This window comes from Staurois parvus, unplaced genomic scaffold (genome assembly GCF_062004578.1).
Source record: "Staurois parvus isolate SC_StPar_1 unplaced genomic scaffold, SC_StPar_1.0 ptg000287l, whole genome shotgun sequence".
In the NCBI taxonomy this organism is placed as follows: domain Eukaryota; kingdom Metazoa; phylum Chordata; class Amphibia; order Anura; family Ranidae; genus Staurois; species Staurois parvus.
The window spans coordinates 24,670,960-24,914,752 of record NW_028318083.1 but is presented as its reverse complement, the minus strand read 5'-3'; the positions used below and the strand labels follow the sequence as shown (position 1 = coordinate 24,914,752).

Here is a 243,793-nt window from a genome sequence, read left to right as displayed (position 1 = left end):
TCTGGGAATTGTAAAAATGTAAAATCTCATGATTAAACTAAGGAATTATTTTTTTTTTTAAGTAAGCAGTAGTAGCCTTTGCTGAAAAGGAAAAAAATGGTCCCCCTGCAGGTTCATGTCCTAATGTCTATGCACTGCCGACTAGCACATCATGACAGACTTACCTGTAAAGCAGATCCCTCGAAAGGCACACTTTCACCACTGTGAAGGCTTCCGTCTTTTCCTGGTCTTCCTTTTGTGTTCAGGCACTCCGACTGTTTCAATGGCCGGGCCGCAATGACATCACAATCATGGCACAGCACTCTTGAGTGTGTCATCCATTCAAAGCGCAGTACACATGTGCCGGTGACATCAGTGGCTGCTACAAATGTGAAAATTTCCTAAACGTGCACGTTTAGGAGATATTCATTGTACCTACAGGTAAGCCTTACCCTAGGTTCACACCTAAGCGTTTTGCAGAAATGCCAGCAGCTCAGAAGTAAACAGAAGCTTCAGCCCGGTAACTCCTTCCTACTCTCATGTTACACTTGTGCATGTGCAGGGCTACTGGGGACTGCTTACTCCATTTTTACCATTGATTATTATTATACAGGATTTATATAGCGACAACTGTTTGTTCAGCACTTTATGCTCTCCTTTTTTACAGCAAGGCAAGGTGATGACCTAGGGGGGGCTGATGTGCTTAGATGACCTCAAAACCACACTACTGTATCCTAAGAAATCCAAATTATGGAAAAAGTAAACTAGCCATAGGAAGGTTGAATAACATTCAAATTTTTGTTGCTCACTGTACACTGCACACTGAATTTTAAAAGTGGAACCTCCCAGTGGATTTATGTCATTTCACAAGTCTTTGGCCTCAGCATGGATAGGGAATTAGTGGTTTGCCGCAACAAGTCGAGCTGTCACCTGGTCCAATTTTCATACAGTGGTTCGATGCGGTGGTTCGGATTGCCCTGCTCTCCTGTCAAGACTCAGACTTGTGGAATAGTTCCTGCAAGCAGTAGCCCCACCCTAATTGGTTATACTAGCTTAACCTATCATGTGCTATCCTGGAAGATGACTTGGAAAAACAGAGTTAGTTACCTGGTAGCCCATTTTCCATGAATCTTCCAGGACAGCAGCAATATATTCCTAAATTCTAATTTCCTATATTCTGTGTTGTATTGTGTTGTTATTACAATGTTATTCCATTAGTTGCCTTCAGTTCTTGTTTAATACTGGGGACACTAGATGACTGTACTCCTTTTATTGATTGTGGATGAAATGTTTCCTGTTTTAGGTAGGCCAAGTCTCTCTTTCTCATGTGCTGTCCTGGAGAATTGATGGAAAGTGAGTTACCAGGTAACTAAAGCAGGGTATACATGCACAGCTTAAAGGAAAAAACTTCCCTACCACACTATTGTATTCTGACCAAGGGGACTCCCCCTGTTAGAATACACATATCGGCCCTGCAGCTGTTGGCTGCATGCTATGATCAGGGGCGGACTGACAACTCATGGGGCCCCCGGGCAATAGGGGATCATGGGGCCCCTGTGTCCTTGCCCAAACTCAAAAAAGCCTATGAAAAAGATACCAGGGGCATCTCATGGGGCCCCCTACTGACCCCGGGCCCTCGGGCAGTGCCCAAGTTTCCAAATGGTCAGTCCGCCCCTGGCTATGATTGTATGCTTGTTTTCCAGTAGGACCATTCAACAGAAGTCAGTTATTAGACCAGTTTCTGTTAAACAAACAGAAGTATACACGTTCTGAAATTTAGCCAATTCCTGCATATATACAGAGCTTGACTCTACATTCCCGCTGAGTGCACTCCTATTAGTTTGCACCAAAATTTGCCCTTACACTCTTTTTCAAGGGTCTTGTGTTGCCCTGTCCCTCTCATCTAGATGTATATGTAAATGCTTTAAAACTATGATTCCACAAACTAGAGCTTTCAGCCTAATTTTTAGTCCAATCTCCTTTTCACTATCTTTTGTCTACTTGGGACCCCAATATGAGGGTCTCTATGGCAAGGAACCTATAAATTAGCACCCATGGGGATCCTCTCTTCTGACCTCCTTCTTAGGCAGTCACAGTGCCTTAGACATTCATGGTGTCAATGGCACCCCCATAAGTGGAATTCTTTTCCATTTTCCATAAGCATGAGGTAGAAATGCTCTACAAATATCCTCCTTGCTAGGAGTTACACCCTTCCCATTATTATGTAGACAAGAGCCCTTTATCAGTGATTCTTCTCAAAAACCATACCCCAAAGGACTTGAATGATTTTCTCCGTTTCAGGTTCATCTTTGTGACATTGTTTCTTGGAGGCCTACGCCTCTTTCAGTTTTGTCACTCCACCTCTAGGGTGGACCTTATGTAATAACTTGTGGTTAATTCTGTGGTGGACCATTGTCACGATCTTAACAGCCTGCTGTAGGCATATAAAATGTGACACCTGCCATACATACAGTATTTATTTATAACTCTATATAAATATTTCTGTTATTTCGTTACCTGCTTATCTTCCCATATCCTATGGCATATGCCAATTCTCAGACAATGGTGGCTCCAGTTAAACCGGTAGTAAAGTCTGTTTTATCACTTGTACCTACAGGTAAGCCTATGATAAGGTACAGTAGGTACAGTGAATATTGCCTAAACGTGCACCATTTACAAGATATTCATATTAGTGCCCTCCTAACCCTCTTGTATTGAACTTTATCATTGCTGTATTGTCTCCCTTTATATTGTAAAGCGCTGAGCAAACTGTTGGTGCTATATAAATCCTGTATAATAATAATAATTTGGAGTGGCCAGAGATGTCACAGGCACATTTGAATGCCGTGCCACAGTCATGACTCCCGTTTGCATGTGTGGGAGTGATGTCATTGCAGCCCAGCCAGTCAAACAGCCAGAGCCCACAAATGTGGAAGGAAGACCGGATGAAGCTGGTGGACCAGTTGAAAATGGAAACCCTGTCAGCAGTAACAGTGCCCTGCTGGAGGGATCTGCTTTACAGGTAAGGAGGCTGTCATAGTGTGCTGGTATGCTGTGCATACTAATGCAATCTGACATTAACCTGCAGGGAGACCTTTTTTTTTTTTTTTCCACTTTAGACTGATTTCATCAACATTCTAAGGCAGGGTTTCCCTTATGTCTGGGGACGTGTTGCAAATTCCTTTTGCCTGTTTTTTCACACCTCTATGATGATCTATGAATACTATGCCTGTGTCCTGTACTATACTGTCTGTCCTAACAAAGGGTTAACAATGTAGAAACTGCCATCCTGTATTGTATTATAATGAGGTATAGCTCACTTTGTGTGATGATAGAAATTATAAAGGCTCAGCGGGAAATGGCCGAATTTCAATCCATGTATGGGCAGGCTGGTTGTCCAGAAGTCAATCTAACAATCAACTTCTGTATGTAGCATTACACTCTTAGGTGTCGCTAGAAGATTTGGATCTCTCTATAGTCCTGCAGAACAAGGAATCACACATCTTCACACAGGCTTGCATCCAGAGTCAGAAATCAGTCTTTGAGCTTTGGATTTGTTTTATTTAGGGGATTTTGAACTGGGATAGGGTTAGAGGTGTACAGGATGCCCAAGGGTACTGATGAACTGAGGACAACTTCCTGGAACTATTTACAAGCCTTCTCTGCCTCACAGTCTCAAAGCCAGCCAGTGTGTCCTTAGTGTATCACTCCAAACCTTAGATGAACTTCTCTTCACCCAGCAATCTGGAAGTATCCTTGAACAGGGAATCCGATTCCTGTCACTTTAAGAGATGAACAGTCACTGGAAGGGGGCTAATCTGGTTTTCAACCAGAGTGTTTCTTCCCCTATCCATCCAGGGGGTTTAGGTGTACTTACTCAGATCCTTCTCCTGTACCGCTTGTGGGTTGGTGGCTGCTACCAGGCCTATCAGCTGGGCCATTCCTTCCTTGCCATACAAGTGGTCATCTCTCAGGGGGCCAGTAAGCTCTCAGTTTTCCTCCTTTCCAGCACCAGGCCTGCAGGTAGGCCCCATCCCACTGGGCCTCCTCACAGCCTCCTTCCTCCAGCCTCACATCTTCCTCACTATCTTCCACCTGAACTCTTCTGCAGCTGAGCAGGCTCTAACAATTGTAAGGGTGTCCCAGCCCCTTTGCCAACCTCCTGTTGGGGATTGGCTAGGATCTCTCAAGAGTGCATCCAGCCACTCCTTAGATCCACCCACTGCCTCTAGGGCTTTCCTCCAAAGTCCCAAAGCATTGGGAAATTCCAGAGGGGCTGGCCTGCAGAGCCTCTCAGCCCTGTCCAAAATTTGACCCCACTCTGGCTATTACCCCTGGGCTTCTACTCAGCCCCTGTCTAAGCATTGGAGTCTAAGCTACCTAGGAGAGCGCTACATGTACAACCTTAGAAATATTAATCCAGTCTGGTTGATGAAACAGTGCTATGATCTCTCAAAAGTGAAATAAGAAAATGAATACTGGTTGGGATTTTTTAGGCACATAGAAAAATATAGCTAATTACATGATTAAAAAACATTAGAATGTTTATTGAGTCACATTAAAACACTATGTATATAGCTGATGATACATCTATATAACTAAACCCCCATAAACAGTTTACATATCAGCTATAATAGATGCCTCAATATTGTGAATGTGCCCCAGCGCATTTCACTTCTGCAAAAAATCTTTATCAGGGGCACATAACATGGTACTTAACCACTTGCCGACAGTGCTATAGCCAACAGATGGCTACAGCATGGCTGGCTAGTTCTGGGAGGGCATTCATAGATGTCCTCCCAGAATCACACCCCCTGGGGAGCACAACCGGCGTGCTCTGTGGTCACGGTAAAGGGCCACACACAGCAGCCCTTTACCATGTGTCCAATCACAGCTGATCACATTGTAAACAGACTTGCAAGTTATTGGCAATCCTTTCCTCATGAGATGTCACAGCATTAGGAGAGGAGAGCCGGCAACTGGTAATTCTTACAGGGGACATTTACAATGACAATCAGGGCACTGATCATCAGTGCAGCCCCATCAGTGTCACTGATCAGTGCCGCTTATAAGTGCTTTCTCATCAGCACTGCTTATCAATGCCCATCAGTGCTGTGTATCAGTGCAGCCTCATTAGTCCCTTCTCATCAGTTTTGCCTCATCAGTGTCCATCAGTGCTGCCTCATCAGTGCCCATCAGTGCAGCCTCATCAGTACACATCAGTGAAGGAGAAAAATTACTTATTTTCAAAATTTTTCACAGAAACCAAGAAAAACTTTTTTTTTCATAATTTTCATTTTTTCTTGTTTGTTTATCAAAACATAAAAAAACCCAGTGGTGATTAAATACCACCAAATGAAATCTCTATCTGTCTAAAATGATAAAAAATTAATTTGGGTACAGTGTTGTATGACCGCACAATTGTCATTCAAAGTGTGACAGTGTTGAAAGCTGAAAAATGGCCTTGGCTTGAAAAAGTTGAAATTGCCTGGTATTGAAGTTGTTAAATCTGGAATAGGGATATACATGTGTAACAAACATTGCAACAATACACCAAGATATATTCTATCATGGTACAATGTAACAAAGGTACAAATAATATAGAAGAACATCAACAGCTAGAGTGAGCATGTTCTCTAGTGGGATCCTCACAATGTACAGCTCAGAGAGTACAAGGGGAACCAAACAATTCCCCAAACTTAACTATATGAATATGAAGAAAATTGTTTTAAATACCAAAACAAGGTTTCCATATGATAATAGCCACTTTAAAAAAGGCATTGGTCTGAAAGGTGTTAAATGCCGTTGTAATTTACAGCAACACAGTGGAGCCATGCTGTAATAAACAATTAACAAAAACCATGCAGGTGGGATACCTCTTGCAAATAAAACCTAAACCATCCCAAAAATCACATTATCTAATTGTAATGTGAAAGACCAAAAGATTGTATATCAATATAGATCTTAATTCTCAGAAGAGCCCTTAAAAACAGTAGAAATATAATATCGTATCCCAAATAAGAACCAAATGGCAAAAGCAAAGCACCCACTGTAAAGTAGGAGGCACAGCTTACTCAAATAAAAATCTCCAGTTGTCTCACACTGTCCACAGATAATGCCAACAAAATGGTCATTGGGCTAATACTTAGAGAAGATATATATATATATATATATACAGACCAATTAGGTCATGTGCCCTAAGCCATCCAATGAGGGCACAATATCTGTAGCGCCAAAAATAAAAACCTGCCCAATCAGTCTCTGTATAATTTTTCTATGTGCATAAAAGATTCCGAGCAGTATTAACGTCCATATTACCATACAACCAGCCTGTAGGATTTTTCCCAAACAACCAGTGCCACCAGCTATAGCTGTCAAACACTTATCAGTGTGATCTACTGGCTGGGAGGTTTTCCCACAGTCAGAACACAATAACACAGCGGGAGTGATTTCCCCATTCACATTGAATGTGAGGATGGGGGAATTGGGTGATTTTTCTTTGTTCATCCCACTAGCTGAACAAAAAAAAAAAAAAGATCAATTTATGACCATCCTAAGACCATCCAAAAATTTTAAAAAATTCAGCGATGATGCCTTCTCCTTAAAATCATCTAAAAGGTAAGCAATATTTAAAGAAAATGAAGTATACTTTGCAAATGGGAACACATAAGAAACATTTAGTGGGGTTTTCCTAAATATGACTGCAAAAATTAAAATGCCCTTTAAGAATACAAATGCAAATCTAGTACATTACAAAAAGATTCCTGTTTATACAGTAGTATAGTTAACAAGGTTGAATAGTGTATCATTGAAATAACCCATTTAATGAGCCTGGAATAATCAGGTTTTTCTAGCTTTACTTAGGTGTGTTTTGTTATATATATATATCATACATGGTGGAATTGCATATCTCTCTATACCGTAGATAGAGAATGTGTGCAGTTCCATCTGACACATGAATTTTTCTTAGTAAAACTACAGACAAGAGATATTTAAATGGGAACAGTCATAAGAACTTAATGGAGACTGAAATTACCGAACTGTCCTTGGAGAAAGCTTACTCCCTAGCTGTCATTCTGATGCTTTAACAACAATGTTGTCTGATTTGCTGACTGGTAACAAGTATAGAGACAAGTAGTGTTGACATTTACCTATAACATGCTTGTTCAGGGACTGTAGCTACATTTGTTCATACACAGAGAGAATTTCAGCCAGTTCTTCGGGAAATTCAAGCTGTAAATAGATCTGAAAATCAAAGAAGCCAAATGGAAATTTGACAGAGGAATAGTGGTTACAGTCCAATCAGATGCAGCCACTGTTTGGTGTCAGCTGTCAGATAACAATAGTTAACGGGAAATTCACACCATTTAGCATGGATAGGGGAATTGGTGGATTTCTCAGTTTCAGCCCTTGGAGCTGAATAAGAGAAATTTTACAGTGCTTGGCTACTTTAAATTGGACCTAAAGCCTCAGATACCAAAACTGTAAGCAGGCAGGCTCCTTACTGCAGAAGAGACATGCAAAGTCTCTTTTTCAATTTAATAAACCTACCTGTCTCCTCACAGTTTTTTGTAGAATGTAGATTCCAGGCAATGAAGACAGCTGCAGCCTAGCTGGTAGAAGATAATGATGCTGGCCAATGAGGGTGGCCGCAGCCGTGCCGTCCGATGAAGATGGCTGCAGCCTGGCACCCGGAAGAAGCCGGTAGAAGATGCCAGTGCTGGCCAATGAGGACGGCCACAGCCTGGCACTTGGAAGATGCTGGCGAGGGACCTTGGAACCTTGAAGGAGAGTTAATTATTGTTGACTTTATTTCCGCTTTAGAGCATACTTAAGTCAAACACAGCCATTCACCTGGCATATTCAGAAGAAAGCATGCAATGGCAGCTCCATACTGGAAACTTAAAACCTCAGGACACTCTATATGGCAAATTTTGACCAGCTTCTTTGCTTGAGAGTTTGGGCTGCCCTTTTAATGCCTCACAGCTGGCCAATGAAGGGTTATGGATAAGTAATGAGATACAGGGGTGGCTTCAAGCTTTGGACCAGAGGCATAATAAAGTGCCATGGGAGTTCTTCAAAGTATATCAGTCACTTTAAAGCACATCTGTTAAAAAAACAGATTTAGAGGCTGATACTGTTGGAATACCAGGCAATATAGTTTCCAGGGAAAAGGACAGGGAAGAGGAAACTTCTAAGTCTGTAATTCAGGGAACTACAGTCCCATACATTATGCAATAGCTTCCAGTGTGGGAATCTCATTGCTATGTCTTTTCAGCACAAAGGGAAATAATGCAAATGAATCAGGAAGTCATGGCAGGTTTCCTAATTCAAGATGGCAGCCCAGGGAACCAGCAGTGGTGGTAAAAATTAGCTGTGGGAAGACAACACTGGAATCCATGGACTGGTAAGTTTCTGATTTTAAAAAGCCAGCAGCTACAGTATTTGTAGCTTCTGGCTTTTATTTTCTAACAATTTTAGTGAATATAATGGAAATCCTAGTATGGAGTGTTGAAGCACTTCTCGTGAAGCTTAAGATTGCTCAGGTGTGAACAGGGCCAGCTTGAAGTAAACCAGTCATGAGAGAAAAATATATGCTATTGCTGAATTCCTTCTAAAGCTTCTAGTTGCTTTGCTTTTAGGGCTCATTCACATGGATGGCCACCAGAGAGAATCTGCAATTCTCGCTGGTGAAGAAACTAACCCCATGCATATAGTGTGTGAACAACCAAGGCCATATACAAAGTAATGGTCACCACCACTGCTGTTTGCATGTAACCACTCATCCAAGCGGTTACATGTGATTAGGATTTTTGACCAGCACAGGACACAGACAGTTTGCATCTAGGGACAACATTTCTGGCAGTATACAAACTGGCTACAGCTAATTGTCCAATTCATATGTAGCCATATTTATTTATTGATCATAGGTACTTATACAGCGATGTCAATTTACACAGCGCTTTACATATATATTGTACATTCACATCAGTCCCTGTCCTCAAGGAGCTTACAATCTAAGGTCCCTAACTCACATTCATACATACACATACTAGGGCCAATTTAGACAGGAGACAATTAACCTACCAGAATAAAATGCAAACACCAAGTGCAATGAGGTTCCAGGGGATATGTAGATAACCACAGTAAGTGCAGCTCCAAAAACGTATCCGATCAGAAATGAGACATGAGCACAAAACAACAAATAAAGTAGCGCTCCCATCCCTGTTGAAGTCAATAGAGTCACAAGCCCAGGAACAGATAAAATCAAAATTCAACTTAATCTTGGGTAAAAAAAACATGACATGCAGGAGTGCCCAGGTTGAGACATCACCAAGCCAGTGAAGAAGAGAAACACATATTCCCAGAAGCTGAAGGATGACACATGATTTTGGACCAAACAGTAGGTTGCTCAGCCCAGATGCCTCAAGACAGTGGGAGGATTGTGTGGATGTTAGCCCCCAGGATCACTGAGATGGTGCGTCTGCCGGAAGTCACGTGTACCGAAACCAGATGTGATGTCATACACCTGGCAAAAGACCGCCCAAAGGACAAACTGGAAGCCTAGGAGAGCAGTCAAACCAAAAGAGAGAAGCCGGTCATCATGATAACATGTTTCAGGGGACTGCCTCTTTCTCAAGTCATGTAATCCAAATATTAATAAACTCCAATCTTATTTAAACATACACTATATTGCCAAAAGCACTGGGACGTCTGCCATAACACACACATGAAATTTAATGGCATTCCAGTCTTAGTCCGTAGAGTTCAATACTGAGTTGGCCCACCCTTCGCAGCTATAACAGCGTCAACTCTTTTGGGAAGGCTGTCCATAAGGTTTAGGAGTCTATGGAAATGTTTGACCATTCTTCCAGAAGCACATTTGTGAGGTCAGGCACTGATGTTGGGCAAGAAGGTTTGGCTCACAGTCTCCACTCTAATTCATCCCAAAGGTCTTCTATCAGGTTGAAGCCAGTCAAGTTCCTTCACCCCAAACTCTCTCATCCATGTCTTTATGGACCCTGCTTTGTGCACTGGTGCTCAGTCATGTTGGAACAGGAAGGGGCCATCCCCAAACTGTTCCCACAAAGTTGGGAGCACTAAATTGTCTAAAATGTCTTGTTATGCTGACGCCTTAAGAGTTCCCTTCACTGGAACTAAGGGGCCAAGCCCAACCCCTGAAAAACAACCGCACATCATAATCCCCTCTCCACCAAACTGTACACTCGGCACAATGCAGTCAGGCAAGTACCGTTCTCCTGGCAACCACCAAACCCAGACACGTGGCCTACCACTTCATGCCTGAGTTGCTGTTGTTCCCAGTTGCTTCCACTTTGTTATAATACCACGAACAGTTGACCGTGGAATATTTAGTGGCAAGGAAATTTCATGGATGGATTTATTGCACAGGTGACAACCTATCACGGTACCACGCTTGAATTCACTGAGCTCCTGAGAGCGACCCATTCTTTCACAAATGTTTGTAGAAGCAGTCTGCATGCCTAGGTGCTTGAATTTATACAGCTGGGCCATGGAGGTGATTGGAACACCAGAATCCAATGATTTGGAGGGTGTCCAAATACTTTTGCCAATATAGTGTATATACTGTACAGTCTTGGTATACATAATACTTTATGAATGGTGGTGAAATCCTGCAATCCACTCCAAAATGTGGTGTGCTAATATCCAACTTTAGGATATTTATAAGGATTTTATGGAGTGTGTTAATACTTGGATTACCCTTGGGGGTTTCCAGCCTTTTGGCTAAGATCAAGTGTAGTATCTGTTCTTATCAGTGTCCAGTAGGGGTGCTCCACCATCATTGCTGCTTGCGGGGATGATTGATTGTATAGTACCCCTGCTGGTAGCATGGGGGTCCTGATGGTTAGTACAGGCTGGAACAGAAACCGAGGTGCCCACAGGCAGTTGGGGCCCGAGAGTAATTCCCCCTGGAAAACCAGAGGGGCCCGGTTCCTCCTGGTTTGAATGGATCTACCTTGTCTGGCCAGGGGCCGGGGAGGCAGAAAGTCCGCAGAACATGCCCCCTGAGTGGTCGCCTCAGGGGTGCTCTTAGTAACACATGGGGATGGGATCCCAAGTGTGAAACGTGCACATGGTCACTGATCCAAAACACTTTTTCTGCACTGCGCCTTTTAGGGCTAGGCCTTTTGGCTAAGTCCAGGGCAATTTTTATGCTACAGGCCTCAGGGCCTAGCCAGTGCACGATTGCACAGCCACTTTTTTATTTTGTATTTATTTAACTTATTTTTCTCCCATGTTTGTTCACTTTCACTTATGTGTGTGTTTTCTTTTCTCACGGATGGTAGGGTGTGGGCCCTCGGGCCTACCCTGAAGTCTAGGGGGAGGATGTGTGGCCTTTTGGTTCCTTCCTCCCCTGTCCCTAGGAGATTTTCTCTTCAGGAGAGCCCCCTTACCTAGTACTTGGTGGCTGGCTTAGGCTAGCCACAAGGAAAGGGGTCCACCAGGCCTTTTGGCTAAAAGGACCATATGGGAACCTTAATCCACGTCAGGAGCTTCGTGCCCCTGGGGATCAGGGTAAAGATCCTACCCCTTCGGGGGGTGGACAAAGCACACCCCTAAGTGCACTTTTTTGTGTGTTGGTTTTGCACTAGCACTTTTTTTGTTCACTTACCGGTTTTTCATTTTTCGCACGTCCGCAGACTTAAAAAAAAAAAAAATCAGTGGCAGTCAGTGCCACCTTTCAATGCCAGTCAGTGCCGCCTATGAGTGCTGCCAATCAGTGCCACCTATCAGTGCCAATCAGTGCCACCTATCAGTGCCCATCAGTGCAGCCTAACAGTTCCGGTCAATGTGCCTAACAGTGCCAGTCAGTGCTGCCTGTCAGTACCGCCAGTCACTGCCACCTATCAATGCCATATATGAGTACTGCCTTTCAGTGCCCATCAGTGATGTCTGTCAATGCCCACCTGTGATGTCTGTCAATGACCATCAGTGCCACCTACCAGTGCCTCCTCATCAGTGCTGCCTGTCAGTGCTCATCAGTGCAGCCTATCAGTGCCCATCACTGCAGCCTTATTAGCGCACATCAGTGAAGGAGAAAAATTATTCATTTACAAAAAAATTTTTTCAAAATTTTCAGTTGTTTTTGGTTTGTTTAGCAAAAATAAAAACCCCAGAGGTGATTAAATACCACCAAAGGAAAGCTCTATCTGTCTTAAAAAAAATGATACAAATTCCATATGGGTACAGTGTTGCATGACCACGCAATTGTCATTCAAAGTGTGACAGCGCTGAAAGCTGAAAATTGGCCTGGGCAGGAAGGGGGTGAAAGTGCTCGGTAGGCAAAAAGCAAAGAACATATGCAGCCTCTGCATTTAGGGTACTCTCACACTGCTCCCATGAAAAAAAGAGTAAAAAATGCATACGGTTTTCTGTATTTTTATGTGTCTTTGCCGTGGTGCTTTGCGTTTTTGATGTGTTTGTGCTGCGTTTTTCCCTACAGGACAAAGCACTTCCCACAGGTGCGTTGCCTTTTTTTACTATTTTATTATTATACAGGATTTATATAGCGCCAACAGTTTGCGCAGCACTTTACAAAATGAAGGAAGACATTACAGTTACAATAGAGCTTACAATCTAGGATTTTTTTTTTTTTTTTTTGCATTTTTGATGCAGTTTCCGTCTATTTCAATGGAGGGATATGTTTTTGGTGCTTTTTTTTTAACTGAACAAACATTCACCAAAAATGCATCAGGCAGGATTTTTTTCACCGCAACTGAAGTGCAGCGGATCAGTGTGAAAAGCGCCATAGGATTTAAGGAATGCAGTTTTCTTCTGCTTTTTTTTTAACTGAAGAACGCAACAAAAGTGGATCAGTGTGAAAGCAGCCTAAAGAATTGGTAAGCTGCAGTATGTTACATTCTTGTGTATGTGCTTAATACAACTTGAATCAAATCCTCTGTATCTAGCAATGTTTGATAAAGGTTACATTTCTAAAAGTAGCCATACCTCAGTGCTGGATGTTGTGGATGACTCAGTAGTATTGTATACACCTGTCAACATAGACGTTGCCTAGGCAGCCATACAGAAGCAGTTAGGATGGACACAATGTAGCAGTAGGAAATGTCACATTCCACAGTGAGCCCTTAGTGGGGTGTGGCTGCCTCTGGCAGGTTGTGGTTGTCTGCTCAGCCGTCATCTGATTGGTGGAGAAGTTTCCAAGACAGTTGGAAAGTCTTTTGTGTATTGTGTTTACAGACTCCACTCTTCCTAGTGCTGGAGATAAGGAAGGAAGGTGTTGCTGTCTTGGCAGTTAGTGTCACTGCTCACCCTGAGCCTGGAAGCAGCCATGACAGACAGCGATCCCAAGACTCCCCAGGACCTGTCTGATTTTGTAAGTGTCATCAACTTATGTGGGATGTGATCATGGGCTGGTTTTGTTTAGAAGGTTTTCCTGTGTTTGAGCAGAATAGGTAACTAAACTCTTCTGTTCTATTGTAACCTGATTAGTTTAGTTGTTCATGGTCGTTCTAGTAACAATTGTAGAGGTTTGTTGCATGTACTGTATAATGGCCAGCACTTTTTCTTTTTTTTTTTTACATCTCTTTATATTTTTTATATGGTAGGTTCCACTGATATATAGTCATACAGTATAAGGGCACAGGAATGTGGTCCCCTTGCGGTACGACTTTGAATGGGATGCAAATCGCACCAGAACACAGTAAAAACAGTGCATTCAGTGGCGTCCCAAGGCAGGTGCGGTGGGGTGACACTGGACCCGCTCCACGCAGGTAAGTTGTAAAGCAAGCTGACGATAATCCACAGCATGGATCAGATCCATCCTGCGGGGATCGTCGGCTTTCTTTACAACTTACCTTTTTGTGGAGCGGGTCCGGTGTCACCCCATATAGGTAGCATGCTGACGATCCCCGCAGGATGGGGAGCATAATGGATCAGACTCCGATCCATTATGCTCCATCCGCAGATCCGATCCATTCTGTGGGGATCGTCGGAGGGGATGTCACCAAGAGTTATCCCACCGGGTGACACCAACCCTAAGGATGCCCCTGAGTGCATTAACTACTTTCCAAAAATGTGCCACAACAAATGGCATGTGCGTGCAAATGCACTGCATTTGCAATGCCATTAAAGCATAAGTTCAGTTTTTGGACAAAAATAATAAATGCACATTTTTTTTTGCAGGTAAAAAAATGTGCATTTATTATTTTTGCCCAGAGGAGTCTGGAAAGCATTGCACCAGTGATCAGTAGATCACTGATATCATGTAGGTCTCCTGCAGACCTGTCAGAATATCTGCTAGCTGTAAGGGATGTAAGAGCATGCAGATATTCTTACAGGAAGCTTCAATAAAATACCTAGGCGCTTCACAGCACCGTGGTATTTCATTGAGAATTACAAGCCGACAGCCACTAAGACTGTTGAGACTTGTAGGCACTCATTTACAGAACTCTGTGAATGAATGACACAGCCGTGTGGGCAGAGCCCCGCACGACTATGCTGTTTTCGGCTAGGTTCACATATGTGCGGATGGTGCGGCTGCGGATCCACACAAAAATCCGTGCAACCACACCACCCACACAGGAGAATGCGGACCTGCGGGCGGTGCCATTAATTCTTACGTCAATCAGCACTGTCCAGACAGAGGTCAGGGGTTCTGCATCCTCCTAGAATAAAATGAAAACTCCTCCTACAAGCTTTAGCCAGTGCTTGGCTGGACACTGATGGAAGTCACAAGACTGCTCCGACTGCTGATGAGAAAAGGTATTTAGCAGTTTATATTTACTAACATAATTGCACTTCCATGTTCTGCATATTGTGGGAGACCAGATATAGTGAATGCAGGGTCATGGGTTTAGTAACACTTTAAAGCTGGGTCCAGCGATGTACTCACCCGCACAGTCCCCTCTCCTTCTTTCCTCCATGGTGCTTGTATCTCAACTGTGGGCACAAGGCTGTGACAGCTTGCTGTTTCACAACCTGGTGCCCACTGCGCATGCATGTGTCGTGCCGTGCCTCCTGATTGGTCAGCCCGCACTGGAAATAGCAACCGTACTGAGAACCGAGGTTCCCACACGGGCTGCGTTTTCTGAAGAAGAGCAGGGACTTTTTCCCTGTGTGTCCCAGGGCACAGGAGTCCATTCAAATGAATGGGCTCTCATGCCCACGCAAAATGCAGACCGCAGGAACGCAGATTTGTGAACCAGAGGTTAAAATCTGACAGTGCGGGGGAACTTCTTCTCGTACTATCTGTCAGAGGGAGAGGGAGCGGCGGGCACTGCTGCTGCTATGGGAACATGTTACTTGTTCCACCCTACAAAAGGGGTAGAACATGTAACATGTTTCAAATGTGAACGTATCCTTTAACAATGTATTGGCACCTGAAGCAGATCAAAGAAGCAGTGTGTTTTGAGCGCAGTGTAGGAAACGCACATGAAACATGTCTTTCCTGCACCACATTCTGGGGTAAACTGGCCCTAAAACATTTTATTTCTGAGTATACATTTTTTGTGGAGACAAGCTGTGTGTCCAGAAAGAACATGAAAGAAAAGAAAATAAGTAGCTTACTTAACTGCTGACTACTATACGGGAAGGGACCACTAGCTGAGGAATCACGTTTTTTCAATATTTATTTATTACATGTATTTACAGTATATAAACCGACAATTTATGCAGCTCTTTACATTAGCCAGTGTCCATAAGGAGCTTACAATCTAAGGTCCCTATCTCATATGCACCACAACTAATTTCGACAGGAGACACCTACCAGCATATTTTTGGACTGGGTCAGGAAACCCACTTAAAGTGTTACTAAACCCACAACAGTAAAATCAATCTGTATATGCAGTAAAGCATGCTTGTTATACTCACTGTGGAACCTAAGGGGGTTAATCCTCTGCATTGTGTAAAAACACTGTTTGATCCCAACTTCTCTGATCCTCCCCTTCTTCCAGTTTCCCCCTCTTATCTCCTGATCAGACATACCGTGCGGAGGCACATGCTCAGTTTGGTGTGTATTGCAATTTTTTACCCTGCAGGAGCAAATTGGATCATGCTTTCCTGGGTTTTTTTTGCCTTCCTCTGGATCAACTGTGGATGTAGGATAATATATATATATATATATATATATATATTTTTTTTTTTTTTTTAAATGGGTGAACTGGATGGACTTTTTTGTCTTTTTTTTTCAGCCAGACTAACTATGTAACTATGTATATTGAACTTTACATTTGATAATCTGATGATATTTGTTTCCTTTGCAGGCTGAAAGTCTTTTGAGAAACCTCCAGGACAAATTCCAGACTATGTCAGATCAGTTAACACAGAGGAATATCCTTTTTACTTAGGTTGTGAATTAGTGAAACATGTTTATTTAATAGATAATATTTATTATATGATGTATCGCTGTAATAATTTATAAAAAAAGGTTTATCTTAACAATTTGGTTTTACCAAGGGTCTCTTAGCTCCTAAAACCATATGAAAGGACATATAACAGATATTTTAATCATCTAAGACTACCTATAAAGCATGAGATGGCTTTTGAAAGAGCTGAGTGACTAATGGTCACTCTGTAAATGATAAAAACATAAATATTTATGCCCTTTATTACATTGTTTGTTTGTTTTTTTGCCATTACACACGTTTATGCACTTAGCAAACACTCCCTAGCTCTATGCATTGTTAGGGGGGAACAAAAGCAATCAAGGAAAATCCATTTCATAGTAATGATTTCATCCGTGAGATTATTTGTCTAGGGAGTGGCTGCATACATAACCACATTCCAAACACATCATAAATATAATTGATCAATTTAAGTGATGATCATTTAATGGCTATGAATACCTTTATAAGTGACTTGGGTACCATTATGAGGCCCCCACTTTATTTTAGTAGTACATTACATTTCATAAACTGTAGTCTTCAAGTATTAGTATATTGTATGACTTGTACACTTCACCAGTGTCACCTGAAAAGTGGTTATAAAGGCTTAAGGTTTTTATTACCTTTATGCATTGTATGCATGAAGGTAAAAATTCTTCTGTGTGCAATGGCCCCCCCAATACTCACCTGAGCCTGATCTCAGTCCAGCGATGTACACAAGAGATTCGGCTTTCCCGGGTCACCCTCTCCTCATTGGCTGAAACACAACAACAGAAGCCATTGGAACAATCACAGCCTGTGAGGAGGGAGCGGAGGACAGGGCTGAGTCCCACTCTGCTGTGTCTTATGGACGCAGAGAGTGGGGCTTGGGGACGAGCACACACCAGTGTCCCCATAGCAAACAGCTTGCTATGGGGGCACTGCTCAGGGCGGAAGAGTGCCTGTGGGGGGACCTGAGAAGAGGAGGATTGGGGCTGCTCTGTGAAAAACCATTGCACAGAGCAGGTAAGTATGACATGTTTGTTATTTAAAAAACAAACAAACAAAAGTATCCCTTTAGCTTTTGAGCTTGTTTTGATAGGCGACAAGCAGGCAGTAAAAACAGGCATCCGAGCTGCACTTTCACAGCCCCCTCCAACTGCCCACCATAAAGATAACAAAGAGCTGGAAGGGGCTGTTCACATACCGTGACAAGTGTAAGGCCTTTTTGCTCAGTTTAACGGGTGTCACTGTCTGTCAAACTTGCCCATTGAACCAAGTGCTCAGCTCACAATTGTGGGGTGGTTTTCCCATTAAAAGTCACAGTTCAACAAAAAAAATTAGCTCAGGCAAAAGTGGATTCAGGAGGCAGTAGGATCACCTCCTGAATAACCGTAAACTGCTCCTTTATTGCCCTCTGAAAAGTGATCCAACATGGATCACTTTTCAGAGGGTGGTCAAAATTCTCTGAACTTAGAATTACGGTGCATTCCTACAACAAACTATAAATAATTATGTACAATTAATATAATAAATCAGGAAACATTGACCTAGTTATTATTGTTCCACAAATACAACTATAGCCATAAAGACCTGTTATTACTTGATGTGACATTAATTATTATATTACAGGATAGATAGTGCCAACAGTTTGCATAGAGCTTTACAAAATAGGAAAATAGTACAGCTACCATGCAATTCAGAGGATTAGGAGGACCCTGTTTGTAACAACCTGCAGTTTAAAAATAAATTATTATCACAGATACTTGTATAACACCAACAATGTAAGCAGTGCTTTACCTATTCTACAATCACATCAGTCCCTGCCCACGAGGAGCTTACAATCTAAGGTTTCTGTTTCACTTGAACTAGGGCCAATTTAGATAGGTGTCAATTTCCCTGCTAGCTTGTTTTTGTAGTGTAGCAGGAGACCATAGTATCTGGGGGAACCCCAAGCAAGCACAGGGAGGTCATCTAAATAACATATAGTATGTTATTCATTACTGTATGGAGCTCGGCTACAGCTGAGTGTGCATTGTTTGTATCATCTATTAATCACAGTATACTCCTGTCACCCTGCCAAAACAAGTCATTTTCCTTAATATCTTACTGGAAGAAATAGGTTCCAACATTGATGAGCTTCAAAAAGACATTGCTGACCTGATGACGCAAGCAGGCATAGAAAACAGTGATGATGTTGTGGTAAGGTTCCACTTTTGTTTAAACTATATTATAGTAAATGGTCGCAAAATAATTTTAGAAACTATTAAAATGTGTAATACATTAGCTTATATGATTTCTGTCACATGACCCCTATGTGTTCTGCTAAAAAAAAATGGTAGATCTGAATCCACTTGCTGTTGACTGACTCACTACATCTGCTGGTGTAGCAGACATAGAGAGTTGGTCAACAGTAAGTGGATTCAAATATTCTTGGGACAAGCATAGATCTATACTATAAATGTAAAAAGAACACATATAAATACATTATTAAATTGGGAATACTCAGTGGCAGAGGCGGACTGACCATTTGGAAACTCGGGCACTGCCTGAGGGCCCGGGGTCAGTAGAGGGCCCCTTGAGATGCCCCTGGTACCTTTTTCATAGGCTTTTTTGAGTTTGGGCAAGGACACAGGGGCCCCATGATCCCCTATTGCCCGGGGGCCCCATGAGTTGTCAGTCCGCCCCTGCTCAGTGGACCACTTTGTCTGTCTGGAGCAGACTCGATAGACCACTTTGTCCTTTTTTTCTGCCGTTACTCTTCTATGTTTCTGTGTTTCGTCTTCTATGGCTGCAAATTTTCTTGTTATTTGAAGCACCCCATGGTCTGAAATAATAGAGATTCTAAATAAGAAAGCTGCTTTTAATACATATGTGTTCATTTACTCTACCAGAGGGGTAGGCAACATTCCAGAGGTTGACATGCACCCGGACAACATGGAGAAAATCAAAGATTCTCAGGGGAAAGGGGGGGGTGACAGCATAGTGTCCTGTGCCCCTCCACCACCACTAGTGTCCGCTCACCTTCTCATCATCCCCCTCACAGTAGTGTCCTCTGCCCCCCCGTAGTGTCTCCTGCCTCCCCACAGCAATGTCCTACCTCCCTTCACATCACCCCCTCCCCACTGTAATGTCCTCTGCCCCCCCCCCCCCTCCACCCCACAGTAGGGTCCTCTTTAATGATGGGGGAATCTATTGTTGCTAGGAGAGGGGTTCTTATGTTGCTGGAAGGTCAATTGTTGGTGCAAGAAATCTACTGCTGAAGGAGAGGTCTATTGTTGCTGGCTGCTAGAGGGTTTATTGATGCTGGGAGATCTATTGTTGCTGGCTGCAGGGGATCTATTTTACTGCTTTTCTTGTTATCATTAACAAATTCTATACTGAGTGCTTATCACCACAAAATATTTGGTTCTGTGTTCTCTAAAAGGGACAGTACTGGGAGGAGGGTGGAACTAAGGGACGGTGTTCAGAGGTGAGTAGGGAATGTAGACAAAAGGTGACTCAGAAGGGGGTAATACCTGCACCCAGGGGCGGACTGACCATTTGGAAATTTGGGCACTGCCTGGGGTCAGTAGGGGGCCCCATGAGATGCCCCTGGTGCCTTTTTCATAGGCTTTTTTGAGTTTGGGCAAGGACACATATCTTGATCCCCTATTGCCAGGGGGCCCCATGAGTTGTCAGTCCGCCCCTGCCTGCACCTATTCTATAAGGAAACAAAGACCTGGTTAAAACAAGATATTTACATGATAGTAAAAAGCACATATCAGAATACTAATAATACATATTTGTCCTGCAAGCCTGTGCCTTCAATTTTTACTGTTCTTGTAGAGCTACATCGGGTGATGAATCTTCAGAACCCTTCTGATAGGAAGCATAGATTCACCTGCTGGCAGCTATAGTACTATTGTGTCTATCGCTGTATGATGTTGTTCCCCCACCAGCTGCTAAGTTAATAATATAGTTGGCACCACAGGATATAGTGAGGGATGCGGGTGCCCGACGCCCCAGTAAGTTTAGCAATGTATCTCTGCAAGAGAGCAAGGATCAGAGGCACAAGCAGTGGGACAGGTAAGGCCTTGTTAGAACCTTTTAATTGCAGTGTGTTAAATTCATTGAGGTGCATTTTCTTAAAAGCACACTATATGGAGTTAGAGATCAATGGTAACACATCTAAGGCCTTGTTCACATGGACATACTTAACCCCTTGACACTGATGTCACACAAATATGTGGCCTCACAGAACTGGGCTTTTTTCCGTGGGGCCGCCTATTTGCATGCCTGCCTTTGTGCTGGGAGCACGCCACTCTCCCAGCACAAAGACTGTAGTGTCACTGAGAGCCCCGAGTCCCGTTCTAACGATCGGGACCCAGGACTCCTTATTCTGGGTCACATGATTGCTGGGATAGCCTCTGATTGGCTATCACAGTGATCAGTCACTGTACAGCCCAACCCCTTTTTTTTTTTTTATCCTTTCTATGAATGAAGGAGATAGATACATTGTATCTCTCTAACACCTGGCATAGAGGGAAAAAATGTTTGTAAAAAAAAAAAAAAATATTAAAAAATAAAATAGAAAAATACTTAGATCAAGGTTTGATCTAGTGCAGTACCAGGGTGAGTGTTTGGGTCAAGGTCAGGATTTAGGGAAAAAAAAAAAAAAATTGGTGTCAGTGTGTTTTAGGTAAAAAAAATAAAATAAAAAGTACTAAACAAAAATGCGCATTATTGTTTCTGGGCTGTACTACAGGTACAAACAAACACATATGGTATCGCTGCGATTGTCAAGAGCTGGAGAATTTATTTTGGGTTGTTCTTTGGTGGCAGGTTATAATAGTAACAAGAAACACAGCTAAATAAAAAAAAAAATATATATATTTTTTTTATTATTTTGGGCCAGCTTTCTTTGATGATAAATTATATAAAAAAAAAAACCTCATCAGGAGATATCCATTACCATTTACCACCAAATGAAAGCCCAATATGTCCTGAAAAAAAACAAGGTATAATTCACCTGGATGTACAAAGTAGTTGTGATATGTATGGTTTTACTAACACATGTCAACATTGCAAAATTGTGCTTAGGCATTTAGATTTGTTTTACCCTTAGGCGTGAAGGGGTTAAGCATATGCCCATGCAAAAAGTGTTTCATGCAATCTGTAAGCGGTCCATATTTTATGCTGAAATTATCATGGCAAGGAATCAGTGTATTGTTTGATAATAAATTCCAAAAAACACTTTTTCAGATCTCAAAAGAAACCATAAAAGTAATCCAAGTACGATTGTTTTTTTTTTTAACAAAAATGCATGCATTTTCACTTTACAATTTAACAACTTTTTTTTTTCTCTTTTAGCACTAACTGTGGACATTTGCAAAAATCTGAAATGAAGTTTTTATGTAATGGCGTTTTCTACGAAAAAGTTAAAGAAAAAAAAAAAAAAAACCCTACACTTGGAAGTGCCAGGTTTCTTTATTTTAAAGACAATGTCAACCTACAAATGAAGTCTGCTATTGAACTGTTGTTGCAATCTAGAAAACAATAAGACCTGGTTTTATACTGCTGCTCTGTGAAAATGTACTTTATACACATTGCTGCGCTCTCGTGCCACTCATTGCTAATGCCACCTCAATTGACCTTGTCAATGTATCTGCAGTGCAATGCACAATGGTGTACTGCGTTTTAAAAAAAAAAAAAAAAATAGCGCATACCCTTTTTGGTGCATTCAAAAGCCTATTCAAATGAATGAGCTGCCAGAACATTAAAGTGTTACTAAACCCACAACAGTAAAATCAGCCTGTATATGCAGTAAATCATGCTTGTTATACTCACTGTAGAACCTAAGGGGTTAATCCTCTGCATTGTGTAAAAAGGCAGTTTGATCCTGACTTCTCTGCTTCTCCTCTTGTTCAAATGTCCATGTCTGATCTCCTGCTACACTGAACTGTATCCATTCTGCATGCTCAGTTTTGTGTGCATTGCCAGAGGTTTTTTTTCTTCTTCTTGGGAGAGTGCATGTGATCAGCACAAGGCCAATCAGCACTGTCCAGACAGAGGTCAGGGGCTTTGCATAATTCTAGATCAAAAAGAAAACTCCTCCTACAAACTTTAACCAATGCTGTGCTGGACACTGATAGAATGCAAGTGTACAATTCAAACGCACACGTTCTTGCATTAATAATGGCTGTGTGTATAAGTGGGTGCTGCAGCGACCATCGTCTGGAACCGAACAGAGTCAGCAAGGGAGAATGTCACCAGCACACAGAGGATCACCTATACATATGTCACATGCCTAATGAAGGGGTCCTGTGAGACTCAAAAACATTGCCTTGCTGTAACTATGTGATCATTCATTAAAACTTTTGGACCCATATTGGTGATCCTCGGTGTGCTGGCCACATTCTCCCTTGCAGACACTGATAGAAGTCACAAGACTGCTCTAACTGCTGATTAGAAAAGGTAGTTAGTTTATATTTACTAAAATAATTTCACTTTCATGTTGTGTGTACTGTGGGAGACCAGATATAGTGAATGCAGGATCCTGGGTTTAGTAACACTTTAAAGCACAGCATACAGAAACAGTGTAAATCCAGCCTAAGGGACCACCGCTGAAAAATTAGTATATGAATTCAGTATTTGCCAATAGTTACATGCAGGCTGTCTGTCCAGCGAAAATTATATTGACAGGAGTTGGGACAAACAGTAACTTAACATTAAAAAATAAACTTTAATACGTGACAGTTCTAAGCATCCTGTCTGCATGTAAATGTGTTGAACATAAAAAAAAAAAAAAAAAAAAGTGTTAAATATACTATTAATTACACACTGTTGTAGGGGTATAATTTCTTCACAATACTAATCCATCAATCACTCAGCGTTGCTTACAACCACATAAGAAATGCATTCACACTGCAGCACTTACACCCTTCAGCTTGTTGAAACAAAAGAAATCATGAGTTCATATGAGATGTTATTAAATAATCCTTTGTCCTGACAAGATATATCTACAGTCTCTTGGACAATTTTGTGCAACCTCTGTTCCGTGTTCCCTCTTGTGCAAGATGTAGTGGTGGTGTAACCAGTGAAAAAGCTGAACTGCAATTATTCCAATGAAGACTCTACAATCTAAAATAGATTTTGATGACCATGCAGCCTTTTGATAAATGCGGAGATAAGAATTTGTGCCATAGCCTGTGTGCCCTAATTGGGTTGCAGTGGAAGTTGCAAATAGATTTTTTTGGACTTGTGTTTAACGTTTGTTAAATTGTCTAATTTTTCTTAAAACGCATCTATATAGTTATACCCTTTGTGCAAGATTGTAAAAGTTCCATTGCTTAAATAAATAAACCTAGCAGATGCTTATTTTTTTACTTGGTCATAGGTCTCTTATTTTGCAAACAGTCCTCCATAAACTGTATATGCACAGTATGTACACAGATTCTGAAAGAAGATACCCTTGCATTCTTAGTTATTAACAGCTAGGTGGCGATGTTGCAGCACAAAACAGAACATTTTGTTCTATTTTTTTCTTGGATAAATACAGATGCACTTTAATACTCATGCCAAGGATAAAATTAAAAATGTATGATCTGGAATTCAAAATCAAAACATAAAACATTCACAAAGTAAAAATATCATATTTATTAAACACATTACAATATACAAAGATCATTTTCTATAAATAAGGCGGTTAAGGCTTCAGCCTCTCAGACTTCCAGATCCAGATGGATTGTAAATAAAGCTGATGATGTTTCTGTTGTCAAAATGCGTAAACTGTAAAACTGCTTACACCTTCTGATCTCAACACACATAGGATGTCATAAGTGGCATTATAGTCCCCAAAAAAAAAAAACAAAAAAAAAAAACCCAACCCACAGATGTCTCATTAACAAACAGGTCCATCAATATCTGTACTTTGTTGAGTAGTCCTTAGGAGACACCACCAGACCTCTGCCTTTCCTAGCACCACGATAAACAGTTTCCACAATGTCAATCATCTCTTGCTTATCTTCCATTGCCCAGTTTATCTTGTTATTATTACCTGTCCCCAAGTCAATCATGATGTGCTTGTTCCTGTTATAGGGAAAAAACACAATATAATCTAACCATATAAAATCACAGCCAGCATATACACACTCTGATATCAAATGGCAGGATGAAAGGTACAATCAAATTGAGGGCTGCATCTGCACATTTATGTGACTTTAGTACAACGTCAATTGCATCCACCATAATATGAACACTGAACTGCTAGGTTTGCTCCAACTGCCTAAATTGATTGCAAAGGAAAACATTTTTTTTTTTTTTTTTTTTTTAAACAAACATGTCATACTTACCTGCTATGTGCAATGGTTTTGCACAGAGCAGGTCTGATCCTTCTCTTTTGGGTTCCCCCGCCAGCGCTCCTTGCTCCTCCTCCCTTCTGAGTACCCCCATAGCAAGCATTCGCTATGGGGCACTCATGTGGGCTCAACCCTGAGCCAGGCTGTGTGTCCATTGACACACAGAGCATGGCTCAGCCCTGCCCCCCGCTCACTGGCTGTGATTGACAGCAGCGGGAGCCAATGGCTGCCTCTCTGTCCAGTAAGATGTTTACAACCACTTTATTCTGTTGCAGATCCAGCCATCTAAAAGTAGAATGTAAAAGTCTCAAAATCATCTTATGGGGCAGCTTTATAACATGCAATGTTATAGACAATTTCTAATACAGCTAAGCAGCAACCATATCTGCTTTTACTTAGTTTCAGAAATTTTAATTTTTTTATTTTTTTTTTTTTAACACAAGGTTAAATTGTTCTGTCATGTGACCAAGCATCCTTTCTTCCGGATAATGGGAGTGGGGTTACAGCACATTGTACCTGTATTCCATAGTCTATTCTGACTGGGGCAAGATGCAAACAGTGCATGAGCAGGGGGATGTGTTGAAGAGGCAGGCTGGGAGGGGGAGGGGGATGCTGAACAAACTAACCAATACAGGCATGTTCTGTGTCTGCAAAGTGTTCTGTACTTCTGAACAGTCAGCCAAAGGATGAAAAAAAAAGGACCACAGAACAGATCAGCTTCTGTGCTTTGTGAGTTCAGTTTAGAACAAGGAAGAAAGATACCTGCCGGGATCAACCAGGAACTTCAAATGGAAAAACATTAATATAGAATATGATTTATAAGATACACATGTGAAAGCACGCAGGGAAGAAAAAAAAAAAAAATATTCAAGGTAACATACACTTCAAGGATTGGTCACTACAATTAAATGGCTGGTCAGCACATTTATTGTTCTGAGTGGATGCACACGGCACTGACTACACAGTCACAGACCACTCCCTGTAACGTGACGATCAGGAGCTGGTGGGAATGACTACCAATCATGTAATCACTGGGACAGTCAGGCACGGTGATCACATTCGAGAGCCTGCCTACAAACCTCTGGTTTTACAAGTTCTTTAAAGAGCCAGCTGGAATTGGGCATGTTAAAGTAGTTTTAAACCCAAAAAAAAAAATGAATGCAGCTTACCAATCCTTAAAATGTGGTGGCTGCATTAGTTTTCTCTTTATAGGCTTCAATTCAAAATACAAGTAATTATGGAATACCTACCTGAAGAAGAACATGACTGTACACGGATCATACAACTCATACATCTTGTTAAAATCAGGTACTTCTGTTATATCCACAAGATAGATCACAGCAAAGTTTTTTACCTGGACCAAAGAAAACATTACAATAAGAATGTACAACAAACATGACCCAGCACAGTAAAACAATGTTAGCCTTTACACATTTTAAAGTGTCTTCCATTAAACATATACTGCAATTTTGATCATCTCAGGCATCCCACTAAGACGACTGTAAATTAAACTCTGGACCTCACGTGCAGACCTATTCATGTGCATCCAGGGCTAATCATTCACAGGTAATCGCTTCATGAGCAATTGCATGCTAGTAGCTGTGAATAGCTGTGGGAGCTGTCAGCCTCCAATTGTTTTCAAAGAGGCTTCCTGCCCACAGCTGGTAGCATGGAACCCCTGCTGGGTCTTTCATATTTAATTGCAAACAGCCGCATTTGCAACTGTTAATGGGCCCTAAAGGAGCTATCAGTTGCTTGGGCTGCAGGGTGCTGAGCAGCTTTGTCTTGTGCTACCCTTTGTATCCTAAATCCCAAACTTCAGCCAGTGCAAATGCATTAGGCACAGCCATATGGGCATATTTATAAGTCAGTAAATGTGACTTTCCTCACCATCATTGAATACACATACACCAGATAGATTCACCTGCAGTGAAGGGTTGTTGAATGTCAGCATCAATGCCTTATAAATATGCCCTATAAAGAATAATGGTACGGTATCTATTTCAGAGCATGTGCCTGGAACAGCCATCACTAGCAAGACCAAGGTGCTGTAGAGTAGAATGATACAATGTAGAAACTACTGATCCTTCTAAATTCATGCTGCCATTTGCAAATAATAAGCATTGAAAAGTGATTTGTGCTCCTCCTAATTAAACTATCTGTAGTCAAGACAGTTTTCTCAGTTTTGGACAGAGTGGGGAAGGGTTAGCCCCTGTCAAGTTTTTTTTTTTTTTTGCTGTCTCCAACTGGGGTGATTCACTTCAAAAAGTTGAAAAAAAAAAAAAAAGCCAAAAATGTTAGCATTGTCACCCCAAAAATATTGCCTACAAGAGGCATGTGTATTCTTACTTGAATCTTGTTTCGTTCAGACCTGTGCAGTAATCCAGTGTGAAACCTTATCTCTGCCCTCTGCACAGACTATGTACAGCACAGTGATATTACCACAACATTTACAACTTAAAAAACTAGGTTCACAAAAGCAATTAGTTATTGAGAAATACATTTCAATGAAAGTTTCCAGTCCTGGAGTTAAACTTGACAAGTGTCTAAAATAGGAATTTCCCCTCACTTTACAAGATTAGCTACATTACTATTCAGCTGGCTGCATTAGTTTCCTTTTTTAGGCTCCCTTTTTTTCTATTTTCATCTGGCCAGCAAGCCTGTTTTTATCAAAAGAATAAGCTCTCTTGCAGATGTAGTAGTTAGGATGAGATAAACCCTTTACCACTGACAGGGGTGCTTATAACTCAACCAATTTTATTTATTCATGTAAAACCTTTATCCCAAAAAACTGTTACTGTGACATCTTTCAAACTGTGAGCTGGAGTTTGGCTTCTATTTGTCAGTGTATCTAAATCTGATAGTAACACTTACCTCCCCCCAGCTTAACAGTACTACTGTCCAAAGGTGTCCCTGTGCTCCTTCATCCAGAGTAGAGGCATTCTAATACAGGAGATCTGTTACTGGCCAGATAGGGGGGAGGGGGAAAAAGAAAACTAATACAGCCACCACATCTAAGGATTGGTAGGCTGCAATATATTCAATTTTTGTTTTAATATCACTTTAACCACATCCCTTCCGGCCAGCGTACATAAACAGCTGGACGGGAGCAAAGCGGGTGGCTATTTATAAACAGCCTCCGCATTCACTGCCTGTGCATGCGGCACACTGATCACTATACGGGACCTCTGTGTGAGGTCCGGATTCATGTGATCACGGATTGGCTGATCAGTGATCACAGGAACAGTAGTAAAAAAGATGTCACTTCCTGACATCATTGTTTACTACTTGTGAAATCTGTGAATGATCACAGAGGTCACATGGTACAAGGCTATTCACAGCAGCCTTGTACCATGTGACAAATCACAGCTCACACAGTATTTCTCAATGGCTGCAAGAATGCAGCCAGAGAGAAGGAGAAATTGTTGCTTTTATAGCCTTAATGAGTGTAAAAGCAAACAGTGAAAAAAAAAAAATTCTTCTATTATAATTTTTGGCTATTAACTAATTTAATTTTTTTTTTTCCACTAAAAAGATATATGAATACATTTACCCAAGATTTATGAAGAAAGATTATTTATTTGCAAACTTTTATAAGAAAAACACTTTTTTCTTCAAAATGTTTGGACTTTATTTATATAGCAAAAAAAATAAAAATCTTAGTGGTGAATAAATACCACCAAAACAAAGTTATGTCTCAAAAAAAAAAAAAGAAAGCTAAAAAACAATTCATATGGGTACAGTGTTGCATGACCGCAAAATTGTCAAAGTGTGATAGCACTGAAAGCTGAAAATTGGCCTGGACAGGAAGGGGGTAAAAGTGTCCGGACTTGAAGTGGTTAGCTCTGACTCTACAGCAGAATGTAAATGGGGTTGGGAGCTCTAATCACTGCATTGCACCTGAACCCTGGACACAAGTGGGTATATCCACACTGGATTTTCTATTACAGCATAAAAATAATCCAGACACAGACAGGCTTGGAAGAAAGACAAGAGTGAGCTGCATGTGCTAGTGACCTTATCGTGGGGACAGATTGCCCTTAAAGGATACTAAGCAAACAAAGAAAAAAAAAAAAAAGTGCACAGCACATTTAGTATGCTTTAATTTCCCACTTGTGCCCCCCCATTTTTTTTTTGCTTACCTGAAAATATGAAGTTGCTGCACAGATATGCATTCAACTGAACAAAGACAGCATCAATAAATTCTGCAACCATCAGCCAACATAGTATAAAGTAGCAAAGTAAATCCTTCTTAAAGCTTTAAGGGCTCATTCAAAGCAGTGGCTGTGCATCACATAACCACAATGCATGGCAATGCATTTTAAATCTGTTGGTGCAATGCAGTACTATTCATTCTGAATGGCACTCCAGTGCCTATTGCCAATTAATGTGCCTTGCAGTTCCAAAAATTGGTGGCAGTAGCACAACCCATGTTCTTGGACAAGGTACCATTCAGAAGAATGGCACTGCATCACACCAAAGCAATAGGTAGAAGGGTCAGCCGCACACCGGAGGATAGATGAATATAGTGTGTATTTATTGATCCACAGGCCACACAACACCAGGACATGAACACAGGACTTGTGAACGCATTTCACACGATCTCGTGCTTAATTATGATTAAGCACAAGATCATGTGAAACGCGTTAACAGGTCCTGTGTTCATGTCCTGGGGTTGTGTGTGTCCTATGGATCAATAAATACACACTATATTCATCTATCCTCCGGTGTGCGGCTGACCCTTCTACCTATTGCATCTTGTGTGGTGGCGAGCCAGAGCCTGCACCTGTCGTGGATTGATCTGGATGGTTTGCCTGAGCGGTATACCTTTTGTTCTTTTGATCACACCAAAGCATGTAACATGCTTCATTGCAATGCCATAGTGTGAACGGGCCCCAACTCTTGAAACCTAACTGTAGCCAAAACACCTTTTACGGTTTGACGATAGTTTTTATAGTACAAGTTTTTTGTGCCATCTGTCTCTCTACTGAGGCGATTTCTCCTTGCCTGGTGGGGCCGAGATGTAGCGGAAACTCTCTCCAATGGCAACAGATGCACAACCCAGATACAGAGACCTTCTATTTCAATGCAGCAGTCTGAGTTCAATCCCTTCATGTTAGACTTACCTTCTCAGCTATGCTATACAAAACTTCATCCATTTTCATACATGTTGGATCCCAGTCATGCCCAAAGCGAATTACCAGCACACGGTCTTCCTCGGAAAGGATGGCTTGGTCGACCTGCCAGCCATTATGTAAATGCGGAAGCATGTACGACATTTTGAGAGATTATCTTTAGTCCTATAAAGAGAGACATTTGAACATTTTCAATAAGAAATAGCAGTAAATGTAAGATGTATATAGACATTTACTATTTATTTTTATTTAGTAGGATTCACTCAGCCACCATGATTGTCTTTCTGATCTCATTGGGAAGGATTGTGGGTGGAAAGCTACATCGGTGCTTCCATGGATGCCCTACTACAGCTGTAAGCAGAGAGTGGTAACCGACAAGATATTGCAGGAAGAAGGTTGGGACTAGGCATGACACAGCATGGTGGGTAGGACCAGCCTTTTCCTTCAGGATAGCCATGATATGTCAGTAGAGGATGCAACATCATGCAAACACAGGTCCATAGTTCTGTAACGGAAGCACTCAGTAAAGTGTGACAAAATATTACAGACTTTTAATTTATGTACAGAAAGAAACAAGTGAAGAATGTATAATGGCTCATGAACATCAGCTAATGACTCAAAGGCAAGTCAAATGCAGTATACTTAACATGCACTTGTGTCCAGCCTATGGACACTTAACCATTCACATACAAGTTTCAATTGGTATCTAGGAGCTTAGTGCTGGTTCACATCAGCAGCAGCTACATTAAAAAGCAGTCATTGCTGTGCAGTGTCGGCAGCAGTGCTTATGCACTGAAAACTGTGCAGTGAAGCGTAACCTTTTCTCTTGAATCTTTACTGAAATGTCATCGCAGCAAGCTGTTCTGCATCGCAGCAAGCTGTGGTGAGGGAAAGTAAACCCCAAAAAACCCGTTACACTTTTTTTTCAGTGCACACCATTACAGCACAGTGATTTAGGCCCCTTTCACACAGGCATTAAGTCCAGATCAGTCTGTCGGGTTTTTCAGACAAATCCAGACTGAATCACAATGTATGTCTATGGGTGGGCGGATGTAGATGGAGAATCATCAGCTTAAATCCATATCTGTTTTTATAAACAGAACAGCTACTGTCCACATCCGTTGAGGAACAGATGTAAATGGATGCCAACCATTCTGTTTATGTCCCGTTTTTAGGCACAAAACATTTTTGTAATTGGCGCTGGGTGTTTTATTTTTTGCGCTATAAAAAAAAAAAAGAAGGAGAGCAAAAAATTTAAAGAAAAAAAAAAGTCTATTATAAAATTTTGCAAACAGGTAATTTTTCTCCTTCACTGATGTGCATTGATGAGCCTGCACTGATGAGGTGGCACGGATAGGCAACAATGATGGGCACTGACTGGCAGCACAGGTGGGGGGCACTGATCATCATTGCTGATCTGACAATTGCCGGTTATTGGCAGTACTTTCCTCACGGTATGACAGTATGAGGAAAGTGCACCAGATAACCAGAAACTGCATTTACCAGTGATCTGCTGTGTCATTGGACACAGCTGATCTTGTGGTAAAAGGCCACTGTGATTGGCCTTTTACCACATCATGTGATCTACTGTGTCTGTAGGACAGTGATCACGGAGATCGCCGGGGGCGTATGGGAGGACATCATATGACACCCTCCCAGAACTGGACAACTGTGCTGTAGCTGTCATTCGGCTACAGCGTGGTTGGCAAATGGTTAATAGCAAAAAGTCAAAAATGTTTTATTTTCTCAAAAATGTTGGTCTTTGTTTTTTTATGGTGAAAAAAAAACAAAACCCTGCACAGGCGATTAAATACCACCAGAAGAAAGTTCAATTTGTGGGGAAAAAAAAAAGGACATAAATTTAATTTGGGTGCAGTGTTGCATGACCGCACAATTGTCAGTTAAAGTAATGTAGCGCCATAACACAAAAACTGACCTTGTCAGGGGGGGGAATCCTCAGGAGGGTAAGTGGTTGATGTGTGTTAAAGTCAAAGCAAGAGCAAATGAGTTCTTGTGTGTTTACTTCACTATTTGGGTATATTGTTAGAATATGATGGGTGTAAACGGGGCTTGTAGAATCCCATATGCTGATGGTTTCCTAAAATCGTTATGGTGGTAAAACACGCCTCGATAAATTAGCGATTTCTTCTCCAATTGGTCTATTCTGATTCTTTAGTCAACAGCCAATTCAGTGGAAATGCACATCCCCCCAAGATGTGACCTGCCATGGGGTCATCACTGCTCTGTGCACTTCCATGTGCACACACCCGAAAATCAACATGCATTGCTAATAGGCAACAGGAGAGTCCTGATCCCCCTTGAGTGGTGAGGGGCACACAGTAGAGTCTAGATGGTGTCGATCTCTACAAGTTCTGCTGAAAATATACAGAAAGGAAGGAATACAGACCACTGTAACGGCACGGCTCCAGTTTGATACACAGCACCAGACCATCACCTACCTTCACACCTTACCACACTCCTCCTGCTACCAGCAATACACCGAACTCAGCTCAGGAGCACGCAGTGTCGCATAGCAATCCGCTGAAAATGTATTGGAATCCTCTGTCGCCATCTTGTAAAAGGGCAAATTACCCAATTTAATTTGAACTAAAGAGAATAGATTATATTCTTGCAAGATTTGCAAAAGAAACTTGCAGAATGTGGAATGATCTTCACCAGAGTTAATCATATAAACCTCCATGAGAACAACCAGTATTCCTTCGCCAAAACTGCCCAAATCAAAGATGGTGTCTACAGCTTCCATTCCGCGGAAGTTCCGGCCTATTTCTTACGTTAGCTAAAGCGTGACGTTGACCCGTACAAACAATGGCAATGTGCTAGTGGATTATGGGGCGGCGTTTGGTAATCTATGGAGTCCAGTTATACTCTACAACCAATAGAGTAGAAGCAGCCTATGGAGTGATGTTATTCTGTACAACTAATAGCAGGGCGCTAATGTATTTTGAGAGGATTACAGTAGCCTCTGTAGTGCCGCTATCCTGTACAACCAATAGCAGGGCTCCAATGTATTCTTAGAGGAGTACGGTAGACTATGGAGTGACGTTATCCTACAGAACTAATAGCAGGGCTCTAATGTATTCTGAGAGGAGTATAGTATTCTATGGAGTGACGTTATCCTGTACAACCAATAGCAGGCCTCTAATGTAGTCTGAGAGGATTACAGCAGCCTATGGAGTGCCGCTATCCTGTACAACCAATAGCAGAGCTCTAATTTATTCCGATAGTAGTAGACTAGAGAGTGACGTTATCCTGTATAACCAATAGCAAGCCTCCAATGTAGTCTGAGAGGAATACAGCAGCCTATGGAGTGCCGCTATCATGTACAACCAATAGCAGAACTTTAATTTATTCCGATAGTACTTTAGTACAGTAGATTACGGAGTGACGTTATCCTGTATAACCAATAGCAGAGCTCTAATGTATTCTGGGATGTGTACAGCATCCTATGGAGTGACGCCGTCCTGTACGACCAGTAACAGGGCACCAATGTACTGTGGGAGGAGTACGGCGGATTTGAATAGGAGCCGCTCTGGGAAAGTATGGAGCGCGGGCAGCCCAGGCCGATTACCCGGCTGTTGTGTTTCATATTTTCCAAGGCACTAACATTGTACCAGTATGCAGAGTAGGCGGTTCTGCCTTCACTTCCTGTATACTCGCTGTACAGTAGGTCAGTGTCTTCGGACTGTTGAAATAAAGACAGCAACTTGCATTTTCGAAGTCAGAGGCGTGGAGACGGAAGCAAAGATTCCCACTGTCTAGTCTCCAATGTACAGGAGGATAGAACGTGTAGCTATGTATGTATGTGTGTATATCCGATGCCAGCGCCGTTCTATGTCATGAACAGAGACTGCACACAATGGGCACAGCTAGAACTGTGGGCAAGGCTAGCTGTGCGCATGCTCGGTGCAGCCTGGCCTGAACATTGCCCTGTTACATAAACCATCCAGCAGAGACGAGACCTTCATCTACACAGCTGGTAATAGATTCCCTTATAGAGCTTGTCATCGCTAATGCAGTGTTGGTGACACCTAGGAGGAGGGGACAAGCTATGTTACATACATTCCCTTCTGGGTGGTGGTGCCACTTTTGTGCCAGGTTGGAGGGGTCCACTTTGTGTTTTACAGGGGTTAGACAAAATGATGGAAACACCAGGCAAAAGAACAAAATCTTTAACTAATATGGTGTTGGACCACCTTTGGTATCCAAGACGACCTGAATTCTCCTGGGAATTGACAAACATAAGTCTTGGATGGTGGATAATGGAATCTGATACCACTCTTCATGCAAAAATCGTTCCAGTTCTTCGCAGAGGCAGAAAATGAGCTCAAACATTGTTCTCCAAAATTGACCATAGTGGCCTTATGGTATGGAGGTCTGGTGACTGCGGCAGCCAGGAAAGGTTTCGGTACATGGTCCGCATGCTCATCAAACCACAGTTTTGACACCAGCTGTGTGAATGGAAGCATTATCGTCTTGGTAAATGGTGCTGTCTTTGGGAAATTGTCTGTACCATGGGGTGCACATGGTTGGCCAAACTTTGTACTTCGCTGGAAGTGACTGCCTTTCAAGGTGATGATGGGGGCCTGCAGAATACTAAGAAATGGCTGCCCAAACCTGATTGTGCCACCACCATGCTTTACCGCAGTCCTGGTCGTAATCCTGGGGTGATGTTTGCCACACGTAAACACATCCATTGGTTGGGAACAGTTGGAAGCTCAATTCATTGGGCAATATTACACTCTTCCATTGATCGATCGTCCACAATTTATGGGTGTTGCACTACTTTCCCCTCTTCTGAGCATTAATATCGGTTTCTCATGGTTTGGCAATTATAACTCACTGGTGAATGTTTTGCTGATGGAGTTCCCTCTGCACAGTTCTTGTGGATATGGGCTTTGGAAGACTGAGATTGAGCTCTGCAGTCACTTTTGCAGCAGTTGTTTTCTTATTCTGGGTCACAATCCTGCGCAATGTCCTTTTTGTCTCCTTTGGTCAGTTGACCATGTCAACCATGCTTATACTTATCAGACAACGGTTTCCCAGAAACTGTAAATGCCATCGTAACCTTTGATTCTGTAACTCGCAACACAGAGGCACCAGCTAAGTGGGCACCAACAATTTGCCCTCTGAAGCTCAGTAAGCTCTGACATGACTGTATTACTGGCACCACACTCAGTGAATGACAAAAGTGAGGCTTCCCACCTGTTAGCTAGGTGTCTCATCACACAGCGGAAGCAAAAGGATCTTACATTACTTTCTCACCTGTAAATTATGTAGTGTTATCATATTTTTGTCCAACCCCTGTATACTAAATACAGCAGTCCAAGGAGAAGGAAGGCACTGAGAGCTGTGTGTACAGTGTAGATGTGTGATGGGCAGAGTCAGCCAGGCACCAGCCCAGTGTTATGTTATGCCAGGGATCAATGGAATGTGCTGATCTGGTACAATTGGAGACAGTCACAGCACATTAATCCTCCGCTCCCAGCCAGGCAGGTACAGTATTTTCTGATAAACATTTGGGGAAGTTTATTTTATTTTTTTTACTAAAAAAAAGAGAAATTCTGCGCAGCAGATACCCGCCTCTCTGTATGTTAGCTGCATATCTCTACTGGCTCTTAGCTGCTTCATAACAGATTTCGTTAGTTACTTTACAGTATATCAATGTGAAATGCTGTGTTAAAGCATTTTTATAGAAGAGTATTACATTAATTGTTACTGCTGTACCACCACATGTACTTGAGGCTTTTGGAAAAATGCAATGACAGCTATTAAACCCTTGCTGTGAAATGGGATATATATCAGAATACTACAGGAATTCCCATGTGTGCTTTCTGTCTGCAGCTTGTCATTTGTTTGCATTTTCGCTTTGAAGTTTGTGCCTTCTCCATTTCCATCTTGAGGGTGGCCCCATTTCGTTGCAGGGTCCCATGGAGCCACTCTTGCATGCAGCTTCAGCCTGCAATGGGGCTCAGATGTGCTCTATTAAAATGGCACCAGGGATGAGGGCGATCATGTGACTACTGTGATGGCTACAATGCCGGAATGACCATTTGGGCCAATTAACCTAAACGTACGTTTTGTCATGCTGATGTCATCAGGAGGTGTTCAACGCATATAGACCAAATCTTAATTGAGAAGATCATGGCTGTCTAGTGAGTTCTCATTAGTGGTGGTGGTACATGGAGGTGGAGTGGAGCACAAGGAGCAGAAATTGGAAGTGGTGGAATTACATGAAGCACTTTATTTCACAGAGCACAAGTCATATAGTATTGCACTTTGTTGTGGAAGAATTGTTGCACTTTATGGATAATAGACTAATTTGTCGGATATGTACGAAGTACTTTACATATTTAAGAAGTCACAAGTTTATATAATAGAAATTACACGTTTTTGTTGTTTGCATTATATATTTTTTGCACTTTATATTGATGTAAGAGCTGTATATTGTGGGTTATATTTGGTTTTATACATAATTGTGTTCATTACAGCAGCTATTTTGTACAGGGAGAGTCAATAGAGAGCAGGTGTTTTTGTTTATATATAGTGTAGGTAAATTTATTGTGTATGACTCATGGTAACTGTGTGAATCTGTGATTAAGGTCGGATTACTGCAGGTCAAGCTGGATGGTTTAACAGGTAGGGATTCTATCAGACTCCACCTGACTCTGGAGGACCATAGAACCTTCCAAAAGCCAGTGGGCGGAGTAGCTGGAGACCTAATCTGCATGTTTATGGGAGCCTAACCAAACCCAGGTTGGGAGGCCTTGGTAGAGTGGTGGACCAGCCCATAAATATGGGATAGTCAGGCTGGCTGGGGAGTCGGGTGGAAGATGGAGTGCCGAGGAGACTGTCGGTGGCCTGGGAGGAGTCTGGGGGGGCTTGCCTTCAGGCTGGACTTGGGCTGGCTCAGGAGGGTCCATTCAGCAGTATGAACAGGGCCTAGGAGCAGTGGGAGCAAGGAGGACAGATTGAGTACATCAGCACACCCAGATATTCACTAGAGGAGAGACTACCACATGTAGCAAACTTTCAAAGACAGCGCTGTGCTTAATCCTTTATCCTTGTTCTGTGAGATCCTTGGAGCAGCCAGGAGGGCTGGTAGTGTCTGCAGGCTGTGGAGCTGAGAGCAGTTCTACAGGGGAGAGGAGACATCTCTGCATGTAGTTTGCAGGTTAAACTGATTTTTAGAGGGGCTTTGAAAATCAGCGTAGGTCCCTTGCCCATAAGGAGCTGTTGCTACTGGTCTGCAAAGACTGATGGTTTTCAAGAAAAAGAACAGCCCAGGATCTGTCCCCATGCATTGATTCAGTCAAGTTGGGCATCCCCTAATCCCCATTCCCCTATTCAAGTTAATTTTCCCTAATAAAATGACAAAAACCAACCTCATGGACTGTTCACTGACTGTGGAAGCAAGTGTGGAAAATGCATGTTGCTTGGCTGTGCAGAACTTAGGGGGGACCTAGAAACACAGCGTCCCTCACGAGGGTAGTGTCACAAAAGTATTGACTACATATTACATAAGGAGATGTTCCTCCTTCCATGATTCTGTGCAGTCATAGTCTGTTTTCTTTCTCTTTTTCTCTCTCTCTCTCTCCCTTTCTCTCTCTCCCTTTCTCTCTCTCCCTTTCTCTCTCTCCCTTTCTCTCTCTCCCTTTCTCTCTCTCCCTTTCTCTCTCTCCCTTTCTCTCTCTCCCTTTCTCTCTCTCCCTTTCTCTCTCTCCCTTTCTCTCTCTCCCTTTCTCTCTCTCCCTTTCTCTCTCTCCCTTTCTCTCTCTCCCTTTCTCTCTCTCCCTTTCTCTCTCTCCCTTTCTCTCTCTTTCTTTCTCTCTCTTTCTTTCTTTCTTTCATAAAATTGTATGTTTTATACCCTTATTGTAATCTGTGTGAAGCCTACAAAGTCCATATTTTTTAGATTCTGTTATGTGGCCCTTGATGATGCCAGCCACTGAAGTTCCACCTTTATAATAGCAAAATTTCTTCATAGTTCACTGTAGATAAATTTGATATATTTAGTCATTTCTACCTTGTTCATCTATTTGTTTCAGTTACAATATGGAGACAGGTAAGGACTTGCCTTGGGTACTGGTGCAAGAGATAGGAGGATCCTTTGGAGTTATGGAGGAGCATGTGGACTACTTGGAGGAGCGATTTACTTTGATCACTATGAAAGAGTTAAAGGAGAAGAAAGAACAGGTAGCGGATAAGATAGTGTGCATCTTTAATTGGGCAAACAAGCCTGATGTTGATACAGAACTTCTGAAATGCCTTCCTCGATTGAAAGTGATTGCCAGTGCGGGAGCAGGGGTGGATCATTTAAACCTAAAGATGATATCCAACTATGGGGTTAAAGTCGCCAACACGCCTAACGCTGTGACCAATTCTACAGCTGACTTGGCCATGACACTGCTGCTTGTGTCTGCCAGGAGTTTTCTGGAAGGTAATGTCAGTCAAGGCTTTTATTATCTTTTATTATGTTACTTATGTTAATTTGATGTCTTCCCACCACCCAAGATGATCATTGTGAGAATGATGACAATGTTTTTAATTATAATACTCTGTCATTTAACCTCCTAGCGGTATGATTATTTCAGATTTTTGGTGCTAAAAGCGGTACCATTATTTTGCATGGAAATATGTAGTTTTTTTATTGTAGGCTGTAATATTTAGGAATAACTCACTGAAATCTGTCCGAACAAGAGTCTATTAAACATCCCGGGTATGATAAAATTTGAAACACAAAATCATAAATTATAATTTAATAAATAAGCATAAAAATAATAATATAATAATACATTTAATTCAATAATATAATCAAACCAAAAACACTGAAATTTGAAATATAACGCCAAGTTCGCACATCACTGAGCAAAGTCGCAAAATTGTTTTCAGTGTCTGATGACGAATTTCTCCACGAATCATTATCACTCAATTCTGCAAGTGGTTCTGATTTACTATCACTGTTCTCTAGCTGATCTAAACCTGTTTTTGACCTAAAGGGACTCTTTTTGGACGCCATGGACATTTCTAAGTTTCCAGGCAGAAAGAACAATCAAAATGCAGACAGGGTACAGGACAAAGCACTCGGGACAAAATGTATGTGAAATGGGTTGAAACAGCAATGTTTTACTATGTGAAATCGTTTTGAAAAAAATGACATTTTTTTTAAATTTTCAAATTTCCCGCCGGCGGCGCCCGTACGTCCCGACGTCACAGGGACCGGAACACAGGAGCCGGATGCCGCCATCAGCCGGAGGAGATGGCCAGGGACGCTGCAGGGGACACATCGCGGGAGCGAAGGACAAGGTAAGTGCTGCAGGGACTCCCTATGCAGCGCCGCATGGTAAGCCCGAGTGTAGCTCGGGGTTACCGCTTTTGGTACAGACATTTTACCCCGAGCTACACTCGGGAATACCGTTAGGGAGGTTAATGTAAGGTTAAAACATTAATGGTTTTATGATGTATAGGGAAACAAAAGGGGAGCCATAATAAATAAATGTTTAACAATACATTTCCCATGATATTTTTTGTAATATTTACCTTAGGGATACTTTTTGAAATAGTTAAAGCTGAACCCTCAGTCTTGCACAGTTGTACAGGCTCCTTCATGTACTGAAATTGTTTACTGTGATTTCATTGCACAATGCGAGCTTCTCACACTGTTCATTAGAAGCTGCAGCATGTCAGATAGAGCCCGCCTCATTTCGTGGCTGTAGGACATCCAGCATCACCTAGTCCACAGGTGTCAAACACAAGGTCCGCGGGCTGATTCTGGCCCTCCAGGCCATTTCATTTGGTCCTTGCACCTCTCCTGCAGGTACTCCTTTGTCTCCACCCCCACCTTGTCTCAGCAGTCGACAGCAGAGAGAATAGAACTCCTCTGCCAAATCCTGCACCTCTCATCTTTGCCTCCCCTGGTCTCAGCATTCAGTAGACTCTGGTAACCGACTGCACTCCTCTTCTGGTCCTCCTCCAGACCCTGCACGGGGGTACACGGTGATGTCAGAGAGGGTGTGGGATTCTTGACATCGGATGTAATGGGGGAAGGGGGTACTCTGGACATCTAGTCTTACAGATACATCCGGCCCTTTGATGGCAACCATAATGCGGCCCGCAATGAAATGGAGTTTGACACCCCTGACCTAGTCTTTCCTCCTCATCCTTATGGTCCTCACCTGTCATTTTTTATTCATAGAATTTCAATGATGGAAGCTCAGCATCACATGTGACCATTGCATAGGGCAGGCTACAAGCAATACAGTCCATCTAGGAACGCCCATTCTTCCAGACAAACATCCACCCATCAAGGCATTTTGATTTTTGCATAACTCCATCCAAGTTCCAGCCCACTGCTTGCATCAGGGAACAGAATAAACTTTAGCTTCAATTACCTCTTAGGTCTTCCTTTTAAAACCTGTCCAGTTAGAAACTGTAAAAACTATTATATATATATATATATATATATATATATATATATATATATATATATATATATATATATATGACTTATTCAGTAAGACACACAATACATTACAGTAATTTAAAAACATTACTTTCCTTTGAACAGGTCACAAGATTGCAATATCTCCAGACACTGATCATTTCCAAGTTAACTGGGTATCTAGAGGGGATATAACAGGGAACACTCTCGGCATTGTTGGAATGGGAAAGATTGGATATAAAATTGCACAAAGAGCAAAGGCATTCGAAATGAAGATTTTGTATCACAACAGAAGTCAAAGGTGGGAAGGTTTTAATACTTTTCTAAGGCTCTTTATTGGTGATTTTATAATTAGGAATTTATTGATTTAGTTGCATCTGCTTGTTTCGCCACATATTCTTTATCATATGTAAAGTGATTCTAAAGGCTGAAGGTTTCTTACTTTTATGCATTCTATGCCTGTTTCACACAGACTTCAGCCTGTATAAGAGCAGTGTTGACAGTGAACTTTTACAAAGCATTTGCAAAGCTTTCAGAAAGCTTTTTCGAAGCTTTTAAAGTACTATTGAGCTCCAGTTTGTCAACAGATCATAATAGGAGTACTGATTGCCACTTTAAATAAGCTGCTAACAGGCCTCAGCACTTCTGGAAGCTAGTTGAAAGCCTGCTAGCAACTTGTTTAAAGTGACAATCAGGACTGCCATTAAGATTTGTGCATAATACTGTATTTCCTAGCAGGAGTGGAAGGGCACTTTAAAGACTTACAGAAAGCTGCTCAAAGCTTGGTGAAAGTTTCAGAAAAGTTTGCTGTTCACACTGCTCTTGTACAAGCTGAAGCCTGTGGAAAACAGGCCTTACTGAAAGCCTCATGAAAGAAAATCACATGCAGGTTGCCACCCTATCCCTTTAAACATTTGAACAAATATATGTGATAATTACACAGCTTCTGTGGTTGATTAAAATGATTTTAAAACTCATTTAGTGCTTTATTTTACATTAAAGATCTTTTTTGATTGGCCAGCTTGCCGATTCCCTCATCCCCACATTTGAGATGGGTGGGGGAATTCACTTCTGCGTTATTGTATTCTTGCAAGGTATCCTCAGCTGCCAGAATACACTGTTCAGCGCTGCAGCTGACTGGCTGCAACCACTGATTGAGCGAAAGTATAATCCTGGGCAGCACAGTGGCTAAATGGTTAGCACTTCTGTCTGGCAGTACTAGGGTCATTGGTTCGAATTCCAACCATACCACCACCTGCCTGGAGTTTGCATGTTCTCCCTGTGCCTGCGTGGGTTTCCTGCGGGTACTCTGGTTTCCTCCCACACTCCAAAGACATACTGGCAGGTGAATTGGATCCTGTCTAAATTAGCCCTAGTATGTGTATGTATGAATGTGACTTAGGGACCTTAGATTGTATGCCCCTTGAGGGTTAAAGACTGATGTGAATGTACTAAAAAAAATATATATATATATATCATTGCGTAAATTGACAGCGCTATATAAGTACCTGAAATAAATAATCCGACAGTCCCCTTCAGAGGAATTGGTCATTAGATCAACTCCTCTCAAACAGGAATGGCCGTACATGGATCAGAATTTCCGGTTCCTGGTGAACTGGCTGAATTTTGATCCGTGTATGGCCAGCTTTACGGTGACAAACATGACTCATCCTGCCCCCCACCCAGTGGGTATCTTCTAGCGTTAAAAATGTTTTCACACATATAGATTTTCATCTTGTTGGAAAATCTCAGCGCAAATGGCACAATCCCTCACTCTTGTCATTAGGAAGAGAGAAGTATCAACTGTGAGCTGTTTCTGTCTGTTGCATGAGAAACAGTAGTGGGTGCCAGTGCCGCAGAGCACTGAGCAGCAGACTCTTCATCCTATATTGGGGGAGAGACATGTCATTGTGTTTTGCCATCCTAAACCAATAGGAGCAAATGCTACATAGAACTGAGGTGAATGTGTGTTGACAAAACTGGCCATAGATGGCTAGAAATTTGGTTGATTCTTGCTGAATTTGGACAAAATTTGGGGGTAGGGTTGCCACCTCATCCCTTTTTAAAACTGAACACATAATAATTACACTAATTATATTAATTTATGGCTGACTAAGGTGGTAATTAAACTCAGTACCTTATCTGCAATAAATTAGCCTCAGAACCTGTGTAATAAATATGTGTTTGGTTTTAAAGAGATGAGATGGCAACCCTATTTAGGGGTGCCCCTGCAAGCATGACCTGTTTTGACAAATTTCAATTTAAGAATCAACTGAATTATATACTAATTTATCAGCCAAACATTTACTGCATGTTATCAATTGCAATCACTGTTTATGTATACAACAAACAAGAGATCCCTGTGCTCAAATCCCAACAGCTAGTGCATGCATTTATCCATCAGGTGCTAAAGGGGTGTAACCACATATTAACACTAGAGATTCTGAAGACCCTCTGCACACTGGTATATACCCTTTCAAGCAGACTATGCAATAAATAGGGATATTTAGTTCACACATACTGCAATACATGCTTAAGCTGGCCAACTGCGTCAAAGTAATCCCTCTATGGCCTCTGCAAAGACGGAACCATAAAAATGGCAGAAAACATCACCAGACAGCAAATTAAAGGCATCAGTTCAGCTGTGGCATACTCAATTGCCTGTGATGAATCCAGAGACAAAGGTGATATTGAACAAATAGCGCTGTTCTGCCGATATGTGAACTTTGCTGGGCCACAGGAAGAAGGGTAAAAAAATAGAAAGGTAAAAAACGATATGTAGTGTTATCTTCATTTTAGATGTCATAAGGGTTTTGGGGCTTCCTGTGTTTTTTTTTGTGAGAAACGGGTCCAAATTGCTTTTTTGAGTGTCTAAGGTTGCTTACCCCTAGTCTAGTGGAAGCACCGGCCCTCAGTGCATGGTAAAGCAGGCACATATCCAAAATAAGAAATGTTGGGTTTACATTTTCTTTAAGTTGATCAGAGCCGTGTTTATGTCTAAGGGAACAAATACATGCTGTTAACACTTCGAAGTACACTGTGGGATAAAATAAATGTTGGTATCTAGTATAGAAGACACTTAACTAAGCAGGTAACACAAGTGTCTGTGTTACTTATAGTGAGAGCTTCACTTTCCTTACAGTTTTAGACTCCAATCTGCCTGGACTTCTCTCCACTTTGACATTGTGGTCAAGTACAAATTTTGGTAATCATTTATTCACTCTTACGATTAATTAACCAAGGGCAATGCTAGGAAACCTTTAACCCCAACAGAAGTACAATTTAACTGAATCAACACGGAATATCAAAATAGAAATGGTTTCTAATAATCTGTGATATCATCCAGAGATACTGATACCTGGGGGGGCAGCTGGTGCACTCGCCCTGGGCGCAAAATGTAGAGGGTCGCAACTCCATTCTGCCACCTCCTAGCCCTGTCCTCTCCAATTTGTCACAAAACTCAGAAGGCGGTGAAGGACGTTTTGCACTAATCACTTTCTCTACCGGCTTCTATGTTCAATCAGCAGCCAATCAGGGCATGTGCGGTGCAGGGCATATGTTGGTTGATGCCCGCCCCCCGATCCAGAAGCAGCAACTAGCAGCTTTCTTTTTTGTTCATGGCGCTGCGGGAGGCTACTCCTGTCACTTTCCCCCCCTCCCAACCTCCCTGCTTGTTTTGACACCCTTCCCTTGGCTCTGTGCTGTTCTAAATTGGGAGAGCTGCCTGCACATGGCACGCATCTACTGAAGCATTGCCTGCTGCACCAATGTAAGACTGTAAGAGGTAAGAGAGAGCTGTGGAGGGAAAGGAGGGGGGCGGTTGTGTAGAAAGGCTGCTGTGGGGTGTTTGAAGGTGTAGTGCAGAGGGGATGAAGAGATTTGTGAAAAGGTGAGCTGTGAGACGGATGGGTAGATTTTTTAAAAGATGAGCTGTGTGAGGGAAAAGTGAATCTGAGAGGAGGTGAGAGCTGGGAATAGTGTGTGTGTGTGTGTGCATGAATTGTGAAGAGTGTTTGGGAGGGAGAGATTTGTGAAGAGGAGAGAGCTGTGAAGAGTGTGGGTAGATTTTTGAAGGGTGTGGGGGGGGGGGATTGTGGAGAGTGTGGGGGTTATTTGTGAAGAGGTGAGAGTTGTGGGCAAGGGGGTATTTGTGAAGAGGAGAGAGCTGTGGGAGGGGATTTGCAGAGATTGCGTGTTTGGGTGGGGGACTTTTGAAGAGGTGAGAGTTGTGGGTGGGGGGGTATTTGTGAAGAGGAGAGCGCTGTGGGGAGGAGGGGGTTGGGAAGAGGAGAGAGCTGTGGGGGGTCTTGTGAAGAGTGTGTGGGGGGAAGCTTCTGAAGAGGTGAGAGTTGTGGGCGGGGGTATTTGTGAAGAGGAGAGAGCTGGGGGGGGGGGTATTTGTGAAGAGGAGAGCGCTGTGGGGAGGAGGGGGTTGGGAATAGGAGAGAGCTGTGGGGGGTCTTGTAAAGAGTGTGTGGGGAGACTTGTGAAGAGGTGAGAGTTGTGGGCGGGGGTATTTGTGAAGACGAGTGCTGTGTGTGTGTGGGGGGGATTTGTGAAGAGGAGAGAGCTGTTGGGGGGGAATTTGTCAAGAGGAGAGAACTGTGGGGAGGGGGAGTATTTGTGAAGATGAGAGCTGTGGGGGGAAGGGATTTGTGAAGAGGTGAGAGTTGAGGTCGGGGGAGTATTTGTGAAGAGGAGAGAGGTAGGGTGGGGATTTGTGGGCAGGGGGGTATTTGTGAAGAAGATGAAGTTGTGGGGAGGAGGGGTATTTATGAAGAGGAGAGAGCTGTGGGGATGGGGGATGGATTTGTGAAGAGAGTGTGTGTGTGTGGGGTCTTGTGAGAGTTGTGGGCAGGGGGTATTTGTGAAGAGGAGAGAGCTGTGGAGGGGGGTTGTGCAGAGGCGAGAGCTGTAGGGGGGGGGGGGCTTGTGAAGAGTGTTGGGGGGGTATTTGTGAAGAAGAGGCAAGAGCTGTGAAAAGTGTGTGTGTATGTGGGGGGGGATTTCTAAAGAGTGCATGTGGAGGGGGGATTGTGAAGGGGTGAGAGCTGTGGGGGGATCTGTGCAGAGATGAGAGCTGTAGGGAAGATTTGTGAAGAAGTGAGAGCTGTGTGTGTGTGGGGGGGGGGGAGATTTGTGAAGAGGTGAGAGCTGTGGGGGGGATTTGTGAAAGTCTGTGAGAGGGCGGTTGGCATAATAAGGAGTTTCCCCCTACAACAGGTTTTTATTGTCCTTCTTTCCAGCCAGCCTATAACCCTAGCATTACGTCTGGGTTATTGGTTAGCCGCTCTGCTGTAAATTAGGATTATGGGGCACAAACTACTTGCCTTGCCCCAGGCGCTGACAACACACGCTATGCCACTGTCCCCAGCTGAGTGCACGATGCCGAGTGTCAGAAAATTTACATAGACATCTGTAGGAATAACTGTTGCTAAATGACACAGGAGTTGTAGGTGCATCAGGCAGGAAACTCCAGGTGGATATAAAAGACCCAAGACCCAAAAAAGACAGCTCAGTAATGAATAGTTTTCAGGTTTTTTTGTTTAATGCAAGCAGTGTAGTGCCTGCACCTGACTTGGTACTGGCTTCTTGCAGACTATTCTTCAGTTTGTACAGTTGAGCTCAGAGAGGGGGAGAGAGAAGCAGTTCAAGGAGCCAGCCAGGTGTGCTGCAGTGCAGGGAGCATGCTGGTGGGAGGGGAGAGTAAAGAAAATTGCTTATCAGTGTGATAATTTTTACTGTCCATTAACAGGGTGGAATAAAGGGGATCTGTAGTGAAAGCAAAACTGCAACAGAGAAAGAACAGGTCCCATCCTTGGCAAGCAAAGATGTGCTGTGTAGAAAAGCTGAGAAAATCTTAGCCCTGGATGGACAAAAATGCAAGGCAAATAAAATGGCTCTTATATACAGTTGTGTTCAAAATAATAGCAGTCAGACATCACTAACCTGATCAATCACTGTTTTTGGTAGAAATGATATTTCTACATGGCAAATAATTTACTAGCAGGTGTAGTAGAGTAATAGAAATCCAACAGACCCAACAGTCATGACATGCATGCTGCTGATTCTGTGTAATTGAATCACTAATTGAAAGGGGCATGTTCACAATAATAGCAGTGTAGAGTTCTATTAGTGAGGTCATTCATTCTTTGAAAAACAGATGGCAATTATTGCCCTTATTTAAGGAAGGAAGGCAGCAAATGTTGTACATGCTGGTTACAGTGCATTTCTCTCTGAAATTCTGAGGAAAATGGGTCGTTCCAGACATTGTTCAGAAGAACAGCGTACCTTGATTAAAAAGTTGATTGGAGAGGTGAAAACATATAAAGAAGTGCAGAAAATGATAGGCTGCTCAGCTAAAATGATCGCAAATGCTTTAAAATGGCAACCAAAACCTGAAAGATGTGGAAGAAAGTGGAAACACTACCATTCGAATGGATAGAAGAATAGCCAAAATGGCAAGGACTCAGCCAACAATCAGCTCCAGGAAGATCAAAGAAGGTCTAAAGTTACCTGTGAGTACTGTTACAATTAGAAGACGCCTATGTGAAGTCAAGCTGTCTGTAAGAAGCCCCCGCAAAGTCCCACTGTTGAAAAAAAAAGACGTGCTGAAGAGGTTACAATTTGCCAAAGAGCACATTGACTGGCATAAAGAGAAATGGTGCAACATTTTGTGGACTGATGAAAGTAAGATTGTTCTTTTTGGGTCTAGTGGCCAGAGACAGTTTGTCAGACGACCCCCAAACACTGAATTCAAGCCACAGTACACTGTGAAGACAGTGAAGCATGGTTGCGCAAGCATCATGATATGGGGATGTTTCTCATACTACAGTGTTGGGCCTATTTATCGCATACCAGGGATCATGGATCAGTTTGAATACATCAGAATACTTGAAGAGGTCATGCTGCCTTATGCCGAAGAGGAAATGCCCTTGAAATGGGTGTTCCAACAAGACAACGACCCCAAACACACCAGTAAACGTGCAACATCTTGGTTCCAGACCAACAAGATTGACGTTATGGAGTGGCCAGCCCACCAGATCTCTCTGGTGCCAAGCCACTCCCCTACTCCTCCCTCCAGCTCCTGATTGACAGTGTCTGGATCCTGCACTGTCTGTGTTGCACTGTACATGTGACGGGCACAGGAACTTGAGGAGGCAGTGGTATGGACCTGGAGCCAGTGGCAGTGAACAGGGATGGCATGTAAGGCTGCATTCACATAATGGAATAGCAGTGGCCACCAGCAATAATCAGTAGATTTGTCCATCTCTGAATGCTGCAAACCAATATTTACCCTTGTGAACAAAGCCTAAGTGTTTGGGTTTACACACAGGGAAGAAAGATAGTAGGGAATGTTGCACTGCTTGACAGTAATCTGCTCATGCACAATACATACGTGATGTATGTTTGCAATATGTTTATTTTTTTCATTGAATGGTGGTCTGGTAGACCTCCCAATATACCCTATCCATCCAGCACCAAGGTGATCTTTGCTTTAGTAATGCATGCAAGATCATAGAGTAGGATGGACAACACCCCACTGTTGAAGCAGAGAGCCTCACATATCATAATACAGTTTATTTTATTATTTTAATCATGAGAATATTTCTTGCAGACTGGAAGAAGAAAAGTCAGTTGGAGCCACATACTGTGAAAATCTGGCAGATTTGCTCAAACAGTCAGATTATGTAATGCTGGTTGTTAACCTAACTCCACAGACAGAAAAACTGATTGGGAAAAGAGAACTGAAACTAATGAAGCCTTCAGGAACTTTGATTAATGTCAGCAGAGGTTTGTATAAGTTGCTTAGTTCTATTCCTTGTGTGTTAGAACCTACATAAACCTAATATCTTTTATTGTATGCCTATATGATTTTTCCTGTGTTGCTTAATCTCATGTCTTTAAGGCCTAGTTCACACTAGTGCAATTTCAGATGTGACTTGAGTCACCCAGAATCGTATGACAATGGAAGTCACATGGTGTTCGTTCACATCAATGTGACTTATCACAAAGCGATTTTGAAAAAGGTTCTTGTACTACTATTGTGCGATCCCAGAGCAGTGTTGGCTCCACAGAAATTTGCAAACCACATCCAAGGAGCATTACATAATCGCACTGAAAGTTGGATCACAGCAGTGTGAACTTAGCCTTAAAGGAATTTGGGCGTTACATACACAAATAATCCATCAAATAATTATACGCTCAGTGCTAGAGGGTAATACTGCACCCTATGTCCTGGACAGGAGAAAACAAAATAGTAAACAAAAAGAATGCACAAAATTTCTGACCTTAAAAATCACAATGAAAACAAACAGTAAAGTAATGGAAATAATATCAACATCAATTAATAAAACTAATATAATGGAAAAATAAAACCATATTCCGTATAAATCAAACAATAATAGAAATGAAAGTCCAGTCCTAAAGGAATATTCAGGGCTCCACTAGGGGGCTAATATAAACAATCTTGTGTGAAAATGAAAGTCCTCTACCAAAAGAATAATTCAGGGCTCCATTAGGGGGCCAGTGTAGAAGCTTGTGTGAAAATGAAGTGCCACAGTTCCACATGTTTTTGTCCCAACCACAAAAATGTGAATCACACCAGAGTTTGGTAACAACGTCCATGCCCACGAGGTCTTCTGCTGGCTGTCTGGAAAGCACAATTCTCCACAGTAAGAGTCAGAGGAAAATACAAATAACTATAGAGTAATATTGCTAAAAACACTAATTTATTTTGTGCAAATATATTCACAAGCATCTCAGAGTAACAAAAGCTAAAAAAAAAACACACTGTGGTACACCAGTAGGTTTAATGGCATCATAGGCTGCTAACCCCACCGTACGCGTTTCATCTATGCAAAGGACATCCTCAGGGGATACAAACAGAGTGGGGACTTGCACGTCAGTGCAGCAGAAGCATCAGGTGGGAAAGTGTGTGTTGCTGTAGTGGCGGGGAGAGATGCAGTTACCATCAGTAATGGGGGAGAGAATCTTGTCATTCATCACACTGTCCCCCATTCAGAAATGGTGCTATGATGCAGTGTAATCAATGCACAGATTTTTCTTAATAGAGAGAGGCGGGGATGGCCACTATCAGATTTTTTTGCTGCAGCTCACAGAAGAATCAGAGTTGAAAGTTCAGCAGCAGGATAAGGACCTTTCATCACTGCACAGAAGATTTCTACAGGATCCAGATGCCTGACAGACGTGGGACATACTTCATTACAGGTAAGTAATGTGCAGCTATAGGAGCAAAACTATTATTTCACTAAACTTTAGCTTTAATAATTACAGTATTTTCGATAAATTGTTACAGTTCATTTTTTATTAGAAAAAAAAATCTTTACATTCTCTTATACTATACTGTATGTCCTGTTGTTTTAGAACACCTCTCAGGTTTTTTTTACTGCTATGAAGGGCTATCTTAGAAACATAATGAAGTGAAGAGAGCTCTCCAACAGCAACACAGAAATAAAAATGTTATGTTCCAGATTTTTCCTTGCTTCCTGTCTCATGACATTGTCAACAGGGCAGGAAGTGTGGGTAAATACCTCCAACAGATCTTTGGATTACAGTAAAAACCTGGTTGGAGTTTTGATCCTTTCTCACGCTCTCACTAGAAACAAATTTTGGCTTGAGATGGTTTTAACACCATTTATCAGTTTTATTCTGTGAACATTGCAGAACTATTTACACTGGTCATGTTCTTTGCACATAGGTCCAGTCGTTGATCAGGATGCTTTGGTGGAAGCCTTACAAGAGGGAGAAATCAAAGCTGCTGCACTAGATGTGACATATCCAGAACCCTTGCCTAGGTAACTTCTTCTGCTTGTACATTCTAAACTTGTGTCCTTACTTTTTTTTCAACAGAGCCTTAACTAAGTGTGTTGATGAGGACAAAGGTCTCTTCCCCACAACTCTGGCCCAGTGGTTATGGGGGTGTGGAGGGTGACTTATCGCAATTTGGAAGCTTTGTTTAACAAGGGGGCCCCCACATCGTCCCCAACATGTGAATGATTGAGTATTTCATTCACCAAAAATATGTCAAAAGTAAATAAAAACAACACAATTTTTTAAAAGTCCTTTATCAATATGTCCTCCAATGCATATCCATCATCAGTCATGTCGTCCAGCAATGTAGACAAATGGTGTCACAAGGGGCGGGGTCACCTAGTGATATCACTGGATGACCTTGCCCCTTTGTTTACTTAGCAGTGGGAGACAGTAGAGTGGTTGTGTCAACTTGTGCAGGTGGCATTCATCGTGATTGAAATGCACCTACATTGCTGGACAGCATGTTTGACAATGCATCTACATCAGGAAACATTTTTTTTTTATTATTAAATAAAGGACTTGTCATAAACTGTTGTGTTTTTATTAACTTTTGACATTTTTTTGATGAATGAGGGGGACCCCATGGCGTTTTTGTTTGGTTTGGTTTTTTAATGCTGGTTCTTTGCTATCAGCAGGAAATCTGCCGTTGACAATAGGGATGACTCATGGTTGTTAGGACACCAGCAGGTGCCAGCTCCTTAACAACCTATGATTCTTCTCTACTGAAGTCTATGGGGCACAGATTCACACAAAAGTTGCACAGGCACCTTCCCCAAAGTCACATCGCAGTAGCATTGCATTGATGTGAACGGGCACCATTGAAAACAATGTAATTTCCATTGCCATGCAATTCTGGGCGACTGAAGCCGCATCTGAAATAACACTAGTGTTAATGGTGCCTAATGAACACTAGTTTAAAGCGACTTCATTATTTAAAGTATCTTTAATAACACAAGGCTGATTTACAAAGCATAATACAGCAATGACATAGACAGAGCGCAACTAGGCATGCAGGCACTTAACATATATGTGGAAGTGTCACATGTGAAGATTCCAAAGACTGCTGTCCGAGCACGTAAGTATAAATTCAACATTTACAGGATCTTTTTGGTTTAATTTTTTTTTTTCAGTGACAGAGTTCCTTTAACATACCCCAGGGAACTGATGCATTGTTCCTCACCTAATTACACCATATATTTCTGTATTAATTTGCAGGGGCACCATTAGTGTTTTGTAAAATTAGCCTTGTGGCAATTCATTTAAAGTGTTACTAAACCCCGGACCCTGCATTCACTATATCTGGTCTCCCACAGTACACACAACATGGAAATGCAATTATTTTAGTAAATATAAACTGCTTAATACCTTTTCTCATCAGCAGTTAGAGCAGTCTTGTGACTTCAGCAGAGCACTGGTTAAAGCTTGTAAACATTTTGTTTCCGTTTTTATATTTCTTTAATTTCTTGAATATAATCTCTAATTTACAAAATACACATTTAAATATTATAAAAGCATTATATGACATACCGATAAAGCAGTGAATTTAACATTCACCAAATATTCACTGCCAGTGAGTCAAACACAGTAAGAATGTCACATTTTTGCTGCTGTGATCGAACTTCCTGTTAGAGGGTGAATATATTCGTTCTCATGGTTCCACTGTAGGTACATAGCCACCTTCTCTTGCTCACTTCCAAAATGGACTAGGAAATATGGACTATGAGATGTGTATCTGCATAGAACAATGTGCATGAGTGCAACTAACATGCACTACTTGTTCCAAACATATGGAAGTGGAGAGAATAGAAAAAGGAGAGGTGTGGGTGCTCGGAGAGACTGTTACAAGAAGGAACAAAACACAGTAAGAAAAAAAATTTGTGAAAATTAGATTACAAAGCCATTAAGTTGTGGATGTGTATGAATTAGTTTTGGAGAAAATGGATATCCATTAGTGTCACTTTAATGACTGAAGCATAGTAGCAATCCAGGACAATGCAGGAGCAAAACTTTAGCACAAGGCAGACACACATAGGAGAGCATGTACAGGGTCAAGCAGTGCATGTTAGTTGTGGTAATGTGCACTGCTCTATGCACAATACAAATCCTATAGTCCACTGTCCATCTCAGAAGCGAGCAAAAGAGGATGGCTATGTTCCTACATACAGTGGGACCATGGAGAATGAACGTAGTCACCTTGTAGGAGAAAGTCAGATCACAGCAGCTGCAAAATAAATAAATAATTTGGAGATTTAGAGGAGGCTGAGAGCAATAAAAGGTGATTTGTTGAGTTAAACATACATACTTTTTATAGTTTTGTTTTATTAAACCAATGCTTACTGTCTGTTTAGCGTCCTTTCTTTCTGGGAGTTTCCTAAATCCCTAAATTTGGCCACCATCCCGTTACCCAAGGCACTAACATTGTTACTATAGTTACTTTTTAGTTCCGAATGAGGCAAGACATGTACAGTATGCATGATCTGACCACCCTCAAGCTTTTGCTGTATTTGCTGTCAGGGCCAGTTCATACTACATGTGTTTCAGTTGCTTTTTTTTTTTTTTTGCATCCAAAACGCACAGAAAGTAGGTTATATGGTTGTCAGTGTCAAAGTTCACATCAGTGTTTGTAGTTCCAGTGTGTTCCGGTTGCAGAAAAAAAAAACAGGCTGCATTTTTCCTGCACAGAACTGTACTAGAACCCAGTAACACACATCAAAAACGCACCAAAAACACACTGGAATGCACATGCCCTTATTATTTAAATTGAATAAAAAAGAAAGGGGAAAAAATAAACCGGAATGCATCACAAATGCACTGTAACGTGCCAAAAACGCGTCAAAAACGCGCATGCAGAAATACATCTGGACTGCGTTTCTATGGTGTGAACCAGCCCTCAAGGATGTTCAGCTTAGTGAGTTATTCTTTTTATGAATGTGGGGGAGTTAGGACCACTAATCTGAAGGGAACAATGACAGTTGAGGAAGCTATTCTAATCCCCGTTTAAAAGAGAAGTATAGTTTAAAAAAAAAAAAAAACAACATTTAGATTCACCTAGGTGGATGCAGCATGGATCCAATCCACAGAGAACTGAGTTATCAAACACTACTGATTGCTGAGTTCTCCGCCCAGCTCTGAGCAGAGAGCTATGACTGTCAGTCTGTCAGATTCATCACTACTGTTTACCTTGAACATCTATATGTACTGTATTTAAAATAATGAATGCTGACACACTACCATCATACATACTTAATCAATGTCCTATCATACTTCTGCCTGGCGCTCAAATGCTCAAATCTTTTGGGCATTGTGACAGTGTAAAAAGGCAGTTTGAGCCAGGTATTTTGGACAACAGGCATACTGATAGGTTCTCAGAACTAGGGTCCTGGGTTCCACCCACCCCAGGAGTCCGTGTGTGTGGTTTCAAGGGAGCAGCCAGAGGACCAAGGCACGTGACCTGAGCAGCAGGGCTGCTAAAGAGAGCCAAGAGCCTGAATATTGTTAGTTCCGTATTGATGGTGGAAATCCCTGCAAGGGATACTGATTGCTGTGAATTTTTTTCTGTTGTGTTAAATAAATGTGGACTTATAAGCCCTTAAAAGCCATATCTGGCATGGACTGAACTCACTACAAAGTACTACCAATGAGTTAAATAGCCCCCAAGTTGTCACAGCATATTTACCCACCCTCAGGACCAGTGGTACAGTCTTCACATCTGTACACTGATGATCATCCAGAGAACCTTAACCTCACCAGGTGACAAGGTGGCAGGATTTTTCTTTGTTCAGAAAAAGGACCATTCCCTTTGTCCTTATGTGGATTTTTGGAACCTTGAAGTGAAAATTCAGCCAAAATGTTTTTCTTAGGTTTGGATAAAGAGCACCAACCTAGATTGTCTTGGACTGTGGGGTTAAGTTTAACTCCTGCTTCTGGGAAAGCCTGTGTAAGTGTTTCGACATCATCTTACAGTTTTTCTACCATCTGCATACTAAGAGACTAACTGATAGGATCAACCAATCCCTAGAAAAATAAGTTCATGCCATAGTGTCTGCCTACAGTGATGATTGGGTTGACATCATGCCCTGAATTTGCTCACTCTTCATTCCTCATTCTTCAAACATCCACATCTTCCTTTGCCAATACCTTTTCCTGAAAGATTCAGATACCCTATGCCATGCAGAAGATCTTTAACTAAATTTGATCCCAGGAACCATCTCCAGCACTATGCCCTCCAAAACAAGACATTTGCAGACACCTTGGAAAACGCCAGTAGTACCCAAATGACTGCAAGGGCTTTGGCCCTGAAAACATTTCCTGGTTCTCTATAATATAGGCACATTCTTGGTGCCCCAAGATGTGCACAGCCAGATGTTCTACAAATACAATGATAATGCACATCTTCACAGATCCCCAAAAATTGAGTACTTGAAGGCTGCAAAACCTATTAATCCAGCACGATGGGTTCCATTTTTCTACCGTTTCACTTTCCATATAACGTCCTGCCCAAAATTAAAGAATGATAAGCTGTACACTTTATTTGAAAAGGTCCCAAAATTCACAGATACCTCTGAAGCCAGCCCTATTATACCAGCTGGTTACTTTGGCTGATCCAGATTTGCCACAAATCAAACAGGCATCTGCTGACAATTTACCACTCTTGGTCAAAGGCCTCTAAGAAATGTTCATTTTCTAGGACAACATTTTGGTCCCAGAATTATATCAGGTGTCAGTTCATAAGACCCTCCATGACCATCCTTTGGCTGGCCATTTGGGCACAAGTATTACTAGAGACTTGATTCATCAATCCTTTGGGTGACCACATCTGGATCAGGAGTTCAGAGAATATGACAAAGTATGTGTCTACAAATCACTGAGAAGAGCAAAAAATAGGGACTGTTAAAATCTCTTCCTGTACCAGAAAGACTTGGACAATGATATCTATGGACTTTAGTGTTGAACTGTTTTCATCAGAAAATGTCACTACTATGTATGCAGTAGTGGAATGATTATTCAAGATGACACTTTCTTGCCCATGGAAGGGGCCCTCTCTGCTACTGCCATTTTCATTAAAGAGATAGAATGTGTACAAAGTATTGTTTTGGATTGGGGCTACAATTAAACTTTACATTATATAGAGAGCTTTGCAAAATATTGAGTATTGAATTGTACCTTTTTCAGCATATCATCCACAAAGCCATGGACAAACAGAATGTGCTAATCAAAATCTAGAGAAATACATTGTTTCTCATCCTTTTCACAGGATGAGTAAGGAAGACTGCTTCCATTAGCAGAGTTCACATATAATAATTCAGTCTACTCTATAAGCTACCAATCCCCATTTTATGCTGATGTTGCACCCTGCTATAGGCTGGTTACATTTTAGTTTTTGGCTCTGCTGTACCTTAGCTGAGCAGCATTTTATTTTCTAGGTCTGTCCAGGTCTCCCTAAGTCTAATAGTTGATTGCGCCTGCCTGCCTACTTCTGGAAGAAGCTTCCAGTAGAGTGAGAGTGTTATGGACTTAGGTTATGAATATTTATCTGACCCCAGCCAATCCCAGGGGGATTGTGGCTGGGTAGAAGATAAATGTTTGGGAGGGTCTGCTCAGAGCTCTCTCTCTTCTGGGGTCTCTGCCCCTGAGAGGCAGACTGTGTTACTGAAGAGCTGTTGCTGTTAGGCCACAGCATGTGCTTTGGCATCATGTAATTTCACACACCTGAAAATGCGCTGCATTTTTCGATACATGGGGTTGCCATTAAGAATTAACCACTTTCACTCCTGAGGATTTACCCCCCTTCCTGACCAGGCCATTTTTTGCGGTACGGCGCTGCATTACTTTAACCTCCCTAACGGTATGATTATTTCAGATTTTTGGTGCTGAAAGCGGTACCATTTTTTGCATGGAAATATGTATTTTTTTTATTGTAGGCTGTAATTTTTAGGAAAAACTCACTGAAATCTGTCCGAACAAGAGTCTAGTAAACATCCCGGGTATGATAAAATTTGAAACACAAAATCATAAATTATAATTTAATAAATAATCATAAAATAATATAAAAATAATAAACAATTTAATTCAATAATATAATCAAACCAAAAACACTGAAATGTGAAATATAGCGCCAAGTTCGCACATTGCTGAGCTCAGTTGCAAAATCGTTTTCAGTGTCTGATGACGAATTTCCCCCACGAATCATTATCACTCAATTCTGCAAGTGGTTCTGATTTACTATCGCTGTTCTCTAGCTGATCTAAACCGCTTTTGACCTAAAGGGACACTTTTTGGATGCCATGGACATTTCTCAGTTTCCAGGCAGAAAGAACAGACAAAATGCATGTGAAATTGGTTGAGACAGCAATGTTTTACTATGTAAAATGTACAAAAAAAAAAAAGACATTTTTTAAAATTTTTAAATTTACCGCCGGCGGCGGCGGCGCCCGTACGTCCCGACGTCACAGGGACAGGACACAGAAGCCGGATGCTTCGGCCGGAGGAGATGGCCGGGGACGCTGCAGGGGACACATCGTGGGAGCGCAGGGTAAGGTAAGTGAAGAACACATGCCGGAGCAGCGCCGCATGGTATTCCCGAGTGTAGCTCGGGGTTACCGCTTTTGGTACTGAAATGTCACCCCGAGCTACACTCGGGAATACCGCCAGGGAGGTTAACTGACAATTTCGCGGTCATGCAATGCTGCACCCAAATTAAATTTATGTCCTTTTTTCCCACGAATTGAGATTTCTTTTGATGGTATTTGATCACCTGTGCATTTTTTATTTTTTGTGCTATGAAAAAAAAAAAAAAGACCGACAATTTTGAGAAAAAAAACAATATTTTTGACTTTTTGCTATTAAACATGTACAGTAAAAAAAATTTAAATCAAATTTCATCATAAATGTAGAATAAAAATGTATTTGTTAAAAAAAAAAAAATCCTAATACATGTAAATGAATTGGTTTACTTACATGAAAGTTATAGCGTTTACAAATGGCGGTATAGATACTGAATTTTTTTTTCTTTTTTTTACTAGTAATGGCGGCAGTCAGCGACTTCTAGCGGGACTGATCTGAGCATTCTGACACTGGGGAAAAACTGATTTGGTGTCACTGACATCGTCAGTGACACCAATACAGTGATCATTGCTAAAAAAAAAGCACCAAAACTGTACTAATGGCACTGGGCAGGAAGGGGTTAACATGAGGGGCGATCAAAGGGTTAACTGTGTGCTGGATGCTGGATGTGTTTTACTATGGGGCCATATGTTTGTGCTTCACTGTAATCACACTGTTTTGCATGGCTGTGCCGTGCACAGCCATCTAAAGCAGTGTGCACAAGCTGACAGGGAGGAGAACTGTTTTGTGTACAAACAGTTCTTTTCCCCGTCAGAGATGCTCGGCAATCACGGGGCACCAGCGAGTAATTACCGGCCGGGACCTGGTGATTGACAGTCATAACCGCGAATGGCGGCGCGGGTAGGGCACGCACATGCCCCTTACCCGGAAATGCTAAATCACATATATATACCTGTTTTTGCGCACCCGTTCAGCCCTGTAGCAGCATATCTACCTAAGATTTTTATGGAAAGAGCACAGATAGGTAATACATAATAGCAAATAAATTAAAATTTTAACAATTTGGTGTGATCTGTGGATAACCACATTTTCTAACTGCAGTATACATTTTACACTTCGCTTTGCTGGAGGCCTATGTTCATAATATTCAATCATGTAATCCACAGTTTGTGAAGAAGTCTTATTCTATTTTGAAATCTTATTTACTATTGAATTCACATTTTTTTCAGAGATCACCCACTGCTTAAATTGAGCAATGTTGTTATATCTCCTCACATGGGCACTTCAACGCGCGATTCTCTGCGTGCTATGATGGAAGAAATGGTACAGAGTATGGTGGATGCTGTTAACAGTCGCCCAATTTCCTATGAAGTCACTGACATCTAACTGAAGAGTTCATCAGTTTTATTGAAGACCATTTATATATCAACCCTTATATCATCCTAATATAGTGCAGTGCCCATCTAGCGTGAACGCTCCACGTCTTTTCATTAGGGGTTGCTTCAAATATTAGACAAATCTGTACCATCTAGAACTTTTGTTCAAGCTAAATCAGATAACTTGTGCATGCATGTTGGAAAAGTTGTAATAATACATATTGGGGTTGATTTACCAAAACTAGAGAGTGCAAAATCTGATGCAACTCTGCATAGAAACCAATCCGCTTTTAGTTTTTTGGGTTTTTTTTTGTCAAAGCTTAATTGAACATGCAGAAGTTAGAAGCTGATTGGCTACCACGCAAAGTTCCACCAGATTTTGAATTCTACAGTGCTAGTAAATCAACCCCAACATTAAAAAAAAGTATGAAAAAAGGATTTAATTAGCTAAGTACAGAAGGCATTCTGCTTATAACTAATATTATCTAATAAATGACATTTCCAAACGACTATATGCTAGTGTTAGACTCTACTATAACAGGTTCACTTGATAGAATGACGCTTTAGAAAGATGTTAGAACAAATTGTTGTCCTAATTCTTGGAATGCATTGTGGAACATGGAGACAGTTAGGCTGAACACAGACAATTACATTTTGACCAATTCTTGTTGTATCAGCTGCAATTCGAGCTGTAGGTAGCCCTGTCAGCATGATCCAACTTGACAAAAGTCAATGTGCCAAATGGAAATGTATCAGCTGATCAGTGACCTCATCTTATCATATGCAGTCAGTATTTGGCAGGGGAGCTGCTAGGATTGCACTTTTGGGCAACGGAGAGTAATAATATGGTGCATCAAGGCAAACGGTGAGTATGGCCAAATTGCATTAAATTTGGAGAGAGGCATGGTTAATTAAAACTTGATGGTTAAATAAAACTTGAGCTTCCTTGTACCAATAAAATATGCTTTAACTACTGTGTTGCAAGCAAGAATCAAAGACATGTATAGACCTCTTACACTCTGCCTGAACCTGCCTTAAAGTGGAACTTCACTTTCTTCATCGGCATTGACCATTTTAAATCGCTATGTTGGTAGCAGTAGTAAATGGATAGGAAGGTATATTATATTTACTTGTCTTAAACTTTTTTTACGTTTCTTTAGTTACTTCCTGGTTTCTGGCTTAGGCAAATGATGTCATACATTCCAGGAGTCTTCAGCAGGGGTTTTCTCAGCTAAGCACACCCTCTTGCTTGCATGCCTGAACTAAGGGCAGATGGATTCCAGGAAGTAATTGCTACACGAATCATCTGCCCTTACTCAAAATGACTATGGCAAATGGTCCAGCAAAAAAAAAGCATGGAGACATTGATGGATGGGGGAGTTTGCTTTTACTTTTAAAAACAAATTAAATAGTGTTTTTGGTATATGGTGCTGAGATGCAGTATAGTTCTGCTTTAAAGAAGGGCTTAATTAAAATAACCAACAACTGTTGAGACAATGAACATTATAGTGTATACTGTATGAGTCTGTAACGCACACAATACAGGGGACAGGAGTGCGTAAAACAAAGTGCAGGGATCAGGAGTATATAATGTATTGGGGTCAGAAGTGTATAACATGCAGGCCAATGTACACAGTAAAACCAAAAATTATGGCCTTTTGCTAGTTCAATCACATCCCCACAGCTCTCTCTACCCCATATCTCAGCAGTACAGAACTCTCTCAAATTCCCTAATCCAGGTCTCTAACCCTCAGCCAATTCACCCACTACCGAGCTCTCTTTTCCCCACCCACAAAATACTCCAATTGCAAATATCTCCCCCCACCTAAATCCCTCCAGTACAGATATCTCTTCCCCATCCCCCAGGGGAGATATCACCCCTCCCCACCCACCCAACAATTTCCTCCAGTACAGAGCGCTCCTTTGCCTCAAATCCTCCCAGTACAGTGATCCACCCTCTCCCTAAAGTCTCAGTGAGGGAAAGCCTTTTCATTGGTTGTGCCTTCTTTGGTTCTGAACTGTGTCAAAGGGGAAGCAGCAGGTGATGCAGACAGTGGCAGCTTTAGATCCAGAGAGATGCAGGGCACATACCCTTGGTGCCTGGAGTTAGCAACACTCATGTTGTCCAGGTATTCAGACAGCCGTGGTCGCTGAGGCTTCCTCAATACAATAGTTGGCAATGGACTAAAGGGTGTGATCTGAATGAGAGAATTCTAGCCATGTAGGGCTAGCTTTAGTCTCCTTGTGTTGCATTGAGGTGTTTGGAAGTCTAGAGTTCAGTTAAGGTCAGATGGTGTTCCTAGATAGCAAGAGTTTAGCGATGGTTATGCCGATAAGGTATTCCAAGGTAATGTTTGTATTAGGTGATATGCCGCTTATGCAGCTGAAATTTAGGTATGTTTTTTTATAGCATAGTTACAATGGTCCAGCTTTGTAAATACGCATATCCCATACCTGACCAATCACTGGAGAAGCTGAAAATCTATGCAGCAGTCACCACTACTACAGTGATAGCAGCAGTTGTCTGGGTCCTGCTGCCATTCAGAGAAAGCCTAGTATTTTTTTTAGTGAATACTAGGCCTTCTCTGATTGCACAAGGTGGAGAGGAAGGGCAGTGATGTTGGGATCTCAACCTTGTCCAATCGGAGAACATCTTGTATCCTTGAAAAAATTACAAGTTTCTCTGAATGGCTACAATGCCAAGTGAGCCACCGCCGCTGTCTGCTCACAGGATCTGATTGACAACAGCAATGGCTCCTGCTGCTGCCTTTCTCTCTAACAGTGTCAATCAGTGCCGCCTATCAGTGCCAGTCAGTGCCACCTATCAGTGCTATATATGAGTGCTGCCTTTCAGTGCCCATCAGTGATGCCTGTCAATGCCCATCAGTGCCTCCTCATCAGTGCCAGTCAGTGCCACCTATCAGTGCCATATATGAGTGCTGCCTTTCAGTGCCCATCACTGATGCCTGTCAATGCTCATCAGTGCCACCTACCAGTGCCTCCTCATCAGTGCAGCCTATCAGTGCCCATCACTGTAGCCTCATTAGCGCACATCAGTGAAGGAGAAAAATCATTTATTTACATTTTTTAACAAAAACTAAGAAAAAATGTTTTTTTTTTTCAAAATTTTTTTGTTTGTGTAAGAAAAAATAAAAAAACCAGAGGTGATTAAATACCACCAAAATAAAACTATCTGTCACAAATGAATGATAAAAATTTCATATGGGTACAGTGTCGCATGACCGCGCAATTGTCATTCAAAGTGTGACAGCGCTGAAAGCTGGAAATTGTCCTGGGCAGGAAGGGGGTATAAGTGCCCGGTAGGTGAGGGGTTAAGCTGTTGCCGGGCACACTGTACAATATAAACAGAAGGTGATTACATTATGGTGTAGATTAACTACTTGCCAACAGGGCACTTATACCCCCTTCCTTCCCAGGACAATTTCCAGCTTTCAGCGCTGTCACACTTTGACATTTGCACGGTCATGCAACACTGTACCCATATGAAATTTTTATCATTTTTTTGAGACAGAGCTTTCTTTTGATGGTATTTTATCACCTCTGGGTTTTTTATTTTTTTGCTGAAGAAACAAAAAACAACTGAAAATTTTGAAAAAAAAAAAGTTTTTTCTTAGTTTTTATTATAAGATTTTGTAAATAAGTAATTTTTCTCCTTCACTGATGTGTGCTAATGAGGCTGCAGTGATGGGCACCGATAGGCTGCACTGATGGGTACTGGTAGGTGGCACTGATGGGCATTGACAGGCATCACTTATGGGCACTGAAAGGCAGCACTCATAAGCAATGATAGGTGGCACTGACTGCCACTGATTGGCAGCACTGATAGGTGACACAGGCAGCTCAGATGGGCACTGATATGTGGCATTGATGTGCACTGGTAGGCACTGATATGTGGCACTGATGGGCACTGGCAGGTGGCATTGACATCAGAATTGATACATTTTCAACTATATATCAACTATATATCCCATAGTATGTAGACTCTATATCTTTCACACAGACTAAATAATATACAATGATTTTAAAAACAGAATACATTTTGGCCTAAATGTATAAACAAAGATTAATTATTTGCAAACTTTTATAACAGAAACTAAGAAGAATGTGGTTTTTTTTTTCAAATTTTCAGTATTTTTTTCAATTATATAGCAAAAAGTTAAAAAAAACAGTAGTGATTAAATACCACCAAAAAAAGCTCTATTTGCGTGAAAAAAATGATATTAATTTTGGGTACAATGTTGCATGACCGAGCAATTGCCAGTTAAAATTGCACAAAATGCCCCGGTCATGAAGGGGGTAAAACCTTCTGGAGGTCAAGTGGTTAAGCAATGTGTGATTCACCTCCAGATTATAATACTGAAATATGCAATGTTTTTTGCTTGATCAAAACCAAATTTATCTACAATTGAATTTTTGTTCAAAACATACCTGGTACATCTGATGATAAATCTGACACTACTGATGTTTTTGCTCCCTTGTACCTGGTTAAATTATGGGATTAAGGCAGACATATTTTCTGTGCAATGTACAGGAATCACAAAGGTTTGGTGGGCAGTGCAGCTGAGCTCCACTTATAGTGGCTTATGCTTTCTTAGGTAAGGTGAGTCAAAATTGAACACAACGCCTTGTAAATCGTACAAGCATATTCAGCACTCAAAATGGTGATGGGGTATAATCAGAATAAAATGCATACGTGAGTGGATGAGCAGTGCAAATACTCCTGTGTTACCAGCACATATATATCTCTTATGATGTGGACAAACAAAGTCAACGCTCGAAATGACAATATATATATAATAAATACTTGATCAGTCCATATGGAGTACCATTCTGGATGGATGGGCAGCTGGGAGACCATAACATATGCACACCCTCCAGCTGCTCCTTGCCAAGGATATGGGGTATCCCTCAGAAGACATGCAGAAAGGAACACAGCCGGGTGCCAGATTAGTATGAGTAAAAACACAAGTAACTTTAATTCAAAGCTCACTCACATATAGGGAACCTGTGTACAGCTCCAGAGGTCTGTGCGGCATACAGAGACATCTCTCCCAAGTCTAGTGAAGTCAATTTTAGCTGCAAGGCATAGATGGAGACCCCTTGAAGCTAACGTTGGCTCCACTAGACTGGGGAGAGCTGTCTCTGCATGCCGAACCGACCTCTGGAGCTGTACACAGGTTCCCTATATGTGAGTGAGCTTTGAATTAAAGTTACTTGTGTTTTTACTCATACTAATCTGGTGCCTGGCTGTGTTCCTTTCTGAAGGTGAGTCAAAAATCTCTTCAATTCCTGCTCAACCAAGTCTCTGTGTTGGGTGGTCAGAGCACTTCGCTGTTCAGAGAACCATAAGTAGGTTAAAGGCATTGTTGATATTTCAGAAATTGATAAGTATGGCACCACAAATGTCAACAAATAGTTTGAAAAAGCAAGCCATTGTAAGGTTTTAGCAGTCTGCATTGGAAAATGTAGAACTGCTCCCAGAAAAGGTTTGCTTACTGTAGTTATGACCATGTCAGGGTAGCTTAAAGGAGGAGTATAGCCAAAGCTATTTTGGCTATACCTCTCCTATGGATCACAGAAGAGTAGTTTGTTCTGCACTCCTGTGACCTGTTTTCAGCTGACAGTGGGATAAAGTCAACTGACATCACTGAGCTGGTCTAGGCTTAGGAAAGATCCTGACTTTAAAGTTGGGATCCATCTAGAGAGCCTGAACCAGCCACCCCCACGCCCTCGTACAGCCTGGTACTCCAGTGAGTGCTGGAGGGGCAGAGCACAGAACCGGTGATTGACAGTCATCGCTCTCTGCTCAGAGTGGAGGGGAGAACTGAGCGATCAGTGGTGTTTGATTGTTCAATTCTCGGTGCAGAGCCGGCAGGGGGCAGATGCTGCATCCACCTATGTATTTTGTGAAACCCCACCATTTTCTTTTAAACTCTTTATTGCCTATAGTAAACCATTAGCTTTCATATTTATGCAATCCCCGATTGAGAAAAAAAAATTAACAAGCATTCCGGTTTCTATGAGTGGCAAGATTTTTTTTTTCCTATTGCACAGAGTAATGAATACAACTTTGCATGCTACAAAACAACTAATAAATTGATCACTAAAGCAGGCCATAGACGGGTCGAGCATCGTCCGATTTGAAAAAATAAATAAATAAAATCGGTCGTTTGATCGGCCGACGTTACCACCAACGTTAAAAAAAAATCGGCCGATTTTTGACCCGTCTATGGCCAGCATTAACCCCATAACTTCTTTCCCTTGCAGAGACAGGGGAGCACACCATACAATGTGACAGCAATACAAATACATTATTTGGATTACAATGTTTTTATTTGGATACAAATGGATACATTTGTTGCAACTGCAAGACTTTTTCATATAAATATAATAGCGGACTGGACTTCCAGTTCGTAGGAAGGATTCAGGTGTCTCCCATTCCTATGATCGATTCACTTTAGCAGAATAAAATTTATTTTTCTTCTTCTGCCGATTTGCTTATTGCCGGGAAAATGAACCCACTAACGGTGCGAAAATCGGCCAATTTTTCTTTTTCTATTTTTGGCCGAAAAATCGGCCGATTTTTGGCCGACATAAAACTGGAAAGGTAAAATGTAAATGTATTTTAAAGTACAGGTCATCAGTGAGAAACGGGACACATAGACTACGTCTAAAGATATATTATGCTAGGGAATACTGTTGATTATTTTCATAATACTATTCACATTATCTAATTTCAATCACTTGTCTTTTAGAAATCATCCACTATTAAAACTGAACAATGTTATTTTAACACCACATATGGGCAGTGCAACTCACAAAACGAGACGTATCATGATGGAAGACATGGTTCAAAATTTGATCGATAGTGTAAATGGCCTTCCTGTGTCCAATGAAGTTATTGCCAAGTGACATGAAGGATCCTTAGACAATCACATGTATTTTCTTCTGCACTCCACCATCTGAACATGAGTCATCCATTTACTTCTTACATGGCATATTCTGACACCTAAAACTCCACGTTTGGCAAGCAAAGTTACTGTTTTTGTTTTGAGTTTTTACTTTTTTGTTGTATTATGGGTTTTTTACTCCAATGCCCTTCCGAAAAATCTTTAAAAGCAACAAAACCCTCAGCCTTGGTTCACACCAAATGCAGCTTTGAAATTGTGCTACATCAGTGCAATTTCATGTGCGGCTTGACTGACATCTGTGCGACTTCATACACATATGTTTATGCAAGTCGCACATGAAATCGTCAAAAATAGCTCAGCAACTTTTTTCAAAATCGGTGCCACACTGCAAAGTCAGAGTTGCATTGATTTGAACGATTCCATAGGCACAAATAGGGTGTGACTTGTCATGTGATTTGGAACTGTCAAATTGCATGACAGTTCGCACCATTGTGAACCAGGGCCTAACCTGCACTTAGCTGTGTAGGAAATGCAGGTTGTGTCTGTCCATTGTTATAATTATTCTTACATACAGTGAAGGAAATAAGTATTTGATCCTCTGCTGACTTTGAATGTTTGCCCACTCACAAAGAAATGATCAGCCTAAAAATCGAATGGTAGGTGTATTGTAACACTGAGAGACAGAATAGCAACAAAAAATTCAATAGAAATGCATGTCTAACAAATTACGCACTGATTTGCATGTTCATGAGGGAAATAAGTATTTGATCCCCTTCACAAAACATGACTTAGTACTGGGTGGCAAATCCCTTGTTGGCAATCACAGAGGCCAGACATTTCCTGTAGTTGGCCACCAGGTTTGCACACAATCTCAGGAGGCATTTTGGCCCACTCCTCTTGGCAGATCCTCTCCAAGACATTATGGTTTGGTGGCTGACATTTGGCAACTCGAACTTTCAGCTCCCTCCACAGATTTTCAATCGGATTAAGTTCTGGAGACTGGCTAGGCCACTCCAGGACCTTTAATGTGCTTCTTCTTGAGCCACTCCTTTGTTGCCTTGGCCGTGTTTTGGGTCATTATCATGCTGGAACACCCATCCATGACCCATTTTCAATGCCCTGGCTGAGGGAAGAAGGTTCTCACCCAAGATTTGACGGTACATTGCCCCATCCATTGTCCCTTTGATGCAGTGCAGTTGTCTTATCCCCTTAGCAGAAAAACATCCCCAAAGTAGAATGTTTCCACCACCATGTGTGACAGTTGGGATGGTGTTCTTGGTGTCATAGGCAGCATTCCTCCTCCTCCAAACACGGCGAGTTGAGTTGATGCCAAAGAGCTCGATTTTGGTCTCATCTGACCACAACACTTTCAACTAGTTGCAAGGATTCAACCTATGTCTGTAGCCCCTGCCCTTGTTATTTTCACCCTCAGGCCTGGGAGAAATAAAGCTCCAGACACCGAAGTGTGCAAACTAAATCTCTGATAGTTTAATGCAAGACAAGAACGGTTATACAGAACTCAGTAGGCATTGCTTAATCTCAGGATGACCAATGAAACATTCCATTCTTATCAATATAGTTACGTGAAGAACAGAAACTGCAAATGATTGAAGGATACCATATACGGAACTAACTGTTCACATGTCTAGAAATGGAGGCATTATACAAAATGGATGCCAATTAATAAGACATATATCCTTACAGTCCTCCTCTGCATCATTCAGATGTTCAGTGGCAAACTTCAGACGGGCCTGGCCATGTGCTTTCTTGAGTAGAGGGACCTTGCGGGCACTGCAGGATTTCAATCCTTGTTGGCATAGTGTGTTACCAATTGTTTTCTTGGTGACTGTGGTCCCAGCTGCCTGGAGATCATTGACAAGATCCTCACGTGTAGTTCTGGGATGATTCTTCACTGTGCTCATGATGATGACACTCCACGAGGTGAGATCTTGCATTGTGCACCAGACCTAGGGAGAATGACAGTAGTTTTGTATTTCTTCCATTTGTGAATGATTGCACCAGCTGTTGTCACCTCCTCACCAAGCTGCTTGGCAATAGTTTTGTAGCCCAAACCAGCTTGTGTAGGTCTACAATCTTGTCCCTGACATCCTTGGACAGCTCTTTGGTCTTTGCCATGGTGGAGAGTTTGGAATCTGATTGTTTGATTGCTCCTGTGGACAGGTGTCTTTTATATAGGTAACAAAATGAGATTAGCAGCACTCCCTTTAAGAGACTGATTCTAATCTCTGCTTGTTACCTGTATGAATCCTGCTGAATGATAGGGGATCAAATACTTATTTCCATCATGAACATGCAAATCAGTGCATCATTTGTTAGATATGCATTTCTTTTGAATTTTTTGTTGCTATTCTGTCTCTCGGTGTTACAATACACCTACAATTCGATTTTTAGACTGATCATTTTTTTGTGAGTGATCAAACATTCAAAATCAGCAGGGGATCAAATACTTATTTCCTTCACTGTAGTTGCAATATATGCTTGGGTGACTACATAGATGTGTTTCAAGCAGAGACCTACTTTATTCTGAAATGGAAAAAACACTTAATTATCCTTCACTCCAGTTAAAATTAAGAAATTTAATTTTCACACTGTGCAACTTTTAAGGCTGTATGCACACTAGTGTTTTTTAAGCTCCTAGAAGCTATTATGAGCATTTTTTTTCTGCTCCTAGAAACGAATAGTGTTATCCTATGTGTCCACGCACACTATTTTATGCTAGAAGCGTTTTTCAAGCTTCATGCAGAAAAAAAATGTTTTTGTACAGTATTTTGGAAACGTTTTCCCAGCAGAAAAAATGCTGAACTCTCCTAAACACTCATCAACTCTTCTAAATGCTACTAAAATGCTCCTAACTGCTTTTTTAAAGCATTTTTCTCTTCATGTACTTTAAAAACGCCAATAAAATGCTAACACTCCTAAATGCTTCTAAACTCTACTGAAATGCAACTACAAGTCGGCACCAAAACACTATTATCAGTGTTTTTCATCCAGCATTTTTAAGCTTATAAAATGCTTGTGTGCATGGAGCCTAAGCATCAGTTTATGTGTTAGTCCTCATGCACACCGGACGTTTTTACAGCGGCTGTTTTTGGCTTTTGACGTTTTGTGCTACAGCTAGTAAACCCCCCAGCATGTTACAACAATAAAACACAAACTGGCCACCCAGAATGACACGTATAGCTGGTGTCATTGACTTATCTCCGACTCACTTGTATAAGTGTGGATCCATAAACCCAAAAGGTACATACTAAGCAAAATGGTAGTGTGACAAGAACACCCCTACCTGGAAAAAGAAGGTTACTAGGTGATCCACGCGGAGTAATATGAATTCAAAAATATTCCAAACAATACTTTATTTGATCACATAGATCATAAGGAGGTTAAACATGAGCACGGTGTACATATGAAAAAAGTAAATAAAATCATGTTAAAAAGCACTAGGCGTCTTCAGTTTCGGGTCATCTTAGCAAATAGAGTACCATAAGGCAGAGTTATATAGTGGTGATATAGTTATCCTGGGTTTCCATGGGTTTTCGTCTTGTATTCAAATGAACCATGTATTCAGCAAATGTGTTCCCAATATATGTCAGGTATCTCCTGGTATGAAAAAGCTGCAACACAGAAGTACATAGTATATATATAGAGGTATGAAAACCAAAAAACCAAAACACATCCAAAGTTCACCAAGCCTCCCTCTGCAGTAGTCAATGGATACTACTATTACCTTCTCAATAGTGAGATTAACAGGCCAACTTCTCAAATGTAGGGACTTCCTGGATAGCCACCCCAAGTGAAACAGGGTCCACAGTACCAAATGATTCTGAGGATATATATAGAAAAATAGTGATACATATAAAAATCATGGGCATCAGGTCACCCTGAAAACAAGACACACATAGAGTGGGTATATTACCATAAATGAAGATCAAGAAGACTTCTGTCGACTTGAAATAGGATCAGGTCCTTGATGCTTTTCCAAGATACATGTGGGGGTGGGGAGCCAGGTAGTCACAATACATGGATTCCAAACACATAAACTGTGTATATAGCATATAACAGGCCATGCAGGCCTGAGTTTTTATACCCAATAAAGGGTTTCCAAAAATTACTCAAAATGAGAAGATTATTGCTCCATATACTATGTGTATAGCATGTAACAGGCTATACAGGCCTGAGTATTTATACCCAATAAAGGGTTTCCAAAAATTACTCAAAATGAGAGGGTTATTGCGGTTTCATGAGGATATGGCTATGTCACAGCACAACACCTGGATAGGATAGCGTATATATATATATATATGTAGATCATCCTCAAAAGAGGATTTACAAAAAATTCCCCGAATATACAGGGTAAATTAGGCCCATATAACATGCCCTTTTAATACCATAAATGCTCTATAGATCTCAACAGCCGTAAGCTGAAATAACTTGCCACCGGTGGAAGATAAATTTCCCTGAAAGATTGCCGTTTGCGAACCGCTGCAATAGTAGCCTTATGGTAGTTTTCAGAGGGTCAAGGGCCTTCCTAACAGAGAGCTGTGACACCGCCGTTCCTTCCCGCCTCGTGGGCGCCGCACCCAGTGAAGACGCCGAGCGTAGTGACGTCAATACGTTGACGCGTTTCGTCCGCCAATCACCGCAGACTTTGTCAGAACTGGGAGGGGACTTCAATACTTCCTCTTATATGGTGCTCTAATTGCATACCAAAGAGTCTCCACCTCGCCATCTTGTGTTGAAAGAGTATCACTACATTGGAATGATCCAAAGTGAATTAAAACACATATATTAAATTTAAATTTAAAATGGTTGCTGGATATAGAAGGAAGGAGCCTAAATGTTAACAGTCAGATCATCTTCAAAAAAAGGATTAATAATAGAGAGGAGATCAATATTAGCACAATACTTATTCTAAAGAGGAGAACATCAAGACCAAATCCCGTTACCTCAGCTTCAATATCAATCCAATTATTATAAAGATTTATTTTTATTATCTAGAGGAAATAGGATCAAGTGCAGGGTTAAGTTCATATTTTGTCCAAATATGTCCATATTCAATTCACATAAAAGATACCACAATATAGATTATAGCTTGGGATATATAGGGGGTTCCAAGAGACTCATTTCAAAAAAACCCCAAAGTTAAGTTCTGTATTGAGTCCGCATGGGGCAAGTGCTCCCAGGGTATAGATCCAGAATTTTTCCTTTTGTAGGAGGACTTTATCAAAGTCACCCCGACGAGCTGAAATATTCAGCAGAAAGATCCCTTTTACTTTTAGACCATCTGTTTTGCCCCCATGAACTTCTTTGAAGTGTTGAGCCAATGGGTTTTCTTTTTCTCCCTTTCTAACATTTCTATTTTCATTTCTGATACTAGCTACCCTAAAACTACCCAATCAAAACCATACCCGAAGCCACAAGAGATAAAGATCAACCTAGAGGGGGGAACCAATGATCTTAAGGTAATAAATCTTTCCAAATTTGTATTGAAAAAAAGACATTATGATCTATTGCGGAAAGGTTTAACCTTCTCCCCTACGGATAAAATGGACCTATTTGAGGTCTATAAAGACCTAAATCTGTTTCTGAGAAAGATCCTTCTGAGAATTCCATATTTATCTAGAGAAGGACAAAATCCTTACGACTTTAACTCAGAGAGGGAACAACAGGCACTGAGAGATCTTATTAGTCTCTCTGAGGAGACTCCTACAGAAAGTGAGCTTGGGGAGGAGGATGTCTCTAATAAGTGGAAAAGACACACTAGACTTAAAACTCCTTCTAGAAGAATGCCCAATATTAGGGAAAACAAATGGTTAAGTACTTTTTTAGATCTAGTACACGATGACCTGGGGAAAATAGACTGGACAATGAGGAACTTTGATAATCTCACTAGGGGTGAAAGAATAGCCCTTAGGGAACTTAAGAATGCTAAAAATATTGTGATCAAAAAGAGTGATAAAGGGGGAAATGTAGTATTACTGGAGAGTGTGGAATATGAGAAGGAGGTACTTCGACAGTTGAAGAGTCAGGATACATATTGTAAACTACATAATAACCCGTTCCCAAAACTTCTAGTTGATTTAAATAAAAAAGTGGGATTGGCACATGAAGCAAACTTATTAACCAAACGGGAATGCGATATGTTGACAGTCGAGGTATACAATATTCCCACCTTCTATGTAATTCCAAAAATACACAAAAACCCCTCTCAACCACCGGGACGCCCTATAGTATCGGCCATTGGTGGTCCTTTGGAACCAATAGGCAAATTTGTAGACGATTTAATTAAGGATCTGGTTTTAGAACTCAGATCTTATGTAAAAGACACGGGAGATGTACTTAAAAAGATCTTAAATGTAAAAGTACCAAAAGGTGCACTCCTGGTCGGCATTGATGTGGAATCATTATATACCTCTATCCCACATACCTGGGGACAAAAAGCTGTGGCCCACTTTCTGGAGACACATTTTCCTGAAATGGAGGCTCAAAATGAATTTATACTGGACTTGTTGGACTTTATGCTGACCCATAACTGTTTTCAGTTTTTGGGTTCCTTTTACCAGCAAATATGTTGGGAGCACCTTGGGCCCCGGCATTTGCATGTCTGCATCTAGGTCTATGGGAAGAGGAGTTAGTATATCCCTCTACTCCCTATAACCAATACGCAATAACCTGGTTGCGATATATTGATGATGTCCTGATGGTCTGGGATGGTAGTATTGATGAGCTTAAAAGGTTTATGGAATTCCTGAACGAGAATGATAGAAATATCAAACTTACTTATACAGTAGATAGAGAGGTGATAACTTTTTTGGATTTGTCAATCTCTATCTACGGAAATAAATTGGTCACTAAAACATTTAGAAAGGAAACAGCGGCTAATACACTTCTCCATGCTAATAGCTATCATCCAAGGAGTTTAAAACAAGGAATCCCTATTGGTCAATTTCAGAGAATAAAAAGAAACTGTACAGAAGATTTGGAGTATAGATATGAATCTATTCAGCTATATAAGAGGTTCAGAGAGAGAGGCTATTCACATAGAACCCTAAGAAGAGCAAAAAGAAGAGCCCTCGGTAAAACAAGAGAGGAATTGATAAATAAACCAAAACTAAAGTTAGCTGAGAACCTTGAAAACCAACCGGTAAGATTTATAACTAAATTTGGACAACAATGGGGTGAAGTTAAGAAGGCCCTGGACTCCCATTGGTACTTATTAACTCAAAATCCGCAGATAGCCAAAGTAGTAGGAGAGAGCCCCCAAATGGTAGCAAAACGAACTCGGAATCTAAATGATATACTAGTAAAATCAGAATTCCAGAGGGCACCACAAAGAAACTGGTTAACGAGGAGGACTGGGGTATATGGAATGTTCCCCTGTGGCCATTGTCAGATTTGTCCATTTGTGCATAAGTCTAATCAGTTCTTTAATAATGATAACTCTAAGATATTCCAAATACGAAGCTTCATTAATTGCTCAAGTAGCAAAATAGTGTACATGATAGAATGCCCTTGCAAGAAGATGTATATAGGTAAAACTAAAAGAAACCTTAGGACGAGGATTGGTGAACATCTGAGAGATATCAGAAATGAAAATAGAAATGTTAGAAAGGGAGAAAAAGAAAAGCCATTGGCTCAACACTTCAAAGAAGTTCATGGGGGCAAAACAGATGGTCTAAAAGTAAAAGGGATCTTTCTGCTGAATATTTCAGTTCGTCGGGGTGACTTTGATAAAGTCCTCCTACAAAAGGAAAAATTCTGGATCTATACCCTGGGAGCACTTGCCCCATGCGGACTCAATACAGAACTTAACTTTGGGTTTTTTTTTAAATGAGTCTCTTGGAACCCCCTATATATCCCAAGCTATAATCTATATTGTGGTATCTTTTATGTGAATTGAATATGGACATATTTGGACAAAATATGAACTTAACCCTGCACTTGATCCTATTTCCTCTAGATAATAAAAATAAATCTTTATAATAATTGGATTGATATTGAAGCTGAGGTAACGGGATTTGGTCTTGATGTTCTCCTCTTTAGAATAAGTATTGTGCTAATATTGATCTCCTCTCTATTATTAATCCTTTTTTTGAAGATGATCTGACTGTTAACATTTAGGCTCCTTCCTTCTATATCCAGCAACCATTTTAAATTTAAATTTAAATTTAATATATGTGTTTTAATTCACTTTGGATCATTCCAATGTAGTGATACTCTTTCAACACAAGATGGCGAGGTGGAGACTCTTTGGTATGCAATTAGAGCACCATATAAGGCGAAGTATTGAAGTCCCCTCCCAGTTCTGACAAAGTCAGAACTTCTCATTTTGAGTAATTTTTGGAAACCCTTTATTGGGTATAAAAACTCAGGCCTGCATGGCCTGTTATATGCTATATACACAGTTTATGTGTTTGGAATCCATGTATTGTGACTACCTGGCTCCCCACCCCCACATGTATCTTGGAAAAGCATCAAGGACCTGATCCTATTTCAAGTCGACAGAAGTCTTCTTGATCTTCATTTATGGTAATATACCCACTCTATGTGTGTCTTGTTTTCAGGATGACCTGATGCCCATGATTTTTATATGTATCACTATTTTTCTATATATATCCTCAGAATCATTTGGTACTGTGGACCCTGTTTCACTTGGGGTGGCTATCCAGGAAGTCCCTACATTTGAGAAGTTGGCCTGTTAATCTCACTATTGAGAAGGTAATAGTAGTATCCATTGACTACTGCAGAGGGAGGCTTGGTGAACTTTGGATGTGTTTTGGTTTTTTTATTTTCATACTTCTATATATATACTATGTACTTCTGTGTTCCAGCTTTTTCATACCAGGAGATACCTGACATATATTGGGAACACATTTGCTGAATACATGGTTCATTTGAATACAAGACGAAAACCTATGGAAACCCAGGATAACTATACCACCACTATATAACTCTGCCTTATGGTACTCTATTTGCTAAGATGACCCGAAACTGAAGACGCCTAGTGCTTTTTAACATGATTTTATTTACTTTTTTCATATGTACACCGTGCTCATGTTTAACCTCCTTATGATCTATGTGATCAAATAAAGTATTGTTTGGAATATTTTTGAATTCATATTACTCCGCGTGGATCACCTAGTAACCTTCTTTTTCCAGGTAGGGGTGTTCTTGTCACACTACCATTTTGCTTAGTACCCCCAGCATGTTATCCTATGTGCCCATGCAATGCACTGTAATCAATGTTTTTTGGCTGGAAAATAACCCCAGAACTAGTGGGTTTCTAGAAGAGTTTTTTAGCTGTAAAAACGCTCTAACGCTGAAAAAGGCAGTAAAACACATAATTTCTGGACCTTTTATTTGACCAAAAAATAAATTTGTTTTTTGGTAAAAAAAACGCTAATGTGGGAAAATACAGCTAAACGTTAATACAAAAATGCTAAAAAATAGCTGAAAATGTTTTTAACGTGACTTTACACAGCTAACGTTACCAGTGTTAACAAGATGTCCAGTGTGCATGAGGACTAAAACAAACATAGTGGAGGAGATTTACTAAAACTGGAGCACTCAGAATTTGGTGCAGCTGTGCATAGTTCTTAGATTGTAAGCTCCAAGAATCAGGACCCTCCTATCCCTCTTGTATTGAACTGTATTGTTGCTGTATTGTCTCCCGTTATATTGTAAAGTGCTGAGAAAACTGTTGGCGCTATATAAATCCTGTATAATAATAGTAGCCAACCAGCTTCTAACTTCAGCTTGTTCAGTTAAGCTTTGACAATAAAACCTGAAAGCTGATTGACATAGCTGCACCAGATTTTGCACCATGCAGTTTTAGTAAATAACCCCCAAGGCATGATTACATATAATCGTTTTGTAATGATCATATATATATATATATATATATATATAAAATATATCTTAGTGATTAAAGCCTTTGTGATTATGATTTTTAATAAAATCTGAATTGTTCTGACTACTGGTGGTCAATGCTGTTATGTTTTTATTATTCTATGTTTTTACATTACTCACGGTCACATATTTTTTCCAGTACCAACATACATTTTTGAAACTTACGGAAAATTATTGTGCACGTACTTTTTATAAGACGGCAAAAGCTTAGTTGTAGGTTTAATAGGGGTAGTTTAAACCTAGGCATTTTACTGGACATTTTCACACTAATTGCACCTTTTGCAATAATTAATAAATTCACCAGTTTTGTTTAATAAAAAATGTGCATTTATTCTTTTTTTTTGCATTGAATCCTGGAAAGCATATGCTTGTCCTCTCAGCTCCTCCAATGACTGCCTGCTCTCTAGCTCCTTTGTCTCCTCCTCCCATGCTCATCTCCAAGACTTCTCCAGAGCCTCTCCCATCTTCTGGAACTCTCTACCCCAATTGATCCATCTATCACCTACTCTGCCCACTTTAGGCGATCTCTGAAATTCTCTTCATGGAAGCCTATTCTAGCCTTCAGCTAATAACCAAATCTTCTATTTCTCCTATCAGTTCATCCCCCACAGTTATTACATTTTGTACCACCAGCCCCTCCCTCTTAGGTTGTAAGCTCCAAGGAGCAGGGCCCTCCTAACCCTCTTGTATTGAATTGCAGAAACCCCAAATATCTTCTAAAAGACGACCTGTCATGCATATTTCTGTTACAAGGGATGTTTACATTCCTTGTAATAGGAATAAAAGTGATAAAAAAATAAAAATTAAAGAAAAAGTGTAAAAATAAAAAAAAATAAGGAAAACATTTTTTTTTAAAGTGCCCCATCCCACCATGCTCGCTATCAGAAGCAAATGCATAGGTAAATTGCACATGCATATGTAAATGGTGTTCACGGCACACATGTGAGGTATCGCCGTGAACGTTAGAGCGAGCGCAGTAATTCTAGCACTAGACCTTGTCTGTAACTCTAAACAGCTAACCTGTAAAAATGTTTAAAGCATCCCCTACTGTGATTTTTAGGTATCGTAGTTTATCGCCATTCCACAAGCGTGCACAATTTTAAAGCCTGACATGTTAGGTATCTATTTACTCGGCATACCATCCTCTTTCATATTTTACAAAAAAATTGGGGTATATCTTGTGTCTTGTTTTTTTTAATTCAGTTAGTGGTTCTAAGGGATTCTAGGTAATTTGCTAGCAAAAAATACCAATTTAAACTTGTAAACAAAACATCCCAGAAAATGTTTGGTCTTCAAGTGGTAAGTCAGCAGTTAAAGTTTTTGTAGCTGCTGACTTTTAACTTTACAAAAACAACTGGATCTCCGCTTCAAAACGGTAGTAAAGTCCACTTTTAAGAAAGCTTACCTGTAGCTAAAATGAATATGTCCTAAACTTGCACCATTTAGGAGATATTCGCTGTTTTTACACTTTCAAGAAATGGCATACCTGTGCTGTTCCTTCAGAATACTGTGCTGTGGCCAGGGCCCCTGTTACATACTACAGGGCGCTGTACAGCCTACCTGACAGGGTCCACCCCATTGCCAGAGAAAATATCAAAATTATATTTATGGTAAAAATGCACTAAACATTATTAATGTACACAATCCCAACAAACTTCCTGTTAAATCTAAATGATAAAACTGTACTGTAGAGTGTGAATCAGTGGTTTGTTTATGTGACTGAAGCCACTTGAAGCCGTTTGCAGGCAACCTATGTTACACTATGGAAACGCTGCAGGTCCTAATTTGACAGGCATATGGGTGCAGGTGTACAGCCCTGAACTCAGACAGTGAGCATTCAGGGCCACTTCCCCACACCTACACACCTGCCAGATTAAAACCTGTGTTCATACAGCTGCTGTTTCCCCATAGCGTAACAGGTGGCTCCAGCCACGTGAATAGCCCGCTCATTCATGCTTTGACAATTTATTTTTCCTCATCCCATTTATTTCAATGGGCTGCCTAACATGTGGGAACATGCAAAAATACTGAAGGCATATTATTTTAAAAGTGTGTTTCACCTAACCACACAGTAGTGTGGTAGCACGCGTTTTGGTGGTTGTGAATGCGTCTGTGTTTATTAGATATGTGGAGTGTGCAATTAAGTATTCATGGTACCTGCGCTCATCTGCAAAGGGCATTGCGTTTCTTTGCTGTGCAGGAAAATGCATGCGTTTCTGTACCACAAAGGGTGTGAAGTCATAAGAGCCAGTTCATATTACAAAAATGCAGTCTAGATGTGTTCCGGATGAATTTTTGCATCCCCCTTTTTTGACATGTTTTTTACACATTCCAGTGCGTTTTTATGCATTCCGGTTCATTTCCCCCTCTCTTTTTCTTCAATTTAATTAAGGACATGCATTCAAGTGCATTTTTGGTGCGTTCTGGTGTGTTTTTGATGCATTTTACCGCATTCCAGTACAGTTCTGTGCAGAAAAAATGCAGCATGTTCTACTTTTTTTTTTTCTTCAACCAGAACGCAAACACTGATGTTAACTGTGACATTGACAACCATATAACCTACTTTCTGTGCGTTTTGGATGCAGCAAAAAGCAACTGAAACGCATGTAGTGTGACCTGGCCCTAAAGGTTATTATAGGTAAGGGAACGGGACTGACCAGGAATTGTGAATGCAATCAGACTAGTGGTGATATACAATTAGGAATCTTATAATGCTGGATTTGAGCTGTAGGTGATAGGAAATGAGACACATTAACTAGATCAATAAATTAATAGTTAGATAAAAAGAGCTGAGCGATATATAGATTTGCAGAGGGAACAGGTGATGACAGTGGGGGGAGGGGTCAAGTTGTATAAGAAAAGAGAGGTTTGTAGCAGTGAACAGAAAGGGATCAGACTGGGGGAGAGGAGAGAAACAAAGTTACAATCAAATGTAAACAGAAGGAAACATGAAAGTGTCAAACCTGTGGAGCAGAGCAGGAGCGCAGCTAACATTCACAACACTGAGTCGCTGTGTGATAGAATGACAGGAGGCTAACAATGGAATTTAGCAGCTACAGATGGACTTGTTAGCTGCCTGGGCTCCCCTCTGCAGCTGATGGGTCAGGGCCCCCTACAGGAATGCCGGGGGTACCCTCGTATCAGAAGACCTCATTAATGCACAGCATAAAAGTACACCCCAACAGATTTGTCAGAAAACCTTTACTTTCCTTTGAGAATCAACATTTTTTATGGGACACTATACTATAAAATACTCCCACAAATGCGGGCCATATATTGCAAACAATATTTGTTCATTTGCACACACAAAAAAGTATTTTTCCTCACAAATTCATTCAAGACCATGTTGCAAAAAATGAACACACCTCAATAGGAGTCTTAGGAGCAAAGCTAAATTTTAGACAACAAAATCCTAATGAACTCAACTACAGGCGAGTCTAATTATTCATTAAATAGGTGTCCAGCAGACAGTTGATTATAAAAGGGCGTTACTTCACAAAGAAAACCCCTTCACATTTCATGCTGTCAGTAATGGCACCACATGGAAGAGAAATGTCACAAGGCCTGAGAAAGAAAATAATTTCATTACACAAGAAAGGTGAAGGCTACAAGAAGATCAGCAAAGTTTTACTTATCAGTCAGAATACTGTAGCAAAAGTGATACAAAAATTTAACAAAGATGGAAATGCAACCATCTCACAAGGATGTCCACGGAAGTTAACACCTCAACAGGAGCATCTTCTGATTACAAGGTTTGAAGAAAATCGCCATGCAAGTTCACTGCAGTTAGCTAAAGAAGCAGCAAACCAAGCGGCAAATTGTTTCCCGTGACACAATACAGCGTACACTGCAATGGAGGAATGGCATGCATGGGTGTCATCCACAAAGGAATCCTCTCCTAAAGCTCATGCACAAAAAAGCCTGTCTAGAATTTGCCAGGGCCCATGCTGAAAAAGAAGAAGAATACTGGGACTCTACTCTGGAGAGATGAGACCGAGATAAATGTTTTTGGAATTGATGGCTTCAAAACTGTATGGCGTGGCAAAGGTGAGGAGTGCAAAGAAAAATGCATGGTGCCTACAGTAAAACATGGTGGTGGCAGTGTCCTTCTGTGGGGCTGCATGAGTGCTGCTGGTGTCATGAATTCACAGATGTAATGCTCTATATTGAAAGAAAAGATGCTACCATCACTCTGCCCTTGGTCGTCATGCACTTTTCCAACATGACAATGATCCAAAACACACATCTAAGGCCACTGTTGCATTTCTGAAGAAGAAAAGGGTGAGAGTGATTCAGTGGCCAAGTATGTCTCCTAATCTGAACCCAAACACCTATGGGGAATCCTGAAGAGACAGCTTGAGCATTACTCTCCATCCAGCATTCAGGCTCTAAAAGAGGTCGTTCTTGAAGAATGGAGAAAGATAAGTGTTGCAATATTTGGATTGGAAATTGCTAATGGACTTTTTAGGCACATAAGCTCAGTACACAGAAGATAAAAGCAATGGTTACTTTATTGACATATAACATCTAAAATATATCTTGCATGTATTCAAAATAAATGCATGTATTCTCTTTCAATATTCTTCAATTGGGACATGCCACTATGACATTTTCTTGAGTGTGACTTTTAACCCCCTGATGATTGCCCAATCTCTTTTTATTCAACTTTAGATGTTGCAAGATGTCACCAACTCGTTCATTTCATCTGTAGAAGACTTGGTGCTGTCCTTCCAAATCATGGAGGTCATACAAAATACTAGATGTAGTAGTTTTTGTTGTGGGGTGTATTCATTTTTGCATCAACTAATTTGAGTAAAACTGAAGATTTTGTAATGTAAGTTATATTAGTAACCTAACTTTCATGTAATGAGCTAAACAAATATTCTATAAAACTGAGTTTTGTCAAAATTTTGGAAATTGTTCTTGTGTTCATTGAGATATTGATTAAAAAGTTACTTTTGAAAAGGGGTGTACTCATTTATGCTGAGCACTGTACATGGCAGACACTTCATTATACTATTTTGCAGACTCCTGCCTTTATCTGTACTAAAGAAATGCGGTCCATTTTGCCATGTCCTTTCAAGACTGATTCCTGAATGGAAGGGTCTGCCTGTATTATAACCAGATTAACGTTATAACCACCAATCTTGGTGTTCTTATGATTTAAGCTGCAGCATCTGGATACCTTTAGAAGGGTACAAACCTTAGGCAGTATCCCCCCCCAAAAAAAAATTTAAATTCCTATTGCAAGAGGGCAAGAGGAAGCCTAAAATCATAACTGGAGACAACCAATGTGCCAATCACAAGAGTGGAAATGATATTTCTGGGGGCATTACTAGCAGTGTGAAGAATGCCTCCAGGCTGCCGTATTAGGAATCAGCAGCATTTCAGTTTTCAACAACTCTTGTTGAATGGAATTAAAAACATAGCATGTTAGAAAATGGCCTCTGTAGCACTTACTTTAAATACTTCTTGACGAATATACACTTACAATATATACATTTTTTCTAGTCTGATTTTAAATAATTAGATTCTAAGCTCTAATTAGTAGTGCCCTCTGTTTCCTCTTGTATTGAATTGTATCTGTACTGTCTGCCCTCATGTTGTAAAGAGCTGCGCAATCTGCTGTGTAGTAATAATAATAATCAAAGTTTGTCTTAGTATGTCCTAATTGTTTATGGTAATGTTTTATGATTTAATTTCCCAAGTAGAAGTACTCTCTAAAACCCCTCAGAAATACCGCTGGGGTACACATACTACTGCCTGAGAACCAGTTCATAAACTAAACCTGTCATAATAAAAATATGAGAGCAACCATTGCTGACTTTTTTTTTTAGGAAGTTGTTTGTACCTTGGTTGGTTTAATCATCCTTTGGCTTTACTACATTACTAATTCGACCCAAAATAAACATGCAGGTTGGGGCTGTATGAACTATAGATTTTAGGTCAGTGGCTCACTACTAAAGCTGTAGGATGAGCAGAACAGCCAGAGGACTATCAACTTACAAATGTCGGTATGTTTATCAACATGGGCTAAATAAAAAAAAACTCAGAATTGTCCTTGATAGCTAGATTCATCTGTTCTGTAACCTAATTATTTGGATTTGATTGGTGTCCATGGGCAAAAGAGAGTTCTTACATAGTTTGTAAGTTTAAATAAAGACAACACTCCATCCAGTTCAACCTATGTGGGTGTGTTTGTGCTCATGTCAAAAATCACATCCCATATCCCTGCACATTGTGTTCGCTAAGATGCACATCTAAGAGTTTTTTTGAAACTATCAATACTGCCCACTGACACCACTGATTGTGGAAGCACATTCCACATCTTTACCACTCTGACAGTGAACCCCCCCCCCCCCACACACACACACACACAGTTTAAGGTTAAACCTCTTCCCCTCCAAATTCATTAAGTGTCCCCGTATCTTTTTATACTCACTGAGACTAAAAAGTTTATTCTTTATGCCAGAATCACCATTGAGGTATATGTATATTGCTATCATATCTCCTCCCAAGCATCTTTTCTCCAGGAAGAATACATTTAATGTTTGTTGTTCCTCGTAACTGAGGTCCTCCAGTCTCCTTATTAACTTTGGTGCCCTTCTCTGGACTTTCTCCAGTTCCAGCACATCTTTCCTGAGAACTTGTGACCAGAACTGGACGGCATACTCCAGATGTGGCCCAACCACAGTTTTACAAATCTCCTAGATTGTAAGCTCTAACAAGCAGGGCCCTCTGTTTCCTCTCGTACCAAATTGTATTGTAACTGTAATGTCTAACTTCATTTTGTAAATTGCTGCGCAAACTGTTGGCGCTATAAAAATCCTGTATAATAATAATAATAATGTGGCAGGATTATTGTTTTATCTCTTGAGTAGTATCTTTATGGTACACACTATTAAATTAATCTCCATTTATTACATTTAAAAAGAAGTTCTTTAATGGCTTCCCTCCAATTTTGTTTTTATGACAATCTAAAAATAAAACCATATCACTGTTTTTTTTAATAATATCTTTTTTTATACAGTATTTCAACTTTTTGGTTGTGTACAATGAAAAGAGGAACATTATGTCTTCGCAGGAGTAATGAACACAAAATATTCAGGTTATGAGTATGACAATAGAGCACCCATGTTCATCTGTGTTACTATTATTTACTTTGTCATTTGCCAAGACACTGGAATCTTCCTGCTAGTATACCAAAGACCCTTGATGCTTCCATGCTGGAATCAAAATAACTAGGAGTAGGGAAAGTGAAATGGGAGGGTCAGGGAGCTGCAGCCTGATAGAGACTAAGAGGGCTAAATAGGGAGTAATTATAGAAAATATTAAAACACTGTTCCAACAGGTGGGAGGTAAAACAGCAGAGTGTATATGAAGCATGAGTATGATAGGAAAGTAATCCAGGTGGAAATCGAAATAATGTGTCATTTAACCTACCAGTATGACACACTGAATGTCCCAGTGCTGGAAAAACACCCCTGCTGGAGTGGAGAATAGTCCAAAACACCAGTTCAACTAACCTAGTCAATAGAGCTTTGTGGTAAATAGCAAAGCCAATAAAAGTATTGCACACAGGTGAACAAGAGGAGGGGAATTATGCCTGCCTGTCCAGTTATTAATAGTAGCTTGCATTGTTCTCAGTACAGGTTCTCTGTTAACAATTTTACCTAACAGCAGAAAATAGTCACCATTTTTTCAAAATATAAGGTAGTTGATTACAAGACATCAACAATGTTAGTTACAGGTAGACCTTTGATGATGCCTACGGCATTTAGAACAACCTTTTCAGCAACCCTTCTTCTTGTCTTAGCTGTTGCATTTCCTATATGTGGTGTCAGAGTAAGATTCTTCACAGTCAGCAAAGGATGATCTCTACAGACAAAAAAGCACATAAATAGTAATATTAATGTAATAGCAACCATAATATAAGCAGTAACTATAGGGTAACCATTTTATATTAGCAGTTGTAACAATAATAGTAAGAGTATTAATAGAAGACATACTATATTATATAATGATAAGTGTTACCTGTTTTCTACAAATAAATAATGAGCAGAAAAACAATAAAACATATTTTTAAAGCCCCCTCTGCTACATACTATTAAATAGTAAGCTGTATTTACGCTTTAATATGCTTGTTTCTCAATCAAAATATTGAAATATAAATAGTAAGCTGTATGTTGAGGCTATATAGGAAAATAATGGTTCAAATGCCAGTCAAGTCAAATGCCATGTCAAGTTCTTAAAATTGGGCACGTGTGTAAAATGGCAACAATCGTTACCAAAATATTGTCCATAACTGATGCTTTAAATACCTTTTACAGGTAAGTTCTGTATTAGTAAGGGGGTAGGGGAGGGCAAAAAGGAAAAGTAAATTTTTTTGTCCTTTTTCCCCTTCTTTTTTTTTTTCCTTCTCTCTCTCTCTCCCTTTAAAGGGAGGGGTGAGAAGAAAAAGAGAAAATGGCGGAGTTTCTGTAGTCTCACCCTAGATGTGTAAGTGAATTTCTGTGAGATGGCTGGCTAAAAGAAATGCACATGAGCAAAGCAATCTCCGCAGAATAGTGACCAGACGTGCGCATGTACACAGAAATGCGTGATCGCACACAGGCATGCGCACAGGCACGTGCACAAGCACAGTGAATATTGGCACCGGACTGACTATTTAAAGGATGCTCCTGCCTGTGCTTAGTGCTGGACTGGTCTTCAGCTGTTTCCCTGTGTCCGGCTGTATTCTTTTATGATCCCCTTGTTGCTGACACAGCTTGTTCCTGACCTGACTTCAGATTCCGCTCATGCCTTGTTGCTAGTTCCTGTCCCCGGCTCTGTTCCTGACTTCGGCTTGCTCATGATTTGGTACCTTGCTGCCCACCCCATGAAAACATGTTACTTCCAAGTATTTATAAGATTGTCAAGCTGATATTTGGATCGGAGCCTCCACTGTTTTTGGAAAAGAGGGAAAAGGCTCTGGAAACAAAAATAAATGAGCAACAAAAAAGAAAAAAAATGTTTAAGTTAGCACACAGAGCAATAGATATAAACACTGTAGAAATGTTTATAAATTTTTAGTTCAATGGTATATTACTGTCAGGGCAGGGCTGTGGAACGGACAGGTAGGCCTAGTGGCAGGGTAACGCACTGGCTGACGACAACCACCACCAACAGACTGAAGTCCCTCACGGCGCGAAGTCTAAGTCCCAGGCTGCCCTTCACCAGGGCCCCTGATGGTGGGGATGGACTTGACGCAACCAGGGACCAGGTCGCGGCCCCCGAGACACCCCAGCTGCGGTAATGGCCGCCGCCAATGGCATGTAGCTGGTGAGAATGACAATAGCGTAGTCAGACAAGCCGGGTCAATAACAACGGGACAAAACAGTACAGAACAGTAGACAGAGAATCACAGGTCCCGGGCCGGGTTCAGCAACGGAAGGTCAGATCAAAGGGAAACACAGAGAATGGTCTTAGTACAAGCCGAGTCAGAATACCAGAAGAGCCACGAGAGTATACACAGAGCTGTAGCAAGACAAAGACACAAGACACAAGTGCAAAGAGCATGTGCAGATCCCAGGCTTATATATACTCAGCCACACCCCTCTGGGGGATGGACCTCAGAGACCTGAAGGCATAAAAGATTCCCATCATGCTCAGCAGAAATCCAAGATGGATGCTAGCACATGGAGTAACAAAACCTCTGGGAAAAGGTAGGACCTTGACAGTACCTCCTCCTCAAGGGCCCCTCCCCCTCCGCGGCTCAACAAAAGGTTTCTGAGGAAAGCAGGTATGAAACGCGCGGAGGAGGGCAGGAGCATGGACATCCGCGGAAGGAACCCAGGAACGCTCCTCGGGACCATAACCGCGCCAATGAACCAGGAACTGTAATCGGCCGCGCACCAATCGAGAGTCCAGGATCCGGCTCACCTCATACTCCTCCTGACCGTCAACCCGAATGGGACGGGGCCGAGGCAGAGAGGTAGTGAAGCGATTGCAGATCAGAGGTTTCAACAGTGATACATGAAAGATATTGGAGATCCACATCCCAGGTGGAAGGGCAAGGGCATAGGCCACCGGATTCACCTTGCGGAGAATGCGAAAAGGACCGACAAAACGGGGAGCTAGTTTGGGTGTGGGCACCCGAAGATTGAGGTTACGAGTAGACAACCACACCCGATCGCCGACCTGGTATGAAGGAGCGGGCAACCGTCTGCGATCAGCCTGGAACTTCTGACGCTGAGCCGAGTCCCTCAAAGCCCTCTGGATTTGCCCCCATGAAGAACGCAGGGCAGCAAGATGGTTCTCCACAGCCGGAATGTCCTGTGGTGAGAACCTCTCAGGTAATACCGCGGGTTGGTACCCATAGTTGGCCATGAAGGGGGACATCCCGGAGGAGGAGTTGACCGCTGAGTTCCTGGCAAACTCTGCCCAAGGCAGGAGATCGGCCCAATCGTCCTGATGGTCCGAGATATAACACCGAAGGAATTGTTCTAAGGCCTGATTGGAATGCTCCGCAGCCCCATTGGACTGCGGGTGGTAGGCTGAAGAAAAGGAGAGACTAATGCCCAACTGGGAGCAGAAGGCGCGCCAGAATCTGGACACGAACTGACTCCCGCGGTCCGAGACAATCACCTTGGGCAACCCATGCAGGCGAAAAATCTCCCTGGAAAAGACCGTGGCCAGTTCTTGCGCTGTTGGTAATTTCCTGAGTGGAATACAATGGCACATTTTGGAAAAACGATCGACGACCATGAGGATGACCGTATGGCCCCGAGACACAGGGAGGTCTACAATAAAGTCCATGCCCAGGTGTGACCAAGGACGCTCCCCATTGGGAATGGGTTGCAGAAGACCCATTGGAAGATGCTGTGGAGATTTATTCTGGGCACAGATCGAACATGCCGCTACATAAGAGGCGATGTCGGCACGGAGAGTTGGCCACCAGAACAACCGAGAGACGACCCAAGACAACTGGTTCCTCCCCGGATGCCCGGCAGTTTTGGAGTTATGGTAGGTACGCAGCAGACGGGTGCGCAACCCCTCGGGTACAAAATATCTACCCTCCGGTCTCTCGGGAGGAGCGTCAGTTTGAGCCGCCAAAATCTGCTCCCCAAGGGGAGAAGTCAGACTGGTACGAATGGCAGCCAGGATATGATTCGGAGGTATGACCGAGGTTGGCTCAGAGTCCTCCCTGGACAACTCAGAGTATTGCCGCGATAATGCATCAGCCCTGACATTCTTGGAACCAGGCAAATAGGAGACCACATAGTTGAACCGCGACAAGAACAAGGCCCATCTGGCCTGACGGGGTGTCAATCTTTTGGCCTCCGAAAGATAAGTCAGGTTCTTATGATCGGTAAGAATGAGGACCGGAACTGCGGAGCCCTCGAGCAGGTGCCTCCATTCCTTGAGAGCCAGAATGATTGCCAACAACTCCCTATCTCCAATCTGGTAGTTGCACTCTGCAGAAGAAAGCTTCCTGGAGTAGAACCCACAGGGAAGCAGGGGTCCATCGGGCGACCGACGTTGAGACAGGAGAGCGCCTACTCCCGTCTCGGATGCATCAACCTCAAGGATGAAGGGCAATCCAGGATTGGGATGAGACAGTATCGGAGCCGAAGCGAAGGCGGATTTCAGAGCCTCAAAAGCTACCATGGCCTCGGATGGCCACTTGTGAGGATTGCTGCCCTTCTTGGTTAGGTCTGAGAGAGGTTTAGCCAGCGTGGAGAAGTTCCTGATGAACTTCCGATAGTAGTTGGCAAAACCCAAAAAGCGCTGAATGGGCCGAAGACCATTGGGACGAGGCCACTGCAGAACTGCCGAAACCTTCTGAGGGTCCATGGAGAATCCCTCCGCAGAAATGATGTAGCCTAAAAAGGCAACTTGGGATCGATGGAATTTGCACTTCTCAAGTTTACAAAAAAGTTCGTTCTCACGTAATCGTTGCAGCACCTGCTTGACATCCTGGATATGGGACTCCATGGAGGCAGAGTAAACCAGGATGTCATCCAAGTAAACTACCACGCACTGCTGCAACAAGTCACGAAGGACATCATTTATGAATTCCTGAAAAACTGCGGGCGCGTTACACAACCCGAAGGGCATCACCAGGTATTCGTAGTGCCCGGTTCTGGTGTTAAACGCAGTCTTCCACTCATCCCCCTGTTTGATCCGTACGAGGTTGTACGCCGCCCTAAGGTCAAGTTTGGTAAAGACTGTTGCCCCCTTAAGGCGGTCGAACAACTCAGTAATCAAGGGAATCGGGTATGCATTCTTAGTGGTGATTCGATTGAGACCCCTATAATCGATGCAAGGGCTCAATTCACCACCCTTCTTCTTTACAAAGAAAAAGCCCGCTCCTGCTGGGGAAGTAGACTTACGAATGTGCCCCCGGGAAAGCGCATCTGCAACGTACTCCTCCATGGCCTTATTCTCCGCAACCGAGAGAGGATACACCCTGCCACGCGGAGGAGTGGCACCGGGTTGCAAGGATATGGCGCAGTCATAAGGACGATGAGCAGGTAAGGCACCAGCGCGTACCTTATCAAACACGTCCTGGTACTCCCCATAACCAGTGGGCAACGCAGAGTCCGAGGAGGCACACAACACCTTAACCGGCCCACGGATGCACCCGGCCCCACACTGTGGAGACCACGAGAGAATCTCGGCAGTTTGCCAATTGAAGGTTGGATTGTGCATCTGGAGCCAGGGATACCCCAAAACCACCGAATAGTGCGGAGAAGAAATCACCTGGAAACAGGCCAACTCCCTGTGAACAGCCTCAATAGCTACTTCAACTGGCATAGTCTCGTGGGTAACCTGCGGTGGTTGCAGGGGCCTGCCATCTATCGCCTCGAGAACCAATGGGGTAACTCGAGCCTGCAGGGGAATGGAGTGCTGGGCAGCAAACGAGCTGTCCATAAACAACCCGCCGGCCCCAGAATCTACCAACGCCTGGGCCGTCACCGAGCCCTCCGCCCAAGAGAGGACAACGGTGATCAGTGGCTTATCTCTGCGGAACACCGGGGACGAGGAGACTCCACCCAAGATCTGTCCCCGACAGGATCTCAGGTGCGAGCGTTTCCCGGACGGACCGGACAGGACTGCCGAAAGTGCCCACCAAGACCACAGTACAGGCAGCGACCCTCCCGACGCCGAGCGGCCCGCTCCCCCTCGGAAAGGCGAGCAAACCCCAGCTGCATGGGCTCACCACCAGACAATCTATCCCCAGGAGGTGTGGGAGGAGAGGGAGGAATGGGTGGGACAGAAAACGCAGGTGCCAGTCGATTGGAAGGCCTCTGCAGGCGTTCCTTGAGTGAAGGCCTCTCCCTAAGCCTGGTATCAATCAGGATCAGGAAGGAAATTAGTGCTTCCAGCTCCACAGGCAATTCCTTGGCTGCGATCTCGTCCTTCAATGCATCAGAAAGACCCTGAGAAAACGCAGCCACCAGAGCCTCATTGTTCCAACCCACCTCTGCTGCCAGGGTACGAAACTCTATGGCGTACTCGGCCACGGTCCGTGAACCCTGATGCATAGACATGAGCAGCTTGGCAGCCGAGGCGGAGCGAGCCGGTACATCGAATACCCTACGGAAGGCATCGACAAAACCGGAAAACTCGTGAATCACTGGGTTATTCCTCTCCCATAAGGGATTCGCCCAGACCAAGGCCTTGTCTGAGAGTAGTGAGATGAGGAAACCCACCTTTGACCTCTCAGTCGGAAAAGTGTAGGGGATTAATTCAAAGTAAATCCCCACCTGGTTAAGGAACCCACGACACTGACTCGGCTCACCCCCAAAGCGCTGTGGAAGAGGGGCTGAACCGGTCATACCTCTGGACACCGCGGGTGCCGCATCAGCCGCGGCGGTAGGCACAGCAAGCGGAACAGCAGCGGGAGCGACCACCGGAGTGACAACCGGCCTAATAACACCAGGAGTAAGGTGCGCGGTGCGTGCCAGCAGAGTTTGCAACGCCTGAGCGAACTGATCCAACAGGAGATCCTGTTGATCCAGTCTGGCGACCAACATTGGAAGTGAAGGCGTGCCTGCACCGTCAGGATTCATGGCACTTGTGTAATGTCAGGGCAGGGCTGTGGAACGGACAGGTAGGCCTAGTGGCAGGGTAACGCACTGGCTGACGACAACCACCACCAACAGACTGAAGTCCCTCAGGGCGCGGAGTCCAAGTCCCAGGCTGCCCTTCACCAGGGCCCCTGATGGTGGGGATGGACTTGACGCAACCAGGGACCAGGTCGCGGCCCCCAAGACACCCCAGCTGCGGTAATGGCCGCCGCCAATGGCGTGTAGCTGGTGAGAATGACAATAGCGTAGTCAGACAAGCCGGGTCAATAACAACAGGACAAAACAGTACAGAACAGTAGACAGAGAATCACAGGTCACGGGCCGGGTTCAGCAACGGAAGGTCAGATCAAAGGGAAACACAGAGAATGGTCTTAGTACAAGCCGAGTCAGAATACCAGAAGAGCCACGAGAGTATACACAGAGCTGTAGCAAGACAAAGACACAAGACACAAGTGCAAAGAGCATGTGCAGATCCCAGGCTTATATGTACTCAGCCACACCCCTCTGGGGGATGGACCTTGTTGTGGTGGTTTATGTAAGGATATATATTATTTATAAAGGGCGTGTCCCTTTCCCTTAGATGAAATATTACAGTGCCTCCAGCCGTTAAAATACGGCAAATATTTAGTAAACCAATAATTTGGACACCTTGATAATTTGATCACCACTTATTATTATACCTTGAATTCTTTTAGCCAATATGATTTCGTACCATACACACAAAATTTGCCTTATAATAGATAAATATAAAAATTTATTTATGTACAAAAATTATATATATATTAACACAAAACGCAAAAGACTGGTGATAAATGAATATTGGTACACACAATCAAAGATATATCCTACCAATGTAAGACACACTAATCAAGTTTCTAACTAATTACATCAATCACAAATTTTTTATGATATGATTATTTATTAAATTTATTAATAATTAATAATTTCGAATATCTCAAAGGTTATATTCTCACATGCCGTGGCCATAGGCTTGCAAGAAGTAAGCCCTTGATATGTGATACTCTGGTTATTAATATTCAATAAATTATGAAATATGGAAAAATTTATAATATGGCAATAAACAATTTTTAACAGTGACACAGTATCTGACTACATATATCTAACTACCCAATATTGTTATGATACACTAAGGTAATTTTATGATTCTACACAACAGAGGAAATAATTAATACAACATCAAATAAACATCTCACCACACCCGGACGTCAGACTAGGCAACTCTCCCGTGGATTTAGCTGGCAGTGGAACGCCTTTAGACTGATATATAGGCAAGTGATAGATTCAATAGGGGAGAATGTAGGAAGTTATAAGTTTAGAGGTTTAAAGTTTTAGGAAGTTTGAAAAGATAGAAGAGTAGTTATTTCAGCAGAGATCTTCTTCAGATGTCAGGTCTTTCCATGAGGTCTTATGAGGGTTCTTCTTTTTCATGAGGTTTTTTTTTTTGTTACAGCACATGGGCTTTTTATATCCACTAGTCCATTGTTCTAAGATACCTTCCCACCAGGCTTCCTGATTGGCTAGTTGAGAAATGTGTGTACATAAGCTATTTCTCACCTGCCCGCCAGGTGGCGGTCATGTATCACAGAACAATGTGAGTATTTGATATGACTCATATCTTGGGTGGAATCTTCAGGTAATTTCAGGAATAAAATATACAGCACTTTCCAGATATAGCAGTGATCATACCTATGATATTCTAAATAGGGACCATGGAATATAGGTGTATATTCGGTTATTCCTCCTTGAAGTATCATCCTGTTTGTTTCCTGATAAGACATGTAACTAATGCTAGTTTATAATGCATCTTACTTCCCATCATCTCAATACTCAAGTTAGTGATATATAGTTCCCATTGCTGAGTATTTAGTGGTGTTTAAAGTCTATGACATCTTATTTATAATCTGTTTTTGTAGTACATTTTTGTAATGATATACAGTGAACTCTTAACTTAAATGTCCTGAATTTCACCCCTTGGTTTCAGCATCAACATTTTTCTCTGTGTAGGGAAAAAACTCTCTATTTGCATGGCCCTTGTATTGGGCTTATGGTAAACAATTGTTAATGCTTTCACCCTTGGTGAACAATAGTAGATAGTAATAGTTTCAGAGGTTTGTTGGTTCATCACACTCTACAGGTTTTGGTTAAGCTTTCAAACAGTTGAGTTCCCGTCTCATTATTGTTGAAATGTTTACAAGTCAGAGTCCTATGTGTTTGACTTTCTGTAGATGCATTCTTCTCACTTCCATATACAAATAGTCCTTGTTGACAGTTTAAACAATCCCATTGTCTTGGAAAAGTCTTAATTCCCTGTTCTCTTCAGTTTTTTAACTAGAATTCTTGAAGGTTTAACCAAGACAAAATTAACTCTTAACATCCGGTTCTGCTGAGCTGTTTGCTATATAACATTATGTCTTGATAAAAGTCATATTTTTGACATGATTCCAAAAGCCCACAACAAAATCCCCCTTTGTTTGGGGTACAGGCACGTGTAGAGGGGTGTCTGTGTCGCAAAACATGAGTGGGGCTTTTGGCTAGAGTGATTGTTCGTCTTCTCCGGTGAAGTGAATGAAATAAAAAAAAATAAAATTTTTTTTTTTTTTTTTTATAATAAAATGGCAGCGGTGATGCTGGTTGGTCCTCAACTTGACTCGGCGTCTTTAGATGGACACTTCCGATGACGATCCTGGTCTTGTGATGAGGCCGGCCTGGCCTGGCACATCCACCTTGGGGTCCATGGGTCCTCCGCACGACAGGTCTCTTAGACGGTCTCCTAGGCGGGTCTTTTTCTCTGGACTGGCCCTTGGTGGCCTGGGACATCAGGTTATCGTCTCCGGATCGATCTCTGGCATCTGGTCTTTCCCACAGGACATTATAGCTTCCTTCTAGGGTCCGGTCATTGACACCTCCGATCGCCGGTCTGGTCATAGTCTGGGCCTTCCTTTCTAAATTATTAAAATGAACAGTTTAAGTATGGGATATACATACAATTATGTTACTGGATCCTGTAAGGCAAAAAAATGAATTATATGTTTAAAGGAAATTTAATAATGATCTCAATATCTCCAGATAGGAACTGGTGGGTTAGTCTTCCAACAACTGCAATTGAGACTTTGGATGGCAAGCACGTAATTGGTTGATGTGCACCCATCTATCACTGATTTCACCATACCGGGTAACCTGCAATTTATATGCGACCGGAGAGATTTTATCAATGATAGAGAACGGACCTTTCCAAGATGGAAGGAATTTCCGTTCCTTGATCTGGTCTCTTGCAAAGTTGTATAGATAGACCTTGTCACCAATCTCATATTCCTTCTTGGAGGTTTTGAGATCATAGTATGTCTTAGCACTAGTTGCAGCTCTTTCCAAATGTCGCTGGGCAAAGGCAAAAGCATATTGCAGATGTTTACGTAAATCCTCTATGTACTGGTGTGTGGTGGTAGCATTGATCAAATTTTGATCTGTAGTGCGATACAATAAGTGCTGGGGCAGTACCATCCGTCTACCTGTCATCAGTTCAAAAGATGACATTTTTGTAACTGTATTCGGAGTAGCCCTCAACGCCATCAGGACCAGCGGGAGTTTGACATCCCAATCTTTACCTGTTTCCTTAACAAATTTCTTAAGGACATTAACGATGGTCTGATTGTATCGTTCTACACCACCACTAGAGGCTGGCCGATAGGCGATATGCAATTTCCTTTTAACCCCCAAAATTTTCCACAATTTGGCCATCACTTCGCTAGTGAAGTGCGATCCTCTATCAGACTCTATCCTCTGAGGTAAACCAAAACGAGAAAATACATGATTTATTAGCAATGCAGCACATGTCTCGGAGCTGTTATTTGGTGCTGGTATACATTCGACATACTTGGTGAATAAACATGTAACTGTTAACATATACCGATTTCCTCGTGAAGATTTTGTTACTGGCCCAATAAAATCCATCTGAAGGTCTGACCAAGGCATACATATCCCCCTCTTCTGGAGAGGTGCTCTGTGAGTTGGCTTGGTAGGTTGAAATTGGGGACATATTAGGCAACCTTGGCAGTATTCCTTCACATCACGTAACATATGAGGCCAGTAGGCATAATCCCGCAGGATCTCATACGTGATCTTCTCTCCACGATGACCGGAAGTGGGAGCATCATGGGCATGCTGTAGCATCAAACCTCTAAATTTAAGTGGGACGACCCATTGTTGTACGCCACCCTTTGAGGTTCGTATCAACAATCCCTGGTATAAAGAGAATTGGGATTTGGATTTCATTAAGATACGTAAATCCTCCTTCCCACTATATACTTCCTTATTTATGGGATTTTGGTTGGGATCTTCTATATGACTATAAAACAAGCCAATTATTGGGTCTTCTTTTTGGGCAGTAATTAAATCCTCACTAGGAGAATCGTGACTCCACTGTAATGCATTCGGATCACCAGCTGTTCTGGCCTGTTGCCTGGTGACAGCTTCAATCTGTACGGTACCTAAAAATTGATCAATGTCTAACAATTCACCGGTGATTGCCCCTTCCTTGGCTAGAGAATCGGCCAGATCGTTCCCTTCTTTCTCGGCACCTAGAACCTTGGAGTGGCCTTTGGTCTTCTTGAAGTGCAGAGTGAGATCATTGGACCTTACCAGTTCATCGATGTGACAAAAGAGCTTACCATGTTTCACGGGTTTGTGATTACTCTTGTTCATGTTGTTTCGCTTCCACCTAGGAAAATACTCCACAAAACTATTCCTGACATAATTGGAATCGGTTATGATGGCACACTCTCTGATGTTGAACTCTATAGCCATCTCAACTGCTCTAAGAATTGCAGTAAGTTCAGCAACCTGACTGCTTTTTGGTCCAAGTTTGTATCCCACAGAAATTGGGGTGACACCTTGGGTCCAAACGATTCCAATACCTGCCACTAGTTGGAGCTGTTCCCCATCCTTGTGATGAAAAGCACAACCATCCACATATACACACGGCAGCTGTTTACAGTATTCTTCATCGTAAACCTTGTAGGGAGAGAACAGTTGTTCTTCCAGAAAGTCAGTGTCCGGGCCCTCCATAGCAGGCGTAGTTGCGGAACAATCATGGAGCTCGGCTAGGCCCTGGGCTACTGGACTTTCCTTGTTCTGTTTGTACCGAATTTCAAGAGGCCACCCTTGCAAAGACAAAGTCCAAGCAGTGATGCGGCTATTAGACACATTTCCTCCCTTGATACGTTCACTCTTTAAATACTGTAAAGGCTGGTGTGCCGTTTCAACAATGATTCTCTCTCCCTGAATGTAACTGCGGAAATTCTGTAATGCCCACACGGTGGACAATAGAGCTTTTTCACAGTCACTGAACTTTACTTCAACCGGGGACAAAGTTTTACTGGCATAGGCAATCACCTTACTGACATCATCACGTTTCTGGTAAAGAACAGAACTCATACTTACCTGCGTAAACCCTGTCTCTAGATAGAAATTTTTACCCCCTTCGGGATATCCGAGACACGGCGCTTGTGTGAGACGTTCCTTTAATTCCTTCATGGCGTCCTCCTGTTTCTTACCCCACGACCATTCGACATCCTTCTTCAGTAGGTGAAGCAGTGGCTTGCTTATCTCGGCGTAATTGTCAATAAACTTACGCGAGTAGTTTACCATACCTAGGAATGATCTCAATTCTTTAAGGTTAGTAGGGACTTTACAGTTCAGAACCGCCTCAACTTTCTTCTTTTGTGGGTTCAAACCTTCAACAGTAACTTCATGGCCTAGGAAGTTTACCTTCGTGCGACACCACTGGGCTTTTTGTAAGGACAGTTTAACTCCTGCTGCTTTTAATTGGCCCAGGACATGCCGAAGTTCTGTAATATGTTTGGTCATATCTGTACTTTTGATCAGGATATCGTCCACATATGCCAACGTCCCCCTTTCGAAGGCGTCTGGCATGGCCTTGTGCATGAACACAGCAAATTCATGTCCGGAATTTATGAATCCGAAAGGCATTCGTACCCAACAATATTGTCGATTCCCAAAACTGAAGGCCAGTTTGTATTGGTCTTCCTCACTCACCTTTATGGTCCAATACCCCTGTGCACAATCCAAAGCTGTGAAAACTTGGGATCCTTGGAGCTGGGCGAGACACTGGTCTATGTATGGGACAGGCCATCCTGACATGTACACACGTTTGTTTAGCTGACGGAGATCAGCGCACAAACGCCATTGTCCATTGGGTTTTAAGATACCCAGGATCGGGTGGTTGTAGGAGCTGTGGATGGGCCTAATTATACCCCTTTCATGTAACTTCCTGATAATCTCAGCTAGAGATTCATAGGAAGCTAATGGTAACCTATACTGTCTTACGAATACTGGTGGGGCATCTGGATCTGTTTGGATCCTAGCGATGTGTAGGTCAGTAGTCCCACAATCGTAAGAATCCTTGGCAAAGATCTCTTGGAATTCAAGGAGAAGCTCTCGGAGCAATTGTCGGTCGAGATCACTGGCACACGCGTCGGCGAGGGCCACCATCTCTTCCACTAACTCCTTGAATCCAGGAAAGCTTTCCGGCTGACCTATCTCATATGCCTCTTCAAGTTTCGTGGTGAGGTCATTGGGTATGTGATGTGTGTGTGTGTTCTCCTGCCATCCAGGTTCTTTGGGGTACTCTTGTTCTTTGATTGGGTGATCAAAGACAATTGATGTCTCTTCGATTCGACAGGTGCCATCTTTAGAATCGAATGGATAAATGGACTCTATGGTGAAAATACCCTCTGGTAATGAATGGAATGTTTGTTCAATTAATTGTTCCTCCGACAAATATTCATCGGGGATGAGTCCAATCACCTGGTTAGTGACCCCAAAGGTGTAATATTCAGTCTCTACCGCTAGACCAATAAGGGTCTCTGTGGGTAAGACGATGTCCTGATTGGACAGATTATGTATGTAAATGTACATCGGGGATTGATGTGTGTTGACTAGGGGCGTGTGTGTAATGTTCAGTCCCTCCCCCTGCATTTTATGGGAGAGGCATACTAATGCATCTGACCCCTTCAGTCTATGTCCCTTTTTAACTTGGATGGGGAGTATGAAGTTATTTATGCCCTTAGGAATTGTAATCTTCTGGGCTACCTGGACTTCAACAGCATAAGGCATCTGTTGCTGGGATTTTAAAGCTAAGTCCAGATTTTGGTATTTTTCGGGGTCCCCCTTTAGTCGACTCCATAAACAGTCATTAATTAGGTCGATTTGCATTGCAAAGCGATGTAATACATCGTTGCCAAAATAAATTTTAGTATGGGGATTATCCAAGACTAGGAACACATGGGTGGCTGTTTTGTTTCCTACAGTGACGTTTAAGAGACACCTAGCCATTGAATTGTGATCATCAGAGTCATCAAGGGAGTCTGCAATCCAATGACGCTGAGGTGTGGAGAAACGGATCATTTCCATTTCGGTCAGGTGTTTTATCAACCCATGGCTTACAAAGCTGTGTTCCTGTCTCAAATCTAGTTTGGCATATTTTGACCTATTAAGACCATTTATCCGGATGGGGATAAACAAGTCGCTGTTAACCCTTTCAATACCTGTCAAGAATTGGGTGTGATCTCCCCCTTTTCTTGGTTTATCCTCCTGATGAAAAGATATCGTAAGGATGTCATCTTGGAGGGAAATATCTTTGATTTTATCTTGGGGAATTCTAAAAATGTGTTCCTCATCTCTTCTGATAGGGTTACAGTCATCAGGTTTGATAACCGTTACATCAGGAAGTTGGCTGTTCCTGAAATGGATTTCTAATGATCCAGGCCTTTCTTCCACCAGGTGGCAGTGTTGTCGGGAATGGGGAGTTTTAAGTTTCCCATATTTAATTGGGGTATTTACCTGTGACCACAGGACTTGGTTCACACAATCAACTATGGTGTTCAGCCTTTTTAGGAAGTCCATCCCAATTATCATGTGGTGCTGTGATATGCTAGCAATGATGATGGGGTGTCTCAGTTCCTTATTACCCAGTTTCAGTTTAAGCCAGGCGGTACCCATGACTTGTAAAGGGTCTCCACCTACACCAATCAATGAGCTGTCAAAACTTTTAAGTCTTGGCTTGGTGGGCATGACATTCGCCACTTTGTCAAAATGCTCCTGTGACATGATGGTTGCTTGGGATCCAGTGTCTATTAAGCCGACAATCGAAAGATCACTGGCATCCTGCACCTGCACCGTGGCATAATATCTCCCATCAGATTCAGTCAGCTCACACATGAAATTAGTGTGGTTGAAGATCTGTGGGCCCTTCAATAACATATGACTGGCTCTTATCTCACCGCATGTGGTGGACACATTACCCTTATCCTCCCTGGTGGGATTCTTGGACTGTCTCAAGACAGAAGCACAACTAGAAGTTGGTGCTCCGTCTGGCTTGTCAATCCTGATGACTTCCGATGCTGCGACTATATTAGGGGCAATAGATGGACACTGAAAAACAGGAGAATCATTAATAACCAACAAATGGTCCCCCTTTGCCTGAGAACTAGCTTCTCCATTAGTAGGCGTGTCAGGGACGGGGCACACATCTCCTGTCATTTGACTCAGTGTCCTCCCCTGTTGGTTTAAGGCTTGGTTGCCTGTTAATTCTGTGACCCTTGGTTGGTCACAGGAGCTGCTCCTAAAAAAGGATTGGATGGAAATTGAGTGACAAGCCTGTCCATCTGTTCAGCCATTTTGCTGACCTGTGCCTCTATTTGTCCAATACGCTCAGAGGAGTCATTCTGTTGATTCTCCCTCTTCTTATACTTGCGCTTGTATTTTGGACGAGACTGGTAATGAGACTCAGAGTCAGAACTACTGCTCTGGTCCCGACGCCATTGTTCTCTCTGAGGTTTTGGGGTCTCCCTGTTATTAAAGGGAGCCTGGGGTACTGTATCCCCCCTTTGAGCCTGAGGGTGTTCTTGGCGTGGAGGAAATCTTTGGAAATCGGAGTTTTTATTAAAATTGGGATTCTTATTGTAATTATGGGGCCTGTTGAAATTGGGGTTCCCATAAAAATTCCCATGTTGGTTTTGGCGAGGATAATAGAACCTCTGAGGATACCATTGCCTCCTTTGATTTTCATCACTGTACTGGCCCTTACCATACTTTTTATTCTTCTCACTTCCACTACCGTAGTTCCCTGGCTTTTGTCTATCCTTTCTCACCCACTGGTTTTGGGGTGCAAAGTTATGGACCTCATACGCAAGGAGCAGGAACCGGAAGTGTCGCAGCGGCCATCTTTGTTGAGGAATCACTGGACACTTGAGAGTGGACTGCATGGGAACTGTGGGAACTGCCTGGTAATCCCCACTCAGTGGGGCTTGTCCAAAATTGATTATACTATTTATATGCCTATGTTTTCAACTCCTTATACAAGTGGATTCATTAAAACTTGAAACATACATGGAGGTACGTTATATTTTATAAACCTATGGATGTGGAAGGCATGGTAAGATCATCCTAACAGGAAGCGAAGGAGGAGAGGAGGATAAAGCTTCTTTGGAGGATTTCCAGTTATATATATATACAAAAGGCGTGAGTTTCATCTACTGTTGGTAAGGGTATATTGGCCTTACTCACTAGAAGTGTCACGTGTGGGGAGGAATCTCACTTAGTAGATCACTTCATGATTTTATTATTTATGAGCACAAGTGTTTTATTACCTTTCTCTTTTGGAAGGTTCTCACAAGTGTTAAATATATAATTTTTCACTTAAAGGTTGCACAATTGTTTGATACACATTTGTGTGTGCATGTGTTTTATATATATATATATATATATATATATATATATTCATAAATTTTATTATATATTTTTTTTTTTTTTTTTTTTTTTTTTTTTTTTTGTGGTATTATGGTAATGCACTATTGTGAGTTTCTTTTTCTTTGAGGTTCTTCACAACAATCAACACTGCAAGAAATAGACATTTTTTCATTTCTTTTTATTTTATTTTTATTTTTATCTTTATTTTTTAATTTTTAATTTTATATATTTTTTCGTTATTGAGACACTGGACTTTATATTATTGGATTTAAATCACAGAGACACTGGATTTATGATTTTGTAGAAAGTATATGGGGAATATTTTGTTGTCACATATATAGTAGATTTATTGAAAGAGGGTAGATTCCTGTTTGGATCTATTGATTTGAGTTTAAGCTTTCAGGGGGTTGAAAGTTTTTTTTTCCAATTTGGAATTGGTGTAGGAGCAAGGGTGGTTTTGGTTTTACATTATACCTATATCATTTTCACATTATATTTAAAAGTTATGGACCTCCTTCACTTGCTGGGCTTGAGGTACAAATCTAGGGGAACCATTGGTTTTACCCCCACGGACTACTTCCGCATATGATTTCTTCTCTGCCTGCACATTTGGATTTGGAGGGGAAACGGTAGTGGCCGCTACTATCTTGGGGCTATTTTTAGGTTCTCTTTTTATCCCGCCCTCACTGGACTGTTGGATCGAGAATAAATAGTCACTCTCTCTCACCAACCAGTCAAGAGAGCATCCCTTTCTGTAATCCTTTGCAAGTCGAATTTTATGTAAGCAGGTAATGCTTCATAGAATAGTGTCTTGAATTCTGGCTGGTTAGGATTGGGATCCTTTTCAGCCAGGAAATAGGCATTTCTGAGGACAGCCAGAAATTCTGCAGGGCTTTGGTGAGGACCACACTTTAAATTGTAGGCCGCAGCCTTGGCAGAGGTTACAGTTTTATAAGGCCCAAATTCCATGTGGCACTTATGTTTAACCTCTCTCCAGGACTGATTGGAATAGGCCCTCAAGGTCTCAAAGAATTGCCGGTATTTCTCCTCAAACACCCATGGCAGCAATTCTATTTTGGTGTGGTCATCTCTAATGCCCAGAATCTCTAACGTCTGTTCATATGTTTTCATGTGTTCGGTGATTTCAAGGGACCCTTTCTTAGAAAACATAGGAACAGTGTCCTTCAGGAACTTAATGACCTTTGGGGTGTCATATCTCCTGAATGACCCCTGGGATTTCCCTTCCTGCCTATATGAAACCTCATATTTTTCCTCAGAGCGCTCTGGAGTGTATCTTGAAAGCCTAGGAGGTGACCTATATTCTGACCCTGACTCACTATCAGATACTTCGCTGTGATGCGGGTATCTCCGCTCATCAGCCTCTGGCTTGACTGGGTTAGTCCGTCTTTGGACTCCAGAATTTATTTGGGCCGTCAACCTTATAATCTGCTCCTCCAGAGTTTTCTGCTCAGATTTTATCAAGGTAAGTTCTGACTGGTCATGCTTATCCCCTGGGTGAACTTTAATTTTGACAGGAGATAACCTCTCTGATCTGAAGTACTTCACCTCATCTTTTAAGTCCTGATACTTCTCTTGAAGTTGTTTTAATTCCTGAAAGTTTCTTTCATATAGGTCCTGAGCACTTCGAAAGTCTCCGACCAATCTATCATAATGTTTCTCGGATTCGTCTAAACGAATACCGGCATGACCAAGCTTCCCTTTCAAAGACTCAATGTCCTGATTTTTGCTTTCTAACAAGAGGCGGGCCTCTGACAACTCTTCCCTTAGAGTCATGGTCCGCTGGGCAGCTCCAGCGGTCATGAACCATAACATGGGCCAAGCTTCTAGGAGAAGTCTGTCACGGCCTCTATCACTTTCTGCTCCAGCAAATGCCATTAAAAACCCAACAACCTGGCCCTTTTGGTTAAACAGGTCCTCAAAGGTGCTCATAGCCTGTTTTTTTTCTTCATCCACAAACTCATTATGGCTATCCCCCAGACCTAATCTCTTGCGGAGATAATCTATTACTCCACATTCAACATAATTCTGCCAAGCACCGGCAGCTTTCCGGGCTGGCTTCAGAGTTTCTTCCTCAATACCTTGGGCCGCCATATTTTCCTCGTTATGATTGGAAGAGGTGGATCCGTGATTACTGGATGCCATTTTGATACCAAATATATGTTTGACAACGTGTACAAATATACAATCACCAGTGCGTTTTGTGTTATGGTACGATTTCTATGGATCTCAGCAGCGCCTCCAAATTTATGTTGTGGTGGTTTATGTAAGGATATATATTATTTATAAAGGGCGTGTCCCTTTCCCTTAGATGAAATATTACAGTGCCTCCAGCCGTTAAAATACGGCAAATATTTAGTAAACCAATAATTTGGACACCTTGATAATTTGATCACCACTTATTATTATACCTTGAATTCTTTTAGCCAATATGATTTCGTACCATACACACAAAATTTGCCTTATAATAGATAAATATAAAAATTTATTTATGTACAAAAATTATATATATATTAACACAAAACGCAAAAGACTGGTGATAAATGAATATTGGTACACACAATCAAAGATATATCCTACCAATGTAAGACACACTAATCAAGTTTCTAACTAATTACATCAATCACAAATTTTTTATGATATGATTATTTATTAAATTTATTAATAATTAATAATTTCGAATATCTCAAAGGTTATATTCTCACATGCCGTGGCCATAGGCTTGCAAGAAGTAAGCCCTTGATATGTGATACTCTGGTTATTAATATTCAATAAATTATGAAATATGGAAAAATTTATAATATGGCAATAAACAATTTTTAACAGTGACACAGTATCTGACTACATATATCTAACTACCCAATATTGTTGTAATACACTAAGGTAATTTTATGATTCTACACAACAGAGGAAATAATTAATACAACATCAAATAAACATCTCACCACACCCGGACGTCAGACTAGGCAACTCTCCCGTGGATTTAGCTGGCAGTGGAACGCCTTTAGACTGATATATAGGCAAGTGATAGATTCAATAGGGGAGAATGTAGGAAGTTATAAGTTTAGAGGTTTAAAGTTTTAGGAAGTTTGAAAAGATAGAAGAGTAGTTATTTCAGCAGAGATCTTCTTCAGATGTCAGGTCTTTCCATGAGGTCTTATGAGGGTTCTTCTTTTTCATGAGGTTTTTTTTTTTGTTACAGCACATGGGCTTTTTATATCCACTAGTCCATTGTTCTAAGATACCTTCCCACCAGGCTTCCTGATTGGCTAGTTGAGAAATGTGTGTACATAAGCTATTTCTCACCTGCCCGCCAGGTGGCGGTCATGTATCACAGAACAATGTGAGTATTTGATATGACTCATATCTTGGGTGGAATCTTCAGGTAATTTCAGGAATAAAATATACAGCACTTTCCAGATATAGCAGTGATCATACCTATGATATTCTAAATAGGGACCATGGAATATAGGTGTATATTCGGTTATTCCTCCTTGAAGTATCATCCTGTTTGTTTCCTGATAAGACATGTAACTAATGCTAGTTTATAATGCATCTTACTTCCCATCATCTCAATACTCAAGTTAGTGATATATAGTTCCCATTGCTGAGTATTTAGTGGTGTTTAAAGTCTATGACATCTTATTTATAATCTGTTTTTGTAGTACATTTTTGTAATGATATACAGTGAACTCTTAACTTAAATGTCCTGAATTTCACCCCTTGGTTTCAGCATCAACATTTTTCTCTGTGTAGGGAAAAAACTCTCTATTTGCATGGCCCTTGTATTGGGCTTATGGTAAACAATTGTTAATGCTTTCACCCTTGGTGAACAATAGTAGATAGTAATAGTTTCAGAGGTTTGTTGGTTCATCACACTCTACAGGTTTTGGTTAAGCTTTCAAACAGTTGAGTTCCCGTCTCATTATTGTTGAAATGTTTACAAGTCAGAGTCCTATGTGTTTGACTTTCTGTAGATGCATTCTTCTCACTTCCATATACAAATAGTCCTTGTTGACAGTTTAAACAATCCCATTGTCTTGGAAAAGTCTTAATTCCCTGTTCTCTTCAGTTTTTTAACTAGAATTCTTGAAGGTTTAACCAAGACAAAATTAACTCTTAACATCCGGTTCTGCTGAGCTGTTTGCTATATAACATTATGTCTTGATAAAAGTCATATTTTTGACATGATTCCAAAAGCCCACAACAACCTCAGAGACCTGAAGGCATAAAAGATTCCCATCATGCTCAGCAGAAATCCAAGATGGATGCTAGCACATGGAGTAACAAAACCTCTGGGAAAAGGTAGGACCTTGACAATTACACAGTGTGGCACATAAACAAAGACTGGAAATTTCATCTTTATGTTGGAGGGGATGTGGCAGTAAGGGAACAATGGTACATATGGTTGGTGTGTCCTAAAATCCAGGAGTATTGGCAAATAATTTAACACATAAAGGAAATATTGGAGATTAGTTTATTAAAACACCCTTGAGTTTGCTTATTTCACAAATCTGAGATTAAAGTGAAGGATTATAAGAATGTTGATATTTCATCTAATAAATGTGACAAAAGGACTGATCCCCAAATTTTGGCAGGCACAGGAGACCCCCCAAAAAAAAAGACTGGTTATATAGCGTGGAGCTTGTATACAGGATGGAGGAACTGTACCATATTGGAGAAGATAAAATAGAAATATTTAGAAAAATATGGGAAAGATGGTGTGAGATTTTAAAAAGATCAAAAAGATACCTTGAATTTATTGGAGTATAAAGAACAAGAAAAAGGAAAGAAAGGAAAGAAAGGAAAAGGGAGAGGGAAGGAAGACAGAAAAAAGGAGAGAAGGTAAAAAGAGAAAAAAGAAGAAAAAAGAAAAAGGGGGGGGGGGGGCGCGGGATGGAAATAGGGAAGGGGAATATTGTGTGAAATTTATTGTTATGCAATGTGTTGAGATAAAATGGTTTTGTATTGATAAAAAATACCAAAAAAACAAAATAAAAACCCGACACTTGTTTTAGATTGCAGTGATGACAAAATTTGAAGGAGCCAGATGGGAAATTATACTCAAACAAAAAAAAATTTCCAACAGTGAAGGTGGTTTTTGTTTGGGAAAGTTGGTTCACCCTGAAAACAAATGTTAAAAGCCAACTTTATTTTAAGTACTTTAGAACACTATTCGTCACGTCATTGAATCTACTGATGATAACGTTTGTACAAATGTTCATACTCACATTCACTTCAAAATCTACTTGTCTATGGCCAGCCTTGGGCCTCTTGCATGAAGGCACCTGAGCAACATAAATTCTGGCATATTTCTCCCACCAAGAAAGCCTAGGCATTTTCTGTGTGTAATTTATGTTGTACAGTCTCTACCAGGCTCCCATGTGCAAGAGGCGTAAAGTCCAACTTTGGAGACTTTGTTGTGATTTTTGAGAATCTTTGAAGTGGTTGTAAATCCTTATATTTACCCTTTGATGTGACCGGCGTGGGGCCATACAGAGATGAAACAAATCCTCCCACATCATTTTTTTCCCTGTCTATATGCAGTCTTACTTTCTCTGCTTCCATTTAAAGTACTGAATTTATAAAACTTGTCTGAGATTTCAGAAAAGGGGGCCGGGAGCTGAAGTTACTCAGTGAGGAGAGTTATGAGAGTTGATTGGAGGGAAGAGACACCCCCCTTCTCCACACAGTACACAGGAATAGAGCTGAGGCTGTCCATCTGCTGGAGCTCCCTCCCATGTCACCATTTTTCTCTTGGTGTTAGGCAAACTTGTCAGAAATGATTCATGCTGATAGCAGAGGAATGAAGCAGCAGTCAGAAATAACACTTAGCGCTCTAAATTGAGACACAGTATAGGAGGGATGTGCTTTGTTCATGTAGACCAAAGACAAAGGAAAGAGCACTCACATTCTGTGCTGTGTTACTGGCCTATTACATTGTCCTCCACTCTCCTCTGCAGATAGAACCAAACATCCAAGCATCTAAAAATTGTAATAGTTGGCTTGCTACCCCAGATTTAGTTCTGACTTAATTCATTGTAAATAGAATATTGTCTTAAAGAGGGGAGAGACCCCTGTTGTGTCCTGTATTGGAGGGTACATAGGAGTTCACTGTGATCAGGCAGCCATTATATTGTTTATGGCTATAATAAATTAAGAAATCTATTTAGGATTTTTAAGGCAAAGCACTGAATGTGTTTTTTTTTCTGTGGTCTTGTTTTAATGTTTGGTTTATTTATGCTGTAAGTTATATTATATGGGTATAATCATTTTTTCAGTAGTGATATATTGGATTTTTTCTTATATAAGAATGATTTAAGATGTTATTTGGATAATTACAGTGAGGAAATTATTTGATCCCCTGCAGATTTTGTAAGTTTGCCCACTTACAAGGAAATGAAGGGTCTATAGTTAACATCATAGGCGTATTTTAAATGATAGAGACAGAATATCAACCAAAAATCCAGAAGAAAAAAAAACACACAATACAAATGTTATAAATTCAGTTGCAGTTCTGTGAGTAAAGCAAGTATTTATGCTTGCCAACAAGGGCTTCTCCACCAAGTACCAAGTCATGTTTTGCTTGGGGATCAGAGGTAAGACGGTTTTTGTAGTTGGTTACCAGGTTTGCACACATCTCAGGAGGGATTTTTGGTACACTCTTTACAGATTTCTCTAAATCCTTAAGGTTTCTTGGCTGTCACTTGGCAACTCAGTTTCAGCTCCCTCCATAAACTTTCTATAGAATTAAGGTCTGGAGACTGGGTAGGCCACTCCATAACCTTAATGTGCTTCTTCTTGATCCACTCTTTTGTTGCCTTGGTGGTATGTTTTGGGTCATTGTCATGCTGGAAGACCCATCTTCAGTGTTCTGGCTGAGGGAAGAAGGTTCTCATCCAAGATTTTACAATACATGGCCCTGTCCATTGGCCTCTCAATGCGGCAAAGTCAGCCTGTGCCTTAAGCAGAGAAACAGCCCCAAAGCATTTTGTTTCCACCTCCATGCTTGACTGTACGGACAGTATTCTTAGGGTCATAGTCAGCATTTTTCTTACTCCAAAAATGGTGAGTCGAGTTAATGCCAAAGAGCATAATTCTGGTCTCACCTGACCACAGCACTTTCTCTCAATCCTTCTTTGAATCATTTAGATGTTCATTGGCAAACTTCAGATGAGCCTGTACATGTGCCTTTTTGAGGAGGGGGACCTTGTGGGCACCTAGGATTTCAATCCATGGCAGTGTATTGTGTTACCAATGATTTGTTTGGTGACTGTGGTCCCAACTGCCTTGAGATCATTCACAAGCTCCTCCTGTGTAGTTCTGGGCTGACCCCTCACTTTTCTCATGGTCATCCTTACCCCATGGAAGTGAAATCTTGCACAGAGCTCCAGACTGAGGGCGACTGATGGTTATTTAGTATTTCTTCCATTTGCGAATAATCACACCAACAGTTATCTCCTTCTTACCAAGCTTCTTGCTGCTAGTCTTTTAGCCCATTCCAGCCTTGTGCAGGTCTTCAATCTTGTCCCTTGTGTCCTTTGACAGCTACTTGGTCTTGCCCATGAGTTTTGAAAGAAAGAAAGATTCTATGGACAGGTGTCTTTTATAAACATAAAAGGTTATCGGAGCACCTGCTTAAATTGACAGGACTAATCTGTGTACCATATGAGCACATAGTCTGTGGGAGTCAGAATTATTGTTGGTTGGTAAGGGATCAGATACTTATTTTACTCACTGAACTGCAACTCAATTTACAATATTTATATTATGTGTTTTTTTTCTGGATTTTTGGTTGATATTCTGTCTATAATTTAAAATACACCTATGGTAATAAATACAGACCCTTCATTTCCTTGTAAGTGGGCAAACTTACAAAATTGCAGGGGATCAACTTATTTTCAGCACTGTATATTTCTGAAAGGTTTATAACTATATTGACATGTAACTGTCAATGACAGTATGTGTGTGAGCATGATGAGCCCGGTCTTTCCTACGTTCACTATCATTCCATTAGTATGCTATTACTCATTTGGAATATCTCTTTAAGATTAAGGTCTACTATGATTAACATTAGAGATGAGCGAATTATTCAAAATTTTGATTCGGCTGATTCGCCGAATTTGCGGGAGAAATTCGATTCGATGCGAATTTATTCGCTGCGAATTTAACTTATTAAAAGGGTTTCTAGGCTTCAGAGAGCCTTTATATTAGTGCAGAACACTGTACCTTTAATTTAAATGCCCTTGGAGTCTGCTGGGGAAGAGAAATAATACTGTCAGTCAGTATGACATGCAGATGAGTGCCGTCGATCTTAGAATCACCGCACACTTCACTCATTTGGGCAGTCACGGGGCACGACGAAGAAGGAAAAGAAGAAGAAGAAGGAAAAGAAGAAGAAGAAGGAAAAGAAGAAGAAGAAGGAAAAGAAGAAGAAGAAGGAAAAGAAGAAGAAGAAGGAAAAGAAGAAGAAGAAGGAAAAGAAGAAGAAGAAGGAAAAGAAGAAGAAGAAGGAAAAGAAGAAGAAGAAGGAAAAGAAGAAGAAGAAGGAAAAGAAGAAGAAGAAGGAAAAGAAGAAGAAGAATGAAAAGAAGAAGAAGAATGAAAAGAAGAAGAAGAATGAAAAGAAGAAGAAGAATGAAAAGAAGAAGAAGAATGAAAAGAAGAAGAAGAAGAAGAATGAAAAGAAGAAGAATGAAAAGAAGAAGAATGAAAAGAAGAAGAATGAAAAGAAGAAGAAGAAGAAGAATGAAAATAAGAAGAATGAAAAGAAGAAGAAGAAGAAGAAGAATGAAAAGAAGAAGAAGAAGAATGAAAAGAAGAAGAATGAAAAGAAGAAGAATGAAAAGAAGAAGAATGAAAAGAAGAAGAAGAAGAAGAAGGAAAAGAAGAAGAATGAAAAGAAGAATAAAAAGAAGAATGAGAAGAATGAAAAGAAGAATGAAAAGAAGAAAAAGAATGAAAAGAAGAAAAAGAATGAAAAGAAGAATGAGAAGAATGAAAAGAAGAATGAAAAGAAGAAGGAGAAGAATGAAAAGAAGAAGAAGAAGAATGAAAAGAAGAATGAAAAGAAGAAGAAGAAGAATGAAAAGAAGAAGAAGAGGAATGAAAAGAAGAAGAAGAAGAATGAAAAGAAGAATGAAAAGAAGAAGAAGAAGAATGAAAAGAAGAAGAAGAAGAATGAAAAGAAGAATGAAAAGAAGAAGAAGAAGAATGAAAAGAAGAATGAAAAGAAAAAGAAGAATGAAAAGAAGAATGAAAAGAAAAAGAAAAAGAATGAAAAGAAGAAGAATGAAAAGAAGAATGAAAAGAAAAAGAAGAAGAATGAAAAGAAGAAGAAGAAGAATGAAAAGAAGAATGAGAAGAAGAATGAAAAGAAGAACGAGAAGAATGAAAAGAAGAATGAAAAGAAGAAGAAGAATGAAAAGAAGAATGAAAAGAAGAAGAAGAAGAATGAAAAGAAGAGGAATGAAAAGAATAAAAAGAAGAAGAAGAATGAAAAGAAGAAGAATGAAAAGAAGAAGAAGAATGAAAAGAAGAAGAAGAATGAAAAGAAGAATGAAAAGAAGAATGAAAAGAAGAATGAGAAGAATGAAAAGAAGAATGAAAAGAAGAAGAAGAAGAATGAAAAGAAGAAGAAGAAGAAGAATGAAAAGAAGAAGAAGAAGAATGAAAAGAAGAATGAAAAGAAGAAGAAGAAGAATGAAAAGAAGAATGAAAAGAAGAAGAATGAAAAGAAGAATAAAAGGAAGAAGAAGAAGAATGAAAAGGAAGAAGAAGAAGAATGAAAAGAAGAAGAAGAAGAAGAATGAAAAGAAGAATGAGAAGAAGAATGAAAAGAAGAATGAAAAGAAGAATGAAAAGAAGAATGAGAAGAATGAAAAGAAGAATGAAAAGAAGAAGAAGAAGAATGAAAAGAAGAAGAAGAAGAAGAATGAAAAGAAGAAGAAGAAGAATGAAAAGAAGAATGAAAAGAAGAATGAGAAGAATGAAAAGAAGAATGAAAAGAAGAATGAAAAGAAGAATAAAAGGAAGAAGAAGAAGAATGAAAAGAAGAAGAAGAATGAAAAGAAGAATAAAAAGAAGAAGAATGAAAAGAAGAAGAAGAAGAAGAATGAAAAGAAGAATGAGAAGAAGAATGAAAAGAAGAATGAAAAGAAGAATGAAAAGAAGAATGAAAAGAAGAATGAAAAGAAGAATGAAAAGAAGAAGAAAAAGAATGAAAAGAAGAAGAAAAAGAATGAAAAGAAGAAGAAGAAGAATGAAAAGAAGAATGAGAAGAATGAAAAGAATGAAAAGAAGAATGAAAAGAATGAAAAGAAGAATGAAAAGAAGAAGAAGAATGAAAAGAAGAAGAAGAATGAAAAGAAGAATGAAAAGAAGAAGAAGAATGAAAAGAAGAAGAATGAAAAGAAGAAGAATGAAAAGAAGAAGAAGAAGAAGAATGAAAAGAAGAAGAAGAATGAAAAGAAGAAGAATTCCAGTACAGCAAAAAGTGTATCTGCAGAGAGCTCCGCTATTTCTGACAGTTCTCTGACAGTTCCTTCACATTTACAGCGGTTGAAACATTGTATCTATTTGTTTCCGAATAAAAACTCTGTATCTGTATCCTAAATGGAAACAAATAGATACAATGTTTCAACTGCTGTAAATGTGAAGGAACTGTCAGAGAACTGTCAGAAATAGCGGAGCTCTCTGCAGTGACACTTTTTGCCGGCTGATCGGGGAAAATTCGATTCGTGCATCCGAAGTTTGCTAAAATTCGGATTCGGTGCGAATCGAATTTTTCCTAATATTCAAAACGAATTCCACTTTGCCAAGTTCGATTCGCTCATCTCTAATTAACATTATATTTTATATATAGGTTCATTTTTTTAATTTTTGATTTTACACATTTTTCATTGATAATTGTCATAATGCTGCTTTGGATTGTATTTTAAATTCTGCGGACATTTCTTTTACCCGACTCCAAGACCTGTGCTTGTTGTCTTTTCACTTGTTCAAGAATAAATGTCTTTATACTGCACTTAGAGGTGCTTTTCTTCTTCATTTGTGTTAAAAATGGTTCCTGCCCTGATATTGATTGTACTTGACAAAGGAGACAGGGCCGCTGAAATGCCTTGTACATGCCCTCTTCACATTTTCCAGTGTATGCCAGGTACGTTGAGGGCGGCCATTGATGCTGCTGCTTCCCATCCTTACATGGCGGGTTTCCTGTGGATGACAGCTGTATCCGGTCTGTAGACTAGGCTCATCATTCTCACACATATACTGTCTTTTCCCTCCATGTCCAAGCAGCACTTCAGGGGGTCCTCAAACTTTTTAAACAGCAGGCCAGTTCACGGACCTTCACACTGTTGGAGGGCCGGACTATAGTTTGAAAAAAATGTGAATTCCTATGCATGCCGCACATATCTTATTTGTAGTGCAAAAAAAAAAACCACAGGAATACAATATTTAAAATGCACTGTACACTGTAACACACTGAACAACAAAATTCACTGGACACCACTGTACTCTGATAAACTGGACACTAACGCACTGGACACCGCAAAGCACTGTACTCTAACACACTCGGGTGTATCTACCGCGAAGCAAACAAGGTGTTTGCCTAAGGCGGCAATTTTTAGGGGGGCGGCACCACCCCCCGGAAGAAGGGACCTGGTGAGCAGCAGCAGGCAGAGCAAGGGGTACACCTGTATTTCTGTAGGTGGCCCAGACAGCAGGAGGATCAGTGTGGTGGAGGAGAGCAGTTGCAGAAGGATGCACTGCTCCCCCTCCTGCCGGCTTACTGCTGCTGGAGGGAGAGACAGACCTGGCCGGATTGAAGGGGTGCCCTGGTGTTCCTGAGTGGCTGCTCTCTGCTGAGCTCCTTCCCCTGCCTGCACTAAGAGCCTGGAGCAGGGAGAGGAAAAGTGGCGGAGAGGAAAGAGCCTGGAGGAGGCGAGCTGTGATGTGTTCTCTGGACTCTCCCCTCCTGTTGTCCTTGCAGCACATGGTACATGATCACTGACAGATCAGTAGGGACTGCACACACAGTATGAATACCACCCCCTGCCCACATTTCCAGATGCCTGGAGATCAGCAGCCCTTGGAGGAGATGGGTGATCATACTGAGGGGGGGGGAGAGAGAATCATATTCATACACTTATTGAACTCTCTCGCTCTCTCATTGTGGGGGGGGGCGCAAAGTTTGTGTGCTGCCTAGGGCAGCACAAAATCTAAATACACCACTAAACACCGCAATGCACTGGACACTGTAGCACAATGGACACTGCAACGCACTGTATTGATACGCTGGACATCGGAAAGCATTGTACTCTGATGCACTGGACACCGCAATGCACTGTAGCGCACTGATCACCGCAATGCACTGTAACTGTAGCGCACGTGTACTCTGATACACTGGACACCGCAATGCACTGGACACTGTAACGCACCTCTACACTGATAGACTGGACACCCCAATGCATTAACTGTAGCGCACCTGTACTCTGATACACTGGACACCGCAATGCACTGGACACTGTAACGCACCTCTACTCTGATAGACTGGACACCACAATGCATTAACTGTAGCGCACCTGTACTCTGATACACTGGACACCGCAATGCACTGTACCTGGTGTGCTCTCCTCCTTTCCTGTCCTCTTGCTCCTCTGGCTGCAGCAAGTGAAATCCGGAGCTTGCAGGCTAGCTATTTGCCAGCCAGCGCTGGGAGTTTTTTTTTAGTTTGTTTTCCGGCTGGCCCGGATAAAGGTCTTCGGCGGGCTGTAGTTTGAGGACTCCTATCTTACTTGCATGCAAGTTAGGATCAGGGGTGGACTGACCATTTGGAAACTCGGGCACTGCCCGAGGGCCCGGGGTCAGTAGGGAGCCCCATGAGATGCCCCTGGTACCTTTTTCATAGGCTTTTTTGAGTTTGGGCAAGGACACAGGGGCCCCATGATCCCCTTTTGCCCGGGGGCCCCATGAGTTGTCAGTCCGCCCCTGGTTAGGATATTTGTTTATTTAATAAATGACACATTGTTTTTAGTCCTGCGCTTTGGCTACCTTGTTTTCTTCTATATGCCATTGAGGATTTCTTCCAGATGTGATGTACCAAGCAGCATTAGAGCTGTCCATCCATCCATCCCTGGTCTTCATTCCATATGAACTATCATTAAGGCTGTTGAATACTTGTACCCACCATCCTGAGCCAGGACTTCATTATATCATCAACTCTGGAGATTCCACCAACAGGAATTTGGAATAAGTACTTTTAAATATTTGAATGTTTGTGTACTAATCAGAGCGCTGAGAGACTTTTTTTTTTCTTTTCACACAGGCTCACAGTCTGAACACAAGCCCCATCCACAACAGGACTCTTGGCAAGTGTCAGACAAGCCATGCAGTTCAGAATAGAGCTGTCAACTTGTTGGGGAGGATATTTACACCTATTGCTGGGACAGCATGTTTTGGAGGTATGGACCCTGCTTTCACATCTGAGGTTTACAACCACTTAAAAGGAGAAGTTTGGGGTATTAACCACGTCCCGACTGCCCTATAGCAGAAATACTGCTACAGGGCAGCATAGGTGTGCGATATCACGTGTATATACACATGATTTCGCATTTCCGGGTAGGGAGTGCATGCCTTCCTGCACCGCCATTTGCAGTCGTGGCTGTCAATCACCGGGTCCCGGCTGGTGATTACTCACCAGCGCCCAGTGATTTCCAAGGATCTTCGACGGGGAGGAGAACTGTATGTAAACAAAACAGTTCTCCCTGTCAGCTCGTGCACACTGCTTTGGATGGCTGTGCTGTGTGCTTACACACCCAGCAAACAGACAACCCTTTAAGCGCCCCTCATGTTAACCCCTTCCTGCCCAGTGCCATTAGTACAGCGTCAGTGATTTTTTTTTCTTTTACCACTGATCACTGAATTGGTGTCACTGGGGATGTCAGTGACACCAGTGTCAGAATCCCGCCGCAACCCCGCTATAAGTCGCTGATTGCCACCATTACTAGTAAAAAAAAATTTACACGTATTGGAATTTTTTTTTTTTTCAGCAAAGACATGTAGCAGAATACATTTTGGCCTAAATTTATGACGAAATGTGATTTTTTAAAAATTTTTACTGAACATGTTTAATAGCAAAAGGATGTAAATTTAATTTGTGTGCAGCATTGCATGACCGTGCAACTGTCAGTTAAAAGTAACGCAGCACCATAACGCAATAAATAGCCTGGTCAGGAAAGGGGGGGTACATCCTCAGGAGGGCAAGTGGTTAAAAAACCCCCCAAAAAAACACATACTGTACAGGATGCTGCAGCTGTCCATTGACTCCAAGCCAGAGAAATGAGAGATCACATGACCACTGATTGCTCAGTTCTTGGTCTTCTCGGAGCAGAGAGCAGTGACTGTCAATCACTGGTCTCCACTTTGCCCCTCCAACACTCACTGGAGCACCAGGCAGAAGAGGAGGGTGGGTACAACTGGCTTATCAGGCAGCTGGGTGCATCCCGACAATATGGTTGAGACCCTACCAGGCCTAGATGGGCTCTATAAAGTCAGCTGATAGCAGGCTATAGGCAGACTCTAGGTCACTTGAAAGTAAGTGCACTCCTGTGACCCAGAAGAGAAGTATGGCTACACAAGCTTTGGCCATACTTCTTTAAGAATCAATAAATTGACATTATAAAGCACCTAGATAGATCAGAATGGTTTGTTGCACCTGGGTTTCACCTATCACAAATGGCCAGCTTACACTTCACTCTTGGCCCAGAGTTGGATCCGGAGGCCTGAACTGTGGACTGGACAAAAAGGTGCGTATTGTGCAAAACCATTATTTTCTTGATGTTTAATCATTTCTAAATAATACCACTATTCTCATATACAGTAGCTAGCTTATTTGTAGCAGTGGTAAAATAAAGTCAGAGCCAGACACCTGTAAAATAAAATTAGGTGTTCTAGTGACCTCACCTTGGTAGGGGTTCTGGATATGTGACATCTAGAGCTGCAGCCTTAATAATTCCACGTTTTAGGGCATCTACCAGTGCATCCTGGTCTATTACTTGGCCTGAAATAAACAGTTGCCTATAATTGTATAATGAATACTAATAACAATCCTTTAAAATGCATCTAAATCCAAATACAAAAATTTGCTATACTGTAACTTACCAATCCTTAAATGTGGTGGCTGCATTAGTTTTCTTTAGGCTTTTTTTCCCCCTTTATTTTTATCTGGTGATCCAGCCAGTAAAACACTTTCTGTCTTAGGATGGCTCTCCTCTATGGAGGAGCAACAGAGACACATATGGACAGCAGCATTGTCAATCTGGGGAGAGGATAGTGTTAAGTGCACTAGTAGAGTTAGGTGGACTTGATTAAAAAAGGAAAGTGATTCTAAAAGGTTGAAGTGTTTTTTTCAACTTTCATGCATTCTATTCATAAAGGTGAAAAACCTTCAGTATGCAGCTTCCCCCTCAGCCCCCCAATACTTACCCGAGCCCAATCACAATCCAGTGATGTGCACCAGAGCACCTGCTCTCCTAGCTCTCTGCCTTCCCATTGGCTGAAAAACAGCAGTGGGAGCCAATGACTGTCGATCACAACCAGTGAGAGTGGGGGCAGGGCCAAGCCCCAGTCTGTCTTATAGATACACAGAGTGGGTTCTTGAGGGAGCACCCACGAGTGTCCTCATAGCAAGCGGCTTTCTATGGGGGCAGTTGGAGAAGAGGAGACAGGACCTGAGAAGAGGAGGATCAAGGCTGCTTTGTGCAAACCCAATGCACAGAGCAGGCAAGTACAACTTTTTTTTTATTTTTATTTAATTTAACCTTCAATATCACTTTAAAACTGAACTCCAGCTAACATTTTTTAAGCTGTTGTGGCAACAGTTTTGATCCTTTTGGGATAAAATATCAATAAAAAGTGACCATTGTAAGCACCTCTGTCAGTGTCAAATGGTTTGTCTCAACCAGCTGAAATGTTACCTGGACTGCTTGTTGTGTTAAAGGAAATTGAATTACTGGCAGGATCACTAAGTGAATATAGAGAAAAAAAATATAGAAAAAAGGAAACTAATGCAGCCACCACATTTAAGAATTGTTAACCAAAAATGCAATATTACAGTTTTCCACTTTACAATGTACAGTGCATTAAAAATGCACATATGTTCAGATGCACAGCTGTGAATGCACTCATATTTTCTACACAAATACATATTTTTAAACCTATATTTTTCTACAGGAATAAGTAATGGACGCCAAATACACTTTCAAATTAATTTTAGCCAGTAAAAATGTTTATGTACAAGTATAGAATTTACTGGGTGTACCTCGGCTAATGTTAATAAGAGTAGCTGTGGGCTTCATCAGCTGAAGCTGTTTCCGTCCGATCAAATTGTGGGTTTCTGGAGTTAAAGTGACAGCCACCATCACAAAATCACTTTGCTGGAGCAATTCGGCCATATTACTGCAGTACTCAGCACCCACGGCCAATTCTTCCTCCACAGCCCTGTTTAAGAATCATGTCAGAAAGAATATAGTTTGTGTGATTACATTTATTAAACTATAGCATTCAAAATACAGTTATGTTTGTTTTTCTGATATTAAAATCGTATTTAGCCTAGGTTCACACTAATGCGTAGTGAGAAACACTGCAAATCCAGAGCGTTTCCCGCACCGCATTGCAATCGCATGGCGTTCATGTGATCTGATGTGGGTGTCAAAGATAAATTCATGACACCCTGATACAGATCGCAAAGTTAGATGCGATTGCCACATATCGCATCGCATGGGTGAGAACGTCCATTTGATGTGATTCAGGTGTGGATTTAAAAAAAAAAAAAAGTCCTGTACCTTTTTGGTGTGGATGCAATTCGATTTGAACGATATAAAATGTATGGCTCAAATCGCACCGCAGTGCAAATTACATGCAGTGTCCTGCACCGCATTAGTGTGGACCCAGTATTAGTCATTTATTTTTATGCAGTTTGATTTTTTTTGTTTATTAGTTATGAGAAAAGACATCTCACCTTCTGTTCTTGTTATGGTAAAGAATTCTCATTCTAAAAGCCTTGGCACGCTGAGCTATGCCGTAGCCAATACTGCCCATTCCAATAATGCCCAGCGTTGCTTCTGTAATGTCATCACCCACCGAGTTATAATCAAAATCTTTTGTATCTGGTGAGCATGAAATTCTGTGACCTGTGAAATAACATGGGACCTGGGTAAAAGGTAATATACTCAGCTCAAACACAATATTACAGAACCCACAGGCAGTGATTTAAAGGGGCACTCTTTTACATTGACATTACAATCATATGTAAACCCAACATATATCTTATATTTACCTTCCTAGTGTAACTTCAAATTATACAAATGACAGTTGTAATATTTTACTACATTTGTAGCTTAAATACAATTATTATCACATTAGCCTGCAATGGAGATGACAAGTGGATATTTACACACACTCCTGTGACCCATTTTCAGCTGACAGCGGGCTGAAACCCGTTGTCGGTAGACATTATGGTCCAGGCTGGGGAAAGATCCTGACTTTAAAGTTGGGATCCACCCCAGAGTCTGGAACAGCACCTGGCTCTGCCTCTCAGCGATCTGAGCCAGCTGTCCCCACCCCCTCCACCGCCCAGCACTCCAGTGGTGGGGGGCAGAGCAGACAGCAGTGACTGACAGTCACCGCTCTCTGCTCAGAGCAGCTGTGAGAAGTCAGCAATCAGTGGTCATGTGATCACTGAGTTCTCACAGCTAGAGCCAGCGTGGGACAGATGCAGAATCAGACTGATGCTGTATCCAGCTAGGTAAGTATAATTGGGGGGGCGGAGTCCTACTTTTCTTTTAAAGTAGATCTCTGAGCTTTACCTTGATAGTCTCAAAAACATCCCCTCCCCACTCCTAACACCTGTACTAACTAACCTGTGTAAGGAAGATCTGTATACTTCCTCTGTGTCTGCCAGTGGCTGCAGCAGGGGAGCACGGACAATGGGTGGCATCACTACTCCCAGGTATAGCCAACAGTTGTCGGGAGCTCTCTCCCATGCAGCCTGTGCTGGCTGACATGAGAGATCATGTGACCAAACGGGCTGAAAATAGGTAACTATATACCACTTTCTTACATAGGTTAATCAGAATAGGTGTTAGGAAGTGGTAGGGAGCAGTGGCGGACTGACACCTCATGGGGCCCCCGGGCAATAGGGGATCATGGGGCCCCTGTGTCCTTGCCCAAATTTAAAAAAACCTATGAAAAAGGTACCAGGGGCATCTCATGGGGCCCCCTACTGACCCCAGGCCCTTAGGCAGTTCCCGAGTTTCCAAATGGTCAGTCCGCCCCTGCTAGGGAGTGCTTTTAAGACCAGTTAGGTAAAGCCCAGAATTCTACTTTAAGGTAAATAACTTACACAGAGTGTAAATCTTTATGTCATATACAATTATCAAATATGAACCAGCTAACTAGTAAATTGTGAAAGTTATGTCAGAAATTACTTTTATGTAAGTGTTATGATAAAACCTTAGGCAGAATTGCTGAAGATGCAATATAGTTTCTTTTGAAGCCAATAAAAAACCCCCACATTGCTCATATAATTGTTTCTTTGCCTGCACTGGACCAACCTTGAAATTGTCAACTGAGACAATGTTTCTTCCCTTACTGATCAGTTATTCCACATTTCTTATTTACTCCTAAATACCTTGTGGTATTACTATTGTGGTAAATAGGACATATTTAGTCTAAAGTTGGGTACACGCTTTAAAAAAAAAAATGATCATTCGTTTTTCCTTGATATTTCACAGCAAGTTGAACCCAAGGATGGCACAAACTGTATGAAAATTCTCCAACGACAAAGACTTTTTTGTTTGCCCTAGAAATGTTGTAGAATAGATTTTTGTTGTGTTTTTTTGATCATGTGCAGTCTTTCGTATTCGATTTCTCTTGTACAAAACCAGTACACATTAAACAAAAATTGTTAGTTGTGTTCACAGACAAAAAAAAATTTGGAGTTTGTCCCTTCTGAAATTTTTGTTTGGAAAGTCGGAATCGGATGTCGAAAGTTGTGTACACTATGAAAATTAGGAATTTCTTCCGATTTTCTCATAGAGTGTACTTTACTTTAGACTGAGTGCAGCTTTGTACAGTAATCTCTCTGAAACAGTTTCTCTGGTGGGCATAGTAAACTTTAAGATTTTTAAAGATACTTTTACATTTGTGATGGTTTTATGATGTCATAAATTATCTTTATTCATTTCATTTCGCAAAGCTTCTTAGTTAGAAGTAGGGCAATATTACAATGATGTGCTTTTCTAGGTGCTCTATGTCAGGGAACACTTGTTTAATTGTGATAGGTGTAATCCTCAAATAATAATCTATTTGTTATTCTTGTTAATTCAGGAGTTGTGCAAATGGGATTATGATAAGTCAAAAACTTAAAGCTGTGTTTTGGGAGTCACTATGCATTTTTCCATTCCCCTGCCCCTTGTGCTCCATGGTCTTTTCCCTTTCCTCCTTCCAGGTCCTATCTTTAATGAGGATATATTTTTCTCTTGTTTTTGCTTTCCTCACTGTAGCATGATAATTCTCAATAAATTATTAATGATTAAACATAGTCCAGGGAATTCCTAAAGGGTGTCTTAAAAACCCTTAGAATTCCTTAGGAGCACATCACCTAAAGTGACAGTGAATGTTCCCAATTTATGTACCTGTCCAAGACAAGTACAAGAATTTGTAAATCCTGGCCAGCACTGAGGGAGAAGTGTCCACACTGGATATTGCTTCCTCAGTGCACTCACTCCTATCCTTCCGCCCCAGCCACTCTGGCCATCACACTGACAGCAATATGGCCAAGGAGTTTCGTACTGGGGGTGAACGAAGACTGGTGGGGAACTAAGACTAGAGTTCCATCAGGCCTTCTTTACTTTTGACTGATATCACGCCAGTGGGAGAATCTATAGCCGCTCTTCAGTGCAATAGTGAAATGCACCCCCTGCTGTGCACTGTCAATCACAGGCAAGGTAGACCAGACATCTAGTTTTAGAGTTCCCCATCAAGCTCCACCCACACAGCTGTTGCAGTGCCCATGAATTTGAGTTGTCAGGTGGGCAGAACCTGATGGGGATCTCTAACACTAGTTATCCATCAGGTTCACCTTGCTTGTGATTGACAGCAAATGGTGGTGGGCAGATTTCAAAGCTGCTATTTGGACTGAATAGCTGCTATGGAGTCCACCCACTGCCATTTTCTGTAAATCACAGGCAACCCTGGTGAGGAACTAGTCTCAGAGTTCCTCATCAGGTCCTGTCCACTGTAAGTTCAGGCCTGCAGGCTGAACAAAATGAAATCTAGCAGAATCCTTCATCCATGTTAATAGCATGGATGGAAGTATCACCCGGTGGCTATTGTTTTCAAACAGCTGACACCTGCGTTTGTCAGAATATTAGAAACATTTTGCATGCGATTGGCTGCAGTTACTGACTAGCTTACATGTTTCTGCAGAGCCCTGCAGCACATCTTCACACATGCGGGCTTTCCTATGCAAGTGTATTGGTATTGAAGTCCTAAAACTTGTGGTCTGCACATGCATGGAAATCCATTGTCTGTGTGCATATGTGCCACAGGGCTTTGCCAGGACCCAAAGGCTGGGCACAGCATTTAAGCACATTTGTGAAACACATAAGACTAGTAAAGATAGCAGTGCTGGAGTGGCGAGGCCAAACCTAAAGGGGCCTGAATTTCCTCATTAAATTAGCTAATAAAATGTATAACAAACTCCAACTTTCTACAAATCTAGTAAAACTTAAAACAAAGGTAAAGTGTTTTTTTTTTAATCAGATAACACCAGAAAAATGGAGGTAGTGAAAAAATAGACTGTGATCTTTGTATGCTTCTGAAGGTCAGTTGTGACATGGCAGTGCCTTTAATTATGCAGACATTTAAGGGACAGTTTGACAAATATCCAGGCAGTGTAGATAACCCATTAGAAGCTTTGCTAATAGATCACCTTGAAGTACAGAAAAGTGAAAATAGAATGCAAACTTGTATATGGTGGAACAGATATTTTACCTTCTACTATATTTCTGGCAGATGCCAGCATCAGAGCCATTCCCATATCTGCAGTGGCATCATCTCCCACACCTGGTGTATTGGTGACTTTTATACCATAGCTTGATATCAGCTTCAGATCCATGTGATCCACACCTACTCCAGAGCTCGATATCACTTTGAGATTGGGAAGAGAATCTAAAAGTTCCTTGGTCACTACAGGCAGGTGCCACCACAACAAGAGAGCCTGTACTTTTGGGGCATATAGCTCTCGGTTGTTGTTTAACTCATCCCAGTATACAATATGGAAGTGCTGTTTTACAATAATTTCAAAATGTTTTGGAAAACCCCGAGATCCACCAGTATGGGACAACAGTGCATAGGGAAGTTCTTCCATATCTCCTATAAAATGTATGAAAAACAATTAACAGTATATGCTTTTTAACATAGAAAACAGAGTACCCAGTTACTTGTAGAGCCAGGGCCAGACTGCCATTATTGTAGCCTATAGGCAAACAGTCTTAGATACCTTAAAGTGAACCTGTCAGGTCCCAACTATTAAAAAGGTATTTGTTAGGCTGAAAAGTACACTCACCGGCCAATTTATTAGGTGCACCTTGCTAGTAGCGGGTTGGACCCCTTTTTGCCTTCAGAACTGCCTTAATTCTTCATGGCATAGATTTAACAAGGTGTTGGAAACATTCCTCAGAAATTTTAATCCATATTGACATGAGTTACTGTTGCCTTTCTATCATCTCAAACCAGTCTGCCTATTCTCCTCTGACCTCAACAAGGCATTTTCATCCACACAGCTGCCGCTCACTGGATATTTTCTCTTTCTGCCAATTCTCTGTAAACCCTAGAGATGGTTGTGCATGGAAATCCCAGTAGATCAGCAGTTTTTGAAATACCCAGACAAGCCTGTCTGGTACCAACAACCATGCCACATTCAGTGACTTAAATCCCCTTTCTGATGCTTGGTTTGAATTTCAGCATGTCGTCTTCACCACGTCTAGATGCATTGAGTTTCTGCCATGTGATTGGCTGATTAGCAATTTGTGTTACCAAGCAATTGAACAGGTGTACCTAATAAAGTGGCCAGTGAGTGTATATTCTAATATATATGCACCTCTGAACCTGGTTCCCTTTGTTGCAAAGGCTTGACATACCTGACGTTTGGGTTAAGCATCACCTATCCCTATAGGGCAGGACTTTGTGCCAAAATCAAGGAAGTTGAGTCCGTATTAAAAAAAGGAACTTTACTGAATACTTCCTATCAGAGGAGATATAGCCTGTGATCTGTTTTTTTCATTGTTGTGCTCCACTTTGTATGCATGTTGGGGTGACTTTTTAAGATGATACATACACAACCCATTGTGGTGCACTGCAATAAGGTTTGTGGTATAGCAGCGTGTGTATATAGGCCATACAAATCCACCACTGTATCAGTATTTGCATACAAAAAGTAAGAAGAACATGGAAATGGTTTTCAACTACAATACAACTCTATTGTGAAGGGACATTGCCAAATCAATAAATGAGCAGATAATTCAAATGTACAAGAATAACAACAGCCACAACAAAAGCTGGTCATAAATGGCCTGGTACAAGTGGCAGCTGTTGCTTGTTGCTACATCTGGTGAGAAAATCACCAAGCAAGCAATCATAATTTTAGGAATCTGTCGATGTCTGCATGAGATGTGCATTACGGAGAGTTTTTGCAATAGTAATAATCCGAATGTTCATTTGAAGAGCGTTCACCAAACAGTTCAAAAAAGTTTGGAAACTGGAAAGATTCTCCGAATCTGATTCAAATCTAGAGGAGATAATTCTTGCAAATTAATTTTACTTATCTTTAAGGATAATGGGAAAGAGATAATCATCAAAAGGCATGAGGAGCTGGGCACTACCAGGTAGAACATGTACCAATGCAAAAAAAAGATTTAAAAACAATCGTTTGGTGGAGAGCAACACTTTTAAAGAGGCTTAAAAGGCAACATTAAAAAGTGCACAGTTCCTTCAAATTACATGCTTGGGGGATGCCCTAAACCTGTTAGTTCCCAGATCCAAGACAGGGTCTGATTTGGACTGTAAGGAGATACCGCACACGAAAATTCATAAAAGGGTGTCCTAGAATACCTCTAGAATTCATTTGGGGCACAAGCAGGCATCCTTATCCAAACATGCCTGCCTGTCCAGAAAAGGGGGGGGGGGTCGGTAGCAAGTGTGTGCCATCCCCCTCCTGAACCATACAAGGATACATTTCTTCAACATGGGGGGGGGGTTCCATGGTGGGGTGTCACCCTGACAAAGCACATTGTCCCCATGTGGATGAGGACAAGGATGTCATCCCCACATCCCTGGCCTAGTGGGGAGGGGGGGGGTGACTTTTCACAATCTTGAAGCCATCTTTAAATAAAGGGGCTCCCAATATCTGGCACATAAATGAGTAAGGAGTACATAATGCCCCTAGTTAATGATTCACAGAAAAGTTAAATGTAAATATTGTTATTAATGTTAATAAAAATGAATCCCAACTTGCAAAAAATTAATGTTCCATGATGTCCAAAATAATGAAGTCAGTGTCCCACAGCAATCCTCTCCCCAGAGGAGTTGAAATGCTAGCCGAAGTCATTGGCCTTATTTAGTCAATGACATCAGCCAGCATCCATGGCCCCACCATTTACAGCTAAATGGGGCCCAGAATATGTTATTGGTTACTAGGATGCCATCTGCTACCGACATCTCAGCAACCACAGCCCTGAGTGGAAAGCTGTCATTGATTAGTGGTGGTAGTAATACTTCCTGCACAGCTGGAGATTCGCAGTGGTGGAGAGGCAAACTGGCTATTTAGTTTTCCCATTCGCCAAAAGGCAAACACCTAGAAATTGTAAACCCTGCACCACCCAAACTTAAACCTCATCCTGACAGTTGTCTCATTCAAGAATTACCAGAAAACCCCTTGACTGCTCACCCACATAATTTAGCCAGCCTAACACCTCATTAAGAAACTGATTATATAAATCAACAATTGCATGAAAGTGTTACTAAACCCACAACAGTAAAATCAGTCTGTATATGCAGTGAAGCATACTTGTTATACTCACTGTGGAACCTAAAGAGGTTAATCCTCTGCACTGTGTAAAAAAATATATTTGATCCTGTCTTCTCTGACTCTCCCTGTCTACTGTTCCCAGTCCATTTCCTGATAGAACAGAGCCTTGGGGGCAAGCTGTACATGCTCAGTTTGATTTGTTTGGCTAGAGAGCTTTTTATTTTCTTAGGAGAGTGCATGTGATCAGCACAGGGCCAATCAGCACTGTCCAGACAGAGGATCAGTGGTCCTGCAGCCTCACAGGACAATCAGGTGAGAATGGAAACTCTTCTTACAAGCTTTAACCAGTGCTCTGCTGGACATTGATAGAAGTCACATGACTGCTCTAACTGCTGATGAAAAAAGGTATTTAGTAGTTTATATTTACTAAAATAATTGCATTTCCATGTTCATTGTAATGTGGGAGACCAGATATAGTGAATGCAGGATCCTGGGCTAAAATGTGCAGCCCAAAAAAAAACTACATTAAAAGTATGGTAAAGAGACAGCCCTACATACCTCAGCCACAATTCTCTCATCTGACACACTAATGCTGTGCTAAAGAGAGAGAGAGAGAAAGAAAAGTTAATTAGTTACTTATCTAGCTATATAGTTTTCTAAATTGGGACATTCTGCACACAGGAATGTACTTAGATCATGATATTCAAGGTTCAACAAACCTATTAAGCTGCAAGGAATTGAATATGTGAACCGAGAAAGAGGGCCAAAAGGATAAATTGATTAAACCGTTCAATTTAAAATTGATGTCTTTTTTTGGCAGTTGAATATAAGATAATGAAAGCCAATCATTTGCACATAGTAATCTAATTGATTCATCATTTTGGAGTTTTTTTTTTGTCTCCTTCACCTCATATATTCACCCAAGCTCCTGTGGTGGGTAGAGGGAAACCATGGTTTGGGAACACCTATCACGTACCTGGTGGTGGAGGCCAGTGGAGAGAGGGCTTCCCTTGCGGCTAAGTTCCAGACTCCCCTGAAAGTGGGACAGCGGGAGTCAGGCCCAAAGTGGCACAGGTCGCCTGTAGGAGTGCTGTTTGGTGGTCCACTCAGAAGCACAGCTGGTTACGGAGACAGGTCTGCAGACTGGTGGCGCCTGTGCGTGGTATACAAGCCCTTACAGGATTAGAGATTTACTGGATAACCTTTTCAAGCCAAGGTCAGGTACCAGGTGGGAATCAGAGCAGACGTGGTCAGGTGGGATAGCCGAGGTCATACACGGAGGAGCGAGAGAGAGAGAGAGAGAGAGAGAGAGAGAGTATCCTTTAGCCAAGCCGAGGTCAGATCAGGGGTTCAGTAGAGCAGACAGGTCCAAGTGCAAGCCAAGTCGGTATCAGGAAGTCACAGGTCACAGGAAACAGGAACAAGGCACGGGGAGCTAGAGATCATCCAGCAACCAGAGGAAGTGATGAGCCTCCTTATAAAGACCGTCTGGCACCAGACTGAGGCTGATGTGTCCTTCTGCAGCCATGTAGAGTATTGGCAAAAAAGCCAGATCTTCCAGAACTTCTACCGTGGACAGGACCCTGACAACACCTAACTGCCACTCTTGACCAAACCCTTCTGCTTTATAAAAGGCATACTAAACTTTGCTTAAGAGCAAGGGATTTGTGTTTGCTTTTGGTCCCCCTCACTATAGACTAGATATCACAGTATCAGTAGTTTTGTGGTAGCACCCAGATGTTGTAGAGTTCCCCTTTAAACTCTAACACTTCTAGCAGCCTGTGTTTGTAAAAGCAAGGTTTTTGGCTCATCTTCCCCCCTCCCTTATTTCCTGTGAGTATAATGTGTACCAGCTGGTATTCCTATCTGTAGCTGCTGTCCAATGTTATTCTGTAGAGTTTAGGAAAACGTTTGAGTGTATAGAAAGTGAAAGAAGAAATGTATGCCTTGTGACGTAATCGTTGGTATAAATGCTTGTAAGAAGTTTTCTACAACTCACTTAGCAGATGAGAGCACAAGCCATCTGTTGAGTCAAAACAGAGCTGTTTTTAATAAATCAGTTGTATTTCTTAAGAGTCCGTGTCCGGAGTTTCCTCTGGTTTACCAAAATTGCTACTACAGTTGTAAGCAGGCAATGCTTTACATGGGTGAATTCAACTTTATCAAGCTTTGAGAAAGGAGGATACATGCTGAAACATATTGCCTGGTTAATCTGCATCTTTCAAAAATCTGTGCTACTGCACTATCAGTAATCTGGATGCCACCACTGTACACAAAGTGCAGCATGGGAGAGCAACAGAGTAATGCTTGGCTTTTTAGCTTTACACTGCTGGCCATGATTGGCTGTTTCCATGTACCGTCTTCACTTTGTGTAGGCTGGTGACAACTGCACTATTCTGCTTAACTTGTGAGTGCATTTTATGGATTATTCTTAAGTAAACCTATCTTATTTTATTGCACTAAGTCGGTGTGCTTATTGTTGGTGTTTGCATTCTTTCAGTACTGGGTATTACTGTCTTAAAAGTGAGTCTTTGATGATGTAAAGTAGTTACATATTCACAACAAGTAGTAAAAGCATTTAAAACAAGACCCTATTCATCTCTGTATCTTTAAGTATTGTGGAGTAATGACATTTTCAACATTCACAGCACAGTTATTGAAATCTTAGGGTTTTATGGAGAGCAGACCTTGGCAGGCTGCAAGTTTACTTATGTAAACAGGCAGCCGGAGTTTCTAAGCTTTTAGGTCCTTAACCACTTCAAGTCTGGACACTTTCACCCCCTTCCAGTCCAGGCCAATTTCCAGCTTTCAGCGCTGTCACATTTTGAGTGACATTTACTCAGTCATGCAAACACTGTGTACATATGACATTTTTATAATTTTTTGAGACAGATAGAGCTTTCTTTTGGTGGTATTTAATTACCACTGTTATTTTTAATTTTTTTTGCTATGTAAATGAAAAAAATACTGACAATTGTGAAAAAAAACAAAACAAAACAAAAAACCCAACTGTTTAGTTTTTGCTATACAAAAATAATCTATCTTCATAAATATAAGCCAAAATGTATTTTGCTACATATTTTGGGGTAAAAATAACCAAAAACAGTGTATATTATTTTTTATTATTATTATGGTGAAAGTTATAGAGTCTACAAACTATGGGATATATATTTGAAAATTGATCAGTTGAGACCCTAAGATGACAGACGCTGGTATGATGTAGGTCAGTGATCAGGACGCTGGTATGGGGGTGATCAGATTGCTGGTATGGGTATGGTAGTGATCAGGGCATTACTATGGAGATGGCAGTGATCAGGGTGCTGGTAAGGCATATGGTGGTAATCAGGGTGCTGGTAAGGCTGTTGTACACTCACAGGCTGCAGGAATGGTTCTCTCTACTCTCACATCTGGTCTGTATGAGAGCAAAGAGAACCATTCTTTACTTTCGGTTTCTATTGTTTACTATGTGATTGGACACAGCAATCACATGGTAAAATACCATGTGATCACTGAGACACAACGGTAATGTGATCTGTTGTGTCCAAGTGGCACACGGATCACTGGACTCCGGGGTGCAAGCTCTGTGAGCCACCGATATGGGCTGAGGTACTTTAGCCCACTTTGGCACAGCTTCCAGTCCAATGTTTATACGAGACGAGAAGCAGTTAAACGGCCATCCACTGGTCCATTCAGCAGGGGATCTGTGAACAGATCACCTGCTGAATTGTAGCAGAACAGGACAAATGTCACTTTTGTGACACTAGCACCTGTTCAGTTTAGCTCACTGTAAGTTCGGGAATGCCAAATCTGACTGAACTCCCGAGCAGGCAGAGAGCTCCAGGACGCTGCCTTGCTGAAGCCAAGGTGAGTACAGTTCAAGTTTAAGCATCTGGTCAGGTTGGAAAGACAGAGGCGGACCTGATTGGAAAGCCTGGATGAAAAGGGCCCTAGAAACTGACTAAAAACTATTTTGGAGGCTTTGTTGTAATCTTTGAGAATGAGGTGGCGCGGATAGGCGGCACTGATAATCAGCACTGATGAGGTGTCACGGATAGGCGGCACTGATAGGTGGCACTGACTGGCATCACTGTTGGGCACTGACTGGTGGCACTGGTAGGCATTGACTGGCGCAACTGCTGGGCACTGACTGGCACAGCCGCTGGGCACTGACTGGCAGCACTGCTGGGCTGCACTGATGGGCACTGGTGGGTGGCACTGCTGGGCACAGGTAGGTGGCACTTCTGGGCACAGGTGTGTGGCACTGCTAGGTGGCACAGGTGGGTGCACTGCTGGGCACAGGTGAGCGCACTGCCAGGCACAGGTGGGCGGAACTGATGGGTGGCACTGCTGGGCACCGATCATCAGTGCCCTGATGATCGGTGCCGATCCCTGCTCTGCCAACTGCTGGTTCTCGGCAGTACTTTCCTCGCGCTCTGACAGCGTGAGGAAAGTGCAGCCGAGAACTGGCAATTGCATTTCCCGGTGATCAGCGTGTCATTGGACACGGCTGATCACTTGGTAAAAGGCCGCTGTGATTGGCCTTTCACCACATCATGTGATCAGCTTTGTCTGTAGGACACAGCAATCACGGAGATCGTCGGGTGCGCACAGGAGAGCGCGTTCTGGGAGGACGTCATATGATGCCCTCCCAGAACTGGCCGGCCGCAGTGTAACCATCATTTGGCTATCTGCGGTCGGCAAGTAGTTAAGAAGCTGCAATACCTGGGTTTCATCTATTATAGATGGCCAGTTTAAACTTCACTCTTGGCTTAGAGTTTGATCAGTAGGACTGAACTGTGGACTGGGCAAAGGTGTGCATTGTGCGCAACTTTTCTTTTTGTTTCTTAACTAATAAATAACGCAACATTTGTCATATAGCTAACCTCTTTGTAGCAATGGTGAAATCACTGTGATAAGTAGCCAGAGTTAGCCACTGATAAAATATTGTGAAATGTAACATTCCAGTACCTCACCTTGGTAGACACACTATTGATTTGCTAGAAAATCAAAAGAAGTTATTAAGTTACTTAAGTGGTTATATAACTTTCATTACCCAGACAATTTGCAAACAAGAATGTACTTATGTCATGATAGTCAGAGTTCACAAATGTATTAAATTGCATGTACAGTCGTTAGCCACTTCATTAGGTACACTTTGCTATTACCAGGTTGGATCCCCTTTTACCTTCAGAACTGCCTTAATTCTTTGTGGCATAGATTCAACAAGGTGTTTGAAACATTCCTCAGAGATTCTAGTCTATATTGATATGATAGCATGTCTATGATCTCAAACCACTCTATTTTTCGTAATAACGATGAAACAATAAGGTAATAATTATGACCATAAAGGAAACCGCATAGTAAAAACTATACGAAAAATGATGAAAGTGCTACCGCGCTTATGGATATAATCAACAATAACAAATAACTGTGTGTAGCAGTCCTAATTGTGAACTAATAAACACAACACCAAAAGTGAATACCATATGGACTGCGCATAAATAGTGCACATATGAAAAACTCTGTAGCAATATCTGAAAAACAATATTGATACTGATATTGATTATTCAGTCCCAGTAAGTGAAAATAAAGTGCTGTAATTCTTGATTGTGAACTCTGTGTACAATAACAGGTTCTCCACTGTGCTCAGACTGGTGCCCCACATGGATTTACACTCACCGTCATCCCGTGACCACCTATCTCTAGGATGGCCGTTTGCGCTTTTGGGACTATCCCAGTATGCAGTGTTGCTAATGATAACCGGTTGTGCCTCCAAAAGTGCTATGTCAAAGCCAACTCTCTCCTCCACAGGCAAAGTAAGTATGTATTCAGCATGTATAAAAGGACAAAAATAGACATCCCATAGTGTAAAACTGCTTTTACTTTAATAGTGGGGACATAACTGTAAGAAAAAAACTCACAAAAGAAGTGCCCATAACCTGGCACCTAGTATATTCAGTTTTGTTGCTTAGGTGGTGAAAAAATGGCCGCTGCTATGGTGGCTAATCCTCCAGGCGGTGTGCGTTCTAAAGGGCGGAAGTAATGTTGGAGGAAGTTGCGTCATCAAACCTCGACGTGTTTCGATCAAAGAATCGTCTTCAGAAAGTGCAAAATCTGCCATTTTGGAGAAGGTATTTATACCCTGCAGTCACTCAGCCAATTACTTAGCTAAACTGCAGCTGTGTCACTCATTTTGGCTTAGAATATAGTTATATCAGATTGCAACATTGCTGAGTACAATCAGTACTAAATTATAATATAGTATATAATTGGCTGAGTGACTGCAGGGTATAAATACTTTCTCCATAATGGCGGATTTTGCACTTCCTGAAGACGATCCTTTGATCAAAACGCATCAAGGTTTAATGACGCAGCTTATGCCGACATTACTTCCGCCCTTTGGAACTTTTATTTGGGGATGGCAAGTATAAAGACTCTTATTTAGGGGATAGTGAGTATAAGGACCCTTGTTTTGGGGGGATGGCGAGTAGAAAAGCTCCTGTTTTGGGTGATGGCGAGTAGAAAGGCTCTTGTTTTGGGGGATGGCGATGTGAGCTGGGGATAGGCAGCCGGAATATATGCCTCCTGGGGTAAGCAGTCTTTCAGGCACAGATACCAAATCCAGTGAGATTAGTGGCAAACAGTGAAGGTGTTTATTAGTGCTATTTACAAAAGACTATATACAAAGTGCTGTACAGTGTTTAACCAAAATAAACAGGGCAGGGAAATAGCAAACAAACAAAACAAACCTAGCCGTGTCCCAGCTCTCACTACACAGTAATGCAGGTCCTACCTAGCAGACTGACCAAGCCTACCGCTTGTCAACCACAGCAGCCAGCGAGTTAGTTTCCACCAACCTTTTCTAACCCAGCAACAGAGTTGCTTTACACCCTGGTCACATCGGGTGCGACTTGGCATGCGATTTGCATGCCATGCGACTTGCAAATTGTATGCCAAGTCGCACCCTATTGTCCGCATTTGGAGCGGCCAAATCAATGCGGTTCCAACTTGGTCAGAGCCGCAACAATTTCTAAAGTAGTACATGTACTACGTTTGGTGCAATTTGCATAGACATCTGTGTCATGTGTCTTGCAAATCGCACCTGAAATCGGCATCTCACCCAACTTTGAAATTGTGCGACTTCACTGTAAGTCGCATGATTTCAAAGTCGGGCTTGATGTGACCGAGGTGTTAAACACATTGCAGACAAGCTCTCCTCCCCTTATTTAAGTTCTCAGTTTCTTTGCTTCATATTGCCAGTTGAAGTATAGTAGAGGGTCACCATTGGTCCAGATTTGGGGCCATGTCACACAGGACTTTCTGCCAATATTGACACCTTCCCAGTAGAAGGATCACTGAAGTGCAACTGCAACACTCTGTAATTCAATTTGCTTCTTCAGTGGTAGTAAAGTCTGTTTTTGTACTTGCACCTACAGGTAAGCCTATAATAAGGCTTACCTGTAGGGATTGTAAATAACTCCTAAACATGCACCGTTTAGGAGATATTTACTTGTGTAGCAGCATTGGCGCATGCACTCTGAAGGAATGGCATGCTTGTGACGTTCCTTCAGAGCTGTGTGCTGTAAAAAGTGACTCCCACATGCATGCGCGTCAGTGATGTCATGGCTGCTTGGCCAATCAAGCCGTCAGAGCCTGCAAACCCGGGAAGAAGGGCCAGGTGAAGATGGTAGCACCATCAGCGGTGACAGCACTTTGTTTTAAGGTAAATTTCACATAATGTGCTAGTATGTGATGAATATTAGCACATTATGCCATTGTCTTGCAGGGGAAAAGTTTTTTTTTTTTGGGCTACCATTTTAATGGAGCAGGAATGGAGTGACACTCTGTTCAAGGGAGCAATGCCACAAGAGAAGATATAAAGCCAAATTTTCTGGGGCTATAACAGGTTGTCTTTTTTTTTCTTATTTCTTCACACGGAGACATGTAAGCTTTTTATTACATGGAATTCTACATTTTATTTAGGTTAGAATAAAACTGTATGGCCACAATGGACCATGAATTCTTTAAATGACTGCATATTTTGACAATGATTTACTGGATTTAAAAAAAATCTGTGATAAGGATAGTGATAGACTTAAATGAGGTGCCATTTTGAAACACTTCAATACAGTTAAAAAAAAGCAAACTGCCCCTAGACAATGTACACACAAGTGAACGTGTTTTAGCATGTCGGCTGTTGTGTACGAGTCTTTAGTGATTTAGTAGCCAGCAGGAGGAAACAAGACATTTTAGGTCCATGCCTTTAATACAGAATAAGTATAAATCAGCACACATATATATATAAAATCCTCAGAAATCCCTTAAAGTCATATCAATATCCTTCCCCTGAAGTACTAATAATACATATGTTCATTGACTTAAACCCAAAAACCCACAATTATAGTGAAAAAATCAAGACCCAAAGAGATTACCCAAAAATAAAAAATATCTAATATATAAAAGAACAAAAATAAAATAAAGTCCCAATATGCAAAGTGTCCAAATAATGTGTCCAAACAAAGATCAATTTCTTGATAGGAAGACGCTTCCTACTCCACTGAAGAAGATGCAAATCAATCACAAGTGCTCTTCAAACACCTCAAAAAACAAAATCTCAACATAGTATATTACCTTTTAAATCCCAGAACTAAAGTGCCACACGTGTATCATGCAAAAAAAAAAAAAAACACTCCAGTGTCACAGCACTCATGTGAAAAGAAAATTAATAAATATCACTGCAAACAATATATAAAGTGCATAATTACCCTAAAACAAACAGATTCCAGCTTGTAATCAAAAAAATATGTACAGAGTGTCCTTAGATTGGTATCCTCTTGTTCCGCAGGACCTCACAAACAGACCAGGAATCAGTATGTGAATTATAAAAACAATAGAAATATGAGCGCTGGGTGACAGTAGGCTAGTTAGGTACAAAACAGGTAGGAGCAGCCAGCATAGAAGAGGGAAACAACCTCAGATCCTCCAAGAAATGCCAGAAATAAAGGTACAAATGCAGCGCTCAATAATAATTGCAGCATATGGAAGATATCTCACAGTGTTAAAACTTCATTAATATGATATATACAGATTAATGTGACTGTTGTGACACAATGAGCAGTAATAAACCTTCCGTGACTGCCGTGACTGTGGTATTAAATGATATTAACAGCAACAAAGCTTATTAGGTATAGATCATGCGGAGTGAAGTGACTGTGGATATACAGTAACCAGAAAATTAATATACGTGACTGTTAAAGCTGGAAGCAATGAGCATACTATGCACCGATTAGAAAATATCTTGTGGTAACGTAAACATATAGGATATAGTTCATACGAAATGATGTGACTGTGGTGACACAAAGAACAGCCGATAACTTTCGTGACTGCTGTGGCTGGAAGCAATGATCGTACTATGCACTAACCAGATAGCACAGATAAATGTGCGTTGGAGTAAATAAGACCTACTCCTCGGTACTCTGGGAGTGGGAACTCAGCATGCGGATGTGATCATCAGGTGGGGGTACTTCACCAGCTGTCATCTATCCAAAGCAGGTTTCCACATCTCAGGTTAACTGTGTCCAGCAGTACAATTTCCAGCCATCAGGGGGATCATACGAGGCAGATGGAAGCCAGGAAAAGATCCTTCAGGATAAGGACTCTCAGTGCCAGATAAATGAACCCAGAGAGAAAAGAACTCCAATAGTGTAGTATGTTTAATGATCAAAATAGAGGTAACATCAAAGTACAAGTAAGTAAAAAAAGCCAGCACTTACATCTGAGGTAGTTAGGGAGATATCCTTTCTCATGGAATGTTAACTACTAACGCGTTTCGTGTAATAACACATTTTCAAAGGGAGAGAACCCTGTCCCAAGTGTGTCCTTAAATAAGAAAAGATCAAATGTGCTCATTCTGCACATCTGCGGCATCGCGGGCTTCCCGCGCATGCGCACTAGCGTGTGCGGCGGCCATGTTTTTGGCTTATAATGCATAGAGGACAAACAGCAGTCGCGCATGCCCAGTGAGACCTCCGGCGGCTATTTTGCCGTGGATAAAAACAGTACATCAATGAAGGATGTACACAGGGCGCAGGGGAATGTTCCTAAAAGTTAAAAGGTTTGTCGGGGCATGTGGACGTTTACTCATTCCTCTTTGACGGTGGTGCAATAGAGTCTATGATACTTGATTACCCATCGATAAGGTTATAGCATGATCCAAATCCCTGTACAGGGATCTGATGGGAGCCACAGCACCACCTAGTGACCTTGTAATTTCTATTAATCTTCATTTTTTAACACACGTTTTTATAGTTTTTTTAAATTATTATCATCCAGTCACTATGAGGTATTGATTCTTCTTATTGTACGATATTTATGATTAATCCTAGATTGTTAGAAGATTTGCTTCACATATGTTTTCTGGCTTTATCAGAAGAGATCCTTTTCCCCATATTGTCTTTTTCAAATTTGGTCACTAGGTGGTGCTGTGGCTCCCATCAGATCCCTGTACAGGGATTTGGATCATGCTATAACCTTATCGATGGGTAATCAAGTATCATAGACTCTATTGCACCACCGTCAAAGAGGAATGAGTAAACGTCCACATGCCCCGACAAACCTTTTAACTTTTAGGAACATTCCCCTGCGCCCTGTGTACATCCTTCATTGATGTACTGTTTTTATCCACGGCAAAATGGCCACCGGAGGTCTCACTGGGCATGCGCGACTGCTGTTTGTCCTCTATGCATTATAAGCCAAAAACATGGCCGCCGCACGCGCTAGTGCGCATGCGCGGGCGGTACGCGCTAGTGCGCATGCGCGGGAAGCCCGCGATGCCGCAGATGTGCAGAATGAGCACATTTGATCTTTTCTTATTTAAGGACACACTTGGGACAGGGTTCTCTCCCTTTGAAAATGTGTTATTACACGAAACGCGTTAGTAGTTAACATTCCATGAGAAAGGGTATCTCTCTAACTACCTCAGATGTAAGTGCTGGCTTTTTTTACTTACTTGTACTTTGAGGTTACCTCTATTTTGATCATTAAACATACTACACTATTGGAGTTCTTTTCTCTCTGGGTTCATTTATCTGGCACTGAGAGTCCTTATCCTGAAGGATCTTTTCCTGGCTTCCATCTGCCTCGTATGATCCCCCTGATGGCTGGAAATTGTACTGCTGGACACAGTTAACCTGAGATGTGGAAACCTGCTTTGGATAGATGACAGCTGGTGAAGTACCCCCACCTGATGATCACATCCGCATGCTGAGTTCCCACTCCCAGAGTACCGAGGAGTAGGTCTTATTTACTCCAACGCACATTTATCTGTGCTATCTGGTTAGTGCATAGTACGATCATTGCTTCCAGCCACAGCAGTCACGAAAGTTATCGGCTGTTCTTTGTGTCACCACAGTCACATCATTTCGTATGAACTATATCCTATAAGTTTACGTTACCACAAGATATTTTCTAATCGGTGCATAGTATGCTCATTGCTTCCAGCTTTAACAGTCACGTATATTAATTTTCTGGTTACTGTATATCCACAGTCACTTCACTCCGCATGATCTATACCTAATAAGCTTTGTTGCTGTTAATATCATTTAATACCACAGTCACGGCAGTCACGGAAGGTTTATTACTGCTCATTGTGTCACAACAGTCACATTAATCTGTATATATCATATTAATGAAGTTTTAACACTGTGAGATATCTTCCATATGCTGCAACCATTATTGAGCGCCGCATTTGTACCTTTATTTCTAGTATGTGAATTATAATCATATATAAAATTTATTGTAGCCACTTACATATAAAAACGATAAGATCAGCAAAACAGCATCCAACTCCTCATGCCTAGTATACGATCCCCTTTCCGTGTGTAGAGGGTTTCCCGATCACCAGGTAATTCCCCCTTGCTACTCCTATCCAGCACTATCACTTTGTAGCTCTGGGGGACACCTGAAGTGCACCGTTACTCTCCAGACCTCCGACACATAGGGATTCCAGAATCCAAAATGGCTGCCGCAGCACTTCCGGGAACGTCAATACGTCACGTGCCCTGGACACGTTTCGTCACTTCCGGACTTTGTCAACAAGGATACGGACATAAGGTTCCAGTTCTTTAAGTACCCACTCCTAACCTGGTGGAAATACCTCAGCGGCTCTCTTACAAAGTGGAAAATTAAGATGAATGACTACCAAAGCTAATATACAATGCTAGATAGTCCATAGAGGAAGCAATATTACATCCCCACACCATAGCTCTCATCCCTAAGTTATCCTCAAGCCATACTTCAGTCCCAAGGATAATTATACCACCTGCAGCCATTTTGGAAACTGAAAGAACAATTTTAAATAACCATAAGGTCGGGGGTAACACCACCCCTTCGCCATTGATTACAAAAATCTACAAATAATAAAATCATTCACAAAAATTATAAAATATTAAAAAATATTAGAAGTACATACTAAAAATTAAAATATAAAAAAAACAAAAACAAAAAACAAAAAATTTAAATTTTTTTTAATTAAAAAAAAAATTAAAAATTAAAATTACAAATCAGAAATAAAACAATTTAAATCCAAATCAATATTAAGACCCCTAGGTTTCAAGGTGTTAAGTTTAAAGATCCAGAAAGTTTCATTACGGGATATTTCCTGTACTTTATTACATCCCCTCCAATGAGTATCAAGAACATCAATACCACAAAAACTCAGAACACTAGGATCCGAATTGTGAAAATCACGGAAATACTTTGAAACACTATGTTCCTTCCTTCCTTTTTTTATGTTCCCCACATGTTCTTTAAGTCGAATTTTAAGATCTCTTTTCGTTCTACCCACGTATTGGATTTTACAGGGACATTCCAACAAGTAGGTAACATACTTCATATTGCATGTTATAAACTTCCTGATCATAAACTCCTCCCCCGTAACTGTAGATTTAAACGTGGAGATCTTTTTCACTTTAATACCAGTCGTTTTACATATCCTACACTTCCTACATGGGAAGAAACCTGTTAATCCAAACATCCGTGATTTTCTAGGGGGGGAGATAATCCCTTTTACTAGTAAGCCCCTCAAGTTATCACTTTTTCTATATATAAAGGAAGGTTTCTCAGGTAGCGTCTTGGCTAGAATATCATCTTTGTGTAACATCGGCCAATATTTTCTAATGACATTCTCCACTTCCCTATACTGGCAACTAAATTTGGAGATAAAAGCATATTTTTGGGTAATCTCTTTATCCTTTAATACAGCCACAGTGAGAAAGGCTCTTCACTTCATGGGATGTATTTTTAAAAAATGCTGTGGATCATTAGAACTGCATGTAATTTATTTTTCTGTGCTATTGGGGCAAAACTGAATGTTTTCAATCTATGCTCTCTGCAAATCAAATGTGTGAATGAGGAAAATACCACATTATGGTAACTAGATGGCGCTGGGGGGGAATCATTCTTATGGGACCAGAGACAGAACCTGAAACATTGGTAAAAAAAATAAAAAATAGACAACAGACTTTACAAATGGTATGAATTGGCCACGGCCCCTTTATTGCTGTTATTAATATATATAATAATTATCGCTTACATGTAGCAAATAATATTAACCCCTTCATGCCTAAGGGTAAAACAAATCTCAACGCCTAATCACAACTTTGACATGTGTTAGCAAAACCGTAGATATCATCACAACTACTTTGTGCATTCAGGTGGATTGTACCTTGTTCTTTTCAGGAAAAATTGGGCTTTCATTTAGTGGTAAATGGTAATGGAAATCACCTGATTTTTTTTTTATAACCAAAGGAAAACTGGCCTAAAATGGTAAAAAAAAAACCCTTTTTTTAAATTTAGCTGTATATTTCTTGCTACTACCATAACCTACCAACAAACAACTACCCAAAATAATTTCTCCTGCATCTGATGATCGCAACGATACCACGTGTGTATGTTAGTTGTTGTTTGTACCCGTAGTACAGCCCAGAATCCGTAGTGCGCAATTTGCTTTTTTTAATTTATTCTGATACTAATACTTATTTAAAAATTGAAAAAAAAACAACACCCCCCCCCCCCAAAAAAAAAACAAAACAACTGACCCTGACCTTGACCAAGACACTAACCCTGGCACAGACCTAGATTAAACCTTGATTTGGATATTTTGGTTTATTTTTATTTATTTTTTTACACACACTTTTTTTTTTCTCTCTCTGAAAGGACAGAGATAAAATGTATTTCTCTCCTCCAATCAGAGAGAGAAAACAAGGGGCGCGCTTCACAGTGACTGATCACTGTGACAGACAATCAGAGGGCGATCAGGTGACCCAGAATTGGGAGTTCCGGGTCCCAATCGTTAGAACAGTACCCAGGGCTCTCAGTGACACCCCGGTCTTTGTGCTGGGAACGCACTATGCGGTGCACTATCAGCAGAAAGACAGGTACGCAAATTAGTGGCTCAGCGGAAAAAAGCCTAGTTCTGTGAGGCTGCTAATTTGTGCACAGGGTTACATAATTAACATACACACTAAAACCGACTGTTTTAACCTAAAGATTAGTTCAGCCATTACAGCTAGATCTAACAATAAATTATCCTAAACTGTCCCCTTCCGTAGAAGGGACAAAACCTCATAACAGTAAGTCGTGACAGAAGGGTAGGAGGGGTGGATCTTCTTCTCTGTCACTACTGCTTCCAATATCTACCATCTTTTTTTTCACCTTTTATAGGCTCTCTTCAAGACAGGTAAGTAACCAATCAATTTAAAACTGTAATTTTTATTTTTTTTTAAACTGACACTCAGGGTCTGTCCCAGTCCCATAGGTAGGGGGTCATTATTGCCCTACCCCTACTTTTATTCCCTATGATAATCAGCAACATAGAGTAGCCAAAATGCAGGATTTTCCCCATTCAGACTTTTCAGAGAACATTCAATTTTGCCCCCATATGCACAGAACAAAACGTACCCGCAGTTTTGATACAAAAACAGCTATGCACGTTATTTTTAATAAAACATCTTTTTAATCATTGATGGTAAAGCTGGCCATACATTGTACAATTTTCCTTTAGATTTACAAAAACATTTAGAATTTGTATGCAATCAGGCAGAGCCTTGCATTACATAGTTGAAGGTAAATCTAAAGGAAATGGACTACGAAAATTGTATAATGTATGGTCACCGTTAGCGTCAATGACTGAAAACAAATGCACAGATCAGCAGTCAGTGTTCTAGGTGCTGCTTCAATGTACTGAAACAAGAGGATCAGCAGCACTGCAAACTAATGCCCTGTACACATGATGAGAATATTGGACGAACGATCGGCCGTTTTTTTTCACCTGCTAGTCTCACATCGAAAGCGAAAAGGTTACTAAAGATACAAAAATTCTCCTATGAAAGAAAAGAATTTTGAAAGTGATGTCATGTATTGCGCTGTATTTGTAGTTTCAGACGACTACTGTACTGATTAAACTAAAATCGTACAATCTGGTATCGTACAAGAAAAATGTTTGCGCTTACGAATTGTCGTGATCAGCTCTCAAAGCTGTGTACTAACGATCCGATTATCGGACGATCGGTCCTCTTACGAAAATTTTCATATGATTTTCTTAGAGTGTGTACGGGGCTCATGTACACTGCAGCTGATAAACTGACGTTCAGGAGCTGTTCAGCATTTTTTTCAGCAGCCCCTGAACTCCCTCTAATGTTTTCCTATGTGTCCATGTACACATCGTCGTTTACAGTCATTTACAGGCAGTTGAGTTTACTGTCGTTTTTGTGAAGGCACCAAACTTGCGTTCAGGAGTAGATTTTATCAGCGTTTCAGACGCCAAACACTTGTAAACGCAGTTAACCATATTTATAAGCGTTTGTGTTTAGAAGCGTTTTTTAACTGTCCCATATCCAGATGCTGTCCAGAGCCTTTTATCATCATCAGAAATGCATGCAAAGTGTTTTCCATGTATTCAAATGGACCCAGTATACCAGCGCAGTCAGTTCCAGGTTTTGCGTGAAGGAAAAAAAATGGTAGAACGTGCTGCATTATGCTCATGATGGGATCCATAGTGAATACAACCAGAAAAGACAGGTCATCTCAACACATACTACTCTCTCTGCTTCTGCTCTATTTCTCTCAAAATGCCTGAAATAGTTAATTTTTTACTGTTTTTCAGTGCATTCTGGGCATTTGGGAAGGTCTCCTGAGGTTATCTTTAAAAAACGCTTCTAACCGCAAACCCTCATAAACGCGGTATGCAAACGCGGCTAAACTGTTTTTTAACCTACGTTTTCCAGCAGTTTCCATCGTTCAGAAGAACGTCAAATGTTCCGTGTACATGAAACCTAAACAGTAATTTTAGAAAAGGAGCTAAAAAATACGTTCCTCATAATTGGGTTCCTATTTCTCCTAGCAAGTTATATAACGGCATTGTATCGGGTTTATGTTGTAGAAATGGCCTCTATTATTCCTTTGTATACAAAGTATCAAGAAGGTGTTCTGAAATCACATGCAGCCTGCAAAGATCGCTCTCTCCCGCCACCTGCTGGATATGTGCACACGTGTTCCTCCATCCTCTAGTACAGCCTGGATAGACAGAGCAACCGCTTGCAGAGCCGTGGAAGGAGTTAACACTTTCTCAGAGCGAGATCGCTGATCGTCTGCTTATGCCTGAAACTGGCACATGCGCAGATACATCAAGGGGGGCAGATCCTCACGTGAGACACATTTTCATGCAAATCCGGCTCCTCACATTCTGCAGAGTACCTGCCATTAATTCCACGTGTGCAGTGTCTCTGGTACTAAGAACCACCAAGTTATGTAAGGGTGCTCTCCCCCAAAGAACAAGTCATAGCTGTTATTATATATACTGTAACAATTGGTAAAGGAAAGGGTGATTCCTGAAGCAATGCCAGTTCCTTCAGTTTTCAAGTGTGATTCAACCCATATGGGAGAAAAATATATTTTAAAGATACTATTCCCAAATATATTGACATGTATTTGAAATGCTACAATTTTGGCCATATTTAGTGTGTGTGTGTGTGTGTGTGTGTGTGTGTGTGTGTGTGTGTGTGTGTGTGTGTGTGTGTGTGTGTGTGTGTGTGTGTGTGTGTGTGTGTGTGTGTGTGTGTGTGTGTGTGTGTGTGTGTGTGTGTGTGTGTGTGTGTGTGTGTGTGTGTGTGTGTATTATAGAATACCGACAAAATTGTAGCATTTCCAATGTATGTCAATATATTTGGGAATAATATTTTTAAAATATTATTATATTTCAATAAATAAATATATTGCATGTTGAAATGTGTTCTTATTACAAAAAATTAAAGACTTTTAAAAATATATATTTTTTAAAATATATTCTTCAGATTTTTTTTAACATAAGTCATTTTTACATATATTTGTAAATACATTGCAAACATGTAGATTTGTATTTTTAAAGACATACAGTATATTTGAAATGTATTTTTAAAAATATTTTTCATATATTTTGTAATAAAAACGCATTTCAACATGCAGTGTGTGTGTGTGTGTATATATATATATGTATATATATATATGTGTGTGTGTGTGTGTGTATATATATATATATATATACTGTATATATATATATATATATGTGTGTGTGTGTATGTGTAAATGTGTGTATATATGTATATATATTTAAAAAAAATAAACTATATATATTTTTTTAAAATATATTGAGTACGGTCAAAATTGTAGCATTTCAAAAATATGTTAATATTTTTGGGAAGAATATTTTTCAAATATATTTATTATTATTATTATACAGTATTTGTATAGCACCAACAGTTTGCTCAGTGCTGTACATTATATTATGGGAGACAATACACGAGACAGCACAGTAACAATACAATACAATACAGGAGGAGTGTAGCTGGCCAGCTAAGACCAGTCCTAGGTTGCTGATATGGTTCACATATATGTGTATACCAAACCTGCCAATAACCTCAGTATAGTATATATGTGCATATGTTAAAGCCAAAAGCTGAATCATTGCTGTAATTTATGTCTTTGATTGTTATATGACATTTATATATTCATTGTGTTAGCAGAAGCAGAAAAGGAAAATATGCCTTTAAGAGTTAGTTAAAGATGAGCCAATCACAGACAGCCTCACACTGTACAAAGCCTTAACCAATCCCAGCCAGTTTCACATTTGTGCCTGTGTAAAACTCCCTACTAGGATTTTCTAGAGACACATGCTCACCAGACAGAAGAGGAAACAGACAGTTCCAATCAGAAAAGCTTTATGGAAGCAGAGCAGGCCAAATAGGTATTTAATGCACTTGTGTGTTCCTCTATTGTTTAACAGTGCAGGTAGATCTGTGTCTAAAAATGTTGTATGTGTTTACTTTAGTTCCACCGAACTTACGAACTTATCGAATATATCGAATTTATAAATCTATCGAAATATACAGAACAAATTTATCGAATCTATTGAACCTATCGAGATAAGCTATCGAATCAAACCATTGTAATATGAAAGAAACAAGCCATTGTAAGCAGTGTTATATGAAGAAGATTGAAGTTATTAAAGAAGTTAACTAAAGTATTCGGTGTGCTCTTTAAACCTACTGCATCCATAGAGCGGCATTGGAGGAATTACAGAGTAAAGTCAGTTTAATCAACAAAGAAACAGCAATTGCATAATTTTTCTAATGCCACAGCGCACTAGGCACCAAAGGGTGCTGCGCCTGCCACAAGGGGTTCGAGGGCCCTGCTCCTTGAAGCTTACAATCTAGGAGGGAGGGGATAGTGGTACAGAAGGAAATAGCTATGGGGGATGGAGTGGTAGGAAGAGTGGAGGAGATCGGCAATTAGGTGAGGGCGGGATAGGCTTCCCTGAAGAGATGGGTTTTCAGGGTGCGCCTAAAGGTGAGGAGGGTGGGTGACAGTCTGATGGATTGGGGTAGTGAGTTCCAGAGGATGGGGGAAGCCCTGGAGAAGTCCTGGAGACGGGCATGGGAGGAGGAGACCAGGGAACTAGAGAGTAGGAGGTCTTGTGAGGAGCGAAGGGTACGTTTTGGGTGGTAAATGGATATCAGTTTGGTGATGTAATTTGGGGCAGTGTTATGAACAGCTTTGTATGTCAATGTTAATAATTTGAATTTTATGCGTTGGGCAATCGGAAGCTGGTGGAGGGATTGGCAGAGGGGGGTGGCGAATACGGAGCGGTTGGTAAGGTGGATGAATCTGGCCGCAGAATTCACGATAGACTGAAGCGGGGATAGCCTGTGATGAGGGAGTTACAGTAGTCATGTCGTGATATAATAAGGGAGTGAATGAGTTGCTTTGTAGTTTCTGGGGTTAGGAACGGACGTATTTTGAAGATGTTGCGGAGGTGAATTCTACATGAATTTGCCAGCGACTGGGGCTGGAAAGACAGATTGGAGTCTAGAATAACACCAAGTACTCTGGCTTGCGTGGTGGTGCTGATGGTGGCGTTATTGGTCGTGATGGAGAGGTCGGGGGGGGGGGGGGCGCGGGCTGGGGGGAAAACTAGGAGCTCGAGTTTGGAAAGGTTTAATTTGAGGAAGTGGAGTGACATCCAATCTGATATGTCGTTCAGTAGGCTAGTGATTTGGGCAGAGACTAAAGGGGTGAGGCGAGGGGTAAAGAGATAGATTTGTGTATCAGCATAGAGATGGTAGTTGAAGCCGTGAGAGTGTATCAGTTGGCCAAGGGAGGAGGTGTTCATGGAGAAGAGAAGGGGCCCGAGGACAGAACCTTGAGGGACCCCCAACAGAGAGGGGGAGTGAGGGGGAGGTGGCAGCATTATAGGTAACACTGAAGGAGCGTTGTGATAGGTAGGACGAGAGCCAGGAGAGAGCGCAGTCTCTGAGGCCAAGAGAGTATAGTTTTTTGAGGAGGAGGGGGTGGTCGACCGTGTCGAAAGCCGTGGAAAGGTCAAGGAGTAGGAGCATTGAATAGTGGCTATTAGCTTTGGCAGTTAGCAGGTCGTTGGTGAGTTTGAGTAGGGCGGATTGGGTGGAATGAAGGGGACGGAAGCCAGACTGTAGGGGATCAAGGAGGTTGTTGTCGGTGAGGTGGGAACTCAGGCGATTATAGACTAGGTTGTTCAGGTTGGTGGGGTCCAGGGAGAGTTTTTTAAGTATGGGAGTGATGTGCGCGTGCTTCAGAGGGGAGGGGAATGTGCCAGTAGAGAGGGAGAGATTAAAGATATGAGTGAGGGAGCGTAGGATGGAGGAGGAGGGTGGTCGTAGGAGTTGTGTGGGGACAGGGTCAAGGGGGCAGGTGGTAAGGCGAGCTTCAGAGAAGACCTTAGTGACCTCTTCAGTGGTAGCAGGGTCGAAGAAGTGGAGTGTTGAGAGGGTTTTAGTGTGAGGAATGTTGGGCGGGGTGGAGGTCTGGACAGTGGTGAGGTCGAAGGAAAGGAGTGTTGAAAAAAATATATTTTTCTTTCATGTGGGAAGGAGCATCTGTGGTGCGAGTCAGCTGTGGTTCCGCTTGGATAGCAATGATTTTTCTTGCGATTTTGCACGATTTCAAAGTCGGGTTAGATGCCGATTTCAGGTGCGATTTTCAAGACGTCTGACACAGATGTCTATGCAAATCGCAACAAAGTAGTGCATGTACTACTACAGCGGCCTGATGGGAAAAAATAAAGCCCCATTGTTTGTTTCAGTGAGAGTAATTGCACCCCATTATTAGTGGGAGGAATTGTGCCCTGTCATTGGTGTCATGGAGAGGAATTGTGCCCCATCATTTATGTCATTGCGAGGAATTGTGCCCCATCATTGATGTAATTGGGCCCCATTGTTGGTGTCATTGGGAGGAAGTGTGCCTTATTGTTGGTGTCATTGGGAGGAATTGTTCCCCATCGTTGATATCATTGGCCCCATTGTTGGTGTCGTGAGGAATTGTGCCCCATCATTGATGTCATTGGGTCCCATCGTTGGTGTCATTGGGAGGAATTGTGCCCCCTTCATTGGTGTCGGTGGTGGGGGGGGGGGATTATGCCCCATTGCTGGCATCAGTGGATGAAATAGTGCCCCAAGGGCCTGATAAAAGCAAGCAAAGGGCCGAATCTGGCCCCCCGGCAGCAGTATGGAGACCACTGGCTAGGAGGATCAGCTAAAGCATGTACCTGATCCACTGCCCCACCCTCGCCTGTCAGACTTGTGTAGCACACAGCTGAGTGAAGTGTTCTGGCTGTGTGCTATCGGTCTGATAGGCAGTGACTGCAGAGTGTTGGAGATAGAGCCTGCGCACACCTAAAAGAGCAGTGCCTGCTGCAGCTTCTGTTAACAGGTGAGAGAGAACTGTGGGGGGAAGGGGGGGTCGCTTGTGCAGAGAATCAGCTGTGGGGAGGTTGAAGGTGTAGTGCAGAGGTGCCAGCTTGGGGGTGGAGGGATTTATGAAGAGATGTGGGCTATTAGAAGGCGGGAGGGTGAATTTGTGAAGGTGGGGGATTGGTGGATTTGTGAAAAGAGGTGAGAGCTGTAAAGAGGTGGGGAATTAAATTTGTTGTGTAAGGAGGGGGGCAGGTTGTGCAAACTACATCTAAACTACAACAAACTACACCTGTGTATGGGGGGGGGGTACAGAGGTGAGCTGTGGATGGGGGAGGGGGTACAAAGGTGGGCTGTGGATGGGAGGGGTATAGAGGTGAGCTATGTATGATAGGGTAGAGGGGTGAGCTGTTGATGGGGATACAAAGGTGAGCTGTGGATGGGAGGGTACAGAGGTGAGTTGTTGATGGGGAGGGGGTACATAGATGAGATGTGGATGGATGGGTACAGAGGGGAGCTGTGGATGGGGGCACAGAGCCCACATATCTGGTTACATAAGAAGTAAGCAGAGGCATGCAGAGGAGAGAACCTAAATTTACCAAGTGGCTCCTTTGGGGGTGGCCCTACAGTGGTTTTTGCTTTTCAGCACTCACACTCCACAATATGTGGACACACAGCCTCCACCCTGGAAGTCTACAGCCTCCTGCCTAATCAGCAGCGGCCCGATGGTAGATCGATAGCGTAAAGGGCCAATCAGAATGGTGGCCTGGCTTAGACAGCAGGGTGCCATAGCCAGTGTTGACAGGGCAGAGGGTGGGGCTCCAAAGTGCTCTGTGCCTGGCCAGGGCTGCGCTGCCTTGTGTGGGTTGAGGTGGCGGTGGGGAAGGAGAGTGATGGTGGAGGAGAGAGAGGTGCTGGCTACCTGCCTGCCTCTGGACACTTGACAACAAATTGCACCGGGAGGACAAACGTTGTGTAAGTTTCACCTGTCCTGTATGATGTTTCTATCTCTGGCTGGTCTGCTGCAGGCGGCATGACTAGTTATTTATTCCTGGCAGCCCATCCTTGGGGATGCTACTCACATCAGGCTTGATTCCTACCTAACCTTAATAGTTGTGTGTACTCCGCTTTGCTCATTGCTAATAACAAGCTCTAGGAGTGTTCTTCTGTCTATTGGTGTGTCCCTTAACCTCCCCAGTTCATGGTGTGCAGGCAGTGAGGAAATGATTTGCTGTATCCTTCATCAACCAATCAGTGAGTCATAATGATGTGCTATAACCTCTAGCAACCAATAAGTAAATGGTAACGATGCACAGTAACCTATAGCAACCAATCTGTGAGCAGTAATAATGCGCAGTAACCTTCAGCAACAAACCAGTGAGCAGTAACTTCTAGCAACTAATCAGTGAGCAGTAAGGATGTGTAATAACCTCTAGCAACCAGTCAGTGAGCCTGGCTTGGCGTGCAGACTGAAATTGCATGGGAGAGCCCAAGAAAATGTTTGCCCATGGTCCAGTCAATATTGAAGACAGCCCTGGGGGTGGGTAACATCACATGCGGCGCACACACAGTCACAGATCCCTCCCCCTACCTCCTCCGGCTCCCCCTATCAGCAGTGCTATTCAGCAGCTCAAAGACTCTGATGCTGAGGGAGTGTCAGCTGGTTCCTGCCTCCTTCATTGTCATTGGTTGGGACTCATGAATGGGCTTACAATTATAAATATACATTAAGCTCAGCTATTGGGCTTAGCAATAGCTATTTCTAGAGCTAAGTTCAATCTAAAATTTTACTAAAACTTAAAACTCCCCTTTCAGAAAAACCTCATAAAAAGAATCACAAGGGTGGGAGAGCAGGATGTGCTTTTTCTTGAGTTCAATAGCCGATAACACACTTGACACATCCTCTGTCTTTTATAGGTGACAGCTTGTGCCAGAGGACCGTATAGAAGACAGGAGACATAACCTGTACCAATCACAGGTAAGCATGCAAATTGCTCACAACCTCTAGAACATTCCTCAGTTTGCCATGATCCCATAAGTGGTGGGTTGCTGACTTTTGCATGACCCACCCCCCACCTTTCATTCTGTACTTGGTATTATGAGACCTGTTCAGATTTCAAAGCAGTGTTGCGTTTTCCACTAATACATTCAAAATGCCATATAGATTCTGATCTTTACACTATCAGCAGTACAAACCTGATATCAGTAACAGCTCATAAGTCTCTACATTACATTTATGTACCAGGGTTGATCAAGCAACAGAAATCAGAATATTCACAGATGTATATATCCAATACCTGCAGGAGATTCAGGGGGTGAATAGGACTGTCCATCTGATATTGGTCCAGGTCGCAAAAGAGGGGCTCGTTCACAAACACTTTGCATCATTAAGTGTCCTGAAAATAAACAAATTCAGGATGTTAAATTGTCGATGTAAACGCATTCATTAGTAATGGTTAAATCTAAGTGAAATTATTTTTTATAATTAATTTTTTAGGTATAATTTTTTTTAAAATGTATAACTTATATGGTTTCCTTTTTTATATATATAAATATATTGTAATGAAAAATTTGTTTTTCTTTTATATTTATTTGTGAAAGATAAAATGTTTTTTTCATGTATTTGTAAGCGTTTAGTAAAGTTGTGTTGCTAATTGCATTTTGTACACAAGATGGTGCCAGGTTCAGCTTTGCTAAGTCCCTGCTGTAAAATCATGCATTTTTTGCATTTACTAGTGATATATAATTCTTCTGATTGTTTAAAGATAATCCACCATAGTGTTCAGTTGTTTTTTTGTCAGGTGTCCCATATATTCAGTTCTAAGGGACACGGACACTGGCAATGTATCTGGGCGTGTTGGGCTTCAGTGCTAATGTGTGTTTTCCTGTTCTGGTATTAGCCTTGATTGAAATAGGGGAGGAGTTTCCCTCCTCCCTATAAATAGGCATTGTGTTTGCACACTGGCCACGCCCCTGAAGACGTCACAGATGACAAAACGCGTTGGGAGGAGTCAGAGCGTGTGACGACAGCACGCAGCGGAACGTGGTGGCCATCTTGTTGGTTAAAAACATACCATTTGGTTATATGTTGACATGCTATTTTAATTATCTTTTGATGTACGTTTATGTCAGGGCTCCCAGGTATGACCAGAGGTGTGTGACTGATGCAGGGAAACGCAGACTTCAGATATGTGATAAACAATACAATTTATTAACACTAACCATACAAACATAAACGCAGTGCAATACTAAACATAATACAGTGCAAACAAACCCAACCAACCACCCACAGATAACAGTACATACAAGCAAGCGTCGTCAGGCAGGCCGGGTCAATATCAATTGGGCAGGTAGGTACAGGGGGAGCAAGCAGAGAATGGTCGGGGTCACAGGCCAGGTTCAGCAGGTAGCAAGCAGCGTAGTACAAAGGGTCAGGCAGAGGGATGGTCAGGGTCACAAGCCAGAGATCAAAACAGGTAACAAGCAGCATAGTACAGAGGGTCAGGCAGAGGGACAGAAACAGGATGCAGGACAGATACAGGGCCCAGGACAAACACAACACCAAGGCAGAGTCTGTGGGTCTGGCCATCCCTTAAATACCCCAGCATCATCAGTTCCAGGTGTAGCTGGCTGAAAGGTTGAGTCTCTGATTGCTGGGAGCACCCGCTGGCCAGCCCTGGTACTGCAGATTAAAAGGCAGGTGAGTCCCACCATTGCTGGCCAGTCCATTCCTAACAGTTTAATACTATGTTGTAAGGCAATAAATCCTGCTAATCATACTACACTATGAGGATTCTTTTGCTTTTTGGATGATTTTGTCCTCTTTGAGGATAATTCATTGTTTTAGGTCTATCTTTGACAGATTACCTGAAGTATCAGTTGGAAGCTAATGCCTTGATTTGGGAATCTATTGAGAGCGATCCAATAGGCGTCTATCTACATCCAACATTTGGATTTCACCGTATCCTTCCAGAGTCAATAGTGTCTGAGTTTGTCATCCTAATTTGATATTTGCACTCCGCTTTTCCTGACCGCCACTTAATTGTGTGGTCATTCCAGTCTGGTAAGAGGCAGTATTTCTTGAGGTGCTGGTGATGGTGGATTCCCAAGGCATTTTTTTGAATTATTTGAATCTATATTTGTCATGAGACTTTATTTTATTTTTCATTTTTTCTGCAAATCATTTTACTTTTTAATTTTTATGAATTATTTATTTCATGTTTAGTTCTAGTTTTGTAATTATAGTGCCGTACCTTTTCTGTTTTCTCATGAGGAGCAGCCACTGGTGTGTATATAGACCATTACAGAGAATTTACGGACTTTTTAATAAAAGGAATTGTAAGACTACTACAGTGCCTTGAAAAAGTATTCATACCCTTTGAAATTTTCCATATTTTGTCATGTTACAACCAAAAACTTAAATATATTTCATTGGGATTTTTTTGTGATAGACCAACACAAAGTGGCACATGATTGTGAAGTGGAAGGAAAATGATAAATGGTTTTCAATTTTTTTTACAAATAAATATCTGAAAAGTGTGGCGTGCATTTGTATTCAGCCCCTTTACTCTGATACCCCTAACTAAAATATAGTTGTAGATTCTAGTTCAAAAATCACCTAATTAGTAAATAGTCCACCTGTGTGTTATTTAATCTCAGTACAAATACAGTAGTTCTATGAAGCCCTCAGAGTTTGTTAGAGAACATTAGTGAACAAACAGCATCATGAAGACCAAAGAACACACCAGACAGATCAGGGATAAAGCTTTGGAGAAATTTAAAGCAGGGTTAGGTTATAAACAAGGTTTGAACATCCCACAGAGCACTATTCAATCCATCTTCCACTTAGTTTAACACAATGTAGTGCACTATATGTGTGGTGTCCTGTGTGTTGCTTTACAAAAAAAAAAAAGCAAACATTGAGAAGCTATCGTGTCCTGCATCGAGGTGCATTGCTGGACTTTCATTTTGAATGAGCTGTCAACACCGTGTTCTACAATGCATGACAATGCCTGTGTGGTGGTGCAGGATGGTGTCAGTGGGTCCTTATGCAGGCCATAGACGGGACATTTATTGGCCGAATTGTCAGCCGATAAATGAAAAAAAAATTGGTCGTTGCTACCACCAATGCTGCCACCAATGCTTACAAAAACAGCCATTTTTTGCAGATTTTCCAGCATGACCGATAAAAAGAAACGACAATCTGCCGACGACATTGCCCCACTAACGGCGTGAATATCGGCCAATAAAAGTCCCGTCTATGGCCTGCATTGTTCTCACTGCAGGCTAACACACAGGAGTGACTGATTCATTAGATGAACGGGAAGGAGGTGCGGAGGGGGATTTGTCTCTCTACCAGTCTGAGTGCTGCTGCACAGGGGAAAACAGGAGGCTGACAAACAAGAAAGATACTAATGCTGGTTCTGTGCAATAATACACTTTTAAAATAAATGCATAACTTGATTAAATAGTGCTCCTATATCTGCATGGAGATTAATTAACTGCATGCCATCTGCTGCAAACAAATACACTGCTCAAAAAAATTAAAGGAACACTTTTTTTAATCAGAGTATAGCATCAAGTCAAGTAAACTCCTGGGATATTGATCTGGTCAGTTAGGTAGCAGAGGGGGTTGTTAATCAGTTTCAGATGCTTTGCCGTTAATGAAATTAACAAAAGGTGCACTAGATGGGCAACAATGAGACAAACCCCAAAACAGGAATGGTTTTACAGATGGATGCCAGTGACATTTTTTTTCCTTACTCATCTTTTCCAACAGTTTTTCAGTAGTTTTGCAATTGGCTAGGGTCAGTGTCACTACTGGTAGATGAGATGATACCTAGATTCTGCAGAGGTTGCACAGGCAGTCCAACTCCTCCAGGATGACACATCAATACGTGCCATTGCCAGAAGGTTTGCTGAGTCTCCCAACACAGTCTCAAGAGCATGGAGGAGATTCCAGGAGATAGGCAGTTACTCTAGGAGAGCTGGACAGGGCTGTAGAAGGTCCTTAACCTATCAGCAGGACCGGCATCTGCTCCTTTGTGCAAGGAGGAACAGGATAAGCACTGCCAAAGCCCTACAAAATGACCTCCAGCAGGCCACTGGTGTAAGTGTGTCTGACCAAACAATCAGAAACAGACTTCATGAGGGTGGCCTGAGGGCCCAACTTCTTTCCATAGAGCACAACTAGCATTTACCATTGAACACCAGAATTGTCAGGTCCACCACTGGTGCCCTGTGCTTTGCACAGATGAGAGCAGGTGTTACATATAGTTGTAATAGAAACTAGTGAGCACACAAAGTCACAGATTGATTAACCATTTATATGTTTATATACTGTGTATATGATCCTTTAGCGCTGCACCCTTTGTTTATCTAGCTTTTTTGAGGTTGTTTGGTGCCTTTTGGTGTTCAGCAGCTGCAACAACCTTTAGCGCTCACTTATTTTACTACGTAGCTACGATGACTGTAGCTGCTGACTTTTAATAAATGCACACTTACCTGTCCCAGGGTCCAGCGATGTACTCACTGTCACAGTCTTTTTTTCTCCTTCTGTCCTCCACAACGCCGGCATCTCTACTGTGGGCACCAGGCTGTGAGAGCTTGAGGCTTCACAGCCTGGTACCCACTGCGCATGCACGAGTAGCGCCGCACCTCCTAATTGGTCCAGCATTCTCCTGTAACCTGTGAAAGTTCCCAGGAGATTGCGGGAGCAAGGAGGGGGCCCAACTTCCGGGTCATTTTGCCACGGCGTACGGAGACGAAAGTGGGAGCGGGTACCTGCCAAACTAGATACCTGCTCCCCCCCACCCCCACAAAAGGTGCCAAATATTGCAGTGGAGAGGGGGAGGAGGCAAATAAGGGGAGCTTGCGCTTTTGAGTGGAACTCCGCTTTAACCCCTCCATAATCTTCCCTGATCATGACAGTGAAAGTTAACCTCTCACAATTCACCCCTCCTCCCCATTACTGACCATGGCAGTGAAAGTAACCCCCCATAAATTATCCTCCCCCTACTTTCCCCATTACTGTCCATAGCAGTGAATATTAACCGCTCCCCCATCCACCTTACCTGATCATAGGCTCCTGAGTTGCTCTCCCTCTCCCAGGCTGGGACATGTACTGGGGACAGAGATATCTCCATCCATAGTACAGTCTGTCTCCTGAATGCAGGAGCTGGAACACAGAGCAGAACAGAGAGCCATCAAGTGCCCACCACTCTGCTGCCATTCTTCTCTGTACCTGGTGCCCAAAAGCCCGCCAGCAACACGCAGAGGGCCGGGGGGCCGTGTGTTGGGCATTAGGACTCTAAAGCTTCGGATGGCCATTCACATCTGGCAATTCGGGATCATGGGGCAGAGTTGCTGCAGTTCCATATCGCCCTGCAATCCTGGCAAAGCGTACCACGCCTGTTTGTGTCTCATTCATTTTTAATGTCAGTTCAAACACGGCGTGGTTCTTCCTCGAGCTTGTCGCCCAAAAGAAGCTCCTATGTCTGAGGTGTCATTAATAATGGATGGCACACAAACACGCCAGGATTGCAGTGCGATTTCCGAATCGCAGGAACAAACACAATTGCCATCCCAAATCACCAGAGGTGACTGGGGCCTAAAGATGGGATCCTCATAACCACACTTGCAGCCGTCTGCTATCCAGCAAGAAGGTCAGGAAAGGAAAGCAATGAGCTTTACCCTGGGCAGGCCTGAGGGGAGGAGGGTGGACTGGAAGATGAGGGGACACTGGGGGGTGATGGGGGCAGATAATGGGGGAGATCCAGCTACGTCTGTCCCTCTCCTGGATATCATCACCTCTATAGCCGGTCACACACTACATACATGACTCCCCAGCCCCCTCCACAACACCCCCTGCGGACTACACCACCCAGCAGGCCCAGCCTTCTCCTCACCACCCCGGCCCCTCCTCAGCACCACCCCGACTCTCCTTGCCGCTCAGCTCTGTTCTCCTCGGTGGCCATTATGCCGACAGCCGACTGCTCCTATCATCTCTGGGGACTGTCTGTTTTCTGCCTGAGCTCCGGGATCAGCCTCCTAAACATAACTATAGGAAAACATGGCCGCTAGAAGCCAGCAACAGCTTCGTATGACCTGTATTGAGCCGATCGGGAAGGGAGACATCTATGGCAACCAGCGGTATTACAGCCGTGCAGAATCTAGTGGTAAAATTGAAAAATAACTATTAAATGGCCACAGTAATATTTCATTATATGTAAAATCTATATAATAATATACAATTTATCAAGATATAGCGTTTCATGACCGAAAAAAAATTGCAAGTCATCAGGCATAACAAGAGGCAGCCCAAACACAGCAGGACCCCTCACACCAACTGGCAATCAGATCACTCCTGCACAGGACGCCGACCGATGCACATCACCAGAGCACGTCTCCTGCGACAACTGTGATTTATCATTATTCTTAAAAATTTATATTGCCATCAGTATTATACTGTTATTGTTTACAATATTATTAATAATATTGTAATTTTTTAGCTTTTTTTAGGTACATTGGCATCCAACACCATCAGGATGCCACGACCTTCAAGGCACAGATCATCAGCTCGGGAGGGCTGAGAGTCTCCGATTGCTCATCGGGCAAGGTCCAGAGGACAACCCGGTACAAGAGGGACCACTGGCTATGGAGCAGCAGGGTGAGGAGCAGCCAACTTGTTCCATCTGTTTGGCTGAATACGGCGCTGGAGAGGAGACTAGGGTTCTCCAGTGCTCTCATGTTTTCCACCCTGCCTGCATCCAAAGGAGGGAGAACGCCACGTGTCCCATTTGCCGGGCAGCTATCCCTAATGCACAAGAGCGACGGAGACTCAACGCCAAGGAATTCATGAACCTACAGGATGAGGACATGAACAATGTTTGGTTTGATGTTGAAATTGATGAAGATGGTGAATTCCGTGTGGTTTTATTCCATTATGTATAACAATCTTTTCTCTGTATTTTCAGATGCCTGGATGACATCATTGGCAGAAATGGAGATGAAGTGGAGGAAAAGCCCATCGATAGTATTATAATTTTTTGCTATCTTTCTTAGTAGTTGATATTTGATAAAAAAAAAAAAACGAAAAATAAAAAAATATATATGTAAGAAATGTAGTTATATATAATGTTCTTAGAAGTTGATATTTGAAAGAAAAAAAAAATTGTATATATATAAAAAATTTAATTGTACAAAATGTATAAATGTCACAAAAAACGGGGAAGTCTTGACAGCACACTTGGTGATGGGGGGGGGGTGTTCTAAATTGCGCTAAAAATAGGCCATGGCTTAAAAGGGGTGTGGTTAACTACTGTCTGAGATGACTTACAAAGTGCAGAATGTGGTAATGTTAAATAGGACATGTACAGTGTGGAGCGTATGACAGTGGGTAGAATGTACAGGGAGAGTAGTGCGGAGTGTATGGTGGTAGGTAGTATTTGCAGGATGGTGTCAGTAGGGCAGTGGATGGTGTCAGCAGTTCTTTATTTTTCTTTATTTTATTTTTACAATTTTAGGATTTTTTTTTACAATTGAATGTTTTATTATTTTTATAATTTTTCAAAATCAATTTGGGTGGCCAGTGGATGATGTCAGTAGAGCAATGGTGTGGGTGTCAGAATTGTTTTACTTTTATTATTACATTTTTCATTTTTTTTTACAATTTATTTTTGTATTTTTTTCACAATGATTTTGTGGGGGCAGTGGATAGTGTCAGTAGGGAGTAAACAGGGCGCACTTGCATATGTTGGGCTGTCATTAGTTTGGGATGAAGAAACAGAACCTTTACCCCTTATATCATGCATCCCTATCACAGTCCTCCTTACATCAGATGTCCCCACATGGGACACACTACTGCCATATATACTGAAGGAGGAAAGAACAAACAGAAGGCACACAGGCCTAGTGCATTACCATAAAAAATGTTTAATAAGAAATAAAGTAGGTGTGTACTCACAAACGACAAAGTCAAGGCACGTCATAAAAGAACAGCTGGGTCAACACCGCGCTGAGTAACAGCCCGCAATGGGGAGTGTAAACATCCATCCACTGAGGTTTTTGAGGAAGAGGCAAGTCCTCGAAACGTGTCAGCCTATTGGATGTCTACACTCCCCATTGTGGACTGTTACTCAGCACGGTGTTGACCCAGCTGTTCTTTTATGACGTGCCTTGACTTTATTGTTGTTTGTGAGTACACACCTACTTTATTTCTTATTAAACATTTTTTATGGTAATGGTAAACGTTGTTTGCTTAGCAGGAACACCAATCAGTTGCAGCACTAATCTTTTTTTATTCTAAAAGCAACAGGTCTTGCTGTGAGAATATACATAGGTGTGTGTAATGCTGTTGGATGAGATTTTTCATCCGCGGCTAAAAAAAGAGCATATATGCCCAAGCATGGGGTGGTCAGTGGGTGGATCGCCTCTATGCTTCGGCATATATATTTTACAATACGTTTTGGCACGTTTCAATAAAAATGTGGTTTTATTGCGTTACTGTTTTATTGCTACTGTTTTATTATTAACCGTTGCGGTTTTCTTTGCAGGAATGCCATTCAGCCGCAGCAACAATCTGTTTATTCTGACAGCAACAGAGTCTTGATCTGAGAACATACATAAATGTGTGCAGCGCTATTGGATGATATTTTTCATCTGCAGTTCAAAAAAATAACATATATGCCCAAGCATGGGGGCCTGGGGTGGTCAGTGGGTGGATCGCCCCTATGCATATATTTTTTCATTTTCTCTGGCAGAGATTTCAATAAAAAGTTGTCATTTTTTTAAGCTAATGTTCTATTTTTACTGTGTTTTATTGTTAACCATTGTTTGCTTTGCAGGAACAAAAAGAAAAAAAATAATAAATATATATATATATATATATATATATATATATATATATATATTAAAAAATGTAGTTATATAAAATGTTCTTAGAAGATGTTTGCAAAAAAAAAAAAATCCAAAAAACATAAAATTGTTTAAATGTAAAAAATGTAATTGGTAATTGTATACAATGTATAAATGTCCAAAAACAGGGGCAAGTATTGATAGAACACTTGGTGATGGGGGGGGGGGGGTGTGAGAGGAGGGGTGTGTTTTAAATTGCGCTAAAAATGGCTAAAAAGGGGTGTTAACTAGTATCTGAGATGACTTACATAGTGCAGAATGTGGTAATGTTAAATAAGACATGTATAGTGTGCAGCGTATGACAGTGGGTAGCATGTACAGGGAGAGGAATGCGGAGGGAATGGCAATGGGTAGTATTTGCAGGATGGTGTCAGTAGGGCAGTGGATGGTGTCAGTAGTTCTTTATTTTAATTTTTTTTAAATTTGTTTTACAATTTTAGGATTTGGTTTACAATTGAATGTTTTATTATTTTTATAATTTTTGTAAATCAATTTGGGTGGCCAGTGGATGATGGCAGTAGAGCAATGGCGTGGGTGTCAGAATTGTTTTACTTTTATTATTACATTTTTCTTTATTTTTTACAATTTATTTTTCTATTATTATTATCACAATGATTTTGTGGATCACAATGATTTTCAGTGGATAGTGTCAGTAGGGAGTGAACAGGGGGCACTAGTATATGTTGGGCTGTCATTAGATTGGGATGAATAAAAAGAACCTGTACCCCTTATATCAGGTGTCCCTATCACAGTTCTCCTTACATCAGACCAACTACTGCCATAGGCTGATGACACAAAACTAAACTGCTTTGGCTGCACTCATGAATGCTATTGGAGGACAAAATAGGAAAGAGGAGGAGAGGAGGGAGAGAGATTTGGGGGAAGGAAGAAAGGAAAGAAATGGAGGAAGAAAGGGAGGAAGGAAGTAAAGGAAGGGAAAGAAGGTAGGTAAGGAAAGGAAAGGAAATGAAGGAAGGAGGGGAGGAAGAAAGGAAGAAAAGGGAGGGAGGAAATGGATGGAGGAAGGAAGGAAGGAAATGGAGGATGGAAGAAAGGAAGTGGAGGGAGGAGGGAAGGAATGAAGGAATGGGACAGCAGAAAGGAATGAAGGAATGGGAGAGAAGGAAAGAACAAAGGGGAAAGAGGAAGGAAGAGAGGAAGGAAGAAATAAGGGGAACTTTCACTTTTTCTGGCAGAGATTTCAATAAAAAAAAGTTGTCATTTTATTGAGTTAATGTTCTATTGTTACTGTGTTCTATTGTTAACCATTGTTGTTTGCTTTGCAGGAACACCAATCAGCTGCAGCACTAACCTGTTTATTCTGACAGCAACAGGGTCTTGCTCTGAGAATATACATAAGTGCGTGCCAGCGCTGTTGGATGAGATTTTTCATCCGCAGGTAGAAAAAGAGCATATATGCCCAAGCATGGGGGCCTGGGGTGGTCAGTGGGTGGATCGCCCCTATGCTTCGGCATATATATTTTATAATATGTTTTGGCACGTTTCAATACAAATGTGGTTTTATTGAGTTACTGTTTTATTGCTACTGTTTAATTGTTAACTGTTTCGGTTTTCTTTGCAGGAATGCCGTTCAGCTGCAGCAACAATCTGTTTATTCTGACAGCAACAGGGTCTTCCTCTGAGAATATACATAAGTCCGTGCAGCGCTGTTGGATGAGATTGATCATCTGCAGTTAAAAAAAAATAACATATATGCCCAAGCATGGGCGCCTGGGGTGGTCAGTGGGTGGATCACCCTATGCTCCGGCATATATTTTTTCATTTTCTCTGGCAGAGATTTCAATAAAAAAGTTGTAATTTTATTGAGCTAATGTTCTGTTGTTACTGTTTTATTGTTAACCATTGTTGTTTGCTTTGTAGGAATAAAAAAATATATATATAATGTAAGAAATGTAGTTATATAAAATGTTCTTAGAAGGTGATGTTTGCAAAAAAAATCCCCCAAAAACATAAAATTGTATTGTCACGGAGTGCCCGCTTCTCTTCCAAACCCCCCCTCTCATCCTGTCACGGCCCTTTGAAGGCGGGCTGCCCAGGATGAGAAGTGTGACTCTCGTCACCTCCCTGTCACTCATCTTCCCCCGTCCTGAGCAGCTGGCGGGAGGAAGATGGTCCCCTGCAGTGAGATTCGCACCTCTCCCGGCATGTGGCCAGAGAGGGGCGAGTCTCCCACAGGGATGTTCCAGGCCGCGGCAGTCAGCGTGACACCGCACGGCCCTGGCGACTGCAGCGCGGGCACAGGAGTTTCCCGCGCCTGCACTCGCCGACAGACAAAGGCCGCGCTCTAGAGAGCGCGGATGTACCGGGGCAACCGTGAAGCGTCTTGGGCGGCTTAAAAGGGCTGGCGCAGGACCCAACGCCTGTCCGTGGCTGTGTGTGTGCTCAATACCCGCTCGGGACAGGGCGCTGTGCGGGGTCTGCGCTGAGGCCAGACCCCACAGCTAAGACCCTGCCGAGCCCCTGAAGCCTGTTGTGTCCCTATCTGCAAGCCTGCTGTGTTTATCTGTGCTCGGGATAAGCGCTGTGTGGGGCCTGAGCTGAGGCCAGACCCCACAGCCATGACTCCCGCTGCTGTCCCTGGAAAGCTGACCACTGTGAGGGCCCCTGCCTGCTGATCGCTGCTGTCCCTGGAAAGCTGACCGCTGTGAGGGCCCCTGTCTCAAGCTGACCGCTGTGAGGGCCGCTGCCCGCTACTGTCCCTGGAAAGCTGACCGCTGTGAGGGTCCTGTCCGCTGATCGCTGTTGTCCCTGAAAAGCTGACTGCTGTGAGGCTCCCTGTCCACTGACCACTGTTAGTGTCCCTACAAGCCGCCTGCTGCTGAGTGTCTGCAAGCCGCCTCTCGTGAGTGTCTTTACATGCCACCTGCTGCTGAGTGTCTGCAAGCCGCCACCCATGAGTGTCTTTACATGCCACCTTCTGCTGAGTGTCTGCAAGCCGCCACCCGTGAGTGTCCCTACAAGCCGCCTACTGCTGAGTGTCTGCAAGCCGCCCCCCGTGAGTGTCCCTACAAGTCGCCTGCTGTGAGTGTCTGCAAGCCGCCTCTCGTGAGTGTCCCTACAAGCCGCCTGCTGCTGAGTGTCTGCAAGCCGCCCCCTGTGAGTGCCCCTACAAGCCGCCTGCTGCTGAGTGTCTGCAAGCCGCCTCCCATGAGTGTCCCTACAAGCCGGTTGCTGCTGAGTGTCTGCAAGCCGCCCCCCGTGAGTGCCCCTACAAGCCGCCTGCTGCTGAGTGTCTGCAAGCCGCCTCCCGTGAGTGTCCCTACAAGCCGCCTGCTGCTGAGTGTCTGCAAGCCGCCCCCCGTGAGTGCCCCTACAAGCCGCCTGCTGCTGAGTGTCTGCAAGCCGCCTCCCGTGAGTGTCCCTACAAGCCGCCTGCTGCTGAGTGTCTGCAAGCCGCCTCCTGTGAGTGTCCCTACAAGCCGCTTTCTGCTGAGTGTCTGCAAGCCGCCTCCCGTGAGTCCCTACAAGCCGCCTGCTGCTGAGTGTCTGCAAGCCACCTCCCGTGAGTGTCCCTACAAGCCGTCTGCTGCTGAATGTTTGCAAGCTGCCCTCGTGAGTGCCCTGCTGCTGAGTGTCTGCAAGCTGCCTCCCGTGAGTGCCCCTTACAAGCCGCCTGCTGCTGAGTGTCTGCAAGCCGCCTCCCTTGAGGGTCCCTACAAGCCGCCTGCTGCTGAGTGTCTGCAAGCTGCCTACCCTGAGTGTCCCTACAAGCCGCATATTGCAGAGTGCCCTGAACTGCCCCTATTGTGTGCCCAGATTACCCTTGCCGGAACTGCCCCTATTGTGTGCCCAGATTACTCTTGCCTGAATTGCCCCTATTGTGTGCTCAGACTACCCTTGCTTAAACTTCCCCTATTGTGTGGCTGACTACCCTTGCTTGAACTACGCTTATTGTGTGCTCAGACTACCCTTGCTTGAACTGACCCTATTGTGTGCCCGAATTATTGCTACCTGGACTGCCCCCTGAATGCTTGAGCCATCGCTACCCGAATCAGGCCCCAAAGCCAAAGTCCCTGTGAGCCTGATGTTGTCCCTAGAGAGCTGTGTGGGAGCTGTGCTGTGGTCAGACCCCACAGCCAAGGTCCCGCTGAGTCCCCGTGACCCCGCTTACCGTGAGTGTCCCTCAAAGCTGTATGTTGCGGAGTGCCATGAACTGCCCTGATTGAGTGCCTTCCATAGTTCAATAAAGCTTTGTGTGTTTACCATCGTCTTTGTGTGTTCTGTCCTGCCTACGCTTCTGTCACATGTATAAATGTAAAAAATGTAATTGTATAAAATGTATAAATATCCAAAAACAGGGGCAAGTCTTGATAGGGCACTTGGTGATTGGGGGGTGTGAGAGGAGGGGTGTGTTTTAAATTGCACTAAAAATTGGCCATGGCTTAAAAGGGGTGTTATTAACTAGTGTCTGAGATGACTTACATAGTACAGAATGTGATAATGTTAACTAGGACATGCACAGTGTGGAGCTTATGACAGTGGGTAGCATGTACAGGGAGAGGAGTGCGGAGGGAATGGCGGTGGGTAGTATTTGCAGGATGGTGTCAGAAGGGCAGTGGATGGTGTCAGTAGTTCTTTACTTTTATTTATTTATTTTTACAATTTTAGGATTTGCTTTACAATTGAATGTTTTATTATTTTTATCATTTTTCAAAATCAATTTGGGTGACCAGTGGATGATGTCAGTAGAGCAATGGTGTGGGTGTCAGAATTGTTTTACTTTTATTATTAAATTTTTCATTATTTTTTACAATTTTTTTTTGTATTATTTTTATCACAATGATTTTGTGGGGGCAGTGGATAGTGTCAGTAGGGAGTGAACAGGGAGCACTAGTATATGTTGAGCTGTCATTAGATCAGGATTAATAAACAGAACCTGTGCCCCTTATATCTTGCGTCCCTATCACAGTCCTCCTTAGATCAGATGTCCCACATGAGACCAACTACTGCCATAGGCTGATGACACAAAACTAAACTTCTTTCGCTGCACTCATGAATGCTATTGCTGGAAGACAAAATAGGAAAGAGGAGGAGAGGAGGGAGAGAGATTTGAAGGAAGGAAGGAAGGAAAGAAATGGAGGAAGGAAGGAGGGGAGGGAGGAAATGGATGAAGGAAGGAAGGAAGGAAGTGGAGGAAGGAAGGAATGGGAGGGCAGGAAGGAATGAAGCAATGGGACGGCAGGAAGAAATGAAGGAATGGGAGGGAAGGAAAGAAAGGAGGGGAGGGAGGAAGTAAGGAAGGAAGGAAGGGAAGGGATGGAGGAAGGAAGAAAAGGGAGGAAGGGAATAGAAGGAAGGCAATGGATGGCAGAAAGAAGGAATGCAGGAAGGGGAAGGAAAGAAGGGGAGGGATCGAGGGAGGAACGAAAGGAGAGGAGGAAGGAAGGTAGAAAGGAAAGGAGGGGAAGGAGGAATGAAGGAAGGGAGGGAATTGAGGAAGGAAGAGAAGGAAAAAAGGGGAGGGAGAGAATGGATGGAAGGAAGGAAGGAAATGAATGGAAGAAGGGAGGCAAAGAAGGAAGGGAAGGAAGGTTGGGAAGGAAGGAAAAAAGGAGAAGGAAAGGAAGAAATGAGGGGAGGGAAAAAAGAAGGAAAGGAGGGGATCGCCTCTAGCTTTGGCATATATTTTTTTTCACTTTTTTTTCTGGCAGAGATTTCAATAATAAAAGTTGTCATTTTGTTGAGTTAATGTTCTATTGTTACTGTGTTCATCTGTTAACTATTGTTGTTTGCTTTGCAGGAACACTAGTCAGCTGCAGCGCTAACCTGTTTCTTCTGACAGCAACAGGGACTTGCTCTGAGAATATACATAAGTGCATGCAGCGCTGTTGGATGAGATTTTTCATCCGCAGCTAAAAAAAGAGCATATATGTCCAAGCATGGGGGCCTGGGGTGGTCAGTGGATGGATCGCCCCTATGCTTCGGCATATATATTTTATAATACATTTTGGCATGTTTCAATAAAAATGTTGTTTTATTGAGTTACTGTTTTATCAACCGTTGTGGTTTTCTTTGTAGGAATGCTATTCAGCTGCAGCAACGATTTGTTTATTCTGACAGCAACAGGGTCTTGCTCTGAGAATATACATAAGTGCGTGCAGCGCCGTTGGATGAGATATTTTATCTGCAGTTCAAAAAAAGAACATATATGCCCAAGCTAGGGGGCCTGAGTTGGTCAGTGGGTGGATCGCCCTTATGCTTCATCTTTTTTCATTCAGCTCATGGGAAGAACATTGTATTTATGCCCAACTTTAGAACTGATTGGATGCAGGGAAGTATATTGTAAAGTGGGAATATCACACACGTTTTCTGGCAGAGATGTCTTCATCCACATCCATCGATGTGAATGGAGGATTCTGTTAGCTTCTCTTTTTTTTGTTCAGCCCACAAGTTGCATGAAAAAGAAGAACATTACACATATGCCCAACAAGGACCAGTGATGGACTTTGAGTGGTTATACTGGGATGATTCCTGCAGCTACAGGCATCACCCTGGTATTGTTATTTTCATATGGAGGTCGGCTTTCATGTAAAAGCAATCCTAGTGGCTCTGCCGTCCCACCGGGGAACCCAGGAATGCAGATAGTGGTTCTGCCTGTTGACCATAGAGCTGATCAGAGACCGGAATAGCTCCAATCATCTCTATGGTCTCAGAAACCAGAACCTCTGAGCATTTCATCACTTCGGTTTTGCAGGATATAAGCAGGGCCATTTTTAAAATAGGAAAGCATCTGATCACACTAATCTTGGTGTGATCAGATGCTTTAAGGGCAGAGGAGAAAACTACAGTCTAATAGACATCAGATTTCTGAGAAGAGTACCTGTCACTGCCTAATGCTATCATTGGGAATATTTACATTCTCTGTGATAACAAAAAAGTGATCAAGAAAATAAAAAAGTAGTGTTAAAATAAAAAAAGCAAAATAAATAATAATAAAAAAATTAAAGCACCCCTGTCCCCCCGTGCTCGCGCACAAAGGCGTACTCAAGCATTGGCCCTGTGCCAGTATGTAAACAGCGGTTGCACCATGCATGTAAGGTATCGCCGCAAACGTCAGATTGAGGGCAGTAATTTAAGCACTAGACCTCCTGTGTATTTATAAAATGGTAGCCTATAAAGGCTTTTAAATTGTTGCCTATGGGTATTAAAAATGAATGCAGTTTTTAACTGTTGCATGGGGCATGTGCAGTTTTACAGCATGTCATGTTTGGTATTTGTTTATTTGGCATAACATCATCTTTTATATTTTACCAAACAATTGGCCAATATATTGTGTTTTTGTGCATTAAAATTAAAACAAGTAATTTTTCCCAAAAAAATTGCGTTTCACAAATCGCTGCACGTGTACTGTGACATACAAAAATTGTAACACCCTCCATTTTATTCTCTAGGGCCTCTGCTTTAAAAAAATATATAATATTTGGGGATTAAAAGTAATTTTCTAGCAAAAAATACAGATTTTTTTTTCATGTGTACAAACAGTGTCAGAAAAGGCCTAGTCTTCAAGTTATTGGAAGAGTGGGTGATTTTTTGCTAATGTTGGGCATACTGTATATATACATATATACACACACACATACATTATATTGCCAAAATAATTGGGACACCCCTCCAAATAATTGGATTCAGGTGTTCCAATCACCTCTGTGGCCATGGGTGTATAAAATCAAGCACCTAGGCATGCAGACTGCTTCTATGAAAGAATAGATCACCCTTAGGAGCTCAGTGAAGTGAAAAGCGTGGTACTGTGATAGGTTGCCACCTGTGAAATAAGTCTATCTGTGAAATTTCCTGGCTATTAAATATTCCACGGTCAACTGTTAGTGGTATTTTAGAAAAGTGGAAGCAACTGAAAACAACAGCAACTCAGCCACAAAGTTGTAGGCCACGTAAAATGACTGAGTGAGGTCAGTGAATGCTGAAGAGCACAGTGTGCAGAAGTTCCCAACTGTCTGCAGAGTTAATAGTTAAATTCCTCCAAACTTCATGTGGCCTTCAGATTACAACAGTGCGTAGAGAGCTTTGTGGAATGGGTTTCCATGGCCAAGCAGCTGCATCCAAACCTTACATCACCAAGTGTCATGCAAAGCGTTGGATGCAGTGGTGTAAAGCACGCCGCCACCAGAGGCGGACTGACCATTTGGAAACTCGGGCACTGCCTGAGGGCCCGGGGTCAGTAGGGGGCCCCATGAGATGACCCTGGTACATTTTTCATAGTCTTTTTTGAGCTAGGGCAAGGACACAGGGGCCCCATGATCCCCTATTGCCCGGGGGTCGCATGAGTTGTCAGTCCGCCCCTGGCCGCCACTAGACTCTAGAGCAGTGGAAACATGTTCTCTAGAGTGATTAATCATGCTTCACTGTCTGGCAATCTGATGGATGGGTCTGGATTTGGTGGTTGCCAGGAGAACGGAACTTGCCTGACTGCATTGTGCCAAGTGTAAAGTTTGGTGGAGGGGAGATTATAGTGTGGGATTGTTTTTCAGGGGTTGGCCTTGGCGCCTTAGTTCCAGTGAAAGGAACTCTTAAGGCATTGGCATACCAAGACACTTTGGACAATTTCATGCTCCCAAATTTGAGGGGAACAGTTTGTGGATGGCCCCTTCCTGTTCCAACACTAGTGCACAAAGCAAGGTCCATAAAGACATGGATGAGTGAGCTTGTGGTGGAGGAACTTGACTGGCCTGCATAGAGTCCTGACCTCAGCCTGATAGAACACTTTTGGGATGAATTAGAGCAGAGACTGCAAGCCAGACCTTCTCACCTGACATCAGTGCCTGACCTCACGGACTAAAACTTTGATGCCATTAAAGTTCATGTGTATGTAAAGGCAGCCATCCCAATACTTTTGGCAATATAGTGTGTGTATGTATATAAATATATATATATATACAGTGTATATATATATATATCTCACAAAAAGAAAAAAGGAGGAGAAAGAGATACTAATGTATATCACAAATGTCAATATCAGAACAAATGTCATTTCAGATACAGATCCACATCACACCTATGGTTGAGTCCCTGTGGGATGTGGGTGTGTAGTCTCATGATCGTCCAAAACATGTTGGCTGTTTTAGCTATGTACATGCCTTTACAGTAAAGAAATATGCAGTTGGACTTCATCCTGAGTGCTGCCATTCCTGTTCTTATCCTATTCTGTGGGGGTTTTGTCAACTTCCAGGTCTGAGCACGGGGCGGAGCAGTAATTAAGAGAGGTGGTAGCATCCTCACACCTGTTTTTCCTAGAGTTGGGGACCACATTACACTGAACGGCCTTGATGAGGCAGTACGATTTCCACATACTGACCCCATTCACAAGGGCTGATTAGTATAGTGCCCCGTGCAGAGCTATCTTTTCCTGGGTTTGAATGCGCAGGCGTTTCCTTCATCCCCGTCTTGGCATCCCATTGTTGTCTAATGCAGGGGTAGGGAACCTTAAAGAGGAGATCTACCTGAACAACATGGGAGAAGTCAGATATCACTGAGCATAGTGTTGCCTCCTCACACTTGCTTTAAACCTCTGATTGCCGTACTACTGTGTCGCAGTTACGTAGATTGCACAGCAATCATGGGTTTTAATCAAGTGGTGAGGAAGCAAAATATTGCCTCTTCACCACCTGTCAAACACACTTGGATCGCTTTTCAGGGTAGCAGCAGTACCTGATGCACTTGTGAATGAACCCTTGCATTCGGCAGCGGCACCCTTAGGGCTTGTTCACATATAACGTTGATGGGTGGTAAAACCCTGCTACACCCACCAAGAACATGTCTTAGCTATGAGGTTTTACCACCTCTCAAAAAGTAAATGTAAATTAATCGGTACTGTTCTAAGCCCCCTAATAGGCAGCTTTCACATTGATGGGCTGAAGTTTACCTGCACCGTGGGTGCAGTGCATCTGTGACTTTCCTGGGTTAGCTGCACTTTGCCATAGACTTGTATTTTATCCTGCAGGTGTGGTGCAATTTCTGAAAGCACAACAAAACTCAGAAGTTTTGGTGTACATTCAGAATATGCACCAAATCCGCAGGATATAGTAGAAGTCTATAGCTAAGTGTAGAAAACCCACAGGAAAGCTTCTGGCACATTGCACTGCCCCACGGTCTGTGAAAACTACAGCGCATCACTTGGGACCGGAGGCAGCACTACAGAGGAGGCATCGGCTTATGCGGCTCTCGCTCTCTACTACAGCTCCAACTTTATAAGTAGTCCTTCTGCTTTGCACTCTGATTGATGCTCTCTGATGGCGGGTCAGCAAGCCTAGAATGCGATCTACCAGTTACCTGGACATGATCGACAGGTTGCTGACCCCCCCGCTGTATTGTAATATGCAGTTGCATGGACACAGCTTCTGTGTCCCAATATGACTTTGGACAGGGAATATCTGAACACTGTCTCTACCCTGTGGTTCCCTATAGCACTGGGAAAATTCCACAGGAGTGATTCCATGGCATGACTGTGTGCCTCTCACCACACGGAGAAAAGGTATCAACCTGGCTGCCTCCACCAAATAACCTTCTCCATCCAGCAGCAACCTCTTCACTTTACTAGAGGAATATTTGCTCCAATTAGAGAACAGAATCTCTGCTGCTAAACTACAACGGGAGAAATGGCACCAAACTTTGTAAGCACCCTTACCTAAAATCTGCATTTATGGTGCAACATATACTGTAAAAATCTATTTTGTGAACTGTGCGTAACACACTACTCAGAGCATAAAATTAAATAATAATTATACATAATCTATTTAAAAGTATGTTATATTTAAACATCTATAAGGACTATACCTCGCAATAAAGAAATAAACTCTGCATAGCTCAATCATTATAAAATTAACATAACCGAATACTTGAAGAAACAATATCTTTGATGTTAAACAATATGATCCTCAATATCACTTGCACTGCCCTAGCTGAATATCCAAAATCATGCTTTGTTGTCACTTATTAGGGTTGAAGGTCATAATGGCAATCTCTTTATCTCTCCCACCTGACACTGATGTGCAGTTTAACTATTTATCATTACGCCTCCACTGTCTGTCAAGCAAATCTCTCTATGGTTGGCATGTTGCTTGCTCCCTGGCAGGACACCAAAACAGGTGGAGAAATGCATGTGTGGGGGAAAGGACACTGACAAAGAACAGACTTATTACAGAGGGCAATACTGTATGAGGATGAAAAGGAGGGGAGGAGGATGGGGGTGTAGGTGGAGGAAGGGAGTATTTCATGAGGAGTACTAGAAATTGGGGGAGAGGAGCAGTACAGGGGGTTCTGGTGCCAGACAAGAACAGCAGCAGCATAGAAGAGTGCTGGAAATGAAGGTGAGGATCAGTAAAAGAGATGATGGACAGGAGGAACAGTATAGGGGAGCGTTGGAGATGGAGGAGCAAGAGATGCTCCTAGGAGTAAGTGAAAAGTAGGCACTGCTGCTGCAGACCTTGGGTAATTCCAGCCAACCCCTATCAGAATCCAATACCGGGATGGATCCCGCCACAAAGTAAGGCTCTCTTTATTTTGCTCTAGGCTCTGCATCATGTGAGGTTTTTATTCACCTCACTACTCACTTATGCACCAACTATACTAGTATTCAGGCCTGACAGAGATGTGGCTGGTATGAGGAAACATACTGTAGTTCCTGGCATTGCAAACTGTGGCTCTGTAGAGATCTTTGATGGTGGCCCTTCCAAATTAGTGAACCATCCCTGTACTGGGTAGGTTGGGCAATCATGCATGGGCACCAAGGGAGAATTCATGTTTGTCTCAAGAGATAGTTATTTTAGGTAAAAAAAACCTAAAAGGGAATATAAATGGCTTTCTCAAAGCCGGCCCATTGGTGCTGTTACCTGAAGCATTGAATCAATTGGTGTGTGACTGTTCATGCTAACAGCATCGATCGCTGTCAGCCCGCAGGTAGTCTAAATGTGCCGAGCGGCCACTGCTCATCGCATAATCTGGTCATTCTAGCAGCAAGAGTCCGCAGATTCTTGCCGCAGGAATATGGTGGCTGCACCAATCTGGCTGTGTGAAAGAGGCCCTAATCTATTTTGTTTTCTAATCTCTTCCTATATGTGCTTTACTGCTGCTGGGGCCATATAGAAATCAGGCTACAAAGTAAAAGATCGGTAGGCTATTGAGAAGAAAAATGAAATCATTGTGAAGAGGTTTCCCCATGGTGTAAATGGCCAAACAGAAAGCTACAGAGGGAATGGAACTGTATAGTTGCTATTGTATTCCATTGTATAACCTCCTGGGATACTCTTTACAGCAAACACTACCTGCTTCTTACCAGGATACAGAAAAACACACCTATCACAACTCTACATTAGACCTCCTAGAGTATTTTTTACATTGTTCCCTATGTGTTGCAGTGGCTAGGGTTTAATCACAGGACAATCTATTATCTATTAATGTGTCCATAGATCAGCCAGGATGAAGATGACAGCTCCAAGGCCCAGATATATACAGTCAGCAATGACAGGTCTTGTTCTTATGACCTAACAGGTTCTGTATAACCACTTGCCCACCGGGCATTTGTACCCCCTTCCTGCACAGGCCAATTTTCAGCGTTCAGTGCTGTAGCATTTTGAATGACAATTGCGTGGTCATGCAACACTGCACCCATATGACATTTTTATCATTTTTTTTCACACAAATAGAGCTTTCTTTTGGTGGTATTTACTTGCTTCTGGGTGTTTTATTTTTTGTGCTATAAACAAAAAAAAAGCAAAAATTTTGAAAAATAAAAGTTTTTCTTTGTTTTTATTATAAAATTTTGCAAACAGGTAATTTTTCTCCTTCACTGATGTGTGTTGATGAGGCTGCACTGTTAGGCAGGACTGATGGGCACTGATGAGGTGGCACAGATAGGCAGAACTGATGGGTACTGATAGGCAGCACTGATAGTTGGCACTGATGAGCTGGCACTGATGATGCTGCACTGATACGCAACAATGGGCACTGATAGGCGGCACTGATGGACACTGATAGATGGCACTGATGGGCAGCACTGATAGGCACTGATCGGTGGCACTGACTGGCAGCACTGCTGGGCACTGATGAGTGGAACTGCTGGGCAGCACTGATGGGCGGCACTGGTGGGTGGCACTACTAGGCACCAATGGGCACAGGTGAGTGGCACTGATGGGCACAGGTGGGCAGTACTGGTGGGTGGCACTGCTGGGCACTGATCATCAGTGCCCTGATGATCAGTGCCGATCCATTCTCTGAAAATTGTCGGTTTTCAGCAGTACTTTCCTCACGCTGTGGCAACGTGAGGAAAGTGCAGCCGATAACCGGCAACTGCATTTACCGATGATCTGCTGTGTCATTGGACACGGCTGATCACATGGTAAAAGGCTACTGTGATTGGCCTTTTACCACATCACATGATCAGCTGTGTCCATAGGATATAGCGATCACAGAGATCGACGTGTGCATGCCCCCGGTGGCGTGTGGGAGGGCATCATATGACGCCCTCCCAGAACAGGCCGGACACAGTGAAGCTGTCATTCAGCTATCTATGATTGGCAAGTGGTTTAAGCATTATTAAACCCCAAAACAAAACTGAAATATATTGTACTTTACAAGTCCATAGCAGTTTTGGCTGCATTAGTTTTCTTTTTTCAAGCTTTTCTTCCTTTTGTTTTCACTTCTTGTCCTAGGATGACAACAGTCACTCACTCTTTTGTATAAGGGCAACATAACAAAGACAGGACTATGGAACCCCACTCCTCTCCTATTGCCCATAATCAGGGGTGGACTGACAACTCATGGGGCCCCCTGGCAATAAGGGATCATGGGGCCCCTGTGTCCTTGCCCAAACTCAAAAAAACCTATGAAAAAGGTACCAGGGCATCTCATGGGGCCCCCTACTGACCCTGGGCCCTCGGGCAGTGCCCGAGTTTCCAAATGGTCAGTCCGCCCCTGCCCATAATATAGATACAGGTGAGACTTGAAAAATTAGAATATCGTGCAAAAGTTCATTTATTTCAGTAATGCAACTTAAAAGGTGAAACTAATATATGAGATAGGCTCATTACATGCAAAGCAAGATAGTTCAAGCCGCGATTTGTCATAATTGTGATGATTGTGATGATCGGCCTCCTGGATCTGTATCCCTCTTCCTGGACGACTTTGCCGCCTGGCTTCCTTTCTTCCTCTCCTCCGGGCTAACGACCATCATCCTTGGGGATTTCAACGTCCCCATCAACATTAACAACCCGGCTACTTCACAACTCCTCCTCCTAACCTCCTCTTTTGCGCTCACCAAGCACACACAGTCCTCCACCCACACCAATGGAAACACCCTGGACCTCGTTTTCTCCCACCTCTGCACCCTCCACAACTTCACTAACCCCCTCTTCCCCCTCTCTGACCACCACCTCCTCACGTTTTCCATCTCTCCCTCCTCTAACTCCCCCCCCCCAAAGCGTCAAACCATCACCAGCCGTAACCTCTGCAACCTGAACCCGGCCCATCTCCACCCGACAGCTGACCGCCTGTACGACAGTATCCTTCCACTGTCATGCCCTGACCTGGCCACTACTGCGAACAACGACTCACTGTCGGCTGCCCTCGACTCCCTGGCACCCCTAACCACGCGTAACATCAGACCCCGACCGCTCCAACCCTGGCATACAAAATGTCTCAAATGACGCAGTTGCGCGCTGGAGCGATTATGGCGCAAAACCAGATCCCCTTGTGCGTCCTCCCTCTACAAATCCACCTTCCTCGCCTACACCACCTCCCTCCACACCGCCAAGCAAGCCTATTTCGTAACCCTCATCAACACCCTCTCCACCTGTCCTCGCCGGCTCTTCTCCACTTTCAAATCCCTGCTCTCTCATCCTCCCCACTCCACTCAGTACCTCACTCACCGCCCACGAGATTGCCAATCATTTACAAAACAAGATTGATGCAATCCGTAAGGACATTGTCAACTCGCAATCTACCTCTCCACCTGGCCCCCCTCCCTCCATCTCCCCCTCAACTCTCCCCTCCTCTGACCTCGTAACCGCACTGCCCCCCGCCATACCTAACACCCCGCACACTATCACCTCCCCCGCTCCTTCAGCCCTGCTACCACTGAGGAGATCACTAAGGTCTTCACTGAAGCCCGCCTCACCACTTGCCCCCTGGACCCTATCCAGTCACAACTCCTCCAGCCACCCCCCTCCTCCATCATTCGCTCCCTCACCCACATCTTCAATCTCTCCCTCTCTACTGGTACATTCCCCTCCCCCCTAAAGCACGCACACATCACCCCCATACTCAAAAAACCCTCCCTTGACCCCACTAACCTAAACAACCTTAGACCCATCTCCCTGCTGCCACTCACTTCCAAGCTCCTTGAGTGCTTAGCCTACAATCGCCTCAGCGCCCACCTCACTGATAACAACCTCCTTGATCCACTACAGTCTGGCTTCCATCCCCTACACTCCACCGAAACTGCCCTACTTAAAATCACTAACGACCTGCTAACCGCCAAAGCCAATGGCCACTACTCAGTCCTCCTGCTCCTTGACCTCTCCGCTGCCTTCGACACAGTCGACCACCCCCTCCTCCTTACCAAACTGCACTCCTTTGACATCAGGGACTCTGCTCTCTCCTGGTTCTCCTCCTACCTATCCCAACGCTCCTTCAGCGTCACCTATAATGCTGCTACCTCCCCCTCTCTCCCCCTCTCTGTTGGAGTCCCCCAGGGCTCTGTCCTTGGACCCCTCCTCTTCTCCATCTACACCTCCTCCCTTGGCAAACTGATACACTCCCACGGCTTCAACTATCATCTCTATGCCGACGACACACAAATTTACCTCTCCACCCCTCACCTCACCCCTTCACTCTCCGCCCGCATCGCCCACCTCCTGAACGACATATCAGACTGGATGTCGCTCCATTTCCTCAAGTTAAACCTGTCCAAAACCAAGCTCCTGGTTTTCCCCCCATCCTCTCCATCATGACTAGCAACACCACCATCAATCCCACCCCACAGGCCAAAGTCCTGGGTGTCACCCTGGACTCAAACCTTTCCTTCCAACCTCATGTCCAATCACTATCAAAGTCATGCAGGCTCCACCTCCGCAACATCTCCGAGATACGTACATTCCTCACGCCAGACACAACTAAACTCGTAAACTCCCTTCACTTCTCACGCCTGGACTACTGCAACTCCCTTCTCACTGGCCTACCCAAACAAACACTATCCCCACTCCAGTATATCGTGAATTCAGCAGCTAGACTCATCCACATCACCAACCGCTTCACATCTGCCACCCCCCTATGCCAATCTCTTCACTGGCTCCCGATTGCCCAGCGCATCAAATTCAAACTACTAACTCTGACCTACAAAGCCATTCACAATGCCGCCCCAAACTACCTGACCTGATACCCAAATACCACCCTACCCGTACCCTTCGCTCCTCACAGGACCTCCTACTCTCTAGATCCCTGTTCTCCTCCTCCCAAGCCCGACTGCAGGACTTCTCCTGGACTTCCCCCATCCTCTGGAACTCCCTACCCCAATCCATCAGACTGTCACCTACCCTCCTCACCTTCAGGCGCACCCTGAAAACCCATCTCTTCAGGGACGCCTACCCCACCCTCACCTAACAACCGATCTTCTCCACTCCTCCCACCACTCCATCCCCCTCAGCCACTTCCTCCTGTACCACTATCCCCTCCCTCCTAGATTGTAAGCTCGAAAGAGCAGGGCCCTCGAACCCCTCATGTATTGTATTGTTACTGTATTGTCTCAAGTTCTGTCCCCCTCGCTATTGTACAGCGCTGAGCAAACCCTTTGGCACTATATAAATACTGTATAATAAAAATAATAATAATGATTATGGTTTACAGCTCATGAAAACCCCAAATCCACAATCTCAGAAAATTAGAATATTACATGCAATCAATAAAACAAGGATTGTACATAGAACAATATCGGACCTCTGAAAAGTATAAGCATGCATATTACTGCCTCAGTGTGACGTGGCATGGAAGCTATCAGCCTGTGGCACTGCTGAGGTGTTATGGAAGACCAGGATGCTTCAATAGCGGCCTTCAGCTCTTCTGCATTGTTCGGTCTCATGTCTCTCATCTTTCTCTTGGCAATGCCCCATAGATTCTCTATGGGGTTCAGGTCAGGCGAGTTTGCTAGCCAATCAAGCACAGTGATCCCATGGTCATTGAACCAGGATTTGGTGCTTTTGGCAGTGTGGGCAGGTGCCAAGTCCTGCTGGAAAATGAAGTCGGCATCCCCATAAAGCTTGTCTCCGGAAGGAAGCATGAAGTGCTCCAAAATCTCCTGGTAGACGGCTGCGTTGACCCTGGACTTAATGAAGCACAGTGGACCAACAGCAGCAGATGACATGGCTCCCCAAATCAACACAGAATGTGAAAACTTCACACTGGACTTCAAGCATCTTCCAGTGTGTGCCTCTCCATTCTTCCTCCATACTCTGGGTCCTTGGTTTCCAAATGAGATGCAAAAGTTGCTCTCATCAGAAAAGAGGACTTTGCACCACTGAGCAACAGACCAGGTCTGTTATTCTTTAGCCCAGGTAAGATGCTTTTGATATTGTTTGTTGTTCAGGAGCGGCTTGACAAGGGGAGTACGACATTTGAAAGGGGAGTACGACATTTGAAGCCCATGTCCAGGATCCGTCTGTGTGTGGTGGCTCTTGATGCACTGACTCCAGCCTCAGTCCACTCCTTGTGAAAGTCCCCAACACTTTTGAATGGCCTTTTCCTGACAATCCTCTCCAGGCTGTGGTCATCCCTGCTGCTTGTGCACCTTTTTCTTCCACACTTTTCCCTTCCACATAATTTTCTATTAATTTGCTTTGATACAGCACTTTGGGAACATCCAACTTCTTTTGCAATTACCTTTTGAGGCTTTCCCTCCTTATGGAGGGTGTCAATGATGCTTTTCTGCACAACTGTCAGGTCAGCAGTCTTTCCTATGATTGTGATTCGTACTGAACCAGACTGAGAGACCATTTAAAGGCTCAGGAACCCTTTGCAGGTGTTATGGCTTAATTAGCTGATTACAGTGGGACACTTTGAGCCGAGAATATTGCACCTTTTCACAATATTAACAATATTCTAATTTTCTGAGATTGTGGATTTGGGGTTTTCATGAGCTGTAAGCCATAGTCATCACAATTATGACAAATCACGGCTTGAACTATCTTGCTTTGCATGTATTGAGTCTATCTCATATATTAGTTTCACCTTTTAATTTGCATTACTGAAATAAATGAACTTTTGCTTATTCTACTTTTTCGAGTTTCAGCTGTATGTATGGATCTGATGTTCTCAGAGAACAATCTAACTGATAAAAGTCAGTACAGGCAGAGAGCATAGGAAGTTAACAGGTCACAAGGTTTTCAAAAAGTTCAATAGCTATTTTTTAATTCAATAAACAGATACAGTATCTCAGAAGTGAGTCCACCCCTCACATTTTTGTAAATATTTTATTATGTCTTTTCATGTGACAACACTGAAGAAATGGACACTTTGCTACAATGTAAAGTAGTGAGTGGACAGCTTGTATAACAGTGTAAGGGAGATCAGTGTGACTCTAGAAATGACATGAAAGATGGCATAGAGGGAGATCAGTGTGACCCTAGAATGACAGGAGGGATGGCATAGAGCAGGGGTCCTCAAACTACGGCCCGCGGGCCACATGCGGCCGCCGAGGCCATTTATCCGGCAGGGGTGTATTTGCAACTAAACTAAGTACAGGGGCGGGCAGGGGGCTGCTATATCTTACCTGGCTCTGGTCCCAGTCCCACGACGATCCAGTCCAAGAAGCGCTGCTCCTTCATTCACTCCAGCCACTCCCTCACTCGATGTTCGCGCTGCCGCTTGGCTCCGCCTCCTCAACGGTGATTGGGCGCCAGAACTGTAACTCAGGAAAGGCACACAAGCGGCCAATCACCTGCGAGGAGGCGGAGCCAAGCAGCCCCGCGAACATCGAGTGAGGGAGAAGCCGGAGTGAAGAAGGACAGCTGACAGGTAAGTGTGCCGTGCAGATGGTCCTGCTGCAACCAGGTATGCTGGCTGCAGCAGCACCATGCTGGAGCAGGGGTCAGCAAGTTAAGTGTCATTGGTGTCAGTGGGAGGAATAGTGCCCCATCCTTGGTGTCACTGATACTAATGATGTGGCATTATTCCTCCCGCTGACACCAATGATGGGACCCTATTCCTCCCCCCACTGACACCAACAATGGGGCAATATTCCCCCCCCCACTGACACCAACGATGGGGCACTATTCCTCCCCCCACTGACACCAACAATGGGGCACTAATCCACCCCCCCACTGACACCAACAATGGAACACTATTCCTTCCCCCACTGACACCAATGATGGGGTACCATTCCTCCCACTGACACCAATGTTGGGACACTAACCCCTTCCCCCACTGACACCAATGATGGGGCACTATTCCCCCCCCCACACCGACACCAACGATGGGGCACTATTCCTCCCACTGACACCAATGATGGGGCATGATTCTTCTCATTGACACCAATGATGGGGCACGTTTCTTTCCACTGACACCAATGATGGGGCACTAACCCCTTCCCCCACTGACACCAATGATGGGGCACTATTCCCCCCCCCCACACCGACACCAATGATGGGGCACTATTCCTCCCACTGACACCAATGATGGGGCATGATTCTTCTCATTGACACCAATGATGGGGCACGTTTCTTTCCACTGACACCAATGATGGGGCACTATTCCTCCCACTGACACTAATTATGGGGCAAGATTCTTCCTACTGACACCAATGGTGGGGCACTATTCCTCCCACTGACACCAATGATGGGGCACTATTTCGCTCCATAAGACATACTTGGGGGGAAATGTCTGTGCGTCTTATGGAGCGGCCGGCCAGGTATTCCCACTGCCGTTGTATGTCCGCAGTCTCTGGTCATCTCCTGTACTGTGTCTGCATTTGTTAAATTTTTTTTAAACTATAGTCCGGTTTTCCAACGGTCTGAGGGACAGTGAACTGGCCCCCTGTTTAAAAGGTTTGAGGACCCCTGGCATAGAGGGAGATCAGTGTGACCCTAGAAATAACAGAAGAGATGGCATAGAGGGACATCAGTGTGACCCTAGAATGGCAGGAGGGATGGCGCAGAGGGAGATCAGTGTGACCCTAGAATGACAGGAGGGATGGCACAGAGGGAGATCAGTGTGACCCTAGAATGACAGGAGGATGACATACAGGGAGATCAGTGTGACCCTAGAATGACAGGAGGGATGGCATACAAGGAGATCAGTGTGACCCTAGAATGACAGGAGGGATGTTATAGGGGGAGATCAGTGTGACCCTAGAATGACTGGAGGGATGGCATACAGGGAGATCAGTGTGACCCTAGAATGACAGGAGGGATGTTATAGGGGGAGATCAGTGTGACCCTAGAATGACAGGAGGGATGGCACAGAGGGAGATCAGTGTGACCCTAGAATGACAGGAGGATGGCATACAGGGAGATCAGTGTGACCCTAGAATGACAGGAGGATGGCATAGAGGGAGATCAGTGTGACCCTAGAATGACAGGAGGATGGCATAGAGGGAGATCAGTGTGACCCTAGAATGACAGGAGGATGGCATAGAGGGAGATCAGTGTGACCCTAGAAAGACAGGAGGGATGTTATAGGGGGAGATCAGTGTGACCCTAGAATGACTGGAGGGATGGCACAGAGGGAGATCAGTGTGACCCTAGAATGACAGGAGGGATGGCATACAGGGAAATCAGTATGACCCTAGAATGACAGGAGGGATGGCACAGAGGGAGATCAGTGTGACCCTAGAAAGACAGGAGGAATGGCATACAGGGAGATCAGTGTGACCCTAGAATGACAGGAGGATGGCATACAGGGAGATCAGTGTGACCCTAGAATGACAGGAGGGATGTTATAGGGGGAGATCAGTGTGACCCTAGAATGACAGGAGTGATGTTATAGGGGGAGATCAGTGTGACCCTAGAATGACAGGAGGGATGGCATACAGGGAGATCAGTGTGACCCTAGAATGACAGGAGGGTGGCATAGAGGGAGATCAGTGTGACCCTAGAATGACAGGAGGATGGCATACAGGGAGATCAGTGTGACCCTAGAATGATAGGAGGATGGCATAGAGGGAGATCAGTGTGACCCTAGAATGACAGGAGGGATGTTATAGGGGGAGATCAATGTGACCCTAGAATGACAGGAGGGATGGCACAGAGGGAGATCAGTGTGACCCTAGAATGACAGGAGGGATGGCATACAGGGAGATCAGTGTGACCCTAGAATGACAGGAGGGATGGCATACAGGGAGATCAGTGTGACCCTAGAATGACAGGAGGGATGGCATACAGGGAGATCAGTGTGACCCTAGAATGACAGGAGGATGGCATACAGGGAGATCAGTGTGACCCTAGAATGACAGGAGGGATGGCATACAGGGAGATCAGTGTGACCCTAGAATGACAGGAGGGATGTTATAGGGGGAGATCAGTGTGACCCTAGAATGACAGGAGGGATGGCATACAGGGAGATCAGTGTGACCCTAGAATGACAGGAGGGATGGCACAGAAGGAGATCAGTGTGACCCCAGAATGACAGAAGGGATGTTATAGGGGGAGATCAGTGTGACCCCAGAATGACAGGAGGGATGGCATACGGGGAGATCAGTGTGACCCCAGAATGACAGGAGGGATGGCATACAGGGAGATCAGTGTGACCCTAGAATGACAGGAGGGATGGTATAGGGGGAAATCAGTGTGACCCTAGAATGACAGGAGGGATCGCATAGATGGAGATCAGTGTGACCCTAGAATGACAGGAGGATGGCATACAGGGAGATCAGTGTGACCCTAGAATGACAGGAGGGATGTTATAGAGGGAGATCAGTGTGACCCTAGAATGACAGGAGGGATGGCACAGAGGGAGATCAGTGTGACCCTAGAATGACAGGAGGATGGCACACAGGGAGATCAGTGTGACCCTAGAATGACAGGAGGATGACATACAGGGAGATCAGTGTGACCCTAGAATGACAGGAGGGATGGCATACAAGGAGATCAGTGTGACCCTAGAATGACAGGAGGGATGTTATAGGGGGAGATCAGTGTGACCCTAGAATGACTGGAGGGATGGCATACAGGGAGATCAGTGTGACCCTAGAATGACAGGAGGGATGTTATAGGGGGAGATCAGTGTGACCCTAGAATGACTGGAGGGATGGCACAGAGGGAGATCAGTGTGACCCTAGAATGACAGAAGGGATGGCATACAGGGAAATCAGTATGACCCTAGAATGACAGGAGGGATGGCACAGAGGGAGATCAGTGTGACCCTAGAAAGACAGGAGGAATGGCATACAGGGAGATCAGTGTGACCCTAGAATGACAGGAGGATGGCATACAGGGAGATCAGTGTGACCCTAGAATGACAGGAGGGATGTTATAGGGGGAGATCAGTGTGACCCTAGAATGACAGGAGGGATGGCATACAGGGAGATCAGTGTGACCCTAGAATGACAGGAGGGATGGCATACAGGGAGATCAGTGTGACCCTAGAATGACAGGAGGGTGGCATAGAGGGAGATCAGTGTGACCCTAGAATGACAGGAGGATGGCATACAGGGAGATCAGTGTGACCCTAGAATGATAGGAGGATGGCATAGAGGGAGATCAGTGTGACCCTAGAATGACAGGAGGGATGTTATAGGGGGAGATCAGTGTGACCCTAGAATGACAGGAGGGATGGCACAGAGGGAGATCAGTGTGACCCTAGAATGACAGGAGGGATGGCATACAGGGAGATCAGTGTGACCCTAGAATGACAGGAGGGATGGCATACAGGGAGATCAGTGTGACCCTAGAATGACAGGAGGGATGGCATACAGGGAGATCAGTGTGACCCTAGAATGACAGGAGGATGGCATACAGGGAGATCAGTGTGACCCTAGTATGACAGGAGGGATGTTATAGGGGGAGATCAGTGTGACCCTAGAATGACAGGAGGGATGGCATACAGGGAGATCAGTGTGACCCTAGAATGACAGGAGGGATGGCACAGAAGGAGATCAGTGTGACCCCAGAATGACAGAAGGGATGTTATAGGGGGAGATCAGTGTGACCCCAGAATGACAGGAGGGATGGCATACGGGGAGATCAGTGTGACCCCAGAATGACAGGAGGGATGGCATACAGGGAGATCAGTGTGACCCTAGAATGACAGGAGGGATGGTATAGGGGGAAATCAGTGTGACCCTAGAATGACAGGAGGGATCGCATAGATGGAGATCAGTGTGACCCTAGAATGACAGGAGGATGGCATACAGGGAGATCAGTGTGACCCTAGAATGACAGGAGGGATGTTATAGAGGGAGATCAGTGTGACCCTAGAATGACAGGAGGGATGGTATAGGGGGAGATCAGTGTGACCCTAGAATGACAGGAGGGATGGCATACAGGGAGATCAGTGTGACCCTAGAATGACAGGAGGGATGGTATAGGGGGAGATCAGTGTGACCCTAGAATGACAGGAGGGATGGCATACAGGGAGATCAGTGTGACCCTAGAATGACAGGAGGGATGGCACAGAAGGAGATCAGTGTGACCCCAGAATGACAGGAGGGATGGCATACAGGGAGATCAGTGTGACCCTAGAATGACAGGAGGGATGGTATAGGGGGAGATCAGTGTGACCCTAGAATGACAGGAGGGATGGCATAGATGGAGATCAGTGTGACCCTAGAATGACAGGAGGGATGTTGTAGGGGGAGATCAGTGTGACCCTAGAATGACAGGAGGGATGGCATACAGGGAGATCAGTGTGACCCTAGAATGACAGGAGGGATGGCACAGAGTGAGATCAGTGTGACCCTAGAATGACAGGAAGGATTGCATACAGGGAGATCAGTGTGACCCTAGAATGACAGGAGGGATGGCACAGAGGGAGATCAGTGTGACCCTAGAATGACAGGAGGGATGTTATAGGGGGATATCAGTGTGACCCTAGAATGACAGGAGGGATGTTATAGGGGGATATTAGTGTGACCCTAGAATGACAGCAGGGATGGCACAGAGGGAGATCAGTGTGTCCCTAGAATGACAGGAGGGATGTTATAGGGGGAGATCAGTGTGACCCTAGAATGACAGGAGGATGGCATACAGGGAGATCAGTGTGACCCTAGAATGACAGGAGGGATGGTATAGGGGGAAATCAGTGTGACCCTAGAATGACAGGAGGGATCGCATAGATGGAGATCAGTGTGACCCTAGAATGACAGGAGGATGGCATACAGGGAGATCAGTGTGACCCTAGAATGACAGGAGGGATGTTATAGAGGGAGATCAGTGTGACCCTAGAATGACAGGAGGGATGGCACAGAGGGAGATCAGTGTGACCCTAGAATGACAGGAGGATGGCACACAGGGAGATCAGTGTGACCCTAGAATGACAGGAGGATGACATACAGGGAGATCAGTGTGACCCTAGAATGACAGGAGGGATGGCATACAAGGAGATCAGTGTGACCCTAGAATGACAGGAGGGATGTTATAGGGGGAGATCAGTGTGACCCTAGAATGACTGGAGGGATGGCATACAGGGAGATCAGTGTGACCCTAGAATGACAGGAGGGATGTTATAGGGGGAGATCAGTGTGACCCTAGAATGACAGGAGGGATGGCACAGAGGGAGATCAGTGTGACCCTAGAATGACAGGAGGATGGCATATAGGGAGATCAGTGTGACCCTAGAATGACAGGAGGATGGCATAGAGGGAGATCAGTGTGACCCTAGAATGACAGGAGGATGGCATAGAGGGAGATCAGTGTGACCCTAGAATGACAGGAGGATGGCATAGAGGGAGATCAGTGTGACCCTAGAATGACAGGAGGGATGTTATAGGGGGAGATCAGTGTGACCCTAGAATGACTGGAGGGATGGCACAGAGGGAGATCAGTGTGACCCTAGAATGACAGAAGGGATGGCATACAGGGAAATCAGTATGACCCTAGAATGACAGGAGGGATGGCACAGAGGGAGATCAGTGTGACCCTAGAAAGACAGGAGGAATGGCATACAGGGAGATCAGTGTGACCCTAGAATGACAGGAGGATGGCATACAGGGAGATCAGTGTGACCCTAGAATGACAGGAGGGATGTTATAGGGGGAGATCAGTGTGACCCTAGAATGACAGGAGTGATGTTATAGGGGGAGATCAGTGTGACCCTAGAATGACAGGAGGGATGGCATACAGGGAGATCAGTGTGACCCTAGAATGACAGGAGGGTGGCATAGAGGGAGATCAGTGTGACCCTAGAATGACAGGAGGATGGCATACAGGGAGATCAGTGTGACCCTAGAATGATAGGAGGATGGCATAGAGGGAGATCAGTGTGACCCTAGAATGACAGGAGGGATGTTATAGGGGGAGATCAGTGTGACCCTAGAATGACAGGAGGGATGGCACAGAGGGAGATCAGTGTGACCCTAGAATGACAGGAGGGATGGCATACAGGGAGATCAGTGTGACCCTAGAATGACAGGAGGGATGGCATACAGGGAGATCAGTGTGACCCTAGAATGACAGGAGGGATGGCATACAGGGAGATCAGTGTGACCCTAGAATGACAGGAGGATGGCATACAGGGAGATCAGTGTGACCCTAGTATGACAGGAGGGATGTTATAGGGGGAGATCAGTGTGACCCTAGAATGACAGGAGGGATGGCATACAGGGAGATCAGTGTGACCCTAGAATGACAGGAGGGATGGCACAGAAGGAGATCAGTGTGACCCCAGAATGACAGAAGGGATGTTATAGGGGGAGATCAGTGTGACCCCAGAATGACAGGAGGGATGGCATACGGGGAGATCAGTGTGACCCCAGAATGACAGGAGGGATGGCATACAGGGAGATCAGTGTGACCCTAGAATGACAGGAGGGATGGTATAGGGGGAAATCAGTGTGACCCTAGAATGACAGGAGGGATCGCATAGATGGAGATCAGTGTGACCCTAGAATGACAGGAGGATGGCATACAGGGAGATCAGTGTGACCCTAGAATGACAGGAGGGATGTTATAGAGGGAGATCAGTGTGACCCTAGAATGACAGGAGGGATGGTATAGGGGGAGATCAGTGTGACCCTAGAATGACAGGAGGGATGGCACAGAGGGAGATCAGTGTGACCCTAGAATGACAGGAGGGATGGTATAGGGGGACATCAGTGTGACCCTAGAATGACAGGAGGGATGGCATACAGGGAGATCAGTGTGACCCTAGAATGACAGGAGGGATGGCACAGAAGGAGATCAGTGTGACCCCAGAATGACAGGAGGGATGGCATACAGGGAGATCAGTGTGACCCTAGAATGACAGGAGGGATGGTATAGGGGGAGATCAGTGTGACCCTAGAATGACAGGAGGGATGGCATAGATGGAGATCAGTGTGACCCTAGAATGACAGGAGGGATGTTGTAGGGGGAGATCAGTGTGACCCTAGAATGACAGGAGGGATGGCATACAGGGAGATCAGTGTGACCCTAGAATGACAGGAGGGATGGCACAGAGTGAGATCAGTGTGACCCTAGAATGACAGGAAGGATTGCATACAGGGAGATCAGTGTGACCCTAGAATGACAGGAGGGATGGCACAGAGGGAGATCAGTGTGACCCTAGAATGACAGGAGGGATGTTATAGGGGGATATCAGTGTGACCCTAGAATGACAGGAGGGATGTTATAGGGGGATATTAGTGTGACCCTAGAATGACAGCAGGGATGGCACAGAGGGAGATCAGTGTGTCCCTAGAATGACAGGAGGGATGTTATAGGGGGAGATCAGTGTGACCCTAGAATGACAGGAGGATGGCATACAGGGAGATCAGTGTGACCCTAGAATGACAGGAGGGATATTATAGGGGGAGATCAGTGTGACCCTAGAATGACAGGAGGGATGTTATAGGGGGAGATCAGTGTGACCCTAGAATGACAGGAGGGATGTTATAGGGGGATATCAGTGTGACCCTAGAATGACAGCAGGGATGGCACAGAGGGAGATCAGTGTGTCCCTAGAATGACAGGAGGGATGTTATAGGGGGAGATCAGTGTGACCCTAGAATGACAGGAGGGATGGCACAGAGGGAGATCAGTGTGTCCCTAGAATGACAGGAGGGATGTTATAGGGGGAGATCAGTGTGACCCTAGAATGACAGGAGGGATGGCACAGAGGGAGATCAGTGTGTCCCTAGAATGACAGGAGGGATGTTATAGGGGGAGATCAGTGTGACCCTAGAATGACAGGAGGGATGGCACAGAGGGAGATCAGCGTGTCCCTAGAATGACAGGAGGGATGTTATAGGGGGAGATCAGTGTGACCCTAGAATGACAGGAGGATGGCATACAGGGAGATCAGTGTGACCCTAGAATGACAGAAGGGATGGCACAGATGGAGATCAGTGTAACCTTAGAATGACAGGATGGATGTTATAGGAGGAGATCAGTGTGACCTTAGAATGACAGGAGGGATGTTATAGGGGGAGATCAGTGTGTCCCTAGAATGACAGGAGGGATGGCACAGAGGGATATCAGTGTGACCCTAGAATGACAGGAGGGATGGCATACAGGGAGATGAGTGTGACCCTAGAATGACAGGAGGGATGTTATAGGGGAAGATCAGTGTGACCCTAGAATGACAGGAGGATGGCATACAGGGATATCAGTGTGACCCTAGAATGACAGGAGGGATGGCACAGAGGGAGATCAGTGTGACCCTAGAATGACAGGAGGGATGGCATAGAGGGAGATCAGTGTGACCCTAGAATGACAGGAGGGATGTTATAGGGGGAGATCAGTGTGACCCTAGAATTACAGGAGGGATGGCATACAGGGATATCAGTGTGACCCTAGAATGACAGGAGGGATGTTATAGGGGGAGATCAGTGTGACCCTAGAATGACTGGAGGGATGGCATACAGGGAGATCAGTGTGACCCTAGAATGACAGGAGGGATGTTATAGGGGGAGATCAGTGTGACCCTAGAATGACAGGAGGGATGGCACAGAGGGAGATGAGTGTGACCCTAGAATGACAGGAGGATGGCATACAGGGAGATCAGTGTGACCCTAGAATGACAGGAGGATGGCATAGAGGGAGATCAGTGTGACCCTAGAATGACAGGAGGATGGCATAGAGGGAGATCAGTGTGACCCTAGAATGACAGGAGGATGGCATAGAGGGAGATCAGTGTGACCCTAGAATGACAGGAGGGATGTTATAGGGGGAGATCAGTGTGACCCTAGAATGACAGGAGGGATGGCACAGAGGGAGATCAGTGTGACCCTAGAATGACAGGAGGGATGGCATACAGGGAGATCAGTGTGACCCTAGAATGACAGGAGGAATGTTATAGGGGGAGATCAGTGTGACCCTAGAATGACAGGAGGAATGGCATACAGGGAGATCAGTGTGACCCTAGAATGACAGGAGGATGGCATACAGGGAGATCAGTGTGACCCTAGAATGACAGGAGGGATGTTATAGGGGGAGATCAGTGTGACCCTAGAATGACAGGAGGGATGTTATAGGGGGAGATCAGTGTGACCCTAGAATGACAGGTGGGATGTTATAGGGGGAGATCAGTGTGACCCTAGAATGACAGGAGGGATGGCATACAGGGAGATCGGTGTGACCCTAGAATGAAAGGAGGGATGGCACAGAAGGAGATCAGTGTGACCCCAGAATGACAGGAGGGATGGCATAGAGGGATATCAGTGTGACCCCAGAATGACAGGAGGGATGGCATACGGGGAGATCAGTGTGACCCCAGAATGACAGGAGGGATGGCATGCAGGGAGATCAGTGTGACCCTAGAATGACAGGAGGGATGGTATAGGGGGAGATCAGTGTGACCCTAGAATGACAGGAGGGATGGCATAGATGGAGATCAGTGTGACCCTAGAATGACAGGAGGATGGCATACAGGGAGATCAGTGAGACCCTAGAATGACAGGAGGGATGTTATAGAGGGAGATCAGTGTGACCCTAGAGTGACAGGAGGGATGGCATACAGGGAGATCAGTGTGACCCTAGAATGACAGGAGGGATGGTATAGGGGGAGCTCAGTGTGAACCTAGAATGACAGGAGGGATGGCATACAGGAAGATCAGTGTGACCCTAGAATGACAGGAGGGATGGCACAGAAGGAGATCAGTGTGACCCCAGAATGACATGAGGGATGGCATACAGGGAGATCAGTGTGACCCTAGAATGACAGGAGGGATATTATAGGGGGAGATCAGTGTGACCCTAGAATGGCAGGAGGATGGCATACAGGGAGATCAGTGTGACCCTAGAATGACAGGAGGGATGGCACAGAGGGAGATCAGTGTGACCCTAGAATGACAGGAGGGATGTTATAGGGGGATATCAGTGTGACCCTAGAATGACAGGAGGGATGTTATAGGGGGATATCAGTGTGACCCTAGAATGACAGCAGGGATGGCACAGAGTGTGATCAGTGTGTCCCTAGAATGACAGGAGGGATGTTATAGGGGGAGATCAGCGTGACCCTAGAATGACAGGAGGGATGGGGATGGCACAGAGGGAGATCAGTGTGACCCTAGAATGACAGGAGGGATGGCACAGAGGGAGATCAGTGTGTCCCTAGAATGACAGGAGGGATGTTATAGGGGGAGATCAGTGTGACCCTAGAATGACAGGAGGATGGCATACAGGGAGATCAGTGTGACCCAAGGATGACAGAAGGGATGGCACAGATGGAGATCAGTGTGACCTTAGAATGACAGGATGGATGTTATAGGAGGAGATCAGTGTGACCTTAGAATGACAGGAGGGATGTTATAGGGGGAGATCAGTGTGACCCTAGAATGACAGAAGGGATGGCACAGAGGGATATCAGTGTGACCCTAGAATGACAGGAGGGATGGCATACAGGGAGATCAGTGTGACCCTAGAATGACAGGAGGGATGTTATAGGGGGAGATCAGTGTGACCCTAGAATGACAGGAGGATGGCATACAGGGATATCAGTGTGACCCTAGAATGACAGGAGGGATGGCACAGAGGGAGATCAGTGTGACCCTAGAATGACAGGAGGGATGGCATAGAGGGAGATCAGTGTGACCCTAGAATGACAGGAGGGATGTTATAGGGGGAGATCAGTGTGACCCTAGAATTACAGGAGGGATGGCATACAGGGAGATCAGTGTGACCCTAGAATGACAGGAGGGATGGCACAGAGGGAGATCAGTGAGGCCCTAGAATGACAGGAGGATGGCACACAGGGAGATCAGTGTGACCCTAGAATGACAGGAGGATGACATACAGGGAGATCAGTGTGACCCTAGAATGACAGGAGGGATGGCATACAAGGAGATCAGTGTGACCCTAGAATGACAGGAGGGATATTATAGGGGGAGATCAGTGTGACCCTAGAATGACTGGAGGGATGGCATACAGGGAGATCAGTGTGACCCTAGAATGACAGGAGGGATGTTATAGGGGGAGATCAGTGTGACCCTAGAATGACAGGAGGGATGGCACAGAGGGAGATCAGTGTGACCTTAGAATGACAGGAGGATGGCATACAGGGAGATCAGTGTGACCCTAGAATGACAGGAGGATGGCATAGAGGGAGATCAGTGTGACCCTAGAATGACAGGAGGATGGCATAGAGGGAGATCAGGGTGACCCTAGAATGACAGGAGGGTGGCATAGAGGGAGATCAGTGTGACCCTAGAATGACAGGAGGGATGTTATAGGGGGAGATCAGTGTGACCCTAGAATGACAGGAGGGATGGCACAGAGGGAGATCAGTGTGACCCTAGAATGACAGGAGGGATGGCATACAGGGAGATCAGTGTGACCCTAGAATGACAGGGGGGATGTTATAGGGGGAGATCAGTGTGACCTTAGAATGACAGGAGGAATGGCATACAGGGAGATCAGTGTGACCCTAGAATGACAGCAGGGATGGCACAGAGGGAGATAAGTGTGACCCTAGAATGACAGGAGGGATGTTATAGGGGGAGATCAGTGTGACCCTAGAATGACAGGAGGGATGTTATAGGGGGAGATCAGTGTGACCCTAGAATGACAGGAGGGATGTTATAGGGGGAGATCAGTGTGACCCTAGAATGACAGGAGGGATGGCATACAGGGAGATCAGTGTGACCCTAGAATGACAGGAGGGATGGTATAGGGGGAGATCAGTGTGACCCTAGAATGACAGGAGGGATGGCACAGAAGGAGATCAGTGTGACCCCAGAATGACAGGAGGGATGGCATACAGGGAGATCAGTGTGACCCCAGAATGACAGGAGGGATGGCATATGGGGAGATCAGTGTGACCCCAGAATGACAGGAGGGATGGCACAGAAGGAGATCAGTGTGACCCCAGAATGACAGGAGGGATGGCATACAGGGAGATCAGTGTGACCCTAGAATGACAGGAGGGATGGTATAGGGGGAGATCAGTGTGACCGTAGAATGACAGGAGGGATGGCATAGATGGAGATCAGTGTGACCCTAGAATGACAGGAGGGATGTTATAGGGGGAGATCAGTGTGACCCTAGAATGACAGGAGGGATGTTATAGAGGGAGATCAGTGTGACCCTAGAATGACAGGAGGATGGCATACAGGCAGACCAGTGTGACCCTAGAATGACAGGAGGGATGGCATACAGGGAGATCAGTGTGACCCTAGAATGACAGGAGGATGGCATACAGGCAGACCAGTGTGACCCTAGAATGACAGGAGGGATGGCATATGGGGAGATCAGTGTGACCCCAGAATGACAGGAGGGATGGCACAGAAGGAGATCAGTGTGACCCCAGAATGACAGGAGGGATGGCATACAGGGAGATCAGTGTGACCCTAGAATGACAGGAGGGATGGTATAGGGGGAGATCAGTGTGACCCTAGAATGACAGGAGGGATGGCATAGATGGAGATCAGTGTGACCCTAGAATGACAGGAGGGATGTTATAGGGGGAGATCAGTGTGACCCTAGAATGACAGGAGGGATGTTATAGAGGGAGATCAGTGTGACCCTAGAATGACAGGAGGATGGCATACAGGCAGACCAGTGTGACCCTAGAATGACAGGAGGGATGGCATACAGGGAGATCAGTGTGACCCTAGAATGACAGGAGGATGGCATAGAGGGAGATCAGTGTGACCCTAGAATGACAGGAGGATGGCATAGAGGGAGATCAGTGTGACCCTAGAATGACAGGAGGGATGTTATAGGGGGAGATCAGTGTGACCCTAGAATGACAGGAGGGATGGCACAGAGGGAGATCAGTGTGACCCTAGAATGACAGGAGGGATGGCATACAGGGAGATCAGTGTGACCCTAGAATGACAGGAGGGATGTTATAGGGGGAGATCAGTGTGACCCTAGAATGACAGGAGGAATGGCATACAGGGAGATCAGTGTGACCCTAGAATGACAGCAGGGATGGCACAGAGGGAGATCAGTGTGACCCTAGAATGACAGGAGGGATGTTATAGGGGGAGATCAGTGTGACCCTAGAATGACAGGAGGGATGTTATAGGGGGAGATCAGTGTGACCCTAGAATGACAGGAGGGATGGCATACAGGGAGATCAGTGTGACCCTAGAATGACAGGAGGGATGGCACAGAAGGAGATCAGTGTGACCCCAGAATGACAGGAGGGATGGCATACAGGGAGATCAGTGTGACCCCAGAATGACAGGAGGGATGGCATACGGGGAGATCAGTGTGACCCCAGAATGACAGGAGGGATGGCATACAGGGAGATCAGTGTGACCCTAGAATGACAGGAGGGATGGTATAGGGGGAGATCAGTGTGACCCTAGAATGACAGGAGGGATGGCATAGAGGGAGATCAGTGTAACCGTAGAATGACAGGAGGATGGCATACAGGGAGATCAGTGTGACCCTAGAATGACAGGAGGATGGCATAGAGGGAGATCAGTGTGACCCTAGAATGACAGGAGGGATGTTATAGGGGGAGAACAGTGTGACCCTAGAATGACAGGAGGGATGGCACAGAGGGAGATCAGTGTGACCCCAGAATGACAGGAGGGATGGCATACAGGGAGATCAGTGTGACCCTAGAATGACAGGAGGGATGTTATAGGGGGAGATCACTGTGACCCTAGAATGACAGGATGAATGGCATACAGGGAGATCAGTGTGACCCTAGAATGACAGCAGGGATGGCACAGAGGGAGATCAGTGTGACCCTAGAATGACAGGAGGGATGTTATAGGGGGAGATCAGTGTGACCCTAGAATGACAGGAGGGATGTTATAGGGGGAGATCAGTGTGACCCTAGAATGACAGGAGGGATGTTATAGGGGGAGATCAGTGTGACCCTAGAATGACAGGAGGGATGGCATACAGGGAGATCAGTGTGACCCTAGAATGACAGGAGGGATGGTATAGGGGGAGATCAGTGTGACCCTAGAATGACAGGAGGGATGGCACAGAAGGAGATCAGTGTGACCCCAGAATGACAGGAGGGATGGCATACAGGGAGATCAGTGTGACCCCAGAATGACAGGAGGGATGGCATATGGGGAGATCAGTGTGACCCCAGAATGACAGGAGGGATGGCACAGAAGGAGATCAGTGTGACCCCAGAATGACAGGAGGGATGGCATACAGGGAGATCAGTGTGACCCTAGAATGACAGGAGGGATGGTATAGGGGGAGATCAGTGTGACCCTAGAATGACAGGAGGGATGGCATAGATGGAGATCAGTGTGACCCTAGAATGACAGGAGGGATGTTATAGGGGGAGATCAGTGTGACCCTAGAATGACAGGAGGGATGTTATAGAGGGAGATCAGTGTGACCCTAGAATGACAGGAGGAAGGCATACAGGCAGACCAGTGTGACCCTAGAATGACAGGAGGGATGGCATACAGGGAGATCAGTGTGACCCTAGAATGACATGAGGATGGCATAGAGGGAGATCAGTGTGACCCTAGAATGACAGGAGGATGGCATAGAGGGAGATCAGTGTGACCCTAGAATGACAGGAGGGATGTTCTAGGGGGAGATCAGTGTGACCCTAGAATGACAGGAGGGATGGCACAGAGGGAGATCAGTGTGACCCTAGAATGACAGGAGGGATGGCATACAGGGAGATCAGTGTGACCCTAGAATGACAGGAGGGATGTTATAGGGGGAGATCAGTGTGACCCTAGAATGACAGGAGGAATGGCATACAGGGAGATCAGTGTGACCCTAGAATGACAGCAGGAATGGCACAGAGGGAGATCAGTGTGACCCTAGAATGACAGGAGGGATGTTATAGGGGGAGATCAGTGTGACCCTAGAATGACAGGAGGGATGTTATAGGGGGAGATCAGTGTGACCCTAGAATGACAGGAGGGATGGCATACAGGGAGATCAGTGTGACCCTAGAATGACAGGAGGGATGGTATAGGGGGAGATCAGTGTGACCCTAGAATGACAGGAGGGATGGCACAGAAGGAGATCAGTGTGACCCCAGAATGACAGGAGGGATGGCATACAGGGAGATCAGTGTGACCCCAGAATGACAGGAGGGATGGCATATGGGGAGATCAGTGTGACCCCAGAATGACAGGAGGGATGGCACAGAAGGAGATCAGTGTGACCCCAGAATGACAGGAGGGATGGCATACAGGGAGATCAGTGTGACCCTAGAATGACAGGAGGGATGGTATAGGGGGAGATCAGTGTGACCGTAGAATGACAGGAGGGATGGCATAGATGGAGATCAGTGTGACCCTAGAATGACAGGAGGGATGTTATAGGGGGAGATCAGTGTGACCCTAGAATGACAGGAGGGATGTTATAGAGGGAGATCAGTGTGACCCTAGAATGACAGGAGGATGGCATACAGGCAGACCAGTGTGACCCTAGAATGACAGGAGGGATGGCATACAGGGAGATCAGTGTGACCCTAGAATGACAGGAGGATGGCATACAGGCAGACCAGTGTGACCCTAGAATGACAGGAGGGATGGCATATGGGGAGATCAGTGTGACCCCAGAATGACAGGAGGGATGGCACAGAAGGAGATCAGTGTGACCCCAGAATGACAGGAGGGATGGCATACAGGGAGATCAGTGTGACCCTAGAATGACAGGAGGGATGGTATAGGGGGAGATCAGTGTGACCCTAGAATGACAGGAGGGATGGCATAGATGGAGATCAGTGTGACCCTAGAATGACAGGAGGGATGTTATAGGGGGAGATCAGTGTGACCCTAGAATGACAGGAGGGATGTTATAGAGGGAGATCAGTGTGACCCTAGAATGACAGGAGGATGGCATACAGGCAGACCAGTGTGACCCTAGAATGACAGGAGGGATGGCATACAGGGAGATCAGTGTGACCCTAGAATGACAGGAGGATGGCATAGAGGGAGATCAGTGTGACCCTAGAATGACAGGAGGATGGCATAGAGGGAGATCAGTGTGACCCTAGAATGACAGGAGGGATGTTATAGGGGGAGATCAGTGTGACCCTAGAATGACAGGAGGGATGGCACAGAGGGAGATCAGTGTGACCCTAGAATGACAGGAGGGATGGCATACAGGGAGATCAGTGTGACCCTAGAATGACAGGAGGGATGTTATAGGGGGAGATCAGTGTGACCCTAGAATGACAGGAGGAATGGCATACAGGGAGATCAGTGTGACCCTAGAATGACAGCAGGGATGGCACAGAGGGAGATCAGTGTGACCCTAGAATGACAGGAGGGATGTTATAGGGGGAGATCAGTGTGACCCTAGAATGACAGGAGGGATGTTATAGGGGGAGATCAGTGTGACCCTAGAATGACAGGAGGGATGGCATACAGGGAGATCAGTGTGACCCTAGAATGACAGGAGGGATGGCACAGAAGGAGATCAGTGTGACCCCAGAATGACAGGAGGGATGGCATACAGGGAGATCAGTGTGACCCCAGAATGACAGGAGGGATGGCATACGGGGAGATCAGTGTGACCCCAGAATGACAGGAGGGATGGCATACAGGGAGATCAGTGTGACCCTAGAATGACAGGAGGGATGGTATAGGGGGAGATCAGTGTGACCCTAGAATGACAGGAGGGATGGCATAGAGGGAGATCAGTGTAACCGTAGAATGACAGGAGGATGGCATACAGGGAGATCAGTGTGACCCTAGAATGACAGGAGGATGGCATAGAGGGAGATCAGTGTGACCCTAGAATGACAGGAGGGATGTTATAGGGGGAGAACAGTGTGACCCTAGAATGACAGGAGGGATGGCACAGAGGGAGATCAGTGTGACCCCAGAATGACAGGAGGGATGGCATACAGGGAGATCAGTGTGACCCTAGAATGACAGGAGGGATGTTATAGGGGGAGATCACTGTGACCCTAGAATGACAGGATGAATGGCATACAGGGAGATCAGTGTGACCCTAGAATGACAGCAGGGATGGCACAGAGGGAGATCAGTGTGACCCTAGAATGACAGGAGGGATGTTATAGGGGGAGATCAGTGTGACCCTAGAATGACAGGAGGGATGTTATAGGGGGAGATCAGTGTGACCCTAGAATGACAGGAGGGATGTTATAGGGGGAGATCAGTGTGACCCTAGAATGACAGGAGGGATGGCATACAGGGAGATCAGTGTGACCCTAGAATGACAGGAGGGATGGTATAGGGGGAGATCAGTGTGACCCTAGAATGACAGGAGGGATGGCACAGAAGGAGATCAGTGTGACCCCAGAATGACAGGAGGGATGGCATACAGGGAGATCAGTGTGACCCCAGAATGACAGGAGGGATGGCATATGGGGAGATCAGTGTGACCCCAGAATGACAGGAGGGATGGCACAGAAGGAGATCAGTGTGACCCCAGAATGACAGGAGGGATGGCATACAGGGAGATCAGTGTGACCCTAGAATGACAGGAGGGATGGTATAGGGGGAGATCAGTGTGACCCTAGAATGACAGGAGGGATGGCATAGATGGAGATCAGTGTGACCCTAGAATGACAGGAGGGATGTTATAGGGGGAGATCAGTGTGACCCTAGAATGACAGGAGGGATGTTATAGAGGGAGATCAGTGTGACCCTAGAATGACAGGAGGAAGGCATACAGGCAGACCAGTGTGACCCTAGAATGACAGGAGGGATGGCATACAGGGAGATCAGTGTGACCCTAGAATGACATGAGGATGGCATAGAGGGAGATCAGTGTGACCCTAGAATGACAGGAGGATGGCATAGAGGGAGATCAGTGTGACCCTAGAATGACAGGAGGGATGTTCTAGGGGGAGATCAGTGTGACCCTAGAATGACAGGAGGGATGGCACAGAGGGAGATCAGTGTGACCCTAGAATGACAGGAGGGATGGCATACAGGGAGATCAGTGTGACCCTAGAATGACAGGAGGGTGGCATAGAGGGAGATCAGTGTGACCCTAGAATGACAGGAGGATGGCATACAGGGAGATCAGTGTGACCCTAGAATGATAGGAGGATGGCATAGAGGGAGATCAGTGTGACCCTAGAATGACAGGAGGGATGTTATAGGGGGAGATCAATGTGACCCTAGAATGACAGGAGGGATGGCACAGAGGGAGATCAGTGTGACCCTAGAATGACAGGAGGGATGGCATACAGGGAGATCAGTGTGACCCTAGAATGACAGGAGGGATGGCATACAGGGAGATCAGTGTGACCCTAGAATGACAGGAGGGATGGCATACAGGGAGATCAGTGTGACCCTAGAATGACAGGAGGATGGCATACAGGGAGATCAGTGTGACCCTAGAATGACAGGAGGGATGGCATACAGGGAGATCAGTGTGACCCTAGAATGACAGGAGGGATGTTATAGGGGGAGATCAGTGTGACCCTAGAATGACAGGAGGGATGGCATACAGGGAGATCAGTGTGACCCTAGAATGACAGGAGGGATGGCACAGAAGGAGATCAGTGTGACCCCAGAATGACAGAAGGGATGTTATAGGGGGAGATCAGTGTGACCCCAGAATGACAGGAGGGATGGCATACGGGGAGATCAGTGTGACCCCAGAATGACAGGAGGGATGGCATACAGGGAGATCAGTGTGACCCTAGAATGACAGGAGGGATGGTATAGGGGGAAATCAGTGTGACCCTAGAATGACAGGAGGGATCGCATAGATGGAGATCAGTGTGACCCTAGAATGACAGGAGGATGGCATAGAGGGAGATCAGTGTGACCCTAGAATGACAGGAGGGATGTTATAGGGGGAGATCAGTGTGACCCTAGAATGACAGGAGGGATGGCACAGAGGGAGATCAGTGTGACCCTAGAATGACAGGAGGGATGGCATACAGGGAGATCAGTGTGACCCTAGAATGACAGGAGGGATGTTATAGGGGGAGATCAGTGTGACCCTAGAATGACAGGAGGAATGGCATACAGGGAGATCAGTGTGACCCTAGAATGACAGCAGGGATGGCACAGAGGGAGATCAGTGTGACCCTAGAATGACAGGAGGGATGTTATAGGGGGAGATCAGTGTGACCCTAGAATGACAGGAGGGATGTTATAGGGGGAGATCAGTGTGACCCTAGAATGACAGGAGGGATGGCATACAGGGAGATCAGTGTGACCCTAGAATGACAGGAGGGATGGCACAGAAGGAGATCAGTGTGACCCCAGAATGACAGGAGGGATGGCATACAGGGAGATCAGTGTGACCCCAGAATGACAGGAGGGATGGCATACGGGGAGATCAGTGTGACCCCAGAATGACAGGAGGGATGGCATACAGGGAGATCAGTGTGACCCTAGAATGACAGGAGGGATGGTATAGGGGGAGATCAGTGTGACCCTAGAATGACAGGAGGGATGGCATAGAGGGAGATCAGTGTAACCGTAGAATGACAGGAGGATGGCATACAGGGAGATCAGTGTGACCCTAGAATGACAGGAGGATGGCATAGAGGGAGATCAGTGTGACCCTAGAATGACAGGAGGGATGTTATAGGGGGAGAACAGTGTGACCCTAGAATGACAGGAGGGATGGCACAGAGGGAGATCAGTGTGACCCCAGAATGACAGGAGGGATGGCATACAGGGAGATCAGTGTGACCCTAGAATGACAGGAGGGATGTTATAGGGGGAGATCACTGTGACCCTAGAATGACAGGATGAATGGCATACAGGGAGATCAGTGTGACCCTAGAATGACAGCAGGGATGGCACAGAGGGAGATCAGTGTGACCCTAGAATGACAGGAGGGATGTTATAGGGGGAGATCAGTGTGACCCTAGAATGACAGGAGGGATGTTATAGGGGGAGATCAGTGTGACCCTAGAATGACAGGAGGGATGTTATAGGGGGAGATCAGTGTGACCCTAGAATGACAGGAGGGATGGCATACAGGGAGATCAGTGTGACCCTAGAATGACAGGAGGGATGGTATAGGGGGAGATCAGTGTGACCCTAGAATGACAGGAGGGATGGCACAGAAGGAGATCAGTGTGACCCCAGAATGACAGGAGGGATGGCATACAGGGAGATCAGTGTGACCCCAGAATGACAGGAGGGATGGCATATGGGGAGATCAGTGTGACCCCAGAATGACAGGAGGGATGGCACAGAAGGAGATCAGTGTGACCCCAGAATGACAGGAGGGATGGCATACAGGGAGATCAGTGTGACCCTAGAATGACAGGAGGGATGGTATAGGGGGAGATCAGTGTGACCCTAGAATGACAGGAGGGATGGCATAGATGGAGATCAGTGTGACCCTAGAATGACAGGAGGGATGTTATAGGGGGAGATCAGTGTGACCCTAGAATGACAGGAGGGATGTTATAGAGGGAGATCAGTGTGACCCTAGAATGACAGGAGGAAGGCATACAGGCAGACCAGTGTGACCCTAGAATGACAGGAGGGATGGCATACAGGGAGATCAGTGTGACCCTAGAATGACATGAGGATGGCATAGAGGGAGATCAGTGTGACCCTAGAATGACAGGAGGATGGCATAGAGGGAGATCAGTGTGACCCTAGAATGACAGGAGGGATGTTCTAGGGGGAGATCAGTGTGACCCTAGAATGACAGGAGGGATGGCACAGAGGGAGATCAGTGTGACCCTAGAATGACAGGAGGGATGGCATACAGGGAGATCAGTGTGACCCTAGAATGACAGGAGGGATGTTATAGGGGGAGATCAGTGTGACCCTAGAATGACAGGAGGAATGGCATACAGGGAGATCAGTGTGACCCTAGAATGACAGCAGGAATGGCACAGAGGGAGATCAGTGTGACCCTAGAATGACAGGAGGGATGTTATAGGGGGAGATCAGTGTGACCCTAGAATGACAGGAGGGATGTTATAGGGGGAGATCAGTGTGACCCTAGAATGACAGGAGGGATGGCATACAGGGAGATCAGTGTGACCCTAGAATGACAGGAGGGATGGTATAGGGGGAGATCAGTGTGACCCTAGAATGACAGGAGGGATGGCACAGAAGGAGATCAGTGTGACCCCAGAATGACAGGAGGGATGGCATACAGGGAGATCAGTGTGACCCCAGAATGACAGGAGGGATGGCATATGGGGAGATCAGTGTGACCCCAGAATGACAGGAGGGATGGCACAGAAGGAGATCAGTGTGACCCCAGAATGACAGGAGGGATGGCATACAGGGAGATCAGTGTGACCCTAGAATGACAGGAGGGATGGTATAGGGGGAGATCAGTGTGACCGTAGAATGACAGGAGGGATGGCATAGATGGAGATCAGTGTGACCCTAGAATGACAGGAGGGATGTTATAGGGGGAGATCAGTGTGACCCTAGAATGACAGGAGGGATGTTATAGAGGGAGATCAGTGTGACCCTAGAATGACAGGAGGATGGCATACAGGCAGACCAGTGTGACCCTAGAATGACAGGAGGGATGGCATACAGGGAGATCAGTGTGACCCTAGAATGACAGGAGGATGGCATACAGGCAGACCAGTGTGACCCTAGAATGACAGGAGGGATGGCATATGGGGAGATCAGTGTGACCCCAGAATGACAGGAGGGATGGCACAGAAGGAGATCAGTGTGACCCCAGAATGACAGGAGGGATGGCATACAGGGAGATCAGTGTGACCCTAGAATGACAGGAGGGATGGTATAGGGGGAGATCAGTGTGACCCTAGAATGACAGGAGGGATGGCATAGATGGAGATCAGTGTGACCCTAGAATGACAGGAGGGATGTTATAGGGGGAGATCAGTGTGACCCTAGAATGACAGGAGGGATGTTATAGAGGGAGATCAGTGTGACCCTAGAATGACAGGAGGATGGCATACAGGCAGACCAGTGTGACCCTAGAATGACAGGAGGGATGGCATACAGGGAGATCAGTGTGACCCTAGAATGACAGGAGGATGGCATAGAGGGAGATCAGTGTGACCCTAGAATGACAGGAGGATGGCATAGAGGGAGATCAGTGTGACCCTAGAATGACAGGAGGGATGTTATAGGGGGAGATCAGTGTGACCCTAGAATGACAGGAGGGATGGCACAGAGGGAGATCAGTGTGACCCTAGAATGACAGGAGGGATGGCATACAGGGAGATCAGTGTGACCCTAGAATGACAGGAGGGATGTTATAGGGGGAGATCAGTGTGACCCTAGAATGACAGGAGGAATGGCATACAGGGAGATCAGTGTGACCCTAGAATGACAGCAGGGATGGCACAGAGGGAGATCAGTGTGACCCTAGAATGACAGGAGGGATGTTATAGGGGGAGATCAGTGTGACCCTAGAATGACAGGAGGGATGTTATAGGGGGAGATCAGTGTGACCCTAGAATGACAGGAGGGATGGCATACAGGGAGATCAGTGTGACCCTAGAATGACAGGAGGGATGGCACAGAAGGAGATCAGTGTGACCCCAGAATGACAGGAGGGATGGCATACAGGGAGATCAGTGTGACCCCAGAATGACAGGAGGGATGGCATACGGGGAGATCAGTGTGACCCCAGAATGACAGGAGGGATGGCATACAGGGAGATCAGTGTGACCCTAGAATGACAGGAGGGATGGTATAGGGGGAGATCAGTGTGACCCTAGAATGACAGGAGGGATGGCATAGAGGGAGATCAGTGTAACCGTAGAATGACAGGAGGATGGCATACAGGGAGATCAGTGTGACCCTAGAATGACAGGAGGATGGCATAGAGGGAGATCAGTGTGACCCTAGAATGACAGGAGGGATGTTATAGGGGGAGAACAGTGTGACCCTAGAATGACAGGAGGGATGGCACAGAGGGAGATCAGTGTGACCCCAGAATGACAGGAGGGATGGCATACAGGGAGATCAGTGTGACCCTAGAATGACAGGAGGGATGTTATAGGGGGAGATCACTGTGACCCTAGAATGACAGGATGAATGGCATACAGGGAGATCAGTGTGACCCTAGAATGACAGCAGGGATGGCACAGAGGGAGATCAGTGTGACCCTAGAATGACAGGAGGGATGTTATAGGGGGAGATCAGTGTGACCCTAGAATGACAGGAGGGATGTTATAGGGGGAGATCAGTGTGACCCTAGAATGACAGGAGGGATGTTATAGGGGGAGATCAGTGTGACCCTAGAATGACAGGAGGGATGGCATACAGGGAGATCAGTGTGACCCTAGAATGACAGGAGGGATGGTATAGGGGGAGATCAGTGTGACCCTAGAATGACAGGAGGGATGGCACAGAAGGAGATCAGTGTGACCCCAGAATGACAGGAGGGATGGCATACAGGGAGATCAGTGTGACCCCAGAATGACAGGAGGGATGGCATATGGGGAGATCAGTGTGACCCCAGAATGACAGGAGGGATGGCACAGAAGGAGATCAGTGTGACCCCAGAATGACAGGAGGGATGGCATACAGGGAGATCAGTGTGACCCTAGAATGACAGGAGGGATGGTATAGGGGGAGATCAGTGTGACCCTAGAATGACAGGAGGGATGGCATAGATGGAGATCAGTGTGACCCTAGAATGACAGGAGGGATGTTATAGGGGGAGATCAGTGTGACCCTAGAATGACAGGAGGGATGTTATAGAGGGAGATCAGTGTGACCCTAGAATGACAGGAGGAAGGCATACAGGCAGACCAGTGTGACCCTAGAATGACAGGAGGGATGGCATACAGGGAGATCAGTGTGACCCTAGAATGACATGAGGATGGCATAGAGGGAGATCAGTGTGACCCTAGAATGACAGGAGGATGGCATAGAGGGAGATCAGTGTGACCCTAGAATGACAGGAGGGATGTTCTAGGGGGAGATCAGTGTGACCCTAGAATGACAGGAGGGATGGCACAGAGGGAGATCAGTGTGACCCTAGAATGACAGGAGGGATGGCATACAGGGAGATCAGTGTGACCCTAGAATGACAGGAGGGATGTTATAGGGGGAGATCAGTGTGACCCTAGAATGACAGGAGGAATGGCATACAGGGAGATCAGTGTGACCCTAGAATGACAGCAGGAATGGCACAGAGGGAGATCAGTGTGACCCTAGAATGACAGGAGGGATGTTATAGGGGGAGATCAGTGTGACCCTAGAATGACAGGAGGGATGTTATAGGGGGAGATCAGTGTGACCCTAGAATGACAGGAGGGATGTTATAGGGGGAGATCAGTGTGACCCTAGAATGACAGGAGGGATGGCATACAGGGAGATCAGTGTGACCCTAGAATGACAGGAGGGATGGCAAAGAAGGAGATCAGTGTGACCCCAGAATGACAGGAGGGATGGCATACAGGGAGATCAGTGTGACCCCAGAATGACAGGAGGGATGGCATACGGGGAGATCAGTGTGACCCCAGAATGACAGGAGGGATGGCATACAGGGAGATCAGTGTGACCCTAGAATGACAGGAGGGATGGTATAGGGGGAGATCAGTGTGACCCTAGAATGACAGGAGGGATGGCATAGAGGGAGATCAGTGTAACCCTAGAATGACAGGAGGATGGCATACAGGGAGATCAGTGTGACCCTAGAATGACAGGAAGGATGTTATGGAGGGAGATCAGTGTGACCCTAGAATGACAGGAGGGATGGCATGCAGGGAGATCAGTGTGACCCTAGAATGAAAGGAGGGATGGTATAGGGGGAGATCAGTGTGACCCTAGAATGACAGGAGGGATGGCACAGAAGGAGATCAGTGTGACCCCAGAATGACAGGAGGGATGGCATACAGGGAGATCAGTGTGACCCTAGAATGACAGGAGGGATGGTATAGGGGGAGATCAGTGTGACCCTAGAATGACAGGAGGGATGGCATAGATGGAGATCAGTGTGACCCTAGAATGACAGGAGGGATGTTATAGGGGGAGATCAGTGTGACCCTAGAATGACAGGAGGGATGTTATAGAGGGAGATCAGTGTGACCCTAGAATGACAGGAGGGATGGCACAGAGGGAGATCAGTGTGACCCTAGAATGACAGGAGGGATGGCATACAGGGAGATCAGTGTGACCCTAGAATGACAGGAGGGATGTTATAGGGGGAGATCAGTGTGACCCTAGAATGACAGGAGGAATGGCATACAGGGAGATCAGTGTGACCCTAGAATGACAGCAGGGATGGCACAGAGGGAGATCAGTGTGACCCTAGAATGACAGGAGGGATGTTATAGGGGGAGATCAGTGTGACCCTAGAATGACAGGAGGGATGTTATAGGGGGAGATCAGTGTGACCCTAGAATGACAGGAGGGATGTTATAGGGGGAGATCAGTGTGACCCTAGAATGACAGGAGGGATGGCATACAGGGAGATCAGTGTGACCCTAGAATGACAGGAGGGATGGCACAGAAGGAGATCAGTGTGACCCCAGAATGACAGGAGGGATGGCATACAGGGAGATCAGTGTGACCCCAGAATGACAGGAGGGATGGCATACAGGGAGATCAGTGTGACCCTAGAATGATAGGAGGGATGGTATAGGGGGAGATCAGTGTGACCCTAGAATGACAGGAGGGATGGCATAGAGGGAGATCAGTGTAACCCTAGAATGACAGGAGGATGGCATACAGGGAGATCAGTGTGACCATAGAATGACAGGAGGATGGCATAGAGGGAGATCAGTGTGACCCTAGAAAGACAGGAGGATGGCATAGAGGGAGATCAGGGTGACCCTAGAATGACAGGAGGATGGCATAGAGGGAGATCAGTGTGACCCTAGAATGACAGGAGGGATGTTATAGGGGGAGATCAGTGTGACCCTAGAATGACAGGAGGGATGGCACAGAGGGAGATCAGTGTGACCCTAGAATGACAGGAGGGATGGCATACAGGGAGATCAGTGTGACCCTAGAATGACAGGAGGGATGTTATAGGGGGAGATCAGTGTGACCCTAGAATGACAGGAGGAATGGCATACAGGGAGATCAGTGTGACCCTAGAATGACAGCAGGGATGGCACAGAGGGAGATCAGTGTGACCCTAGAATGACAGGAGGGATGTTATAGGGGGAGATCAGTGTGACCCTAGAATGACAGGAGGGATGTTATAGGGGGAGATCAGTGTGACCCTAGAATGACAGGAGGGATGTTATAGGGGGAGATCAGTGTGACCCTAGAATGACAGGAGGGATGGCATACAGGGAGAACAGTGTGACCCTAGAATGACAGGAGGGATGGTATAGGGGGAGATCAGTGTGACCCTAGAATGACAGGAGGGATGGCACAGAAGGAGATCAGTGTGACCCCAGAATGACAGGAGGGATGGCATACAGGGAGATCAGTGTGACCCCAGAATGACAGGAGGGATGGCATATGGGGAGATCAGTGTGACCCCAGAATGACAGGAGGGATGGCACAGAAGGAGATCAGTGTGACCCCAGAATGACAGGAGGGATGGCATACAGGGAGATCAGTGTGACCCTAGAATGACAGGAGGGATGGTATAGGGGGAGATCAGTGTGACCCTAGAATGACAGGAGGGATGGCATAGATGGAGATCAGTGTGACCCTAGAATGACAGGAGGGATGTTATAGGGGGAGATCAGTGTGACCCTAGAATGACAGGAGGGATGTTATAGAGGGAGATCAGTGTGACCCTAGAATGACAGGAGGATGGCATACAGGCAGACCAGTGTGACCCTAGAATGACAGGAGGGATGGCATACAGGGAGATCAGTGTGACCCTAGAATGACAGGAGGATGGCATAGAGGGAGATCAGTGTGACCCTAGAATGACAGGACGGATGGCATAGAGGGAGATCAGTGTAACCCTAGAATGACAGGAGGGATGGCACAGAAGGAGATCAGTGTGACCCCAGAATGACAGGAGGGATGGCATACAGGGAGATCAGTGTGACCCCAGAATGACAGGAGGGATGGCATATGGGGAGATCAGTGTGACCCCAGAATGACAGGAGGGATGGCATACAGGGAGATCAGTGTGACCCTAGAATGACAGGAGGGATGTTATAGGGGGAGATCAGTGTGACCCTAGAATGACAGGAGGGATGTTATAGGGGGAGATCAGTGTGACCCTAGAATGACAGGAGGGATGGCATACAGGGAGATCAGTGTGACCCTAGAATGACAGGAGGGATGGCACAGAAGGAGATCAGTGTGACCCCAGAATGACAGGAGGGATGGCATACAGGGAGATCAGTGTGACCCTAGAATGACAGGAGGATGGCATACAGGGAGATCAGTGTGACCCTAGAATGACAGGAGGATGGCATAGAGGGAGATCAGTGTGACCCTAGAATGACAGGAGGATGGCATAGAGGGAGATCAGGGTGACCCTAGAATGACAGGAGGATGGCATAGAGGGAGATCAGTGTGACCCTAGAATGACAGGAGGGATGTTATAGGGGGAGATCAGTGTGACCCTAGAATGACAGGAGGGATGGCACAGAGGGAGATCAGTGTGACCCTAGAATGACAGGAGGGATGGCATACAGGGAGATCAGTGTGACCCTAGAATGACAGGAGGGATGTTATAGGGGGAGATCAGTGTGACCCTAGAATGACAGGAGGAATGGCATACAGGGAGATCAGTGTGACCCTAGAATGACAGCAGGGATGGCACAGAGGGAGATCAGTGTGACCCTAGAATGACAGGAGGGATGTTATAGGGGGAGATCAGTGTGACCCTAGAATGAGAGGAGGGATGTTATAGGGCGAGATCAGTGTGACCCTAGAATGACAGGAGGGATGTTATAGGGGGAGATCAGTGTGACCCTAGAATGACAGGAGGGATGGCATACAGGGAGATCAGTGTGACCCTAGAATGACAGGAGGGATGGTATTGGGGGAGATCAGTGTGACCCTAGAATGACAGGTGGGATGGCACAGAAGGAGATCAGTGTGACCCCAGAATGACAGGAGGGATGGCATACAGGGAGATCAGTGTGACCCCAGAATGACAGGAGGGATGGCATATGGGGAGATCAGTGTGACCCCAGAATGACAGGAGGGATGGCACAGAAGGAGATCAGTGTGACCCCAGAATGACAGGAGGGATGGCATACAGGGAGATCAGTGTGACCCTAGAATGACAGGAGGGATGGTATAGGGGGAGATCAGTGTGACCCTAGAATGACAGGAGGGATGGCATAGATGGAGATCAGTGTGACCCTAGAATGACAGGAGGGATGTTATAGGAGGAGATCAGTGTGACCCTAGAATGACAGGAGGGATGTTATAGAGGGAGATCAGTGTGACCCTAGAATGACAGGAGGATGGCATACAGGCAGACCAGTGTGACCCTAGAATGACAGGAGGGATGGCATACAGGGAGATCAGTGTGACCCTAGAATGACAGGAGGATGGCATAGAGGGAGATCAGTGTGACCCTAGAATGACAGGAGGATGGCATAGATGGAGATCAGTGTGACCCTAGAATGACAGGAGGGATGTTCTAGGGGGAGATCAGTGTGACCCTAGAATGACAGGAGGGATGGCACAGAGGGAGATCAGTGTGACCCTAGAATGACAGGAGGGATGGCATACAGGGAGATCAGTGTGACCCTAGAATGACAGGAGGGATGTTATAGGGGGAGATCAGTGTGACCCTAGAATGACAGGAGGAATGGCATACAGGGAGATCAGTGTGACCCTAGAATGACAGCAGGGATGGCACAGAGGGAGATCAGTGTGACCCTAGAATGACAGGAGGGATGTTATAGGGGGATATCAGTGTGACCCTAGAATGACAGGAGGGATGTTATAGGGGGAGATCAGTGTGACCCTAGAATGACAGGAGGGATGGCATACAGGGAGATCAGTGTGACCCTAGAATGACAGGAGGGATGGCACAGAAGGAGATCAGTGTGACCCCAGAATGACAGGAGGGATGGCATACAGGGAGATCAGTGTGACCCCAGAATGACAGGAGGGATGGCATACGGGGAGATTAGTGTGACCCCAGAATGACAGGAGGGATGGCATACAGGGAGATCAGTGTGACCCTAGAATGACATGAGGGATGGTATAAGGGGAGATCAGTGTGACCCTAGAATGACAGGAGGGATGGCATAGAGGGAGATCAGTGTAACCCTAGAATGACAGGAGGATGGCATACAGGGAGATCAGTGTGACCCTAGAATGACAGGAGGGATGTTATGGAGGGAGATCAGTGTGACCCTAGAATGACAGGAGGGATGGCATGCAGGGAGATCAGTGTGACCCTAGAATGACAGGAGGGATGGTATAGGGGGAGATCAGTGTGACCCCAGAATGACAGGAGGGATGGCACAGAAGGAGATCAGTGTGACCCCAGAATGACAGGAGGGATGGCATACAGGGAGATCAGTGTGACCCTAGAATGACAGGAGGGATGGTATAGGGGGAGATCAGTGTGACCCTAGAATGACAGGAGGGATGGCATAGATGGAGATCAGTGTGACCCTAGAATGACAGGAGGGATGTTATAGGGGGAGATCAGTGTGACCCTAGAATGACAGGAGGGATGTTATAGGGGGAGATCAGTGTGACCCTAGAATGACAGGAGGGATGTTATAGGGGGAGATCAGTGTGACCCTAGAATGACAGGAGGGATGGCATACAGGGAGATCAGTGTGACCCTAGAATGACAGGAGGGATGGTATAGGGGGAGATCAGTGTGACCCTAGAATGACAGGAGGGATGGCACAGAAGGAGATCAGTGTGACCCCAGAATGACAGGAGGGATGGCATACAGGGAGATCAGTGTGACCCCAGAATGACAGGAGGGATGGCATATGGGGAGATCAGTGTGACCCCAGAATGACAGGAGGGATGGCACAGAAGGAGATCAGTGTGACCCCAGAATGACAGGAGGGATGGCATACAGGGAGATCAGTGTGACCCTAGAATGACAGGAGGGATGGTATAGGGGGAGATCAGTGTGACCCTAGAATGACAGGAGGGATGGCATAAATGGAGATCAGTGTGACCCTAGAATGACAGGAGGGATGTTATAGGGGGAGATCAGTGTGACCCTAGAATGACAGGAGGGATGTTATAGAGGGAGATCAGTGTGACCCTAGAATGACAGGAGGATGGCATACAGGCAGACCAGTGTGACCCTAGAATGACAGGAGGGATGGCATACAGGGAGATCAGTGTGACCCTAGAATGACAGGAGGATGGCATAGAGGGAGATCAGTGTGACCCTAGAATGACAGGAGGATGGCATAGAGGGAGATCAGTGTGACCCTAGAATGACAGGAGGGATGTTCTAGGGGGAGATCAGTGTGACCCTAGAATGACAGGAGGGATGGCACAGAGGGAGATCAGTGTGACCCTAGAATGACAGGAGGGATGGCATACAGGGAGATCAGTGTGACCCTAGAATGACAGGAGGGATGTTATAGGGGGAGATCAGTGTGACCCTAGAATGACAGGAGGAATGGCATACAGGGAGATCAGTGTGACCCTAGAATGACAGCAGGGATGGCACAGAGGGAGATCAGTGTGACCCTAGAATGACAGGAGGGATGTTATAGGGGGATATCAGTGTGACCCTAGAATGACAGGAGGGATGTTATAGGGGGAGATCAGTGTGACCCTAGAATGACAGGAGGGATGGCATACAGGGAGATCAGTGTGACCCTAGAATGACAGGAGGGATGGCACAGAAGGAGATCAGTGTGACCCCAGAATGACAGGAGGGATGGCATACAGGGATATCAGTGTGACCCCAGAATGACAGGAGGGATGGCATACGGGGAGATCAGTGTGACCCCAGAATGACAGGAGGGATGGCATACAGGGAGATCAGTGTGACCCTAGAATGACAGGAGGGATGGTATAGGGGGAGATCAGTGTGACCCTAGAATGACAGGAGGGATGGCATAGAGGGAGATCAGTGTAACCCTAGAATGACAGGAGGATGGCATACAGGGAGATCAGTGTGACCCTAGAATGACAGGAGGGATGTTATGGAGGGAGATCAGTGTGACCCTAGAATGACAGGAGGGATGGCATACAGGGAGATCAGTGTGACCCCAGAATGACAGGAGGGATGGCATATGGGGAGATCAGTGTGACCCCAGAATGACAGGAGGGATGTTATAGGGGGAGATCAGTGTGACCCTAGAATGACAGGAGGGATGGCACAGAAGGAGATCAGTGTGACCCCAGAATGACAGGAGGGATGGCATACAGGGAGATCAGTGTGACCCTAGAATGACAGGAGGGATGGTATAGGGGGAGATCAGTGTGACCCTAGAATGACAGGAGGGATGGCATAGATGGAGATCAGTGTGACCCTAGAATGACAGGAGGGATGTTATAGGGGGAGATCAGTGTGACCCTAGAATGACAGGAGGGATGTTATAGAGGGAGATCAGTGTGACCCTAGAATGACAGGAGGATGGCATACAGGCAGACCAGTGTGACCCTAGAATGACAGGAGGGATGGCATACAGGGAGATCAGTGTGACCCTAGAATGGCAGGAGGATGGCATACAGGGAGATCAGTGTGACCCTAGAATGACAGGAGGAATGGCATACAGGGAGATCAGTGTGACCCTAGAATGACAGCAGGGATGGCACAGAAGGAGATCAGTGTGACCCCAGAATGACAGGAGGGATGGCATACAGGGAGATCAGTGTGACCCTAGAATGACAGCAGGGATGGCACAGAGGGAGATCAGTGTGACCCTAGAATGACAGGAGGGATGTTATAGGGGGAGATCAGTGTGACCCTAGAATGACTGGAGGGATGTTATAGGGGGAGATCAGTGTGACCCTAGAATGACAGGAGGGATGTTATAGGGGGAGATCAGTGTGACCCTAGAATGACAGGAGGGATGGCATACAGGGAGATCAGTGTGACCCTAGAATGACAGGAGGGATGGCACAGAAGGAGATCAGTGTGACCCCAGAATGACAGGAGGGATGGCATACAGGGAGATCAGTGTGACCCCAGAATGACAGGAGGGATGGCATACGGGGAGATCAGTGTGACCCCAGAATGACAGGAGGGATGGTATAGGGGGAGATCAGTGTGACCCTAGAATGACAGGAGGGATGGCATAGAGGGAGATCAGTGTGACCCTAGAATGACAGGAGGGATGTTATAGGGGGAGATCAGTGTGACCCTAGAATGACAGGAGGGATGGCACAGAGGGAGATCAGTGTGACCCTAGAATGACAGGAGGGATGGCATACAGGGAGATCAGTGTGACCCTAGAATGACAGGAGGGATGTTATAGGGGGAGATCAGTGTGACCCTAGAATGACAGGAGGAATGGCATACAGGGAGATCAGTGTGACCCTAGAATGACAGCAGGGATGGCACAGAGGGAGATCAGTGTGACCCTAGAATGACAGGAGGGATGTTATAGGGGGAGATCAGTGTGACCCTAGAATGACAGGAGGGATGTTATAGGGGGAGATCAGTGTGACCCTAGAATGACAGGAGGGATGTTATAGGGGGAGATCAGTGTGACCCTAGAATGACAGGAGGGATGGCATACAGGGAGATCAGTGTGACCCTAGAATGACAGGAGGGATGGTATAGGGGGAGATCAGTGTGACCCTAGAATGACAGGAGGGATGGCACAGAAGGAGATCAGTGTGACCCCAGAAGGACAGGAGGGATGGCATACAGGGAGATCAGTGTGACCCCAGAATGACAGGAGGGATGGCATATGGGGAGATCAGTGTGACCCCAGAATGACAGGAGGGATGGCACAGAAGGAGATCAGTGTGACCCCAGAATGACAGGAGGGATGGCATACAGGGAGATCAGTGTGACCCTAGAATGACAGGAGGGATGGTATAGGGGGAGATCAGTGTGACCCTAGAATGACAGGAGGGATGGCATAGATGGAGATCAGTGTGACCCTAGAATGACAGGAGGGATGTTATAGGGGGAGATCAGTATTACCCTAGAATGACAGGAGGGATGTTATAGAGGGAGATCAGTGTGACCCTAGAATGACAGGAGGATGGCATACAGGCAGACCAGTGTGACCCTAGAATGACAGGAGGGATGGCATACAGGGAGATCAGTGTGACCCTAGAATGACAGGAGGATGGCATAGAGGGAGATCAGTGTGACCCTAGAATGACAGGAGGATGGCATAGAGGGAGATCAGTGTGACCCTAGAATGACAGGAGGGATGTTCTAGGGGGAGATCAGTGTGACCCTAGAATGACAGGAGGGATGGCACAGAGGGAGATCAGTGTGACCCTAGAATGACAGGAGGGATGGCATACAGGGAGATCAGTGTGACCCTAGAATGACAGGAGGGATGTTATAGGGGGAGATCAGTGTGACCCTAGAATGACAGGAGGAATGGCATACAGGGAGATCAGTGTGACCCTAGAATGACAGCAGGGATGGCACAGAGGGAGATCAGTGTGACCCTAGAATGACAGGAGGGATGTTATAGGGGGAGATCAGTGTGACCCTAGAATGACAGGAGGGATGTTATAGGGGGAGATCAGTGTGACCCTAGAATGACAGGAGGGATGTTATAGGGGGAGATCAGTGTGACCCTAGAATGACAGGAGGGATGGCTTACAGGGAGATCAGTGTGACCCTAGAATGACAGGAGGGATGGCACAGAAGGAGATCAGTGTGACCCCAGAATGACAGGATGGATGGCATACAGGGAGATCACTGTGACCCCAGAATGACAGGAGGGATGGCATACAGGGAGATCAGTGTGACCCTAGAATGACAGGAGGGATGGTATAGGGGGAGATCAGTGTGACCCTAGAATGACAGGAGGGATGGCATAGAGGGAGATCAGTGTAACCCTAGAATGACAGGAGGATGGCATACAGGGAGATCAGTGTGACCCTAGAATGACAGGAGGGATGTTATGGAGGGAGATCAGTGTGACCCTAGAATGACAGGAGGGATGGCATGCAGGGAGATCAGTGTGACCCTAGAATGACAGGAGGGATGGTATAGGGGGAGATCAGTGTGACCCTAGAATGACAGGAGGGATGTTATAGGGGGAGATCAGTGTGACCCTAGAATGACAGGAGGGATGTTATAGGGGGAGATCAGTGTGACCCTAGAATGACAGGAGGGATGTTATAGAGGGAGATCAGTGTGACCCTAGAATGACAGGAGGATGGCATACAAGCAGACCAGTGTGACCCTAGAATTACAGGAGGGATGGCATACAGGGAGATCAGTGTGACCCTAGAATGACAGGAGGATGGCATAGAGGGAGATCAGTGTGACCCTAGAATGACAGGAGGATGGCATAGAGGGAGATCAGTGTGACCCTAGAATGACAGGAGGGATGTTCTCGGGGGAGATCAGTGTGACCCTAGAATGACAGGAGGGATGGCATACAGGGAGATCAGTGTGACCCTAGAATGACAGGAGGGATGGCATACAGGGAGATCAGTGTGACCCTAGAATGACAGGAGGGATGGCATACAGGGAGATCAGTGTGACCCTAGAATGACAGGAGGATGGCATACAGGGAGATCAGTGTGACCCTAGTATGACAGGAGGGATGTTATAGGGGGAGATCAGTGTGACCCTAGAATGACAGGAGGGATGGCATACAGGGAGATCAGTGTGACCCTAGAATGACAGGAGGGATGGCACAGAAGGAGATCAGTGTGACCCCAGAATGACAGAAGGGATGTTATAGGGGGAGATCAGTGTGACCCCAGAATGACAGGAGGGATGGCATACGGGGAGATCAGTGTGACCCCAGAATGACAGGAGGGATGGCATACAGGGAGATCAGTGTGACCCTAGAATGACAGGAGGGATGGTATAGGGGGAAATCAGTGTGACCCTAGAATGACAGGAGGGATCGCATAGATGGAGATCAGTGTGACCCTAGAATGACAGGAGGATGGCATACAGGGAGATCAGTGTGACCCTAGAATGACAGGAGGGATGTTATAGAGGGAGATCAGTGTGACCCTAGAATGACAGGAGGGATGGTATAGGGGGAGATCAGTGTGACCCTAGAATGACAGGAGGGATGGCATACAGGGAGATCAGTGTGACCCTAGAATGACAGGAGGGATGGTATAGGGGGAGATCAGTGTGACCCTAGAATGACAGGAGGGATGGCATACAGGGAGATCAGTGTGACCCTAGAATGACAGGAGGGATGGCACAGAAGGAGATCAGTGTGACCCCAGAATGACAGGAGGGATGGCATACAGGGAGATCAGTGTGACCCTAGAATGACAGGAGGGATGGTATAGGGGGAGATCAGTGTGACCCTAGAATGACAGGAGGGATGGCATAGATGGAGATCAGTGTGACCCTAGAATGACAGGAGGGATGTTGTAGGGGGAGATCAGTGTGACCCTAGAATGACAGGAGGGATGGCATACAGGGAGATCAGTGTGACCCTAGAATGACAGGAGGGATGGCACAGAGTGAGATCAGTGTGACCCTAGAATGAAAGGAAGGATTGCATACAGGGAGATCAGTGTGACCCTAGAATGACAGGAGGGATGGCACAGAGGGAGATCAGTGTGACCCTAGAATGACAGGAGGGATGTTATAGGGGGATATCAGTGTGACCCTAGAATGACAGGAGGGATGTTATAGGGGGATATTAGTGTGACCCTAGAATGACAGCAGGGATGGCACAGAGGGAGATCAGTGTGTCCCTAGAATGACAGGAGGGATGTTATAGGGGGAGATCAGTGTGACCCTAGAATGACAGGAGGATGGCATACAGGGAGATCAGTGTGACCCTAGAATGACAGGAGGGATGGTATAGGGGGAAATCAGTGTGACCCTAGAATGACAGGAGGGATCGCATAGATGGAGATCAGTGTGACCCTAGAATGACAGGAGGATGGCATACAGGGAGATCAGTGTGACCCTAGAATGACAGGAGGGATGTTATAGAGGGAGATCAGTGTGACCCTAGAATGACAGGAGGGATGGCACAGAGGGAGATCAGTGTGACCCTAGAATGACAGGAGGATGGCACACAGGGAGATCAGTGTGACCCTAGAATGACAGGAGGATGACATACAGGGAGATCAGTGTGACCCTAGAATGACAGGAGGGATGGCATACAAGGAGATCAGTGTGACCCTAGAATGACAGGAGGGATGTTATAGGGGGAGATCAGTGTGACCCTAGAATGACTGGAGGGATGGCATACAGGGAGATCAGTGTGACCCTAGAATGACAGGAGGGATGTTATAGGGGGAGATCAGTGTGACCCTAGAATGACAGGAGGGATGGCACAGAGGGAGATCAGTGTGACCCTAGAATGACAGGAGGATGGCATATAGGGAGATCAGTGTGACCCTAGAATGACAGGAGGATGGCATAGAGGGAGATCAGTGTGACCCTAGAATGACAGGAGGATGGCATAGAGGGAGATCAGTGTGACCCTAGAATGACAGGAGGATGGCATAGAGGGAGATCAGTGTGACCCTAGAATGACAGGAGGGATGTTATAGGGGGAGATCAGTGTGACCCTAGAATGACTGGAGGGATGGCACAGAGGGAGATCAGTGTGACCCTAGAATGACAGAAGGGATGGCATACAGGGAAATCAGTATGACCCTAGAATGACAGGAGGGATGGCACAGAGGGAGATCAGTGTGACCCTAGAAAGACAGGAGGAATGGCATACAGGGAGATCAGTGTGACCCTAGAATGACAGGAGGATGGCATACAGGGAGATCAGTGTGACCCTAGAATGACAGGAGGGATTTTATAGGGGGAGATCAGTGTGACCCTAGAATGACAGGAGTGATGTTATAGGGGGAGATCAGTGTGACCCTAGAATGACAGGAGGGATGGCATACAGGGAGATCAGTGTGACCCTAGAATGACAGGAGGGATGGTATAGGGGGAAATCAGTGTGACCCTAGAATGACAGGAGGGATCGCATAGATGGAGATCAGTGTGACCCTAGAATGACAGGAGGATGGCATACAGGGAGATCAGTGTGACCCTAGAATGACAGGAGGGATGTTATAGAGGGAGATCAGTGTGACCCTAGAATGACAGGAGGGATGGTATAGGGGGAGATCAGTGTGACCCTAGAATGACAGGAGGGATGGCATACAGGGAGATCAGTGTGACCCTAGAATGACAGGAGGGATGGTATAGGGGGAGATCAGTGTGACCCTAGAATGACAGGAGGGATGGCATACAGGGAGATCAGTGTGACCCTAGAATGACAGGAGGGATGGCACAGAAGGAGATCAGTGTGACCCCAGAATGACAGGAGGGATGGCATACAGGGAGATCAGTGTGACCCTAGAATGACAGGAGGGATGGTATAGGGGGAGATCAGTGTGACCCTAGAATGACAGGAGGGATGGCATAGATGGAGATCAGTGTGACCCTAGAATGACAGGAGGGATGTTGTAGGGGGAGATCAGTGTGACCCTAGAATGACAGGAGGGATGGCATACAGGGAGATCAGTGTGACCCTAGAATGACAGGAGGGATGGCACAGAGTGAGATCAGTGTGACCCTAGAATGACAGGAAGGATTGCATACAGGGAGATCAGTGTGACCCTAGAATGACAGGAGGGATGGCACAGAGGGAGATCAGTGTGACCCTAGAATGACAGGAGGGATGTTATAGGGGGATATCAGTGTGACCCTAGAATGACAGGAGGGATGTTATAGGGGGATATTAGTGTGACCCTAGAATGACAGCAGGGATGGCACAGAGGGAGATCAGTGTGTCCCTAGAATGACAGGAGGGATGTTATAGGGGGAGATCAGTGTGACCCTAGAATGACAGGAGGATGGCATACAGGGAGATCAGTGTGACCCTAGAATGACAGGAGGGATATTATAGGGGGAGATCAGTGTGACCCTAGAATGACAGGAGGGATGTTATAGGGGGAGATCAGTGTGACCCTAGAATGACAGGAGGGATGTTATAGGGGGATATCAGTGTGACCCTAGAATGACAGGAGGGATGGCACAGAGGGAGATCAGTGTGTCCCTAGAATGACAGGAGGGATGTTATAGGGGGAGATCAGTGTGACCATAGAATGACAGCAGGGATGGCACAGAGGGAGATCAGTGTGTCCCTAGAATGACAGGAGGGATGTTATAGGGGGAGATCAGTGTGACCCTAGAATGACAGGAGGGATGGCACAGAGGGAGATCAGTGTGTCCCTAGAATGACAGGAGGGATGTTATAGGGGGAGATCAGTGTGACCCTAGAATGACAGGAGGGATGGCACAGAGGGAGATCAGTGTGTCCCTAGAATGACAGGAGGGATGTTATAGGGGGAGATCAGTGTGACCCTAGAATGACAGGAGGGATGGCACAGAGGGAGATCAGCGTGTCCCTAGAATGACAGGAGGGATGTTATAGGGGGAGATCAGTGTGACCCTAGAATGACAGGAGGATGGCATACAGGGAGATCAGTGTGACCCTAGAATGACAGAAGGGATGGCACAGATGGAGATCAGTGTAACCTTAGAATGACAGGATGGATGTTATAGGAGGAGATCAGTGTGACCTTAGAATGACAGGAGGGATGTTATAGGGTGAGATCAGTGTGTCCCTAGAATGACAGGAGGGATGGCACAGAGGGATATCAGTGTGACCCTAGAATGACAGGAGGGATGGCATACAGGGAGATGAGTGTGACCCTAGAATGACAGGAGGGATGTTATAGGGGAAGATCAGTGTGACCCTAGAATGACAGGAGGATGGCATACAGGGATATCAGTGTGACCCTAGAATGACAGGAGGGATGGCACAGAGGGAGATCAGTGTGACCCTAGAATGACAGGAGGGATGGCATAGAGGGAGATCAGTGTGACCCTAGAATGACAGGAGGGATGTTATAGGGGGAGATCAGTGTGACCCTAGAATTACAGGAGGGATGGCATACAGGGATATCAGTGTGACCCTAGAATGACAGGAGGGATGTTATAGGGGGAGATCAGTGTGACCCTAGAATGACTGGAGGGATGGCATACAGGGAGATCAGTGTGACCCTAGAATGACAGGAGGGATGTTATAGGGGGAGATCAGTGTGACCCTAGAATGACAGGAGGGATGGCACAGAGGGAGATGAGTGTGACCCTAGAATGACAGGAGGATGGCATACAGGGAGATCAGTGTGACCCTAGAATGACAGGAGGATGGCATAGAGGGAGATCAGTGTGACCCTAGAATGACAGGAGGATGGCATAGAGGGAGATCAGTGTGACCCTAGAATGACAGGAGGATGGCATAGAGGGAGATCAGTGTGACCCTAGAATGACAGGAGGGATGTTATAGGGGGAGATCAGTGTGACCCTAGAATGACAGGAGGGATGGCACAGAGGGAGATCAGTGTGACCCTAGAATGACAGGAGGGATGGCATACAGGGAGATCAGTGTGACCCTAGAATGACAGGAGGAATGTTATAGGGGGAGATCAGTGTGACCCTAGAATGACAGGAGGAATGGCATACAGGGAGATCAGTGTGACCCTAGAATGACAGGAGGATGGCATACAGGGAGATCAGTGTGACCCTAGAATGACAGGAGGGATGTTATAGGGGGAGATCAGTGTGACCCTAGAATGACAGGAGGGATGTTATAGGGGGAGATCAGTGTGACCCTAGAATGACAGGAGGGATGTTATAGGGGGAGATCAGTGTGACCCTAGAATGACAGGAGGGATGGCATACAGGGAGATCGGTGTGACCCTAGAATGAAAGGAGGGATGGCACAGAAGGAGATCAGTGTGACCCCAGAATGACAGGAGGGATGGCATAGAGGGATATCAGTGTGACCCCAGAATGACAGGAGGGATGGCATACGGGGAGATCAGTGTGACCCCAGAATGACAGGAGGGATGGCATGCAGGGAGATCAGTGTGACCCTAGAATGACAGGAGGGATGGTATAGGGGGAGATCAGTGTGACCCTAGAATGACAGGAGGGATGGCATAGATGGAGATCAGTGTGACCCTAGAATGACAGGAGGGATGTTATAGGGGGAGATCAGTGTGACCCTAGAATGACAGGAGGGATGTTATAGGGGGAGATCAGTGTGACCCTAGAATGACAGGAGGGATGGCATACAGGGAGATCGGTGTGACCCTAGAATGAAAGGAGGGATGGCACAGAAGGAGATCAGTGTGACCCCAGAATGACAGGAGGGATGGCATAGAGGGATATCAGTGTGACCCCAGAATGACAGGAGGGATGGCATACGGGGAGATCAGTGTGACCCCAGAATGACAGGAGGGATGGCATGCAGGGAGATCAGTGTGACCCTAGAATGACAGGAGGGATGGTATAGGGGGAGATCAGTGTGACCCTAGAATGACAGGAGGGATGGCATAGATGGAGATCCGTGTGACCCTAGAATGACAGGAGGATGGCATACAGGGAGATCAGTGAGACCCTAGAATGACAGGAGGGATGTTATAGAGGGAGATCAGTGTGACCCTAGAGTGACAGGAGGGATGGCATACAGGGAGATCAGTGTGACCCTAGAATGACAGGAGGGATGGTATAGGGGGAGCTCAGTGTGAACCTAGAATGACAGGAGGGATGGCATACAGGAAGATCAGTGTGACCCTAGAATGACAGGAGGGATGGCACAGAAGGAGATCAGTGTGACACCAGAATGACATGAGGGATGGCATACAGGGAGATCAGTGTGACCCTAGAATGACAGGAGGGATATTATAGGGGGAGATCAGTGTGACCCTAGAATGGCAGGAGGATGGCATACAGGGAGATCAGTGTGACCCTAGAATGACAGGAGGGATGGCACAGAGGGAGATCAGTGTGACCCTAGAATGACAGGAGGGATGTTATAGGGGGATATCAGTGTGACCCTAGAATGACAGGAGGGATGTTATAGGGGGATATCAGTGTGACCCTAGAATGACAGCAGGGATGGCACAGAGTGTGATCAGTGTGTCCCTAGAATGACAGGAGGGATGTTATAGGGGGAGATCAGCGTGACCCTAGAATGACAGGAGGGATGGCACAGAGGGAGATCAGTGTGACCCTAGAATGACAGGAGGGATGGCACAGAGGGAGATCAGTGTGTCCCTAGAATGACAGGAGGGATGTTATAGGGGGAGATCAGTGTGACCCTAGAATGACAGGAGGATGGAATACAGGGAGATCAGTGTGACCCAAGGATGACAGAAGGGATGGCACAGATGGAGATCAGTGTGACCTTAGAATGACAGGATGGATGTTATAGGAGGAGATCAGTGTGACCTTAGAATGACAGGAGGGATGTTATAGGGGGAGATCAGTGTGACCCTAGAATGACAGAAGGGATGGCACAGAGGGATATCAGTGTGACCCTAGAATGACAGGAGGGATGGCATACAGGGAGATCAGTGTGACCCTAGAATGACAGGAGGGATGTTATAGGGGGAGATCAGTGTGACCCTAGAATGACAGGAGGATGGCATACAGGGATATCAGTGTGACCCTAGAATGACAGGAGGGATGGCACAGAGGGAGATCAGTGTGACCCTAGAATGACAGGAGGGATGGCATAGAGGGAGATCAGTGTGACCCTAGAATGACAGGAGGGATGTTATAGGGGGAGATCAGTGTGACCCTAGAATTACAGGAGGGATGGCATACAGGGAGATCAGTGTGACCCTAGAATGACAGGAGGGATGGCACAGAGGGAGATCAGTGAGGCCCTAGAATGACAGGAGGATGGCACACAGGGAGATCAGTGTGACCCTAGAATGACAGGAGGATGACATACAGGGAGATCAGTGTGACCCTAGAATGACAGGAGGGATGGCATACAAGGAGATCAGTGTGACCCTAGAATGACAGGAGGGATATTATAGGGGGAGATCAGTGTGACCCTAGAATGACTGGAGGGATGGCATACAGGGAGATCAGTGTGACCCTAGAATGACAGGAGGGATGTTATAGGGGGAGATCAGTGTGACCCTAGAATGACAGGAGGGATGGCACAGAGGGAGATCAGTGTGACCTTAGAATGACAGGAGGATGGCATACAGGGAGATCAGTGTGACCCTAGAATGACAGGAGGATGGCATAGAGGGAGATCAGTGTGACCCTAGAATGACAGGAGGATGGCATAGAGGGAGATCAGGGTGACCCTAGAATGACAGGAGGGTGGCATAGAGGGAGATCAGTGTGACCCTAGAATGACAGGAGGGATGTTATAGGGGGAGATCAGTGTGACCTTAGAATGACAGGAGGAATGGCATACAGGGAGATCAGTGTGACCCTAGAATGACAGCAGGGATGGCACAGAGGGAGATAAGTGTGACCCTAGAATGACAGGAGGGATGTTATAGGGGGAGATCAGTGTGACCCTAGAATGACAGGAGGGATGTTATAGGGGGAGATCAGTGTGACCCTAGAATGACAGGAGGGATGTTATAGGGGGAGATCAGTGTGACCCTAGAATGACAGGAGGGATGGCATACAGGGAGATCAGTGTGACCCTAGAATGACAGGAGGGATGGTATAGGGGGAGATCAGTGTGACCCTAGAATGACAGGAGGGATGGCACAGAAGGAGATCAGTGTGACCCCAGAATGACAGGAGGGATGGCATACAGGGAGATCAGTGTGACCCCAGAATGACAGGAGGGATGGCATATGGGGAGATCAGTGTGACCCCAGAATGACAGGAGGGATGGCACAGAAGGAGATCAGTGTGACCCCAGAATGACAGGAGGGATGGCATACAGGGAGATCAGTGTGACCCTAGAATGACAGGAGGGATGGTATAGGGGGAGATCAGTGTGACCGTAGAATGACAGGAGGGATGGCATAGATGGAGATCAGTGTGACCCTAGAATGACAGGAGGGATGTTATAGGGGGAGATCAGTGTGACCCTAGAATGACAGGAGGGATGTTATAGAGGGAGATCAGTGTGACCCTAGAATGACAGGAGGATGGCATACAGGCAGACCAGTGTGACCCTAGAATGACAGGAGGGATGGCATACAGGGAGATCAGTGTGACCCTAGAATGACAGGAGGATGGCATACAGGCAGACCAGTGTGACCCTAGAATGACAGGAGGGATGGCATATGGGGAGATCAGTGTGACCCCAGAATGACAGGAGGGATAGCACAGAAGGAGATCAGTGTGACCCCAGAATGACAGGAGGGATGGCATACAGGGAGATCAGTGTGACCCTAGAATGACAGGAGGGATGGTATAGGGGGAGATCAGTGTGACCCTAGAATGACAGGAGGGATGGCATAGATGGAGATCAGTGTGACCCTAGAATGACAGGAGGGATGTTATAGGGGGAGATCAGTGTGACCCTAGAATGACAGGAGGGATGTTATAGAGGGAGATCAGTGTGACCCTAGAATGACAGGAGGATGGCATACAGGCAGACCAGTGTGACCCTAGAATGACAGGAGGGATGGCATACAGGGAGATCAGTGTGACCCTAGAATTACAGGAGGATGGCATAGAGGGAGATCAGTGTGACCCTAGAATGACAGGAGGATGGCATAGAGGGAGATCAGTGTGACCCTAGAATGACAGGAGGGATGTTATAGGGGGAGATCAGTGTGACCCTAGAATGACAGGAGGGATGGCACAGAGGGAGATCAGTGTGACCCTAGAATGACAGGAGGGATGGCATACAGGGAGATCAGTGTGACCCTAGAATGACAGGAGGGATGTTATAGGGGGAGATCAGTGTGACCCTAGAATGACAGGAGGAATGGCATACAGGGAGATCAGTGTGACCCTAGAATGACAGCAGGGATGGCACAGAGGGAGATCAGTGTGACCCTAGAATGACAGGAGGGATGTTATAGGGGGAGATCAGTGTGACCCTAGAATGACAGGAGGGATGTTATAGGGGGAGATCAGTGTGACCCTAGAATGACAGGAGGGATGTTATAGGGGGAGATCAGTGTGACCCCAGAATGACAGGAGGGATGGCATACAGGGAGATCAGTGTGACCCTAGAATGACAGGAGGGATGGTATAGGGGGAGATCAGTGTGACCCTAGAATGACAGGAGGGATGGCATAGATGGAGATCAGTGTGACCCTAGAATGACAGGAGGGATGTTATAGGGGGAGATCAGTGTGACCCTAGAATGACAGGAGGGATGTTATAGAGGGAGATCAGTGTGACCCTAGAATGACAGGAGGGTGGCATACAGGCAGACCAGTGTGACCCTAGAATGACAGGAGGGATGGCATACAGGGAGATCAGTGTGACCCTAGAATGACAGGAGGATGGCATAGAGGGAGATCAGTGTGACCCTAGAATGACAGGAGGATGGCATAGAGGGAGATCAGTGTGACCCTAGAATGACAGGAGGGATGTTATAGGGGGAGATCAGTGTGACCCTAGAATGACAGGAGGGATGGCACAGAGGGAGATCAGTGTGACCCTAGAATGACAGGAGGGATGTTATAGGGGGAGATCAGTGTGACCCTAGAATGACAGGAGGAATGGCATACAGGGAGATCAGTGTGACCCTAGAATGACAGCAGGGATGGCACAGAGGGAGATCAGTGTGACCCTAGAATGACAGGAGGGATGTTATAGGGGGAGATCAGTGTGACCCTAGAATGACAGGAGGGATGTTATAGGGGGAGATCAGTGTGACCCTAGAATGACAGGAGGGATGGCATACAGGGAGATCAGTGTGACCCTAGAATGACAGGAGGGATGGCACAGAAGGAGATCAGTGTGACCCCAGAATGACAGGAGGGATGGCATACAGGGAGATCAGTGTGACCCCAGAATGACAGGAGGGATGGCATACGGGGAGATCAGTGTGACCCCAGAATGACAGGAGGGATGGCATACAGGGAGATCAGTGTGACCCTAGAATGACAGGAGGGATGGTATAGGGGGAGATCAGTGTGACCCTAGAATGACAGGAGGGATGGCATAGAGGGAGATCAGTGTAACCGTAGAATGACAGGAGGATGGCATACAGGGAGATCAGTGTGACCCTAGAATGACAGGAGGATGGCATAGAGGGAGATCAGTGTGACCCTAGAATGACAGGAGGGATGTTATAGGGGGAGATCAGTGTGACCCTAGAATGACAGGAGGGATTGTCATGGAAATTTTGTATTGTTGGTCGAACTTTAAATGTGTCATGTATTCGTGTTATTCATATGTCTCTCGTGTGGCTTAATTAAAGCTCTGAAGGCTGCAATTGGGCCATGCGCATGTACAATGTATGTATTACAGTACTCGGCTTGGTAATGGATGAGATGGCAGATCTGCGCTTATAGACCGGCGTGTATACCACCACGGCATTCCATGCGAATGCTGCTGTCAGTAGACCGTGGGCCTGTATCCACATATCAGCAGCATGGTACCACGTGGGCTTCATAACGCAATGCGCAAGCGGTGTGAACTCCACGTGTAGGCTTATGCATATCTTACAACCCATTACCAACTTGAAACTGTATCTTGGATGGATGTGTTTTAATAAAGATCGTATCGGGCCCATCCAGGTACAGACTTATATTTTTAGGGAGTGCTTGTGCAGAGAATTTTACATACCAATAGAAGCTAGTAGGACAGGAAATATGACCTCAGATGGCTCATAGGGGGGAAGGGGAGGAAGTCTGCTGACCTCAGAAGGTTCATGGGGGAGGACCAGTGATAGATAATAGCAAAGGCTATGCTCCAATTGGAATGTACATCCTCTGTATAAGCAATCCCCATTGTATTGTTCGGTGGGAGGGATTGACTTTATTCATGTGGGGGGCATGTGTGTATTCTTAATAAAAACAGAGAGCTGAGCCTAAAGCCGGCCCTTATGTGGATTGCAACCAGCCTTAGAGTGTCGTGTGATCATTCTAGGGTAACGGAGCTCCATCACCCACAAATTCAACAGAACCAAAGTATTTGGATGGGCAGGAATCGTGTAGTTTGGCTGCAGTCGTGGTAAGCGAGATTCGCACAGCTTTATGGGGGATTTCTGCGCATCCAACTGCGAGTACTCACGGTAAGGAGAAATTCGTTAAAGCGAATTTCCAAGACAGTTTGGCGAGCCTGGTGGATACTAACGCGTATTCTTGCGTAGCTAACCTAGAACGAGGGGGGAATGGCCATCATGAACTAGCAAAAAGTATGCCGGCACATTTCAGGTCTCTCTGCCATTAAGAGGATCGCTTTTTGCGTGTTCGTGTGGCTGATTTCGCTCTCTGTTAGCTAACAAGAAATACCGCTTAACAAGGACCTCGTTTTTTGTCCTAAACTCTTGATTTGTGGGTGAAAAGACGAGGGTTTGTCTCTGCTGAGAGCAGCAGGGGGGGTGGGTTTGGTTGGCTGGATTTGGTCAAGTTTAAAAATCTTCCAACCAAAAATTAAACGGGTATATGTTTTAGTGGGTAAAAGTTGTTGCATAGTGTTAGGTAAGTATTTGTGGGCTGTAGGTACTGTGGTGATTGCTTTACCCCCCTCCACGTGAGGTAATTATTACAGTGCTGAAAGGCTTAGGTTAATTGTTAACTGTTGTAAGATCTCTGTGTGTATGTGATCTGTACAATGTTTTGTGGTACTACTGCTCCCAGCAAGCATGCAGCAGGGGGTCCTTTCTGTTACATGTGCATGTTAGTGTGATATGTTGGTGTTTTATGTCCGTTCTGTGATTGTGCCCAAATTGTGTTGTATGTGTGCTTCATATTGTTGTGTAATTGTCCAGTGTATGTTCTGTCTAAAAGTCTGTTTTATGTAAGAGGCAATTTTGAGGCTAGAGTCTGCCGTGTGCTCCTCTGTGGGGGGTCATTCTAGTATCTGCCATGTGCTCCTCTGTGGGGGGTCATTCTAGTATCTGCCATGTGCTCCTCTGTGGGGGGTCATTTTCTTGACTAAACCACATGGACTCCTTTTGTTTGGTGGCCATTTTGTTGGCTACCAAATGTGCAGTAATCTCTATGCAATGTGCATGAAGTTTCCTATATGCATTTGACCCATATTGTGTTTTTTAATCCAAATTTTTTACAGTTTCATTTGTTTGCTTTTAGCTTTAAATTTGCGTATTGCCAGCCAATTTAAAGTGTATTAAGCGAGTTTTCCCTTCACGTGTTCCACATTTAATGAGCGCGGTGAAGTCTGGGTTTTTGCACATAGATTTCTTGTATAGTGATTATGTTTTTCTTGTGTTTTTCCTGTTAAAAGTAGTTCCTTATTGTAAAGCGGGTTTGTTTTAAGCTGCTGTGTCGCGTGTTTCACGTCCAGCAGACTTTTTGTGTAAACGGTTCTAGGTGGTTGCAGTAAAGATTGCGTGTATAACGCAGATCGTTTAGCGGTGCTGATAGGAGTGATTTTTGCGTCAGCAACAAGGTTACTTTTGGCGCAGTTTTTCGGTTTACCTCTGTGTAATTGTTTTACTGTGAAACGTCCCGTGTTTTTCATAAGGATCCACTTTGTCCTTTTTAACAGTTTTTCAGGTTGAAAAAGGGTTTTTCTGTGTGTATTAGGAAAGTTTTTTTCTTTACACAAATTTCCTAAAGGTCAGTTAGCAGGTTTCTGCCCAACCAGTGACCCCTAAGTAACATCCAAGAACCCCTCTTTTTGTTTTGACTTGTGTTAGCTACTGTGTGCAGGGAGAGAAAAGCCACTTTCATCATTGTGCGGTGTGGCCTGCCAAACACAGTGGGTGATGAGAACCACATAAATTACGCTGTGCGAGTGGGCGGTCCAGGGAAATCCTGGTCACCACAAACACTTCGGGTGGTCAGGATCACACAAATTGCGCTGTGGGAGTGGGAGGTGTGCTCTCAGTCTGACCGCCACTTGATGCGCTTCGGGTGATCGATAAGTATCACATAAATTACGCTGTGCTGGGAAAGTGGTGGAATCAGGCCTCTCGGTAGGATCCCACCGAGTGCTCCAGGGGGTAAACAGGTACCCGGACGCGGGATATATACCAGTGACTAGTCACGATGGGCAGTAGTCAGTCCATGAAGAGAGAGGGGGAACCAGCCCTCTTCAGGGTAAGGACAGCTGCACAACTGATGAAGGTGAGTTTGGGGGGGAAGTCTACAGAACCCCTCAAAAGGTGGAATAAATGGTCGAAGGGTACCAGATGGGAAATTCCCCGGGAAGGTACATTTGACGCATGGAGGTGGGAAAAATTCATCTCTGAATTTGGACCACGGATGCAGGCGTCAGAACTAGAGATCGCACAGCTATGGCTTCACAGGTCAATCCGATTAGGGAAGCAAGGCATACATAAACTGGTGTCTGTCCGGAAGAACCAGGTGATGTATACCTGACCTCCAGAGGGAATAAAACAGGAAGATCCGGTGTCAGAGGTGGAGGAAGCTCTTTCAGGGCTGACTCTACTAAGGCAGGCAGGATCAGGGTCTACTGGGGTCCCCCAACAACCAACAGTGGCTGAGATAAGTATAACTGCACCTGTCTCTTCTGTTAGTGACGTCACTCTTGACATACCTTCTGTGTCTTCTGTCTCTATGCCTCAGCCTCTGCCTCTACCTCTCCCTTCTCCCTGCTTCACCCCAGCTCCTTCTGTTTCCAACTATGAAGCCTACTCAACAACCGATTTGCAGACTATCTGTGAATCAAGGGGAATAGACACCCGGTTAAAAAAAACAGGGCGGATTGCATCAAAGCGCTACGAACCACTGATCAGACCCCTGCCCCCCAGCTATACCCTGATCTGAGGGACCTCAAACCTGAAGGTGCAGTAAGCGAGGTGGTTAATCTAAGCCCACCGATGATGCTGGGTCAGCCCTTGCACTCTTCCCGGACCGAGGCCTATCCAGTCAGGGTGCAGCAATTTGAAGGTCCTCCCAATGCACGGGGGGAACGGACTTTAGGGGAACGGGTAGTTTGGCATGTCCCCTTCACCCCGGCAGAGATCCGCACTATTCTGGCTGAGCTCCCGGACTATCGAGTCAATCCGAGAGGATTTGCTCGAATGTTTGGACAAAACCAGTTCAGCTATGGTATGAGCGGGTCAGATTGTGCACAGATCCTACGGGCAAAGGTGGGCATGGAAGTGGCCAGTACAGTGATTGCAGGGTGCTCTATAACCACGCATGAGGAGATGACTTCAGGGGGCAAAGAGTTCTGTACACAGCTAAAGGCAAAGCTTCCAGAAATGTATGGTGCTACCTCTACTACGGACATGATGAAGCTCACCCAGGGTCCTAATGAGGAAAGCGCCTGCTTCTGGCGCCGTCTCAAGCAGACGGCACTGGATGCGGATCTGGAAGTTGGACCTGATGCTCCAACTGAAGGGGTAAAGGTGACCGCGACGCACATTCTGTTGCGGGCCAAATTTTTGGAAGGCATCAATATTAAAATTCGGGAAAGGCTGGTTCTGGCCCGACCCGAATATAATGAGATGTCTATCCCTGCTATCCTTTCCACTCTTGCGGCAATAGAGAGGGAAATGGATAGAAGAAAACAAGACAAGGCCAAAGTTCTTATGTCCCAGACCCCACACGAAAAACCAAGGGATCTGGGTCACAGGAAGGATAGGCCCCCACCCAGGTGCTTCCAGTGCCACCAAACGGGGCACATGAGGAGGAGCTGTCCCCAATTACCTAAAGGTCGGTGGCAGTTCATTCCTGATGAGTCCTCCGCCCCTATGACCACCATGGTAAGTAACTCCTATGAATTCTCATAGGAAGTTGACAAATCAGTGTCGGCCCAGATCCATCTTTTTCTAGAGGAATTAAAATATCCCCTCCCTTGCCTCACCGACACCAGTGCAGCAAGAACGGTCCTGCGAAAACAGGACATCCAAGGCAAGGTACCCCTCTCAGGGGAAAACCCTCCTAACCCCTACTAACCTCACTATCAAACGATGCACTATTCTTAACCCAGCTTCTCTTCTTCCTGTGTCGGAAGATGAGAAGGGGGGGGAGGACAACAATGACAGTGCTGAATTTTGCAACACGACTAACAATACTAACACCTCTTCTGCTAACATGTCTTCTTTGTCCACTATTAACCTCTCTTCCAAAGGACACGACTGTATTTCTTTGGTGGAACTGGAGTCAACGGCGACACACCCCATATCACCCCGAGAGTAGCGGTAAGGTTGAACGTCTTCCGATACCCAAAAACCTTGGCCTGAATGTCTCCCCATTGCCCCCTATTCCATCCGGAATGCCCCTCGGCAACCACATGGGCTGTCACCCTACGAGGTGTTGTTTGGGGGACCTCCCAAAACAGGGTTGTACTTTCCTCAACAGTTGTTGTCTTTGCATTCACAGCTTACAGGTTATGTGCAATCTCTGCAACGGGAGCTGCAGAAGATACACCATCGGGTTCGCGAATCGCTCCCCGATCCAAATACAATAACAGGTGTTCTTTCTATTGAGCCAGGTGATTGGGTCGTCCTAAAGAAACATCAAAGAACCGGACTCGAGCCACGGTTCACCGGACCATACCAAGTCCAGCTGACGACACCTACCTCACTCAAGCTCGAGGGACGAGACAACTGGGTGCACGCAAGCCACTGCAAGAAGCTTCTCAGCTACACCAGAGAATGAGGGGTGTCATTTTCCTTTTTCTTTTTGTTTGTATGTCATACATGTGTGTGAACGGAGGAAAAGATGGCAGATACCCCAACCTTTTATTTAAAATGCACCTACGTTTAGCCAGAACCGCCAACAAAACCAACTGTTGGGTATGCTCTAAGCCCCCACCCAGTCATCACATGTCCGCAATGGCCGCTGTTCATGCCCTATATGACATCCGCGTCGGCATGAAAAAGCAAGGGACCCCTGGTCAGCCCCCACGTAGACATTTGTCGGTAGAACTTAATGACACATTTTTAGCAGGTAACATCAGTTTCAGCACCAATATTAGCTCTAGCTCCTGTAGGGCCCTCACCAGTCCATTATGGGTAACTGGACAGCTAGGCAGCCCTCAGGTGTGCTTTAACATCAGCTTTGGCACAGGTAACAAGTTTGTTGGGATTACCACCTGCGAGGGAGGTATAACTGTCAATCTGACTAACCAGACTTCCTTTCTGAGTAACCACACTGACCGACCAGACCACGTGTGTTGGAAGGACGGATGTGATGTGCAGACTGAGGGAGCAATCCCCCAGTCTGTGCAACTGTTGCTCAGTACCAGAGGCCGAACGAGGAACTCCTCCTGTTCTGCTCTGACAGGTCCATACTATTTTCTGTGTGGTTCGGCAGCCTATAGAACATTTCCCCAGAACGCGAAAGGTTCGTGTGCCCTCATAAAGCTAGTCCCCGCATCCTATGTAGTGATGGACCATGAAGAGTTGATGGTCCACAAGAAGGTAAGGATGGCAGGGAGAGTTCGCAGGGAGCTGTTCTCTGAGGGCGACCAGGCATGGGCTTGGTTCCCCTCATGGACAGGATGGGGAATAGAACTTATGAAGCGCCTGAACAATTTTTCTGTCATCGTGGATAGTATGTTTAACGAGACCGTAGAGGCTGTCAGAGAAATTGCCCAAGAACAACGGCAGATGGGAATTTTAGTGCTTCAGGAGAAGATGGCCCTCGATTATCTTTTAGCCGCCAAAGGGGGGTTCTGTGAGTTCATCGGAGAGGATTGTTGTACTTGGATAGAAGACACCGATGACAAGGTCCAGGCCCATATGGACAAAGTTAGTGAACTACAGGGAAAAGCTAGAGCTATAGCTAGTGAGGGTTGGAATCCGTTCAAGGGTTTGGGAGGATTGGGAGATTTCCTGTTCTCCATCGGATCTTGGTTGAAGGAAGTGGGAGTGTATATCCTGATGCTTCTCTTTTTCATCTGCCTTTTATATGCCGCGGTGAGATGTTCCTGTTGCCTCATCGACCGTGTAAACCAAGCTCGGGCAGACGACCACATCTCCATGCCCGCTCCTGGGATCCCACTCCAACCACTGATCGGAGGAAGACCTCACCAACCATCCACCTTCTCTACAGATTACGTCCTGGCTTCCCTCTAATTTATCTCTCTGAAGACCACATTCTCCAAGACCTTCAAGCAAGCTTCAAGCCTCATCATGGTTTGTGTCTGCGATTTGGAAAACTGTCTGGGTCGAGACCAGCCTTGTGTGGCCCCGTCTGCAGGGGCAATTTGAGAATCTGTTGCTGGATCTCCCCAGACCACCGTGGGATCACAAGCTTTATTCATACCACAAGTCTGTTTGTGGTTTTTGCAAGAGCCTTCCTGTAGTGAAGGTTCCAACGCTCTTGAGGATCATCGCTTCAATCAAGCCTGTTTGCGTCGAGTCTGCGTCGGGTCTTGTTGTTTCAGGTACCCCGTGGAGCTTTATTCTCAGGGACAACTACAGGAACTCTTTGAAGTTTGAGACTACACCCATCAAGCTGAAGAAGATCAAGAAGGGACACGAGGAGAATATGATAAAACAGGAGGGAATGTCATGGAAATTTTGTATTGTTGGTCGAACTTTAAATGTGTCATGTATTCGTGTTATTCATATGTCTCTCGTGTGGCTTAATTAAAGCTCTGAAGGCTGCAATTGGGCCATGCGCATGTACAATGTATGTATTACAGTACTCGGCTTGGTAATGGATGAGATGGCAGATCTGCGCTTATAGACCGGCGTGTATACCACCACGGCATTCCATGCGAATGCTGCTGTCAGTAGACCGTGGGCCTGTATCCACATATCAGCAGCATGGTACCACGTGGGCTTCATAACGCAATGCGCAAGCGGTGTGAACTCCACGTGTAGGCTTATGCATATCTTACAACCCATTACCAACTTGAAACTGTATCTTGGATGGATGTGTTTTAATAAAGATCGTATCGGGCCCATCCAGGTACAGACTTATATTTTTAGGGAGTGCTTGTGCAGAGAATTTTACATACCAATAGAAGCTAGTAGGACAGGAAATATGACCTCAGATGGCTCATAGGGGGGAAGGGGAGGAAGTCTGCTGACCTCAGAAGGTTCATGGGGGAGGACCAGTGATAGATAATAGCAAAGGCTATGCTCCAATTGGAATGTACATCCTCTGTATAAGCAATCCCCATTGTATTGTTCGGTGGGAGGGATTGACTTTATTCATGTGGGGGGCATGTGTGTATTCTTAATAAAAACAGAGAGCTGAGCCTAAAGCCGGCCCTTATGTGGATTGCAACCAGCCTTAGAGTGTCGTGTGATCATTCTAGGGTAACGGAGCTCCATCACCCACAAATTCAACAGAACCAAAGTATTTGGATGGGCAGGAATCGTGTAGTTTGGCTGCAGTCGTGGTAAGCGAGATTCGCACAGCTTTATGGGGGATTTCTGCGCATCCAACTGCGAGTACTCACGGTAAGGAGAAATTCGTTAAAGCGAATTTCCAAGACAGGATGGCACAGAGGGAGATCAGTGTGACCCCAGAATGACAGGAGGGATGGCATACAGGGAGATCAGTGTGACCCTAGAATGACAGGAGGGATGTTATAGGGGGAGATCACTGTGACCCTAGAATGACAGGAGGAATGGCATACAGGGAGATCAGTGTGACCCTAGAATGACAGCAGGGATGGCACAGAGGGAGATCAGTGTGACCCTAGAATGACAGGAGGGATGTTATAGGGGGAGATCAGTGTGACCCTAGAATGACAGGAGGGATGTTATAGGGGGAGATCAGTGTGACCCTAGAATGACAGGAGGGATGTTATAGGGGGAGATCAGTGTGACCCTAGAATGACAGGAGGGATGGCATACAGGGAGATCAGTGTGACCCTAGAATGACAGGAGGGATGGCACAGAAGGAGATCAGTGTGACCCCAGAATGACAGGAGGGATGGCATACAGGGAGATCAGTGTGACCCCAGAATGACAGGAGGGATGGCATATGGGGAGATCAGTGTGACCCCAGAATGACAGGAGGGATGGCACAGAAGGAGATCAGTGTGACCCCAGAATGACAGGAGGGATGGCATACAGGGAGATCAGTGTGACCCTAGAATGACAGGAGGGATGGTATAGGGGGAGATCAGTGTGACCCTAGAATGACAGGAGGGATGGCATAGATGGAGATCAGTGTGACCCTAGAATGACAGGAGGGATGTTATAGGGGGAGATCAGTGTGACCCTAGAATGACAGGAGGGATGTTATAGAGGGAGATCAGTGTGACCCTAGAATGACAGGAGGATGGCATACAGGCAGACCAGTGTGACCCTAGAATGACAGGAGGGATGGCATACAGGGAGATCAGTGTGACCCTAGAATGACATGAGGATGGCATAGAGGGAGATCAGTGTGACCCTAGAATGACAGGAGGATGGCATAGAGGGAGATCAGTGTGACCCTAGAATGACAGGAGGGATGTTCTAGGGGGAGATCAGTGTGACCCTAGAATGACAGGAGGGATGGCACAGAGGGAGATCAGTGTGACCCTAGAATGACAGGAGGGATGGCATACAGGGAGATCAGTGTGACCCTAGAATGACAGGAGGGATGTTATAGGGGGAGATCAGTGTGACCCTAGAATGACAGGAGGAATGGCATACAGGGAGATCAGTGTGACCCTAGAATGACAGCAGGAATGGCACAGAGGGAGATCAGTGTGACCCTAGAATGACAGGAGGGATGTTATAGGGGGAGATCAGTGTGACCCTAGAATGACAGGAGGGATGTTATAGGGGGAGATCAGTGTGACCCTAGAATGACAGGAGGGATGTTATAGGGGGAGATCAGTGTGACCCTAGAATGACAGGAGGGATGGCATACAGGGAGATCAGTGTGACCCTAGAATGACAGGAGGGATGGCACAGAAGGAGATCAGTGTGACCCCAGAATGACAGGAGGGATGGCATACAGGGAGATCAGTGTGACCCCAGAATGACAGGAGGGATGGCATACGGGGAGATCAGTGTGACCCCAGAATGACAGGAGGGATGGCATACAGGGAGATCAGTGTGACCCTAGAATGACAGGAGGGATGGTATAGGGGGAGATCAGTGTGACCCTAGAATGACAGGAGGGATGGCATAGAGGGAGATCAGTGTAACCCTAGAATGACAGGAGGATGGCATACAGGGAGATCAGTGTGACCCTAGAATGACAGGAAGGATGTTATGGAGGGAGATCAGTGTGACCCTAGAATGACAGGAGGGATGGCATGCAGGGAGATCAGTGTGACCCTAGAATGACAGGAGGGATGGTATAGGGGGAGATCAGTGTGACCCTAGAATGACAGGAGGGATGGCACAGAAGGAGATCAGTGTGACCCCAGAATGACAGGAGGGATGGCATACAGGGAGATCAGTGTGACCCTAGAATGACAGGAGGGATGGTATAGGGGGAGATCAGTGTGACCCTAGAATGACAGGAGGGATGGCATAGATGGAGATCAGTGTGACCCTAGAATGACAGGAGGGATGTTATAGGGGGAGATCAGTGTGACCCTAGAATGACAGGAGGGATGTTATAGAGGGAGATCAGTGTGACCCTAGAATGACAGGAGGGATGGCACAGAGGGAGATCAGTGTGACCCTAGAATGACAGGAGGGATGGCATACAGGGAGATCAGTGTGACCCTAGAATGACAGGAGGGATGTTATAGGGGGAGATCAGTGTGACCCTAGAATGACAGGAGGAATGGCATACAGGGAGATCAGTGTGACCCTAGAATGACAGCAGGGATGGCACAGAGGGAGATCAGTGTGACCCTAGAATGACAGGAGGGATGTTATAGGGGGAGATCAGTGTGACCCTAGAATGACAGGAGGGATGTTATAGGGGGAGATCAGTGTGACCCTAGAATGACAGGAGGGATGTTATAGGGGGAGATCAGTGTGACCCTAGAATGACAGGAGGGATGGCATACAGGGAGATCAGTGTGACCCTAGAATGACAGGAGGGATGGCACAGAAGGAGATCAGTGTGACCCCAGAATGACAGGAGGGATGGCATACAGGGAGATCAGTGTGACCCCAGAATGACAGGAGGGATGGCATACAGGGAGATCAGTGTGACCCTAGAATGATAGGAGGGATGGTATAGGGGGAGATCAGTGTGACCCTAGAATGACAGGAGGGATGGCATAGAGGGAGATCAGTGTAACCCTAGAATGACAGGAGGATGGCATACAGGGAGATCAGTGTGACCATAGAATGACAGGAGGATGGCATAGAGGGAGATCAGTGTGACCCTAGAAAGACAGGAGGATGGCATAGAGGGAGATCAGGGTGACCCTAGAATGACAGGAGGATGGCATAGAGGGAGATCAGTGTGACCCTAGAATGACAGGAGGGATGTTATAGGGGGAGATCAGTGTGACCCTAGAATGACAGGAGGGATGGCACAGAGGGAGATCAGTGTGACCCTAGAATGACAGGAGGGATGGCATACAGGGAGATCAGTGTGACCCTAGAATGACAGGAGGGATGTTATAGGGGGAGATCAGTGTGACCCTAGAATGACAGGAGGAATGGCATACAGGGAGATCAGTGTGACCCTAGAATGACAGCAGGGATGGCACAGAGGGAGATCAGTGTGACCCTAGAATGACAGGAGGGATGTTATAGGGGGAGATCAGTGTGACCCTAGAATGACAGGAGGGATGTTATAGGGGGAGATCAGTGTGACCCTAGAATGACAGGAGGGATGTTATAGGGGGAGATCAGTGTGACCCTAGAATGACAGGAGGGATGGCATACAGGGAGAACAGTGTGACCCTAGAATGACAGGAGGGATGGTATAGGGGGAGATCAGTGTGACCCTAGAATGACAGGAGGGATGGCACAGAAGGAGATCAGTGTGACCCCAGAATGACAGGAGGGATGGCATACAGGGAGATCAGTGTGACCCCAGAATGACAGGAGGGATGGCATATGGGGAGATCAGTGTGACCCCAGAATGACAGGAGGGATGGCACAGAAGGAGATCAGTGTGACCCCAGAATGACAGGAGGGATGGCATACAGGGAGATCAGTGTGACCCTAGAATGACAGGAGGGATGGTATAGGGGGAGATCAGTGTGACCCTAGAATGACAGGAGGGATGGCATAGATGGAGATCAGTGTGACCCTAGAATGACAGGAGGGATGTTATAGGGGGAGATCAGTGTGACCCTAGAATGACAGGAGGGATGTTATAGAGGGAGATCAGTGTGACCCTAGAATGACAGGAGGATGGCATACAGGCAGACCAGTGTGACCCTAGAATGACAGGAGGGATGGCATACAGGGAGATCAGTGTGACCCTAGAATGACAGGAGGATGGCATAGAGGGAGATCAGTGTGACCCTAGAATGACAGGACGGATGGCATAGAGGGAGATCAGTGTAACCCTAGAATGACAGGAGGGATGGCACAGAAGGAGATCAGTGTGACCCCAGAATGACAGGAGGGATGGCATACAGGGAGATCAGTGTGACCCCAGAATGACAGGAGGGATGGCATATGGGGAGATCAGTGTGACCCCAGAATGACAGGAGGGATGGCACAGAAGGAGATCAGTGTGACCCCAGAATGACAGGAGGGATGGCATACAGGGAGATCAGTGTGACCCTAGAATGACAGGAGGGATGTTATAGGGGGAGATCAGTGTGACCCTAGAATGACAGGAGGGATGTTATAGGGGGAGATCAGTGTGACCCTAGAATGACAGGAGGGATGGCATACAGGGAGATCAGTGTGACCCTAGAATGACAGGAGGGATGGCACAGAAGGAGATCAGTGTGACCCCAGAATGACAGGAGGGATGGCATACAGGGAGATCAGTGTGACCCTAGAATGACAGGAGGGATGGTATAGGGGGAGATCAGTGTGACCCTAGAATGACAGGAGGGATGGCATAGAGGGAGATCAGTGTAACCCTAGAATGACAGGAGGATGGCATACAGGGAGATCAGTGTGACCATAGAATGACAGGAGGATGGCATAGAGGGAGATCAGTGTGACCCTAGAATGACAGGAGGATGGCATAGAGGGAGATCAGGGTGACCCTAGAATGACAGGAGGATGGCATAGAGGGAGATCAGTGTGACCCTAGAATGACAGGAGGGATGTTATAGGGGGAGATCAGTGTGACCCTAGAATGACAGGAGGGATGGCACAGAGGGAGATCAGTGTGACCCTAGAATGAGAGGAGGGATGGCATACAGGGAGATCAGTGTGACCCTAGAATGACAGGAGGGATGTTATAGGGGGAGATCAGTGTGACCCTAGAATGACAGGAGGAATGGCATACAGGGAGATCAGTGTGACCCTAGAATGACAGCAGGGATGGCACAGAGGGAGATCAGTGTGACCCTAGAATGACAGGAGGGATGTTATAGGGGGAGATCAGTGTGACCCTAGAATGACAGGACGGATGGCATAGAGGGAGATCAGTGTAACCCTAGAATGACAGGAGGGATGGCACAGAAGGAGATCAGTGTGACCCCAGAATGACAGGAGGGATGGCATACAGGGAGATCAGTGTGACCCCAGAATGACAGGAGGGATGTTATAGAGGGAGATCAGTGTGACCCTAGAATGACAGGAGGATGGCATACAGGCAGACCAGTGTGACCCTAGAATGACAGGAGGGATGGCATACAGGGAGATCAGTGTGACCCTAGAATGACAGGAGGATGGCATAGAGGGAGATCAGTGTGACCCTAGAATGACAGGACGGATGGCATAGAGGGAGATCAGTGTAACCCTAGAATGACAGGAGGGATGGCACAGAAGGAGATCAGTGTGACCCCAGAATGACAGGAGGGATGGCATACAGGGAGATCAGTGTGACCCCAGAATGACAGGAGGGATGGCATATGGGGAGATCAGTGTGACCCCAGAATGACAGGAGGGATGGCACAGAAGGAGATCAGTGTGACCCCAGAATGACAGGAGGGATGGCATACAGGGAGATCAGTGTGACCCTAGAATGACAGGAGGGATGTTATAGGGGGAGATCAGTGTGACCCTAGAATGACAGGAGGGATGTTATAGGGGGAGATCAGTGTGACCCTAGAATGACAGGAGGGATGGCATACAGGGAGATCAGTGTGACCCTAGAATGACAGGAGGGATGGCACAGAAGGAGATCAGTGTGACCCCAGAATGACAGGAGGGATGGCATACAGGGAGATCAGTGTGACCCTAGAATGACAGGAGGGATGGTATAGGGGGAGATCAGTGTGACCCTAGAATGACAGGAGGGATGGCATAGAGGGAGATCAGTGTAACCCTAGAATGACAGGAGGATGGCATACAGGGAGATCAGTGTGACCATAGAATGACAGGAGGATGGCATAGAGGGAGATCAGTGTGACCCTAGAATGACAGGAGGATGGCATAGAGGGAGATCAGGGTGACCCTAGAATGACAGGAGGATGGCATAGAGGGAGATCAGTGTGACCCTAGAATGACAGGAGGGATGTTATAGGGGGAGATCAGTGTGACCCTAGAATGACAGGAGGGATGGCACAGAGGGAGATCAGTGTGACCCTAGAATGACAGGAGGGATGGCATACAGGGAGATCAGTGTGACCCTAGAATGACAGGAGGGATGTTATAGGGGGAGATCAGTGTGACCCTAGAATGACAGGAGGAATGGCATACAGGGAGATCAGTGTGACCCTAGAATGACAGCAGGGATGGCACAGAGGGAGATCAGTGTGACCCTAGAATGACAGGAGGGATGTTATAGGGGGAGATCAGTGTGACCCTAGAATGACAGGAGGGATGTTATAGGGGGAGATCAGTGTGACCCTAGAATGACAGGAGGGATGTTATAGGGGGAGATCAGTGTGACCCTAGAATGACAGGAGGGATGGCATACAGGGAGATCAGTGTGACCCTAGAATGACAGGAGGGATGGTATAGGGGGAGATCAGTGTGACCCTAGAATGACAGGTGGGATGGCACAGAAGGAGATCAGTGTGACCCCAGAATGACAGGAGGGATGGCATACAGGGAGATCAGTGTGACCCCAGAATGACAGGAGGGATGGCATATGGGGAGATCAGTGTGACCCCAGAATGACAGGAGGGATGGCACAGAAGGAGATCAGTGTGACCCCAGAATGACAGGAGGGATGGCATACAGGGAGATCAGTGTGACCCTAGAATGACAGGAGGGATGGTATAGGGGGAGATCAGTGTGACCCTAGAATGACAGGAGGGATGGCATAGATGGAGATCAGTGTGACCCTAGAATGACAGGAGGGATGTTATAGGGGGAGATCAGTGTGACCCTAGAATGACAGGAGGGATGTTATAGAGGGAGATCAGTGTGACCCTAGAATGACAGGAGGATGGCATACAGGCAGACCAGTGTGACCCTAGAATGACAGGAGGGATGGCATACAGGGAGATCAGTGTGACCCTAGAATGACAGGAGGATGGCATAGAGGGAGATCAGTGTGACCCTAGAATGACAGGAGGATGGCATAGATGGAGATCTGTGTGACCCTAGAATGACAGGAGGGATGTTCTAGGGGGAGATCAGTGTGACCCTAGAATGACAGGAGGGATGGCACAGAGGGAGATCAGTGTGACCCTAGAATGACAGGAGGGATGGCATACAGGGAGATCAGTGTGACCCTAGAATGACAGGAGGGATGTTATAGGGGGAGATCAGTGTGACCCTAGAATGACAGGAGGAATGGCATACAGGGAGATCAGTGTGACCCTAGAATGACAGCAGGGATGGCACAGAGGGAGATCAGTGTGACCCTAGAATGACAGGAGGGATGTTATAGGGGGATATCAGTGTGACCCTAGAATGACAGGAGGGATGTTATAGGGGGAGATCAGTGTGACCCTAGAATGACAGGAGGGATGGCATACAGGGAGATCAGTGTGACCCTAGAATGACAGGAGGGATGGCACAGAAGGAGATCAGTGTGACCCCAGAATGACAGGAGGGATGGCATACAGGGAGATCAGTGTGACCCCAGAATGACAGGAGGGATGGCATACGGGGAGATCAGTGTGACCCCAGAATGACAGGAGGGATGGCATACAGGGAGATCAGTGTGACCCTAGAATGACATGAGGGATGGTATAGGGGGAGATCAGTGTGACCCTAGAATGACAGGAGGGATGGCATAGAGGGAGATCAGTGTAACCCTAGAATGACAGGAGGATGGCATACAGGGAGATCAGTGTGACCCTAGAATGACAGGAGGGATGTTATGGAGGGAGATCAGTGTGACCCTAGAATGACAGGAGGGATGGCATGCAGGGAGATCAGTGTGACCCTAGAATGACAGGAGGGATGGTATAGGGGGAGATCAGTGTGACCCCAGAATGACAGGAAGGATGGCACAGAAGGAGATCAGTGTGACCCCAGAATGACAGGAGGGATGGCATACAGGGAGATCAGTGTGACCCTAGAATGACAGGAGGGATGGTATAGGGGGAGATCAGTGTGACCCTAGAATGACAGGAGGGATGGCATAGATGGAGATCAGTGTGACCCTAGAATGACAGGAGGGATGTTATAGGGGGAGATCAGTGTGACCCTAGAATGACAGGAGGGATGTTATAGAGGGAGATCAGTGTGACCCTAGAATGACAGGAGGATGGCATACAGGCAGACCAGTGTGACCCTAGAATGACAGGAGGGATGGCATACAGGGAGATCAGTGTGACCCTAGAATGACATGAGGATGGCATAGAGGGAGATCAGTGTGACCCTAGAATGACAGGAGGATGGCATAGAGGGAGATCAGTGTGACCCTAGAATGACAGGAGGGATGTTCTAGGGGGAGATCAGTGTGACCCTAGAATGACAGGAGGGATGGCACAGAGGGAGATCAGTGTGACCCTAGAATGACAGGAGGGATGGCATACAGGGAGATCAGTGTGACCCTAGAATGACAGGAGGGATGTTATAGGGGGAGATCAGTGTGACCCTAGAATGACAGGAGGAATGGCATACAGGGAGATCAGTGTGACCCTAGAATGACAGCAGGGATGGCACAGAGGGAGATCAGTGTGACCCTAGAATGACAGGAGGGATGTTATAGGGGGAGATCAGTGTGACCCTAGAATGACAGGAGGGATGTTATAGGGGGAGATCAGTGTGACCCTAGAATGACAGGAGGGATGTTATAGGGGGAGATCAGTGTGACCCTAGAATGACAGGAGGGATGGCATACAGGGAGATCAGTGTGACCCTAGAATGACAGGAGGGATGGTATAGGGGGAGATCAGTGTGACCCTAGAATGACAGGAGGGATGGCACAGAAGGAGATCAGTGTGACCCCAGAATGACAGGAGGGATGGCATACAGGGAGATCAGTGTGACCCCAGAATGACAGGAGGGATGGCATATGGGGAGATCAGTGTGACCCCAGAATGACAGGAGGGATGGCACAGAAGGAGATCAGTGTGACCCCAGAATGACAGGAGGGATGGCATACAGGGAGATCAGTGTGACCCTAGAATGACAGGAGGGATGGTATAGGGGGAGATCAGTGTGACCCTAGAATGACAGGAGGGATGGCATAGATGGAGATCAGTGTGACCCTAGAATGACAGGAGGGATGTTATAGGGGGAGATCAGTGTGACCCTAGAATGACAGGAGGGATGTTATAGAGGGAGATCAGTGTGACCCTAGAATGACAGGAGGATGGCATACAGGCAGACCAGTGTGACCCTAGAATGACAGGAGGGATGGCATACAGGGAGATCAGTGTGACCCTAGAATGACAGGAGGATGGCATAGAGGGAGATCAGTGTGACCCTAGAATGACAGGAGGATGGCATAGAGGGAGATCAGTGTGACCCTAGAATGACAGGAGGGATGTTCTAGGGGGAGATCAGTGTGACCCTAGAATGACAGGAGGGATGGCACAGAGGGAGATCAGTGTGACCCTAGAATGACAGGAGGGATGGCATACAGGGAGATCAGTGTGACCCTAGAATGACAGGAGGGATGTTATAGGGGGAGATCAGTGTGACCCTAGAATGACAGGAGGAATGGCATACAGGGAGATCAGTGTGACCCTAGAATGACAGCAGGGATGGCACAGAGGGAGATCAGTGTGACCCTAGAATGACAGGAGGGATGTTATAGGGGGATATCAGTGTGACCCTAGAATGACAGTAGGGATGTTATAGGGGGAGATCAGTGTGACCCTAGAATGACAGGAGGGATGGCATACAGGGAGATCAGTGTGACCCTAGAATGACAGGAGGGATGGCACAGAAGGAGATCAGTGTGACCCCAGAATGACAGGAGGGATGGCATACAGGGATAATCAGTGTGACCCCAGAATGACAGGAGGGATGGCATACGGGGAGATCAGTGTGACCCCAGAATGACAGGAGGGATGGCATACAGGGAGATCAGTGTGACCCTAGAATGACAGGAGGGATGGTATAGGGGGAGATCAGTGTGACCCTAGAATGACAGGAGGGATGGCATAGAGGGAGATCAGTGTAACCCTAGAATGACAGGAGGATGGCATACAGGGAGATCAGTGTGACCCTAGAATGACAGGAGGGATGTTATGGAGGGAGATCAGTGTGACCCTAGAATGACAGGAGGGATGGCATACAGGGAGATCAGTGTGACCCCAGAATGACAGGAGGGATGGCATATGGGGAGATCAGTGTGACCCCAGAATGACAGGAGGGATGTTATAGGGGGAGATCAGTGTGACCCTAGAATGACAGGAGGGATGGCACAGAAGGAGATCAGTGTGACCCCAGAATGACAGGAGGGATGGCATACAGGGAGATCAGTGTGACCCTAGAATGACAGGAGGGATGGTATAGGGGGAGATCAGTGTGACCCTAGAATGACAGGAGGGATGGCATAGATGGAGATCAGTGTGACCCTAGAATGACAGGAGGGATGTTATAGGGGGAGATCAGTGTGACCCTAGAATGACAGGAGGGATGTTATAGAGGGAGATCAGTGTGACCCTAGAATGACAGGAGGATGGCATACAGGCAGACCAGTGTGACCCTAGAATGACAGGAGGGATGGCATACAGGGAGATCAGTGTGACCCTAGAATGGCAGGAGGATGGCATACAGGGAGATCAGTGTGACCCTAGAATGACAGGAGGAATGGCATACAGGGAGATCAGTGTGACCCTAGAATGACAGCAGGGATGGCACAGAATGAGATCAGTGTGACAACAGAATGACAGGAGGGATGGCATACAGGGAGATCAGTGTGACCCTAGAATGACAGCAGGGATGGCACAGAGGGAGATCAGTGTGACCCTAGAATGACAGGAGGGATGTTATAGGGGGAGATCAGTGTGACCCTAGAATGACTGGAGGGATGTTATAGGGGGAGATCAGTGTGACCCTAGAATGACAGGAGGGATGTTATAGGGGGAGATCAGTGTGACCCTAGAATGACAGGAGGGATGGCATACAGGGAGATCAGTGTGACCCTAGAATGACAGGAGGGATGGCACAGAAGGAGATCAGTGTGACCCCAGAATGACAGGAGGGATGGCATACAGGGAGATCAGTGTGACCCCAGAATGACAGGAGGGATGGCATACGGGGAGATCAGTGTGACCCCAGAATGACAGGAGGGATGGTATAGGGGGAGATCAGTGTGACCCTAGAATGACAGGAGGGATGGCATACAGGGAGATCAGTGTGACCCTAGAATGACAGGAGGGATGTTATAGGGGGAGATCAGTGTGACCCTAGAATGACAGGAGGAATGGCATACAGGGAGATCAGTGTGACCCTAGAATGACAGCAGGGATGGCACAGAGGGAGATCAGTGTGACCCTAGAATGACAGGAGGGATGTTATAGGGGGAGATCAGTGTGACCCTAGAATGACAGGAGGGATGTTATAGGGGGAGATCAGTGTGACCCTAGAATGACAGGAGGGATGTTATAGGGGGAGATCAGTGTGACCCTAGAATGACAGGAGGGATGGCATACAGGGAGATCAGTGTGACCCTAGAATGACAGGAGGGATGGTATAGGGGGAGATCAGTGTGACCCTAGAATGACAGGAGGGATGGCACAGAAGGAGATCAGTGTGACCCCAGAATGACAAGAGGGATGGCATACAGGGAGATCAGTGTGACCCCAGAATGACAGGAGGGATGGCATATGGGGAGATCAGTGTGACCCCAGAATGACAGGAGGGATGGCACAGAAGGAGATCAGTGTGACCCCAGAATGACAGGAGGGATGGCATACAGGGAGATCAGTGTGACCCTAGAATGACAGGAGGGATGGTATAGGGGGAGATCAGTGTGACCCTAGAATGACAGGAGGGATGGCATAGATGGAGATCAGTGTGACCCTAGAATGACAGGAGGGATGTTATAGGGGGAGATCAGTATTACCCTAGAATGACAGGAGGGATGTTATAGAGGGAGATCAGTGTGACCCTAGAATGACAGGAGGATGGCATACAGGCAGACCAGTGTGACCCTAGAATGACAGGAGGGATGGCATACAGGGAGATCAGTGTGACCCTAGAATGACAGGAGGATGGCATAGAGGGAGATCAGTGTGACCCTAAAATGACAGGAGGATGGCATAGAGGGAGATCAGTGTGACCCTAGAATGACAGGAGGGATGTTCTAGGGGGAGATCAGTGTGACCCTAGAATGACAGGAGGGATGGCACAGAGGGAGATCAGTGTGACCCTAGAATGACAGGAGGGATGGCATACAGGGAGATCAGTGTGACCCTAGAATGACAGGAGGGATGTTATAGGGGGAGATCAGTGTGACCCTAGAATGACAGGAGGAATGGCATACAGGGAGATCAGTGTGACCCTAGAATGACAGCAGGGATGGCACAGAGGGAGATCAGTGTGACCCTAGAATGACAGGAGGGATGTTATAGGGGGAGATCAGTGTGACCCTAGAATGACAGGAGGGATGTTATAGGGGGAGATCAGTGTGACCCTAGAATGACAGGAGGGATGTTATAGGGGGAGATCAGTGTGACCCTAGAATGACAGGAGGGATGGCATACAGGGAGATCAGTGTGACCCTAGAATGACAGGAGGGATGGCACAGAAGGAGATCAGTGTGACCCCAGAATGACAGGAGGGATGGCATACAGGGAGATCAGTGTGACCCCAGAATGACAGGAGGGATGGCATACAGGGAGATCAGTGTGACCCTAGAATGACAGGAGGGATGGTATAGGGGGAGATCAGTGTGACCCTAGAATGACAGGAGGGATGGCATAGAGGGAGATCAGTGTAACCCTAGAATGACAGGAGGATGGCATACAGGGAGATCAGTGTGACCCTAGAATGACAGGAGGGATGTTATGGAGGGAGATCAGTGTGACCCTAGAATGACAGGAGGGATGGCATGCAGGGAGATCAGTGTGACCCTAGAATGACAGGAGGGATGGTATAGGGGGAGATCAGTGTGACCCTAGAATGACAGGAGGGATGTTATAGGGGGAGATCAGTGTGACCCTAGAATGACAGGAGGGATGTTATAGGGGGAGATCAGTGTGACCCTAGAATGACAGGAGGGATGTTATAGAGGGAGATCAGTGTGACCCTAGAATGACAGGAGGATGGCATACAAGCAGACCAGTGTGACCCTAGAATGACAGGAGGGATGGCATACAGGGAGATCAGTGTGACCCTAGAATGACAGGAGGATGGCATAGAGGGAGATCAGTGTGACCCTAGAATGACAGGAGGATGGCATAGAGGGAGATCAGTGTGACCCTAGAATGACAGGAGGGATGTTCTCGGGGGAGATCAGTGTGACCCTAGAATGACAGGAGGGATGGCACAGAGGGAGATCAGTGTGACCCTAGAATGACAGGAGGGATGGCATACAGGGAGATCAGTGTGACCCTAGAATGACAGGAGGGATGTTATAGGGGGAGATCAGTGTGACCCTAGAATGACAGGAGGAATGGCATACAGGGAGATCAGTGTGACCCTAGAATGACAGGAGGGATGGCACAGAGGGAGATCAGTGTGACCCTAGAATGACAGGAGGGATGTTATAGGGGGAGATCAGTGTGACCCTAGAATGACAGGAGGGATGTTATAGGGGGAGATCAGTGTGACCCTAGAATGACAGGAGGGATGTTATAGGGGGAGATCAGTGTGACCCTAGAATGACAGGAGGGATGGCATACAGGGAGATCAGTGTGACCCTAGAATGACAGGAGGGATGGCACAGAAGGAGATCAGTGTGACCCCAGAATGACAGGAGGGATGGCATACAGGGAGATCAGTGTGACCCCAGAATGACAGGAGGGATGGCATACGGGGAGATCAGTGTGACCCCAGAATGACAGGAGGGATGGCATACAGGGAGATCAGTGTGACCCTAGAATGACAGATGGGATGGTATAGGGGGAGATCAGTGTGACCCTAGAATGACAGGAGGGATGGCATAGAGGGAGATCAGTGTAACCCTAGAATGACAGGAGGATGGCATACAGGGAGATCAGTGTGACCCTAGAATGACAGGAGGGATGTTATGGAGGGAGATCAGTGTGACCCTAGAATGACAGGAGGGATGGCATGCAGGGAGATCAGTGTGACCCTAGAATGACAGGAGCGATGGTATAGGGGGAGATCAGTGTGACCCTAGAATGACAGGAGGGATGTTATAGGGGGAGATCAGTGTGACCCTAGAATGACAGGAGGGATGTTATAGGGGGAGATCAGTGTGACCCTAGAATGACAGGAGGGATGTTATAGGGGGAGATCAGTGTGACCCTAGAATGACAGGAGGGATGGCATACAGGGAGATCAGTGTGACCCTAGAATGACAGGAGGGATGGCACAGAAGGAGATCAGTGTGACCCCAGAATGACAGGAGGGATGGCATACAGGGAGATCAGTGTGACCCCAGAATGACAGGAGGGATGGCATACGGGGAGATCAGTGTGACCCCAGAATGACAGGAGGGATGGCATACAGGGAGATCAGTGTGACCCTAGAATGACAGGAGGGATGGTATAGGGGGAGATCAGTGTGACCCTAGAATGACAGGAGGGATGGCATAGAGGGAGATCAGTGTAACCCTAGAATGACAGGAGGATGGCATACAGGGAGATCAGTGTGACCCTAGAATGACAGGAGGGATGTTATGGAGGGAGATCAGTGTGACCCTAGAATGACAGGAGGGATGGCATGCAGGGAGATCAGTGTGACCCTAGAATGACAGGAGGGATGGTATAGGGGGAGATCAGTGTGACCCTAGAATGACAGGAGGGATGTTATAGGGGGAGATCAGTGTGACCCTAGAATGACAGGAGGGATGTTATAGGGGGAGATCAGTGTGACCCTAGAATGACAGGAGGGATGTTATAGGGGGAGATCAGTGTGACCCTAGAATGACAGGAGGGATGTTATGGAGGGAGATCAGTGTGACCCTAGAATGACAGGAGGGATGGCATGCAGGGAGATCAGTGTGACCCTAGAATGACAGGAGGGATGGTATAGGGGGAGATCAGTGTGACCCTAGAATGACAGGAGGGATGTTATAGGGGGAGATCAGTGTGACCCTAGAATGACAGGAGGGATGTTATAGGGGGAGATCAGTGTGACCTTAGAATGACAGGAGGGATGTTATAGGGGGAGATCAGTGTGACCCTAGAATGACAGGAGGGATGGCATACAGGGAGATCAGTGTGACCCTAGAATGACAGGAGGGATGGCACAGAAGGAGATCAGTGTGACCCCAGAATGACAGGAGGGATGGCATACAGGGAGATCAGTGTGACCCCAGAATGACAGGAGGGATGGCATACGGGGAGATCAGTGTGACCCCAGAATGACAGGAGGGATGGCATACAGGGAGATCAGTGTGACCCTAGAATGACAGGAGGGATGGTATAGGGGGAGATCAGTGTGACCCTAGAATGACAGGAGGGATGGCATAGAGGGAGATCAGTGTAACCCTAGAATGACAGGAGGATGGCATACAGGGAGATCAGTGTGACCCTAGAATGACAGGAGGGATGTTATGGAGGGAGATCAGTGTGACCCTAGAATGACAGGAGGGATGGCATGCAGGGAGATCAGTGTGACCCTAGAATGACAGGAGGGATGGTATAGGGGGAGATCAGTGTGACCCTAGAATGACAGGAGGGATGTTATAGGGGAGATCAGTGTGACCCTAGAATGACAGGAGGGATGGCACAGAAGGAGATCAGTGTGACCCCAGAATGACAGGAGGGATGGCATACAGGGAGATCAGTGTGACCCTAGAATGACAGGAGGGATGGTATAGGGGGAGATCAGTGTGACCCTAGAATGACAGGAGGGATGGCATAGATGGAGATCAGTGTGACCCTAGAATGACAGGAGGGATGTTATAGGGGGAGATCAGTGTGACCCTAGAATGACAGGAGGGATGTTATAGAGGGAGATCAGTGTGACCCTAGAATGGCAGGAGGATGG

At 44.7% G+C, this 243,793-nt stretch overlaps 4 protein-coding genes and 2 long non-coding RNA genes across 12 annotated transcripts; 3 read left to right on the top strand and 3 right to left on the bottom strand.

The window, feature by feature from the left end:
• The first annotated feature begins 13,200 nt into the window (after nucleotides 1-13,200).
• HSBP1L1 (heat shock factor binding protein 1 like 1) lies at nucleotides 13,201-23,713 on the top strand. Its single transcript, XM_089682333.1, has 4 exons — nucleotides 13,201-13,354; nucleotides 16,242-16,308; nucleotides 18,451-18,542; nucleotides 21,693-23,713. The coding sequence occupies exons 1-4, from the start codon at nucleotides 13,310-13,312 to the stop codon at nucleotides 21,696-21,698; spliced, it is 210 nt and encodes a 69-aa protein (XP_089538459.1). The 5' UTR covers nucleotides 13,201-13,309; the 3' UTR covers nucleotides 21,699-23,713.
• Nucleotides 23,714-23,954: 241 nt separating this feature from the next.
• On the bottom strand, nucleotides 23,955-32,404 carry TXNL4A (thioredoxin like 4A). 2 transcript variants are annotated; one of them, XM_089682331.1, is made up of 4 exons: nucleotides 32,274-32,404; nucleotides 29,806-29,979; nucleotides 25,930-26,033; nucleotides 23,955-24,410 (listed from the first exon to the last, which is right to left on the bottom strand). In XM_089682331.1, exons 2-4 carry the CDS (start codon nucleotides 29,956-29,958, stop codon nucleotides 24,239-24,241), a joined length of 429 nt encoding a protein of 142 aa, XP_089538457.1. In that variant the 5' UTR covers nucleotides 29,959-29,979; nucleotides 32,274-32,404; the 3' UTR covers nucleotides 23,955-24,238. The 2 variants fall into 2 exon arrangements, with proteins under 2 accessions (XP_089538457.1, XP_089538458.1); XM_089682332.1 differs by lacking the exon at nucleotides 32,274-32,404 and having other exon boundaries at nucleotides 25,930-26,031; nucleotides 29,803-29,937.
• A 1,066-nt stretch (nucleotides 32,405-33,470) lies between these two features.
• Nucleotides 33,471-79,707, top strand: LOC149458451 (uncharacterized). Of its 5 annotated transcripts, none has more exons than XM_089682327.1 (6): nucleotides 33,471-33,629; nucleotides 37,881-38,272; nucleotides 40,400-40,574; nucleotides 47,892-48,067; nucleotides 49,995-50,091; nucleotides 64,827-67,289. In XM_089682327.1, exons 1-6 carry the CDS (start codon nucleotides 33,601-33,603, stop codon nucleotides 64,981-64,983), a joined length of 1,026 nt encoding a protein of 341 aa, XP_089538453.1. In that variant the 5' UTR covers nucleotides 33,471-33,600; the 3' UTR covers nucleotides 64,984-67,289. The 5 variants fall into 5 exon arrangements, with proteins under 5 accessions (XP_089538453.1, XP_089538456.1, XP_089538452.1 ...); XM_089682330.1 differs by lacking the exon at nucleotides 64,827-67,289 and adding an exon at nucleotides 79,581-79,707 and having other exon boundaries at nucleotides 33,474-33,629; XM_089682326.1 differs by lacking the exon at nucleotides 64,827-67,289 and adding an exon at nucleotides 57,904-58,562 and having other exon boundaries at nucleotides 33,482-33,629.
• LOC149458453 (uncharacterized) lies at nucleotides 68,340-69,290 on the bottom strand. The gene is made up of 3 exons (XR_016313436.1): nucleotides 68,917-69,290; nucleotides 68,728-68,823; nucleotides 68,340-68,614 (listed from the first exon to the last, which is right to left on the bottom strand). It is a non-coding gene; the product is annotated as an uncharacterized LOC149458453 (long non-coding RNA).
• On the top strand, nucleotides 73,358-74,106 carry LOC149458452 (uncharacterized). The gene is made up of 3 exons (XR_016313435.1): nucleotides 73,358-73,529; nucleotides 73,623-73,718; nucleotides 73,832-74,106. It is a non-coding gene; the product is annotated as an uncharacterized LOC149458452 (long non-coding RNA).
• LOC149458450 (uncharacterized) lies at nucleotides 79,403-123,657 on the bottom strand. 2 transcript variants are annotated; one of them, XM_089682325.1, is made up of 6 exons: nucleotides 123,438-123,610; nucleotides 119,846-120,226; nucleotides 115,809-115,980; nucleotides 115,110-115,288; nucleotides 113,753-113,849; nucleotides 79,403-82,787 (listed from the first exon to the last, which is right to left on the bottom strand). In XM_089682325.1, the coding sequence occupies exons 2-6, from the start codon at nucleotides 120,219-120,221 to the stop codon at nucleotides 82,631-82,633; spliced, it is 981 nt and encodes a 326-aa protein (XP_089538451.1). In that variant the 5' UTR covers nucleotides 120,222-120,226; nucleotides 123,438-123,610; the 3' UTR covers nucleotides 79,403-82,630. The 2 variants fall into 2 exon arrangements, with proteins under 2 accessions (XP_089538451.1, XP_089538450.1); XM_089682324.1 differs by lacking the exon at nucleotides 79,403-82,787 and adding an exon at nucleotides 103,248-103,912 and having other exon boundaries at nucleotides 123,438-123,657.
• Nucleotides 123,658-243,793: the final 120,136 nt, after the last annotated feature.

What these genes read in the sequence shown, in the direction of transcription:
- HSBP1L1 (XM_089682333.1), top strand. Translation starts at nt 13,310, where the DNA reads ATGACAGACAGCGATCCCAAGACTCCCCAGGACCTGTCTGATTTT. An exon ending in CCCAGGACCTGTCTGATTTT is followed by an intron (nt 13,355 to 16,241) that starts GTAAGTGTCATC and finishes TTTCCTTTGCAG; the next exon opens with GCTGAAAGTCTTTTGAGAAA. An exon ending in AGATCAGTTAACACAGAGGA is followed by an intron (nt 16,309 to 18,450) that starts ATATCCTTTTTA and finishes TTAATATCTTAC; the next exon opens with TGGAAGAAATAGGTTCCAAC.
- TXNL4A (XM_089682331.1), bottom strand. Translation starts at nt 29,958, where the DNA reads ATGTCGTACATGCTTCCGCATTTACATAATGGCTGGCAGGTCGACCAA. An exon ending in TGTATAGCATAGCTGAGAAG is followed by an intron (nt 26,034 to 29,805) that starts GTAAGTCTAACA and finishes TCTTTGGTCCAG; the next exon opens with GTAAAAAACTTTGCTGTGAT. An exon ending in ACAGTCATGTTCTTCTTCAG is followed by an intron (nt 24,411 to 25,929) that starts GTAGGTATTCCA and finishes TCCCTATAACAG; the next exon opens with GAACAAGCACATCATGATTG.
- LOC149458451 (XM_089682327.1), top strand. Translation starts at nt 33,601, where the DNA reads ATGTACAGGAGGATAGAACGTGTAGCTAT. An exon ending in AGGATAGAACGTGTAGCTAT is followed by an intron (nt 33,630 to 37,880) that starts GTATGTATGTGT and finishes TATTTGTTTCAG; the next exon opens with TTACAATATGGAGACAGGTA. An exon ending in TATCACAACAGAAGTCAAAG is followed by an intron (nt 40,575 to 47,891) that starts GTGGGAAGGTTT and finishes TATTTCTTGCAG; the next exon opens with ACTGGAAGAAGAAAAGTCAG.
- LOC149458450 (XM_089682324.1), bottom strand. Translation starts at nt 120,221, where the DNA reads ATGGAAGAACTTCCCTATGCACTGTTGTCCCATACTGGTGGATCTCGG. An exon ending in TGCCAGAAATATAGTAGAAG is followed by an intron (nt 115,981 to 119,845) that starts GTAAAATATCTG and finishes GTTATTTCACAG; the next exon opens with GTCACAGAATTTCATGCTCA. An exon ending in TACCATAACAAGAACAGAAG is followed by an intron (nt 115,289 to 115,808) that starts GTGAGATGTCTT and finishes ATTCTTAAACAG; the next exon opens with GGCTGTGGAGGAAGAATTGG.